General features: G+C 43.1%; 7 protein-coding genes and 1 pseudogene across 16 annotated transcripts; 2 read left to right on the forward strand and 6 right to left on the reverse strand.

Annotated features, from left to right (window-relative positions):
* Nucleotides 1–12,449: 12,449 nt before the first annotated feature.
* Nucleotides 12,450–57,171, reverse strand: LOC118358643 (proline-rich protein 12-like). The gene is given in 17 exon segments (XM_052480250.1): nt 12,450–13,738; nt 17,608–17,703; nt 21,647–21,781; nt 22,001–22,098; nt 23,953–24,072; nt 24,420–25,225; nt 25,383–25,516; nt 25,735–25,851; nt 29,651–29,929; nt 29,932–30,194; nt 30,291–31,089; nt 37,780–37,854; nt 42,942–43,142; nt 44,095–48,449; nt 48,589–48,750; nt 49,012–49,166; nt 56,892–57,171. Coding segments are annotated over 17 exon segments (8,013 nt in total). The 5' UTR covers nt 56,975–57,171; the 3' UTR covers nt 12,450–13,603.
* A 7,811-nt stretch (nt 57,172–64,982) lies between these two features.
* On the reverse strand, nt 64,983–73,789 carry LOC118358953 (transmembrane gamma-carboxyglutamic acid protein 2-like). Of its 2 annotated transcripts, none has more exons than XM_052480256.1 (7): nt 73,585–73,789; nt 73,009–73,113; nt 69,189–69,352; nt 69,001–69,036; nt 68,694–68,827; nt 68,153–68,296; nt 64,983–65,719 (listed from the first exon to the last, which is right to left on the reverse strand). In XM_052480256.1, exons 2-7 carry the CDS (start codon nt 73,091–73,093, stop codon nt 65,647–65,649), a joined length of 636 nt encoding a protein of 211 aa, XP_052336216.1. In that variant the 5' UTR covers nt 73,094–73,113; nt 73,585–73,789; the 3' UTR covers nt 64,983–65,646. The 2 variants fall into 2 exon arrangements, with proteins under 2 accessions (XP_052336216.1, XP_035592890.1); XM_035736997.2 differs by having other exon boundaries at nt 68,694–68,820; nt 69,003–69,036; nt 73,585–73,784.
* Nucleotides 73,790–79,839: 6,050 nt separating this feature from the next.
* LOC118358954 (ras-related protein R-Ras-like) lies at nt 79,840–99,196 on the reverse strand. Of its 2 annotated transcripts, none has more exons than XM_052480257.1 (6): nt 98,300–99,196; nt 98,022–98,121; nt 84,666–84,768; nt 82,687–82,795; nt 82,304–82,422; nt 79,840–82,050 (listed from the first exon to the last, which is right to left on the reverse strand). In XM_052480257.1, the coding sequence occupies exons 1-6, from the start codon at nt 98,384–98,386 to the stop codon at nt 81,963–81,965; spliced, it is 606 nt and encodes a 201-aa protein (XP_052336217.1). In that variant the 5' UTR covers nt 98,387–99,196; the 3' UTR covers nt 79,840–81,962. The 2 variants fall into 2 exon arrangements, with proteins under 2 accessions (XP_052336217.1, XP_052336218.1); XM_052480258.1 differs by having other exon boundaries at nt 98,034–98,121; nt 98,300–99,194.
* A 1,199-nt stretch (nt 99,197–100,395) lies between these two features.
* Nucleotides 100,396–104,072, reverse strand: LOC118358955 (tyrosine-protein phosphatase vhp-1-like). The gene is made up of 5 exons (XM_052480255.1): nt 103,757–104,072; nt 103,310–103,426; nt 102,971–103,130; nt 102,304–102,427; nt 100,396–102,096 (listed from the first exon to the last, which is right to left on the reverse strand). The coding sequence occupies exons 2-5, from the start codon at nt 103,409–103,411 to the stop codon at nt 100,860–100,862; spliced, it is 1,623 nt and encodes a 540-aa protein (XP_052336215.1). The 5' UTR covers nt 103,412–103,426; nt 103,757–104,072; the 3' UTR covers nt 100,396–100,859.
* Nucleotides 104,073–111,145: 7,073 nt separating this feature from the next.
* On the reverse strand, nt 111,146–188,718 carry LOC118358644 (AP-2 complex subunit alpha-2-like). Of its 4 annotated transcripts, none has more exons than XM_052480254.1 (22): nt 188,395–188,718; nt 154,232–154,443; nt 144,672–144,865; nt 144,295–144,424; nt 143,853–143,954; nt 143,461–143,720; nt 140,096–140,264; nt 139,833–139,970; nt 137,540–137,722; nt 136,987–137,084; nt 136,504–136,735; nt 134,425–134,604; nt 124,019–124,173; nt 123,462–123,521; nt 122,852–122,923; nt 122,415–122,497; nt 120,111–120,201; nt 116,119–116,241; nt 115,848–115,964; nt 115,703–115,772; nt 115,450–115,584; nt 111,146–113,386 (listed from the first exon to the last, which is right to left on the reverse strand). In XM_052480254.1, the coding sequence occupies exons 2-22, from the start codon at nt 154,280–154,282 to the stop codon at nt 113,309–113,311; spliced, it is 2,721 nt and encodes a 906-aa protein (XP_052336214.1). In that variant the 5' UTR covers nt 154,283–154,443; nt 188,395–188,718; the 3' UTR covers nt 111,146–113,308. The 4 variants fall into 4 exon arrangements, with proteins under 4 accessions (XP_052336214.1, XP_052336211.1, XP_052336212.1 ...); XM_052480251.1 differs by lacking the exon at nt 188,395–188,718 and adding an exon at nt 170,013–170,847; XM_052480252.1 differs by lacking the exons at nt 123,462–123,521; nt 188,395–188,718 and adding an exon at nt 170,013–170,847.
* Nucleotides 179,351–186,526, forward strand: LOC118358956 (protein arginine N-methyltransferase 1-like). Of its 4 annotated transcripts, none has more exons than XM_035737001.2 (10): nt 179,351–179,474; nt 180,544–180,639; nt 182,121–182,276; nt 182,647–182,710; nt 182,823–182,965; nt 183,528–183,639; nt 184,265–184,380; nt 184,519–184,669; nt 184,866–184,987; nt 185,177–186,526. In XM_035737001.2, exons 1-10 carry the CDS (start codon nt 179,415–179,417, stop codon nt 185,258–185,260), a joined length of 1,104 nt encoding a protein of 367 aa, XP_035592894.1. In that variant the 5' UTR covers nt 179,351–179,414; the 3' UTR covers nt 185,261–186,526. The 4 variants fall into 4 exon arrangements, with proteins under 4 accessions (XP_035592894.1, XP_035592895.1, XP_035592897.1 ...); XM_035737002.2 differs by having other exon boundaries at nt 179,362–179,474; nt 180,553–180,639; XM_035737004.2 differs by having other exon boundaries at nt 179,364–179,474; nt 180,553–180,639; nt 183,528–183,615.
* A 22,018-nt stretch (nt 188,719–210,736) lies between the features above and the next one.
* Nucleotides 210,737–236,775, forward strand: LOC118358957 (U1 small nuclear ribonucleoprotein 70 kDa-like). Of its 2 annotated transcripts, none has more exons than XM_035737006.2 (10): nt 210,737–210,760; nt 223,612–223,765; nt 223,881–223,943; nt 224,144–224,198; nt 224,286–224,350; nt 224,617–224,679; nt 224,811–224,892; nt 233,739–233,840; nt 234,018–234,120; nt 234,396–236,775. In XM_035737006.2, the coding sequence occupies exons 2-10, from the start codon at nt 223,619–223,621 to the stop codon at nt 235,210–235,212; spliced, it is 1,497 nt and encodes a 498-aa protein (XP_035592899.1). In that variant the 5' UTR covers nt 210,737–210,760; nt 223,612–223,618; the 3' UTR covers nt 235,213–236,775. The 2 variants fall into 2 exon arrangements, with proteins under 2 accessions (XP_035592899.1, XP_035592898.1); XM_035737005.2 differs by lacking the exon at nt 210,737–210,760 and adding an exon at nt 221,097–221,294.
* Nucleotides 236,776–247,375: 10,600 nt separating this feature from the next.
* LOC127912233 (general transcription factor II-I repeat domain-containing protein 2-like) lies at nt 247,376–249,893 on the reverse strand (annotated as a pseudogene).
* Nucleotides 249,894–288,358: the final 38,465 nt, after the last annotated feature.

The following is a 288,358-nucleotide window of genomic DNA, read 5'->3' on the forward strand; positions in this document are numbered from 1 at the left end:
TGATAATGTTATCCATGAACATTTCTAAATATATTTTCACACTACTTATTATAATGCCAAACCATTAAAATTGTAATCTACAAAAATATTCTCCAAATGAATTGTGCACTCATCTAATATAATAATATTTTCAAAATGTAGACTAACGTTTACTAGCATAACCTATTTTAAACCTAATTGAGCAGATCATCTATCTAGATAATAAATTGTGACATTTTAACATCACTAGCTAGTATCTCAAACGACCTGGCTTGAAAAGACATTTGTAGTGATGTTGTGGATTCACTTGACCCTTGATAGCTTCTGGCTGAGTTTTCCACAGCAGTTTTCTCTAAAACTAGTGTGAGCAAGTAGTTAGTAGAAGAAGAGTGAATGAAGCTGCTATAGAGAGCAGCCCCCTCTGCTGGCCAAAACAAGCACAACGCGATTTAGACTCCTGCCTGGTCTTTCTTGCCAAGTAAAATATTTTACTTTGCGTCTATTTTTAACGCACCGTTAAAAACGGGACATTTCCGGGGACAGCTACAGCCGGGGACAGGCCACCAAAAACGGGGACTGTCCCAGGAAAACGGGGACGTCTGGTCACCCTATTGTAGATGTAGGTAGAATGTGTGCTGCTATTGCATGACTTAAGGTGATAGTATTGAATATTGTACGCCAGGATAAAAAGCAAGGAATGCTTGAACACACTGCTCTGGTTTGGGGGGTGAAATCATGCATATGGATTTGGAGAGGATCATTCAGTGCATCAATTCAGGAGACCAGGACAGTGTCCAGACACACCTGGACCACTACAACACTCAAGTACTACACTGCCTGTGTTACTATGACTACCACACAGTAAACAACTGTCTGTAACAATGACTACCATACCATGGGGCTGTCTGTTTCCATAACTACAATACTCCATGACTGCACCATGTATCCTTGACTGTATTGTTATACTCTCTCCTTCTCTTTCCAATGATCTTTATCCCTCCTTCCCACATATCCCCCCATCTTCTCCACAGTATGCTACTTCTACAATATTGAGGAGAGGGAAAGAAGAAAGGTGAGGACGAAGAAAAGATTTGAACAATTCTTTATTTCTGTCATTCCTTTGCATCGTTTCGCCGTTGCCTCTCTCTTTCATTCTTCTGTCATCCCTTATTTTCTACTTCTTCCTCCCTCAAATAACATGAATTGAATGTGACATCAACAAAAAAGGTCACCATGTCATTGAATTTAGGTTAAAAGTTGGGTAAAAGAAAATACAAAATTCCCTTATGTTGATGACTTCTTGCAGAACCCAATCAGTTTTCCAAGTTGATTCAACGTTATCGCATATACTTTTTTTTGTTGAAATGACGTAGGAACAATGTCCAGTGGGATGGTTCTTTTCCACCTCCCTCCCCTACATTCCACCTCCCTCTCATCCCCTCTTCTCCCTCTCGTCTGTCATCCCCTCTTCACTTCCTCTCTTCTCTCTCTGTCGTATCTCTTCATAATGTTAATGACGTCATTATTCATAATTTCTGTCTTCTTTCTTCCACCTATAATGGCTGTGCAAATGACTGCAGCAAAAAGAGCTGGATGAGGTAAAATTATGAACTCATTACACCATCAGAAAGAGAAGGAGAAAGAGAGAGAGATACAGAGAGAGAGAGAGATTGGAATACAGGAGAGAGAGATACAGAGAGAATGGAATAGAGAAAAAAAGGAAGAGAGAGAGAGACAGAGAGGGAAGGAGAGGGAGGGGGAGGGTGAGAGTTGAGCTGACAGGTCCTTGCACTACATTACACCAATTTCCATTCAGAGCAGTGTTTCATTAGTGGGTGTGTGCGTGTGTGTGTAAGTGCGTGCCCATGTGTGTGCGCGTGTGTGTGGCCTACGTAAGTGTGTGTGTGTGTACTCCAAAGCTAATTGTGTCCTCGATGATGTCAGTTCTATAGCCTGTAAAGTACTATAGTAAAGTAAAGCAGTACTGTATCATTTTAATCATTTTAGTCAATAGGATTCTTGCTACGTAAGCTTAACTTTCTGAACATTCGAGACGTGTAGTCCACTTGTCATTCCGAACTCCTTTGCATTAGCGTAGCCTCTTCAGTAGCCTGTCAACTATGTGTCTGTCTATCCCTGTTCTCTCCTCTCTGCACAGACCATACAAACGCTCCACACCGCGTGGCCGCGCCACCTAATCTGGTGGTCCCAGCGCGCACGACCCACGTGGAGTTCCAGGTCTCCGGTAGCCTCTGGAACTGCCGATCTGCGGCCAACAAGGCAGAGTTCATCTCAGCCTATGCCTCCCTCCAGTCCCTCGACTTCTTGGCACTGACGGAAACATGGATCACCACAGACAACACTGCTACTCCTACTGCTCTCTCTTCGTCCGCCCACGTGTTCTCGCACACCCCGAGAGCTTCTGGTCAGCGGGGTGGTGGCACCGGGATCCTCATCTCTCCCAAGTGGTCATTCTCTCTTTCTCCCCTCACCCATCTGTCTATCGCCTCCTTTGAATTCCATGCTGTCACAGTTACCAGCCCTTTCAAGCTTAACATCCTTATCATTTATCGCCCTCCAGGTTCCCTCGGAGAGTTCATCAATGAGCTTGATACCTTGATAAGCTCCTTTCCTGAGGACGGCTCACCTCTCACAGTGCTGGGCGACTTTAACCTCCCCACGTCTACCTTTGACTCATTCCTCTCTGCCTCCTTCTTTCCACTCCTCTTCTCTTTTGACCTCACCCTCTCACCTTCCCCCTACTCACAAGGCAGGCAATACGCTCGACCTCATCTTTACTAGATGCTGTTCTTCCACTAACCTCATTGCAACTCCCCTCCAAGTCTCCGACCACTACCTTGTATCCTTTTCCCTCTCGCTCTCATCTAACACCTCCCACACTGCCCCTACTCGGATGGTATCGCGCCGTCCCAACCTTCGCTCTCTCTCCCCCGCTACTCTCTCCTCTTCCATCCTATCATCTCTTCCCTCTGCTCATACCTTCTCCAACCTATCTCCTGATTCTGCCTCCTCAACCCTCCTCTCCTCCCTTTCTGCATCCTTTGACTCTCTATGTCCCCTATCCTCCAGGCAGGCTCGGTCCTCCCCTCCCGCCCCGTGGCTCGACGACTCATTGCGAGCTCACAGAACAGGGCTCCGGGCAGCTGAGCGGAAATGAGGGAAAACTCGCCTCCCTGCGGACCTGGCATCCTTTCACTCCCTCCTCTCTACATTTTCCTCCTCTGTCTCTGCTGCTAAAGCCATTTTCTACCACTCTAAATTCCAAGCATCTGCCTCTAACCCTAGGAAGCTCTTTGCCACCTTCTCCTCCCTCCTGAATCCTCCTCCCCCTCCCCCCCTCCTCCCTCTCTGCAGATGACTTCGTCAACCATTTTGAAAAGAAGGTCGACGACATCCGATCCTCGTTTGCTAAGTCAAACGGCACCGCTGGTTCTGCTCACACTGCCCTACCCTGTGCTCTGACCTCTTTCTCCCCTCTCTCTCCAGATGAAATCTCGCGTCTTGTGACGGCCGGCCGCCCAACAACCTGCCCGCTTGACCCTATCCCCTCCTCTCTTCTCCAGACCATTTCCGGAGACCTTCTCCCTTACCTCACCTCGCTCATCAACTCATCCCTGACCGCTGGCTACGTCCCTTCCGTCCTCAAGAGAGCGAGAGTTGCACCCTTCTGAAAAAACCTACACTCAATCCCTCCGATGTCAACAACTACAGACCAGTATCCCTTCTTTCTTTTCTCTCCAAAACTCTTGAACGTGCCGTCCTTGGCCAGCTCTCCCGCTATCTCTCTCTGAATGACCTTCTTGATCCAAATCAGTCAGGTTTCAAGACTAGTCATTCAACTGAGACTGCTCTTCTCTGTATCACGGAGGCGCTCCGCACCGCTAAAGCTAACTCTCTCTCCTCTGCTCTCATCCTTCTAGACCTATCGGCTGCCTTCGATACTGTGAACCATCAGATCCTCCTCTCCACCCTCTCCGAGTTGGGCATCTCCGGCGCGGCCCACGCTTGGTTGCGTCCTACCTGACAGGTCGCTCCTACCAGGTGGCGTGGCGAGAATCTGTCTCCTCACCACGCGCTCTCACCACTGGTGTCCCCCAGGGCTCTGTTCTAGGCCCTCTCCTATTCTCGCTATACACCAAGTCACTTGGCTCTGTTATAACCTCACATGGTCTCTCCTATCATTGCTATGCAGACGACACACAATTAATCTCCTCCTTTCCCCCTTCTGATGACCAGGTGGCGAATCGTATCTCTGCATGTCTGGCAGACATATCAGTGTGGATGACGGATCACCACCTCAAGCTGAACCTCGGCAAGACGGAGCTGCTCTTCCTCCCGGGAAGGACTGCCCGTTCCATGATCTCGCCATCACGGTTGACAACTCCATTGTGTCCTCCTCCCAGAGCGCTAAGAACCTTGGCGTGATCCTGGACAACACCCTGTCGTTCTCAACTAACATCAAGGCGGTGGCCCGTTCCTGTAGGTTCATGCTCTACAACATCCGCAGAGTACGACCCTGCCTCACACAGGAAGCGGCACTTGTCATCTCCCGTCTGGATTACTGCAACTCGCTGTTGGCTGGGCTCCCTGCCTGTGCCATTAAACCCCTACAACTCATCCAGAACGCCGCAGCCCGTCTGGTGTTCAACCTTCCCAAGTTCTCTCACGTCACCCCGCTCCTCCGCTCTCTCCACTGGCTTCCAGTTGAAGCTCGCATCCGCTACAAGACCATGGTGCTTGCCTACGGAGCTGTGAGGGGAACGGCACCTCAGTACCTCCAGGCTCTGATCAGGCCCTACACCCAAACAAGGGCACTGCGTTCATCCACCTCTGGCCTGCTCGCCTCCCTACCACTGAGGAAGTACAGTTCCCGCTCAGCCCAGTCAAAACTGTTCGCTGCTCTGGCCCCCAATGGTGGAACAAACTCCCTCACGACGCCAGGACAGCGGAGTCAATCACCACCTTCCGGAGACACCTGAAACCCCACCTCTTTAAGGAATACCTAGGATAGGATAAGTAATCCTTCTCACCCCCCCCCCTTTAAGATTTAGATGCACTATTGTAAAGTGACTACTCTACTGGATGTCATAAGGTGAATGCACCAATTTGTAAGTCGCTCTGGATAAGAGCGTCTGCTAAATGACTTAAATGTAAATGTAAATGTAAACAGAGCGACACGGAGGTCAGTGGGTGCAGTAGGGGCGCTATAATGCTAGCTCGTTAGTGGTTAGCACTGTGGATGCTAACGTTGTCGGTGATAGCCCAACCCAGCACTCCTTGTCCCAGGCTTCCACTCAGAGCTGTACAGCTCTGGTTACGGCCAACAACAGCCAAGGTGGAGCAACGACATTGCCATCGGTGACCAGGGACCCCTGCGGCACCCTCAGCACGGAGACCTGCCATGGCAACCTGTGCTCTATCTCCACGGAAACCTGCAATGCCAAGCACCACTGCTCTGTGGGGCATGGAGCGCTGGTGCACGGAAATAGGGATGTCCGGGAAGAGAGGGATGAAGAGGAGGACAAAGAAGAGAAAGAGGAAGATGACCAGGTGGGGAGGAGGGAGGCCCTGAAAGCCCTTTGTAATATAATCTACAACAGTCAGAGGGCGCAAGAGAGGGTCAGCACTCTGAGGTGAGAGAGAGCAACTGTTGGAGTACAGCAAAAACTATTTATAGTATGGCATCACTTCCCTCATCTCTCTCTCTCTCTCTCTCTCTCTCTCTCTCTCTCTCTCTCTCTCTCTCTCTCTCTCTCTCTCTCTCAGGAAGGCTGAAGCAGGGGATCAGTGCCAAGGCTCTTCCAAGTGGGCAGTTTTATGAACTATGGCTGCTCTTCCTGCTGACGGCCCTGAGGCCAGAGCTCAGGGTGCAACTGCAGCAGGTAACAGCCTCGAGGAGGATGGTTTCCCTGATAATGGCGTATGATTTGGGATGGGTAGGCCTACTGTATGCCCCTCTCTCCTGCCATTTCTCTTTCTTTTCTCTCCATATCCCCCTGTCTCCCTCTGTCAGGAGTGAGGGGTGTCAATGCTGTGTCTGTCTGTGCAGTGGGGGGAAGAGTACAAGATGCTGAGCGACCACAGTGCGCCAACTGTCTCTAAGGAGGTGTCACAGAGGGCTGTGGAGATCCTCAAGACCCTGTTCAACATCGCATACAGCTTCCACAGACAGGAGCCAGATGAGGTGGGTGGAGGAGAGTTCCATTGAATTATTGAATCTGTACCTTGTCTGTCTTCTATGGGGCATCGCTGGCTTTTAGTTTGTGAGTAGGCAGGAGTAGGTAGCTAGGAGCTGTCGCCAGTATTTTTTAAGTTAAGAATGGGGGTTAGTTTAAACTGATCCTAGATCTGTGGTCAGGGGGCCTTTTTAACATCTCCTCTTCTCTTTATGTCCCTCTCAGGAGGATCCAGCTCTCTATCGCCGCCTGGCTGCAGTGCTACGACACTGCCTGCTGCTGACCAGTGATGGTGAAGAACTCACTGAGAAGTTACAGGGGTATGTATGTACAAGGGCTTCTGCTGTCTTCTCTTCTGTTGTCTATCCATGTATTTGTATTTGCATCTTTCTTTTGAAAGTAATGGTGGCCATTCTAGTTGTTGTCTAAATGTTTCCTTTTTCGTGGCAAAGTGGAAAAGATATGTTCTGAACCATTTCGAAATGGGTGCCATTTCAACCCTTGACCTTTAACCTGTAACCCCCCCATGGTGTGCAGTGGAGGGTTGCGTCTCAATAGAGAATAGCTATGGAAGCATACTGGGTGTGTATAAAGGGTCATAAGCTGACAAAATCCCCTTTGAATTTATTATGAAGGGTCAGAAGTTGAAGGAGAAACGGACTCCAATCCTGAATCTTTTGACTGAGAGCTGCCACTCGCACCGCGAGACACGCCACTGCCTCAGACAACAGGTACTGTTCTCTCCCGTTGGGCTGAAACTCCAACTGATTATTGTAGCTTTAATACAGAATGAATGTTAGTCTGATGTTCAGTTTACATTGTTGGAGAAGCCTGCTTCGACTTGTGATATTGGGGCCTCTGTCTGTCCCCTCCCTACATGAGTTCTGGATAGCAGCTAACTGGTTGAGCAGGTCTTTGTTCCCACCCAGCACTAACATTTGCCTCTGCCTGTCCACCGCTACAGATCCTTCCCCCTCTGAGGGACATGGCACTGAGGCCGGAGCAGGGGGCAACAGTGAGGGGACGTGGACGCGGACATCAAGCACTGTGCTGCCGAGCTCCTCTTTGTGCTCTGCAAAGAGAACGGTGCCCACATCATATCACTCCTGTCACTCTTACTAGCTCATTTCAAAGTAACTCTTAGTTAGAAGAACCCACTTATTAACCCCTCATAGCACATGTAGTAACTCATCTCTCTCTATCTCTCTCTTTCATCCCCCCTTCATATCTGTTTCAGTTAGTGACTATCCAAGTGTGTGAAATAGATGGATAGATCGAAATAGAGGAATGTTGCCATTTTCTCTTTTCTCTCTCTATCTCTCAGTGAGTTGTTTTGTGAAGTACTCAGGCTATGGTAAGCGCAGGGTTTGCTGAGTGGAGGTCAGGTGACCCACGCCTAGTACTCTAGCGACTCAGACTCTGACACAGAGGAATACAGGTGTGTAAAACAACCATTGATAATGTCACAAACACAACACTTTGTAATACTGTATAGGGACACAATGAATCGTTAGGCTTGTGATACATGACTGATAGCATAAATCGGAGCATGCAACAGAAACCATTTTTGATGGTTAGGAGTGGACAGTATTAACAAGGGAGGTGTTTGTAACTGTGTTCCACAGGGAAGCTAAGGGGCGCATCAACCCAGTGACGGGGACGGTGGAGGAAGAGCAGACAGACCCCATGGAGGGAATGACGGAGCAGGAGAAAGAGCAGGAGGCACTAAGACTCATCAGCCTGTTTAACAGGCTCTCACGGTGTGTGTGTATTTGTGAGCGTGTATGTGCATGTGGTGTGTGTGTGTAAGTACATATATGTTTCAGTTAGTGACTATCCAAGTGCGTGAAATAGATGGATGTTGCCATTTTCTCTCTTTCTTCCTGCTTCTCTCAGGGACATGATCATCCAACCAGTGGCAGTGACAATAGGGGAGAGACTGGAGTCCCTGTGTGGTCAAATGAGGGGCAGTACTGTGGAAGAGGTGGAATCAGAGGGAGAGAGAGGAAGAGAGGGAAAAGTAGGGAGGAGAGAAAAGAAAAATGAGAGATAGGAGGGTGGAGTAAGAAGATTACAAGAGTTACTGCATAGGATGAAGTTACAGAATATGATGGTGAAGAGAGAGAGAGAGAGAGAGAGAGAGAGAGAGAGAGAGAGAGAGAGAGAGAGAGAGAGAGAGAGAGAGATAAGAGGTTGGTTTGTATTTATATAGCACAGTGGTGGAAAAAGTATCCAATTGTCATACTTGAGTAAAAGTGACAATACCTTAATAGAAAATGCTGCAAGTAAATGTGAAAGTAACCTAGTAAAACCTATTTGGTTTTAAATATACTTAAGTATTAAAAGTAAGAGACAATGCAAAAAATATACACTGCTCAAAAAAATAAAGGGAACACTTAAACAACACAATATAACTCCAAGTCTGTCACGTTCTGACCTTTATTTCCTGTGTTTTGTATTTAGTTAGTATGGTCAGGGCGTGAGTTGGGTGGGCAGTCTATGTTTGTTTTTCTAGGTTTTGGGAATTTCTATGTTTCGGCCTAGTATGGTTCTCAATCAGAGGCAGGTGTCATTAGTTGTCTCTGATTGAGAATCATACTTAGGTAGCCTGGGTTTCACTGTGTGTTTGTGGGTGATTGTTCCTGTCTCTGTCTTTGCACCAGATAGGACTGTTTTGAGTTTTCACATTTCTTGTTTTTTTTGTAGTCAGTTGTTCATGTGTACCTTAACGAATTAAAAAGAACCATGGACAATTACCACGCCGCGTATTGGTCCTCTGATCCGTTTCGCCTCTCCTCTTCGGAAGAAGAGGAGGAAATTCATTACAAAGTCAATCACACTTCTGTGAAATCAAACTGTCCACTTAGGAAGCAACACTGATTGACAATAAATTTCACATGCTGTTGTGTAAATGGAATAGACAACAGGTGGAAATTATAGACAATTAGCAAGACACCCCCAATAAAGGAGTGGTTCTGCAGGTGCCAACCACAGACCACTTCTCAGTTCCTATGCTTCCTGGCTGATGTTTTGGTCACTTTTGAATGCTGGCGGTGCTTTCACTCTAGTGGTAACATGAGACGGAGTCTACATCCCACACAAGTGGCTCAGGTAGTGCAGCTCATCCAGGATGGCTCATCAATGCGAGCTGTGGGAAGAAGGTTTGCTGGGTCTGTCAGCGTAGTGTCCAGATCATGGAGGCGCTACCAGGAGACAGGCCAGTACATCAGGAGACGTGGAGGAGGCCGTAGGAGGGCAACAACCCAGCAGCAGGACTGCTACCTCCGCCTTTGTGCAAGGAGGAGCAGGAGGAGCACTGCCAGAGCCCTGCAAACGGGCCTCCAGCAGGCCACAAATGTGCATGTGTCTGCTCAAACGGTCAGAAACAGACTCCATGAGGGTGGTATGAGGGCCCGACGTCCACAGGTGGGGGTTGTGCTTACAGCCCAACACCGTGCAGGACGTTTGGCATTTGCCAGAGAACACCAAGATTGGCAAATTCGCCACTGGCACCCTGTGCTCTTCACAGATTAAAGCAGGTTCACTCTGAGCACATGTGACAGACGTGACAGAGTCTGGAGACGCCGTGGAGAACGTTCTGCTGCCTGCAAGATCCTCCAGCATGACCGGTTTGGCGGTGGGTCAGGCATGGTGTGGGGTGGCATTTATTTGGGGGGCCGCACAGCCCTCCATGTGCTCGCCAGAGGTAGCCTGACTGCCATTAGGTACCGAGATGAGATCCTCAGACCCCTTATGAAACCATATGCTGGTGCGGTTGGCCCTGGGACCCTCCTAATGCAAGACAATGCCAGACCTCATGTGGCTGGAGTGTGTCAGCAGTTCCTGCAAGAGGAAGGCATTGATGCTATGGACTGGCCCGCCCGTTCCCCAGACCTGAATCCAATTGAGCACATCTGGGACATCATGTCTCGCTCCATCCACCAACGCCACGTTGCACCACAGACTGTCCAGGAGTTGGCGGACGCTTTAGTCCAGGTCTGGGAGGAGATCCCTCAGGAGACCATCTGCCACCTCATCAGGAGCATGCCCAGGCGTTGTAGGGAGGTCATACAGGCACGCGGAGGCCAGACACACTACTGAGCCTCATTTTGACTTGTTTTAAGGACATTACATCAAAGTTGGATCAGCCTGTAGTGTGGTTTTCCACTTTGAGTGTCACTCCAAATCCAGACCTTACCTGAAAGAATTTTACTTTTCAGAGTGTGTCTGTACCCCACCTCATCTGTCACTGTGTGTAGCACTAGTTTGAATGTACTGCATACGGTAGCATCACCCACCAAAACACCACTCTTAGAATCACTGTTGCCAGGTACATTCATTGAGAGAGAAAAAAATCGCAAGAGAAGGGACCAGGAGCAGAGAATAGAGTCCTCAGATTTCTTGCCAATCGCAGTGTTGTTATGCTTCCATATCCTTTACTTTCCACTCTGGTTCCTCTCCTGGAGATACCCCCACTTATATTCAAGGGTGCAATGCCATTCGCTTGTAACAGGGGATAGATCTGGTTGAGTGGATTCCTGTACTTGTACACTCCACCCAGCCAAGGAGCCAATCCACTCTGTGGACATTATCCCAATGTGGAACAGATATCACAATTGGACTGGAGAGGGAATAACAGGTCCATGATGATTGTAATCAATGATGTGGGAGCAGTTATTGTGCAGGTGTCTGTCCCTGTCATGTGGTGGTGAAAGGGTATCATTACTTTTGAGTAACATGCTTTTTCCTTATCCAACATGTTGTCATTCCTTCCTCTGCGTATATACTTCCTTTCCCCTCCAACATTTGCTGTAGTGTAAAGTGCATATGGTTTCTCAGGTGGAAATATAAATAAACAATTCCTGTACTGTACTGTCACAGTGTCTGCCTTGGATAGGAAAATAATCAATAGGGGTAAAATCCTCTGAAACTCTTCTGGGGCTGTCAGAGAAACCATGTTTTGTCAGCATTTTCACACCCAAGGAATGATTAACTTGACTGGATCAGAAACTTCACAGACCCAGACTTTTAACTGACGTAACAGATGACCTAGCAAACCAGGAACATTCCCAGAACATTAGCTAAGATTCCAATGAAGTTCTAGTTAAGGTTTTATCTAACATTAGGAAAGAATGATTTTGATAACAAATAATTTTTGTCTTCCAGAAAATGTTTTAAATTAAATATCCTTGGAATGTTCTCATTCACTAAAATGTTGTGCACAACAATTCCAGTTAATGCAATAACACAATGTACCAGTTATATTTTTAGAACATAATGCCACAACTAAATGTGAAAGGGAACGTTCTTGAACATCAGGGGAATGTTTTCTACAAACATTGTATAATCATCCACAGAACTGGACTGTTTCTGAGATTTGCCTCAATCTAATAAATGTTCTGGGAACTTTCAAAGAACCAACTTTGGTTTGCTGGGGGCTCAGGGCTCTGTGCAGGCCAGTCAAGTTATTCCATACCGATCTCAACAAACCATTTCTGTATGGACCTCACTTTGTGCACGTCTGCATTGTCATGCTGAAACAGGAAAGGGGATTCCCCAAACTGTTGCCACAAAGTTGGAAGCACAGAATCGTCTAGAATGTCGTTGTATGCTGTAGAGTTAAGATTTCCCTTCACTGGAACCAAGGGGCTTAGCCTGAACTATGAAAAACAGCCCCAGACCATTATTCCTCCTCCACCATGCGCATTGGGCATGGTGAGGTTAGGATTGTGTGCGGCTGCTTGGCCATGGAAACCCATTTCATGAAGCTCCCGACTAATAGTTATTGTGTTGTCTTTGCTTCCAGAGGCAGTTTGGAGCTCGGTAGTGAGTGTTGCAAACGAGGACAGATCCTTTTTAATGAGCTATGCGCTTCAGCACTCGGCGGTTCCGTTCTTTAAGGTTATGTGGCCTACCACTGCGTGGCTGAGCCTTTGTTGCTCCTAGACGTTTCCACTTCACAATAACAGCCTGTCAGCAACGAGTAGGGCTGAAATAGCCAAATCCATTCATTTGAAGGGGTGTTCACATACTTTTGTATACATAGTGTACTTTACTAACAATAGTACATGTGGTTCAGGGTTGGGAAAATCCTATTTCCAGCCAAAACAAAAGAACACAAACTGTTCCACATTGGAATTGCAATTTTTGTGTACAATTTTAATTGACTGGAATTTAAATGGATTTGACCCCAACCCTGATATGTGGTCAACCACACACTTAATGCAATTATCTTATAAAGTTGTAGGAGGAAAAACAAAATTACAGCTAAAGTTGTTTTTCCCTGTCATGTTCATCAATTTCAATTTTTTATTTGCTTTTGTCAAATACAGGAATAGCATGTACAGAAGAGGAACTGGGCTTTAGAGACTGAAGTAACTGTACAATATTTACAGATAAGAGAGCTTGAACAAATAGGTAAACCTCCAAAATAATAATTATCATAAACAACAAACAGATCAAATAAAAACAGTCAACACAGATTTTATACGCTTTTTAACAGTTACACCTCCCTAAAACCACAGAGCTTTCTTTTAGAAAGCAAACAGATATTTATTTTAATTTATTAACTTCAGGTGTAAACTCTGCTCTCATTGTCTTTTGAAGAACAAACATAAAGAACACAGTTTGCTTAGTTTTTAAATGCATCTTTCCCCCTCACAATTTATTTAGGCAGACAGAAAAAAGGGAACATCACACACTCCCTTAACCTCTCCCCTTCCCTCCCTTCACCTCAGTTTTGCTCCCCTCCACTCTTTTCCCCCCTTCAGCAGTAAAAGGGGGGACTGAGGAAATTATTTTGCGTAGGCCATTTCATGTTACCCTAATAAAACATGATTATTTAAAATAACAACAGCAAACAATCCCAGCTAGGGAGGGTAATTTCCTTGTATAAATAATACAAACCATAACTATTAATACATATACGTATATATATATATATATATGTATATATATATATATACCTGCTTTTCATGTTCAGGTCAAGTGGCAGAAGTCATACCCTTTCACACACTCACAATTTTCAACCCGCCTCCTCTGCTCTCCTCCGTCCTTCTTTTTTCTTCAGTCAAGAGATATTTTGTGATAGAAAAACTCAACAAAAGCGCTAAAAACAGTTCATTGCAGCATCCATTTTAAGTTAAAACTCAACCGTACTCACAGACTGAACATTGACTGTTCATTCTTTCTCGCTGGGAAACAAACTAGAATGGTAGGGTCTGAAACCCCCCTCTCTCCATCTTGGTACGGTCCAGTGTTCTCCACTCCAACTCTCTTGCTTTGTCTCCCAAATACTGTATACCACCCCTCCCCTCCCTTCTCCAACCCACATTCTGCTTTCCAAATGGCACCCTATTCTCCATATAGGCCCTATGGCCCTAGCCAATTGTAGTGCACTATCTCAGACTGTGTCCCCTCCTCCCTCATCAGGCTTTGGTGCTGAGGGTTAGAAGGTCGATGAAGGAGTTGAAGAGGGTCTCCAGCCAGCCCTGGTTAGCCATACACTGCTGCACCACCTCCTCCTGACCAGGGTCTTCTGCTGCCTGCTCTATACTGTCCGTCTGGGAGGGGGGGAAAGAGAATAGAATAGTTTATTTTCCTCCAAGGAAGACATTCAATTATTTTGCTATTGAAATTCACTTGCTTATTTACAGTAATATATACAAACAGTATGTGGATCTTCAAATTAGTGGATTTGGCTATTTCAGCCACACCCGTTGCTGATGGGTGTATAAAATCGTGCACACAGTCAGGCAATCTCCATAGACAAACATGGCTTTACTGAAGAGCTCAGTGACTTTCAATGTAGCACCGTCATAGGATGCCACCTTTCCAACAAGTCAGTTTGTTAAATGTCTGCCCTGCTAGAGCTGCCCCGGTCAACTCTAAGTGCTGTTATTGTGAAGTGGAAAGGAGCAACAACTGCTCAGCGGTACAGTGGTTGCTCCACTAAACGTCTTGCGATTAGGCTGCGGGACTTAGAGGTAATTTGTGGTTTAGTACGGTACCCTACGTCCCCACTTCATTGTTCCAGACCCGTGTAAGGGGTAGTTAACTAATTATGCTTTTGGGTTCTACTGTGTCACTAACAGACAATGAATGGGCTACATAAACCTAAATAGAAACTGATAATTGTCCACGACTTCAGTAGTGCTTACTAAAACTGTTGATACACTAAGGTTTATGTATATATTTTTTGTTAGGATTATTTTGGTCTTACTGTAGTACTGTAGGCCACTCCCGATCGGTCACATTATACAATGCCTAAGTGGCACAACAGTCTAAGACACTGCATTTCAGTGCAAGCTGTGTTGCTACAGATCCTGGTTAAATACCTGTGCCGCCCTCGACTGGGAGACCCATGAGGTGATTGTAGGTTTTTGGTATCTCTCCCTCTAAAAACAGAATTGAATAAAATAACAAACTGTCTTTATTTACAAATTAGTAACAATGTCTCACCCCATGTTCAAGAATGGCCTTTTCCCTCACTCATTTAAGTTATTTGAAAACAAAATATTCTTATTTTTTTTAAACAAAGAGATTATTATTATTAATTTAGAATGATATAAAAGCCTGTTGGATATTCTCACGGATATATTATTAACCCTGTTATTAGCAGGACAATATATATTGGTCATATTGGTCATGGCTCCCGAGTGGTGCACAATGGGATTGCCTAGCAGTTCTCCAGCTGTATCCACTGAAAGCGCGTGAGGTTCAAGGCACGAGGGCAGGGGGCACGGGATGGGCCGCAGAACCGTGCACAAAAGTCCGACCTAGACCATGGGGAAGGGAGGAGGAGGAGGAGGAAGGTGGATGGACCACTACCCCGCCACACTGGCAACACTAAGGGGCATTGCACGAATAATGACGCTGACTAGCGAAATGTTCCCTCTGTTCTGTTCTTAGTGCCAGTCTGCATGTTCAAACTAATACAATGCAACTAATAACAGCAAGTCAGTTAAGAACAAATTCTTATTTAAAAGGACAGCCTACTCCTTCCTCCCAGTTGGGGAATTAAACCCTGGTCTCCAGCGTGCCATCACGACACAGGGATTATTTAGCTAAATAGCCCAGTACTGTTCTCCCGACCATCACGTTTTACAGTGCCATATTTTCCGTTCCGTCCTAACGGAAACCCAGAGGGCTTTTCTTAGAATAGAAACGCCATAATATTAAATCAAATTAATCCCAAACTCTAAAAGTAATTGGAAAGGTAGATACAAATGATTTGTAATGTGGTTCCAATAAAGAATGTAAACAAGCTGCTGTGTTTTTATTTACAGTAGTGATGGACAGCTGGTGGCATTTTGAAAACAGGTTTTCCAACACTTGGTGCCGATTAGCAGGACAAAAAAAGACTCTTTGTAGCCCGGCTGCTATAGGTGTGAACATCCCCCTACCTGCAATTTATTCGATGCTTAAGTACTCTGAAGTGTTACATTGCTAACTCAAAACAGTACAGTATTTCTTCATCAACATCTTTATGCTTTCGTTAATAAAATAACTAGAAAGTTACCATTCAAAAACTAGCTGTTTATCTAAAAAAAAAATGACATTGCGACCAAAGAGAACAGATGAAATGGACATAATTTTCATCAAGCCAGCTTCTTTCTATGGTGCTACCTGTTCCAGGGTTTGAACTACCACGAGGACTTGAAAATGAGCCGGAGCTGAAAGGATCACTAAAACTAAAGTTATTTTGGTTTCAGTGCATTTTCTTTAAAGAAAATGTATATAGCCTATCAATGTGAAGGCATACTATGTAATAACATTGGCAATGAAATAAAGGTTCAATTAAATATATATATATAGAAATGATTGTGTGCTAAAAACATGAATGTGTTTTTGCAGCGCATACAAACATGCCGACAACCATCCGTGGAGATCAGTGGACAAAGGGCGGGACAACGGGCCGCACCAAAAAAACGCATTGTTGCCAAGAAAGCGGTTCGTTTTGCCAGATTCCTAAAATATGTACACAGCATTTGTGTGTTGGAGTCACTTTGAATTCTTAATTGATCTACCGTTTCTATCATAGGCCACTGTAATTGATGGGGGCTCAGTGCGGTACCATTCTGCTCATCTGATGAAGGTGCACGTGGATCAGATTCAAACTTTGAAGACCGAGATCAAGTCATTGAAGGCAGATCTGCAGAAGAGAAACATTATTGGAGGGCAGAGATACGGGCGACAGCTGATGCATTGGTCCAGAGCCAGGTGGCAGTCACCGCATCGCATTGTAAAATGTGTTGCTACAGATACCCGTGCCGGCCGCCACCGGGAGACCCATGAGGCGGCTTTTGGTTTTAATTTAGAATCCTTATTTACATTTTAGGGTACCTGAGGTTGGATTAGAAACGTTGTCTGAAATGTTTGGACCAAGTTTTACAAGTAACTTATTAGATACTTTGTAGTTATGTTGGGCAAGTTGGAACCGGTGTATTCCTGAATCAAACGCGCCAAATAAATTGACATTTTGGGGATATAAAGAAGGAATTTATCGAACAAAAACGACCATTCATTGTGTCACTGAGAAATGCGTTCTCTGGAATGATGAATCACGTTTCACCGTTTGGCAATCCGACGGACAAATCTGGGTGTGGCAGATGCCAGGAGAACGCTACCTGCCCCAATGCATAGGGTCAACTGTAAAGGAATAATAACCAGGCGCTGTTTTTCATGGTTCGGGCTAGGCCCCTTAGTTCCAGTGAAGAGAAATCTTAATGCTACAGCATACAATGACATTCTAGACGATTCTGTGCTTCCAACTTTGTGGCAACAGTTTGGGGAAGGCTCTATCCTGTTTCAGCATGACAATAGCACTGTGAGATCCATACAGAAATGGATTGTCAAGATGGGTGGGGAAGAACTTGACTGGCTTGCACAGAGCCCTGACCTCAACCCCATCGAACAACTTTGGGGTGAATTGGAACGCCGACTGCAAGTCAGGCCTAATCGCCCAACATCAGTGCCCGACCTCACTAATGCTCTTGAATGGAAGCAAATTCCGCAGTTATATTCCAACATCTAGTGAAAAGCCTTCCCAGAAAAGTGTAGGCTTTTATAGAAACAAAGGAGGGACCAACTCCATATTAATGCCCATGAGTATAGACATGTTGCATATAGATCTAACATGAATTGATATTATGCAATTCAAATATCCACTCTAGGATGGATAATAAATAAAGTGATTATTATATAAGCACAACACAACCACCCACAAATGACAGCCAACCTTTCACAACAAAAGGACTAACTACACAGTGCTCCATTTGAATTATTCTTACCACAATGGAAACAGAGAGAGAGAGGAGGGGAAAGAGAGAGAATCAGGAAGAAAGTAGAGAAGAACAACAATGCCATAGAGGAAAGAGAGGGGTGTTGGAAGATCAGTGTTGTGAAAAGCGATTGTGATGCTGAGTCTTACCTCCTTCTTGCAGTCCAGAAAGGTGTGATACTTGTAGTGATGGAGAGAATGATAAAGGCTATAGACACGACACGTCTCTGCGGACAGCTTGAGGTCCTGAGAGTCACAGAGAGAGAGGAAAAAGAGAAGGAGGGAAAGGAGAGAGGAAATAATTTATTAGGGAATCTCTCCAGTTCTCTTGGACTGAGGAATAGGGAATAGGGAAAAGGCATAGTCTACTATGTATTCACAACTTCAAATCAAATTCTATTAGTCACATGGGCCGAATACAACAGTGAAAAGCTTACTTACGAGCCCCTAACCAACAATGCTGCTAAAAAACTAAATAAAAAATACAAATAAGAACAAGAAATAAAAAGTAACAAGTAATTAAAGAGCAGCAGTAAAAAAACAATAGCGAGACTATAATACAGGAAGGTACCGGTAAAGAGAAAATGTGCGGGGACACCGGTTAGTTGAGGTAATATGTACATGTAGGTAGAGTTATTAAAGTGACTGCATAGATGATAACAACAGAGAGTAGCAGCAATGTAAAAAGGGGGGTGCAAGTAGTCTGGGTAGCCATTTGAGTAGATGTTCAGGAGTCTTATGGCTTGGGGGTAGAAGCTGTTTAGAAACCTCTTGGACCTAGACTTGGCACTCCGGTACTGCTTGCCGTGCGGTAGCCGATAGGACAGTCTATGACTAGGGTGGTTGGAGTCTTTGACAACTTTTAGGGCCTTCCTCTGATACCGCCTGGTACAGAGGTCCTGGATGGCAGGAAGCTTGGCGCCAGTGATGTACTGGGCTGTACGCAGCTGTAAAACCTTTCAAGGATCTGAGGACCCATGCCAAATCTATTCAGTCTCCTGAGGGGAATATGTTTTGTTATGCCCTCTTAACAACTGTCTTGGTGTGCTTGAACCATGTTAGTTTGTTGGTGATGTGGACACCAAGGAACTTGAAGCTCTCAACCCGCTTCACTACAGCTCCGTCGATGAGAATGGGCGTGTGCTTGGTCCTCTTTTTCCTGTAGTCCACAATCATCTCCTTTGTCTTGATCACGTTGAGGGAGAGGTTGTTGTCCTGGCACCACATGGCCAGCTCTCTGACCTCCTCCCAAGAGGCTGTATCGTTGTTGTCGGTGATCAGGCCTACCACTGTTGTGTCATCGGCAAACTTAATGATGGTGTTGGAGTCGTGCCTGGCTGTGCAGTCATGAGTGAACATGGAGTATGGAGAGGACTGAGCATGCACCCCTGAGGGGCCCCTGTGTTAAGGATCAGCGTGGTGGATGTGTAGTTAACCTTCCCTTACCACCTAAGGGCGTCCCGTCAGGAAGTCCAGGATCCAGTTGCAGAGGTTAAGTGTTAAGTCCCAGGGTCCTTAGCTTATTGATGAGCTTTGAGGGCACTATGCTGTTGAATGCTGAGCTGTAGTCAATGAATAGCATTTTCACATAGGTGTTCCTTTTCTCCAGGTAGGAAAAGGCAGTATGGAGTGCAATACAGATTGCATAATCTGGATCTGTTCGGGAGGAATGCAAATTGGAATGGGTCTAGGGTTTCTGGGATAATGGTGTTAATGTGAGCCATGACCAGCCTTTCAAAGCACTTCATGGCTACAGATGTGAGTGCTATGGGTCGGTATTCATTTAGGCAGGTTACCTTTGTGTTCTTGGGCACAGGGTCTATGGTGGTCTGCTTAAACCATGTTGGTATTACAGACCCGGACAGGGAGACGTTGAAAATGTCAGTGAAGACACTTGCCAGTTGGTCAGCACATGCTCGCAGTACACGTCCTGGTAATCCGTCTGTCCCTGCGGCCTTGTGAATGTTGACCTGTTTAAAGGTCTTACTCACATCGGCTGCGGTGAGCTTCTGGAACAGCTGGTGCTCTCATGGATGTTTCAGTGTTATTTGCCTCAAAGCGAGCTTAGAAGTAGTATAGCTCATCTGGTAGGCTTGTGTCACTGTCACTCGGTTGTGCTTCCCTTTGTAGTCTGTAATGGTTTACAAGCCCTGCCACATCTCACGAGCATCAGAGCCGTTGTAGTACAATTCAATCTAAGTCCTGTATTGACACTTTGCCTTTTTGATGGTTTGTCGGAGGGCATAGCAGGATTTCTTATAAGCTTCCGGGTTAGAGTCCCGCTCCTTGAAAGTGGCAGCTCTAGCCTTTAGCTCAGCGTGGATGTTGCCTGTGATCCATGTCTTCTGGTTAGGGTATGTGCGTACGGTCACTGTGGGGATGACGTCATCGATGCACTTATTGATGAAGCCAATGACTGATGTGTGGTACTCCTCAAAGCCATCGGAGGAATCCCAGAACATATTCCAGTCTGTGCTAGCAAAACAGTCTTGTAGTTTAGCATCTGCTTCATCTGACCACCTTTTTATTGATCGAGTCACTGGTGCTTCCTGCTTTAATTTTTGCTTGTAAGCAGGAATCAGGATGATATAATTATGGGCAGATTTGCCAAATGGAGGGCGAAGGAGAGCTTTGTATGCATCTCTGTGTGTGGATTAAAGGTCGGCCAGAGTTTTTCCCCCTCTGGTTGCACATTTAACATGCTGACAGAAATTTGTTGAAACGGATTTAAGTTTCCCTGCATTAAGGTCCCCGGGCCACTAGGAACACCGCCTCTGGGTGAGCGTTTTCCTGTTTGCTTATGGCGGAATACAGCTCATTGAGTGCGGTCTTAGTGCCAGCTTCAGCCTGTGGTGGTATGTAGACAGATACGGAAAATACAGATGAAAACTCTCTAGGAAGACAGTGTGGTCTACAGCTTATCATGAGATACTCTACCTCAGGCGTGCAAAACCTCAAGACTTATACATAGTCTGCCGCCCCTTGTCTTACCAGACGCCGCTGTTCTATCCTGCCTATACAGCGTATAACCAACCAGCTGTATGTTGATAATGTCATCGTTTAGCCATGACTCCGTGAAGCATAAGATATTACCGTTTTGAATGTCCAGTTGCTAGTTTAATCTTCCGTTTAGGTCATCGATTTTATTTTCCAAGGATTGCACGTTTGCTAGCAGAATGGAAGGCAGTGGGGGTTTATTCGATTGCCTACAAATTCTCAGAAGGCAGCCAGCCCTCCGGCCCCTTTTTCTACACCTTCTCTTCACGCAAATGACGGGGATCTGGGCCTGTTCCCGGGAAAGCAGTATGTCATTCATATCGGGCTCGTTGGACTCATTAAAGGAAAAAAATGATTCTGCCAGTTGGTGGTGAGTAATCGCAGTTCTGATGTCCAGAAGATCTTTTCGGTTATAAGAGACGGTAGCAGCAACATTATGTTCAAAATAAGTTTAAAAAAAGTTACAAACAACTCAAAGAAACAAACAAAAAAACACAATCGGTTAGGGGACACATAAAACGTCAGCCTTCTTCTCCGGTGCCATCTTCACATACTTTCAGAGGACCACTAAAAATACAAATACACTTGATCAACGCTAAAAGAAGAAACATAGCCTCGTCGAGAACCAGGTTTCCCTGATTGGAAAGCCTGGTGAAGTCTATGGCCGAAAGTGGCTAAAAAGGGGTGGAGAGCCGGTGTAAATCAGTGACGCCTTGCAACACGTCAAACCGATCAAATGCATTGCTTGGGCGGAGCTTAACACGCAGCGCCAATCAAACACATCAAATCAATCAAATGCTTTGCTTGGGCATCGCTTAACACGCAGCACTCCTTCAACGGACATGTGGGGGGAGGGTTCTTGAAATGTAAAATACCTAAAAATGTAGCCGCTGGATGCCAGTGGACCATTCAAACCGTTTCCAAAGGACGTGACAACAACGTTTTTGGAGGTATGGCTACGTGAGACTAGAAGAAACAAGACAAGTTTATGTACAAAGCAAAGTGACAAACAGGTCCGGACTTTATTACTCCAGTTCTTGTGAGACAGAGTTGTCTCTTCTGCTCAGCTTCTACAACACCTAGACACAATTTTCAAGGCCAGGGTTAGCCACAGTGCAGCGGATTGGATACATTGGTGTCAGTGGTTGGATACTAAAGTCAAGGAGTTCATGACTGGATGTGGGTCACTCACCTGCTGTTTGGGCGTTGTGCTCTTCTTGACGCGGTTGAGGGTTTTACGGCTGTAGCACTCGCCGCCGAGGTGCACTTTGACCGCTCCAGAGTCCAGGGGGTCCGCCGTCATTTTGGGGAACATATGCAGAGTCTCCTAAAGAAGAAAAATATAAAGATGGAGGGAGCGAGGGAGGGGGAGAGGGAGGAGAGGTCATTTAAACTGTTTTAAAGCTTTCACTTTTCTTTATGATAGTGAGAAAGTTGGATGGAGATTGGAAGGAGATATCGTAAAACTCCAGACACAACAGGTACTTTTCATAGGTAGGTATCACATCTGGCATCAGCATTTTTACAACTAAACAGACAGACGTACCTGGTGTTGGCCACTCATGTTGATTCTCCTTAACAGTCTCCTTTTTTGTTCATTGAGTAGGCTGTCAATCTTCCTCATGGGCGGGAGGTACAACTCGTCTGGGGGCCAGAGTGGGAGGGACATAGAGTCTGTATGACTTATCTCATGACATCTTTCTTCCTAAATCCTACTCTCACTTACTTTTGATCAATACTCTCTTTACTCACTCCCAGGGCTGGGGCAAATTCCCTTTGAATTCAGTCAATTCAGGAATTAAACTGAAAATCTAATTCCAAATTATCATAGAGGAGCATTGCGAATAATGTAATTTCAGTTTATTGACTGAATGGACCAGAGGTCGACCGATTATGATTTTTCAACGCTGGTACCGATTATTGGAGGACCCCAAAAAAAAGCCGATACCAATTAATCGGACGATTTATTTTATTTATTTGTAATACTGACAATTACAACAATACTGAATGAACACTTATTTTTAACTTAATATAATACATTAATAAAATCAATTTAGCCTCAAATAAATAATGAATGTAAGAAAGCTAACGTTTAAGTTCCTTGCTCAGAACATGAGTACATATGAAAGCTGGTGGTTCCTTTTAACATGAGTCTTCAATATTCCCAGGTAAGAAGTTTTAGGTTGTAGTTATTATATGAATTATAGGACTATTTCTCTCTATACCATTTGTATTTCATATACCTTTGGCTATTGGATGTTCTTATAGGCACTTTAGTATTGCCAGTATAACATTATAGCTTCCATCCCTCTCCTCGTCCCTACCTGGGCTCAAAACAGGAACACATCGACAACAGCCACCCCCGAAGCAGCGTTACCCATGCAGAGCAAGGGGAATAACTACTCCAAGTAGCCATTTCACATCGGTTACACCAGCCTAATCTCGGGAGTTGATGGGCTTGAAGTCATAAACAGCGCAATGTTTGAAGCACAGCAAAGAGCTGCTGGCAAATCATAGACTTAATTATAACATAATAACACACAGAAATACGAGCCATAGGTCATTAATTTGGTCGAATCCGGAAACTATCATCTTGAAAACTAGACGTTTATTCTTTCAGTGAAATATGGAACCGTTGTATATTTTATCTAACGGGTGGCATCCATAAGTCCAAATATTCCTGTTACATCGCACAACCTTCAATGTTATGTCATAATTATGTAAAATTCTGGCAAATTAGGTGGCCCAAACTGTTGCATATACCCTGACTCTGCGTGCAATGAACGCAAGAGAAGTGACACAATTTCACCTGGTTAATATTGGCTGCTAACCTGGATTTCTTTTAGCTAAATATGCAGGTTTAAAAATATATACTTCTGTGTATTGATTTTAAGAAAGGCATTGATGTTTATGGTTAGGTACACGTTGGAGCAACGACAGTCCTTTTTCGCGAATACGCACCGCATCGATTATATGCAGCGCAGGACACGCTAGATAAACTAGTAATATTATCAACCATGTGCAGTTAACTAGTGATTAGGATTGATTGATTGATTGATTGTTTTTTACAAGATAAGTTTAATGCTAGCTAGCAACTTACCTTGGCTTACTGTATTTGCGTAACATGCAGTATCCTCGTGGAGTGCAATGAGAGGCAGGTGGTTAGAGCGTTGGACTAGTTAACTGTACCGTTGCAAGATTGAATCCCCGAGCTGACAAGGTAAAAATATGTTGTTCTGCCCCTGAACAAGGCAGTTAACCCACCATTCCTAGGCTGTCATTGTAAATAAGAATGTGTTCTTAACTGACTTGCCTAGTTAAATAAAAGTTAAATAAAGGTGTAACAAAAATAAATACAAAATATATTTTTTAATCGGCCAAATTGGTGTCCAAAAATACTGATTTCCGATTGTTATGAAAACTTGAAATCGGCCGACTTCTAGAATGAACATTGAATTTACCCCAAACCTGATCACATCATCACCCCATCCCTCTCACCGTCTGTGTCCTCCAGGGCTTGAATCATGTCGGGGTCAAGTGCTGTACTGACCAGCATCTCTATGTAACTCCTGAACATCTCCCTCATGGCTCGACTGTTCATCCCCCCTCTCATTGGGGCTACAGGGGAGAGAAAGAGAGAGTGAGTGAGTGAGTGAGTGAGTGAGTGAGTGAGTGAGTGAGTGAGTGAGAGTGAGTGAGAGAGTGAGTGAGTGAGAGAGAGAGAGAGAGAGAGAGAGAGAGAGAGAGAGAGAGAGAGAGAGAGAGAGAGAGAGAGAGAGAGAGAGAGAGAGAGAGAGAGAGAAAATATGTTACTGAGTGGGTTTGAACTTGGGGCTCCAGTGTGTTACAAGACTTAACTCTCTGAGTTTTTGCCAAGCCATTACACATAAATATACATACCAAAATTGCATTAACACACAGTTACACACACACACACACACAAACAACAAAAAATAATCCCTCACCTTGGTCTTCGCTGGGCCCATCGAGGGAGGAGTCTGAGTCAGAGGGGACTTCCTTCAGCCACTTCTTCCTCTTCTTGGGTGGAGGCTCCACCTTCACTAGCCTGGCCCTCGATGGGCGCTCTGTCTTCTTCTCTCCTCCTCCTCTCTTCTCCTCCCCCACTCTCTTTCGGTCCACTTCACTGCTTCTTCTCTCCACCTTCTCCTCAGGTGGTGAATGCCTCTTCTCTTTTTCTTCTCTCTCCTCCTTCTCTCGCGCCCTCTCTCGCTGTTTATCTTTTTCCCTCTCCCTCTCTCGCTCCTTTTCTTTTTCCCTCCTCTCTCGCTCCTTCTGCTCCCTCTCCTTCTCTTTCTGCACTCTTGCTTTGTCATTTTGCTCCCTCTCTTTCTCCTTCTCTTTCTCCTTTTGCTCTCTCGCTTTCTCATTTTCCTCCCTCTCTTTCTCTTTTTGCTCCCTCTCTTTCTGCTCTTTCTCTTTTTCCTTTTGTTTTCTCTCTTTCTCTCTATCTTTCTCCTTTTGATCTCTCGCTTTCTCCTTTTGTTCCCTCTCTTTCTCTTTCTGCTCCTTTTCCTTTTGCGCTCTCTCTTTCTGCTCCTTCTCTTTTCCCTTTTGCTTCCTCTCTTTTTGCTTCCTCTCTTTTTGCTCCCTCTCTTTCTGCTCCCTCTCTTTCTGCTCCCTCTCTTTCTGCTCCTTCTCTTTCTGCTCTTTCTCTTTCTCCTTCCGCTCCCTCTCATCTCGCTCCAATCGGGGTGGAGTTTGACCGATGGCAGGGGGAGGTGGCTTGGGGAGCGATGGGAGTGATTGACGCCTGTCAAGGTACAAAGAAATTAGTATTTTTGCAGGATATTGCTTCCAGTTACACATGCATGGAGGTAGGGGCTACGGTTCTACATGGGGTTGGGCACATATGACTCAAGACCCAGAGGAGTACGGCAAACACGCAGGGACAAACAGCGCAAACCTACCTCAACATGAGTCTAGGTCTGTGCCAGGGTTTACGTGAGCACACACGGACATAATCCTTTTTATTGAAATTCTCCAGGAACTTGACATAGAGGCGTTGGTACCGCATCTTGGCATCGCCAAAGTAGCCCAGATACTGAGAGAGAGAGAGAGAGAGAATGGGAGGGAAATATGTATAGAGAGATAATCATTTTAGTTATTATAAACAAACGATGTGTAGCTTCAAAATATTCGTACAACTATCATGACGATCTCATGCTGGATTGTAAATCCTTGCATCCATCGCTGGATTGTACTTTAAGATTAAAGAGAAGGAGAGAGTCTCCTGTATGAAATGGGATGTGAGTAACTCACGTTACTGGTGGCACAGAACTGCCTCTGTCCATCTTTGATCTCAGGGCTGAACTTCTGTAGCAGGGCTTTCTGCACTCTCCAGATGGGTGGTGGCTCACGGCCGGTCTGCAGGGCCATCTTGAGAGAAAAAGAGAGTATGTACAGTGCCTTCAGAAAGTATTCATAACCCTTGACTTGCTCCACATTTTGTTGTGTTACAGACTGAATTCAAAATAGCTTATATATATTATTCTTCTCACCCATCTACACACAACATCCAATAATGACAAAGTGAAAATATGATTTTAGAAATGTTTGCAAATGTACTGAAAATGAAATACAGAAATATCCCATTTACATGTCTGGTTAGACTGTACACTCTCCTTCCAGACTCACATTAAACATCTCCAATCCAAAGTTAAATCTAGAATTGGCTTCCTATTTCGCAACAAAGCATCCTTCACTCATGCTGCCAAACATACCCTTGTAAAACTGACCATCCTACCAATCCGCGACTTCGGCGATGTCATTTACAAAATAGCCTCCAATACCCTACTCAACAAATTGGATGCAGTCTATCACAGTGCCATCTGTTTTGTCACCAAAGCCCCATATACTACCCACCATTGCGACCTGTACGCTCTCGTTGGCTGGCCCTCGCTTCGTACTCGTCGCCAAACCCACTGGCTCCATGTCATCCACAAGACCCTGCTAGGTAAAGTCCCCCCTTATCTCAGTTCGCTGGTCACCATAGCATCACCCACCTGTAGCACGTGCTCCAGCAGGTATATCTCTCTGGTCACCCCCAAAACCAATTCTTTCTTTGGCCGCCTCTCCTTCGAGTTCTCTGCTGCCAATGACTGGAACGAACTACAAAAATCTCTGAAACTGGAAACACTTATCTCCCTCACTAGCTTTAAGCACCAGCTGTCAGAGCAGCTCACAGATTACTGCACCTGTACATAGCCCACCTATAATTTAGCGCAAACAACTACCTCTTTCCCTACTGTATTTATTTAATTTAATGTATTTTGCTCCTTTGCACCCCATTATTTTTATTTCTACTTTGCACATTCTTCCACTGCAAATCTACCATTCCAGTGTTTTACTTGCTATATTGTATTTACTTTGCCACCATGGCCTTTTTTTTGCCTTTACCTCCCTTCTCACCTCATTTGCTCAGATCGTATATAGACTTGTTTCTACTGTATTATTGACTGTATGTTTGTTTTACTCCATGTGTAACTCTGTGTCGTTGTATGTGTCGAACTGCTTTGCTTTATCTTGGCCAGGTCACAATTTTAAATGAGAACTTGTTCTCAACTTGCCTATCTGGTTAAATAAAGGTGAACATTTTTTTTTACACCCCTGCTAGAATCACCTCTGGCAGCGATTACAGCTGTGAGTTTTTCAGGGTAAATCTCTAAGAGCTTTGCACACATGGATTGTATAATATTTGCACATTATTCTTTTTAAAAGTCTTCAAGCTCTGTCAAGTTGGTTGTTGCTCATTGCTAGACAGCCATTTTTAAGTTTGCCATAGATTTTCAAGATGATTAAGTCAAAACTGTAACTAGGCCTCTCAGGAACATTCAATGTCGTCTTGGTAAGCAACTCCAGTGTATATTTGGCCTTGTGTTTTAGGTTATTGTCCAGCTGAAAGGTGGATTTGTCTCCCAGTGTCTGTTGGAAAGAAGACTGAACCATGTTTTCCCTGTGCTTAGCACTATTGTGTTTATTTTTATCCCCCAAAAAACTCCCCAGTCCTTGCCAATGACAAGCATACCCATTACATGATGCAGTCGCCACCACCATGCTTTGCTTGAAATTATAAAGAGTGGTACTCAGTGATGTGTTGTGTTTGCCCCAAACATAATGCTTTGTATTCAGGACAGTAAGGTAATTTCTTTGCCAATTTTTTTGCAGTTTTACTTTAGTGCCTTATTACAAACAGGATGCATGTTTTGGAATATTTGTATTCTGTACAGGCTTCTTTCTTTTCACTCACTTAGGTTAGTATTGTTAACCTCTACAGAATCGGTGCCTCCCCTCGCGGGATGGTTGAGCTAACAAGAAAATTTCCCAGGACATAGACATCTGATGGGCAGATATGTCTATGGGCAGAAAGCTTAAATTCTTGTTAATCTAACTGCACTGTGCAATTTACAGTAGACACTACAGTGAAAGAATACCATTCTATTGTTTGAGGAGACTGTGCAGTTATGAACTTGAAAATGGATCAATAAACCATTTAGGCACATTTGGGCAGCATTTGGACAACATTTTGAACAAAAATGAAATTGTTCATTGGATCAGTCTAAAACGTTGCACGTACACTGCTGCCATCTAGTGAACAAAATCGAAATTGCGAGTAACCTGTAATAATACATTGCGACCTTTCTCTTGAATTTCAAAGATGATGGAACAAAAACATTTAAAATAAATGCATGTTTTTTCTTTGTATTATATTTTACCAGATCTAACGTGTTATATTCTCCTATATTAATTTCACATTTCCACAAACTTCAAAGTGTTTCCTTTCAAATGGTATCAAGAATACGCATATCCTTGCTTCAGGTCCTGAGCTACATGCAGTTATTTTTGGGTATGTCATTTTAGGTAAAAATTGAAAAAAGGGTCCAATCCTTAACTACAATGTTTTTGATCCATCCTCAGTTTTCTCCTATCACAACCATTAAACTATGCAACTGTTTTAAAGTCACCATTGGCCTCATGGTGAAATGCCTGAGTGGTTTCCTTCCTCTCCGGCAACTGAGTGAGGAAGAACACCCACGGGAGATCATTTAGCTATTTGATTTGGAATTTTAAGACCCCTTTAGATGTCGTATTTTTCATTATTTGATAAAATAATTAATTTGGCCTTTACTACTATAGCCTACAGAAATGCATTGAAAATCACATCAACAAATAGATCATAAAGAATCAGGTTTTGAAGTCTGTCCTATATCTAGGAGATATAAGAAAGCTCAGGAAATATTTTCGTTATCCATTTTTTTACACATATTTAACCCCTAAATTTTGTTGTAACATAACCACCGCCATAAATTTGTACGGGTTACCTTCAGACGAGTGGGGGTCAGAGCAAAACAGATATTAGTTTGTAGCCCAAAAGGTTCAGCAATTGGCGCTATAGTCAGCAATTGGCACGTTAACGATTTCAGACAACTCCCGTAACACTTGTGGGGCTCGTAGAGCTGTTCAGATGCTACAGACGTTTTCGTGAGAAGAACGATTTTCGGGGTGTCTCATGGTCTGACAAACACAGCTGTAAGTCGGCCACCTTACACCGCAGATGCAGAAGGCCGACATAGGTGGATGCAGTGGATTTGATACCTGTAGTTTAAACTGACGGATTATGATGGGGATTTTTTAATTATGTTACTTAGACTGACGCACGGGCGTGTCTCTTATTAAGGATTAATAACTTCCCCATGCTCAAAGGGATATTCAATGTTTTTTTTTTACTCATTTACCAATAGGTGCACTTATTTGTGAGGCATTGGAAAACCTCCCTGGTCTTTGTGGTTGAATCTGCGTTTGAAATGTACTGCTCGACTGAGGGACCTTACAGATAATATGTGCGTGGTATAGAGATGAGGTAGTCCTTTAAAATCATGTTAAACACTATTATTGCACACAGAGGGAGCCCATGCAACTCATGGTGTGACTTGAACTTATTTAGGCTTGCCATAACTAAGGGGTTGAATACTTATTGACTCAAGACATTTCAGCTTTTCATTTTTTATTCATTTGTAAAAACATGATCCCACTTTGATATTATGAGGTATTGTGTGTAGGCCAGTAAGTGTGTGTGTGTGTGTGTGTGTGTGTGTGTGTGTGTGTGTGTGTGTGTGTGTGTGTATGAGTGAGAAGACAAGACATACCACCTCCCATAGTGAATGCCAGAAGCCCTCACCTTGAGCGTGCCAATGTCCTCAGTCCGCACCACAAACTCGTCCCTCTCCCGGAAGATGCCCTCGCCGGCACTCTCGCTGTCCTCCTCCTCGCTCTCTCCAGCAATGGCCGCATTGTCCTGCTTTTTGGCCAGGTGCAGAGAGGTGATCTTGGAGGCTGGAGCATCCTCAGGGGTGGGGGGTGAGGGTGGGGAGGAGGAGGGCGAGGAGGAAGGCTGGGCCAGCTCTGTAGCATCCGAAAGGGGAGGGGAGGAGGAGGGAGGGGGGGTAGTGGAGGGGGGCATTGCAGGGGATGGGGAGGGTGGAGAGGGCAGGGCCAGGGGCGAGGAGCTGGGGGGAGGAGAGGTGGAGGGGTTGTGGTGGGGGTGGTGGGTTTGTTGGGGGGACGGCTGCTGCTGCTGCTCCTCTTCATCATCCTCACGCTGGAAGGGCAGAGGGGAGGGTGGGGAGAGTGGTGGGGGAGGTAGGGGGAGGGGGAGGAAGAAGTGAGAGTGGACGGGGAGAGGGATGGGAGAAAGGGGGGTGGGGGAGGCCCGGATGGAGAATCTGTGTGTGTGGGGGGTTCAGAGTATATTACATCTTTGGAAATGAACAACTGTTTGTCAGACCATTCCAGAATATCTGAGATAGTTGGCTACTCACCATCCACTTTAGGAGCATCCAGCATCTCAAACTCAGGCTCTCTCTTCTCCTCTTCTCTCTCCTCTACTTTTTCCTCCACACCCCTAGACTCTAAATTCAGTTCTTCCTTTACCCTCTTCTTCTCCATCTCCTTCTCTTCCTCTTCTTTCTCCATCTCCTCTTGTCGTTCATCCACTCTGTCCATCTCACTCAGTCCTTCCTGTTCTGGGGATGGTGTATTTGGCTGTGTGTTGGCCTGTGTGTTGTGAAGTTGCATGTTTGTCTCTACTTCATTGTGCTGCTCCTCCAGATCGGCTACGTCCTCCTGCATTTGGACCACGGGCGGCGGCGTTGGTGGCAGCGATGGGCTCTGAAGTGGAGATGGGCTGGGTGGGGGCAGAGCCACAGCTGCAGCCAGTGAATGGGGCGTGTCGTAAAGGGCAGATATGGCCGAGGAGATGCTCTTCTGCAAGTCCTGGTTCTTACTGACAGAGTCCTCCTCCTCGTCGGAGGAGAAGGACGGCAGTGTCTCCAGGTTCCTCTTCAGCTCGTCGTCCAGACGCTTACAGGGACTCAGCCCATCCTCGCCCTCGCTACTGTCCCCAAACGGAGGGGGTGGAGGAGGGGGCGGTGGAGGGGGAGACGGGGACAGGATCCTACCCTTCAGGGAGGAAGAGTCTGTGGTTTCAGCTCCTTCCACTGGCCCTCCTAGGTCTTGTGGTCCACCAGGTCCAGATTCAGGCTGCTTCTTCCCCGTTTTGAGGAAGTCCAGGAAGGAGGCCATGAAATTAGACTTCAGCTCCGGGGGCTTGTCCTCTGTCTAAGAGGGAGGGGGGGGAGGAGATGAGGAGAGGAGAAAAGAGAGGGAAGAGGAAAGGTGAGGTGCAGACAAGACAGGGGAGGAAAGAAATAAGAAATATAATGGCAGGAGAAATAATGAGAAAAAGGTGTGAATGGGAAAATAAATAAAATAGTATATAGGAGGGAGATTTTTATATAGTATTATAATAAAACTTGGACAGAAACAAATGGTAATAAATCCCTAAATGCCATATAACCATATTTTTCCATGCTTCGTGTTGGGGTGTACCTTTACAAACCTTTCTCTTCCTCTGAATAGAGGTAGTTCACCTTACCAACAGCAAGGGGGGGGTCTGAGGGTGGTAAGAAAATATAATTGGGTAACCGTGGCAACAGCTACCCTGGCAACAGCCTTCTCTCTCCTCTCTCCCTTTCTCTCTGATTTATTGTCAGTCAGAGGCTGGCTGTCAATCACCTCAGACTCATGTCTCCGCTTCACCCTCTATAGGCTGCCGATATGCGCACACACACACTGCCTTACACACACAGCTCTATGTAGATACACACACGCGCACACACACAGCCTCACATATACATATACACACAGCCTTACATACACACACCTCTAATGCATCTTCAAAGCACAGCCAAATGGTGAGGTCATTTGTTTCGGCTGTCCTGACACTTTCAGATGTAAGTGGTATACCTCTGGGCACACTGCATCATTTCAACGTGGATAATTGGCTAATATTTGGTTGAGACATTGATCAATGAGATTACAACCTATATTCACCCACTTAAAAAAACAGGCAAAAGTTAGTTGAATTTCCAATGTGTTATCACTATGCTTTCAACCATTTAAAAGCACAACCAAATTCCAAAATAAAAACAATGTCTGATAAAACAATGTCTGATTTTTGGGGAAAATACAGTTATATAGCATTTAGGGATTTCTTACCATTTGTTTCAGTCCAAACTTTATTATAATGACATGTAAAATCTCCCTCCTATATACTCTTTTTTTTCTCTTCCCCATTCACACCCTTTTCTCATTATTTCTCCATCACTACACTTTCAACCATATAAACTCACAGCAAAGTTGAAATTGGAATACAAAGTCAGATATTTAGTTCATTTATACAATAGATTAATGTGATGTCACTGTGCTTCATCTAATAGGAGAACCAAATGACCTGGGTTGCAGTTGAGATGACATTAAAAGTACATGGTGCAAGTGATCAATGCCGTTCGAGATTCTGCAGAGATTATTACTGCGATCTCCACAGACCTGCGATGACCTATGCATGCTATCTTACGCGCACGGTTTATATGATTACGCAAGAAGAAATGTATAGCTACGGTAACCTCAAAATGTGGCGATTGGATGTGTCAATGCCGTGTGAGATTCTATGCAAATCATTACAGCAATCTCCACAGACTTGCAATGACCTATGCATGCTATCTTGAAGATGCACGCTTTATATGATTACATAAGAAGAATTTGGCCATGGATGTGTTACTCGTATTATTGTATTTCAAAAGTGATATTGATTTGTGTTTCGTTGTCAATGCAACCAAATATCAACATATGAAAAAGATTTTGATCTTCTACATGAATAGTTCCATCTGTGCAACTGACTTAGTCTGCCTTTAATTCCTGTTTTTCTACAAATGAATAATTGATATGTTGGATTCACGTCTCCATCACGTCTCCATCATAGAATAGGACTAAATCAAATCAAACTTTAAATGAACTTTCAATACAGTTTGATATAATTTAGTCCTATTCTTTAACTTAGATTTTGGTTGAGATGGAGACGTGAATCCAACATATTCATTTTCAATTTGCAGATAGACTGGAATTAAAGCCAGACTAAGTCAGTGGTACAGATAGAACATTTCAAGCAGAAGATACATCTCCTTCAAATGTTGATATTTGATTGCGTTGACAACCAAACACTAAATTCAATATCACTAAATATCATTACATTTTAAATCAATCAGAGTTTGAAACCTTAGGCCTATTGCATCGTCTATTTTTATTTTTGAATTCTGGGTGGAATTAAAACAATTGCTGTTGATGACTTTGAAAATAGCATCACTGATGATAGATAAAGTATGGTCACATATTTGCTCTGTTAAACCTACCCTTTGGAATGATAGCAACAATGACTCTACTTAGTTTTTAAGTGGAGCTCTCTCAACAATCATTCTCACAATAGCACATTGCTAATAGTCAGTGATAAATATGATAGCTGGGCTTTGTTAAAACTTTGGATGGGAGGGTAGCTGTAGCTAGATCAATTCTCCAGTAGGAGGTGCTTCCCAGCCTATTGGTACAAATTCAACATATTTCAACATAAGGTTTGTCTATGTTGAAATGTGGTTACCTTGATGACACAATCCTGATGTTGATAACCTCAAAACAATAGTGGATAACTTTTTTCAAATCTAATGTATTTTCCATGTAGATTCTACGTCACAATACGTTGACAAATTACGCTGAAACAACGTTGATTCAACCAGTTTGTACCCAGTGGGATATTTTCAAAACTCTTAAGTACAAAACTAAACTGATAACACTTGTATCTTATGCTCAGAACATTTGATTGTTCATGCATTGGGGTTTCACACATATTTCATATTTCCCTGAGTCATTCATACAAAATCCAATTATTTTGTGAAATACCAGGAGAATATTTTATTTAGTCACCAATACATCAGATAATGACGATAGGCTCAGCATTTAGTCAAGTTAACTACTATTCAATCCAATAGCAAAAAATTCAACATACACATTTTAACACGGCCATTTTTGAAGTGCTGAATAGAAAGAATAGTAGATGGTAAACATAATTTTCCATACAGTATTTGGCTATAGCTTGACATGCACAGATTTTCTTTCTGATTTGTATCAATTGACAGGTTTTGAGCGCGTTGAGATATACACTACATATACAAAAATATATACTCCCTTTAAAATGAGTGGATTCAGCTATTTCAGGCATACACGTTGCTGACAGGTGTATAAACACTGCCATGCAATCTCCATAGACAAACACTGCCAGTAGAATGGCCTCACTAAAGAGCTCAGTGACTTTCAACATGGCACCGTCATAGGGTGCCACCTTTCCAACAAGGCAGTTCATAAAATTTCTGCCCTGCTAGAGCTGCCACGGTCAACTGCAAGTGTTGTTATTGTGGAGTGGAAACGTCTATGAGCAACAAAGGCTCATCGGCAAAGTGGTAGGCCACACAAGCTCACAGAACGGGACCGCTGAAGCGTGTAAAAAGTGTGGAAGAACTTCACTGGCCTGCACAGAACCCTGACCTCAACTCCATCAAACACATTTGGGATGAATTGGAACGCAAACTGCAAGTCAGACTAATTGGCCAACATCAGTGCCCGACCTCACGAATGCTCGTGGCTGAATGGTAGAGTGAGAATAATGAGTGAGAAAGTTAGACACACAAATATCATACCCCCTAAAAATGATAACCTCCCCTGTTATTGTAATGGTGAGAGGTTAGCATGTCTTGGGGGTATAATATTTGTGCGTCTGTTATCTCACTTACCATTACTCACAATTCATTCAGCACTATCTGTAATCATGGTAGCATCCATATTAATGTAGAATTGTTTATAAACATATTATATTCTTACTGTATTTACAATAAGAATTACACAATGCTTTATTTACCATTAATTTATATTGGGCACAAAACAATTTGACACACAACCAAAACAAACAGCAAATGCATCCAACAAGTTTGTAGAGTCACAAGCTTAATGTAAACATTGCATGCTAGGAATATGGGACCAAATACTAATATTTTGACTACTTTAATACACATACAGTGGGGAGAACAAGTATTTGATAACCTGCAAAATCGGCAGTGTTTCCTACTTACAAAGCATGTAGAGGTCTGTAATTTTTTTATCATATGTCCACTTCAACTGTGAGAGACGGAATCTAAAACAAAAATCCATAAAATCACATTGCATGATTTTTAAGTAACTAATTTGTATTTTATTGCATGACATAAGCATTTGATACACCAGAAAAGCAGAACTTAACCGTTGTTTGCAATTACAGAGATCATACGTTTCCTGTAGTTCTTGACCAGGTTTTTACACACTGCAGCAGGGATTTTGGCCCACTCCTCCATACAGACCTTCTCCAGATCCTTCAGGTTTTGGGGCTGTCGCTGGGCAATACTGACTTTCAGCTCCCTCTAAAGATTTTCTATTTGGGTTCAGGTCTGGAGACTGGCTAGGCCACTCCAGGACCTTGAGATGCTTCTTACGGAGCCACTCCTTAGTTGCCCTGGCTGTGTGTTTCGGGTTGTTGTCATGCTGGAAGACCCAGCCACGACCCATCTCCAATGCTCTTACTGAGGGAAGGAGGTTGTTGGCCAAGATCTCACGATACATGGCCCCATCCATCCTCCCCTCAATACGGTGCAGTCGTCCTGTCCCCTTTGCAGAAAAGCATCCCTAAAGAATGATGTTTCCACCTCCATGCTTCACGGTTGGGATGGTATTCTTGGGGTTGTACTCATCCTTCTTCTTCCTCCAAACACGGCGAGTGGAGTTTAGACCAAAAAGCTCTATTTTTGTCTCATCAGACCACATGACCTTCTCCCATTCCTCCTATGGCAAACTTCAGACGGGCCTGGACATGCGCTTGCTTGAGCAGGGGGACCTTGCGTGCACTGCAGGATTTTAATCCATGATGGTGTAGTGTGTTGCTAATGTGTTTCTTTGAGACTGTGATCCCAGCTCTCTTCAGGGCATTGACCAGGTCCTGCCGTGTAGTTCTGGGCTGATCCCTCACCTTCCTCATGATCATTGATGCCCCACGAGGTGAGATCTTGCATGGAGCCCCAGACAGAGGGTGATTGACCGTCATCTTGAACTTCTTTCATTTTCTAATAATTGCACCAACAGTTGTTGCCTTCTCACCAAGCTGCTTGTCTATTGTCATGTAGCCCATCCCAGCCTTGTGCAGATCTACAATTTTAGCCCTGATGTCCTTACACAGTTCTCTGGTCTTGGCCATTGTGGAGAGGTTGGAGTCCGTTTGATTGAGTGTGTGGACAGGTGTCTTTTATACAGGTAACGAGTTCAAACAGGTGCAGTTAATACAGGTAATGAGTGGAGAACAGGAGGGCTTCTTAAAGAAAAACTAACAGGTCTGTGAGAGTTGGAATTCTTACTGGTTGGTAGGTGATCAAATACTTATGTCAAGCTAATTAATTACTTAAAAATCATACATTGTGATTTTCTGGATTTTTGTTTTAGATTCCGTCTCTCACAGTTGAAGTGTATGATAAAAATTACAGACCTCTACATGCTTTGTAATTAAGGAAAACCTGCAAACTCGGCAGAGTATCAAATACTTGTTCTCCCCACTGTAAGTGAATTTGTCCCAATACTTTTAGTCCCCTAAAAGTCAAAGATTCCTCCTTATTCGAATTCCTTATATTAAGCGAACCACACGGCACCATTTTCTTGTTTTTTAAATGTATGGATAGCCAGGGGCACACTCCAACATTCAGAAACCATTTACAAATAAAGCATGTATGTTTAGTGAGTCCGCCTTATCTTGATAAGGACTTGACCATTTCCTGTCCTGCTAAGCCTTCAAAATGTAACTAATACTGTTGAGTGTCAGGGAAAATGTATGGAGTAAAAAGTACATAATTTTCTTTAGGAATGAATGTAGTGACGTAAAAGTTGTCAAAAATATGAATAGTTAAGTAAAGTACAGATACCATAAAAAACGACTTAAGTAGTACTTTCAAGTATTTTTACGTAAGTACTTTACACCACTGCCTTAAAATGGGGGCGCTGTAAATTCTAAACAGTTCACCCGATATGGATGAATATCCTCAAATTAAAGCTGATTGTCTGCACTTCATAGTCTCATATTCATTGTATCATTTCAAATCCAAAGTGCTGGAGTACAGAGTCAAAATAACAAAAAATGTATCACTGTCCCAATACTTTTGGAGCTCACTGTATATTGTTATATACAACCCAGGTATTTCAGCAGTGCATTGTACACTACACTATAATACCAAATGGTAGCACATAGAGTGACTCTTTCTACTTTGTCCTATTGAAGCACACTGGCTGATGGAGTTTGATGATGTAGGGTTTACAGCCACATCCATATACAGTGGGGCAAAATAGTATTTAGTCAGCCACCAATACTTATTTTCCACCATAATTTGCAAATTAATTAATAAAAAATCCTACAATGTGATTTTCTGGATTTTTTTCTTATCATTTTGTCGTTCATAGTTGAAGTGTATGACCCACATACTTGTGAAAATTGCACCTTAAATGTTTTTAAAAAACTTACACACACCAATGTGTGGTTCTCTTTTGTCTTTCCCCAACTTTACTCTTGAAAAGCTTGAAATATCATTTGTGGAGCCCTCTGCCCCTCTATCTTTATGCTCCACTAACCACAATATCTAACTACACACATAAACTCTCCTTTGGATGTTTGTGTTCCAGTCAACGTTAGCCCACCACTGTCCTGACTGAGGTAGAGCCTTCCCTGCAGCCTTCTTGCCTGGCGAGTTTCCCAGCGCTGAAGGGATCTCTGAGTTATATGACTTGTGAAATATGAGTAATGAATTATAGATGATACTGTGAGATATTAGGTGTAGCTAGGGACGGATTGAGGTTTCTCACCGTGTTGGAGAGCTTCTGCATGGCAGCCCAAGCCTCTGGGGTCAGCTGCTCATCCATGTCCCTCTCCCACGTCATCTGTGGAGGCCACAAAGAAAAGACATGAATCATATGTTCAAAAAACTAAACCCATATTCAATTAAAGGCAGTGTCCGGCCAGCTTGTTTCATGAGGTAACATTTACATTGTTGGCATATCGGCACTGCTGTGCGCTACAAGAGAGGCTTAATTAATGATTCAATTGATGATTGGTGAATTGACTGATTGACTTTGCATTGTTGTCTAGTTGAGGTTATATTCCATTTCCTATAGAGTGACATGAGGAAACCGGTCGCCACTGTTTTGACTGTTCAAATCATATAACATGGACATCTGAGCACACTTGATTAATACTCAACAACAGTCTTTGTTGCACCACTGTGAAAATGTTGTATCATCTCTTCAATTAATTAAACTTACTGCATTATGTTAAAAAGGCATTACAGTCAATTGACACCAGTATATTTTTATAATTGCAACCGCAATTCCACTCGACTCCACTCCTCTCCCCCCTATCCCTGCAAATCGCACAGAAATGTACACTGTTCATTTCATTGGCCACTTTCCTGAGTCCACACTCTCCCTGTTGCTGAGGCAACAGCCGCCATTTTACTTTTACCATGACCAACCAGCAGACATCAACAGATGGAATCCAGAACATCAAACTCACACATAAAGAATCCATCTTATCGATCTCTACCCCAACATAAGAAATACATTCAAAAGCCCCCCTATTATCATACATGGCTGGCTGCTGCTACACTGTAATGCTCAGACTACAATCACATATTGATAGAGGATGAGGTGACTTGAAATGCTTTGAGCACCTGGAAAAGGGCCATGTAGAGGTTAGGAAAATGTGGTATTATATGTACCATCTTAATGACTTCCTATGAGATTCCGACCATTATTATACAAATACCGAATATAAATATACAGTGCCTTCAGGAAGTATTCACACCCCTTGACTTTTTCCACATTTTGTTGCGTTACATTTTGAATTTAAAATTGACTCAATTGAGATTTTGTGTCACTGGATTACACACAATAACCCATAATGTCAAAGTGGCATTGTGTTTTTAGAAATATTTAGAAATGTATTAAAAATTAAAAGCTGAAATGTCTTCAGTCAATAAGTATTTAATCTCTTTGTTATGGCAAGCCTAAATACTGCAAGTTCAGGACTACAAATGTGCTTAAAAAGTCACATAAGAAGTTGCATTTACTCACTGAAATAATAGTTTAACATGATTTGGAATGACTACCTCATCTCTGTACCCCACACAGAGCGGCAAGTAGCCTAGTGGTTAGAGCGTTAAAATTATGTTGTTCTGCCCCTGAAGAAGGCAGTTAACCCACTGTTCCTAGGCCGTCATTGAAAATAAGAATTTGTTCTTAAGTGACTTGCCTATCTACACTGGAGTTACTTACCAAGATGACAATGAGTGGCCTAGTTACAGTTTTGACTTAAATCGGCTTGAAAATATATGACAATTCTTGAAAATGGCTGTCTAACAATGAGCAACTTGACAGAGCTTGAAGAATTAAAAAAATAATAAAGTGCAAACATTGTACAATCCAGGTGTTCAAAGCTCTTAGAGACTTTCCCAGAACGACTCACAGCTGTAATTATTGCCAAAGGTGACTGTAAGGACAGACGCTGGGTACAGGGAGTGAACATTTAATAAACACGGACATGAAACAGAACACGGACAGCGTCTGGACATGGAAAAACAAAACGACAATAATGCTTACACGGGGAACAAACTGAGGAACAGACAGATATAGAAGGGGCAATCAACAAAGTGAAGGAGTCCAGGTGAGTCCAATATTGTGTTGATTCGCGTAATGATGGTGACAGGGGTGCAGGAAGAGCGGGAGCAGGCGTGGCACTAACATGTATTGACTCAGGGGTGTCAATATTTATGTAAATTTGATATTTCTGTATTTCATTTTCAATACATTTGCAAACATTTCTAAAAACATGTTTTCACTTTGTCATTATGGGGCATTGTGTGTAGATGGGTGAGATAAAAAAATTTAAAAAACTTAATCCATTCTGTTTTCAGGCTGTAACACAACAAAATGTGGAATAAGTCAAGGGGCATGAATACTTTCTGAAGGCACTGTAAATATTGTATACTATATATGCTGAATTTAAATATATAAAGTCAGATGTAGATTAAAAACATACTCGTTATCACATCTAGTAGATGTCCAAGTTCATTTTTTGGACTAGTTGTTCATATCAGAAATATTTCAGTTTTCTATGCAAAAGGTTGGTCAGTTTAAATGTAAGTTTAAATAAAGTGATTCCTCCCTCCCAAGCTGGTGTGTATAATGTGACAAGAAAGAGGAGAAAACTCTCAGGTTTGGTCACACACCACAGAGCGTTAAATCCCCAAAAATATGCATTGTAAAATGATTACTGATTTGACGTGATCCAAACCCCCAACCCTTTTCATAAGTAAAAAATTACAACTCCTACACTATGTGCATGACAGACAGATTTACACTTCAAATAACTTTGTCGTTCTCACTTTGTAATGAGTAGCTCTGCCGAAACATATATCAGGTACACCCACTAATGAGAAGAAATCTCTTTCAAAACCTCAGATGCTGTAGCTACAGTGCATAACAACAAATCAACAGTGAAGTACTGACCAGCGAGTTCAGTAGAAAAATAGAAAAATAAACATCATTGCTGATGAAATATTCAAAAATGTTATCTTTGTTGTTTTTTAAAATCATAGCAATGCATCACTACTGATTCTCTGAAACTATCCCTTAGTGTCCAATAGAGAGAGGCCTCCCTATCACCCTTGCCCAAGGATGTACATGTAGTGGTAAATAAGTTGGGATAAAGCTGAACACTGGTCAAAATGAAAGATGGTGAGTGAAGTAAACATGAACGCAAACAATAATAACGTAATAGGTACTATTTACAAAATGAAAAGGTGAATAAACAGTATTCACGAGCAATGCACGATATATCGGTGAACATATCGGAATCGGCAGAAATTAGCTAAAAATGCCAACATCGGTATCAAGTTTAAGGCCGATGTGAAAAACCAATGTCAAAGCTGACGTGCATATCTATATTATGTACGTACATGACGTAATGACGCCACGGGAAATCTTGCGCTGCACCTGCAACACAGCATTCCTAACCCAGCACACAATGTCTGCTGTGTGGATCGAGCAGTCAACAAGTCAAGCAGTCATTTGAAAGAGTAAGAACATTTCAGCGAGACAACTCAAAGGCGAAATCCATTAATGCCAAGATAATGGAATTCATTGCCCTTGACAATCAACCCTTCTCTGTCGTGGGTGATGTTGGCTTTTGCAACTGATGTACGAAGAGGGAGACACCCTGGACCCAAACTGCTACAGACCTATATCCATCCTGCCCTGCCTATCTAAGGTCTTCGAAAGCCAAGTCAACAAACAGACCACTGACCATTTCGAATCCCACCGTACCTTCTCCGCTGTGCAATCTGGTTTCCGAGCCGGTCACAGGTGCATCTCAACCACGCTCAAGGTACTAAACGATATCATAACCGCCATCGATAAAAGACAGTACTGTGCAGCCGTCTTCATCGACCTGGCCAAGGCTTTCGACTCTGTCAATCACCATATTCTTATCGGCAGACTCAGTAGCCTCGGTTTTTCTAAGGACTGCCTTGCCTGGTTAACCAACTACTTTGCAGACAGAGTTCAGTGTGTCAAATCGGAGGGCATGTTGTCCGGTCCTCTGGCAGTCTCTATGGGGGTGCCACAGGGTTCAATTCTCGGGCGGACTCTTTTCTCTGTATATATCAATGATGTTGCTCTTGCTGCGGGCAATTCCCTGATCCACCTCTACGCAGACGACACCATTCTGTATACTTTCGGCCCTTCCTTGGACACTGTGCTATCTAACATCCAAACGAGCTTCAATGCCATACAACACTCCTTCTGTGGCCTCCAACTGCTCTTAAACGCTAGTAAAACCAAATGCATGCTTTTCAACCGTTCGCTGCCTGCACCCGCACGCCCGACTAGCATCACCACCCTGGAATATGTGGACATCTATAAGTACCTAGGTGTCTGGCTAGACTGTAAACTCTCCTTTCAGACTCATATCAAACATCTCCAATCTAAAATCAAATCAAGAGTCGGCTTTGTATTCCACAACAAAGCCTCCTTCACTCACGCCGCCAAACTTACCCTAGTAAAACTGACTATCCTACAGATCCTCGACTTCGGCGATGTCATCTACAAAATAGCTTCCAATACTCTACTCAGCAAACTGGATGCAGTTTATCACAGTGCCATCCGTTTTGTTACTAAAGCATCTTATACCACCCACCACTGCGACCTGTATGCTCTAGTCGGCTGGCCCTCGCTACATATTCGTCGCCAGACCCACTGGCCCCGGGTCATCTACAAGTCCATGCTAGGTAAAGCTCCGCCTTATCTCAGTTCACTGGTCACGATGGCAACACCCACCCGTAGCACGCGCTCCAGCAGGTGTATCTCACTGACCTTCCCTAAAGCCAACACCTCATTTGGCCGCCTTTCGTTCCAGTTCTCTGCTGCCTGTGACTGGAACGAATTGCAAAAATCGCTGAAGTTGGAGACTTTTATCTCCTCACCAACTTCAAACATCTGCTATCTGAGCAGCTAACCGATCGCTGTAGCTGTACATAGTCCATCGGTAAATAGCCCACCCAATTTACCTACCCCATCCCCATACTGTTTTTATTTATTTACTTTTCTGCTCTTTTGCACACCAGTATCTCTACCTGCACATGACCATTTGATCATTTATCACTCCAGTGTTAATCTGCTAAATTGTAATTATTTCCCTACCTCCTCATGCCTTTTGCACACAATGTATATACACTCTTTTTTTCTTTTTTCTACTGTGTTATTGACTTGTTTATTGTTTACTCCATGTGTAACTTTGTGTTGTTGTCTGTTCACACTGCTATGCTTTATCTTGGCCAGGTCGCAGTTGTAAATTAAAACTTGTTCTCAACTAGCCTACCTGGTTAAATAAAGGTGAAATAAAAATAAAAAAAGGTTAACGGAAAAAGGCATCTAAACAACAGGTAGAATCCAAAAAAGACAAAGGCACTCACCTCCTGGGCTTGAGCTTTCTGCTTCATCTTCTCCTGGCTCCTAGTCATGTTCATGTCCATCCCAGCAGTGGGTCCAGGACTCAGGCCCAGGGAGGGAGCCGAGCCCACTGACCCGTCAGAGAGAACCGGGTCGGTGCTGGACAGGGAGTCTGTCCTTAGCAAGGAGTCAGAGGGAGACACAGAGGGAATAGGCAGCTTGATCTGAGAGATGTAAAGAAGGGATGGAGAAGAGTGATGGGTGTAGGGAAAAGAGGAACGCGACAGAAGAACAGAAGGAGGAATGAGGGTATTTGGGGAATGGCGAGGGGAAAAGAAAGGGATAGTTAAAGTGAGGGGTATAGGGATAGAGGATGAGAAAATGCAGAGAGAAAGAGAGTTAGTGGGGTAAGAGAGGAAATAACACAACTGATTTTTTACAGTGCCTTCAGAAAGGATTCACCCCCCTTGACTTTTTCAACATTTTGTTGAGTTACAGGCTGAATTTAAAATGGATTAAATTGAGATTAAATTGAGATTGAGAGGAAAACATGGTTCAGTCTGCTTTTCAACAGACACTGGGAGACAAATTCACCTTTCAGCAGGACAAAAACCTAAAACACAAGGCCAAATATTCCCTGGAGTTGCTTACCAAGACGACATTGAATGTTCCTGAGTGGCCTAGTTACAGTTTTGACTTAAATAGGCTTGAAAATCTTTGGCAAGACTTGAAAATGGCTGTCTAGAAATTATCAACAACCAACTTGACAGAACTTGAAGAATTAAAAAAATAAATAATGTGCAAATATTGTACAATCCAGGTGTGCAAAGCTCTTAAGACTTTCCCAGAAAGACACCTGTAATCGTTGACAAAGAAGTTTATAACATGTATTTACTCAGGGGTGTGAACACCTATGTCTGTATTCATGTCTGTATTTCATTAACAATGCATTTGCTAAGATTTCTAAAAACACGTTTTCAGTTTGTCATAATAGGGTGTTGTCTGTAGATGGATGAGATTTTTTATTTATTTAATCCATTTTGAATTCAGGCTATAACACAACAAAATGTGGAATAAGTCAGGGGTATGAATACTTTCTGAAGGCACTGTAAGCTTTACGGAGTCCATACAACTCAATATCTAAACATGATATCACTCTGCTCATGTCTCCCTTACCTTGATAGGCTTGAAAGTTTTATGGTCCTGTGGATGCTGTGCTTGTTGTTGTTGATGAAGGTGTTGTAGGTGCTGCTGCTGTTGCTGCTGTTGATGTTGAGGTTGTAGGTTTTGCTGCGGTTGGAGGTGATGGTGTTGGTGCTGCTGTTGTTGAAAGTGCTGTTGTTGGTGGAACTGCTGTTGTTGTTGCTGATATTGGAGGTCGGGAACTTTGTTCATGTCTCGGTGCATCTCTATCATCCCTTCCTCCTTCCTGCCACGCCCCCTACCCCGCCCACGACCCCTGCGGGTCTCCCCACCTACATTTCCCATCAGCCCCCTACAGTAGGGCGGCTCCGGGAGCGGGCGGATGCGAGGGCGCCCTCTGGGCCGAGGTGGCCCTTCACGTTTGGGTTTGGTTGGTTTCCTGCCCCTCTTCTTGGGCCCGTCGTGGGGTAGGAGATGGGGAGGGGGGCCAAGGGAGGGGTAGCCGGACGGGTGGCAGAAGTCCAGGTCACCCATCAGAGGGCTGAGGGAGCCCATCCCCGAGGCCCCTCCTCCTCCAGCCTTCCTGCAGCTGGACACCAGGTCGGGGAGGAGGTCAGGGAGCCGCCGGCTGTTCAGGCGGATGTCAGCGGGAACATCAGCCTTGTCCTCGTCACCCTCGAACTCGTACTCCTGGGCGTAGTTCTTCTTGGCCTGCGGCTGCGGGTCGCGGCGCTGCTTCAGCAGGTGGAAGGAGCTGGTCTTCAGCAGCTTCTTGGGTCGGGAGGAGCAGAAGATAGGCGACGTCAGCCCGGCCAGACCAGAACCTCCACCCACGCCCGTACCCCCAATCATCTTGTTGGCGGAGCTGTCCCCAGGAACTCCCTCTGGACCCCCCAAGCCAGTCTGGGACTGGATGAGGCCGAGCTGCTCTGTGTTCACAGTGGAGGGGAGCTCATGGGTTTTCAGGGACTCCAGGTCCAGATGCATGGTGCTGTTTTCTGTTTCCGTGAGGCCGTGGCAGTACCCGTAACCATGGTCGCCATGGTGACCCATCACATCATACACACCTCCTCCATCACTGGTCTTGACGTCCTCCATGCTGTCTGGTCCCTGTCCACGTGCCTCAGACATACCTTCGTGGACCCCTTGGCCTGCCCCGGGACCCCCGGCGCAGCTCGACTTGGAGTAGTCGTCAGAGCAGAACATATCCTCCATGCCGGGGAAGAAGGAGCGATCCTCATCCTGTAAGAGGGAGTCTGGGAAACAGATGGAGGTCAGAGGCACAAACCTGTGCTGCTGCTGCTGCTGACCTTGGTTCTGGCCCGCTTTCCCCACGGGGCTCACAGTGTCAAACTGGTGCTCTTTGAGCTGGTCCAACTGGGTTTGGCAGAGCTGGGGCTCCTGGTCCCTCTGGTGGGGCGGAGGCTGCTGCTGGGGCCCTGCGTTGGTCTCCAGGTGGTGGGAGTGGTGGTGGGCATGGGTGTGCGGGAGGGGGTGGTGCGGGTGGGTCTGCTGTTGGTGATGGACGTGGGGGTGGTGTGGGTTGAGGTGGTGCAGATGGGAGGGTGTGGTTATGCCCAGGTCTGGCTCGGAGAGGAAGTTGTGAAGCTTGGAGGCAGTTTGTTGGGAGTGGTGATGAGATGGCAGCCTGTGCTGCTGCTGTTGTTGTCTGTGTCCGTCACTACTGCCCCCATCTCCTCCCCCCACCCCACTTCTATCCGCGGCACCTCCACTGTCTCTGCTGTTGGCCCGAGACAGGGTGCGCTCCAGCATGTCCAGAGGAGAAACCGAGTTCTGGCTGGCTTGGCTCTGGCCGTAGTGGGCCTCCATAGCCTGTGACTGGAGTTGGAGCTGCAGCTGGGATTGAGCCTGGGGCTGGGGATCCACCTCCACTTGTCCCCCAGGCTCTGCCTCTCCACCTGCCCCCATCATGGCCTGCTGACTCATGGAGTGCTGCTGCTGCTGAGAAGCAGCTTGCTGGGTGTCCATCTTGTTGCGGGTAGTGTGGGACAGAACAGACTGGAGCATGTGGGCAGAGGGAGGCTGCTGGGGCTGGTTTGGGGGGGAGTCCATGAGGGAAAGGGAGGATTGGGGCTGTCGGGGCTGCTGCTGCAGTTCGGGTGTCTTCCGCAGGTATGGCAGCTTGGACTGGTCGGGAGGCTTTTTGAGCTCCATGTGAGGGTGGATGTGGGAGTGGGGGTGGGCATGTTGAGAGTGCTGGGTGTGTTGGGGATGTGAGGGGACCTGCGAGGGATGGTGGGGGTGCTGGGAGTGAGGGTGTTGGGAGTATGGGTCGCCCCTGCCGTATTGCACAACTGAGCCGAGGGAGTCGTGTTGCTGCGGATAGGGGACGTGAGGGTTGGGATGTGAGAGGGAGTCTGCCCCCCCTCTTCCTCCGCTGGCCCCTGCTCCAGACAGCCCTTGTTCGTTCTTGACCTGCTGCTGCTGCTGTTTCTTCAGAGACATCTCCAGCTGGCTCTCCAGGCCACCTCCGCTGACGTTACCTGCAGTACCGGGAACCATGCTGTTGGTGGCGCTGTTGGTGCGGATGACGCTCTGGAGGTGGTAGCGCTCCTCAGAGGCCTTGTTCAGGTCGTAGGCCAGACCTTTGCCCCCATCCCTGGCCTGAGTGATGGACTGGGGCGGCTGCTGCTGGGGGTGGTGCTGGGACGGGTGGGACGCAGTGCTCTGGGCATGCAGCAAGTGCTGGATCAGGAAGTCCTCGTCATCTTCCTCGTCTTGGGAGCGCTCTACTCCCAGCATGTCAGTGTCTGGCTTGGGCTTGGGGGGCGTGGGGTGGTAGGACTGAGGCTGGGGGCCTCGGGTGTCGGGGTAGCCCTGCGGAGAGGACAGGAAGGCAGGGGAGAGGACGGAGGAGAGGTATTTGTTTCTCCCGGGGGACTGGGCAGGACAGGCGGGAGCAGGAGAGTGCAGCCCAGGTCGAATGATGCTGGAGGGAGAAGGGCTGGAGTCAGGGAGGTGGTATGAGCTGCTACCACCTGATCCTGCACCCCCAACTCCTGATCCACCTCCACCAGCCCCTGCCCCGCTGCCGGCTGACCCTCCACCCCCTCCAGACCCCTGGAGGGCAGGGGAGTGCCTTGGGCCACCGTATCCCAACGAGGGACTGCCTGCTCCCCCAAGGGAGGTAGGCAGCGAGCCGTATCCTGAGTCCGTCCCGTAGACCACCTCGGCAGAGAAGGAGCGGCCTCCTGGCCCTAGTCCTCCATACCCTTTCCCAGAACTCCCAGGGCCAGAGGTCAGGTCCTGAGCCTGGGGGGAGCTGAAGCCCCCATAGGGCTGGTGGGAGGGGAGGTGTGAGGGAGGGGGCTGGCTGGGTGAGTATGACTGCTGCTGGGGAGGTGTCTGTCCAGGGAGGCCTGCGGTGGGCTTGACGGGGGCCACAGGGGAGCCATATGCTGACAGGCAGGGTTTAGGAGGAGGCTGCTGGGCTGGGGCGGATGAGACTGGGGGGGGAGGTGGCGCCGACTGAGTTGGGAGCTGCTGTCTGGAGGGGGCAGACGAAGAGCTGGAGGAAGGGTTAGCGTTGGAGTTTGAAGAGGACGAGGAGGTGGAGGAGGCTGAGGGTGGGGTGTGGGGAGTTCGGGACGACGAGGAGCCCGAGGAGGAGTAGCCACTACTGGAGCTGGAGTTCTTAGCCCCTTTCCGTAGACCTCCACCTGACCCTGACGAGGAGGCGGCTGAGGAGGTGTACGGGGTCTGGATGATGGGGCGGTACACTTGGTCTGAACGTGGGGAGGGTTTGGGGTCTGCTGAAGGGCTCTGCTCCCCCAGCGGACTGCAGGACACCCCTCCATGCCGGTGGTGGGAAATCTGCTGGTACCCCGATGCCCCACAGCTGAGGTAGTGCTGCAGGGGATGGGGGGCTGAGGAGGAGAGCTGCGACTGAGCCGGAGAGGAGCGCTGGTAGTGCTTGATCACGCTGTCCTGCCGTGGGATGGCCCTTTCCTGGGGTGGCGGGGGGGCTGGTGCCGATGAGAACACAGAGGCGTTGTACAACTGGGAGGACTGGTCCTGGAGCTGGGAGGACAGCAGGTTAAACTGGGGAGGGGGTAGGTGGCGGCCTGACGAGGAGGAGGTTTGCGGGGGGCCTGTGGGGTCCTGCGACCCTCGGTAGGCGGCGCCCTGCGAGGAGAGTAGGCGGTCGAAGCCCAGGCTGGACTGGGAGGGTGTCTTGATGTGCAGCAGGGGGTCGTGGGGGGACAGGAGGCCGTTGGACGTGGGGCTGAAGGTGGGGGAGTCCTGGAGGGAGAGCGAGGAGCCAGGGAAGGACCGCCCAGAAAAGGAGGCTGGGTGCTGGTAGGCCGAGAGGGAGGAGGAGGGGAAGGAGCCAGACCCGATGAAGAGCTCTGGCTGAGTGTGCATCGCTATGGGAAATGGAGATAGAGAAAAAGACAAGTAACAGAGATTATTAAAAATGTGCTGCTGTCCTTCATAACACTTAGAACATGATGAACACGACTCAGTTGTACTTGAGCATTACACATGACTGGCTCCTGCACTCACCAGTCTGCCAGGATGGTGTTCGGAACTGGGAGAGGAGAGAGGAGGCTGAGGGGGGTGGCTGCCGACCCTGGGACTCTAGTGCTGAAATCAAGTTCATGACAGATGGGTCTGGACCAGAGGGACTGGCATGGTGTAGCCCAGTATCAAACAGCCCAGATAAGCCTAGAGGACATAGACACAAAAGCATTTACTCAACCACCCACATTTTTCTGTTTAAAGTGGCTCATCTAAACAAAAGTCTAATCTAAACAAAAACACTTTGATAGAGAGAAAAATGTACATTCTCCCTGACTGTGTATAGGATTGGACAATATTGTACTGTAATAACAGATATACTAACATTCTATATGACAACCTTTTGGCATCATGCAAAGACCTCAATTTTACATTTGAATCGAGGTTCATATTAGCCCGGCCCATTACCTAGACTCCGCCCAGCCCCCCATGCCCCGCCCTGTCCAGAGCTGCCAGGATGGTGATTGGTTGCGTAGCCCTGCAGAGGGTGGGGTGTGCCATAAGCCTGGCGATGGAGCAGCTCTGAGTCCGGATGGGAGGACCTAGAACTCCCATACACCAGGCTGAGGAAAGAAGGGAGAAAGGGGAGAAAATGAATCATAATGAAAAGATGCATTATTCTTCTATATCGGGGTTATCTAAATCCTGCTATCGAGATCTGCAGTACATCTGTTTTTCTTTTCTCTTTGGTAGATACTTGATTGATTAATGTAGCCTAATTGATTGGCCAGAGAGTCCACTCACTTAGTGTCTCAGGTCGGAATCAATCTCTGATTATAGGGTGAATGTATGTAATGCTGTCTCATAGTTCTTCAATCAATCAATCATGAAAACCAGAAGTGCTGCAGGCTTGATACATCCGAATTGGGATACTCGTGTTGTTTACCAGGGGTATTCAAATCTTACTCTACGAAGTCCAGAGTACTGCTGAGTTTTTTTTCAACCTGATTCCCTCGACCTGATGTCCCAGGTCTAACTCATTCCCTGATTACTAGAAGAAGAAAAAAAAGCAGTAAAACTGACTTTGAGGTCAAGATCTGAATTTGAGGGTTGCATACGAATAGTGAGGCAAGAGAAGTATTGTGCGTACAGGATATTACTGATAACGCATCATCATCAATTAGGCCTAGATACGGCTACTTTCTTGAAAGCTTACAGCATTTTCCATAACACCTCCTGTTATCAAATAACAAATAAATAGTTGATTTCCCAACCAAAATAACTGTAAACATCCAACAAAATGGTGATGGCATGGCAAATGGAAAAATGTCAAATGGAAAAATGTCTAAAGTGTCCTTTAGTAGTAGTGTGAAGGAATCAGCAAATGCAAGGCTCTCTGCACCGACTTTAGATAAAATCCTGTTCTAACCACAAAGCCTCAACAAAAACAATGCATTCTGGTCCCAGCTGACAGTCTCCCAGGCTTTGGTGATGGATTACCTTTCTAATCTACCTATACTCTCTTGTAGAGTTGTTTACTTGGGTATACTCCATACTGTATACAGGCAATATCGCCCTTTCCAGCCCACACCATATAAAATCTGAGCCTTGCACTTTACACAGGGTAACCTAACACTCAAAATAAGGTATTGTTCATCAATATCAGCCTCTGAATAGAACTGGGAGCAACATTCAAATGAAAGTCTGAATGAAAAGAAAGATTTTTAACAATCACCCCCACTTCCAATCACTTACTTGCACAGAGGAGAAAAACAACACCCAAACATAGAGACCGTGTTCTAAATGGCCTGGTCAAAAGTATGGCGCTATGTAGGAATAGGGTGCCATTTGGGATGCAATAGGGTGCCATTTGGGATGCAACCAGAGTCTCAGAGAACAGAAAATCTCCACAGAGTCAAAAAATCAAAGGTTGGGCATGGTCATGAGATCACCACACTACAGTGCAGTGTAGTCTCTACATTTAAATGATATTCTTTCCTTCATTCATTAATGTGGAATACACTCAAAACTATTATGCATAAAGAAACTATTATTAACTGTTAACTTTTAAAGTCCTGTGGTTCTATTTTTGAACTGCCCGATAACCATGGCCTTTTATCAATTAGATTTGCTCGCCTCCTGCGTCCAATCTCCTCTGTCCTCTGTCGCCTCCTTTTGAAAAAGGTCAAAGGTAATTGAGGAGAGGCAGCGAGGAGTGGGAAAGTGGATGAAAATGGCTTGTATGAAATGAGACTCTCCTTCTCCAATCGCGCGTCATCAGGCAAATTAAGTTTACAGGGTGGAATCCCAAATTAAATGTATAGACTGATGAAAACGATTAAGCCAGTGCAAGACCTTTTATAGATAAAAGGATAAGTAAGCATATTGTTTTTACATGTTTGCATGCTTTTCTCCATCGATAAAACAATAGCTGATTCAAAGGGGGGGTGATTTCAAAACACTTCCATGAAGGATTCAGGTAGGATACACTTCTCAAGTTACTATATGCTTCCTCGCCAAAATGAGGCCATCAAATCAAATACATTTTATTGGTCACATACATATGCTTAGCTGATGTTATTGCGAGTATAGCGAAATGCTTCTGTTTGCATGCAAGCGAATTTACACATTCCTCGACCACTCATCGGTTTCCGGGTAACGGAGGAGAGAGGACGGAGGATGGTATTTTGCTCAAACGAGAAAACCGCTGTATCACCCTTTGGTTCTCTTCAGTGCAATGTGATGTTGATTGGCCACCAATCAACCAATCGTGTGACTCTGTGGCTAACCACCTTAGCTGATTGGAAATGCTGTTCCCCAGACATGCATAGACAGCTAGCAGCAGAGGTGAGTGGTTATGGCTGGACAACAAAGTGGTGAGGCAAGACCCATAGTGGTTTTATTGATAAAAGTGTGGTGACTGTCTGAGTGTGTCGGATGCTGACTCCTCCTCCTCCGCGCTAAGTTTAACCAGGGCTTGGTTAGCGTACGCCACTCTCTGACTCAGGAATCAAAGTGTGTGTGTGTGGGGGGTTTAATCATTCTCTGAATTTGACCCATCAGTGTGTTCAGTATTCTTGAGTTTGACACATCGATATATTCTATTGAAATCTTCATAATATGTTAACAAATAGAAATAATTATGGCTAAATGCTAAAATATCAAACTGAACCCTAATCCCTAAATGTGGATTTCTATGTTTAAGAAACTGGTTCCATTGAAATTAATAGTTCTGGATAGTGTAACGATTTTCCTCATCTTCTGACGAGGAGTATGAAGGATTGGACCAATGCGCAGCGTGGTAAGTGTTCATGTTATTTTAATAACTCAGAACACGATAAAATACCAAAAGAACATAGTGCAGGAAAGAAATGATAATCGAAATGGTCCTGTAAGGTGCAGCAACACAAAACAGAAAACAACTACCCACAAAACCCATGTGGGCAAGAGCTACCTAAGTATTGTTCTCAATCAGAGACAACGACAGACAGCTGTCCCTGATTGAGAACCATAGGCCAAAAAACAAAGAAATACAAAAACATAGAAAAAAGAACATAGAACGCCCACCCTAGCCTAACCAAAAGAGAGAATAAAAAGCCTCTCTATGGCCAGGGCGTGACAGATAGAGGTCGACCGATAAATCGGATTTGCTGATTAATTAGAGGTCGATTTCAAGTTTTCATAACAATCGGAAATCAATATTTTTGGACAATTTATTTAATCTTTATTCAACTCGGCACGTCAGTTAAGAACACATTCTTATTTTCAATGACGGCCTAGGAACAGTGGGTTAACTGCCTCGTTCAGGGGCAGAACGACAGATTTTCACCTTGTCAGCTCGGGGGATCTAATCTTGCAACCTTACAGTTAACTAGTCCAACGCAATAACGACCTGCCTCTCGTTGCACTCCACAAGGAGATTGCCTGTTACGCAAATGCAGTAAGCCATGGTAATTTGCTAGCTAGCATTACACTTATCTTATAAAAAACAATCAATCAATCATTATCACTAGTTAACTACATATGGTTGATGATATTATTAGATATTATCTAGCGTGTCCTGCGTTGCATAGAATCTGACTGAGCATACAAGCATACAGGTGTCTAAGTATCTGACTGAGCGGTGGTAGGCAGAAGCAGGCGCTTAAGCATTCATTCAAACAGCACTTTTGTGCGTTTTTCCAGCAGCTCTTTCTTGTGCGTCAAACATTGCGCTGTTTATGACTTCAAGCCTATCAACTCCCGAGATGAGGCTGGTGTAACCAAAGTGAAATGGCTAGCTAGTAATAGCATTTCAAACATCACTCGCTCTGAGCCTTGGAGTGGTTGTTCCCCTTGCTCTGGTAACGCTGCTTCGAGGGTGGCTGTTGTGTTCCTGGTTCGAGCCCAGGGAGGAGCGAAGAGAGGGACGGAAGCTATACTGTTACACTGGCAATACTAAAGTGCCTATAAGAACATCCAATAGTCAAAGGTTAATGAAATACAAATGGTATAGAGGGAAATAGTCCTATAATTCCTATAATAACTACAACCTAAAACTTCTTACCTGGAAATATTGAAGACTCATGTTAAAAGGAACCACCAGCTTTCTATGTTCTCATGTTCTGAGCAAGGAACTTAAACGTTAGCTTTCTTACATGGCACATATTGCACTTTTACTTTCTTCTCCAACGCTTTGTTTTTGCATTATTTAAACCAAATTGAACCTGTTTCATTAATTATTTGAGGCTAAATTGATTTTATTTATGTATTATATTAAGTTAAAATAAGTGTTCATTCAGTATTGTTGTAATTGTCATTATTACAAATAAATAAAAAAATTGGTCAATTAATCGGTATCGGCTTTTTGGGTCCTCCAATAATCGGTATCGGCGTTGAAAAATCATAAGCGGTCGGCCTCTAGTTCTGGAACTAGACACCCTATACTAGAACCAGATGCAGTCAGGCTCAGTACTTCGACTTTCCCAGAATATATGTAAATTTAGAATTCAATGGGCAGGACAAATGAATCAATAGTATGTATTTAGTTGAGTGCTTGTACTGCTCAGATGCATTTTTCAAATGAGCGCACAACCTCTCCACCTCTTCCCAATCTTTTCTCTCCCCTTCTACAGACTACTCTTACGACTGCTCAACTCACCTTCCTATCTTATCACTCTTCTTCTCTCTCCATCATCTCCTCTCCTCCTTCTTCAACCAGTCATCTTCTCTCCACTCCTCCCTACATCTCTCTTCCCCTCTCTTCCAAATTCAACCATTGATTCTTTCTTTTCTCCTCTCCTCCACCCTCACTACGTCTCTTCTCCCACACCACCCCTTCTCTCCAACTCTCTGTCAGGCCGTATAACCATGATGGAGTGAGCTGCAGTCCTCAAGATTGTGAAAGAGGGGATAAATAAAGGACGGGGAGCTATTAATCCTTCATTAAGACTGCTTTCGCAATCAACCACAGTTCATTTCACCCTGCCGTTCCGTCCGGGCGGTTGTATGATGATAATAGGCTCAGTAGTTTAATAAACTAGATATTTGTCTTCTACAGACATGTCTGGTACTAGTAAGAGCAGGTAAGAGCTTGGTATGGAGATTCTGAGCTAAACAAATGTATTCTACTAGTATTATTGCTATGGTTAGTTGACTGCAGCAGAGGGCATTGTTTTGTAACTCTGCTGTAGTTACAATACAATATCATTCAGACTACCAATGGGCCAGACTACCAAAATGTTGTCAAGGCTACCTGCAAGCATGTACATGTATGATACCACAATAGGTGTAACCAACCAGTCTCATACAATCAATTAACTGATTAAATTACTCATACAAGTAATTAACATATTCAAATATGTATTGCACATCATTAAAATAAAGGTTTATATAAATGTATTCACTTCAATCAATATGGCTGAAGAGAAAATATTTTGTAACTGTCATCCAATGTTGGTTAGGTTCATTACCCCAGAACAGTAAGAGAACAGTAAAGTAGTACTAGTTTCTGTTCCTTAACTTTTTGCAAAAAAGGCAACAAGCCAATGCCACATTAGGGAGCATGAGGTCATCATAAGAACACCAGGACTACATCAATCTGCACGTGGGCTTGCAGATGCCCTTGACTCTGGGATTCAGCCATAAAAAACTAAATATATATATAATCATGTCATATATAAATCATATATATGATTTTTATGTAGGGGCCTAAATACTCCTTGGTTCATCAAAGATACAACATTGTATGTAGCCTACTGCATTTTATGTATCTCAACACTGTCAGTTACCAAGGTTACATACAGTCGTCTATTCTGCATAAGCAATTACTATAGATTTGAATTTGTTTGTGCAGTGATTTAATAATTTACATCTGTGAGGAACCAATGAGTATTCAGGCCCAAAATAAAAAATATGGTAAAACTTCATAAGGACTACCAGTGAATGACACTGTAATAGAGGGCACGATTTAGGGCTTTATGACTTCCAGCAATTGAGCAATTACTCCATGCACACGCTCAGTCAGAATGCAACATTTGCCTGTGGGACTAATATTTGAGAGGTATGTATGTCCCTTACTACCATTATGCAATGGTATTGTGCTCATATTACATTTTATCGCCAACCTGGAATTTCACAGTATCTGCATTTGAAAAATAAATTATCCAAATAAACCGGGTGTTTCCTGCGAGCTACACTGTTGCTACATGAAACGTAAGTTCTGTAGCAAAGATTGATTTGGTTGTCCCGGCGACGAATGGTAATGTGCGTAGCCGGGTAGCCTTTGACATGTAAGTAGGCCCCAATTCATTAAAACACAGAGACTATGCATTTTAAGAAACAAAATGTGAAACATTGTAACATTTCGTTCTATTAATGTTTTTACTGTTAATGTTCATTCCCGTTTTAATTCATGCGGTTAACGGAAATGAAAGATTATTGAGATATTTTACCAGTACGCTCGTAAGCTTTGCTAACGCGTTAATGTTAGCTAGCTAACGTTCGGTGGTTAGAGTTAGCCAACTTGTCTCTCAATACCGTATAACATGATTTAGCTAGACGGGTAGCGAGTTCTAGCAAACATCACACAAGCCATCGTTTTAGCTAATGACGTATGTTGGTGTTTATGATCGATTCCTGTGTTTTTAATTTGTTGCCAAAGACCTGCAGCATTGAGTCAATATGCCGAATCATTTAACTTGAAATGAACAACTAACGTTAGCTAGCTAGCAAAGACAACAGTTACCTTAGTTGTACCTTTAAGCTAGCTAACTTTACCCCAAAATGGCTAGCTAGTAGGTTTTTCTCACATGAATAAAAATGCAGTTGGTTCCAAAAAAAGGAATACACCTATCATTGCACCTGTTAATAATACGCCTATCACGTAAACTTGAGAGTTAAGTTATAGAGTTATTATACACGGTGTACCGTTACCAACTTATCGAAGTTTCCATCAATACAATTGCGAGGCTTAAAGCTATCTAGGGGTTATCCCAACAGCAAAAGATTTGCACTAATATCCATGCTGCAACTGCTGCTGCTTTAATAATGGGATGTAATGTACTCGTGCTTACAGAGTGAGTTAATTAAAATACCTTTAGAATCCACTGGTATAGTAGCTGTCACTAGATGATCACTGATATTAGCTAAGTTATGGAAAGTGTTTATTCAAGTGTTTGATGATAGCTGCATATCGTGATTTGATTCAGCCTTCACTCATCCTAAAGTGTATTGCCGAGAATGTGAGACGGGGAAGCAACCCTGCAGCACCACCATTTCTAGCATAAAGGCCATTTCATTTGTAGACAGTGTGCTAGCTACAGTAAACTGCCGACAGTAGCCTTGCTACAAACATTGCATGTTGCATCGTCAAATACATTGGGTTTGTATAGTTAATTAGCACCAACCGTTGCTTTGTAAACATATTACGCAATCAATGCATTAGTAAAGACAACACAGTATGCATTCATATAATTATGGCATATTGTGAAAAATGCAAATGCTATCATTAAATTATGTTTGTTCCATTTCTGATTATACACTAGCCAGCTAAAGCTAGCTCTATCCTCCCAAGTCCAACCCATCCCCCCTCTTTTCGCCCCTCTCCCCCTCGTTTTTTATGTCTCGGTCTACCTTCCGTATCACGCATTAACTCTCAATTGCGTTCCTTGCATTTTCAAGACCCCCCACCCATCTTGCTAATGACAATACTGATAGCCTTGCTATAGCCTACCTGGCGCTTGCAAACAATGTAATCTATATATATGAACGGAACGATAGAGGGAGCACGGATTGCATTGTTACAGCAAGCCAGGCATATGTATGCATCCTATGTATGAGGGCGCACATGTACGGGTACAAATGCTTACCTTGCCTTGGCCGATCTCTCGTAACTCCATCCCGTACCAGCGCCCAAATCACCGAACCCTGTACCAGGATAATTTCTTTCCATTAAAGAAAAGACGAGGGATGAAGATGGAGAGATAGTGAGGGGTAGGGGGGGGAGGATATGTCTTAAATTCTCGCACGCTATCTCTCCCTGTATCCTTTTGCCCCTCTGCTCAGTGTCTGTTTATTTCTCCCGATTCACTAGCAAGTCCTCAAGACTGCGATCAGCACGGAGGGGGAGAGGAATGGAGGGGAGGAGAAGGAGGAGGGGGATATGGAGGATAAAAGTGAGGGGAGGAGGGGTGGATGGGGGGGTCACACCAACCACCACCACCACAAAAATCCGGTTTCTTCCTTCCCTCCCCTCTTCAGCCCGTTATATATATTTCAATGTCTATTGTCCTTCTAGGCACAACCAGCGATTCAGCTGATGCTAGCGCGTAGTCTAAACCAGTCTGTGCAAATCACAATATTTGGTGCCCATTTATCACTCTAGACTGAAGCACGCTCTCTTTACCATCCCCGGTCCCTACGTTGTTGAAGTATTGCATTTCTAAAATATTTGGATATAATTATATATATAAATAAAAGGGGGCGATTCAATTATAGCAACAGTGTCTATTGTTTATATTTTGGCTTGCCAGTTCCCTCTCCAAAATGCATTTACACACACCCCCTCCCCAATATTGGTAGCCTAGGCAGCCGATAGTGGGCGCTAGATCTGCACTATTGTCAATGATTGATGTTCCCAGAAGGTAATACACTCGTATCCCGCGTGGTTGCCTGACGAATCGAACTGAATTACTTGGCTGCTCTATGTTCGCTACATACTTCAGTCGGAGACTGCCAGGGGTGTTGGACAAAACAAAGTAATCAGCGATTGGATAATCTCTAACCGGCTCAGAAGGCCCGCCGACCCGACCAATCAGATGAGGGAGTGTGACGACCAAATATCTAAATGCACAACATCACTCACATTCATAACATTGAGAAAGGACAAACGCTTTGGGCAAAAGGGTCAATTGGCCTTTTTAAATGTATTTTAATTCTCATCTCAAATGAGCTAGATAGCAAGCATAAAGTATTCCATTCCAAGCACAGATAAGTTATTATATTTTTTTAAATATTTTTTTTATTCAACTAGGCAAATTCTTATTTACAGTGAAGGCCTACCCAGGGCCAAACCCGCTGGGCCAATTGGGCGCAGTCCTATGGGACTCCCAATCATGGCCGTTTGTGATACAGCCTGGATCACAACCGATTTGATGGAGCAATGTTGTTAGTTTCCCTACAAGCCTTTCATTCTAATAGTAATATATCATATTCTTGACCTTCAACAGATGCACAGTCTTTGGCAGGGAAAAAAACTCAGTTGGGAGAGTAAAAGTCTCCCAACTTGAAGTTGTGAGCACAAAGACGTATGAATGCTACCAGAGGAAAGACAGACAAACAAACGCAAAAGATAAATATGCTGCTGAAATGAACATGAAAGCAGTAATTTCAAAGACCGATCACTGTAATTTATACCATACACTTTTACATCATTAATTTAATTTGAATCATGTTAAAGTACCAACCAACATTGGAATGTACCTCAATAAAATGTAAGATGGGGCTTTAAATGGGGCTTTATTATTATTATATTAAATGCATGTCCTATGGCCCTTATTACAAGAGTATGTAATATGTATATAAAACTGTATTCCTATCATACAGTATATGGAAAAAAATATGGAAAATTAATATACAATTAAAACAAGAAAACAAGGTTACTTTTGTCCTCCAAAGAGGGGGGTGGATGGGCCAATAAAATAAATATGTACAGTGCCTTTAGAAAGTATTCACTCCTCTTGACTTTTTCCACATTTTGTTGTGTTACAGACTGAATTGAAAGTGCTTTAAATGTAGATGTTGTGTCACTGGCCTACACACAATACCTCATAATGTCAAAGTGGAATTATTTTTTTTTTTTACAATTTATTTGACCAATTAATTAATAATGAAAATCCGAAATGTCTTGAGTCAATAACTATTCAACCCCTTTATTATGGCAAGCCTAAATAAGCTCAGGAGAGAAAATGTGCCTAACAAGTCACGTAATAAGATGCATGGGCTCACGCTGTATGCAATAATAGTGTTTAGCATCATTTTTGAATGACTACCTCATCTCTGTACCACAAACATACAATTATCTGTAAGGTCACTCTGTCGAGCAGTGAATTTCAAACACAAATTCAACCAAAGACCAGGGATGTTTTCCAAAGCTTCGCAAAGAAGGGCACCTGTTAGTAGATGGGTAAAAATAATAGTCAAGGGGTATTAATACTTTCTGAAGGCAATGTAAGTGGGGTTAGGGTCGTGAGTTTCCCCTTACACTGTAAAGAGCTTTGGATGTCTAAAAAAGTGCCATGTACAGTGGGAAGAAAAAATATGTGAACCCTTTAGAGTTACCAGTAACTGAAAGGATGCTAGATCGAATCCCTGAGCTGACAAGGTACAAATCTGTTGTTCTGCCCCTGAACAAGGCAGCTAACCCACTATTCCTAGGCTGTCATTGTAAATAATAATTTGTTCTTAACTGACTTGCCTAGTTAAATTTAAAAAATACCTGGATTTCTGCATAAATTGGTCATAACAATAGACAAACACACTCTGCTTAAAACTAATAAGACACAATTATAATTGTTCATGTCTTTATTGAACATACAGTGCAAGTTGGAAAAAGCATGTGAACCCTTGGATTTAGTAACAGGTTGACCCTCCTTTGGCAGCAATAACCTCAAATCTGGTAGGCTTGATTACCAACAACGACGAGACGGCCTACAGGGAGGAGGTGAGGGCCCTCGGAGTGTGGTTACAGGAAAATAACCTCACACTCAATGTCAACAAAACAAATGAGATGATCGTGGACTTCAGGACACAGCAGAGGGAGCAGCCCCCTATCCACATCGACGGGACAGTAGTGGAGAAGGTGGAAAGTTAAGTTCCTCGGCGAACACATCACAGACAAACTGAAATGGTCCACCCACACAGACAGCGTGGTGAAGAAGGCACAATAGCGCCTCTTCAACCTCAGGAGGCTGAAGAAATTCGGCTTGTCACCAAAAATACTCAAAACTTTTACAGATGCACAATCGAGATCATCCTGTCGGGCTGTATCACTGCCTGGTACGGCAACTGCTCTGCCCATAATCCTAAGGCTCTCCAGAGGTCTGCACAATGCGGGGGCAAACTACCTGCCCTCCAGGACACCTAACACCACCCGATGTCACAGGAAGGCCAAAAAGATCATCAAGGACAACAACCACCCGAGCCACTGCCTGTTCACCCCGCTATCACCCAGAAGGCGAGGTCAGTACAGGTGCATCAAAGCGGGGACCGAGAGGCTGAAAAACATCTTCTATCTCAAGGCCATCAGACTGTTAAACAGCCATCACTAACATTGAGTGGCTGCTGCCAACATACTGACATACCAACTCTAGCCACTTTAAACAATGCCACTTTATATATTGTTTACATACCCTACATTACTCATCTCATATGTATATACTATACTCTATACCATCTACTGCATCTTGCCTATGCCGTACGGCCATCATTCATTCATATATTTTTATGTGCATATTCTTATTCATTCCTTTACACTTGTGTGTATAAGGTAGTTGTTGTGAAATTGTTAGGTTATTTTACTTGTTAGATATTACTGCATGGTCGGAACTAGAAGCACAAGCATTTCGCTACACTCGCATTACCATCTGCTAACCATGTGTATGTGACAAATAAAATTTGATTTGAAATGTTTTCTGTAGTTGTGGATCAGACCTGCACAACGGTCAGGAGGAATGTTGGACCATCCCTCTTTACAAAACTGTTTCAGTTCCACAATATTCTTGGGATGTCTGGTGTGAACCGCTCTCAAGGCATCTCAATCGGGTTGAGGTCAGAACTGACTGGGCCACTCCAGAAGGTGTATTTTCTGTTCAAGCCATTTTGTTGTCGATTTACTTCTGTCTTTTGGGTTGTTGTCCTGTTCCATCACCTAACTTCTGTTTAGCTTCAATTGGCATACAGATAGCCTTACATTCTCCTGCAAAATGTCTTGATAAACTTAGGAATTCATTTTTCAGTCGATGATAGCAAGCAAGCTGTCTAGGCCCTGAGGCAGCAAAGCAGCCCCAAACCATGATGCTCCCACTACAATAGTTGGGATGAGGTTTTGATGTTAATGTTGGTGTGTTGTTCCTTTTTTTCTCCGCACATAGTGTTGTGTGTTCCTTCCAAACAACACAACTTTAGTTTAATCTGTCCACAGAATATTTTGCCAGTAGTGCTGTGGAACATCCAGGTGCTCTGTTGCGAACCTTAGACGGGCAGCAATGTTGTTTTTTTTGGACAGCAGTAGCTTCTTCCATGGTGTCCTCCCATGAACACCATTCTTGTTTAGTGTTTTACGTATTGTTGTACGTATTGTAGACTCATCAACAGAGATGTTAGCATCTTCCAGAGATTTCTGTAATCTTTTGCTGACACTCTAGGATTCTTCTTAACCTCATTAAGCATTATGCGATGTGCTCTTGCAGTCATCTTTGCAGGACGGCCACTCCTAGGGAGAGTAGCAACAGTGCTGAAATTTCTCCATTTATAAACAATTTGTGTTTTTTATGGGGCAGGGCAGCTATTTTCAAAATCTCCAACCTCATCTCATTGATTCGACTCCAGGTTAGTTGACTCCTGACTCAAATGAGCTTTTGGAGAAGTCATTAGCGTAGGGGTTCACATACAGTGCCTTGTGAAAGTATTCGGCCCCCTTGAACTTTGCGACTTTTTGCCACATTTCAGGCTTCAAACATAAAGATATTAAACTGTATTGTTTTGTGAAGAATCAACAACAAGTGGGACACAATCATGAAGTGGAACGACATTTATTGGATATTTCAAACATTTTTAACAAATCAAAAACTGAAAAATTGGGTGTGCAAAATTATTCAGCCCCCTTAAGTTAATACTTTGTAGCGCCACCTTTTGCTGCGATTACAGCTGTAAGTCGCTTGGGGTATGTCTCTATCAGTTTTGCACATCGAGAGACTGAAATTTTTTCCCATTCCTCCTTGCAAAACAGCTCGAGCTCAGTGAGGTTGGATGGAGAGCATTTGTGAACAGCAGTTTTCAGTTCTTTCCACAGATTCTCGATTGGATTCAGGTCTGGACTTTGACTTGGCCATTCTAACACCTGGATATGTTTATTTTTGAACCATTCCATTGTAGATTTTGCTTTATGTTTTGGATCATTGTCTTGTTGGAAGACAAATCTCCGTCCCAGTCTCAGGTCATTTGCAGACTCCATCAGGTTTTCTTCCAGAATGGTCCTGTATTTGGCTCCATCCATCTTCCCATCAATTTTAACCATCTTCCAGGTCCCTGCTGAAGAAAAGCAGGCCCAAACCATGATGCTGCCACCACCATGTTTGACAGTGGGGATGGTGAGTTCAGGGTGATGAGCTGCGTTGCTTTTACGCCAAACATAACGTTTTGCATTGTTGCCAAAAAGTTCAATTTTGGTTTCATCTGACCAGAGCACCTTCTTCCACATGTTTGGTGTGTCTCCCAGGTGGCTTGTGGCAAACTTTAAACAACACTTTTTATGGATATCTTTAAGAAATGGCTTTCTTCTTGCCACTCTGATTGTTGTCCTATGGACAGAGTCTCCCACCTCAGCTGTAGATCTCTGCAGTTCATCCAGAGTGATCATGGGCCTCTTGGCTGCATCTCTGATCAGTGGATTGTATTTATCATCATTAGTCATTTAGGTCAACATTGGATCATTCAGAGATCCTCACTGAACTTCTGGAGAGAGTTTGCTGCACTGAAAGTAAAGGGGCTGAATAATTTTGCACGCCCAATTTTTCAGTTTTTGAATTGTTAAAAAAGTTTGAAATATCCAATAAATGTCGTTCCACTTCATGATTGTGTCCCACTTGTTGTTGATTCTTCACAAAAAAAATACAGTTTTATATCTTTATGTTTGAAGCCTGAAATGTGGCGAAAGTTCGCAAAGTTCAAGGGGGCCGAATACTTTCGCAAGGCACTGTACTTTCCCAACCTACACTGTTAATGTTTAAATTATTTATTCAATATAGACAAAAAGACAATTTGTGCGTTTTTAGTTAAGCTGACGGTGTTTGTCTACTGTTGTGACAGATGAAGATTAGATTAAATTTAGTCACATTTATGCCGAAATCCAGGTAATTCCAAAGGGTTCACATACTTTTTTTGCCACTGTAAGTCCAATTAATCATAATTATTATTAAATGTTTTGCCACCTTCCATAACTTGAAGAGCCTTTGTACTGAAACAGGTACAAAATACCAAATAGGTGTACTGTTAAGTTAAATAAACAACTATAGTAAGTTCATAGATGCCAAATAAAGTAACACATTTAAAATAAAAACAATTCTGGGAACATTTCTATGAAATTACGTTTTACTTGTGGATTTTGAAAATAAAATGTAAAATCAAGGTGTCAATTTGTCAACATGCCATTTTAAAAACAATGCAGATATTGGAGTAAACCTATTTTGGGTTAAGACAAGTAACTGAGTTTGAAAAATACATCCAATTACCACTTTGCATTTAGAACGGTTGGTTTTATTATAGCTAATAAATAAAGAAACCTGAAAAGAAATGGATAACTTGATAAAATGGTGCTCCGTTCAATTACTGGGCGGAACGAGGAAACTCTGAAATGTCCGACTTGATGATTCTTTGAACGCGGGACGTGTATAACTACAACCAGTTAGCAAGTCGGAAATGTCAGTTTCCTAGTTCCGACTACCACATGAACGCGGCATAAATACATATCAATTCAATTCAATTCAATTCAATTCAAGGGCTTTATTGGCATGGGAAACATGTGTTAACATTGCCAAAGCAAGTGAGGTAGACAACATACAAAGTGAATATATAAAGTGAAAAACAACAAAAATGAACAGTAAACATTACACATACAGAAGTTTCAAAACCCTGACCAGTCTGCCCCTGCAAACCGGTCAGCATACGCGTCATCACACTCCCTCATCTGATTGGTCAAGTAGGCGGGCCTTCTTACTTCGACGACTATAATATTCGTACCGCACATCAAAATATATTGTCGTAGTGCTCGCGTTCTTTTGTAAAACCAATCATAAATAGACCAGAGAGAATTGAAGAGAGGTTTCGCGGCCGTACTAGAATCTTGATGTCAGGGTTTCACGTCTTTTTCTTCTAAAGACGCCATTTTTTGAGAGCGGCTCTTTGGATCGCACGTTTAGCACGCTCCCTCGCTCTCCCCACTCACTCACTTTTTCTCCCTCTCCAGTGCGCGCACACACACACACGTAGTCTTGTCTGCTTACTCCGACTCTTGTTTAAAAAACATTTATGCTTGATCATGAGTGTGGTCAGAGGTTTCGTATGGCGAGTGTGACGCAATTGCGGAGCAATAAGAGGAATGCAGAGGCCAAATCAAGCTCTGTATCGCATCGCCGTGCGCCTCAAATTGTGAAACAAAGCAGATGACTCTGTATAGCTTCGCATTGACATGATTGGTTGACGGTATGTGGGGGCGGGAGGTCCTGTAAACACCAACTCAACTTCCTTGACAAATTCCTTCACGATAGTTCAGCTAAACACAAGATGTCTGCGCAGTAAATGCTTTACAGCCACCTCAGATGCAGATTGACCATGTAAAGCCTTTAGTCATATACACAGAGACCATTCTCTGACAGAATACTGTGTAGCACAGGCCGACTATCAACCAGGGAGAAAAAGGGTACATTTGGGAGCAATGGAAGATAAATTTCTTTTTGAAGATTGCAGGGTTGGGCAGATTACTTAAAAAATGTAATCCGTTACTGATTGCAGTTATATTTAAAAAAAAAAAAAAAGTAATCAGTAACGGAAACTTTTGGATTATGCAAAAGTAGTAATCCGATTACTTTTGGATGACTTTCACTTCTAACACCCGGGCATATTTTAAAACCTTCTTGAAAACGTGCATCTATGGAGTCTTGATGACTGTCTGATTGACCAGTGGGCCAGGGGTGCAAAACATTTTATTAAAATGTTTTTAATAAGAAATGTGTATAAATATAAACAAGTTCAGAGTGGTATGTCATGTAACAATACAGAGAGAAACAACTGAGATAAGACAAACATCAGGCAACATGTTGACCTAAATACAGTACCAGCTGCTAGTCTATACATATAAAAGGAAATTCCACCCAAAAACGATTTTTTGTTTCATTAGTCCATTGTTGACATAAGCAAAACATATGGTGACTGTCAGCAATCAAGCTTTCAAGATATGTAACTTTCAAGGGCTTGCTTCTCTTTCTCACAGGTAACCTCTTAACAGGTCTTCATCCCATTCCCTTAATTTCTCTATCTATAACATCCTTCAGCCTTGCCCCCATGAACTCCCCTCTTCCCCTGAATAAAAAAAAGTCCTAAAAACTAGAACCGAGTCAATTACATCCCAATTTCAATCAGTACAGGGATTGAAATGCTATCCTATTATATGGAAACTCACAGGAATTGAAATGGAAATGTTCACAGCTGTGCTCACTTATAACTGTCCAGATCTCCAACTGAAGAAGCTTGTAACACACACACACACACACACACACACACACACACACACACACACACACACACACACACTTCCTGAATGCCCCTTTTTAAAATGTCCATCCCTCCTTTTCACTCAGTGTCCTCAGTATTAGCAATAATCCCAGTATTGTCAACTGGGTCAGGAGGTTCTGATGGCGCCCCCCTGTGTAAAAAAAGAGAGAGGAAAATAATGACATGAATGAAACATGCACAGACAGACCAGTGATGTAAAGTACTTAAGTAAAAATACTTTAAATTACTACTTAAGTAGTGTTTTGGGGTATCTGTACTTTACTATTTATATTTTTGGCAACTTTTACTTCACTACATTCCTAAAGAAAATAATGTACTTTTTACTCCATACATTTCCCTGAAACCCAAATTGTACTCATTACATTTTAATAGGAAAATGGTCCACTTATCAAGAGAACATCCCAGGTCATCCCTACTGCCTCTGACCTGGCAGACTCACTAAACACACATGCTTAGTTTGTAAATTATCCCTGGCTATCTGTCAATAAAAAAAATGTAAATGGTGCAGTCTGGTTTAATATAAGAAATTTGAAATTATTTATACTTTCACTTTTGATACTTTAGTACATTTTAGCAATTCCATATACTTTTGATACTTTAGTATATTCAACACCAAATACTTTTAGACTTTTATGAAAGTAGTATTTTACTGGGTGACTTTCTTTACTTTTACTCAATTATGATATTTTAGTACTTTTTCCACCACTGAGACAGACACACACAGTGGATGGACATGCATATTACAACTAGTACAGAAAGCTGGAATACATTTATGCACAGTACACATTCGTCAGCTGTATGTTCCACCATAATTTAAGTCGGAAGTTTACATACACCTTAGCCAAATACATTTAAACTCAATTTTTCACAATTGCTGACATTTAATCCTAGTAAACATTCCCTGTCTTAGGTCAGTTAGGATCACCACTTTATTTTAAGAATGTTAAGTGTCAGAATAATAGGAGAGAATGATTTATTTCAGCTTTTATTTATTTCATCACATTCCCAGTGGGTCAGATGTTTACATACACTCAATTAGTATTTGGTAGCATTGCCTTTAAATTGTTTAACTTGGGTCAAACGTTTTGGGTTGCCTACCACAAGCTTCCCACAATAAGTTGGGTGAATTTTGGCCCGTTCCTCCTGACAGAGCTGGGTTAACTGAGCCAGGTTTGTAGACCTCCTTGCTCACACTATTTTTCAGTTCTGCTCACAAATCTTCTATGGGATTGAGGTCAGGGCTTTGTGATGGCCACTCCAATACCTTGACTTTTTTGTCCTTAAGCCATTTTGCCACAACTTTGGAAGTATGCTTGGGGTCATTGTCCATTTGGAAGACCCATTTGCAACCAAGCTTTAACTTCCTGACTGATGTCTTGAGATGTTGCTTCAATATATCCACAAAATTGTCGTTCCTCATGATGCCATCTACATTGTGAAGTGCATCAGTCCCTGCTGCAGCAAATCACTCCCACAACATGATGCTGCCACCCCCGTGCTTCACGGTTGGGATGGTGTTCTTCGGCTTGCAAGCCTCCCCCTTTTCCTCCTAAAGTAATGATGGTCATTATGGCCAAACAGTTCTAATTTTGTTTCATCAAACCAGAGGACATTTCTCCAAAAAGTACAATGTTTTTCCCAATGTGCAGTTGCAAACCATAGTCTGGCTTTTTTATGGCGGTTTTGGAGCAGTGGCTTCTTCCTTGCTGAGAGGCCTTTCAGGTTATATAGGACTCGTTTTACACTGGATATAGATACTTTTGTACCTGTTTCCTCCAGCATCTTCACAAGGTCCTTTGCTGTTTTTCTGGGGTTGATTTCCACTTTTCGCACCAAAGTACGTTCATCTCTAGGAGACAGAACTCGTCTCCTTCTTGAGCTGTATGTAGGCTGCGTGGTCCCATGGTGTTTATACTTGCATACTATTGTTTGTACAGATGAACGTGGTACCTTCAGCCATTTGGAAATTGCTCCCAAGGATGAACCAGACTTGTGGAGGTCTACAATTGTTTTTCCTGAGGTCTTGGCTGATTTTTTGGATTTTCCCATGATGTCAAGCAAAGAGGCACTGAGTTTGAAGGTAGGCCTTGAAATACATCCACAGGTACACCTCCAATTGACTCAAATTATGTCAATTACTTGTGTCATGCACAAAGTAGATGTCCTAACCGACTTGCCAAAACTATAGTTTGTTAACAATAAATGTGTGGAGTGGTTGAAAAAACAAGTTTTAATGACTCCAACCTAAGTGTATGTAAACTTCCGACTTCAACTGTGAATACACACCAGTGGAGGCTGCTGAGGGGAGGATGGCTCAATAATGGCTGGGTCGGAGTAAATGGAATGGTATCAAACACATAGGAACCATGTGTTTGATACCATTCAACTCATCCTGTTCCATCCATTACCACGAGCCCATCCTCCACAATTAAGGTGCCACCAACCTCCTGTGATACACACACACACACACACACACACACACACACACACACACACACACACACACACACACACACACACACACACACACACACACACACACACACACACACACACGCCCTACCCAGAGTAAGGTGGCGGGGGTGCGTCATGCTGCCCACTGCGGTTCAGGGCCTCGCCATAGGAGGGCAGTCCTGGGGCGATGATCCCAGCAAGAGGCACTGTCTCTGGGGCAGGCTGGCCATCCAAAACCATCCTCACTGGACCACTGAAACAGATGACATAAAAGTAATACTAGGTTAGGCTACACACAAGTAATGTTGGCCACACACAAGACAAAATATGGGAAGACTCAGGGTCCATTGCTTATTTCTGAAATAATGTTGCTGCTCGGTAGGGCTAACTGGGATTACATAGACCTATGTTATCATGTTGCTAATACCTCATGTAGGCTAATGTAATTAAAAAATAATAAGACAATGTACTTTACCATATGTTGCTACTATGTAGGGATACCAGGGATTACATAGGCCTACTTTATCATTTTAAATTTGCTGACAGGTAGGGCAACCAGGCAGTAGATGCTTTAGGCTATACTGTACATACTTACACTCTAAGATCGACACACTAACATACATAGACACAACACACACACTCAATCTTACCTGCCTGCCGTCCTACCAGCCTTGTTCTTGTAACAGTAGCAGCCCAGCACCGTGGCTATGACAGCAGACACTAGAATAGCCAAGATCCCTGCTACTAGACCGGACACATCCACTCCGGGCGCCGTGTCTAAAGAACCAACACAATAAATATATTTGCAATTTAGATTATATTAAGATTACAGCCTGTGCGATTATAATCCACAACACCAGCATCATCCATAGAGAAACATGAGGACATTTGTGAGAAAGTAAATGTCAATATTGACTTAGTATAGATTTACTAAAAGCCCCCCAAAAAAAAGGTCTTACTGTGACTGCTGGTATATGTGTCCCAAAATACATTCTGGGGAAAATAGAAAATGAATTTCAAGTAAATTTCTAGTATCCAATTAGTCAATTAATTGAACAAGCTTACAGTATTCTCAATGTGTGTAAATAATCCATAATTTCCAACAGACTTTCATGAAAGGTACCACCACATTCACCTTCCCTCACCGTTTTGGTTATGTCCTCAAACACCTCCCTGGCCTCCTCGTAGGTGCACACCTCCTCCATGCACTCCCTCTCAAGGTTGCCTGGCGTCACCAGCTCCAGGTCCCATTTGTTCCAGAGCAGCGAGCGAGACAGGTACGAGGACGCAGACTGTTGTCCCAGGAACACTGGACCCAGAAAATGAGAAACAGAGAGACAGACAGCGTGCGAGAGACAGCGAGGGAATAAGACAGAGAGACCGAGAGAGAGAGAGGATATTGGTGGGCATGAGATTGAGGTTGATATAATCAGAGATAGAGACGGAGCGTCTTTCTCACACACACACAAGCAATCATTGATTATAAGTCTGACTTCGACAGACAAAAGTCAGTATTGAATGGATAACCTCACAATCAGATATAAATAGAAAAAGTGAAGCAAAAGAACAACTGCCCGACACAGTGGTTCCCAAACTTTTTCACTCAGTCCCCTTTCTATCTTTGGGGACACCCCTCCCCTACACTGTCCATGACACAAACTGGTCTCACCCCTCTTGGAGGAGAGAATTTAGCAAGTTTCAAACATACTTCCTGCGATTCTATAAACTTTCCCATGGGGTGGTGATTTTTTTAAACAGCAATTCTTCACATTTTGCCATGTGGTAGAGAACACATTTTGCCATTTCAAAGCAGATTTCCTGCAATTCTACATAGTTTGCCATGTCTTGTGTGTTCATGTGATAATTGAGTGACTGAAACATTACAACAAAATCAACGCGCTAAAAAAAATTCTGACAAGTTATAAATAGCTCTCTAAAGGTCTGCAATGACAAGAGGAAAACTGATTCACTATCCAATCATGAAATTGCACATTTTGCATTCTACTATTACAACTTTCAAGAGAAAGTTAAAAGCCCTTCTGAGTTCCTTAAACCTCTTTGGGCTGAGATCCCGCTAACGGGATCGATATGACAACAGCCAGTGAAAGTGCAGGGCGCCAAATTCAAAACAACAGAAATCCCATAATTAAAATTCCTCAACCATAGAAGTATTTTACACCATTTTAAAAGATACACTTCTTGTTAATCCCACTACAGATTTCAAAAATGCTTTACAGCGAAGGCAAACCAAACAAATATGTTAGGTCAGAGCCAAGTCACAGAAAAACACAGCCTTTTTTTCCAGCCAAAGAGAGGAGTCACAAAAAGCAGAAATATTGAGAAAATTAATCACTAACAATTGATGATCTTCATCAGATGACACTCATCGGACTTCATGTTACACAATACATGTATGCTTTGTTTGATAAAGTTTACATTGGCGCGTTACGTTCAGTAGTTCCAAAACATCCAGTGATTTTGCAGAGAGCCACATCAATTTACAGAAATACTCATAATAAACATTGATAAAAGATACAACTATGATGCACGGAATTATAGATACACTTCTCCTTAATGCAACCGCTGTGTCAGATTTTTTTTAACTTTATGGAAAAAAGCACACCATGCAATAATCTGAGTACGGCGCTCAGAGACCAACCAACCTAAACAGATATCCGCCATGTTGGAGTCAACAGAAGTCAGAAATAGCATTATAAATATTCACTTACCTTTGATGATCTTCATCAGAATGCACTCCCAGGAATCCCAGTTCGATAATGTCCATCATGTATGTCCAAATACCTCCTTTTGTTAGCGCGTTCAGTTCACAAATGAAAATGACACGCGTTCACTAGCAGCAGATGAAAAGTCAAAAAGTTCCTTTACAGTCCATAGAAACATGTCAAACGATGTATATAATCAATATTTAGGATGTTTTTAACATAAATCTTCAATAATGTTCCAACCAGAGAATTCCTTTTTCTGTAGAAATGCAATGGATCTCGCTCTCACGTGAACAAGCGTGGTCAGCTCATGGCACTCTGCCAGAGCCCTGACTCATTCCCCTCTCATTTGCCCCCACTTCACGGTAGAAGCATCAAACAAGGTTCTAAAGACGGTTGACATCTAGTGGAAGCCTTAAGAAGTGTAATATGACCAATATCCCACTGTGTATTCGATAGGCCAAGAGTTGAAAACCTACAAACCTCAGATTTCCCACTTCCTGGTTGGATTTTTTCTCAGGTTTTTGCCTGCCATATGAGTTTTGTTATACTCACAGACATCATTCAAACAGTTTTAGAAACTTCAGAGTGTTTTCTATCCAAATATACTGATATAAATATGCAAATATATAATATGCATATCTAGCTTTTGGGACTGAGTAGCAGACTGTTTACTCTGGGCACCTTATTCATCCAAGCTACTCAATACTGCCCCCAGCCATAAGAAGTTAATGCCTCACAGTTTGGGAACCACTGGCCCAATATGACCGTACATGAAGTAGGGTGAAAGAGGAGGGGGTAAACCTGCCTCCAAAACAAGTTGAACTGAATTCTCTCCCTCTCAGTGCTAGTGAGCACACTTGTGGGTGTTAAGGACAAACAGATGCAGTGGCATGTATTCATGGATGCCAAGAGAAGCCGGGCTCCCCCCCCCCCCAAAATTGACAAAAAAATAAATAACATTAAATAGTTTATCTTTAGTCTCTCTGTGTTTCATAATTTTCCTTCAATTTGCAAGAAGAGGCTGAATGTATGTCATCGGAGAAAGCATCCAAGACAGCACCCCGTTGTCTCTGTATCTATCTGATTCTGTCTGGTCAAAAAGAGTAAGACATTGTTGCCGCTCATAGCACTGAATGCATGGGAAGCCATGCAAGGGAAGCGAACATTTGGCCACCCTTGAAAAAAAAAAGTATAAAACAATAGCAGATCAGCATTGAGCTCAACTGAGTGAGCCCTACTGTGAATGGTCCTGGCGCACAAAAAGAAAAGTGTCAAGGGAAGCCAGTTTGGATTTGGCTTCACACCAATCACTGACAACTAATTGCTAGCTAATTGCCCCTTTCCTAAATTACCCATGGATGGAGATTGGGATTTAGACTTGTGGTTTCACTTAATTCTCCGTACTGGCCAATGATTATAACAAAGATTCTGATCCAACCAGAAATTCATACATTGTGCCCCTGGCCTGAGAGGATGGAAGTTCAATATGTAGCTAGATGTAGTAGGCTAATGTTAATTAGCTGGCTCATCGTTGCCCATGAAAGGAAGTTAGCGAGCAAGCATTTTAGCCAGGTAGCCTAGGACAACAAAAACTAAAAGTGTGTACTGTATGACAGTCATAGACAGTTTCGTCAGCATCAAAGAGAGGAGGATAGCATTTCTCAACAAGTCATGTTTTTTCTACAGCCAGCCAGATAGACAGACACATCATATTTAGTGTACGTTGATTGAACTAAATCATTTTTGTTATATTTTAGTTTTCACTGTATTAGACTAAGCATAGGTTATTTGATGATGTTGAAATGTTGAAGTTGAAATAGTGCTGGAATAGTGAAGGCAGCTCCTGTTTTCTTTGCAACTTGCGGTAACTGTCCGTGGTTCTAAATCAATAGCTGTTTAGTAGTAAAAAAATGTCTGAAGCATTAACTTGCTTGACGATGATGTAGGTCATGTAACTGTTTGTTACATGCAATATGCTTTGTGGACTTCATCAGACAGAGGTTGCTCTCCGGGTTTGTGATGAAACAAAGGTGTGGTTGAATTTATTCTGCCACTGTGTCTGTCTCCTTGTCTCGGCCTTAGGCCTATATGTTACAGTGGCAAGCATATGAACTAACAGGTTATAGAGCAAACAACACAATTATCACAACACATAGGTAGTAATATGGCTTTTTCTTCCCTGGCTTGGCTTCCCCAGTGATTTTACCCACACACCACGACTGAACAGATGTGTGTTTACCTTCATTGTGGTTGTAGACAACTCTGGCCCAAGCCAGGGGGACCAGCGACAGCATGCCAATACATATCTCTGCCAAACCTGGCATTTCTCAAGCAGGAGACACAACTGCAACAAAATGTATTTATTCATTATTTCTCTAATGAAATACGCCATACTCAAAACATTATTCAGTGATTTTCTCATGTAAAAAAAGCACCCACACATAAAAAAACGACTGTTTGACTATATCGCCCTCTTGAGGCTGAGGTTAAAACTAAACAAAAGCTACTTTTAGAATGTTTCGACATGTAACAAAATTAAATCACATAGGAACAAATACCTACATTGTAGCGTATCGTAGGCCTACTGTCTTATAAATAATAAGGAAAATAAAGAAATACATTTACATTTTTCTTTTTCTATCTAAACAAAATATTTGTTCGTTTGCATTGAGAAAAGAGAAAGCACAATTAACGATAATTAATTATCATAGCTATAGTTATATCGATAATAAACAATTGGCCAGTGATTCCTGCCCAATGATTTTGGTCGAAAAGAATTGATCGTAATTCGTTAACGAGAAAATATTATCCTTACCTTGTGTCCTCGGTGTTTTCGCTTCGAAACTAATATTTAATCCTCTATTTTCAACTCGCTCACCCAGGCTTTCCTTAATTTAGACCATTACTATGTTAATTTACGACAGATACAATATATACACAAATGTACCTGTTAGACAAACACCCAGCCTATAACGTCACATGACATACCAGTTTTACAACATACCCTATGTTCATGGGGGTGTGAGGGCAGAAAGGGGGAGTTTCCTGAAATTGTGTGTGAAAGAGAGGAAGAGAGAGATCAACAAGGATATTCATTTCCATATCCAAACAGTTGCTGTCAAGTTTACTTTGCTTATTTTCTGTAAATTAAAACGTTAGAGATTTGTTATGTTTACTACTGTAACGACATTCGATACTGTGCTATAGCCACAGAGTGGGGGGCCAAAGTGAGGAATCTGTGAACCTTGGTCAGTGGCGGTTCTAGCTTGTATGGCTCCCTGGGCGAACCCCTCCTTAAGCGCCCCCCCCAACAACAAAAAAAAGCACCATTCTGCACTACCTGTAATTTTTATTCAGTCATTTGGAACAACACAAATAAATAGTCCTAACATTTAAAACTATATAAATATAAATACAAAAATAAGACAAAAAAATAAGTAACAAAGACAAATAGAAACAAATTTGTGTTGATTTGGCAGTCGACCATCCCCCAACACTGTCAACTAAACTAAGTCAAGACTAAACCAATTCACCTTGGTGGTGTGCAGACTGATTTTATATTATTCTTAACGATTTTGTGTATAACTTTAGACCGTCCCCCTCGCCCATACCCGGGCGCGAACCAGCGTCCCCCTCGCCCATACCCGGGCGCGAACCAGACACCAACAGTCACCCACGAAGCATCGTTACCCATCGCTCCACAAAAGCCGCGGCCCTTGCAGAGCAAGGGGAACCACTACTTCAAGGTCTCAGCGAAAGTGACGTCACTGATTGAAACGCTATTTAAGCGCGCACCACCGCTAACTAAGCTTGCCGTTTCACATCCGTTACATTTCGCACAAACCAGAAAAAAATGCGACAATATGTCTGTGAAACTATATATTCACAGTATTATGAATGAATTGTGGTTTATTTGGTAGCATTTCGTAGTGTGACTGATTTTACTAATTGCATTAGTCCTCTACCAAGTTAGAGGTGCGCTATTTCATAGTCCCTTACCTCAGGATTCCAGTGGGGAGACCTGCCCCCTCCCCATCTCATACTTCTGATTGGGAGACCTGCCTAGGAAGTAGCCTGCCAAGCTCACAAACTAGAATCAGGGCGCCCACTCCGACAAGGTTAGTTGACCCACAGTCCCACACGTTGACATGATATCATTGACGTGACGTGGAAAAGAGTGATAGAAAACCGATCCGCAAATGTCACCATTCCCATTTTTTTGGTTGCCCATGTCGCCTATAACTAAATCCGCCAGGATTTGAAACAGGAGCCTTATCATCCATTCATAGGTATGATGGGAAAAGAGATAACCCTTAGGGCAGTGGAATTTGGTATTGTTCTGCCCTCATGTGGCGGTCCCCCAAAACCAGGTAGACCTCTATGCAGAATATATTTTAATCCTTGTGTGGTGTTCATGTTTTTGTATTCACCCAATGTTCACAGGTCAGATAGACCCACAACATTATTGGGTTTTTAAATCAATACAGCCATAACAATTTACATAACAACGCTTAGATATTGACACATCAATTACAAACAATATAGACAGCATACATGGTTAATATTTGCAATTTACCTCTGCTAGATCACATTGCTTGTAATTGTAAACAAAACTCACTTATAATCAAGACATGGGTGGACAAACATCGCATCGCTTCTTCTTGTTGCTACCAGCTGCAATCTAGAATGATGAAATCACTTAGTTCAGGAATTTTACAAACATCACTCACTCACTCAAATCAAATCAAATGTATTTATATAGCCCTTCGTACATCAGCTGATATCTCAAAGTGCTGTACAGAAACCCAGCCTAAAACCCCAAACAGCAAGCAATGCAGGTGTAGAAGCACGGTGGCTTGGAAAAACTCCTTAGAAAGGCCAAACCCTAGGAAGAAACCTAGAGAGGAACCAGGCTATGTGGGGTGGCCAGTCCTCTTCTGGCCGTGCCGGGTGGAGATTATAACAGAACATGGCCAAGATGTTCAAATGTTCATAAATGACCAGCATGGTCGAATAATAATAAGGCAAAACAGTTGAAACTGGAGCAGCAGCACGGCCAGGTGGACTGGGGACAGCAAGGAGTCATCATGTCATGTAGTCCTGAGGCATGGTCCTAGGGCTCAGGTCCTCAGAGAGAGAGAAAGAAAGAGAGAAAGAGAGAATTAGAGAGAGCACACTTAAATTCACACAGGACACCGAATAGGGCAGGAGAAGTACTCCAGATATAACAAACTGACCCTAGCCCCCCCGACACAAACTACTGCAGCATAAATACTGGAGGCTGAGACAGGAGGGGTCAAGAGACACTGTGGCCCTATCTGAGGACACCCCCGGACAGGGCCAAACAGGAAGGATATAACCCCACCCACTTTGCCAAAGCACAGCCCCCACAACACTAGAGGGATATCTTCAACCACCAACTTACCATCCTGAGACAAGGCTGAGTATAGCCCACAAAGATCTCCGCCACGGCACAACCCAAGGGGGGGGGGGCGCCAACCCAGACAGGATGACCAAATCAGTGACTCAACCCACTCAGGTGACGTACCCCTCCCAGGGACGGTATGAGAGAGCCCCAGTAAGCCAGTGACTCAGCCCCTGTAATAGGGTTAGAGGCAGAGAATCCCAGTGGAAAGAGGGGAACCGGCCAGGCAGAGACAGCAAGGGCGGTTCGTTGCTCCAGAGCCTTTCCATTCACCTGCCCACTCCTGGGCCAGACTACACTCAATCCTATGATCCATTGACTTAAATGTTGAGACAGAGTTTGCATCTCTGGCATGGGTAGGCAGACCGTTCCATAAAAATGGAGCTCTATAGGAGAAAGCCCTGCCTCCAGCTGTTTGCTTAGAAATTCTAGGGACAATTAGGAGGCCTGCGTCTTGTGACCGTAGCGTACGTGTAGGTATGTACGGCAGGACCAAATCAGAGAGATAGGTAGGAGCAAGCCCATGTAATGCTTTGTAGGTTGGCAGTAAAACCTTGAAATCAGCCCTTGCTTTGACAGGAAGCCAGTGTAGGGAGGCTAGAACTGGAGTAATATGATCAAATTTTTTGGTTCGAGTCAGGATTCTAGCAGCCGTATTTAGCACTAACTGAAGTTTATTTAGTGCTTTATCCGGGTAGCCGGAAAGTAGAGCATTGCAGTAGTCTAAGTTGGTAGAGCATGGCGCTGACAAAACCACCCATGGAATGTATGCACACATGACTGTTTTTGGATAAAAGCTGCAAATCATTTTTATATTATTATTAAGTGACAAAAGCATGGATTAATTTTTCTGCATCATTTTTGCGGAAAGTTTCTGATTTTTGCAATGTTACGTAGATGGAAAAAAGCTGTCCTTGAAATGGTCTTGATATGTTCTTCAAAAGAGAGATCAGGGTCCAGAGTAACGCTGAGGTCCTTCACAGTTTTATTTGAGACGACTGTACAACCATTAAGATTCATTTTCAGATTCAACAGAAGATCTCTTTGTTTCTTGGGACCTAGAACAAGCATCTCTGTTTTGTCCGAGTTTAAAAGTTTCAGAGTTTTCACTCACTCACTCAGATAGTTACAGCAGGCCAAGGTAGGAGAGTCAGACACACACACATGCAACATCACTCACACTTACTTCCGGTATTGAAGTTGTTGGTTCTGTGGGTCGGGCAGATGGTACACCAGCATCCTCCCCCTGAATCCTCCTCACAATGACTGCAGAAGCTGTGGTCCTTGGGATATGTCGCCTCCTATGGATTTGAGGTCTTGTCCAGCTCCTCGAGAAAGACCCTTCTCCTCTGGAGCTTCCCTCTGTTCCAATCTGGGTTCAATGCCATCCAGATGACAAATGCAGAGATGTTGAAGAATATGAGAAGTGCCCAGCGTAGGGTTCTTCTTTTGCAGCTGTGGCCAGTCACCAACTTGTCTAAATGGTCCCTCCGTACTTTTGTGGCATTGTAATCAGTTAACATTTCTGATGTTTCTGGCTACAGATTCTCCCATCCCTATGCAGGGTACTCATGAGTACCACATTTTTGTCTTTCTTTGGCAAGTAGGACACTAGGGAAGTGTCGGCCGTGAACACAAACTTAGAGGAATTGATAGGCCTGTTCCATGTATTCAAGAGCTGAGGTGGGAGCTCTGGGTTGTTTTTGCGTACTGTTCCTACCATCGTCAGATTCCTCTTGAGGAGCTCCTGTCCCAGATTGTGCGAAGTAAAAAAGTTATTGCATGTGATGTTGTGGTCACAGTTGTGGTCATAGAGCCTGTGTCATGTCCAGGACAACCCTTGTTTCTTCTCAGGGGCTCCTCCACCTGGCCTCCCCGTATAGGGTTAAGATGGTATGTACTGCCTAACGTTTGGCACAGGGTTGTAAAACAGGGGAAGGCGGTACACCCACTTGTCCCACACTGACCTGATTACAGCTGGCTTGTCTCTCTGCCGCCAAGCTGGTCTGGTGTCTCAGTTATCGAAGCAGATAATCCTGGAAATAATGTGGAAGTTTTCAAGAGACATTGTTGCACGGAAAAGTTATCTGCCAGCTTCTGCATCCCACAGGGATTCCCCATTGGATCTGAAAACACCAGCAAGAATAAGAACCCCAAAGTATGCATGTAAATGGTCCCTCTCCTTCCAACCCTCTCCAAAAATCCACTTTTCCCTCCAAATTAGTGCAGTCCAGAATGATTTTGTGGATGGAGTCTGGAATGAACAGTTCAAAATAAGACTATGTCCTGCATATGAGTAACCGCCATCCGCGTCGGCCCTGGTTGCATCCTTATCACATTGGCAGCCATGCGGGTGGCTCATTCCTTGGCCAAGAAGACCATTCAATTTCACAACATTTTTTAACATACATATTTCTCCTCCTGCAGGCTGATGAGCTGGTTGCTGATGGGCTGGTCCTGGGGAATGCTGAGGGTCAATCTCATCCTCTCCTTCCAACTCACTGTCAGCCTCTAAATAGACAGAAACATGATCCTCATATTTCGGAAAACTCCTTCCACACTAGCTTCTCTCTCTGCGAAAATAATTTTAAGGGCCCTCTGAGCAGAGATCATTCTTGCCATACTGATCGATTGTGACAAGGAGCTCCACATGCAAAGCTATTTGTTGTGTCCCTCCTCCAATTTGCACCTGGTTGGGGTAGAGTGTGGGAAATACTTAATTTTTTACAATGTATCAAAATAATGTAATGTAATAACATTGTTCAGGTTCCCGCAAGACATTGTGTAGTTTTACACACTATACAAAAGGGTAAAGAGTGCAAGACAGCAGGAGACAGGTTCTTGGTGCTATGTTGAAACAGCAAACTCAGGGAGGAGCAAGGCAGAGTGAAGGCACACAGCAAACCTTGTTTAAGTATTACTTTTCACCTACACACATACACTTGTATTACCCTCGGGTCCAGTGGACTCAAACACCACATATGTAATATAAATGTGCAGGGGGGATGCAGTGCATGACAGACTCAATGAAAATTTGTTATTTTACATGTTCACAGAAAATGAGCCAAGTCCAATGAGTCTCAGGTTGAAAAAATTATTAATTGTAGAATTTTTCTTTTAGTAAACATTGAAAATGGGTTCCACAGACCTGAACACTACACTAGGGTTAAAGGTATTTTTTTAAAACTTTACATATTCTTTTCGCTTTTATTGAAGCGATAGAACAGTGTTGGAAAGATGGGGAGGGCGAATCAAAGGGCAGTGAGACGGATTCGAACCCATGCCGGCTATTACAACACAGGCCACCTACCATACATACTATTTTTGAGAATGAACATCAGATAAGTGCATGCTTGAGTACATTGAATTGTCACAATCCCAATTCAAAACAGTCCTTTTTATTTATCTGTACATTTACATGCTCCTTTTCTCATTGCATTCATCAGAAGTTCAATTTTTTTTTGTTAAAATCACATTTGACCTCGGGCCAAACTGAGATTTGCTACTTCTTTCCTATCACTAAGTGCTCACCAATGTTGTTGAAGATAAATAGTAAAGTAGAAAAAAAGTTGGAGTTGTCCAGATAAACCAGCTGCCCTATTCTGAGCAAAATATCTAGATTTAGGTAATAACATATAAAAAGTGTAATGTGTAAAAAAAAGTATTTGGTTTATTTCAGTACAAAATACACATGGCAGGTACCGGCAGATTACAGGGTGCAAGTTAGATATAGTTTGAGATTCATTGGTATACGAATACAAACTGCTCTTTGCTGTTAAAAATTATTACAAAGAACAGACTTAAGTACAATTGTATGTTGTGGCTTATTAGACTACAGTAATAAACACAAGAGTCAATGCATTATTCTAGAATTAGGTAAAGAACAAATGGGGGACAAACGTTGATCCTACATCATCAACAGGGTTCTATTTCACAAATAAAATAAGATTGCCAGTTTTGAGAAGTCAAATTATTCATCAAAACATCTAAAATATTTTTAGGGTCACAGAATTGAGTCTGAATCAACTCACAAATATGGAACATATTTGGAATCTTTCAGAAATTTAGATGGCTATCCTGCTTTGTGTGAAATATCACCCAGGGGAAAAGTAGGCTAACTGTTCATTACATCTATATGAAGGTTTGCAGGACTAGTGCTACACATCCTCTCTAAACAAACAAGTTACTTCATGACAAATGTAGTTTACGGAAGTTCAATCAGGAAGGCTGGTCTGAACTTGAAGCATAACATAATTATATGGGCATAGTGGGAATGAATACGAACGTATTATCATCAGCATAGCGGCCTTCTCTTTCCTATTAGTCACATCCGGAATGTAATTCATTATTTACCTTATATCCCATAAGCACAGCACAATAATGCACATTCCTCATGCCTGCTGTTCAGCTTATGAGCTCACACTTTTAATTAGCACCGTCCTCTCTCGCAACCAATGGGCAATCTTACGATGTATTTATATGCCATGTTCTCTCACTTTCTCATCAACAGTTGTCGACAACCATCCCCTCCCCCAGTTATAATAACGGGCAGCGGGGTTGGTTTCCGATGCCAGCTGCCCAGTGTAGGGCAACGTCATCAGCATCTGGCTCTGAGGAGCAATTCCCGGAGACGAGGCCATACCGCAAATTTAACTAAATTCCATATTACATTCTGCCTCTGTTGTGAATTCAGTTAACCCTGTATACTATTGAACTTTACACCAAAATTATAAATACACTGCATTTGTTGTCATTGTTGGACCCACAAGTATTTTGGTAGAAAGGAATGATGCCTTATCTGCAGCTTTTCAACGGATCTTCATTAGCTTTGACTCATTCATTTAATACAGTTCAAAAACGAACTCCTTGATGTACACTGGTAAGCAGTGACAAAAAAATTGCAAACAGCATTACAATAAAAAGCAGGCCTACACCTGTATGCAGACAAAAAGTACCTGGACACGCCTAAACTTCCACCCAATCATTTTAAAATAAACAATAGTACTTTAGTGTCAAACTACTTTTGCCTACCAGTCCGTAAGTTGAAGTTGTGCAAAAAAATATATATTATGTGGTCATGGATACTACACCGTGAAAAAATACCAGTGTTTCAAACATTTGTTTCCACTCTCATTCTGCTTATTCTTTATCTCACTCGTTTCCACGCGGTTTTTCAAAAATCCAATTTGTCTAGTCAGTTTAACTGGGCTCCCTTCCTTTTCTGTTGTAGGTATGAATAACAGCACCCTCTAGTTTCTAAATGATCCCATTCCTTCCAGCAACGTCAAACCAGTGACTTACATCAGGTTGACCCAATGTAGGAGGCCACCTAAAACACAGTATCTGTGAGATCTCCCCCTTTACCATCCCTCCTCTCTCACTCTTTCTTCAGGCTGTGGACTCATCTCTTGCTCTCTTCTCATCTAGCTCAAGGCCTCCCTTTACATCCTTACTCAATGAAATAACAAAACCGTAAATACAAAAAGTATAGAAAAAAAAAAGTTTGAAGATGCTAATTTCTGTGTGAATGAAACCATAAAAATGTGTAACACCACTTTGCCCACCATTGACGTAAGCAAGCTCTCCCACACACACACATCCCTGCCCCATTCACCAGTTTTTTTTTGCATTTCCAAGTGTATATCTCCCCCCCCCCCTGCCCAATTTTCCCATTTCCCTCCAGGTAAGTCAGATAAGACTTGCATCAGTGGTGAGGTGAGGAGGTTTTGGTCTCTGTGACAACAGTGCTATGCCAGGGGAGGGGACAGTTAAAGGAGGGTGCAGGGGCAGCCATCGCTCTTCCGTTTTCCTGTGTGGTTTGCAGGTAGAGGGGGACTCTCAGTCTCCTGAAACTTTCTATGTTTAAAAAAAAAAAGAGAATGAAAGAGAGAGAGAGTGAGGGAAAGAGCATTGGATGCTTCGACTCAGGAGCAGGCTATAATGGACACCACAACATCTGTCCCTCAACTTTTCCTCTAGTCACCAACTCTTCTAATCATTTAGCTATAAACATGATGACCTATTAAAAAGTACCTTACAGCTTTCTGCAACATAATAAAATATTTAAAACAGCCTACCTTGCAGCTAGCTGTTAACGTTGTGACATTACCTTATAGCTCGCACCACCTCCAGGAAGGCTTCGTCTACGTTGTAGCGGTTCTTAGCCGAGGCCTCCATGTAATGGATCCTGTTCTCTCTGGCAAAGCCCTGGGCCTCCTCTCTGGAGATCTACGGGCAGTACAGAGAGAGAGAGAGAGGTACATACACTCAGGTTAAAAGCGAGCTGCTCGCCAGGCGAGTTTCATTTCCTCATTCCATTAAACTGTGTAAGATTAAGAAGTTGCTATTAGATCAAGCCAAAGAAACACTTGTAGCCACTAGCCACCTGTTGGCAACTCAAACATATTTTCAAGGCCTGAGATTTTGAACCAGTAGGATCTAAATTGGCATTAAAGCTAGCAGAAGATCTCTTTTAACGATGAAGACCAGTACCACTCTCGACTGGTCCAGGTCAGCCTTGTTCCCCACCAGCACCATGGGGAAGTCATCCCGGTCCTTCACTCTCAGTATCTGGGTGTGGAACTTGTGGATCTCATTGTAACTGAAAAAAGGGAAGGAAAGTGGTCAAAACGAGAACACATTAGGAACTGATCACAAGTGCTTTGTCCTTAAAGGTGCAATCATTAATTAAATGTACTGTAAAAAACAACAAGTGTATATACCCCCTAAAACAGAGGCATATTCATTTGCATAAATCCAACTTATTTTTTGTTTGTTGAATTGTATACTCTTATTTTAAAATGTACAAAGATGACAGCACAGTGACAACAAACATTCAAACATGACAACAAACACTAGAAGTGGGAGGGGTAGCCTGTGTCCTACCAGGACACAAAGGACATCTATCGAACCCTGCCAAATCAAGCCAGGCATCCTGTGTGACCTGGCAGGAGTCAAGTCTGGGGGGAAAGGTACAGTTTATAAATAAATACAGACAATTGTTATATTAGGCTAAGCTCTACATATGTTCTTAGAATGTTGTGTTTGTACTTAGACTCGTCGCCGCATGGGGACAGAACTTCTGCAGTGCACCTTTAGGACACATTCTACAGCCCATAAGAGGGCAAGGGTTTGTTGCAATTCATAGGAGCTTCACAACCAATCTAAACTAACGGCACACATGAACTCTGTTAAGGTGCAATTGCACCCATCCACCTTTCAATTCAGAGAGAACTACTACAGCAGCTCATTACGCTGCCTGTATTTGACACCATGTCATGAATGCGACACTTATGAGAGGTGAACGCCTATAACAAGTCTCACTTCCCCTAGTTACTGTAGCACTGTTTGATTAGTGTTGCACGGCCGAAACCAGAAAACACAGTATAGACTAAGTGTAATACTGACCATGGCTTGAATGCCTCAACACCTCAAGGAATGAATAAATGATCATGAGTGTGCTGTGTTTGCGTCGCAAATAGGGATGTTAACAGTTAACCGTTAAATCGGTTAGCAGCCAAAAATGTATTTGACCAGTCATGCTTATTGGTCTATACAGGGATCATCAACTAGATACAGCCGCTGGACAATTTTTCTTGAACAGACGGTCGGGGGGACAGAACATAATTTTTAAAAGTTAGACTGTAAATAGTACGACAAGAACAGATATACATTTTGACTAATATAATAATTTCAGACCTTGATTACATTTGGGAACATTGCCCTGCGTAGGGTGCTGTCTTTTGGATGGGACGTTAAACGCGTGTCCTGACTCTGTGGTTATTCAAAATCCCTTGCCGCTTATTGTAAGAGTATGGGTGTTCACCCCGTTGTCATGGCAAAATGTTCTTCCTGGCTACATTCCATCATGGCCACTTAATCATCCCCTTCATTCCTAATCGCATACATCACTCCTCACCTCTCCACCTGATGTGTAGTGGTCGCTGTGCATCACTGAGGTGGGTGTTAAAACCTTGTGGCCATGACTAAAAAGGAGCTATTTTGATTTCTCAATCTCAACTCGTAAAGCGAGCCTCCCATTTGCCATAAGCTATTAATGAAAAATGTCCGGTCCTTGTATGCATATGCATGCATAGTATCAGAGAGGAAGAGGCAAGGCGACTCCCATTGTTAGAGCGGAAACATAAGCATCTCATCATTATATACATATCTCTGATAGTATTTTCTGTTGGTTATTTTAATGTTCAGAATTTTTTTTACCCTTTTTTTACCCTTCATTGGACTGGTTAATGAGGGTCAGTTAGTTGGCAGCTAAATTTACCAAAATGTGCATCCCTAATTGCATACAGTGACGTTGCATTCCTGAAACCTTGAGTACTGTGGCCCTGACAAATGCTTTAGCTCTGAGGACTTCATAGTATGTTGTGTAGTTGGGAATACTGTTTTGAATCTACAGCTTGCCTATGACTCGAGATTGTCTGGGTGGATGCATTCACCCAGACGATTCTTACCTTCCAGTGTCATTCAGAGCGAACACCAGCAAGAAGCCTTCTCCTGAGCGCATGTACTGCTCCCTCATTGCCCCAAACTCCTCTTGACCTGCTGTGTCCAAGACTGACAGACACACACACACACACACACAGAGAGAGAGAGATTCAGATGTACGTACACAGGGATAAATATGTATAGTGACATACTGTGCATTCGGACAGTATTCAGACCCCTTGACCTTTTGTTATGGTACAGCCGTATTCTAAAATTAAACTCCCCCCACACACATCAATCTACAAACAATACCCCAGTCAGAAGTCCTGAGTCGGTTTCAATCAAGGATCTCTGTACTTTGCTCCATTCATATTGCCCTCGATCCTGACTAGTCTCCTAGTCTCTACCACTGAAAAACATCCCCACAGCATAATGCTGTCCTCCAGATGTGATGGCATTCAGGCCAAAGAGTTCAATCTTGGTTTCATCAAACCAGAGAAACATATTTCTTATGGCAAACTCCAAATGGTGAGAATAGACAGCCAGGAGTGGCTTCCGACTGGCCACTACAATAAAAGGCCTGATTGGTGGAGTGCTGCACCGATAGTTGTCCTTCTGGAAGGCTATCCCATCTCCACAGAGGTGACCATTGTGTTCTTGGTCACCTCCCTGACCAAGGCCCTTCACCCCCAGTTGCTCAGTTTGGCCGGGAAGAGTCTTGGTGGTTCCAGATTTCTTCGATTTAAGAATGATGGAGGCCACTGTATTCATGGGGACCTTCAAAGCTGCAGAGATTTTTTGGTACTCTTACCCAGACCTGTGCCTCAACACAATCCTGTCTCAGAGCTCTCTCTAAAATTCCTTCAACCTCATGGCTTGGTTTCTGCTCTGACATGCACTGTCAACTGTGGGACCTTAAATAGACAGGTGTGTGCCTCACCAAATCATGTCCAATCAACCGAATTTACCAGAGGTAGACTCCAAAATAAGTTGAAGAAACATCTCAAGGATGACCAATGGAAACAGGATGCACCGGCGATCAATCTTGAGTCTCATAGCAAAGGGTCTGAATACTTATGTAAATAAGCTTTAATTTTTTATTATGCAATTGAAAAAATTGCTAAAACCTCTTTTTGCTTTGTCATTATGGGGAATTGTGTTTTAGCCCAAAGAACTACCTCTTCCCCTACTGTATTTATTTTTCTCCTTTGCACCCCATTATTTTTATTTGTACGTTGCACATTCTTCCACTGCAAATCTACCATTCCAGTGTTTTACTTGCTATTTACTTTTGCTTTATCTTGGCCAGGATGCAATTGTAAATGAGAACTTGTGTCTCAACTTGCCTACCTGGTTAAATAAAGGTGAAATAAAAAATAAAATAATTAAAGATGAGAAAAAATAATTGCATGAATTTTAGAACAAGGCTTTAATAACAAAATGTGGAAAAAGTCAGGTGATCTGAATACTTTCCGAATGCACTGTCGATGCAACATAGTAACAAATGCAGGAGGGGTGCAAGGAAGGCTCACTGACAAACGCAACACCCTCCTTTTGTGTCAGTAGGAATTATGCTTTCAGCTCAGATTTTCACTTTAAAATGTATGCAAAACAAAAAACATTGATTTAAAAGTTCAAACCATACAACTCTATGCACACAAAAACACATTTACTGATAGAACTGAGCAGATGCAAAGTTTCTAAAAATAATTATGATAAAATCAGTTTATGCGACCACATTTTCCAAAAACGGTTAAATATCTGCTCCGAATTAAGATTCAAAGATGTCTGCTGAAAGAATGGGGTGTCAGTTATGACAGGACACCTTGAGTTTAAAATAAAATATTTTGGTCATTGAATAACAGTAGGTGAGTCCACTTCACTCACCTACTGTTATTCAATGACCAAAATATTTTATTTTAAACTCAAGGTGTCCTGTACTATACAGGAATGCATAATTATGGATATGAATATCATTCTCTTCATGGTGATGTTGCCTGAACCATTAAGAGGTGTGGGGGACAAATATAGAACAAAGAAGATAAAACGACAGAAGAGGACAGAGACAAAAGACAAAGAACAGCTTAAAAGAGGAAGAGCTTGCGTGCAGTGGTGGAAAAAGTACCCAATTGTCATACTTGAGTAAAAGTAAAGATACTTGAGTCATTTTCTATTAAGGTAAACGTCACCCAGTAAAATACTACTTGAGTAAAAATCTAAAAGTATTTGGTTTTAAATATACTTAAATATAAAAAGTGAAAGAATAAATCATTTCAAATTCCTTAAGCAAACCAGACAGCACAATTTTTTAAAAGTACTTGTTACATTTTGAATGCTTAGCAGGAAAGGAGGAATGTTAAAATTCACGCACTTATCATGAGAACACCCTTGGTCATCCCTACTGCCTCTGATCTGGCAGATTCACTGAACATGAATGCCTCGTTTGTAAATTATGTCCGAGGGTTGGACATAATTTACAAACGAGGCATTCATGTTTTGTGAATCTGCCAGATTTGGATAGAAAACGGTTAAAATTATGTCTGAGTGTAACAGAACTGATATGGCAGGCGAAACTCTGAGGACAACCCCCCCCCTCCCCTCCCACTATTTTCAATGGCTATCACTTTTATTATAAGGCCAAGTCTTCCCAGATTGCAGTTCCAAGGGCTTCCACTAGATGTCAACAGTCTTTAGAAAGAGTTTCAGGCTGGTTTTTGTGATGTAACTGGGACCTTTTGGAGTGCCAACAGAAGAAGATCAAAGGTAAAGGCATTTTTTATATCACTATTTTGTGATATATTTGGACTTTTGTGTCACACCTGCCTGGTTGAAATATGTTTTTCATGTGTTTGTATGCAGGGAGCTGTCCTCAGATAATCACATGGTTTGCTTTCGCCGTAAAGCGTTTTTGAAATCTGACAACGGCTGGATTAACAAGAAGTTAAGCTTTATTTTGATGTATTACACTTGTGATTTTATGAAAGTTAAATATTTATAATACTGTAGTTTGAATTTTGCTCTCTGCAATTTCACCGGATGTTGGCCAGGTGAACGCTACCGTCCCACCTGCCCATAAGAAGTACTTTACACTACTGCTTGCGTAAGTGATTCAAATAATAGAGGCCTATCTGCGATCATCCAAGAGGTCAGCAGTAAGAGAACTATGGGCCCCAGAGCGGTGGGCAGGGATGCTGGCCCCCTTTCTTTCTGGGTGTGTGCAGGCTGCGTATTTCAACCTGGATCCTGCAGATGCAGGGAACTAAAAGCCAAAATCTTATCCCGGTGCTGTCTGAATCCACAGGCCAAGCGTTTCCACGAGTTGACCTTCGATAGCAACGAGTCAGGGCTGTCAGCAAGAGCCCAAATGTATCAACTAATATGGCTGACCAGGGGTTGGAGAGAGACTGTGTGTCTGGTGCCAACTGAGCCTTCCTCCGGTTCAAGGGGTGCACATCCATGTAATCTATCCCCGCAGTGTTGGACCGTAGAGGGAGCCCCGGTATTAAAAGACCAAGGAGAGGATGCAGAAGCGATGTAAGATTACCCTAGTTCGGTCACACATAGTACGGGAGGGAGATTTATGTCAGGAACAGATGTCAGTCTCCTGTATCCATGGGGACACAGTGGCGCAGGTTACGTTAGTTACTCCACGAGGCAAGTGCACTATGAAGGTGGGGGTTGTGAACCAATTATCAGTACTGCTAGGGAGAGACTCATTTGTTCGAGAGTTTGTGGCGGATTAAACAGAGCAGCCCCAAGACCGCACCAGTGCGTGTAAGCAATGCAAAGCAGTCACTGGCACACTCAGAGAAAACACATCCCCAAAAGGCACGCAACCGATATGCCCCACTAGCACTCCAGGGAGAAGTCACCCAGATCAAGAGCAGGGGAGGAAGAAAATTAAATTCAAGATCAGAGGCACAGGCAGCTGTTTCAAGAAAAGACCGGAGGATACATGCTCAGATCTCACAACGGAGAGCGGAGGAGACCAAGGGCCCGCACGGGCCCCAGTGAGAATATACAGCCAAGATGTTAATTTATCTGATGAGTTGACAGGACAGTTTAGCACCACACAGCTGCAGGACCCAGACCTGGTCTCGGCGCAACACAGAGTGAAGGTGATGGATGGGAAGCACATGGAGAACATCAATCCCCCTTATTACTGCATAAAGGGCTTACAGTACTGGTGGTTAAGAGAAGGGGCCTAGAGCATATAGAGATATGGTACGGTACCTGGCGCATGTGTTGAGAGGCCACTTGGCAGTAGACAAAACTAAAGAGCACATCATGAGTAGATTCTACTGGCCCCACATTACAAGTGATAGTAAAGAAGTACTGCAAGTCAAGTGACAAGTGCCAAACATAATGCCTCCGCAGCAAATTACAGAAACCCACTCATCCCCCTCCCCATCATTGAAACACCCTTTGAGTAGATAGCCATGGATCTGGTAGGTCCTATTCCCAAATCAGCCAGGGAGCACGAATATACAGTGCCTTGCACCACCATCCCCCCTTGGTGGTTTTACTATTTTGTTGCATTACAACCTGTAATTTAAATGTATTTAGATTTCATGTAATGGCCATACAAAATATTCAAAATTGTTGAAGTGAAATGAAAAAAAAAGACATGTTTCCAAGAATAAAAAATGTAAAAATCAAATAAAAAATGTTAAAAGTGGTGCGTGCATATGTATTCACCCCCTTTGCTATGAAGCCACAAAATAAGATCTGGTGCAACCAATTACCTTCAGAAGTCACATAATTAGTTAAATAAAATTAACCTGTGTGCAATCTAAGTGTCACATGATCTCAGTTATATATATACACACACACACCTGTTCTGAAAGGCCCCAGAGTCTGCAACACCACTAAGCAAGGGGCACCATGAAGACCAATGAGCTCTCCAAACAGGTCAGGGACAAAGTTGGAGAAGTACAGATCAGGGTTGAGTTGTAAAACTATATCAGAAACATTGAACATCCCACGGAGCACCATTAAATCCATTATTTTAAATTGAAAGAATATGGCACCACAACAAACCTGCCAAGAGAGGGCCGCCCGCTAAAACTCACAGACCAGGCAAGGAGGCCATTAAATCAGAGGCAACAAAGAGAACCCTGAAGGAGCTGCAAAAGCTCCACAGCGGAGATTGGAGTATCTGTCCACAGGACCACTTTAAGCCATACACACTTTGCGGAAGAGTGGCCAGAAAAAAGCCATTGCTTAAAGAAAAAAACAAGCAAAGATGTTTGGTGTTCGCCAAAAGGCATATGGGAGACTCCCAAAACATATGGAAGATGGTACTCTGGTCAGATGAGACTAAAATGTAGCTTTCTGGCCATCAAGTCTGGCGCAAATCACCCCGAGAACACCATGCCCACAGTGAAGCATGGTGGTGGCAGCATCATGCTGTGGGGATGTTTTTCCATCGGCAGGGACTGGGAAACTGGTCAGAATTGAAGGATGGTGCTAAATACAGGGAAATCCTTGAGAGAACCCGTTTGTCCTCCAAAGATTTGAGACTGGGACGGAGGTTCACCTTCCAGCTGGACAATGACCCTAAGCATACTGCTAAAGCAACACTCGAGTGGTTTAAGGGGAAACATGTAAATGTCTTGGAATGGCCTAGTCAAAGCCCAGACCTCAATCCAATTGAGAATATGTGGTATGACAAAGATTGCTGTACACCATTGGAACCCACCCAACTTGAATGAGCTGGAGCAGTTTTGCCTTGAAGAATGGGCAAAAAATCCCAGTGGCTAGATGTGCCAAGCTTATAGAGACATACCCCAAGAGACTTGCAGCTGTAATTGTTGCAAATGGTGGCTCTACAAAATACTGACTTTGGGGGGGTGGGGGGTGAATAGTTATGTACGTTCAAGTTTTCAAAATGTTTTTGGTCTTATTTCTTGTTTGTTACATAATTTTTAAAAATTGCATCTTCAAAGTGGTAGGCACTTTGTGTAAATAAAATTATGCAAACCGCCCAAAAATCTATTTTAATTCCAGGTTGTAAGGCAACAAAATAGGAAAAATGCCAAGGGAGGTGAATACTTTTGCAAGCCACTGTATACCGGTGGCAATTGATTTTGACACGCTACCCCAAAGCCATACCACTGCGTAATATGTCCACTAAAAGGCATTGCTAAAGAGTTGTTTCAGGTATTCTCCCGAGTCGGCATACCCTCCTCTATTTTGACCGACCAGGGACCCCGTTTATGTCCCGCATAATGAAAGACTTGTGTGCCTTGTAACAGGTTAAACAGATACACTCAAGCACATTTCATCCTCAGATGGTTTATGAGAACACTTGAATAAAACTGTAAAGTCGATGATAAAAGGTGGTTGTGGAACGGGACAGGAGGAACTGGAACATGGTATTACCTCACTTATTGTTTGCTCTTAGGGAGATACCCCAGTTGCCAATGGACTTCTCCCTGTTTTAACTGTTAAATGGGAGGCCGTGCCGAGGGATCCTGGACTTATGTAGGACATAAGGTACATTGGATCTTAGCGTAATGGAAGTAATGGCAAGAGTATCCCCTGTAAACTGCAGAGTAAGGCAGCCAGGTAGGAGAAAACCTGAACAGCTATACCACATCAACCTTATGAAGGAGTACCATGAGAGAAATGAAGATATTAGGTTCTGCTCCCAACCCGCAGTCCAACAAGATCAACCCCAACTAGAGGTGCGGGTCGTGAAGTCACTGACACACCAGCAAGAGCAGGACCTACATGCCCTAGTGGTCCGACACCAGGAGGTATTCTCTTCCCTCAAAGGGAATATAAATCTCATCCAGCATCATTTATACACAGAGCCAGGCAAAAGAGTGAACTTAATGATGATCCATCATTGATCCATAGCGAAGACTGGGAGACGCACCTACAACAGGTACGGGCCATGCTGGGAAGCCTAAGGAGAGCGGGCTTGACAGCTAACCCTAAGAAATGCAGGCTCGGGTTAAGTGAGGTAGAATATCTGGGGTACACTGTTGGGTGTGGTGTCATACACCCTCAGACAAAGAGAGTGGAGGCTATCCAAGAGTGGCCAAGGCATAAAAATCAGGTGTGATCCTTCTTTGGGCTCACAAGTTACTACTGGTGCTTTATACCAAATTATGTCTCTATAGCCGCTCCATTGTCCGACCTGACCAAGAAAGACCTCCCCACCCATGTGAGATGGACTCAAGCAGCAAAGATGGCTTCCTTAAACTTTTAGAAAGCTCTGTGCGGAAAACCAGTGCTAAGAGCACCAGACTTTGACAGGGACTTAAAAATATATATATTTCACCTTTATTTAACCTGGTAGGCCAGTTGAGAACAAGTTCTCATTTACAACTGCGACCTGGCCAAGATAAAGCAAAGCAGTGTGACAAAAAACAACGACACAGAGTCACACATGGAATAAACAAATGTACAGTCAATAACAATAGAAAGATCTGTATACAGTGTGTGCAAATTGAGGTAAGGCAATAAATAGGCCAATAGTGGCAAAGTAATTACAATTTAGCAATTTACACTGGAGTGATATGTGCAAGTAAAAATACTGGTGTGCAAAAGAGTAGAAAGACAAAAACGGGGATGAGGAAGGTAGTTGGTTGGATGGGCTATTTACAGGTGGGCTGTGTACAGCTGCAGCGATCGATAAGCTGCTCTGACAGTTTACACAACATTAGCGAGGGAGATATAAGTCTCCAACTTAAATGATTTTTGCAATTTGTTCCAGTCATTGGCAGCAGAGAACTGGAAGGAAAGGCAGACAAACGAGGTGTTGGCTTTGGTGATGACCAGTGAAATATACCTGCTGGAGCGCGTGCTACGGGTGGCCATTGCTATGGTGACCAGTGAGCTGAGATAAGGTGGAGCTATACCTAGCAAAGACTTATAGATTACCTGGAGCCAGTGGGTTTGATGATGAATATGTAGCGAGGACCAGCCAACGAGAGGATACAGATCGCAGTGGTGGGTAGTAATATGGGGTTTTGGTAACAAAACGGATAGCACTGTGATAGCAAATTGGATGTAGTCTGAGTAGTGTTGGAAGCCATTTTGTAAATGACATCGCCGAAGTCAAGGATCGGTAGGATAATCTGTTTTACGAGGGTAAGTTTGGCAGCATGAGTGAAGGAGGCTTTGTTGCAAATTAGGAAACCGATTCTAGATTTAACTTTGGACTGGAAATTCTTAATGTGAGTCTGGAAGGAGAGTTTACAGTCTAGCCAGACACCTAGGTATTTATAGTTGTCCACATATTCTAAGTCAGAACCGTCCAGAGTAGAGATGCTAGTCGGGCGGGCAGCTATCGGTTGAAGAGCATGCATTTAGTTTTACTAGCATTTAAGAGCAGTTGGTTGCCACGGAGTGGTGTATGGTGTTGAAGCTTGTTTGGAGGTTTGTTAACACAGTCTCCAAAGAAGGGCCAGATGTATACAGAATGGTGTCGTCTGCATAGAGGTGGATCAAATAATCACCCGCAGCAAGAGCAACATCATTGATATATACAGAGAAGAGTCGGACTCAGAATTTAACCCTGTGGCACCCCCATAGAGTTTGCCAGAGGTCCGGACAACAGGCCCTCCGATGTGACACACTGAACTCTATCTGAGAAGTTCATTGTCCAGGTGGATGCCTCTGATGTCGGTATCGGAGCGGTCCTCTCCCAGGGAGTGGGAAAGGTCGAACACCCCATAGCCTACATCAGCAGTAAGCTCTCAGGGAGGGAAATAAAACATGCCACGGTTGACCGAGAGGGGCTGGCTATAAAATTGTCACTCAACTACCTCAGATATTATCTGCTGGGAATAAAATTCCCCCTCGTGACTGATAATGCGCACTCACCTGGATGGCGAGAAAAAAAGAGAATAACAGGAGGGTATGTAGATGGTTAATGTGCTTGCAACTCTGTAACTTGACAGAGCTGCAAAATCTGGACCCCTACAAATCAGCTAGACAATCTGGACCCTTCCTTTTTAAAATTATCTGCCGAAATTGTTGCCACCCCTATTACTAGCCTGTTCAACCCCGTGTCATCTGAGATTCCCAAAGATTGGAAAGCAGCTGCGGTCATCCCCCTCTTCAAAGGGGGGGACACTCTTGACCCAAACTGCTACAGACCTACAGTGGGGCAAAAAAGTATTTAGTCAGCCACCAATTGTGCATGCTCTCCCACTTAAAAAGATGAGGCCTGTAATTTTCATCATAGGTACACTTCAACTATAACAGACAAAATTAGGAAAAAAAATCCAGAAAATAACATTGTAGGATTTTTTATGAATTTATTTGCAAATTATGGTGGAAAATAAGTATTTGGTCACCTACAAACAAACAAGATATCTGGCTCTCACAGACCTGTAACTTCTTCTTTAAGAGGCTCCTTTGTCCTCCACTCGTTACCTGTATTAATGGCACCTGTTTGAACTTGTTATCAGTATAAAATACCTGTCCACAACCTCAAACAGTCACACTCCAAACTCCACTATGGCCAAGACCAAAGAGCTGTCAAAGGACACCAGAAACAAAATTGTAGACCTGCACCAGGCTGGGAAGACTGAATCTGCAATAGGTAAGCAGCTTGGTTTGAAGAAATCAACTGTGGGAGCAATTATTAGGAAATGGAAGACATACAAGACCACTGATAATCTCCCTCGATCTGGGGCTCCACGCAAGATCTCACCCCATGGGGTCAAAATGATCACAAGAACGGTGAGCAAAAATCCCAGAACCACACGGGGAGGGGGGCTAGTGAATGACCTGCAGAGAGCTGGGACCAAAGTAACAAAGCCTACCATCAGTAACACACTTCGCCGCCAGGGACTCAAATCCTGAAGTGCCAGACGTGTCCACCTGCTTAAGCCAGTACATGTCCAGGCCCGTCTGAAGTTTGCTAGAGATCTTTTGGATGATCCAGAAGAAGATTGGGAGAATGTCATATGGTCAGATGAAACCAAAATATAACTTTTTGGTAAAAACTCAACTCGTTGTGTTCGGAGGACAAAGAATGCTGAGTTGCATCCAAAGAACACCATACCTAGTGTGAAGCATGGGGGTAGAAACATCATGCTTTGGGGCTCTTTTTCTGCAAAGGGACCAGGACGACTGATCCGTGTAAAGGAAAGAATGAATGGGGCCATGTATCGTGAGATTTTGAGTGAAAACCTCCTTCCATCAACAAGGGCATTGAAGATGAAACGTGGCTGGGTCTTTCAGCATGACAATGATCCCAAACACACCGCCCGGGCAACAAAGGAGTGGCTTCATAAGAAGCATTTCAAGGTCCTGGAGTGGCCTAGCCAGTCTCTAGATCTCAACCCCATAGAAAATCTTTGGAGGGAGTTGAAAGTCCGTGTTGCCCAGCAACAGCCCCAAAACATCACTGCTCTAGAGGAAATCTGCATGGAGGAATTGGCCAAAATACCAGCAACAGTGTGTGAAAACCTTGTGAAGACTAACAGAAAACGTTTGACCTCTGTTATATACCCTTTCTTGGCAATGACAAAGTATTGAGATAAACTTTTGTTATTGACCAAATACTTATTTTCCACCATAATTTGCAAATAAATTCATTAAAAATCCAACAATGTGATTTTCTGGATTTTTTTCCCTCATTTTGTCTGTCATAGTTGAAGTGTACCAATGATGAAAATTACAGGCCTCTCATCTTTTTAAGTGGGAGAACTTGCACAATTGGTGGCTAACTAAATACGTTTTTGCCCCACTGTATATCTATCCTACCCTGCCTTCCTAAAGTCTTTGAAAGCCAAGTCAACAAACAGATTACCGACCATTTCGAATCCCACCATATCTTCTCCGCTATGCAATCTGGTTTCAGGGTGCACCTTAGTCACGCTCAAGGACCTAAACGATATCTTATAACCACCATCGATAAAAAACAACACTGTGCAGCCGTATTCATTGACCTGGCCAAGGCTTTCGACTCTGTCAATCACCACATCCTCATCGGCAGACTAGACAGCCTTGGTTTCTCAAATGATAGAGTTCAGTGTTTCAAATCGGAGGGTCTGTTGTCCGGGCCTCTGGCAGTCTCTATGGGGTGCCACAGGTTCAATTCTTGGACCGACTCTTCTCTGTATACATCAATGATGTCGCTCTTGCTAGTCTCTGATCCACCTCTTACGCAGACGACACCATTCTGTATACTTCTGGCCCTTCTTTGGACACTGTTAACAACCCTCCAGGCGAGCTCAATGCCATACAACTCTCCTTCTGTGGCCTCCAATTGCTCTTGAATATAAGTAAAAACTAAATGCATGCTCTTCAACCGATCGCTGCCTGCACCTGCCCGCCTGTCTAACATCACTACTCTGGACGGCTCTGACTTAGAATATGTGGACAACTACAAATACCTAGGTGTCTGGTTAGACTGTAAACTCTCCTTCCAGACTCACATCAAACATCTCCAATCCAAAGTTAAATCTAGAATTGGCTTCCTACTTCGCAACAAAGCATCCTTCACTGCTGCCAAACACACCCTTGTAAAATTGACCATCCTACCAATCCTCGACTTCGGCGATGTCATTTCCAAAATAGCCTCCAATACCCTACTCAATAAATTGGATGCAGTCTATCACAGTGCCATCCGTTTAGTCACCAAAGCCCCATATACTACCCACCACTGCGACCTGTACGCTCTCGTTGGCTGGCCCTTGCTACATATTCATCATCAAACCCAATTCTTCCTTTGGCCGCCTCTCCTTCCAGTTCTCTGCTGCCAATGACTGGAACGAACTACAAAAATCTCTGAAACTGGAAACACTTTTCTCTCACTAGCTTTAAGCACGAGCTGTCAGAGCAGCTCACAGATTACTGCACCTGTACATAGCCCACAACTACCTCTTTCCCTACTGTATTTATTTTGCTCCTTTGCACCCCATTATTTTTATTTCTACTTTGCACATTCTTCCACTGCAAATCAATCATTCGTGTTTTACTTGCTATATTGTATTTACTTCGCCACCATGGCCTTTTTCTCCCTTATCTCACCTCACTTGCTCACATTGTATATAGACTTATTTTTCTTCTTTATTAGTGACTGTTTTTTTTTTACTCCATGTGTAACTCTGTGTTGTTGTATGTGTAGAACTGCTTTGCTTTATCTTGGCTAGGTCGCAATTGTAAATGAGAACTTGTTCTCAACTTGCCTTTAAATAAAGGCGAAAAAAAAGAGAGAAAGAGAAAAAGAGATCGAGAGAAAAAGAGGGCGAGTAAGAGAGAGCGGTTGTCGAGACCGTTTTCACAGTCTTGCTTTGACCACCAGACGACAGAAAGAGAAAGAAAACAGTTATGAGCAGAAGATAACAGTATGCCAGTTGAAGGGAGGACAGTAGCAGGTGACCCACATTGGACCCAAATGTTCCGTGTAGAGCATGGCGCTTGCAATGCCAGGGTTGTGGGTTTGATACCAGTATGGGAAAAAGTACAAAAATGTATTCACTCACTACTGTAAGTCGATCTGGGTAAGAGCATCTGCTAAATGACTCAAATGTAAATGGTTTGTGACTACTATGACTTCCCATTTTAGCCAATTTAATCGCAGTAATTCCGTTACTGATTGTTCGGTAATTCAATTACGGATTTGGTAACAGAATTACAAGTTTTAATCACTTAATAATTCATAAACAAACTTGTTATCAGTAAAACCCCTATAACGAATTATTAGGTCTACCTTTGCTTGTTACTTATGTGAACTTTCATTATCCTCCTTAGAAAATATTTTAGATGTATGCGTTTCTGGTAACAGAATTACAAGACAAGGCAATGTTTCTTAAACTTACAGAAGGCAAATAATTTCTCTGTAACTAAATATAAGTGTTCATATTAGTTGGCAGGGGTCTTTACTTCAACATTGTGTTTTGATGTATTTATAATACCTTAAAAAAAATATCTGGTAGATGTTGTCTAAGACCCCTTTTCCATCTGTACAACCAGAATTCGAAGCCTTTGATTATTCCCCATTTTTAGGATGGAAATGGTTAAAAACATATATATGTCTTAATTTAAAAAATAATAATAATATAGACTTCGCTTTCATTTGACACTCAATTTGACATGTTCCTATGAACTTCACGTTGGTCCTCATGGGTCCTTTTAGATGTAAATGCCCAGGGTTAACCGACTCGACAGGGGCCAACAGGCCATATATTGTTATCTTCCTTGAATATGAACACAGACGGACAGAAACACTTTTGTTACGGCATAGTGAAAAGACTACACCTTGGCTTAGAGCATCAACATCTGCCAACTGCAAGTCATAACAGAGCAGACGTTGGTGAATCATACAGACAGATTTGGCCTTGCTCACTCACCGACTCAAGTAGTTTACGCTTTCCCTCTATTCGAGGAGCAAAGAACGCCAATAAACTTACAGTATGACTTACTGTCTAATCGTGTCTCTTTCCCATCCACTGTGCATATTTTGGTGTAGGAGTCCTCGATGGTTGGGTCATAATCCGATACAAAGTATGACTGCGAAAAAGATAGGAGAGCATGGGTCAAGACTGTGTGGGTTGGCCTATATGGGTTAATATGCAAAAGTTCAATGACCACTACAACATACTAGTCACATCAGAAGATGTGACAAATTCAAGACACACAAAACAACACACAGTTGACAATGTCCAAACAGTTGGGGGGATTCTCTCACCTGAATGAATTGTATGGTCAAGGCACTTTTCCCCACACCGCCCCCGCCCACGACGACCAGCTTGAATCTCTCCTCCTCAGCAGACATGATTCGTTTCGTAAAATACTTTCAACAATTGTCTAAAAACGAAATGATAAAACTGACTAGCTGGTAGGATCTATTGACTAAGTGTAATTTAGTAATCCGCAGGGTAGATGAGGAGGGAAAATGAAAGTCCACTTCTCCCACGATTGAGCGAACTACTTTTATCAAGGTAGCTCATAGAAAAATCCGAGAAGGTAGCGGAGTTGGGTTTTTACCTCGGTATTACGCCAATATATTTAACTTGAATTACCTACGATAGGTTATCAATATCTCAAATATAAAATGTATAGTTCGTTTTCTGATACTATTTCGTAACATTGAAAAGTTTAGTTTTAGCCTGGCCCAGTGTTGTAAACGACCCACAAAAGACGCCTCTAACCCCAATAGTTTCGTATTACTGCTCCTAAAATTCATAGGTCGCTACATAACCCGGTAAAAAAAACAAATAAAGTATTATTGTTCAAATCTAACGGTTTATCGGCCTATCTCACATCATTTTTGTCAGGTGAAAAGCCTTCCGCACCCGCCTTAAGTAAATTAGGCTACCGATGCCAACTTTGTGACTCCAGAAGAAAGAAAAATATGAGCTTGATTATCAACTACCCCGTCAAACTTCAACCCACTTGCCTAACGTGCATTATCTCGAGATTGATCCGTCTACATATCTCTGCAGACGCATTATATACAAACGTTTGTGATGTCTAAGTTACAGGGTTTTTCTTGGCGATGTGTTCATTTTTCCCTCGTCTTCACGGACTTACTTTTTCATCGCTCCAAGGCAACTTTTGTTTCTCAACCAAGAAGGGTTTCTCGAAATCTCATGCATATGTAAAACCAGGCGTGTCTTACCGACACTGTTTCCTCATTGTATAAATTCTCACGCTTCTCTTTTCATGAATCAGCAAAGGCTCTATTAGAATGAGATACATTCTAAAAATGTTTATATAATTAACACTGACCGTGTATTCGTGAAACTGAAACAATACGGTTAAACCAGATTTTAAATGAGTTAACCATAGTATTCACACATTATGTGTACCACATTACGTTTACTACCTTATTTGGCCGTTGAGCCCAGTTGTATGAAGGTCTAGTCATTCATTTGTTTAATGAGGAATTTTACAGCAGAGTGTACATATATCTAGGGCAGGGGAGTATACCTATAAAGCTGCTTTTGCAACATATGGGGGTGTATTGATCCCTGGCACATGGAATGTTTTATAACCCCTTTATTTATTTTTTTGTTTGGGTTTAGTACTTTAGCCAATTCTTTTGAGAGTATTGTATGATTACCATCAAACGACTAAGGCCAACCTGTTGAGAATATGAGGAGATATGGGAGGGAAAACTCGTAGCATATAGTATTTTATACTAATAGTTCTTGCCAAGTAAAGCATTCTTGTCTTCCTTTCCCTCCCTGATTTGCCTATCCCCTCAACCGGATGTGACTCATTTACATGGGCATGTTGCTCATTTTTACCACACCCACATTCAGCCTAGTGGTTAGAGCATTGGGCCAGTAACCAAAAGGTTGCTGGATCAAATCCCTGAGCTGACAAGGTAAAAATCTGTTGTTCTGCCCCTGAGCAAGGCAGTTAACCCACTGTTCCCTGGGCACGGTGGATGTCGATTAAGGCAGCCCCCGTACCTCTTTGATTCAGAGGGGTTGGGTTAAATGCGGGAGACACATTTCAGTTGAAGGCATTCAGATGTACAACTGACTAGGTTTCACCCTCAACTCCTCCTTATTAACCCAAGTAATTTGTTGATGTTTACGGGTGGATTTGTCTAAAAGTGAAAATGATCCAAACTTTATTTTGTATTCTTGTAATATTTTATAAAATAAGTGAATAACCATATCAGATTTTTTCCTCATAGGCCTAAATGATTGTACATTTATGGTGAAATACATGGGAGATGAGTCAGAATTGAAGAACCAGGAGAGAACAGGAGTAAAATATGTCATCTCTAATGAACACTGTGATCCCATTACAAACAACAGTGCCAAAATACCATCCTCAAAATATTCATTTTATAAATAACAACAATAAACTGATCACTTAATTCACATCAATCAATAAATAAAAATCAACATGATCAAGCCTTAATCCATGAGCATTGTGTTGGAGGCATAAACCGCCCTATTTGTAATATACATAGTGCTTTTGAAGGAAGTCAACAATAAATGAGCATTTATAGGACAAAGCATTCACTCAGAGGACTGTAAACTTGGTATGGGCAGACAAATATTATACATGGAGTTCAGTTCTCTGTTCTCACACACACACACACACACACACACACACACACACACACACACACACACACACACACACACACACACACACACACACACACACACACACACACACACACACACACACACACACACATATACACACACACACACACACAAAATCAATCTCCTGGCATTTATCAGCCCTCTCTCTGTCCCCGCCAACGGTCTCTTACTGCATCAGCACCTATAGGGCAGAATAGCCGGTTCCACTTTGATCCGGGGGCCAAACAGCACCCCCAGCAGCATCTTCTCCCCCCAGCCCAGAAGCTTGTTGACAGTCAGGTTGAGAGGAAACAGGAGGCCCTGTTCGGCATCCACTCTTTCCTCAGCCCTCACTGCAGATGCAGACAGCTTAGCTGCTGGCGACACCTGCTGGTCAACTACAATACTGTGCTGGCTCAAAACAGAACTGCTGCTCAGGCTCCCTGTTAGTGTCTCCCTCTCTGCTCTTCCCTTGCTGTGGTCCTTCCCTGTCTTTGGAGTCGATTTAGGCCTCCCCTTCTTCACGCTCCGACAGCGGCTGGGCTCTCTTTTAGGCTGGCCTCTTCCCTCTCTCTCTACCTTTGCCTGGGTTTGGGAGGAGTAGCGATTGGGCCAACCTGCTGCTTTGACACAGGATGTGCTCCTCTCTCTCTGTTGTACATCTGTCTGTGAGGAGGAAAGGGCCATCGTTGAAGGCTTTCTACCGTGACTTTTTGAACCACTGGTGCCTTCTGACTCCCTCTTGTGGATGGTGTTAGAAACGCTGGACTGCATTGGCTTGTGGCTAATGCTGTGCCTATTGCTGCTTTCTGGCTCATTCTGGTGGGGAGTTGGGGGAATTGCACAAACGAGAGACAGGGAGAGGGTGAGGCTCTTGCGCTTCTCAGAGTGAGATGCAATGCCTGTTGGGATTTGTGGTGTGTTGGAATTTGGTGTCGGTGTCGCTGGTTCGTTGGGGCTTGGAGTCATTGCTCCACATGGGCTCTGGGCCTCCCTCTGGTTCCGGTTATGGTTCAGGTTGAGAGTGAGCGTTTTGTGTTTTCTGGAGAGAGACAGCACGCTCCTCTGGTCTTGCTGTGGCTTCTCTGATAAACTCTGAGTTTCACCTGAATATGAGGACCTTTGCTCTATATTCTCTGTGTTACAAGTGGAATTCTCATTGTACATATTATGTACTTTAGCAACCTCTAAAAAGTCCTTAGCAACATAGCCATTGTCGTGAATATTCATGATCTGATTGGCTGACAGGGGGACAGAGGAACCGCCGCTAATGTTTTCATTGCTTGGCTGCAGACATGTGTCCAGTGATCTGATTGGCTGGATAGTGGGGTTGCCATTACAGGTTTTCTGAGTGAGGGTTCCTTGGAAGTGTTGTAGCTGACCCAGGAAATTGAAGTTTGGGGAGATTGAAGGCCTGCGCTCTTTCACAAACCTGAAAGTGAGGAACAGACAAGATCAGATGTGAATAGTTTACACACACACACACACACACACACACACACACACACACACACACACACACACACACACACACACACACACACACACACACACACACACACACACACACACACACACACACACACACACACACACACACACACACATTATAATACACATACAACACAGACAAACACACCTGTAGGCATGGTCAAGGTCCATCCCCAGGTTGTACATAATGTAGGCCACAGCCAGGGCAGGGGAGCGAGAGATTCCTGCAGCACAATGAACTACCACAGATCCACCTGATGACATAGCCCCATCTGAGAGAGAGAGAAGAGATAAGACATTTTCTTTTATTTGAAATCATCCATACTGTATTGCATGACATCACTTCAGCCAGACTGCAAACTGTGCAAAGCACACAGTTTATGTCAACTGTCATGAATGGGCTTCCTGCAACAGTAGGCTTGTATCAATTGTCCGTGGTACTGAATGGGATGTAACAACATTCAATATTTCTGAAACCATAGGAGCATAACTGGCCTGCATGAAACCCTGATCAATAACTGCTCATCACTTGAACTGGGTCATCTGTGTTTCTTCCAGACAGACAGTCGCCAGTGTGTAATGCATACATGATGATGCAGACTATAGCATAATGATGACATGCAGAAATGTCCTATTACCTCATCTGCAGGATTTGCGTTGTCAAATCTCCAATGATGCCTATATTCCCCTTATACTGAACTAGCTCTATCGTGCACTAGCTGTCTCTTTTCGAAAATAGTGCATTTGCACTATATGGGGAATAGGGTTGTCATCCATTTGACACCAAACTAACCCAATCTCATCATTATTCTCACCGATAAAACGCAGTGCCTCCGGGATATGGGGCAGCAGGTCGTCTCGGAGAGAGTCCTCGATTGGGATGCGAAGGTACTGGGAACGGGGAAGGAAAGTAGGCTGCGGGCTGAAGCGGCTCACGCTTAGCACGTATGAGATCCCGCGGGCGTCGAGGCAATCCTGCAGCCGAGTAGGGAGTGCACGGGAAAAGCGAGACAGGGAACACGAAATATTAATAAATTCTAGTCTTCTGGAAGAGGTACATTTTCGGTGCATTGTGAAAATACAAAACTTTGGCCAGTGACGAGAGCTAGGCTATCAATTATATAGACTGACCTACTGTATGAAAACATTATTACCTGCGTAACGTCCGTCTCTGCACCCAGGTAAAGATGCGGTAGGATGAGAGACAGCGGTGGACGCTCGCGTGTGCCGTTCTCTCTCTCCCTGTGGAACACCATCTCTGTCCTTTGTGTCTGGAACCGAAACATGAGAGAAAACGGTATTCATTTCAATATCAAGGGATTACAATTATGTATTAGGCTACAATACAGAGGCATCGAAAAAAGACTGCATGGAACTTTGACAATAATTTTAACAGTTGCATGAAATATATTAGCATTATTATTGCTATGAATGTTAATTCAGAAAACATTAATTTGTTCTATTGCTGCTAGAGAATGACGTTCTCTTTGCATTACGTCATGGATTTTGCAAGTTTGCATTCATTAGATGATCATAGGAGAATATAAAAACCAGTCATAAATTATGCAAGCAAAATGCAAGAAATATTACATTGTACTTACAGCGACGATTTTCACTCCAAACGAAGATACTGGAAATATCGCACAAATCAACTTGCACACCAAATAACTCGATCTAATCAACCCGAATGGTCTCAAAGAAAATGGATTAAGAATGCAAAAATATATGTTATGCTTAATTAATAATAAGTAGAGTATAGAGCTCGCTCTCTCTTTCTTGACTTCTACTCTCGTCCTGTTCCTTGTCCTGTCTGCGACTGTAACATTATTTGTTGTTGTATGGCTATACCTGCGCGAGGGGGAAAGGATGAGGTAATGCTGTTTCTACAAGCTAAGAATAGTACAATTGAATGTGATGTCATTTTCAACCAATCCGCCGCCCATGCCGGACTCATTTGTTAATCATCATCAATTCGCCTGAAGACCCTTTGCTTTTTATTGTGACGAATCGTACCTTTTCTGACGCTATTGTTGCAGAGGCGTTTTTAAAAAACATGCAGCTGCATTACGTTGTGGCGAAAAGCATTTATTTGTGAAAAACCCTATAATCTCTTCCAGTGGCGATTTTAGCATGTAAATCCTGGCGGGGCAACAAAAAAAAAGTGGGATGCATGAGTGGGATGCATGCCAGCAAAGCCACAACACAACGCTAAACAATACATTAATTGTACCATAACGGTGACAAACGGTGCCCATAAACTGTTAGGGCCTACATAAACCTGTCCCAACACTTTACCACTACTACACCTGGCTGTCAGTGGAGCCTGGTCTTGCAGCAAACAGTTCATTCAGCCTCATTTACTGCCATTAAAAAACCCATAACTGATATGGCTGACTTCCTTAAACAAATGTGGTTTCTGCTGACAATTGAGATGTACAAACTATGGCATAAGGGGACGACAAGCGGATAAGAGGCTAAATTCAGGTTAAGACATTAATGAGCGAGCTAGGATGGACGCAGTCAATATAACTATTTGTTCAGTGTTTTTGAAATGTACAGCAACAGAATCCAAAACATGGTCCGTTCTTATGTAACAGTATAACTTTAGACCGTCCCCTCGCCCATACCCGGGCGCGAACCAGGGACCCTCTGCACACATCAACAACAGTTACCCTCGAAGCATCATTACCCATCGCTCCACAAAAGCCGCGGCCCTTGCAGAGCAAGGGGAACCACTACTTCAAGGTCTCAGAGTAAGTGACATCACCGATTGAAACGCTATTTAGCGCGCACCGCTAACTAAGCTAGCCGTTTCACATCCGTTACACTCACCCCCCTTTTGGCCTTCCTTCTTTTCCTCAGCAACCAGTGATCCGGGTCAACAGCATCAATTTAACAGTGTAACTTTAGACCGTCCCCTCGCCCATACCCGGGCGCGAACCAGGGACCCTCTGCACACATCAACAACAGTCACCCTCGAAGCATCATTACCCATCGCTCCACAAAAGCCATGGCCCTTGCAAAGCAAGGGGAACCACTACTTCAAGGTCTCAGAGCAAGTGACGTCACCGATTGAAATGCTATTTAGCGCGCACCGCTAACTAAGCTAGCCGTTTCACATCCGTTACACTTACAGTGTTCTCCCTGTACACCAAGTCAGAACTGTAGGATAAATAAAGGAGGCATATATGCAGACAAGGAAAGCTCTTACAATATTTGATGATTACATTTATCACGACTCAGGATATGACCCAGATGCAGACAGAGGACCCGGATAGTACAGTTCTCAATAATTTATTATAACACTGGGCAAAGGGCAGGTCGAGGAAAGGCATAGGTTCGTAATCAGGTAAGAGTCAGGCAGGTACAGGACTGCAGGCAGGCTCGGAGTCAGGGCCGGCAGAGGTTTGTAATCAGGTCAGAGTCAGGCAAGTACAGGATGGCAGGCAGGCTCGGGGTCAGGACAGGCAGAATGGTCAGAACTTGGAAAACTAGGAAACAACCACTTGAGAAAATGGAAAAATTCCAAGTTTAAAATGATAAACATTCAACATTGGCCTTGCTGTCAATGATGCATGATTTGTGCCGCGCTCAAAACAACTGTTAACTCGGAACTGCGAAAACTTGACTTCAGTGAGTTCAAGACAACTGGGAAGTCGAGAATAAACCAGCTCCGACTGGATAAAAACCCTTTTGAACCGTCATCCAACTTGAAATTGTAAATCCGACCTCTTTCTAGAGCTACGACCTGAAGATCAAGACATCATTATGATTCGACCTTGCTTTTTTCAGAGTTCCCAGTTGTTTTGAAAGCACGATAAATCCAGAGAATGCAAGACTGGAATGCCAGTTTAGACCGTCCCGTCCCCTCGATGGACACTAAGTCTCAGGGGAAGACGTCCGAAATAACCTTAAATTACATTTAAGACCATGGTTAACATTGGCTGACAAAAACCAAAGACTTTCAACATACACACGTTAAGATGGCGCCGAATAGGATGGCTGACGTTTTACATGCCCAACTGTGCAATTTTGTAAAACATTTTTGCATTGTTTGTAACTTGTTTTTTTACTTATTTTGTATATAATGTTGCTGCTACTGTCTCTTATGACCGAAATTAACTCAGAAAAGATGGAGGAAAAGGGGGCTGCCTTCAGAGAATCCTTAGGCGAATGAGTAAACTCCCACCGCCATCCGTTCTTCTGGCTAACGTGTAGAAGAAGCTAACGTGTAGAAGCTAACGTGTAGAAGAAGCTACGGCTGGTAAGACGAGGGGTGGGGGTGTGTGTCTATTTGTCAATAACAGCTGGTGTGCGATGTCTAATATTAAAGAAGTCTCGAGGTATTGCTCTCCTGAGGTAGAGTACCTTATGATAAGCTGCAGACCACACTATCTACCAAGAGAGTTCTCATCAATATTATTCGTAGCCATCTATTTACCACCACAGACCGATTCTGGCACTAAGACCGCATTCAAACAACTCTATAAGGCCATAAGCAAACAAGAAAATGCTCATCCAGAAGCGACGCTCCTAGTTGCCAGGGACTTTAATGCGGGCAAACTTAAATTAGTTAAACCAAATATTTACCATTATGTGTCACCAGAGGAAACTAGAGGGAGAAAAAAAACTCTAGACCACCTTTACTCCACACACAGAGATGCATACAAAGCTCTACCTCGCCCTCCATTTGGTAAATCTGACCATAATTATATCCTTCTGATTCCTGCTTCCAAGCAAAAACTAAAGCAGGAAGTACCAGTGACTCCCTCAATAAGGAAGTGGTCAGATGATGCGGATGCTACGCTACAGGACTGTTTTGCTTGCACAGACTGGAAAATGTTCCGGGATTCATCCAATGGCATTGAGTATACGACCTCAGTCCTCAACTTCATCAATAAGTGCATTGACGATGTCATCTCCACAGTGACCGTACGAACATATACCAATCAGAAGCCATGGATTACAGGCAACATCCGCATCGAGCTAAAAGCTAGAGCTACCGCTTTCAAGGAGCGGGACATTAATACGGATGCTTATAATAAATCCCGCTATGCCCTCAGACAAACCATCAAACAAGCAAAGCGTCAATACAGGATTAAGACTGAATCCTACTACACCGTCTCTGATGCTCATTGGATGTGGCAGGGCTTGAAAACTATAACGACTACAAATGGAAACCCAGACGCGAGCTAAGCAGTGACGCGAGCCTACCAGACGAGCTATATGCCTTATATGCTTTTTTCAAGGCAAGCAACACTGAAGCATGCATGAGAGCACCAGCTGTTCTGGATGACTGTGTGATAACGCTCTCAGTAGCCGATGTGAGCAAGACCTTTATACAGGTCAACATTCACAAAGCCGCGGGGCATGTACTCAAAGCATGCGCGGACCAACTGGCAAGTGTCTTCACTGACATTTTCAACCTCTCCCTGACAGAATCTGTAATATCTACATGTGTCAAGCAGACCACCATAGTCCCTGTGCCCAAGGAAGCAAAGATAATCTGCCTAAATTATTACCGTCCTTAGCACTGACGTCGGTAGCCATGAAGTGCTTTGAAAGGCTGGTCATGGCTCACATCAACAGCATCCTCCCAGATACCCTAGACCCACTCCAATTTGCATACTGCTCCAACAGATCCACAGATGACACAATCTCAATCGCACTCCACACGGCCCTTTCCCACCTGGGCAAAATAAACATCTATGTGAAAATGCTGTTCATTGACTACAGCTCAGTGTTCAACACCATAGTGCCCACAAAGCTCATCACTAAGCTAAGGACCCTGTGACTAAACACCTCCCTCTGCAACTGGATCCTGGACTTCCTAATCCTCAACACTGGGGCCCCTCAGGGGTGTGTACTTAGTCCCCTCCTGTACTCCCTGTTCACCCACAACTGCGTAGCCAAACACGACTCCAACACCATCATTAAGTTTGCTGACGACACAGCAGTGGTAGGCCTGATCACCGACAACAATGACACAGCCTATAGGGTGGAGGTCAGATAACTGGCAGTGTGGTGCCAGGACAGCTGATCGTGCACTACAGGAAAAGGCGTGCCAAACAGGCCCCCAATACCATTGGCGGGGCTGTAGTTGAGCGGGTCGAGAGTTTCAAGTTCCTTGGTATCCACATCACCAACAAACTATTATGGTCCAAACACACCAAGACAGTCATGAAGAGGGCACGACAAAACCTTTCCCCCTCTGGAGACTGAAAAGATTTGGCATGGGTCGTACTGCCCAGTATATTGCGTAAGTCTTCACTGGGGCCAAGCTTGCTGCCATCCAGGACCTATATAATAGGCGGTGTGAGAGGAAAGCCCATAAAACTGTCAGAGACTCCAGTTACTCAAGTCATAGACTATTTTCTCTGCTACCGCACGGCAAGCGGTACCTGAGCGCCAAGTCTAAGACCAAAAGGCTCCTTAACAACTTCTACCCCCAAGCCATAAGACTGCTGATCAATGAATCAAATGGCCACTGGACTATTTACATTGAGTCCCCCTTTTGTTTTGTACACTGCGGCTACTCGCTGTTTATTATCTGACAGTTTGTAGGCACCATTTGATATCGTTATAGTGCAATTAATGTATTGTTTAATGTTGTGTCGTGGCTTTGCTGGCATGCATCCCACTTGGTATTTTTATTTGTTGCCCCACCAAGATTTAAATGCTAAAATCGCCACTGCTGCTAGAGCTGCCCTGGTCAACTGTAAGTGCTGTTATTGTGAAGTGGAAACGTCTAGGAGCAACAAAATCTCAGCTGCGAAGTGGTAGGCCACACAAGCTCAAGGTCACAGAACTGAAATGCTTGATAATGTTTGTGATATCAGAGACAGAATTGTGTCAAGGCACAGATCTGGGGAAAGGTACGAAAATATTTCTGCAGCATTGAAGGTCCCCAAGAACACAGTGGCCTCGCTCATTCTAAAATGGAAGAAGTTTGAACCACCAAGACTCTTCCTAAATCTGGCTGCACGGCCAAACTGAGCAATCGGGGGAGAAGGGCCTTGGTCAAGGAGGTGACTAAGAACGTGATGGTCAGTCTGACAGAGCTCTAGTTTAAAAAACAGATACAAATACACCTTATGGAACAGCAGGGATTGTGAAGAGACACACACACATGCACAGACAAAAACTTACACAATAAGACACACTCTACAAACACATAGATTTTGCATTGTAGATATGTGGTAGAGTAGTTGCCTGAATGTACACACTTAATGTAATGTAATATAATATTTTAAATTGTATATAACTGCCTTAATGTTGCTGTACCTCAGAAGAACAGCACCTGCATTGGATCCTAATAAATACAAATAATGTAATCATTCAATCATAGCCTATATATAGTGACCCACAGATGCAAGAGGGGGAGAAAACTCACATAACATTGCACAACTCAAGATAAAATGGGTTAACATGAGAAGTACATAGATCATTTATATTAAATTCACGTTTTATTTCTGCATCAAGGCTGATTTTTGCTTTGCACGGGGCACACGTTTGCATGTTCACTGTAGCCTAGGAGACGGCCTAGTTCGTCCCATTGGTGCATCATGACGAGTTACTCCTCTTGCTGAAGCCCTATATTCCCATTGGGTCAAATTAAGAATAAGAAATAATGAATCTAACCTGATCTCAATCCAGTTCTGCATTTACCCCTGTTAACAGTTCAGGTTTATGACTGGGGGAAGATTTGCTGATCCGAAACCTGTGCTTGAGGGCCATTTTAACCTGGTGTTGAATTAGGAAAATATAAATATGACTCTAGAACTTGTCTGTTGTCATTTTGATTATTGAGGGATAAAAACACATGCAGGTGCCGCTTTCTTCAGTGGAAGCTCGTAATAAATGTGATCAGCACAACAAAGGACACCGGGAACAGGTGAATAATGGGTTTGGGTCACTTTCACTCCCCCTCTGACCTGTTCATTCATAGAGGATTTACCAAATCAGGAGTTCCTTTCTGATTAATCAGGAAAAAACGAATCTCACACCAGAAGACATACATTGAATTTACATGTGGATTGAGGGTCGGTCTCCCAAACATCTCCATTGATCATGCTTTTTAGTCCAGGAAAAATAATCTATTATGTCAAGATAACAGTGAGGATGGAATCTGTTATCTTTTCACACTTGAGCTGCATTTACACAGGCAGCCCAATTTTGAATTGGGCAAAAGATCTGATCCAATTGGTCAAAATACAGAATTGGGCTGCCTGTATAAACACTTCCTAAATGATCTGTAAAGGCCCACTCGGTGATCTGTTAAAGCCCACTGTGACACTCCATATCCTATCACCCCTTTCATCCTCAGCCATTAGGTTAGAGGTACAGGTTGGTAACATGCAGTGTTTGAGAAGCTACTCTGAAAATATTGTTAACCAAGCTACCAATTACTTCACACTGGAAGTTAAGCTACACTAATTCTAACCTCAAGAAAATATAGTTCACTTTGAAGTAGTAGTTCACTACATCCAAACTAGTTCATGAAAAAGCATCATATGTAAATCCGATATGTCAGACTACAAATCAAGAAAAGATCACTTTGGGGTCATATGTTAACAATGTGGAATTTAGCCTATTAAAGACCATTTCAAGTGAGAGTTAGGCAACTATGATGCAGAAAAAGGAACTTATTGCCTACTTCACCCACATTTTATTTTAGCAAAATCAGTAGTGTCTAGTTCCAGTAGTTAACTACACTGCTACATGGCAAAAAAATCTTCATTCAATGAGCAAAATCACATAACATCTACTACTTTAGTCAATGTGATGAGTTCTTATTGATTGGACTATGTGATACATCCAACTACGGTTCTGGAGAGCTGCTGGGTGTTCAGGCTTTTGTTCAAGCCCAGCACAAACACATCAGTTTTTTGTTGTGGACGTGGAACTGTGGTGAGCTTTGGAAAGAAATTCCTCTTCACACATCAACACACACAGACACACTTTCCCACCAAGAAACAGAGAGCCAGTGGTAGAGTATATGGCATAGTTTTACTTTCACATTATTCAGTACAGAGTAAATCTTAAATCTAACACAGGTATCTCACAGGTTTAACACCGATACACAGGGCTGCATTAGCTAGCAGATACTGCACACACACAAAATTATTCTACAGTTTCCCCTATAATGATCAGACTGTCCCACTAATGTTGCATGGGTTAGACATAGAAGTGACTCCTGTTGAAACTAATATGACCATGTCTCAAAGATAATTTAGGATATTTTTATCATGTGGTACACCGACACACACACGCGATGCCCACCCCTGATGATTAGATCCTGGTAGTTGTGATTGACAATTGGTCTGAGTTCTCTCCTCCATCTCATCTCTAAGAATGGACATGTTGGTGCGTGTGTCTGAAATGTGAGTTTACAGATAAGTGCTGTCCAGTGTCTTTGTGGTTGGTTGCGTTTTCAAAGATTATAATCAATCTATTTGCAGATTGCTATCTTCTCCCAATTAATACCATATGGTAAGTATTTGTGACGTGTGTGTGCGTGCGTGCACAAGCTTGTGCGTGTTTAGAGATCAAGTTCTGAGGTACTCCTCTTTTTTCAGTCAATCACGGTGTCAAGCAGCACTCTACTCTCCAATCCCATCCCTCTTTTCAGCATGAAAAAATTAAAATAACGAATACTTGGCCTCTGCTCTGCTGCTTCACTCTTCATGTGAACACGGACTGCCCTCTAAACTCCTTCCAACTACCACCTGAACTCCCATCAATGGGACTTGCTCAATGCTTGCTTATGCACGACAAACATTTCATAAACTGTCGTAAAACAGCCCATGTCAGTTCTCAACCAATGTTCCCTGCCTCAAGTGTCAAAAAACATGGCTAATCTGAAATAAACAGTTAATTACAATGGTGGTAAGTAGGTTTTATGACAGGTTTAAGTCAAGTGTCAACCTCACCGCTGTTTGATTAACACTGTAAACAAGACCAGCTACCCCGCTACTCTCTCCCTCAATCTCGCTCTCCTTCGAGCTGACCCCTCTACCCTATTCGCAGGGTACACACGGCTAGCCCTACTCTCGCTCTCACACACACACACACACACACACCACCATTAAAGAAAAAAACACTTCAATAACTCCACTACTAATAAAAGTAAAGATGACAAAAAAGATAAAGTAATTACATTCTTTATATATATATATATATTTTTTTTTTCCATGAACAGGTACATAATCATTTGAGTTTATGTATAAAGTATGGGTACACGCCAGAAAGACAGGGGAAGTGGGAGAGGGGTGGTGTGTGTATGTGTTTGAGGGGTATTGAAGGACTGAGGTCTCTTAGAACCACCTAAAGTGCACTGGCCATTTCCACTGGAATAGAGCTGGAACTGTAGACTTGGGAATGTGCCGGAGATTTTTATGGAATATTATATCTCGGGGATTATACTGATAGAGGCCCTTGGAATGTATAACCGGTGGGGGACTGGGACAGCAGAGGATGGAGAAGAGATGGGGTTGGGATGAAGGTGGGGGTTTAGAGTGTCATTTTGGACCCTTACACAGAAGAGTCCCATTTCTTTAGGGATTTCGTTTTACCCCTCCCTCCAACTAAAGGAGGACCCTATACAGATACTTTACACGGACACTTAAGCATGTACAAATATACGTATCTGCCTACATGTGAGAGTATCTGGGTGTGTATTACGTGTGTGTGTGTGTGTGTGTAGAACTCCCAGGAATAGTCTAAGGTTGAAATGTCGCGGAATCAACGCACAGATTCTTCCACCCTCCCTCCATGCATCACACAGGCACCAGCTGTCATCACAAGTACTCAGGGCTTAAACAGACAGGACGGAGAAGAACAGGACACGCGCACACACACACGCACGCGTAAACACCAGAAAAAAAACAAGAATTGTAGCGCCAATGATAATAAACAGTAATAACAATAAGAATCGGAATTATAATCATGACAAAAATAATAAATGACATTAATAATAGGGCAGTCGTGCAAGTATGCAACGGCTGCTTTTTTTTCCCTTATGTAGGTATTTTTCTTTCTTCTCGTTGATTCTTTGTTCGGGGGGGGTTGAAACACTGGTCTCGGTGTGTTGGGCTTCTAGAGCGTGGTGATGATGGCCTGGAGCGTGTTGGGTGAGTTCTAGACTCAGGGATTCAGAACTGTTCTGCCAGGAGGTCACAGACGCGCTGGGAAACAGTGTCCTTGCTGCTGCGCAGAGTCAGCCGGTACATCTGACAGAGAAGGGACACAGATTTAACATGTGTAAACACACACACACACACACACACACACACACACACACACACACACACGGTGGTCAGTAAAGTTCAAACACACATAATATATATACAGTGCCTTCAGAGAGCATTCATGCCCCTGGACTTATGCCACATTATGTTACATTACAGCCTGAATTAAACATGGATTACATTTAGTTTCTCACCCATCTACACACAACATCCCACAATGACGAAGTGAAATCAAGATTTTTGAAAAAATGTTTGCAAATTGATAGAAAATCAAATACAGAAATATCTAATTTACTTAAGTATTTATACACCTTTGCTATGACACCCCAAATTGAGCTCATGGGTATCCAATTTCCTTTGATCATCCTTGATACACATGGGGCCAACTCAGTTGTTTGGACATGATTTAGAAAGAGAAACACTCTATACAAGGTCCCACAGTTAACAGTGCATGTCAGAGCGGGAACGATAACATGAAGTCCAACGAACTGTCCGTAGAGCTCAGAAATAGAATTGTGATGAGGTATATATCTGGGGAAGGGTATAGAGTGCTGAAAGTTTGCAAGAGCAGTGGTCTCCATCATTGGGAAATTGAAAAAAATATGGAACAACCCAGATTCTGCTTTACAGCTGTCCGTCCGACCAAACTGGGCAAGAAGGACCTTGGTCAGGGAGGTGACCAAGAACCCAATCACCAATCTGACAATTACTTGGTTGAGATGGGAGAACCTGACATAAGGACAAAAGTCTCTAAAGCACTTCACCAATCTGGGCTTTATAGGAGAGACCAGACGGAAGCCACTCCTGAGAAAAAGGTACATGACAGCACACCTGGAGTTTGCAAAAAGGCACGTTAAAGACTCAAAGCATAAGGCAAAATATGATTCTGATGAGACAAAAATGTATCTCTTTGGCCTGAATGGAAAGTGTTATGTCTGGAGAAACCCAGGCACAGGTCATTTGGCCTGTCAACACAATCCCTATGCTATGCATTTCAATGAATGGAGCCAAATACAGGCAAATCCTTGATGAGAACCTGCTTCAAAAGTGAAAAATCTTAGATTGGGGCGATGTTCCAACAGGACAATGCTGACCACAAGCATACAGAGAAAGCAATACTGGGATGGCTTCAGGACAAGAATGTGAAAGTCCTTGAGTGGCCCAGCCAAAGCCCAGACTTGAATCACATTGAACATTTGTGTAAAGACTTGAAGATTTGCTCCCATCTAATTTAAGCGCTTGATAAAATCTGCAGGGAAGAATGGGAGAAAATCCCAAAATTCTGATGTACAAAGCTGATAGACAATAATGACACATTCTCCAAGATGACTCAAAGCTGTAATCGTCGCCAAAAGTGAATCCATAACGTAGACTCAGGGGTGTGAAGACTTAAGTAAATGAGATATTTCTGTAATTAAAAAATAAATAAAAATCACTTTGTCATTATGAGGTATTGTGTAGATGGGTAAAAAAATATACATTTAATCAATTTTGAATTCAGGCTTAACAATAAAATGTGGAATAAGTCAAGGGGTATGAAAACTTTAAGGCATTGTATATATTGGATCATCATTAACACGAGTTTAGAATGGATTTACAATGATGACACATTATCAACCTCGAGTCTAACACTGCACAGAGACCGAGAGAGACAGAGAGAGAGAGAGCCAGAGAATGTGGAGATTCAAGTGTTCAATTTTGGGGTGTCAGTGAGAAAGTGTGGAAGAATCAATGTGGAGGGAAAAGTGAATGAGAATGTGAAAAAAGGGTGTGAAAGAGAGAATAGGGGGATGAGAAAGAAAGAACGATAGTGAGAGAGATCAGAGACAGTTGTGTGTTACCTGCTCGCCAGGCTTGATTTGCAGCAGCACACAGAAAGACACAGACAGCAGTGAGTGATGCAATGAGAGCAGCACAGAGAAGGACAGACGGACTCTGTGTGTGTGTGTGTGTGTGTGTGTGTGTGTGTGTGTGTGTGTGTATATATATATGCATGTACATTTGTGTGTGTGTGTATATATGCATATACATTTGTGTGTGTGTACCTGGGCCTGCGCATTGGGTTCCAGTCTCAGCAGACAGCCGACCTGTTGGGCCTTGGTCTGGATGACTCCAGCACACACATAGTTCTCTGGGTTAGGATCCACATTCTCCAACAGGGCTGTCCCCAGGCCCAGCAACTAGAGACAAGAGTGGGAGGGTGGGGGGAGAGAGAAAATGGGAGGGGGTAGAATGTGGTAGACATTCAGCAGGCAAAGGAATTAAATGAATATGCCTAAAGTGTGTGTGTGTGTTTACCTTGGCCTTGAGCACTTCTGTGTCCATGCCATGACTGGCCTTGAAGATCTTTTGTGCTTCTTGCTGGGGCCTGAAAAGAGAATAAGTCATAAATACACACACGCACCCTCTTACATGCTCGCACCCTACACACACTCTCGCTCACTGGCTGAGTTGTTTCCAGCGCTGGAAGAAGTCTGCAGCGGCCATCTCTGTGGGTTGGAAGAACTTGTTGATGGTGACAGGCAGCTTGAGAGAGATATTCTGCAGGGCTCCCCCATACCTGAGAGGAACACACACACACACAATTAACACTTAATAAACTGAAGATAACAGAAAATGTTTGCGTGTATGTTTGAGTTACTACTGATCTTCCGTGCGTCATTGCGAGGTATTTGTATCATATGTTCTGTGTAATATTCTGTGCGCGTGTGCACCTGAACTTGATGTTGAGCAGCGGAGCATCAATGAAGTCGGTCAGACACTCGATATTGATGACTTGCTGCACCTGTGCTCCTCCCTCCACTAGGGGTTCCACTGTTTTGGTCTGCACGTTGAGCTGTGGGAAAGCCAGTCAAGGAGAGGAACAGAGCCGGGACTAGAGACTACACTGGGGGGACTGTAATATTGAATATAGCTATGTGTGTTAAACAGTATAGACTACAACCCAATGGACACACATAGTAGTGTTGCACAGTACAGTCGTGGCCAAACGTTTTGAGAATGACAAATATTAAATTTCACAAATTCTGCTGCCTCAGTTTGTATGATGGTAATTTGCATATACTCCAGAATGTTATGAAGAGTGATCAGATGAATTTAAATGAATTGCAAAGTCCCTCTTCGCCATGCAAATGAACTGAATCCCCCCCAAAACATTTCCACTGCATTTCAGCACTGCCACAAAAGGACCAGCTGAAATCATGTCAGTGATTCTCTTGTTAACACAGGTGTGAGTGTTGACGAGGACAAGGCTGGAGATCACTCTGTCATGCTGATTGAGTTTGAATAACAGACCGAAAGCTTTAACAGCATTCTCAAAAGTGACAACAAATGCGATTATGAGTGTAATGCTTTTATTATAAAAAGGTGCATTTTTATGGTGAAAATGATCAGCGTATGTATGCCAGTTAGGCTCTACACTCGTTGTAATGCGGATTAATGTGTTTACATTTTAAGAAGCTATTTGGCCACATCAGTTATGATGCAAACCTCATCAAAACATATATGCCTATGGGCAAGGCTACATGAGGTGTGTGACTGTAACCGGTGTGAAATGGTAGCTAGTTAGCGGGGTGCGCGCTAATAGTGTTTCAAAATCGGTGACATCACTCACTCTGAGACCTTGAAGTAGTTGTTCCCCTTGCTCTGCAAGGGCCGCGGCTTTTGTGGAGTGATGAGTAACGATGTTTCGAGGGTGGCTGTGGTCGATATGGCTGTGGTCGATATGTGCAGAGGGTCTCTGGTTCAAGCCCAGGTAGGGACGAGGAGAGGGACGGAAGCTATACTGTTACATTGATGCTGTTTCACCCAGATCACTGGTTGCTGCGGAAAAGGAGGAGGTCAAAAGGGGGGTGAGTGTAAATGGTGTGAAATGGCTAGCTAGTTAGAGGGGATGCGCGCTAATAGCGTTTCAAAATCGGTGACGTCGCTCGTGCCGAGACCTTGAAGCGGTTGTTCCCCTTGCTCTGCAAGGGCCTCCGCTTTAGTGGAGCGATGGGTAACGGTGCTTTGTGGGTAACTGTTGTTGATGTGTGCAGAGGGTCCCTGGTTCGAGCCCAGGTAGGGGCAAGGAGAGGGACGGAAGCAAAAAACTGTTACACGACTATGGTTTGGAAAAAGGTGGAAAATAGCATGTGAAACAGCAGGGCATCATTCACAAGTGAGTGGCTAATATTGTCACCCATCACACTATTCTTGATATAATCTTGTCTTTACATATACTAAATAATATACATTACCAGGCAAAAGTTTGGACACCTACTCTCTCAAGGGTTTTTCTTTATTTTGACTATTTTCTACATTGTAGAATAATAGTGAAGACATCAAAACTATGAAATAACACATATGGAATCATGTAGTCACCAAAAAAAGTGTTAAACAAATCAAACTATATGTTATATTATTCAAAGTAGCCACCCTTTGCCTTGATGACAGATTTGCACACTCCTCCCCCATATGCTGAGCACTTGTCGGATGCTTTCCCTTCACTCTGTGGTCCAACTCATCCCAAACCATCTCAATTGGGTTGAGGTCAGGTGATTATGGAGGCCCGGTCATCTGATTCAGCACTCCATCACTCTCCTTGGTAAAATAACCCGTACAAAGACTAGAGGTGTGTTGGGTCAATGTCATGTTGAAATACAAATGATAGTGGGACGGCGTATCGCTTCAGAATGATGTGATAGCCATGCTGGTTATGTGTACAGTTGAAGTCGGAAGTTTACATACATTTACGTTGGAGTCATTAAACTCGTTTTTCAAACACTCCACAGATGTCTTATATCCGCAGTAAAACGAGTCCTATATCAACATAACCTGAAAGGCCGCTCAGCAAGGAAGAAGCCATTGCTCCAAAACCACCATAGAAAAGCCAGACTACGGTTTGCAACTGCACATGGGAAAAAGATGGTACTTTCTGGAGAAATGTCCTCTCGTCTGATGAAACAAAAATAGAACTGTTTGGCCATAAGGACCATTGTTATGTTTGGTGGAAAAAGGGAAGAAAAAAAGAACACCATCCCAACCGTGAAGCACGGGGGTGGCAGCATCATGTTGTGGGGGTGCTTTGCTGCAGGAGGGACTGGTGCACTTCACAAAATAGATGGCATCACGAGAAAGGAAAATTATGTGGATATATTGAAGCAACATCTCAAGACATCAGTCAGGAAGTTAAAGCTTGGTCACAAATGGGTCTTCCAAATGGACAATGACCCCAAGCATACTATAGAACATTTGTGGGCAGACCTGAAAAAGGGTGTGCGAGCAAGGAGGCCTACAAACCTGACTCAGTTACACCAGCTGTCAGGAGGAATGGGCCAAAATTCACCCAACTTATTGTGGGAAGCTTGTGAAAGGCTACCCGAAACATTTGACCCAAGTTAAACAATTTAAAGGCAATGCTACCAAATACTAATTGAGTGTATGTAAACTTCTGACCCACTTGGAATGCGATGAAAGAGACAAAAGCTGAAATAAATCACTCAACTATTATTCTAACATTTCACATTCTTAAAATAAAGTGGTGAATATTTACTCTGAAAACCAGAGTTTAAATGTATTTGGCTAAGGCATATGTAAACTTCCGACTTCAACTATACCTTTAATTGTAAATAAATCACTGACAGTGTCACCAGCAAAGCACCAACACACCTCCTCCTCCATGCTTCACGGTGGGAATCATACATGCAGAGATCTTCTGTTCACCTACTCTGCATCTCACAAAGACACAGAGGATGGAACCAAAAATCTCATTTGGATTCATCAGAACAAAGGACAGATTTCCACCGGTCTAATGTCCTTTGCTCATGTTTCCTGGCCCAAGGAAGTCTCTTTTTCTTATTGGTGTCCTTTAGTAGTGGGTTCTTCGCAGTAATTCGACCATTAAAGCCTGATTAACAGTCTCCTCTGAACAGCTGATGTTGTGATCTATTTGGGCTGAGATGTCTGAGGTGCAGTTAACTCTAATGAACTCATCCTCCGCAGAAGAGTTAACTCTGGGTCTTCCTTTTCTGTGGCAGGCCTCATGAGCGTTTCCTCATAGCGCTTGATGGTTTTTGCGACTGCACTTGAAGAAACTTTCAAAGTTCTTCAAATGTCTTTGCTTATTTAAGCTGCTCTATCCATAATATGGACTTGGTCTTTTACCAAATAGGGTTATCTTCTGTATACCACTCCTTACTTGTCACAACACAACTGATTGGCTCAAACGCATTAATGAAAGAAATTCCACAAATTAATTTAACAAGGCACACCTGTTAACAGAAATGCTTTCCAAGTGAATACCTCATGTTGCTGGCCAGTACATTCAGGAATTCCTGCCAGTGATGCAACAAAATGCCAACATGGCGATTTACAGTTAGCTGGTGTTCTAAAGCCTATTGTTTCCATTCCCCTTTAATGCATACATGTCTGTCTCCAAAAAATGTTGACGTAAAAGAAATGTAATGATATTGAACTTAAAAGATGCCCAAATACTGAACAGAGCAGCAGCAGCAGCGTTTGTCTGGATCATCTGCCATTTTGTGACTTTGGCTAATATACCTTCTTTTTTTGCAGTGGTATCATTTTGGTATCGAGTATCGTGATGGTATCGCGTATTGTGATACTAAACCTGGTGTCAGTATCGAAGTCAAAATTCTGCTATTGCTATAGTGTGCAAAATAAGGGTGTGCCGGTGTGTTTGTTTGTGCAAATGCATTGAAGGATATGAGACTGCAGCTCCCCTGGACAGCTGACTGTGGTGTTAAAGCTGACAAACTGCACCGAGGTTTTATTGCCATAGAACAGATACATCCTCCCTAAAAATATATAAAAAAAACATGTTAGAAGATATGTCAAATGGACACATTTAGGTGACATTTCCAAAATAAAACATACAGGTTATAATGCATCATGTACTGTTATGTATGCTCCCGTATTAAGGCTATAATGCAGCATTACACACCAACTCATTCCCGGTTATAATGCATTATTCATAATACCTACAGTACAACACGTATGGACACAGTCGGTAACTCACCCATCTCATTAGTAAAAGCACATACAAGTTTCACAGACATATGACTAACATAAATAAATGGAATGGTGTCCCTGAACAAAGGGGGGGTCAAAATAACAAAAGTAACAGGCAGTATCTGGTGTGGCCACCAGCTGCATTAAGTACTGCAGTGCATCTCCTCATCATGGACTGCACCAGATTTGCCAGTTCTTGCTGTGAGATGTTCCCCACTCCTCCACCAAGGCACCTGCAAGTTCCCGGACATTTCTGGGGGGGAATGGCCCTAGCCCCCACCCTCCGATGCAACAGGTCCCAGACGTGCTGAATGGGACTGCTATCCGGGCTCTTCGCTGGCCATGGCAGAACACTGACATTCCTGTCTTGCAGGAAATCACACACAGAACGAGCAGTATGGCTGGTGGCATTGTCATGCTGGAGGGTCATGTCAGGATGAGCCTGTAGGAAGGGTACCACATGAGGGAGGAGGATGTCTTCCCTGTAACGCACAGCATTCAGATTGCCTGCAACAAGCTCAGTCCAATGATGCTGTGACACACCACCCCAGACCATGATGGACCCTCCACCTCCAAATCGATTCCGCTCCAGATTGCAGGCCTTGGTGTAACGCTAATTTCTTCAACAATAAACGCAAATCCAACCATCACCCCTGATGCCACCCCCGTGCTTCACGGTTGGGATGGTGTTCGTCGGCTTGCCAAGCCTCCCCTGTTTTCTTCCAAACATAACGATGGTCTTCATGGCCAAACAGTTCTATTTTTGATTCATCAGACCAGAGGACATTTCTCCAAAATGTACCATCTTTGTCCCCATGTGCAGTGGCAAACCATAGTCTGGCTTTTTTATGACGGTTTTGGAGCAGTGGCTTCTTTCTTGCTGAGCGGCCCTTCAAGTTATGTCGATATAGGACTCGTTTTACTGTGGATATAGATACTTTTGTACCCGTTTCCTCCAGCATCTTCACAAGGTCCTTTTGCTGTTGTTCTGGGATTGATTTGCACTTTTCACACCAAAGTACGTTCATCTCTAGGAGACAGAACACGTCTCCTTCCTGAGCGGTATGACGGCTGCGTGGTCCCATGGTGTTTATACTTGCGTACTATTGTTTGTACAGATGAACGTGGTACCTTCAGGCGTTTGGAAATTGCTCCCAAGGATGAACTAGACTTGGAGGCCTGCAATTTATTTTCTGAGGTCTTGGCAGATTTCCTTTTGTTTTTCCCATTATGTCGAGCAAATAGGCACTGAGGTTGAAGGTAGGCCTTGAAATACATCCAGAGGTACACCTCCAATTGACTCAAAGGATGTCAATTAGCCTACCAGAAGCTTCTAAAGCCATCATTTTCTGGAATTTTCCAAGCAGTTTAAAGGCACAGTCAACATAGTGTATGTAAACCCACTGGAATTGTGATACAGTGAATTATAAATGAAATAATCTATCTGTAAACAATTGTTGGAAAAATGACTTGTCATGCACAAAGTAGATGTCCTTAACGGACTTACAAGAAATTTGTGGAGTTGATGAAAAACGAGATTGAATGACTCCAACCTAAGTGTATGTAAACTTCCGACTTCAACTGTACATACACACGTGCAAATACACCCATGCCGTATGCTCACTCACCCAGCATCTAATGCATTATAGAAACTGAAGCGTACCTTACCACTGAATAAACATTCTGTATACTAAAATGGACATGACAAAGCTAGGATGTGAACACAAATACTAAATGACGCCATCTATTACATTCTGTGCACGCTCAGAGGTACTTACCAATGCTATAGAATAGCACAGACATCAATTCAAATAAGTTTAAGCATATAGGTTAATGTATTTCACACGGGACTGATCTGCATGAAAAGGGTTAATACTTCAAGGGAAGAATCCTAACTTGAAACCCACACATAATGCAATCTCCCAGAACTCACATCAATGTGACAAATGTGACTTAGGATTCAAGCATCTCCCCGCATTGTCTAGTAGCCCAAACTCACCCAGGTTCTGGCGGTACTCAGACTTGATGCCGATCTGAAGCAGCTGGTTCTCAAACAACACACCGTTGTTCTTACACACAAATCTGACAGGAGAGAGAGAGGGAGAAAGTGAGTGAGAATGAAAGTGTTAGGATTTATCATCATGTATCATTTGCTGCTTATAACATGTCAATCAAGTCCTACATACACTACCTATAAGTTATTGGAACTCTGCAGGCATGCCATCCTATCGCAATATCAATTCACTTTGCAGACAAACATACGTAGCTTACCATACGTAAATTACTTAACAGAACAGACGTCAGTGACATCTACACAGTTGGTTTTGTGTCAATCCAGTAGATTGTTAGATACCTTTGCTCAAGAGTGACAGAAACCAAAAACAAGCCAGCCCCGCCGGAAAGAGAGAGATAGGAGGAGCGAGAGAAAGCTCTTACTTGTTGAGAAGCTCGTCTGACTCGGGCAGAGGAGGGGCAGGATCCTCAGAGGCCACAGTAGGGGGAGCAGAGCTGAGAGGAGGAAGGAGGGATGGAGAAAGGATGGATGAGGAGAGGTGGATGACAGCACCCACAGAAAATGGCAGGGGGTGTGAGAGAATGTAAAATGTGTTTGAAGGGGATAAAATGAATTACAGATAGAAAAAGGGATAGAGAGGAGGAGGAAAAGAGTGTGTCAAGCGAGACCCAAAGCAGTGAGGCATGACAAACAGGAGGAGAAGGAGAAGAGAAAAAGCAGAGGTGGGTTAGTATGAGCACTTAGATCCAATTCATCAAAACTGACAGCATTAACAAAAACAATGAGAAGTATTTTGCCTGTAAACATTTTTTTTGTGTGTGGTACATGTATGTATGAATAAACAGCATAGGTAAACTACAATAACATAATCCAACAACCCACATGCAATAGAGGGTATATGTGTCCATGTGACTAGTTTAAGGTTAAGGTGCCCATGCAGCCTCCCTAACTAGCTTTAGATTAGAACAACAGTGTTCATATGTGTTTTTGGGTGCAACATGACAGTCAGCCATCTTATTGCTGGCCCCTTACTCCGAGTCACCAGGACCCTCCACCAATGGGGAGTCAGAGGCCTCGGGAGCGTGAAGAGCGCTGCCAATGTCCAATCACAATCGAGGACAAGAGACACACAAGCACGCACGTTGCCGGACCAAGCACGCACGCGCACACACACACACAAAAACACAGAGAAGGGGAAATAGAAAAGGGGAAGGAGAGAAAGTAAGAAAATATAAAGACAGTCACATACACAGCAAGATAAAAAGAGAACATACAAGATTACACATAGAAGACGCAGAGGAAACAAGAAGAATGACTGATATAAAGACAGAGACAGACATATCACAGACAGCAAGCACCACAAGAATAAAACAACGCTCATTTTCAAGAGCAAGCTTCATATTCTACCACAGTGCATCTGGACAACTAAAACACATAACAGCCACACCACAAACATCAAGTATCCACTAGACACTGATCTTAGGTCAGTTTTGAATTTATCCTCAAGGGTAGGCTTGGAGTGGGGGTAATCTAGGCTGATCCCAGATCTGTGTCTATGGGAGTCTTCTAGTCACAGGGTGAACATTCACCTCAGGAAGCCGTCATCGTTCACGCCAGCAGAAGTGGCAGAAGGCCCCGCCTCTGAAAACACATCAACCAATAGGCTGCCTGCACTGGGAGTGGCCCCACTAACAGGAGCGGTCGAACGAAGGCCAAGCAGATCCGCTGAAGGGGAGGGTGTGGACTGGAAGACAAAGAAAGATGGACAGGGAACAGAGAGAGAGAGAATAGCGAGAGAATAGCGAGAGAGAGAAAGCGAGAGAGAGAGAGAGAAAGCGAGAGAGAGAGAGAGAGAGAGAGAGAGAGCGAGAGAGAGAGAGAGAAAGCGAGAGAGAGAGAAGCGAGAGAGAGAGAAAGCGAGAGAGAGAAAGCGAGAGAGAGAAAGCGAGAGAGAGAGCGAGAGAAAGCGAAAGAGAGAGAGAGAAAGCGAGAGAGAGAGAGAGAAGCGAAAGAGAGAGAGAGAAAGCGAAAGAGAGAGAGAGAGAAAGCGAGAGAAAGCGAGAGAGAAGAAAGCGAAAGAGAGAGAGAGAAAGCGAGAGAGAGAGAGAGAAAGAGAGAGAGAGAAAGCGAGAGAGAGAGAGAGAAAGCGAGAGAGCGAGAGAGAGAAAGCGAAAGAGAGAGAGAAAGCGAGAGAGAGAGAGAGAAAGAAAGAGAGAGAGAGAAAGCGAGAGAGAGAGAGAAAGCGAGAGAGAGAGAGAAAGCGAGAGAGAGAGAGAGAAAGCGAAAGAGAGAGAGAGAAAGCGAGAGAGAGAAGAGAGAGAGAGAGAGAGAGAGAGAGAGAGAGAGAGAGAGAGAGAAAGCGAGAGAGAGAGAGAGAGAGAGCAAGTGAACAGAGAGAGACATCATTTGTATAATAGCAGTGCTTTGAGAATATATTGCTCAACATTAAGTAAATCCATTACACAGACCGTGATTGTGGTTTTTCCAAAGCAATCACCATCTCTTTCAACTGCTGCCAGTCTTTGAATTGTCAGAAAAGAAATGACAAGATTGCAATAACAGTATTATAACATCAAATGGTTATTTAATGCAACAGAATAGTTTTTTTTTTAAGACTCATTTGTGTTTGTGGACTGAAAGTGGGTCTCAGAGATTAACTAACCCTGACTGTGGATTTACGACGGATTGGTGATAAAACAACATCCCATTCCATGATTAGTGTCTGTCAGTCAGTAACAGGGAGAACCAATCTCCAGTTTCTTTAAAGAAAGGATTTAGTATTCTAGGTTGCATTAGTATTTTTGTACCAGAAAGCAGTAAATTAACTAGAGACAGATATTTGGTGCCATGTAAATCTTGAGGTCTGTTGCATGAGAGGAAAATGTGCCTTTGTATAAATTCTCTCATATGTGATTTGTCATGAAAATCCAGGAGGATGGACTTTGTTATAAAATGCTGTGGCTTAGTCCCGCTGGCTGGGGTCTCAACAAATCACCTACGGGGGGCTCATTGACAAGTTCCATTACTGCAGTCATTAAATAATAACGATAACTTGCTTTGAAGAAATGTAAAAGTCTCTCCTTTTGATTAACTGTGTACGGGGTGTTGCATTAGATGCAGCTGGGGAAAGACACTCTCCCCTATTTGGAGCAGATCGGATCCCCACATGGCTGGGAGCGTCAGCTGAATGGATACATCATTTTGACCCGAATTGGATTAGGGAGGAGACTTTTTTCTTCTTCAATAATTGAATTTGAAAGTGCACAATTGATAGTACTAGTTAGACATTTACATTGAACGTTGACGTCGGAGTGGACAATAAATAAATGATAAGCTAAGAAAAAATTAAAATAACAAAACAAAACATAAAAGCCCCTGTTGAGGGTACTCTCAGAGCGAGGTCTTCCTTAAGATGGCCACAGCTGGGGTAACTAGCAGGACTGAGTTGATAAGAGTGTTCTAAAGTGAGGTATCAGTTGCGGGCTTCCAAAGGTGGTGGTACTGGTTGATCACAGTAGGACTGGTGAGGTTAAAGTATTGATCGAGGAACCAGAGTGCGGGTGACGCCTTGCGAGGGCATTTGGCTTACTGAAGTTAAAATTATAACATGAAATGTTTTGATAAATTAGTTAAACAGGTATGACCTGGGTTACAATTGTTAAGAGGCTTTTGTGAGTTTATTTGTTGTTTGGACCACTAATTAGGTAATCATTTGATAATGTTATGCGTTTTCCTGTTCATATAGACCAGGTTTGAAATCATGTGTGGGTAATCTTTGTAGAAGCGTTCTGACCATGTCTGTGTGAGTGGTCTGACCATTCCTCTGTGGATGGTTATTTAGTCATGTTCTGTGTGAGCATTTGATCAATCCTGTGTGGATGATCATTAAGGTTCTGTGTAAGCCTGAGACAAATAATAATTAGGAGATAAGTTCATGATATGCAATGGTTTAAAATAGTTAGGTACATATGTGAAAGCTGTAAACCAAATTTACCTATAGAAGTAAGAAAATATTCCGTCAAGTGTGTTTGGGAACAGTGCTGTGTGAATGTGATATGAAAGTTCTGTGAGTGTGGAAATAAGATGTAGAAATGTGTATAATAAGATTGAAATTTGGTTAATAAATGTTGATAATGTTATTTTGGGGTTCCGTCCATTACTTCCCATCATAGAATATCATTGGGTGGTATTGAGAGTGGGATGTTATTTTATACCTGAAGAGCATTATTCCAACGACCCGCTGTGCAGTGTCCAGGAAACTTCAGGTTTTTTCCGCTGGGAGATTGCTGAACCAATGGATTTGGTTGATGTGAGTACCTAAGAATTTCTAATGTTCTATATGGATTCTGTGAAGATATGAAAATATGATGAATTGTACGTGTGTATAATCGATTACTAGAGATTTTAGAAAGTAATTCTGGGAAAATAATGAGATGCAACTTAAACAACCCATACGTAGACGTACGTAGGTTTTGAGTTGGTCCCTTTAATGGATCATTTGATAAAGATGAGGTTTAACATTATTAAAACTGTCTACATAGTCTGGACAATTGTCTCAGAAAATGATTTGAGCGTTTCCACTTTTGGTTAACTTACCCTAACGATGTCACTAAAAAACGCTTATTGGATTTTCTCCGTCCGGGTACTACATTTGAAATAAAACTGCCCTTAAGGCCATTTTTTTCTTCTTCTTCTTCCCAGTACGAGAGGAGTTGCTATATTTATTGAATAAACCTTTTTACATAAAGTTCGAGCGAATTAAGATTGAATCTCGACGTAATTTATAACGTCGTACAAAGCCTAGGGTAATCCATCAAACGATCATTGCTGGATTAATGTGATGTAGTTCAGTAAATAAAATATATTGCATGAGAGAACAATCTGCTTTTATTAAAAAGCAAAAAATCCTTTTCCTAATCAATGAATGTCGATTTAACTCGTTGACTGCTAATCTATTCCTTTTGCGCATGTGAGAATCTCTGCGGAGACATGTGTGGACCTGTAGGGCTATTTCCTGGGAATTGTGTCGTTACTATGTGCCAGATGTTAAAAGACTACAAACCATTGTAATTGGGTTATTTGTGGGATTTCTTCGTCATTTCAATAGCATTGGTCTATAATATTGACCAAAATATGGGTCTCTGATTGTAAATCAAGTATTGGTATGTTTCGCCTAGACAGAAACTGCCGGCAGTGTTTGTTTAAGATACAAACTGAACGTTTTAGCAGCTTGCTTAGTTCGAATTAAAAGGTCAATTTATTCAAGGTAATACGCTTTATTCGAGGTAATACCGTGGGGTCAAAATGATCACAAGAACGGTGAGCAGAAATCCCAGAACCACACGGGGGGACCTAGTGAATGACCTGCAGAGAGCTGGGACCAAAATAACAAAGCCTACCATCAGTAACACACACTACGGACTCAAATCCTGCAGTGCCAGACGTGTCCCCCTGCTTAAACCAGTACATGTCCAGGCCCGTCTGAAGTTTGCTAGAGAGCATTTGGATGATCCAGAATGAGATTGGGAGAATGTCATATGAAACCAAAATATAACTTTGGTAAAAACTCAACTCGTTGTGTTTGCATCCAAAGAACACCATCCCAACCATGAAGTATGGAGGTGGAAACATCATGCTTTGGGGATGCTTTTCTGCAAAGGGGACAGAACAACTGCACCGTATTGAGGGGAGGATGGATGGGGCCATGTATCGCAAGATCTTGGCCAACAACCTCCTTCCCTCAGTAAGAGCATTGGAGATGGGTCGTGGCTGGGTCTTCCAGCATGACAACAACCCGAAACACACAGCCTTGGCAACTAAGGAGTGGCTCCGTAAGAAGCATCTCAAGGTCCTGGAGTGGCCTAGCCAGTCTCCAGACCTGAACCCAATAGAAAATCTTTGGAGGGAGCTGAAAGTCCATATTCCCCAGCGACAGCCCCGAAACCTGAAGGATCTGGAGAAGGTCTGTATGGAGGAGTGGGCCAAAATCCCTGCTGCAGTGTGTGGAAACCTGGTCAAGAACTACAGAAAATGTATGAACTCTAATGGCAAACAAAGTTTTCTGTACCAAATATTAAGTTCTGCTTTTCTGATGTATCAAATACTTATGTCATGCAATAAAATGCTAATTAATTACTTAAAAATCATACAATGTGATTTTCTGGATTTTTGTTTTAGATTCCGTCTCACAGTTGAAGTGTACCTATGATAATTACATACCTCTACATGCTTTGTAAGTAGGAAAACCCGCAAAATCGGCAGTGTATCAAATACTTGTTCTCCCCACTGTGTGTGTGTGTATGTATATATATATATATATTTTTTTGTAAGAGTTTCCATGTTTTAGTCCACTGGTGAAAGCGAGTCGTGCTCGCTGGGCTATATCGGGCTGTAAGGGATGCAGTAGAGGTCTGAATAGTTGAATCGGAAACGTTCTTCAATCATTTCTGATTACTGTTGCCGAGTTTTATAGTTTATGTAACACCAGTGAATTTGAGCAGGTAGTTAATGTATTCTAACATTATAATATGTTTCCATTATGTGGAACAGTGTCCGGTCATTAAAGTGGATTGCAGTTCGAGTTTATTTTTACAGGGACAGTGCACATTAAATCAACGTTTCAATAAAAGTGCCGGTTTTAGCCAGCCGGCTAATTTTCAATCACAGTCCCTGGGCAGGTTATTAAAAACAATTACAGTACAGACAATCAATGAGCAGTGAGCACATGCAGAGCAACATAGAACAAGCAACACGTCGCACGCAGACAGAGCAATAGCACAAAACGCAACAAAACACATAAAAGCAACAAAGTGTTGCCACAACTCACAAGCTACAGACAACATGGAAAGCGGCAAATACACAGCTAGGGATACTATTCACTAGTCTGATTGGCCTTTAGCCATGTCTTCATGTTTTTTTGTGAAGGTGTGAAACGTGGTACAGTTGTGTCTCTCTGATGGCGGTGTATTCCAGACATGGGAAGCTCTCACAGAGAAAGCAGATCGACTAAAGGTGCTTTTCCTTAAGGGAACTATAGTCACCTCTCATGGCAGACCTTGTGGCTCTGCTGCCATAGGTTTGAGTTTTCATTTAACAAAAGTACTGAGTGGATGGGGAGCCAGGCCATTTAGGATCTTGAATACAAGACATACGTCAGTGTATTGCACAAGATTTTTCCAACTCAGGAGCTCATGCTTTCTGAGGATGTAACAGTGATGATGGCAATTGGGATTCCTATCAAGCACTTTGAGAGCCTGTTTGTAGACAGACTGAATGGGTTTTAATGTTGTACAGGAAGCTTGGGCCCAACTAGTCAAGCAGTATGTATGTTAAGGGAGACGTAGGAGACCACGTCTCAAACAACTGTTTCATAGATGCCTGAGATCAAATATCACTGATTCCTTACGCTGAGAAATTGACTACATTTGTTACCGGGGGAAAAAGTATTACATTTAGTAACGATACCAGGATAACGTTATATGGTTATGGAAACGAGAGACCAGTCATATAATATGATATGGGAGGGAATCGTTAGTGGCGAGACAGATTTTGCTGTGTCTAAGGGCAGCACATGCTAAATTAAGCACAAACGTTGGGGTACATTAAAACAAAAATGATTTGAGGGAGTACAGTGGACTTATTATGTTATGTTTGTAGTTATAACTTTGGGTTGTTAATTAAGATGTAGTATAGTGGATATTGATGAAATGTACACTTTCTCTAGGATAAGAATGGGGGTTGTCATTTTCTCTCTTTGAAATGTTTCCCCGGGGCTATGGTCTTGGCGAGAGCAGTGAGTGTGACTGAGACCGAAACTACCAAATTAAATAAGGCCTGGCCATTTTTGTTTGTTTTTACCTTAAGATTTGCAAATACCCACACACAACACACTTGTTATGACTATTTGTTGGTGTTTTTAAAATACTGTTTGATTTATTGCGAGTGTTCTATTTCAGCGTAGCCTAGTGGTTACCGTAAATCCCGGCAGGGTAGCCTAGTGGTTAGAGTGTTGGAAGTTCAAATCCCCGAGCTGACAAGGTACAAATCCGTCGTTCTGACCCTGAACAGGCAGTTAACCCACTGTTCCTTAGCAGTCATTGAACATGAGAATTTGTTCTTAACTGACTTGCCTAGTTAAATAAAGGTTTAGTGAGTTTTCCATTTGTCTTTGCGCCAAGGTATCTTAAAGGGACACGCACACACAAATGGAATTTTCTGAAGTTTTTATTTTCTGAGTTTTAATTGAACACAAGTTAAATATTTTGATAAGATACATTTAGTTTCCAATAAGTTTCCAGTGTATGACATTGACTGTTTTTCATTACTTAATCTAATATTAGTAAGAAACACTTCTTTGAAGGGTTTGTATGACCTCTGACATCTGTCCTGACTTTCCAGTGTGGTTTGATTACCCTCATTGGAAAGCCATTTGGATAATGCATTTAAGGTCAATTGTAATACTAATTTGAAGGTAATTTGTAATATTGATAATTATGATGAAGTTTATAGTTCTTAGCCATATTTGTGATTTGGACAAATGTGAAGAAGGAGAGGGTGTTGCCTTTGACTAAGGGTAGGCTTAAGTCTATTTTACTATAAACGTATAGGTGCAATTATTTTTCTTTATGGAGTTGTTAAGGATAGTGATTCTAATTAAATCATTTGAAATAATTTTGTTTTATTTTTAACCAGTAGTAGTTTTTTTAATACACATTACTCACACTGGGAGTCATGCATCAAAAAGGGGGTGAGGTAACAGTCCTCTGAGGTTTTGGATTGAAGTTTACACGCCTTTAGTGATATATAGAAGTGTATTGAGTGACATGTGAAGGAATGTATTGTTGTGTTGTTTGTTCTGTTCTGTTCTGATACAAATCTCACCAGAATAGGTCTGCTGGATGGTTGGGATGTGGTCTATCTTCCTGATCCTGTGGCTCTGCGATGAAGTTGACAGTGTGATGAGGAGTATAAGCCAATTTGAAAAAAAAATGTTGTTTCAATATAATGTTCTCTTTGACATACGTTTAGATATTTATATTAAGAATAATTGGAAAACGTAATAATTTATCATATAGCCAATGCTTGTCTGGATTTCCTGAATCAGAAATGAACTGAGCTAAACTGTTGTTCTGATTATTTCCTCTCTCGAGGTCACAGTCGGTGTGTCTTAATGCATAAAGGGGATAATTTGCCCACGAGAAGTGTGAACCTCAAAACCCCCTAACTGGCTGAAGAAGAGCGACAAAGGCGTTCAATTACGGCCCGGTCCGCACCACTTCAACAGAGAGGCCTGAGTCCGAGCCAGCAACCGGTGTACAGCATCCAAACTAAGCTGTTTTTACTTGCATGTCTTTTCTCTCAGGAGTGTAACAGGAGTCCACATTGAGTGAGCTTGGGGAGAAATCTGTTCCAAAGTTCTCTTATGTTGTTGGTATACTGGTTGACAAATGGACAAGACATAATGGGTGGTAAATGTGGTGGTGGCTCAGGTGAGACATTGAAATTGGGACATTATCATGGACATCCACTTTGAACTGTAAAGCTATCTGAAGAAAATGACGAAGACGCCCGAAGAATCAGTGCCTGAAGCGTTGGGGGGGGGGGGGCATTGGTCAACAACTGTGCCCAAAATTGATTGTAGAGGACTACACAGTGCTAAAATAGTAATTTAGATTAAGAATGATGCATTAGGATACTGACCTGTAATTATAATCATGATAAGAAAGTTAATACTAGAATTATTGGATAATTATGCAGTATGTTAATATAAATGTACATTCTGCCAATGTGGATGTGTGTTGAATTGAGGGTTTTGAGTGATTGGTCCTACCACTGAGCAATGTCATTCTACAATTTGGTTAGAAAATTAATTGGGTTTTAATTATGATTTGGAAACTGACGGATTGATTGGTGAATGGGTAGATTGAAACTGATCCTAATCTATTTGACTTAGTTCCACAACCAAATTACATTTTTGATGATAGTGATAATAGTCAGGAACTATAGCAGGTATGGTGTTATTAATGGCAGAGAGACTATAGGAGTTGCCTCATAAATAGTGGAATCATGACGCTTGTCTCGGGTCATGTTCATTAGGCACCAACGGAATACATTTTACTTAAACCAGGAGTCACTACCTGGATTTGTCCAACAAGATATGCTAATTTTAGTTTCTAGAAATAGTTATTTCCACCATGCTGATCCATTGGAGTGTGATAGATAACTAATAATTAATGCTTATTTTATTAAACTCCATTGTTGCATGCACTGCATTATGCATTAAATATTTGATTCACTGTCTATGAAGATATAGCCTTGAATCATATAAACTGTATGCATCTTTTGCTTTTCTTCAACTGCTGCCAGTCTTTGAATACAAGTGATTTATGTCATTGTGCTGTGTCTTGTAATTGCTACAAAACTAATTGTCCCTTCACAGAAAAACAATGATGATAAGGGCAAGGAGGTCTACTAAGCTATCCATTAAGATGGTCATACCAAGTATCATTTAGCTACTTGATTTTGAATTTAAGGACCCATTTAGGTATAATTAATATTTGTAAAGATTGTTATGAAACATTGAATTTGGCCTTACTGCCATTAGCCCATAGAAACCCATTGAATAACAGATAGTCAAATAAATAAATAATAAAAGGATGTTTGTTTAAAAGTGTCTGTCTTCTGAGAGATAGGTGGACACCTGCTCGTCAAACATCTCATTCCAAAATCATGGACATTAATATGGAGTTGCTGCTATATCACCCTCCACTCCTCTGGGAAGGCTTTCCACTAGATGTTGGAACATTGCTGCGAGGACTTGCTTCCATTCAGCCACAAGAGCATTAGTGAGGTGGGGCACGGACGGATATTGGGCGATTAGGCATGACCCGCAGTCGGCGATCCAATTCATCCCAAAGGTATTCGATGATGTTTAGGTCAAGGGCTCTGTGCAGGCCAGTCAAGTCCTTCCACACCGATCTCGATAAACCATTTCTGTATGGACCTCGCTTTGTACACAGGGGTATTGTCATGCTGAAACAGGAAAGAGCCTTACCCTAACTGTTGCCAAAGTTGGAAGCACAGAATCATCTAGCATGTCAATGTATAATGTAGCGTTACAATTTCCCTTCACTGGAACTAATGGGCCTAGCCTGAACCATGAAAAACAGCACCAGACCATTATTCCTCCTCCACCAAACTTTACAGTGGGCACCATGCAGTCCGGCAGGTTTGGCATGCGCCAAACTCAGATTAGTCCATGGGACTGCCAGATGGTGACGCGTGATTCATCACTCCAGAGAACGTGCTTCCACCGCTCCAGTGTCAAATGGCGCAGATTTTTACACAACTCCAGCCGACACTTGGCACTGCACGTGTGCCTGTGTGCTAGATTTTACACACCTGTCAGCAACGGATGTGGCTGAAATAGCTGAATCCACTAATTTGAAGGGGTGTCCACATACTTTTGTTTATATAGTGTATAATAAGGATCAGAATTCTTTTTTATTTGGTTTGACCCATATTTCACCAATTTCTTTTGGTACTAAACTTCTTCCATATTTACATCCATTCATTTTTTAAACTGGTACCGCTACCTTGAGACGAGTCAAATAACCAACATGTATGTGTTCGTGAGAGTCTCAGTGTGTAATCCCAAAACTGCTCGGGAACAAGAGGTTGGCAGATCGACAATAGCAACTTCGGAGCAAAACGGAGAACACCATTGTGTTCTTGAGTTTCATCTTTTCGTAGAGTGGTTTGGACGCTACAGGAGTTTTCGGGATGTCTCATGGTCTGACAAACACAGCTGTAGCTTGGCCACCTCCCACTGCAGAAGGCCACCATTGGCGGATGCGGTGGATTGAGATGCAGCCCATTGAAAAAACTTAGACGGGTTTTGATGAGGATTTTTTGATTATGCTAATTATATTTCCGCGGGTGTAGAGAATAGGTACCATTTGGGGTGCAGAGAAAGTATATTGAATTGAATGCTCACAGCGTTAGAGGCTGCGATGGCAGCGTCGCCCCCCCTGTCCCCTCCACCGTTGAGCTCTCCTCTCTCCTTGCCGTCCTCCAGCTCCACCGACACGGCACCCGGACCCTTCTTCTTCTTCAGCTTGGCCAAGATGGATGACTCCCTCTCTGGGAAGGGAGGCATCTCCTCCAGCACAGTGGCCTGAAGAGGGGGGAGGGAGGGATGTGGTTACAGTTATGACAATGTGACTAAACCAGTCACTGAGGTTACAGTCCTGTCAGGCCTGTGACCGTATAGCAATGTCCATGACCGTGGTTGAGGTTTACATTTGAAACACTGAACCGCATCTGAACACGGCAAGGTTGTTGTTGTTGCTGCTCTGTGGCTCGCATTCAAATCGAAAGGTATTCTACAGTGCCTTCAGAAAGTACTCATAACTCTTGACTTTCTCCACATTTTGTTGTGTTACAGGAACATTTTTACTAAATTAATTCATAACGAAAAGCAGATATGTCTCGAGCCAATAAGTATTCATACCCTTTGTTATGGCAAGCTTAAATAAAGTTCAGGAGTGAAAATGTGCTTAACAAGTCATAATAAATTGCATGGACCCACTCTGTGTGCAATAATAGTGTTTAACATGATTTTTGAATGACTACCTCATCTCTGTACCTCACACAATTATCTGTAAGGTCCCTCAGTTGAGCAGTGAATTTCAAAACAGATTCAATCACAAAGACCAGGGAGGTTTTTCAATCCCTCGCAATGGCACCTATTGGTAGATGGTAACAATTTTAAAAAGCAGACATTAAATAAATGCATTCTGTTCGCAACAAGGCACTAAAAAAATACTGCTAAAATTAAAGTCCATTAACGTTTTATACAGAATAGAAAGTGTAATTTTATGGGTATGCTTGTATTCATTAAGAACTGCAGAGCTTTTCAGGATAAAAAAAAACAGAAAAGGAATGGAGCTAAGCACAGACAAAATCCAAAAGGAAAACCTGTGTGTCTGCTTTCCACCAGACAGGACTAAAACAAACCTAAAACACAATCTACTCAAGAGTTCCTTACCAAGAAGACAGTGAATGTTCCTGACCTAGTTACAGTTTTGACTTAAATCTGTTTGAAAATCTAGGACAATATTTTAAAATGGCTGTCTAGAAATGATAAACAATCAATTTGACAGAGCTTGAAGAACTTTGAAAATAATAAAATAGGCAAACAGTGTACAATCCAGGACTGCAAATATCTTAGACCACCCAAAGGTGATTCTAAAATGTACTGACCCAGGGGTATGAATACTTATGTAAATGTGATCTTTCTGTATTTTATTTGATTATTTTCAATACATTTGCAAAGATATCTAAAAACATGTTTTCACATTGACATTATGGGGTATTGTGTGTAAAGAAAGAGAAAATCTATTTAATCCATTTTGAATTCAGGATGTAACAATGCGAAACAAGTGAAGGGGGATGAATACTTTCCGAAGGCACTGTAAGTGCATATAAAATGGCAACATATTTTACAGTAAACAATAAAAAATAAAGAAGTGAAATAACAAAAACACGTGCAGAGCTGCGGTAGCCTGACACCTCACACTAAATTCTTCCTCTGCTCTGTTGTTTGCTACAGAAAGTCTGAAACTGCTACCGTAGAAGTCGTTTGTATGACTTTAAAATGAAGGGTGTGGTACAAAACAATTTAAATCAGTGATTGGATAGTGTATCAAATCTAACCAGAGGATCAAAATTGATCACGACATCTTGTAGTTCGGCTCTGGCCCAACCCATCAGTTTTTGGGACCAATCAGAACGGTAAGAATGTGTTCACATTCTAGAAATCGTCGGGGAGAGTGGCAAATCCAGACTCATTGTGGAAAAGAAACGTCAGTTGGTCAGAGCGATGTGGATGGGTAGCCAGGCAAGAGCTGTGTGTGCAGTGATAACACTCCCTGGCACAGTCACATATACAACTCTCACACTGGAGACCAGGGTTCAATCCCTGTACCCACCCTTCCAACCTGTCACAAAGTTTCAGAACACCTACAAATATATAGATCTCTTTTTTTGCCGATCAAAAACCCCAAAAGCTCACCAGGACGTCGGTGCTGGCGATGGAGGAGAGCTTGAGGTACTCCACGGCCCTCTGCTGCAGCTCCACGTCTGAGTTCCTGATCTGGCTGTCGGAGCGAAGCACCTCCTGGATCGTGGCCTTGGTCTCGGGGAACAGGTTGATGAACTTGATGTAGGCAGAGAGCAGCAGGGCGCGCGTGGGCACCGAACACAGGTGGAACTTTGAGTGGAGCAGGTTGAACTGGACCAGAGGGCTGGAGAGAGGGATGAGAAAGAGGGAGAAGAGGGAGAGAGGAGCGGTAAAAGAGTTAAAATGATAATGGGAAGAGAGGATGAGAATGGAGGAGAAGAGGGAGAGAAGGATGACAAAAAGGTAGAACCATAAAAAGAAATGAGAAAGATGGAAGAAAAACCTGATTAATACATCAGAAAATAAGAGCACCCCGCATATTTGTGTGCGTCTCAGGTTGATGATGTCACTGGTGTGGGAGAGGACACCACTCACCTGGAGCGGGGATCCCCGGCGATGAGGTTTCCAAACTCTCCCAGGATGTACCCCCCCACTTTCACCATGTTCTCATGACAGGCTGGGGCCTGCAGCGCCTGGAGAGGGGGAGGAGGGGGACAGTTAGAAATGTAAGTAATTTGAACAGATTTTATGATAGCCAAATGCTATGGATCTTCAGAGCCGTGTTCAGTAGGCACCAAACAAACAAATTACTCAAACGGGGAGGACTTTATAAACATATATATATTTTTTTATAATACATTTTATAATAATATAATAATAATATATGCCATTTAGCAGACGCTTTTATCCAAAGCGACTTACAGTCAGTCATGTGTGCATACATTCTACGTATGGGTGGTCCCGGGAATCGAACCCACTACCCTGGCGTTACAAGCGCCATGCTCTACCAACTGAGCTACAGAAGGACCACTGATTTAAAAATGTTTTCACCGTAATGTACTCAACCAGGGAATATGATTGAGGAATTTCCAAGCTGAGACAAAAGAGCACATTGGATCCAGACGTATCCGACTTGGGGAACCCCTACCTCAAAAACAGTCTTGGCGGCGTAGCCCTGCACGTCATCGCGGTTGATGACAATCTGGATGACACGGTACCACACCTCCTCACTGACGTAGTCCCCGGCAATGCGGATGAGGTTAAGGATGGTGTCAACATACCATGAGTAGTCCACTGCATACTTTTCTGCCAGGATGGCCACCTTCAACACCTGGGAGAGAAGGGAGCAGAGGTTACACCAGGGGTTCCTAAACCTTTTAGTCCTATGACCAAATTTTGATATCTGAAATTTCTTTTAGCCCCACCAATGATACTTTTAAGTACAACAGCCAAGTTGTACATTTTTATTTGGGGCTATGGCAGTCAATTGAAAAACATTTTCATTTAGATTTTTAAGATTAACCACATTACAATGATTTTGAGATACAAAGACGATACGATAATATACAGTGCCTTGCTAAAGTATTCGCCCCCCTTGAACTTTGCGACCTTTTGCCACATTTCAGGCTTCAAACATAAAGATATAAAACTGTATTTTTTTCTGAAGAATCAACAACAAGTGGGACACAATCATGAAGTGGAACGACATTTATTGGATATTTCAAACCTTTTTAACAAATCAAAAACTGAAAAATTGGGCGTGTAAAATTATTCAGCCCCCTTAAGTTAATACTTTGTAGCGCCATCTTTTGCTGCGATTACAGCTGTAAGTGGCTTGGGGTATGTCTCTATCAGTTTTGCACATCGAGAGACTGAAATGTTTTCCCATTCCTCCTTGCAAAACAGCTCGAGCTCAGTGAGGTTGGATGAGAGCATTTGTGAACAGCAGTTTTCGGTTATTTCCACAGATTCTCGATTGGATTCAGGTCTGGACTTTGACTTGGCCATTCTAACACCTGGATATGTTTATTTTTTAACCATTCCATTGTAGATTTTGCTTTATGTTTTGGACCATTGTCTTGTTGGAAGACAAATCTCTGTCCCAGTCTCAGGTCTTTTGCAGACTCCATCAGGTTTTCTTCCAGAATGGTCCTGTATTTGGCTCCATCCATCTTCCCATCAATTTTAACCATCTTCCCTGTCCCTGCTGAAGAAAAGCAGGCCCAAACCATGATGCTGCCACCACCATGTTTGACAGTGGGAATGGTGTGTTCAGGGTGATTGCCTGTGTTACTTTTACGCCAAACATAACGTTTTGCATTGTTGCCAAAAAGTTCAATTTTGGTCTCATCTGACCAGAGCACCTTCTTCCACATGTTTGGTGTGTCTCCCAGGTGGCTTGTGGCAAACTTTAAACAACACTTTTTATGGATATCTTTAAGAAATGGCTTTCTTCTTGCCACTCTTCCATAAAGGCCAGATTTGTGCAATATACGACTGATTGTTGTCCTATGGACAGAGTGTCCCACCTCAGCTGTAGATCTCTGCAGTTCATCCAGAGTGATTATGGGCCTCTTGGCTGCATCTCTGATCAGTCTTCTCCATGTATGAGCTGAAAGTTTAGAGGGACGGCCAGGTCTTGGTAGCTTTGCAGTGGTCTGATACTCCTTCCATTTCAATATTATCGCTTGCACAGTGCTCCTTGGGATGTTTAAAGCTTGGGAAATCTTTTTGTATCCAAATCCGGCTTTAAACTTCTTCACAACAGTATCTCGGACCTGCCTGGTGTGTTCCTTGTTCTTCATGATGCTCTCTGCGCTTTTAACGGACCTCTGAGACTATCACAGTGCAGGTTCATTTATACGGAGACTTGATTACACACAGGTGGATTGTATTTATCATCATTAGTCATTTAGGTCATCATTGGATCATTCAGAGATCCTCACTGAACTTCTGGAGAGAGTTTGCTGCACTGAAAGTAAAGGGGCTGAATAATTTTGCACGCCCAATTTTTCAGTTTTTGATTTGTTAAAAAAGTTTGAAATATCCAATAAATGTCGTTCCACTTCATGATTGTGTCCCACTTGTTGATTCTTCAGAAAAAAATACAGTTTTATATCTTTATGTTTGAAGCCTGAAATGTGGCAAAAGGTCGCAAAGTTCAAGGGGGCCGAATACTTTCGCAAGGCACTGTATATCTACATATATATTTTTTTAATTCTGAATTTTATAAATTCTCCCACGACACCATTTTCATATCAGGCGACCCACAGTTTGGGAAACGCTGGGTTACACACTCTTTAACGCAGACACAGAGGCACTCAGAGGGGGAAAACATACAATACACGCGCACACATACACGCACGCACACACGCACACACACACACAGACACGCACACACACAGACACGCACACACACAGACACGCACGCAGAGGCATACCATCTCCTCTCTGATGGAGTAGTCGGCTGTCTCCAGGTAACTGAGCATCTCGGCAACTATCTGCTTGGCGTTGCTACGGTCACACATGGCGTAGAGCAGGTCAGCAGCCCTCTGGCGAACACTCACATCCCTTTCAGTCTGAAGAGAAAAAAAGGTAGAAAATGTGTTACAAACACCAAAGTACTTCAAATAAAGTGTTAATCAAAAAAGCAGCGTCTCATCTGAACAGTGTGTGTGTGGCGTGTGTTTTGACAGAGACGGACCTTGAGTGCGTTGATGACGGTCTCGATGTGCGTCTTGACGGCCTCATGGGAGAACTCCGAGCTGGCCAGGGTACACATGCTTTCCAGAGCTAGGTAGCGCAGATTGGTCTCTCTGTGCTGCAAGAACTGACCTAGCTGGTTACAGGCACGCACCAGCAGGTTGGGCTCACTGGAGAGAGGGAGGTAGGAGGGAGAAAAAAATGAGTACGCCACACCATAATCGCCATTCTTTAGGTTTAGGATGAGAAAGAGAGAAAGAGAGAGAGAGTAGAAAGAAGAATATAGTGTGTGTGTGTGTGTGTGTGTGTGTGTGTGTGTGTGTGTGTGTGTAAAAGTATTCCACATTTTGTTGTATTACAGGATTGATAAAATATATTTCTCTCACCAATCTACTAAGAATACCCCATGAAATACAGTATTCCAGAAACTATTCAATACACCTTTGGCATCGATTGCATCTGTTAGTCTTTCTGGCTAAGTCTAAGAGCTTTGCACACCTGGATTGTACAAAATTTGAAAGGTGAATGTCTCCCAGTGTCTGTTGGAAAACTGAACCAGGTTTGCGCCTGTGCTAAGCTCTATTCCGTTTAGTTTTATCCCCTCAAAAACTCTGAGTCATTACCAATGACAAGCATACCCATAACATGATGCAGCCACCACCATGCTTGAAAATATGAAGAACAGTACTCAGTAACGTGTTGTTTGCCCCTAACACAATGCTTTGTATTCAGGATATAAAGTGAATTTCTTTGCTACATGTTTTTGCAGTTTTACTTTAGTGCCTTATTCCAAAACATGCATCCTTTTGCAATATTTTTTATTCTGTACAGGCATCCTTTTCACTCTGTCAATTAGGTTAATAATTGACAGAGTGAGTCAAGAGAGTGAGTCCATGCAACTTATTATGTGACTTGTTAAGCACATTTTTACTCCTGAACTTATTTAGGCTTGCCATAACAAAGGTGTTAAATACTTGACTCAAGACATTTCATATTGTAAAAATGTGTAAAAACATAATTCCACTAGCAAGGCCAGTGACACAATATCTACATTTAATCAATTTTATATTCAGCCTGTAACAACAAAATGTGGAAAAAGTCCAGGGCTGTGAATCCTTCCTTCCGTCCGTCCGTCCGTCACACACACACACACACACACACACCGTCTCTGTCTGTATGTTTATACACACACACAGAGTGTACACACACACACACACACACACACACACACCTTCCTAATATTGCACTGCACCCCTTATTTCCCTCAGAACAGCCTTAATTCGTTGAGGCATGGACTCTACAAGGTGTACACTGAGTACACAAAACATTAAAAACACCTGCTCTGACTGATCAGGTGAAAGCTATGCTCCCTTGATGTCACCTGTTAAATTGATTTAAAATCAGTGTAAATTAATGGAAGTAGACAGGTTACAGAAGGATTATTAAGCCTTGAGACAATTCAGACATGGATTGTGTGCCCTTTGGAGGGTGAATGGGCAACTGGGTATGGTAGTAGGTGCCTGCCGAGTGGCGCAGTGGTCAAAGGTACTGCATGGCAGTGTTAGCTGTGCCACAAGAGATTCTGGGTTCGAGTCCAGGTTCTGTCTCAGGCAACCACGACTGGGAGACCCATGGGGTGGCGCACAATTGACCAAGCCTCGTCCAGGTTAGGGGAGGCAGGGATGTCCATGTCCCATCGCGCACTAGTCACTCCTGTGGCGGGCCGGGTGCAGTGCACGCTGACACGGTGGCCAGGTGCACGGTGCGGGCTGGCTTCTGGGTTAAGTGGGCATTGTGTCAAGAAGCAGTGCGACTTGGTTGGGTTGTGTTTCGGAGGAAGCGAGGCTCTCAACCGTCGCCTCTCTCGAGTCCGTACGAGAGTTGCAGCGAAGAGACAAGACTAACTACCAAATGGATACCATGAAATTGGGGAGAAAAAGTGGTCAAAACCACACAAAAAAAAGAACTGCAACGCTGCTGGGTTTTTCCACACAACAGTTTCCCGTGTGCATCAACAATTGTCCAACACCTAAAGGACAACCAGCCACAACATGGGCCAGCATCCCTGTGGAACGCTTTCGACACCTTGTAGAGTCCATGCCCCAAATAATTGAGGCTGTTCTGAGTGCAACTCAATATTAGGAAGTTGTTCCAAATGTTTGGTATACTAAGTGTTTATATGCACATACTGAACAAAAATATAAATACAACATGTAAAGTATTGGTCCATGTTTCATGAGCTGAAAGATCCCAGACATTTCCATACGCACTAAAAGCTTATTTCTCTCAAATGTTGTACACAAATTTGTTTACATCCCTGTTAATGGGCATTTCTACTTTGACAAGATCACCTGACAGGTGTGGCATATCAAGAAGCTGATTAACCAGCATGATCATTACACAGGTGCATCTTGTGCTGGGGACACTAAAAGGACCGTCTAAAATGTGCAGCTTTGTCACACAACACAATGCCACAGATGCAAGTTGAGGGAGCGTCCAATCGGCATGCTGGCTACAGGAATATCCACAAGAGCTGTTGCCAGAGAATTTAATGTACATTTCTCTACCATAAGTCACCTCTGTCATTTTAGGCAATTCGCAGAATGTCCAACCGGCCTCACAATTGTAGACCACGTGTAACCACGTCGAGTGGGCGAAATGTTTGCTGATGTAAACTTTGTGAACAGAGTGCCCCATGATGGTGGTGGGGTTATGGTATGGGCAGGCATAAGCTACAGACAATGAACATAATTGCATTTTATCAATGGTAATTGTCGTGCCATTCATCCGCTGCCATCATCTCGTTTCTTTTCAGCATGATAATGCATGCCCCGATGTTGCAAGGATCTGTACACAATTTCTGGAAGCTGAAAATGTCCCAGTTCTGCCATGGCCTGCATACTGAGACATGTCACCCATTGAGCATATTTGGGATGCTCTGATATACAACTTCACACAGTCATTGAAGAGGAGTGGGACAACATTCCACAGGCCACAATCAACAGCCTGATCAACTCTACGCGAAGGAGATGTCACAATGCATGAGGCAAATGGTGGTCACATCCAATAGTGACTGGTTTTCTGATCCCCACCTTTTCCTTTTTTTTAAGGTATCTGTGACCAACATATGCATATCTGTATTCCCAGTCATGTGAAATCCAGATTAGGGCCTAATTATTTTTATTTTTTACATTTTCTGATTTCCTTACAAGAACTGTAACTCATTCAAATCTTTGAAATTGTTGCATGTTGCGTTTATATTTTTGTTTAGTGTATATGAGAGAGAGAAATATACAGAGATACTGAAAAAGAGAAAAAGAGAGCGAGAAGAAGAAAGACCCCTAGAGTGACATACAGCCTCCTCACCTGTCGTAGTGGATGATGAGTGAGATAGCCTCGAACAGGATGGCGTTCTTGGCGTTGGAGTGCTGCACCTTTTTGGACTTGGGTGGTTCCTGGGCCTTGTTCAGGATGGTCTCCAGACACTCCACCAGGCGGCCCTTCACGGCCCCATCCTCTGGCGGGGGGTAGCACTGCAGCAGGCGCAGCAGTTTACAAGACAGCCACGGGGCCGGGACAAAGTAGTAGGTGTAGTCCTGCAGGTCAGTGGAGGCTGACGACACAATCTGGAGGAGAAAGGGAGGAGATGGGTTGAAATCCAGGGGATAGAGACAATGAGGCAAAGGGAGGATGGATCGCTGGACTGACATACATGATTTTATAGGTATACATGCACACGTGCGCAGACACACACACACCCTGCTCAGACGAGAAACAGCCAGGGACACACAGGTTTTGAACTCATCTGGGTTCTTCGAGCTGAGACAGGTGATGAGGGAGATGGCTGCTGTGACAACACCCTGCGAGAGAGAGAGACACATGCTCATCATCAGAAACAACAGTAACACCTAAAAGGCATAAACCTCAACCTTACAGTCTCAATGAAGTCAGTAGTTACGTTTCAATATCCATAACAGCATACCACTTTAAAAAAACATACATACATTCATACTAAGAAAGCCCCCTGAGAGGGGATGTCAGCAAACGGATGCATACGGTTTTCAGGGGAAATGGAAAATATGTTTCTAATTAGACAATTCAGTTTAGTCGCTCTCCGTCTTCATTGTTTGCTTCCTAGGTGAATACACCCCAGGTGTGCTAGTGTTGGGCTGGAGCAGAAATGTATGGCCTGTCTCTCACCATGTGTTGGTCGTTGAGGAGATGCACCACCCGGGAGGTCCACTCCCCCATCAGAACCAGGTCTGGGGACGCCTTGTACAGACGCAGAAGACACAGGGCAGCAGACTGCTTCACACTGTCCATGGTGTCCCTGGCAATCACATCACAAATAACACAATGCTCATTATAAAGGGCTACCAGTCTCCAACATCTCTGGTCCTGGAAAGATATTGTCTGTGCCGCAGATTTTGTTTAATCATGCTGTTATAGCAAATTAATACAAAGAAATCATGTCCTGTGTCCTCAGTCCCCCTCCCCCATTTGCTTCTCCGGTCTCCTCACCCTCCCTTCCACTACCCCCCTCTCCTTTTCCCCTTCTCCATCCCTTCCATTCTTACCCGGCCACCAGAATGCGTGGTATCTCTCCAGCGAAGGCCTCGGCCATCTCGCGGCTGCCCACGTTGGCGATGCAGTGCAGGGCCAGGCACATGAAGGTGGGGTTGCGGCTAGACAAGTCGTTCTTGATGGCGTTGTTGATGAGGCGGATCAACTCGCTGTTGCTGTTCACCAGCACCGAGATGAACAGGTAGCCCTGGGAGGGGAGCGAGAGAGGGAAGAGAGAGATCAGTCAATCATATTTTATTTGTATAGCCTTTTTACAACAACATTTGACACAAAGTGGTTCACAGTAACCCGACAAGCAGCAGCACAGTGGCAATGAAAATTCCTAAAAGAAAGAAACCTTGAGAGGAACCAGTAGGGAGTGATGGCAGGACGCCTTGTGCCAGGGTTCATTACCTCCCTGCTGTTCGTCTGTGTCACTTTCATGTGGCTGAGACTCAGAGAGACGGAGTAGGCCATCATTACGATGCAGTCTCACCACCTGAACCGTGGCTGCCTGCCACTTCCTCTCACATCATATTCCTTCCATAACACACTCATTCCTGTATACAGTGTATTCGGAATGTATTCAGAACCTTTTACTCTTTCCACACTTTGTTACGTTACAGCCCTACTCTAAAATGGATAAAAGAAAAAAAAAGAAACCCTCAGCAATCAACACCCATAATGAAAGTGAAAAACAGTTTGTTTCTTTTTACAAATGTAGAAAATAAAACAGAAATGCCTTATTTACATAAGACCCTTTGCTATGAGACACGAAATAGAGCAAAGGTGCATCCTGTATTAATTTATCAATTTGAGATGTTTCTACAACTTGATTGGAGTCCGCCTGTGGTAACTTCAATTGATTGGGCATGATTTGGAAAGGCACACAACTGTCCCACAGTTGACAATGCATGTTAGAGGAAAAACCAAGCCATGATGTCAAAGGAAACCTGGCACCATCCCTACGGTGAAGCATGGTGGTGGCAGCATCATGCCGTGGGAATGTTTTTCAGTGGCAGGGACTGGGAAACTAGTCAGGATCGAAAGAAGGATGAATGGAGCGAAGTACAGAGATCCTTGACGGAAATTCAGGACGCTCATGACCTCAGACTTGGGAGAAGGTTCGCCTTCCAACAGGACAACGACCCTAAGCACATAGCCAGGACAACGTAGGAGTGGCTTCAGGAGAAGTCTCAATGTCCTTGAGTGGCCCAGCCAGAGCCTGGACTTGAACCGGATCAAACATCTCTGGAGAGACCTGAAAATAGCTGTGCAGCAACGCTACCCCTCCAACCTGACAGAGATTGAGAGGATCTACAGAGGAGAATGGGAGGAACTATCCAAATACAGGTGGGCCAAACTCGATGCTGTAATCGCTGCCAAAGGTGCTTCAAAAAAGTATTGAGTAAAGGGTCTGAATACTTATGTAAATGTCATGTGTACTTACATTTTCCCAAAACCTGTCTTTCGATTTGACATTAATGGGATATTGTGTGTAGACAAAACATAACAAAATGTGGAAAGATAACATTTGGGAACAAATTGATTGTAATAGAATAAAGTATTTTTACCTATCTATTCACCCATCTATCCATTCCCCATCCCTCTCTTCATTAGCCAGACATCCTCTCCTCAGACAGAAAACACTCTCAGCCATTACATAGCAGAATAAGCTGCAAATAAGCTGTTGAGCAGTAGCATAGAAAGACAGGCCCCAGATTGTTTGGAGTATATTGTGACTGTAGGCTAATGTACTCTAATGCTAAATATAAAAACATAATGTAAACTTTCACTGCTATGCGGATGACACACAGCTGTACATTTCAATGAAACATGGTGAAGCCCCAAAATTGCCCTCGCTAGAAGCATGTGTTTCAGACATAAGGAAGTGGATGGCTGCAAACTTTCTACTATTAAACTCGGACAAAACAGAGATGCTTGTTCTAGGTCCCAAGAAACAAAGAGATCTTCTGTTGAATCTGACAATTAATCTCAATGGTTGTACAGTCGTCTCAAATAAAACTGTGAAGGACCTCGGCGTTACTCTGGACCCTGATCTAAGAACATATCAAGACCATTTCGAGGACAGCTTTTTCCATCTACGTAACATTGCAAAAATCAGAAACTTTCTGTCCAAAAATGATGCAGAAAAATTAATCCATGCTTTTGTCACTTCTAGGTTAGACTACTGCAATGCTCTATTTTCCGGCTACCCGGATAAAGCACTAAATAAACTTCAGTTAGTGCTAAATACGGCTGCTAGAATCCTGACTAGAACCAAAAAAATTGATCATATTACTCCAGTGCTAGCCTCTCTACACTGGCTTCCTGTCAAAGCAAGGGCTGATTTCAAGGTTTTACTGCTAACCTACAAAGCATTACATGGGCTTGCTCCTACCTACCTCTCTGATTTGGTCCTGCCGTACATACCTACACGTACGCTACGGTCACAAGACGCAGGCCTCCTAATTGTCCCTAGAATTTCTAAGCAAACAGCTGGAGGCAGGGCTTTCTCCTATAGAGCTCCATTTTTATGGAACGGTCTGCCTACCCATGTCAGAGACGCAAACTCGGTCTCAACCTTTAAGTCTTTACTGAAGACTCATCTCTTCAGTGGGTCATATGATTGAGTGTAGTCTGGCCCAGGAGTGGGAAGGTGAACGGAAAGGCTCTGGAAACGAACCGCCCTTGCTGTCTCTGCCTGGCCGGTTCCCCTCTTTCCACTGGGATTCTCTGCCTCTAACCCTGTTACTGGGGCTGAGTCACTGGCTTGCTGGGGCTCTCTCGTGCCGTCCCTGGGGGGTGCGTCACCTGGGTGGGTTGATCCCCTGTTGTGGTCGGCCTGTCTGGGTTGGCGCCCCCCTTGGGTTGTACCGTGGCGGAGATCTTTGTGGGCTATACTCGGCCTTGTCTCAGGATGGTAAGTTGGTGGTTGAAGATATCCCTCTAGTGGTGTGGGGGCTGTGCTTTGGCAAAGTGGGTGGGGTTATATCCTTCCTGTTTGGCCCTGTCCGGGGGTGTCCTCGGATGGGGCCACAGTGTCTCCTGACCCCTCCTGTCTCAGCCTCCAGTATTTATGCTGCAGTAGTTTGTGTCGGGGGCTAGGGTCAGTTTGTTATATCTGGAGTACTTCTCCTGTCCTATTCGGTGTCCTGTGTGATTCTAAGTGTGCGTTCTCTAATTCTCTCCTCTCTTTCTTTCTCTCTCTCGGAGGACCTGAGCCCTAGGACCATGCCCCAGGACTACCTGACATGATGACTCCTTGCTGTCCCCAGTCCACCTGGCCATGCTGCTGCTCCAGTTTCAACTGGCCTGGGCCCTAGGACCATGTCCCAGGACTACCTGACATGATGACTCCTTGCTGTCCCCAGTCCACCTGGCCATGCTGCTGCTCCAGTTTCAACTGTTCTGCCTTACTATTATTCAACCATGCTGGTCATTTATGAACATTTGAACATCTTGGCCACGTTCTGTTATAATCTCCACCCGGCACAGCCAGAAGAGGACTGGCCACCCCACATATGCTCTCTCTAATTCTCTCTTTCTTTCTCTCTCTCGGAGGACCTGAGCCCTAGGACCGTGCCCCAGGACTACCTGACATGATGGCTCCTTGCTGTCCCCAGTCCACCTGACTGTGCTGCTGCTCCAGTTTAAACTGTTCTGCCTTATTATTATTCGACCATGCTGGTCATTTATGAACATTTGAACATCTTGGTCATGTTCTGTTATAATCTCTACCCGGCACAGCCAGAAGAGGACTGGCCACCCCACATAGCCCGGTTCCTCTCTAGGTTTCTTCCTAGGTTTTGGCCTTTCTAGGGAGTTTTTCCTAGCCACCGTGCTTTTACACCTGCATTGTTTGCTGTTTGGGGTTTTAGGCTGGGTGTCTGTACAGCACTTTGAGATATCAGCTGATGTACGAAGGGCTATATAAATAAATTTGATTTGATTTGATTTAAATAGGGTCCTGACTGAGTGAATTCCTATGCTGTTAGGGGGCCGTCATAAGGCTCAGAAATGAAAAATCAATCAGGAATATTGCAAAAACCCTGGGCATGCCCAAGTCACCGGTGAACGCAATTATGTCAAAAGACACGGTAGACTGAGGAAGACCACTGTAGTGGATGACCGGAGAATACGCTCTATGGTGAAGAACCCCCCCTGACAACAGCCCAACAGATCAAAAACACTATCCTCGATGCAGGTGCAGATGTGTCAAAGTCTACCATACGTAGACTACACCAGCAGGACTACAGAGGGTACACTTCAAGATGCAAACCACTGATAAGCCTGAAGAACAGAAAGGCATTTCATCATCAAGACCTTTAGGAAATAATGTCTGGAGGGTGAAAATGCAAAAAAAATCTCTTTTGCTCAGAGTATTATTTATATCACCTCCCCTGTCTGATATCTTAACTTTCTCTATGCCACAAAATCTAAATGGTAGAAATGTAATGTTTTTGTCATTAAAATGTACTGCGACTGGATAATCCCTGTTGTTTCTCCTGATTGAACTTATGTTCACTAATTCTCTGTTTGAGAGAGCAGGAGGTTTTACCGACATAGCAGAGCCCACATGGACATTTAATAATGTATATAACATGGGTGGTAGAACACGTAATGATGTCATTTATTTGGAACAGTTGTCCTGTGTGTGGGTGGCAGAAATATTCACACTTCATCATATTGTTGCACTGTGCACATCCTCTGCATTTATAGCTACCATTTGGTAGCTTGACACCAGGCCATCCACCAAAAGTCGTCGCCTCACTGTGCGTGCAGATGCACTCACACCTGCCTGCTGCCATTCCTGAGCAAGGTCTGTACTGGTGATGCCCCGATCCCGCAGCTGAATCAACTTTAGGAGATGGTCCTGGCACTTGCTGGACTTTGGGCGCCCTGAAGCCTTCTAAACAACAATTGAACCGCTCTCCTTGAAGTTCTTGATGATGGGATAAATGGTTGATTTAGGTGCAATCTTACTGGCAGCAATATCCTTGCCTGTGAAGCCCTTTTTGTGCAATGCAATGATGATGGCACGTGTTTCCTTGCAGGTAACCATGGTTTACAGAGGAAGAACAATGATTCCGAGCGCCACCCTCCTTTTGAAGCTTTCAGTATGTTATTCAAACTGAATCAGCATGACAGAGTGATCTCCAGCCTTGTCCTCGTCAACACTTACACCTGTGTTAACGAGATAATCACTTAAATGATGTCAGTTGGTCCTTTTGTGGCAGGGCTGAAATGCAGTGGAAATTGTTTTTTTTTGCAGTTCATTTGCATGGCGAAGAGGAACATTGCAATGAATTGCAATTCATCTGATCACTCTTCAAACGCAAACTGCCATCATACAAACTGAGGCAGCAGACTGAAAATTAATATTTGTATCATTTTGGCAACGACTGTACATATGTGGATATCAAAATAAGTTTTCATTTCAACGGTTTTCTGCAAGGGTGCCAATATTGCTGGCCACGACTGTATATAGGCTATTTCAAATCATATTGAAATCAATTAAGTTCTATTTTGCAACAAGGCTACTGTCTAATTTTAAGTCTCAACGTGTTTCATGTGAACAATCTGTGATTTAGTGCATCATTATTTGGTAAGCATAATTAAGTGCCTCATAGCCTACTTGCATTCATACAGTTGAAGCCAGAAGTTTACATACATCTTAGCCAAATACATTTAAACTCAGTTTCACAATTCCTGACATTTAATCCTAGTGAAGATTCCCTGTTTTAGGTCAGTTAGGAACCCCACTTTATTTGAAATGATTGAAATGTCAGAATATTAGAGAGAATTATTTATTTCAGCATATTAGAGAGAATGATTTATTTCAGCTTTTATTTCTTTCGTCACATTCCCAATGGGTCAGAAGTTTGCATACACTCAATTAGTATTTGGTAGCATTGCTTTTACATTGTTTAACTTTGGTCGAACGTGTCGGGTAGCCTTCCACAAGCCTCCCACAATAAGTTGGGTGAATTTTGGCCCATTCCTCCTGACAGAGCTGGTGTAACCAAGTCAGATTTGTAGGCCTCCATGCTCACAGACTTTATCAGTTCTGCCCACAAATGTTCTATAGGATTGAGGTCAGGGCCTTGTGATGGCCACTCCAATACCTTGATTTTGTTGTCCTTAAGCCATTTTGCCACAACTTTGGAAGTATGCTTGGGTTCATTGTCCATTCAGAAGACCCATTTGCGACCAAGCTTTAACTTCCTGACTGATGTCTATGTGAATATATTGAAGCCATCTCAATTTTCCTCCCTCATGATGCCATCTATTTTGTGAAGTGCACCAGTCCCTCCTGCAGCAAAGCACCCCCACAACATGAAGCTTCCACCCCCGTGCTTCAGGGTTGGGACGGTGTTCTTCAGCTTGCAAACCTCTCCCTTTTCCCTCCAAACATAATGGATGGTCATTATGGCCAAACATTTCTATTTTTGTTTCATCAGACCAGAGGACATTTCTCCAAAATGTACGATCTGTCTCCATGTGAAGTTGCAAACCGTAGTCTGGCTTTTATATGGCGGTTTTGGAGCAGTGGCTTCTTCCTTGCTGAGCGGCCTTTCAGGTTAGGTTGATATAGGACTCATTTTACTGTGGATATTAGATACTTTTGCATCTGTTTCCTCCAGCATCTTCACAAGGTCCTTTGCTGTTGTTCTGGGATTGATTTGCACTTTCAGCACAAAAGTACATTCATCTCTAGGAGACAGAACGCGTCTCCTTCCTGAGCGGTATGACGGCTGCATGGTCCCATGGTGTTTATACTTGCGTACTATTGTTTGTACAGATGAACGTGGTAACTTCAGGTGTTTGGAAATTGCTCCCAAGGATGAACCAGACTTCGGAGGTCTTGGCAGATTTCTTTCCCAATGATGTCAGGCAAAGAGGCACTGAGTTTGAAGGAAGGCCTTGAAATACATCCACACCTCCAATTGACTCAAATGATGTCAATTAGCAAAACAATTAAATTAAAAGAGCGTAGCGCTGCTTTTCCTTCGATCCTATTAGTATCGACACATGGTCTGACAACGCAGTTAGAGAACGTTCTCTATACGTGCTTGTTTGGGAAACACTTAAAAAGTTGGCTTGTAAATAACGATTGCATTTGGTAGGATCATCGTAATGCTTAAGTTACATCGCAACTGGGAAACGAGGCCCACAGCCTTATGGGCCCTGGTCAAAAGTTGCGCACAAACGGAAATAGGGTACCGTTTGAGATAGGGATGTGACAAATGGGCAATTTTTCTTAACGTTTACATTTATTTTTTTCTGTTAATCTTTCAGAAAATTCATACAATCCCACATGAATTCACAATGCAGATGGTCTACATCGCGCTTCCCGTTTTTGGTTACTACATGATTCCATGTGTTATGTCATAGTTTTGATGTCTTCACTATTAATCTACAAACCAGAAAACAGTACAAATAAAGAAAAACCCTGGAATGAAAAGGTGTCAACTTTGACTGATACTGTATGTAACGGGGAATTGATAGACACTAACAATCAAGGCAAACAATTCACACAATGAAGTTAAGAAACGATGAATGTGCATAAATTGGCAGGAAAGCGAGCATTCTGGAGAGAGACGTGCCTTGTCCATTTTAGCCACACTGACCTTCTTGGACTGTGCCATCCATGCGGCCTCTGCAATGCATTAGTCTCAGCCTCTGCAATGGATTAGTTCACTGAGATTGGGTGCGAATCAGACAGGTGTCTCGAGTGCCATAACAAAAAAATACCTGGGTTGTGTTAAGAGTGAATAGATATGATTTCTTACTGTAAACAGAGGCTAGTCTTCACAGTATTTTTCTATGTGAACATTCCACAATGTTGTACCCTGCTGAAAGTGCAATGTGGCCTTGTAAAAATACTACGTACCGTATTGCATGCCTTCCTTTTTCCTCAATGAAACCACTAATCTGACATGGCAAGAGTGAATATGTGGTTTCCACAACATTATCAAGGAAGGAAGGAGGATGCATTTTCAAAGTATTCAAACCAGACCAAAGGCTCCCATTGTGAAAGAGTTTGTATTGATACAGGCCCTGTCAGGTCAACCTTAGACCTAAATATTTTTATATACCCCAATAGTCATACAGACATATTTAAGACTACTTATAAATCTTTGCTCTGGCAATTGAATGTTCCGGAATATCTGAACACAAAAGCAGAGCTTGGCGTTCAAATGAATGACACTAAGTTCAATGATCTGTTGTACTGCAAATATAGACAGACAAGACTAGGACCCCAGAATTGGTTTAGTAAATGCATCAGTGTATGTTTTGTATCAACGTTGAAATTACAGTTTAACCTTTTGCGTTTAGGGGGCGTTTTTGGCAACAAAAAAAAAAACATACCCATTTGAAACTGCCTATTTCTCAGTCCCAGAAACTAGAATATGCATATAATTTCAGATTAGGATAGAAAACACTAAAGTTTCCAAAACTGTCAAAATATTGTCTGTGAGTATAACAGAACTGATATTGCAGGCCAAACCCTGAGGAAAATCAAACCAGGAAGTAGCTTCTATTTTGAAACCTCTCTGTTCCTATGCATGCCTATCCTCCATTTAAAGGGATATCAACCAGATTCCTTTTTCTATGGCTTCCCTAAGGTGTCAACAGTCTTTAGACATAGTTTCAGGCTTTTATTTTGAAAAATTAGCGAGAAAGATCACATTGCGTAAGTGGATAGGCAGGGGCTCTCAGAGTCAGTTTTGTGCAACAGAGTAAAGCGGCCATTGTTTCTCCCGGTCCTATTGAAAAACCTACCCTCCCAGTTGATACATTATCGAATATATATTTTAAAAACAACCTGAGGATTGATTAGAAAAAACATTTGACATGTTTCTGTGGACATTATGGATATTATTTGGAATTTGTCTGCGTTGTCGTGACCACTCTTTCCTGTGGATTTCTGAACATAACGTGACAAACAAACGGAGGTATTTGTGGCATAAAAATAATCTTTATGGAACAAAAGGAACATTTGTTGTGTAACAGAGTCTTGCGAGTGAAAACCTCCAAAGATCAAAGGTAAACGGTTCATTTGATTGCTTTTCTGATTTGTGACCAAGCTTCCTGATGCTAACTGTACATAATGCTATGCTAAGTTATCGATAAACTTAAACGTTTGGATTGCTTTCGCTGTAAAGCATAATTTCAGAATCTGAGATGACAGGTGGTTAACAAAAGGCTAAGCTGTGTTGTGCAATATTGCACTTGTGATTTCATGAATATGAATATTTTTTGTCATATTATTTGACTGTGGCGCTATGCTATTCAGCGGTTGCTGATGACAATTATCCCGCTTAAGGGATGGGTAGCATCAAGAAGTTAAGAGAAAAAGAAAAACAGTGGCAGGTAACCAGTACAAACTACTGACAAAAAACAGACACTGGGATACCATGATACAGACAGACATAGACAATGAGAAATGGAGTGCCACAAACTGAAAATACATAGACAACCAAACACAGACAGACATAGCTATAGCACACACACATTTTTCATTCATACAAAGTCCGGTGCTCTCTCACATACACACTTCACTTACGATCTGTTTCTCTGTGTACTTGTTGGAGCTGAGCAGGTTGACAGCCTCCATGTGTCCAAAGTCGATGTCATGTCCCAGCAGGAAGATGAAGAGCAGCTTGCAGACATACTTCTTCTTACTATAGCCGTCCAGTGCCTTATCCCCCTTGAACTTGGAGCGGATGTTGGCCAGTTCCTTATTGATCCGCTTGATCTCTGCCTCCTTGCTTTTACCTGGGGAAGAAGTGCAGTCCTTTTAGTTTGGATTAACGTTTTAATACTTTATTGCCATACCAACCAAAGATGTAAGGAATTAGATTTAATGCAACTCTTAAAAATAGGGACAAAAAGATACACATATACATACCAGGGATCAACATTCAGGTACATTTATTTACTATCAAATGAGAGACAAACTTATCACACAAGTCAGAGTAATACTAAATCTTGAATCACTTATAAGGGAGCAGGTCAACACAACGCACACATATAAAGTGAATCGATTGAGTGCGCTACGATAATGATGGCTGGTCAACGAAACACCCTCAGATGATTCATTGAGAGCCCTGAGACAAAAAGTACAAAAGGTATTTTATAGCCAAGATACACCCCTTTCAACCTACATGACGAACAACAGATGTACAGGTCACAAGGTTAAGATTTGTATGAAAGACACTTATATTTCACAGCAGACAGTATCTGCTGTAAAAACAGTTATCTTTGTGTAGAGACCAGGGTCTGGGTCTGGGGTCATCTCTCCCTGGTACCATATAGAACAGAAACTGTGCTGCCATCCTGTTAGAAGGTAACAGATTGTAATAAAATAATGGTTCAATTAGATTTATTGTGTTCAATGGTGTTATTTGCCCCCTAGTGGATGTTTCTGGTACTTAGAAAGACTACGCAAACAGGAAGTAGAGAATTCGTTCTGCACACATAGAAGCAGCTACAAACATTACGGTGCAGGTCTTTCTGTGTAGTTATTTCTTGTCACGCTTCAGCCTTGGAAAATATTTGTTTGTAAGTTCGATTCAACCATTTAGCTAATGATGATAATGTTATTGATAGAGTTGCTTACATATCAATGTTGGTTGGTTGCATTTACTCACAAATTGCAATGCCTTTCATGCATGTCGTTAGCTGTATTACTTTGCTCGTGCGTCATGCAAACGAATGGTAAAATATACAATACTGTAGTTTGTTACTGTTTCTAGTGTAATATGCTTTGTTATTCTACATAGATGGTTGTACATTAGAGTAATAAAAGGAGCCAATTACCATATGAGTAACAATTAGCTATATGGTTTGGCATCATTCCAGATGCATGGTACCTTAGCACATGCTTTGTATTTATGAAACTTCAAATGTTTAATGTACAGCTACAGTATGTCGGTGTGAATTGAATACTAAAGTATATTCTTTTCTGTATTTTGCAGTTTCACAAACAAACGTTTTCAATATATTCATTCAAGAAAAGTCACGCCTTGGGAGTTTTATTGAAGACTTAGTTGTTAGCCATCTGTCTAGTTTTGCATGGGAACGCAATTCAAGGGCAGAATAGAAACAAACTTATGCTCTGGAATGCGGTCTCTTTAGGTTTTATCACCCAAATGACACCCCATTTAGTCGACTGGTTGATTGTTTAGTCGATTGTTTTGTCGTTAGGCTGTTGGTCGACCAAGATCTCTTTAGTTGAGCAGGTGCAAATTGTTAGATCTTATTTTATTGGGCAAAAAAAAATACATCGGTATGATTTGCTCCTGTCTCTGTGGAATAATCCATTGCTGAGGCCAAGGGGACGGCAGTCACTCGAAGACATGTGATACTGAAATTGTATATGGTTATTAAGCAAAAATAATCGTGCAACACTAATCAATCTAATATTATTTTATAACAAATGCGCTTTCTCCCGCTGTTGGATACGGTTGCAGTTTGTGGTTCTGTAACATAGTCTTCAGTATACCGTAGAATTGCTGCCTTTCCTTATGTTGCTAGGTGCATAATATCAAAGTTACCCAACATATTGAATTGATGGGCGGCTACAGGAATATAGGTAAATGTGGAGGTCCAATTCCACCACGCCTCTGAGGCATCCAGGACGTCCTCGACATCTCCCTGACAGAGAGGACCCGAGTCTACCGGAGTTCCCCTGAGAGTCTCCGAAGTCTGACGATTCACCTCTTCCCGAGTTGACGCAACTAGGCAGCGCTTGGCTGTCACATGAAGAGTTGCGTCTACTGGTAATTTCGTATCCTCCAGTCCACTGAAAGACCAGCCTCACCGGTAGGGGTGAGTACTCTGGTGGGCAATACGAAGAACTTTCCCTCTTAAAATCAATTTATAACATTTATGCATTTTTCTGGATTTTTTGTTGTCATTCTGTCTCTCACTGTTCAAATAAACATACCATTAAAATTATAGAATGATAATCTCTTTACCAGTGGGCAAACATACAAAATCAGCAGGGGATCAAATATATAAGGGGATCAAATATATAAGGGGATCAAATATATAAGGGGATCAATGTATATAAATATTAGGACGAGCAATGTCGGAGTGTCATTGACGAAAATACAGAAAAATACAGCATTTGAAAAGAGTTAAACAGTATGTAAACAAACTGACTAGTGTTTCATTATTAAAGCGACCAAAGCGACATGATTCCATGTCTATGTACATAGGGCAGCAGCCTACAGGGTTGAGTAACCGGGTGGTAGCCAGCTAGCAATGGCTATTTAACAGTCTGATGACCTTGAGATTGAAAAACAGATTCTGTCTCTCGGTCCCAGTTTGGATGCACCTGTACTGACCTCACCTTCTGCATAATAGCAGGAGTCAACAGGCCATGGCTCGGGTGGTTGATGTCCTTGATGATCTTTTTGGCCTTCCTGTGAAATCTGGTGCTGTAGGTGTCCTGGAGGGCAGGCAGTGTGCCCTCAGTGATGTGTTGGGCAGACCGCACCACCCTCTGGAGAGCCCAGTGGTTGCGGACAGTGCAGTTGCCATACCAGGCGGTGATGCAACCTGCCAGGATGCTCTCAATGGTGCTTCTGTAAAAGTTTGTGAGGGTCTTAGAGGCTCCCGAGTGGCGTCAGTACAGTCTCTGGTTAGAATCTAGGCTGTATCACTTCCGTCCGGGAAGTCCCATAGGGTGGCGCACGGTCAATTGGCCCACGGTCAATTGGCCAAGGGGTTTGGCCAGGGAAGACCGTCATTGTAAGTAAGAATTTGTTCTTCACCGACTTGCCTAGTTAAATAAAAGGTCAAATATATATATATATATAAAATACATTTACAAAAAAAGCCACATTTCTTCAGCCTTCTGAGGTTGAAGAGGCACTGTTGCACCTTCTATATCACACTGTGTCTGTGTGGATGGACCATTTCAGTTAGTCAACGATGTGTAAGCCAAGGAACTTGAAGCTCTTTACCTTCTCCAGTAAGGCCCCGTCTATGTGGATAGGGGCGGGCTTTCTCTGCTGTCTCCTGAAGTCCATGATCAGCGTTTTCGTTTTCTTTACGTTGAGGGAGAAGTTATTGTCCTGGCACCACGCCGCCAAGGCCCTCACCTCCTTGTTGGTAATCAGGCCTGCTACCGTTGTGTCGTCTGCAAACTTGATGATTGAGTTGGAGGCGTGCGTGGCCACTCAGTCATGGGTGAAAAGGGAGTACAGGAGGGGCCTGAGCACGCACCATTGTGGGGCCCCTGTGTTGAGGATCACCGTAGTGGTGTTGTTTCCTACCTTCACCACCTTGGGCAGACATCTGAGGACGCGGCTGGGAATGCCGTCTGGGCCAGCAGCCTTGCGAGGATTAACACATTTAATGTCTTACTCACATCAGCCACGGAGAACGGGAGCCCACAGTCCTTGGGAGCGGGCTTCGTCGGTGGCACTGTGTTATCCTCAAAGTGGGGGAAGGAGGTGTTTAGCTTGTCCGGGAGTAAAACGGTGCCCGTGACATGGCTGGTTTTCCCCTTTGTAATCCGTGATTGTCAGTAGACCCTCTCACATAAGCCTTGTGTCTGAGCCGTTGAATTGCGATTCCACTTCGTCTCTGTTCTGATATTTTGCCTGTTTGATTGCCTTACGGAGGGAATCACTACACTGTTTGTATTCAACCATATTCCCAATCACCTTGCCGTGGTTAAATGCGGTGGTTCGCACTTTCAGTTTTGCTGCCATCTATCCACGGTTTTTGATTTGAGTAGGTTTTAATAGTCAGTGGGAACAACATCCCCTAGACACTTCCTTATGAGCACAGTCACCGTGTCCATGTATACGTCAATATTATTCTCAGAGGCAAACATTCAGATTGGTCGAACCAACGTTGAATTGACCTTAGCACGAGTACTTCCTGTTTGAGTTTCTGCCTATAAGAAAGGAGGAGCAGAATGGATTTGTGATCGGATTTGCCGAATGGAGGGCGGGGGAGGGCCTTGTAGCCATCCTGGAAAGGAGAGTAACAATGTTCGAGAGTTTTTGAAGCGCGAGTACTACAGGCAATGTGTTGAGAGGACTTTGTTTAAATTCCCCTGCTACAATTGAATGCGGCCTCAGGATATGTTGTTTCCAGATTGCCAAGTCCAGTGTAGTTCCTTGAGGGCCGTCATGGTATCGGCTTGAGGGGGAATATACACGGCTGTGACTACAACCAAAATATAATTATCTTGGGAGGTAATATTGTCAGCATTTGATTGTGAGGTATTCTAGGTTGGGTGAACAAAAGGACTTGAGTTCCTGTATGTTATCACAATCCCACCATGAGTAGTTAATCGTGGAACATACACAACTGACTTTCTTCTTCCCTTCTTTATTCCTGTCTGCGCGATGTACTGAGAACCTAGCTGGCTGTATAAACAGGGACAGTATATCGGGAGAGAGCCATGAAACAGAGTATGTTACAGTCCCTGATCTCTCTCTGGAAGGGGATTCTCGCCTTGAGCTCATCTACTTTATGGTCCAGGGACTGAACATAAGCGAGTAATGTACTCGGAAGTGGTGGATGATGTGTACGCCTCCAGAGTCAGACTAGAAGTCCACTCGGAATACCTCCTCTCCACCACCGTCATCGTCTTGGAGCAGCCTCTGGGTTAAGTTAAATTGCCCTGGGGGGGGGGTAAAAAAAACAAAGATCTAATTCGGGAAAGTCATATTTCTTGTAGTAATGCTATTGAGTTACCACCGCTCTGATATCCAAAAATATTTTCTGACTATGTAATAACAAAACAAAACAAAACATTCATGGCTAATAATCTAAGAAATAACAAAAAACTGAAATAGTGCGAAGTTGCTTAGGCGCTAGAAGCAAAGCTGCCATGTCTGACGGCTCCATCTTCTGATGTTGTCTTGCTCATAATAACCACACATGGTTAACGCAACAGAGTACCGCAAAAAAACTCAAATTGAAACGCCAGGAAACAAACTAAAGCGGCTACCTCTCATAAAAACTGATCAGAAATTAACATTACAATAATTATATTGGAGCAGTAGATATTCTAAATCAGCTACAATGACTAAGGACAAAATACCATATGGAAGTGTCAGATTTTCAAGATGTGCAAAGGTCACCATGGAATAGCCTATCGCAAATATTCAACCAAGACTTTGAACTTTTTAAATACCTGGTTTTCATACCCATTCTGCAAACCCATTCTTGCCTTAGCATTTACTGGTAGATATCACTTGGAACAGCTTTCCTACCCCTACCGGTGTTAGTCTTTGGTGAGCTGCTCCTTGCAACAACCAGCTGTTTGAGAGCTGAGCGCCCTCTCTGCCCAACAGATTACCTCAAATAAGGCTATGTGCGCAGCGCGTGTACACAATAATCAACATTAAAAAATTATAATCCCGAAGCTGGTAGTTTAATCAATTATATAGCCTTGATAAAAATAGCATTATTACAATCTTTTTTCCCCCACTGGCCCAAGTAGGCCACTGATGGAGATGCTCAACTGGCCAGCAGACAGCCCTGTATGTCGAGCCCTGAACACATTCATTTGCATAGCTGTTACATACAATCAAGACATTACATATGTTAGGAAAGTTCATAATCTGCAATATAAGATTGTATATCGTGATTGTATATCATGTAACCTAGATGTTACCACACACGAACATATTTATATTGCAGATTATGAACTTTCCTAACATATGTAATGTCTTGATTGTATGTAACAGCTATGCAAATGAATGTAGTATGGAGTAAATCCATTTGAATTCAATCACTTTTGACACCACCCTTTTGATTTTAATAAAACCATCCATACATACTTGGCCATTGTAGAAGTGCTCAGAAAGTGAATTTTTGGACCTCAATGCCAAAACATTCAAGAGATAAAAGGTGCTCAAAGTTGACCCATTTTGCATACCCCACCATACGATTAGACATCCATGTCTTCATCACTGCAAAAGATAAAAGGTTGAGACTTATTGAATTTAAAAGCTTACAAACAGGGTTGTCAAAGTATTTGATCATTTCTGGGAAAAAATGTTTTATCAAAATGCATGTCCTTTTTAACCTTTTAACATCAATTATCTAAAAAGCATTTAAAAAACATTTGCATACGTTGTAGTTTAGACCTTCCTATTTAGATTTTTAGCAACAGATCATAGAAACGTTTTCACATAGACACCCGTTTGGTGCTGGAGGTGATAAATATATTAGGTTGAAAAGTGGTGGAATTGCCCATTGACGTACAGTGGGGCAAAAGTATTGTCAGCCACCAATTGTGCAAGTTCTCCCACTTAAAAAGATGAGGCCTGTCATTTTCATCATAGGTACATTTCAACTATGACAGACAAAATGAGGGGAAAAAATCCAGAAGATTACATTGTAAGATTTTTAATTTATTTATTTGCAAATTATGGTGGAAAATAAGTATTTTGTCACCTACAAACAAGCAAGATTTCTGGCTCTCACATACCTGTAACTTCTTTAAGAGGCTCCTTTGTCCTCCACTTTCGTTACCTGTATTAAATGCCACCTGTTTGAACTTATCAGTATAAAAGACACCTGTCCACAACCTCAAACAGTCACACTCCAAACTCCACTATGGCCAAGACCAAAGAGCTGTCAAAGGACACCAGAAACAAAATTGTAGACCTGCACTAGGCTGGGAAGACTGAATCTGCAATAGGTAAGCAGCTTGGTTTGAAGAAATCAACTGTGGGAGCAATTATTAGGAAATGGAAGACATACAAGACCACTGATAATCTCCCTCGATCTGGGGCTCCACGCAAGATCTCACCCCGTGGGGTCAAAATGATCACAAGAACGGTGAGCAAAAATCCCAGAACCACACCGGGAGACCTCGTGAATGACCTGCAGAGAGCTGGGACCAAAGTAACAAAGCCTACCATCAGTAACACACTACGCCGCCAGGGACTCAAATCCTGCAGTGCCAGACGTGTCCCCCTGCTTAAGCCAGTATGTCCAGGCCCGTCTGAAGTGCTAGAGAGCATTTGGATGATCCAGAAGAAGATTGGGAGAATGTCATATGGTCAGATGAAACCAAAATATAACTTTTTGGTAAAAACTCAACTCGTTGTGTTTGGAGGACAAAGAATGCTGAGTTGCATCCAAAGAACACCATACCTACTGTGAAGCATTGGGGTGGAAACATCATGCTTTGGGGCTGTTTTTCTGCAAAGGGACCAGGACGACTGATCAGTGTAAAGGAAAGAATGAATGGGGCCATGTATCGTGAGATTGAGTGAAAACCTCCTTCCATCAGCAAGGGCAATGAATTTGAAACGGGTCTTTCAGCATGACAATGATCCCAAACACACCGCCCGGGCAACGAAGGAGTGGCTTCATAAAAAGCATTTCAAGGTCCTGGAGTGGCCTAGCCAGTCTCCAGATCTCAACCCCATAGAAAATCTTTGGAGGGAGTTGAAAGTCCATGTTGCCCAGCAACAGCCCCAAAACATCACTGCTCTAGAGGAGATCTGCATGGAGGAATGGGCCAAAATACCAGCAAGTGTGAAAACCTTATGAAGACTTACAGAAAACATTTGACCTCTGTCATTGCCAACAAAGGGTATATAACAAAGTATTGAGATAAACTTTTGTTATTGACCAAATACTTATTTTTCACCATAATTTGCAAATAAATTCATAAAAAAAATCCTACAATGTGATATTCTGGATTTTCATAGTCATAGTTGAAGTGTACCTATGATGAAAATTACAGGCCTCTCTTCTTTTTAAGTGGGAGAACTTGTACAATTGGTGGCTGACTAAATACTTTTTTGCCCCACTGTTTGTGACTTGTAATCACATAAATATCACAATTTCAATCTGAATTTGATTAATCGTGCAGTCCTATAATCTAACGTTGTGTTGTGCCCGCCATCGGTTGAGACAATATGCTCTTGAATACAGGGTGAGTGTCATGTTTTGCCTAACAAAAGTACTAACATTTGAAAAAAAAATGTACATTTCAACTGGTACCACAAAGTTGGTTGGAGGTCCACACATCAGAGAATGTTGACTTGAAATGTTTTAAATTATAGTCAATCTTCCATAGGAAACCTATTGAAATCATAGAAATATAGGTAACTTAATGGTCATGTCTATTCAATTAATATTTCGACAGTGGGTGGACCAGCAGTTTGTGGTAATAATAAGTTGAATTCTTATATCGAATTCACATTTTAATGGTGTACCAGTGGTCTGAATAGATTGAATAACATTTCTTAGAATGGACCTATGATTAAAATGACACCCACCCTGTATTCAAGAGCATCTCAACCGATGGCAGGCACAACATAAAAACCTGAATTTACACGTTTTAGATAATTGTTGAAGGTTTAAAAAGTATCCCTTTTATTTTAATGATAACCTCAAATGCTTATTTTTTCTAGGGATGACGACATGGATGTCTCATTGTATGGTGGGTTATGCACAATACAATGAGCACCTTTAAATGCTGAAAATTGTGGCATTCAGGTCCAAAAAGTCACTTTCTGACCACTTCTTCTATGGGCAAACACGTACGGAAAGTTGTTTAAATCAAAAGGGATGCTGTCAAAAGGAATTGAATTCACCTTATGGTTTCATGGATTCACCTTAATATGCTCCTGAACTATGGCACATTTTTGGGATTAAAGATCCAAGTCACAGAATCTGCAGTTTAAGAAGTAGGCCTATATAATCCAAGGTTGAGCTAAAGGTTTAGCCTACAGTCTTTGACTAAACTGAAGAATAAATACCTACTCTGGGTTGGTCTAATCTGAGTCTGTTAAACCAGCTCTCAATAGAATAGTTTAAAGCTAACTCATTTCAGATAATCTCTTCAGTTTGCACAAAATGTCTGGAAACAATAAAATGCTGCAAATGGACAAAAATATGCAGGTCCGATGCATGACCAATAAGGTTTGAGGAAACCACACCTTTAACATTTTGAGACATAAATTCAAGGAATGCTTATAACAAGAGAAAGGTTGTGTGAAGGGTGTGGTGAAGAGGCGACTATTTTCAAGAGTGAGGAGGTGGGTAAAATGCTCTTGGAACCTCTTCAGACTTAGTACAATGTTTGTAAAAAATACAATTGGCTTCACATATTACTCAAATGTAGGAGGTAGCGCACAAACTCGCCCGACAGTTGCCCCCTTGAAGCAGGACAATGTAAACAGAACTGTTTCACTGAGCCAACACTCAGTCTAAATGGTAACAGCAGAGCAATATTCTTGAAACTGCTGAAATGTACAGACATTTTCCTAATATGAGACTTGTTTTACTGAGTTTTATCTGAAATTGCAGGAACAGACAGTTACATTATTTGTCGCAGCAGCCACCAACGGCACTGAGCCACAAAACTATCAAAGCCCATCCAACACCAATTGATTTATTTTTATGTAGATCATACAAATAGGATGTTTTTTTATTTGTAACATTGTGTGATGATTTCAGGGGTGGCGCCATAGGTTCCAGAGTGCTGGGAGGAAATGTTTTTTTTACAACCCAGTTTGTACTGATCTGGTGAATGAATTACATTTTATTTTCGTGTCAAATTGCCTATTGGCAACCCATCTCTTATGGGATTAATTCACACAAACATTACAATAATTCACTGTGGTAATTCTTCTTCCGGTGTTCTCCGCAGCACGCATCGCATAAAGAGTGAAAAAATGTAAAGGTACAAATCAATACATAATAGTAAATAAGGTTATCCAAACAATAATTATATCCCAAGAGCAGTAAAATAATATATTTCACTGAAAGAATAAAAGTTTTGTTTTCGAAATGATAGTTTCCGGATTTGACCATATTAATGACCTAAGGCTCGTATTTCTGTGTGTTTATTATATTCTAATTAAGTCTATGATTTGATAGAGCAGTCTGACGGAGCGGTGGCAGGCAGCAGCAGGCTCGTAAGCATTCATTCAAACAGCACTTTCCTGCATTTGCCAGCAGCTCTTCGCTGTGCTTCAAGCATTGTGCTGTTTATGACTTCAAGCCTATCAACTCCTGAGATTAGGCTGGCAATACTATAGTGCCTATAAGAACATCCAATAGTCAAAGGTATATGAAATACAAATGTTAGAGAGAGAATAGTCATATAATTCCTATAATAACTACAACCTAAAACTTCTTAACTGGGAATATTGAAGACTCATGTTAAAAGGAACCACCAGCTTTCATATGTTCTGAGCAAGGAACTTAAACGTTAGCTTTCTTACATGGCACATATTGCACTTTTACTTTCTTCCCCAACACTGTTTTTGCATTATTTAAAACAAATTGAACACGTTTCATTATTTATTTGAGACTAAATTGATTTTATTTATGTATTATATTAAGTTAAAATAAGTGTTCATTGAGGATTGTTGTAATAGTCTTCATTACAAATATATATATATATATATATATATATATATATATATATAAATTAATGGCTGATTAATCGGTATCTGCTTTTTTTGGTCCTCCAATAAATCAGTATTTGCTTTGAAAAATCATAATCGGTCGACCTCTAGTTCTGATAGTACGAACTAACCATGACTGACCAAGCAGACTCAGACCAGCTCCATAATGCTGTCTCCCTGCAAGGAGCCACCATTGGAAAACACGAGGAGCTACTGCAATGTCTTTACAGAGAGACTCCATACCCTGGCAGAACACCATGACCAGGCTTTCGATACATTGCTGGAGCAATTCCGATTCCCTACTGGGCAGCGGGTCACACCAGTAATCTCCCAGCCTACCCCAGTGTCATAAAAACCCTGCTTACCTCCTCCGAAGCGCTACGCTGGAGAATATGGAACCTGCCGGGCTTCTCTAGCCCAGTGTTCCCTCGCCTTCGGGCTGCAGCCCTTTTCATTCCCCTCAGACTGCTCAAGGATAGAGTACATCATAACACTGACGTCCGGGAGGGCACTCGCCAGGGATACGGCGGTGTGGGAGCAAGAGTCCGCCGTCTGCCTCAGTCTTGAGGAGTTTGTGACGGATGTTCGGAAAGGTGTTCGATTCTCTGTTGTCCGGGAGAGAGAGGCTGCTCGTAAGCTGCTCCAGCTATGTCAAGAATCCCGTAGTGTGGCAGACTATACGGTGGATTTTAGCACATTGGTGGCTGAGAGTGCCTGGAAGCATTGTTCGAAATGTTCCTTCACGGATTATCGAAGGTGATCAAAGACGAGCTCGCAGCCCGGGAGCTGCCCACAGACTTTGACTCCCTCACATAGCCTTGACCATGCGGATCGATGGGTGGCTTAGAGAATGTAGCAGGGAGTCTGTGCCCTGTCGCGAGTGTCAGGGAACCACAGCGAGGCAATCCAATTTATGTTGATTAAGTCTCTTCAGGTTTCTGTGGTAAAGGGGATTCCCTTGGCTCCAGCAATACAATCCCCTCAAAGACTGAACTGCTGGTGCCATTATGAGCTGGAGCCCGTTCTGCCACGGCCATTGTCTGAAGTCCGCACAGCCTGCCCCGGGATATCTTCCTGTGGGCTTGGAGGTTGCCCCGGACCCCTCCGCCATAACCGCGGAGTACCAGGAACTGGATACTGGAAGGGGACGAGTGGAAGACTACCTCCAACACAGCCAGCGGCCACTACAAATACCTGTTTGTTCCATTTGAACATGTTGAACCGGTTAATTTGTCTACCTCGATAACATCCTCGTTTCTCCCACTCAGACAAAAAACACATGCTCCACGTTCAACAGGCCCTCCACAGCCTCCTGGAGAACCAGCTTTTAGTAAAAGCAGAGTGGGGGCTGTCCTGTCCCAGCGTTCTGCCATGGACCTCAAATTACATGCCTGCGCCTCCTCCCATCGCCTCAACGCCATGGAGAGGAACTACGATGTGGGGAATCGTGAGCTTCTCACGGTGAAGATGGCGTTGGAGGAGTGGAGACACTGGTTGGAGGGGTCGGGAACATCCGTTCATTGTGTGGACGGGCCACAAGAACCTGGAATATCTTCACACCGCCAAGTGGCTCAATTTCAGGCAAGCTATGTGGGCCCTGCTTTTCACCCAGTTTAACTTCCCACCTCGTCACCATCCTTCCCCCCTCGTCACCATCCTTCCCCCCTCGTCACCATCCTTCCCCCTCGTCACCATCCTTCCCCCTCGTCACCATCCTTCCCACCTCGTCACCATCCTTCCCCCCTCGTCACCATCCTTCCCACCTCGTCACCATCCTTCCCACCTCGTGTCTGGCGACGGCACTCAGCTGGGGAATAGAGAAGTAAGTCAGTGAGACGCAGTGTTCCCAGTGGGGCGGTTCGGCTGGGAAACATCTGGCCCAGATAACCAGATGTTTGTACATGACGCTGTCCGCTCCTAGGTCCTGGAGCGGGCCCACTCCTTCAGGCTGCCAACAGGCTCTCGCCTTTCGAGTGTTCCCTGGAGTATCAGCCCCCACTCTTCCCGGAGGAAGAGGTCGGCATAGCCTCGGCCCAGATGTTTGTCCTCCGCTGTTGCCATACCTGGAAGAGAGCCCGGTTGGCTCTTCTCAAGACCATCTCCAGGTATCGACGACAAGCAAACCGCTACCGGACCCCGGGATCGTCTCGGGCAGAGGGTTTTGGCTGTCCACTCATGACCTGCCCCTCTGAGTGGAGTCCCGCAAATTTTCCCTATTTTAAAAATCGGACCTTTCCCCATCTCCAAGATCATTAGTCCCTCTGCTGTTCAGCGTCGGTTGCACCGTATCATCCCACTTTTCATGTGTCACAGATTAAACCTATCTCACAGCCCTTTGTCTCCTGTAACGTAGCACCCGAAGTTTTAATATAAACCAAATGTTATCATATTCTCCAAGAACACAAATAAAATGGGAATATTTGTTTCTATAAATACAAAGCTTAGGCTATTAAAAACATGACATTTCTTTCCCCTTGGTCCAGATGAGATCAGAGTGCATAGACTTCTCTAGGCTACCTGAAGCTGTGGTCGATATCAGTAGGCTACAGTTGATCAGACTGAAGCACAGACTAATTGTGCACCTTCACAAATCATTAAGCATTTATTTTGTGTGGCAGGTATGGGCTTACACATAAAACAGCTCATTGCAACTCCACAGTGAATTCACTTACACCCCTGTTTACATGATATTGATAAAAAAAATGTCTGATTTGTTGTAATGTTGTACGGTAGGCCTACTGTACTTTTATATTCGTATAAGAGAGGGTTAATTGTTGTTGTTTTTTTAAAGCTAACGTGACTTGATGAACACATCCCATTTGTCTTGCAGCTAAAATGTAATGAGTGTAGACTACAGAGGACAAAATATACCTTTTAAATTGTCTGCACCTGCTTGTGAATTGTTGCATTATTCAAGGGTGCAATGTGGTTTGGTTACCTTATTCAATAGTGTAATATGTTTTAGAAGAGAAGTTTGTGGTTTACTGGCTTGGCTTACTGTGATATGTACAGTCAATTTGAGTTATGGACCAAGAATGTCACGTTGCCAACCACAAAGGAAGGCAAGGCAAGAATCAGAATTGCTTCTCCACTCTTCAGACTCTCCTTCATATCTCAGAGGGAATAGGGCCATGTGGGGGAAAGAAAGGGGTGAGTAGCCTATTGAGTAACTTGAAAGAAATCGGGCCTAGCATGTGTAAAGTTCTTAGATAGCCTAATTTTCCAACATTCACCCTGTGTATTTATGAGGAATAAATAAGCAAAGAACTTGAGTTAACTACCAGAATAACAGGAACAGCGACTAAATTGGGGAACAGTAGGGAAGGAGAGATCAAGGAGAACACAACGTTCCAGAGGGAGAAGAGAGGAAAAGCCTAACTGTACAAATCATCAGAGGGATGGATGGGAAGAGGACAAGAGTTGGAGGTGGGACAGAGGTGGGAGGGGCTGGGGTGAATAAGGGTGAGTCAAGTCAACATCTTAGTGTGTGACTGTGACCATTTCAAATAGAGGCAGTCCTTGCCATTTCAGTTTAGACGCTGGACTAAGGTAATGCGTGTGCCATTTGAGTTTTCCAACTTTTCAATCTGGACTAATAGGATGTGATTTTGTGATCTCAGACAGCAGTCTATTCCAAATCAATCTTATACTAACCCCACAACACCACTAGCAGTCGTGTAACCTCTTCAGGTCTTGTTTCTGTTGTTTATCATATTTGAAAACGGGGCAAGGTACCCTAAATGCCATGCGGTGCCCCCTTATGAAAAAAATATTGCAGTCAGAGCACAGTAAACTGAAGTACAATGCATTTTTTTTTACTGCAAATACCACAGTCGACTGCTGTTACTGCACTTTTTTGTAAGGGCCAGCTTTACATGAAACAGGCTGCAAGCAAGACACTGTCTAGTATTCTTAAAGACTGCATTTTCCCTTACAGAAAAAGATTGCAGGTTTGAAACTGCAGTAAAAGTGCAGTAACTGCAGCCGACTGAGGTATTTCTATTGCAGTAAAAAAAATGTATATTGGACACAGTATTTGCAGCATACTGCAGTTATACTGCACTCGGACTGCAATCTTTTTTTGTAAGGGTTAATGTGCACACGGTGTGTGTGTGTATTTTGAGTGAGTGAGAAAGATTGTTCTGCTCTATCATGACAGTGGTTATGAAAAATGGCAGTGTCATGCACAATATCTGTATAATGTATGGGCGTGTATGTGTGCGCTATGACAGACAATGCACTCGGAATAAACCAGGCCTCAAATTAGAAAAACTGGATTAGCAACATTTGTCTATTATTCCAACTAACCTATACATTAATATCACTAAACAAGGTAGGCGCAAACATATGATCGACTACTATGCTGCGAGTGGCGACCAATTCTAATCGACCCAGTAGTTCAACCGGTTGGTTTAGCTACTGAAACGTTCTCTCAACAGCGATACAACACAACTATCCATCCAGCCCTGCTACATTTCGCCCTATGCGACTGCCTGATAAATGTAATATCACAAAAACTGTGCAAAATTAACCCTGGTGGCCCATCGAGATAAATCAGCTACTCTGCTTATGTTCTGGTACGGATGACGTGAACAGCAGTGACAGTCTCCCATGAGTAGCGGCCTAGTAGTATGCTACGAGTCTGACACACAACACATCATCACGGTCTACCGTGTATAACCACCAAGCACAGTAGTAGACAGCGCAAATGGAAAAGGGATGTGGTTCAGCAGCAACTGTACCCGCGAATGACCTATCCATAGTTATAACCCCTCTCTCCTTACCATTGAGCTAGCTGTTTCACTTTACACCACTACATTTCAGGGTACACTTGAAAACACATGTCTGTTGATCAAATGTCGTCCACCATGCAAATGTTTATAATAACATGGCACGTTGAAAAGCCAATTAATGATGGAAAAAGACACTTACAATTCCGTATGTCCGAAATGAACACCGCTAATCCGCGCATCCCATCTCCCTTCGACACAGCCGGCATTTTTGCTGGTTTCTGTCCTCACTCCGGCCTTTCCCGTAAAAAATTGAATTGTCGATGGTCAGCTATCAAACGTCAGCTGGCGTTTAGGTGTTACAGTGAAGGGTGTGTTAGCTTGTTTCCTAGATAGTTAGCCAGCTAACCAACTTTTAACCGTTTATGTTCCTTGGCGTTTTACCAAAGATAGCAGGTTTGTAATAGCTTGCTAGCAATGTAGATTAGCTAGTTTGGATGACAGTGCCGTTGATCAATTCACCAAACGAGCAGTATGGTTACTCCAAGTGTATCCGTGTTAACTAGCCGACGTTTCCGCTGGCTAGCAAATTCATTCAAACCTTCTCTTCGTTCACAACCAGATGACGGCTAAAGTACACGCAGTTGTAACTAACTACATCTACCCGCTAAAATATATTAACGTTGTATATCCAGATATCAGAGAAAAAGGACAATGCCAAAAAAATGCCACTCAGTCTGATCTCTGACTCTGTCAGTGAGTCACGCACGCAAGCTAGCTAAACAGCTAACGTTAGCTGGCTAGCTAGCTATATCAAATCTTGGAAAACATCACCAGTTGACCGTGATCAGTCAGCATACCATCGTATTTCCACAATGTATCTATTCCAATAATGACGTATGTCCGATGGCTAAACGAAGGCAATTCGATGTCGTCAATAATTTATGTCAATTCACTACTCGGTAGCCTTGGACAAGGCTCGTGACAGCACAAGCAGCGCGACCACGAGACGTGTTCGTTTTGCGCAGACTCTGGCGCTTATTTTTCCTTCATCTTGTACTCACCAGTGTGTTGTGAACATCATTCGCGTAAGCAACAATAGCGGAATCCGCGGTTCGCCTTCAAAATAACAGTTCCCCATTGAAACTGACGCAAACAGATACAAATTGTGTAATCATGCTACAATTGGACTAGATAATGCAAAACAAGGTGGGAATGTTGTAATATAACTTCAACAAAAGACAATTATTAGTTAATTTGACTCAAAAAAGTTTACACAAATATTAGCATCTTAGCTCTTAAACCACTGAAATGAGCAACATTAATCTCACCAGTTAGCCAGTATATTGACAATTCATATTACACTGTGCAGCCTAACCTATGGATTGTACACCCACAAAATGGGGTATCACCATAGTGCCCTCTAAGCTCACCACAAAGCTCATGGTCCTGGGACTGAACTCCTCCCAAGAGGACTTCCTGACGGGCCGTCCCCAGGTGGTGAAGGTAGGCAACATTACCTCCACCACACTGACCCATAACACGGGACCCCACAAGGATGCATCCTCAGTCCCCCCCCCCCAGTACTCCCTATATACCCACAACTGCATAGCCTCACAGTTCCAACTCCATCATCAAGTTCGCTGATGACATAATGTTAGTAGGCCTGAATACTACCAGTGACAAGGCAGCCTACAGAGAGAACGTAGGCACTCTGACGGTGTGATGCCTGGCAAACAACATCTCACTCAACATCAGCAAAACAAAGGAGCTGATTGTGGTCTTCAGAAGGAACCAAGCTGGGCACACCTCCATCCTCATCAATGAAGCAGCCTGGAGATGGTCAAAAACATCACGTTCCTCAACTTACAAATCTCAGAGGAACTGAAATGGTCAAACCAGAAGGACACCATGGTTAAGAAGGCGCGACAGTGTAGTCACGCCTTATTTTTTTTTTATTCCACCTTTATTTAACCAGGTAGGCTAGTTGAGAACAAGTTCTCATTTGCAACTGCGACCTGGCCAAGATAAAGCATAGCAGTGTGAACAGACAACACAGAGTTACACATGGAGTAAACAATTAGCAAGTCAATAACACAGTAGAAAAAATGGGCAGTCTATATACAATGTGTGCAAAAGGCATGAGGAGGTAGGCGAATAATAGAATTTTGCAGATTAACACTGGAGTGATAAATGATCAGATGGTCATTTACAGGTAGAGATATTGGTGTGCAAAAGAGCAGAAAAGTAAATAAATAAAAACAGTATAAAAACAGTATGGGAATGAGGTAGGTGAAAATGGGTGAGCTATTTACCTATAGACTATGTACAGCTGCAGCGATCGGTTAGCTGCTCGGATAGCTGATGTTTGAAGTTGGTGAGGGAGATAAAAGTCTCCAACTTCAGCGATTTTTGCAATTCGTTCCAGTCACAGGCAGCAGAGTACTGGAACGAAAGGCGGCCAAATGAGGTGTTGGCTTTAGGGATGATCAGTGAGATACACCTGCTGGAGCGCGTGCTACGGATGGGTGTTGCCATCGTGACCAGTGAACTGAGATAAGGCGGAGCTTTACCTAGCATGGACTTGTAGATGACCTGGAGCCAGTGGGTCTGGCGACGAATATGTAGCGAGGGCCAGCCGACTAGAGCATACAAGTCGCAGTGGTGGGTGGTATAAGGTGCTTTAGTGACAAAACGGATGGCACTGTGATAGACTGCATCCAGTTTGCTGAGTAGAGTGTTGGAAGCCATTTTGTAGATGACATCGCCGAAGTCGAGGATCGGTAGGATAGTCAGTTTTACTAGGGTAAGCTTGGCAGCGTGAGTGAAGGAGGCTTTGTTGCGGAATAGAAAGCCGACACTTGATTTGATTTTTGATTGGAGATGTTTGATGTGAGTCTGGAAGGAGAGTTTGCAGTCTAGCCAGACACCTAGGTACTTATAGATGTCCACATATTCAAGGTCGGAACCATCCAGGGTGGTGATGCTAGTCGGGCATGCGGGTGCAGGCAGCGATCGGTTGAAAAGCATGCATTTGGTTTTACTCGCGTTTAAGAGCAGTTGGAGGCCACGGAAGGAGTGCTGTATGGCACTGAAGCTCGTTTGGAGGTTTGATAGCACAGTGTCCAATGACGGGCCGAAAGTATATAGAATGGTGTCGTCTGCGTAGAGGTGGATCAGGGAATCGCCCGCAGCAAGAGCAACATCATTGATATATACAGAGAAAAGAGTCGGCCCGAGAATTGAACCCTGTGGCACCCCCATAGAGACTGCCAGAGGACCGGACAGCATGCCCTCCGATTTGACACACTGAACTCTGTCTGCAAAGTAATTCGTGAACCAGGCAAGGCAGTCATCCGAAAAACCGAGGCTGTTGAGTCTGCCGATAAGAATATGGTGATTGACAGAGTTGAAAGCCTTGGCGAGGTCGATGAAGACGGCTGCACAGTACTGTCTTTTATCGATGGCGGTTATGATGTCGTTTAGTACCTTGAGTGTGGCTGAGGTGCACCCGTGACCGGCTCGGAAACCAGATTGCACAGCGGAGAAGGTACGGTGGGATTCGAGATGGTCAGTGACCTGTTTGTTGACTTGGCTTTCGAAGACCTTAGATAGGCAGGGCAGGATGGGATATAGGTCTATAGCAGTTTGGGTCCAGGGTGTCTCCCCCTTTGAAGAGGGGGATGACTGCGGCAGCTTTCCAATCCTTGGGTATGGCAGTATAGTAGCATAAACTGTGAGACTGGCCAATAGCTTCTACCCCTTTTTTTTAACTAGGCAAGTCAGTTAAGAACAAATTCTTATTTTCAACAATGACAGCCTAGGAACAGTGGGTTAACTGCCTATTCAGGGGCAGAACGACAGATTTGTACCGTGTTAGCTCAGGGGTTTGAACTTGCAACCTTCCGGTTACTAGTCCAACACTCTAACCACTAGGCTACACCCAGACCATCAGGCTGCTGAATAGTTACCAACTGCTCCCCATGTCCCCCAGACTTAATACCCCTGCGACCCTGTGCATCTGACTAATAAACTCACGTAATCTAATCTATCAGCCTATTCAGTGACACACACAGAACACAAATGTGTAGAGTTTATACAAACATTAGCATCTTAGCTCTTATCGCAGGAATTTGAATGTGGGAAATCAACTTTTCAGTCAGTCTATGGTGTGTATTTGGACATTCATACTGCACTGTACAGCCTAAACCAGTGGTCACCATCCTGGTCGATCTTCAAGGCATTCCTCGTCGATCACCAAACATTTCTGTAGAAAAGACAATGATAAAGGCTTGCCTTTTTGTATTTTTGTGTTGCACTGTTGGCGGTCAGTGCACTTGATTCAGAAGCCCTGCGCACCGGGTAGGCAAAGTGTTCCCATTATTTAACCATTTAATTTGTCTGAAAATACTAACTCTGGCTGCCTGGAGGACCGGGAGATCTGTGGCTAAATCGAGTGTATCAACTGCTGGCCAATCTGGATAGATCAAATCACAGTGCCTACAACTTCCATGATCTTATGGCCACAGCAAGGTTTTAACTTTTTAAACAATGACCAGAGGGAGACTGTAAAGAATACAGCAAGAGCTCCTGTTTTTACGAGTGAGTTCATGTTTAAGTATTTATTCAGCACTGCTTTTATTCAGCACTATTACAAAACATAAAATGCTCATCTCCCTACTTCCACTCGAGCTGCAGCTGCATTGAATGAGTAGCCAAGTGTATCAATAGCCCTGCGTTTTTATTATTATTAGCAGCTCGTCGTGTCCATTTTAAAATTGAAGAATATTTCACTTTCTTTGGTCATAGGAACAACATCAATTTGTACATGAGGCAGATGCAGAGCCAGAGCGACTTGAGTTTCGCCATGAGGAAAAAAACGGTGTCCCCTCTCTCTGGTCAGTCTCACCTGAGGAAAGGAAGGAGAGAGCAGGGACCATGTCTCTCTCCCTCAGCTAAGATTTATGGTTCAACTGGGAACTCGGAAACAAACAAGGTCGAACCATGATGTCAGTAATCTTCAGGTCGGAAAGTCAGAGCTCGAGAAAAAGGCCAGAGTTCCCAACTTGGGAATTCCGAGTTTGATGATGATCGGAGATCATTTTGTCCAGAGTTCCCCAGTTGTCTTGAACACTCAGAAGTCTGAGATTTCCCAGTTCCGAGTTCCCAGTTGTTTTGAATGCGGCATAATGCCATGTTCAAAACAACTGGGAACTTGGAAATCTTAGACTTCAGAGCGATCAAGACAACTGGGAACTCAGAGAAAAACAAGATCGAACTGGGAAAAATTGCTTTAAACAGTCATCCAAGACACAAATATTTGTGTAAACTCTACATAGTTGTGTTCTGTTGCTGTCACCTAGTTGCACTATCTGTAACTTAGGCTGTACAGTCCAATATGAATGTTAAACAGACATAATAGGCTGTAAAGTGAGCTGATTTCCCACAGTTAATGTTCCCCAATAAGAGCTAAGATGCTAATACTTGTGTAAACTCTTAAACTCTTAACAGTTGTGTTCTGTGGGTGTCACCGAGTAGACCATTTCATAGGTGCACAATCCATAGGTTAGGCTGTACAGCTCAATATGAATGTCCAATACACACAATAGACTGACTGGAAAGGTGATTTCCCACAATCAAAATCCTGCAATAAGAGCTAAGATTCTAATATATGTGTAAACTCTACATAGTTGTTTTCTGTGGGTGTCACTGAGTAGGCTGATACATCATTTCATAGGTGCACAAGTTATAGGTTAGGCTGTAATGTGTATATAAGTATGTCCCCAATGCAATTCTGAATTGCAATTATTTATATAACAACATTCCAACCTTTTTTGTTGCATTATCTAGACCAATTGTGTCATGATGATACTATTTTTATCTCTTTGAATCCATTTCATTCAAGGTCTTTTAATTTGATGGCGAACAGCCGATTTCACTATTGTTTCTCACACTAATGTTGTTCACGACACACACACCTCAGCTCAAAACACAAAAACTGATTGGTGGAATGTTGACTATTTATCTCAAAGTTGGACCCTTGGGTGAAACAAAATCTGCCGTATTTAATCAGTTTAAGTGCATATTATTTTAATGACAAAGATTTGAAAGAGATAATACAATTGTTTTATAAAAGGAGACTTTTTAACTCAAGTAAGTTGGTTTCTTGCCCCCCCTCCCCTCCATGCAAATGTGGCATGCAGTCAGCTCAATGTTACTAGCTAGTACTACTGCTAAGCCTCATCAATAATGTCTGCTCTGCACTTTCTGCAAATACTAAACAAATGAAGCGCTTGACCAAATTGAAACTAAAGCCTAATATTGAGCATACCATTGAAACCCTGTTTTAAAAAACAAACATATTTATAAACCACTTTTAAGGTGAAAAACATTGATTTGATGATGCACCATGGTCAGGTTAATTATCTATTTTTGTGAGTGGTATCATCCTCTGGGAAAGGTGGTGGTCAATATTTTCCATCTTTCATATGAGACCTCCAATTGAAAATCTGTTCTGACTCTTTTATGGACAGTTTTCCAGAGCATTGCTGGACTTAAAAGCCCTTGACACCCCTGATACCATATTTGCTTCATTGTCCCTAGCTTGTTGGCTCCACTGCAACGCTTTCCTGTTCAAATAAAGGTGCATAAGAACATCTGCAATTGCAAGTGGGGTTCCCGAGTGGCGCAACGGCCTAAAGTATTGCCTCTCAATGCTAGAAGCGTCACTACAGACCCTTGTTAGATTCCAGGCTGTATCACAAATGGCCGTGATTGGGAGTTCCATAGAGCGGCACATACTTGGCCCAGCATCGTCTGGGTTAGAGTTTGGCTGGGGTAGGCCGTCATTGTAAATAAGAATTTGTTCTTAAGTGTCTTGCCTAGTTAAATAAATAAATAAAAATTGCCATTGTAATATTCACTGCTGGGATAAAGCCTACAGCCTTGGTATATCCCACAAGCTCTAAGTATACTTAGTCATATAGTTAGTTGTTGATGAGCACTACTTACATTTTGTTTGTTTGATAGATTGCGCAAAAATCTTAATCCAATAATCTTTCATTAGTCAGAAGTGCAGCAGTTTTAACCAAATGCAATCATAGCTGGCATGGCATGCAAACCATTACAGACTACAAAGGGAAGCACAGTCAAGAGCTTCCCAGTGACACGAGCCTACAGGACAAGCTAAACTACTTCTATGCTGACTTCGAGGCAAATAACACTGAAACATGCATGAGAGCACCAGCTGTACCGGAAGACTATGTGATCACGCTCTCCGCAGCCGATGTGAGCAAGACCTTTAGACAGGTCAACATTCACAAGGCCACAGGGCCAGATGGATTACCAGGACGTGTACTGCGAGCATGCGCTGACCAACTAGCAAGTGTCTTCACTGACATTTTCAACCTCTCCCTGTCCGAGTCTGTAATATCAACATGTTTTAAGCAGACCACCATAGTGCCTGTGCCCAAGAACACAAAGTTAACCTGCCTAAATGACTACCGACCCGTAGCACTCACGTCTGCAGCCATTAAGTGCGCTGTTCTGTGAAGGGAGTCAGACACAGTGTTGTACGACATCTTCAATTTCTTGGCAATTTTGCATGGAATAGCCTTAATTTCTCATAACAAGAATAGCCTGACCAGTTTCAGAAGAAAGTTATTTGTTTCTGGCCATTTTGAGCCTGTAATCGTACCCACAAATGCTGATGTTCCTGATACTCAACTAGTCTAAAAAAGGCCCGTTTTATTGCTTTAATCAGAACAACAGATTTCAGCTGTGCTAACATAATTGCAAAAGGGTTTTCTAATGATCAGTTAGCCTTTTTAAAATTATAAACTTGGATTAGGTAGCACAACGTGCCATTTGAACACAGGAGTGATGGTTGCTGATAATGGGCCTCTGTACACCTATGTAGATATTCCATCTAAAAATCAGGCGTTTACAGCTGCAATAGTAATTTAAAACATGAACAATGTCTACACTGTATTTCGGATCAATTTGATGTTACTTTAATGGAATTTGTTATAGCTTTTCTTTCAAAAACAAGGACCTTTCTAAAGTGAACCCATTCTTTTGAACGGTAGTATGTGTTTGTAAGTCGCTCTGGATAAGAGCGTCTGCTAAATGACTTAAATGTAAATGTAAATTAAGTGCTTTGAAAGGCTGGTCATGGCTCACATCAACACCATCATTCCAGAAACCCTAAACCCACTCCAATTTGGAACACCTATGTGAGAATGCTATTCATTGTCTACAGCTCAGCGTTCAACACCATAGTACCCTCAAAGCTCATCAATAAGCTAAGGACCCTGGGACTAAACACCTCCCTCTGCAACTGGATCCTGGACTTCTTGACGGGCCGTCGCCAAGTAGTAAGGGTAAGTAACAACACATCCGCCACGCTGATCCTCAACAAGGGTCCCCTCAGGGGTGTGCGTGCTCAGCCCCCTCCTGTACTCCCTGTTCACTCATGATTGCACAGCCAGGCATGTCTCCAACACCATCATTAAAGTTGACGATGACACAACGATGACAATAACGAGACAGCCTATAGGGAGGTCAGAGACCTGGCCGTGTGGCGCCAGGACAACAACCTCTCCCTCAGCGTGATCAAGACAAAGGAGATGATTGTGGATTACAGAAAAAAGAGGACCGAGCACGCCCCCATTCTCATCAACAGGGCTGCAGTGGAGCAGGTTGAGAGCTTCTAGTTCCTTGGTGTCCACATTAACAACAAACTAACATGGTCCAAGCACACTATGACAGTCGTGAAGAGGGCAAAACAAAACCGATTCCCCCCCAGGAGACTGATATGGTATGGGTCCTCAGATCCTCAAAATGTTCTACAGCTGCACCATCGAGAGCATGGTTGCATCACTGTCTGGTATGGCAACTGCTCGGCCGCAAGGCACTACAGAGGGTAGTGCGAATGGCTCAGTACATCACTGGGGCCAAGCTTCCTGCCACCCAGGACCTCTATACCAGGCGGTGTCAGAGGAAGGCCCTAAAAATGTTCAAAGACTCCAGCCACCCTAGTCATAGACTGTTCTTGCTGCTACCACACGGCAAGCGGTACCGGAGTGCCAAGTCTAGGTCCAAGAGGCTTCTAAACAACTTCTACCCCAAGCCATAAGACTCCTGAAAATCTAGTCACATTCCCCCCCCCCTTCTCCATACCACTGCCACTCTCTGTTGTCATCTATGCATAGTCACTTTAATTAACTCTACCTACATGTACATACTGCCTCAACTAACAGACTCTGTACCAGCACCCCCCTGTATATATATATATTTTACCGCTCATCTTTAAATACTTGTTGCTTGTACCTGTTATTCTTATCCGTATTTCTTGAAACTGCACTGTAGGTTAGGGGCTCGTAAGTAAGCATTTCACTGTAAGGTCTACTACACCTGTTGTATTCGCCGCATGTGACTAGTACAATTTGATTTGATTTGATTCGAGGTGAAATTGTGAACCAATGATAAATCTTTATGCAAAACTGGGGCTGTCGTTTGGGAGGTGCCTGCAATACGGATCCAATTACGAACTGTATTTTGCGTCAAAGGGTGGGGGCTCAAAGCTGTGCGTTTTAATACCACTATGAGTCTGCGTCCAGGACCACACGGAATTGAAATGGCGGAGACAACAGATAGAATGGAGGTAAGCGCAGCGGTGTGGTCGAATACACTTTAAAACATATAATTTGTTTCCGTAGGTTAAAATATAAGTATTTTTACTAAGCAAAGGTAACTAACTATATGTCCAATGGCACCGTAGGCCGCGGAGCCTGCTAGTTCAGAGAACACACGCACTTCACTATCAAAGCATCCATTTTAGCCAGGCACCATATAACGTAGGCTCATTCATTTGTCGCCACGTTTGCTAGTACAGCAAACTCTTACTGTGTATACGCGGTTGTCATGTAATTATAGTTACTGAATTATGAATGCAATTGGGTAATTGATTAGTAATGATAGATTATATATGTTGTGATCTAATCATTATCAAGCCATCGCTAGCTCGTGCTTCGGGGAGAGCCCGCATGGGTGCCAGGTTGGTAATGCTAACTAGCATTTCACAAGGCACATCTGGCACTGTGCCGGCATTTGATTTATGTAGTCCAAATGCCGTTTTAATCCAAGCAAGTGTCGATAACTAAATCAATTTAATAATTCTTAGACATTGTTGTAAGCTCTAAGTTGTGCTACTTACGTTAACCTAACCGGCAGCCCGGGAAGATTTAGACGCCACTATTTTAGCTAGATAACTATCTTCCTTGAATAAGGCATGGCACATTTTCATGAGGGGAGCTCGCAAGAAACGTTCTTATGTTCAGCGCGCACCATTCGGTTAACTAATGGTTTTCTACGTTTATTTGCTGTCCCAACTTCACATCTGTCAGTGAAGGCCTAAATCACCATGTGCTTTCTCTCTCCCTTTGTGCTCGGAGAAAAGGAACGCTTCATGCTCTACACTGAACTTGGGCTTAACTACAACTATGTGAATTTAACACCGCACTCCCGTACTCCCAAATGTAACTAAAAAGTTGGAAGTATTGTCCTATGAACATGAAATGTTACAAGTTTTTAGCTACTTAAAGAAATGAACACACACTTCACATTTTATCAGCATGTTCTGCCTGGCTGTAAATGGTTTGGATGGAGAACCTTCATACATGTTCATTGTTGCCCGTCTGGTGCTGGTTGTGATTGTTATCTCTTTTGGTGAGATTTCTCAGGGGGAGAGCTCGGCCAAGCCAGCAGCAGAAGACATGACTTCTAAGGACTATTACTTTGACTCATACGCCCACTTCGGTATCCATGAGGTAGGTATATTTGGAAAAAATGGTAGTTGTCATACATTTACAGTTGAAGTCAGCAGTTTACATACACCAAGGTTGGAGTCATTAACTCGTCTTTCAGCCACTCCACAAATGTCTTGTTTTAACCGCAAGTCGGTTAGGACATCTACTATGTGCATGACACAAGTCATTTTTCCAACAGCTGTTAACAGATTAATTTACTGTATCACAATTCTAGTTCATTCTTGGGAGCAATTTCCAAATGCCTGAAGGTACCACGTTCATCTGTACAAACAATAGTACGCAAATATAAAAGTATCTATCTCCACAGTAAAACCAGGCCTACATTGACATAACCTGAAAGGTCGCTCAGCAAGGAAGAAGCCACTGCTCCAAAACCGCCATGAAAAAGCCAGACTACGGGTTGCAACTGCACATGGGGACAAAGATTGTACTTTTTGGAGAAATGTCCTCTGGTCTGATGAAACAAAAATTGAGCTTTTTGGCCATAATGACCATTGTTATGCTTTGAGGAAAGAGGGGAGCCTTGCAAGCCGCGGAACAACATCCCAACCGTGAAGCACGGGGGTAGCGGCTTCATGTGGGGGTGCTTTGCTGCAGGAGGGACTGGTGTACTTCACAAAATAGATGGCATCCTAGGGAAGGAAATTTGTATGTGTCTTGAGATGTTGCTTCAATACAACAGTCAGGAAGTCATAGCTTGGTCTCAAATGGGTATTCTAAATTGAAAATGACTCCAAGCATACTTCCAAAGTTGTGGCAAAATGGCTTAAGGACATCAAAGTCAAGGTATTGGAGTGGCCATCACACAGCCCTGACCTCAATCCTATGGAACATTTGTGGGCAGAACTGAAAAAGCGTGTGCGAGCAAGGAGGCCTACAAACCTGACTCGGTTACACCAGCTCTGTCAGGAGGAATGGGCCAATATTCACCCAACTTATTGTGGGAAGCTTGTGGAAGGCTACCTGACACGTTTGACCCAAGTTAAACAATGTAAAAGCAATGCTACCAACCAAATACTAATTGAGTGTGAATTTGTGCCCCACTGGGAATGTGATGAAAGAAACTAAAGCTGGAATAAATCACTCTCCTATTATTGACATTTCACATTCTTAAGATGAAGTGGTGATTCTAACTGACCTAAAACAGGGATTTTTTTTTACTAGTATTAAATGTCAGGAATTGTGAAACTGAGTTGAAATGTTTTTGGCTAAGGTGTATGTAAACTGCCGACTTCAAATGTAAATGTTTATTTGGTGAGAATTGGTACCACAACCAAAATGGTTGAAATGTGGAGACTCCTGTCACACTGCCTTATACTGAATTGTGGTCAGCATACCTGTACCAAAATACAATGGGGCTAATAATAGTCTTCGATGGGTAGTACATTTGTCAAATGTTCGGTCATGTATACATCCCAGTTGGCGTGACTCACCTCGGTAAGTGTTGCCCTAACTAATGTTCCTCATGTCGTGCTCTGTAGGAGATGCTGAAAGATGAGGTGCGCACCCTGACCTACCGGAACTCAATGTTTCACAACAAGCACCTGTTCAAGGACAAGGTGGTGTTGGACGTGGGCAGTGGGACTGGAATCCTCTGCATGTTTGCAGCCAAAGCTGGTGCCAAGAAGGTCATAGGTGTAAGTATCCCCACCTTGTTTGCATATGGAGAAGAGACTCATACACACACCTCATTTACTGCCATGCATTGTCAATAGTCTGTAGTACGTTTAGAACTTGTGATACAGCTTACCATTCTATATGCTATGTGTGACATGTCCCCATTGTCATACCATATTGTGTAAGGCACACCTGTTCTTAATCTATCACAGATGGGACTGCTTTGCATCTAGCCCTGTTTTATTTGCTTAATCATAATGAACATAGAAAGCCCACAAATTCCAAGTGGACATCAATTCCCTTGATTAAAGGATACCATGGTTCTGGTTAGTTGTCATTACTTGAGACACCCAAAGGCCTGCTGTCTAACCCTCGCTTCTGTGCTTTCAGATTGAGTGCAGCAGTATTTCTGACTATGCCGTGAAGATCGTCAAGGCCAACAAAATGGACCACAGTAAGTCAGTACTTTTCCCCTGCCACTTCAGTTTTCAGTCGCACCTATCCTTCAATGCTTCAACCTGGCTTGAAACAATGTGGCTATTTAGTTGTAACTCCTTCTCCTTCAGTTGTGACCATCATCAAGGGGAAAGTGGAGGAGGTGGACCTTCCTGTAGAGGGAGTGGACATCATCATCTCCGAGTGGATGGGGTACTGCCTCTTCTACGAGTCCATGCTAAACACTGTCATCTATGCCAGGGACAAGTGGCTGGTATGTTCCTGTCCGTATATTTAATTAGTACATGATGGAATAGACTTAAATGCTTGTTTGAATGTCTTAATTGCCATCTTTCCCTATACTGAAATTTTCGGGGACAAGTGTTAAACTGTTTGGCCATATACCAAGGCTTTTAGGAGATTCAGTTCCTGACTTGCTGTGGAATTGGCCATAAAGTAAAACTCATTCCAGTGGATCTCGCCAGTGCCATGCTGGGGTGACTTATTGGGAACATTTCAGCTTTTGCACTGGTGTAAACTCAAATGTTGTCCATACCATGGACAAGTGTTTGTCCTGTAACAATATTCAATCTGATCAAATTACGCAATTGTGAAGTGTTTTAGATTAGTGTTAGACTTTGTCTGGAGTTGGCTTCCCTCTTTTGGGGGCTCAACTCCCCTTGCAGACTGATTGCATGCATACCACCAGGAGTCATTGTGCCATGATTCCACACAGCTGCAACAAAATGTCAGGCCTCTGAATAGCCTGCTAATCTGTCATTCCTAAGTGTATTAACCTGCCATGCTCTTTTTCCCTCTCCCTTTCTGTCTCCCAGAAACCAGAGGGCCTGATTTTCCCAGACAGGGCTACCCTGTATGTCACAGCCATTGAGGACAGGCAGTACAAGGACTATAAAATCCACTGTGAGAATTCCTCTAAATTTTGGGGTAATGTAGTTGGTGTGATTTGGCCAGCGTTGTACCCATGTTTTTGTTTGGAGAGGAGCTAGTCAGGGGACTTTGAGTGTCAGATTGGATTCTGTGGTCAAGGATTGTCATGGCCCTTATTGAACAGATTCAGCTAACTCTCAAGGTGGAGTCTGTCATTGGAGCCAAAAGCTACTTTTACTGACTGTCATCAGCAATTTGGGAAATAACATTTACTTGTTCTGTTTGTATTAAGATAACTTTATTTGTCAATTACATGCAAGGTCCAACCAAAATGTAACTCCCTTTTAACCTAACCCCTCCGAAAGATGCGTGCACGTGTTTTGGAGAGTTGCAATGAGATTCCGCACTGGGTGCCTGGGGAGTTAAGTGCCTTGCGCAATGGTGTCTGATTTGATACCAGCAATCCCTACTGCTAGGCTACCTGCCACCCCTGTAATAGTTAGCCATAATGCTGATCTAGCTAGCTAACTATTCTGGACTTTGAAGTGTGCATTTCTAGACCTAGCAAAGCTTTCCTTTTCCTTCAAAGAGCAATGCCTGGATGACAATTTAATAAAGTTACTTTCTAAACTCGCCGTCTGCCCAGTTGTGGTGGTAACCCCCTATTTCTTCTCTGTAACAGGGTGGGAGAACGTGTACGGCTTCGATATGTCCTGCATCAAGGAGGTGGCCATCAAGGAGCCCCTGGTGGACGTGGTGGACCCCAAACAGCTGGTCAGCAGCGCCTGCCTCATCAAGGTGAGTCAATCACACTCAGCAGCCTCCCCAATATAGTTCTGTGACTTTGCATTGGCACCATATCTCCAGTTCTTCTCACCAGTTCAAACAGGATTTTGCCTTGTCATCTGAGTCTCCCACTCCCTACATTGTCCCCAGGAGGTGGACATCTACACGGTGAAGATCGACGACCTGTCCTTCACCTCGCCCTTCTGCCTGCAGGTGAAGAGGAACGATTACATTCACGCCCTCGTCACCTACTTCAACATCGAGTTCACTCGCTGTCACAAGAGGACGGGCTTCTCCACCAGTGAGTGTTTGCCCCCCCGTAAACAGTCTGCACTACAATAATAGACTTGTTCACTGAATCCTCGTCAATTTAAGTCTATGGTAAATGATAGCACACAAGTAGTCTTTAATAATTGAGAGAATACATTTGACTCTTAAGGGCTATATTTTTTTTCTGTTACGTGAAGTCATATTAGACCTGTTTCTCCTCTTCCCAGGTCCAGAGTCCCCCTACACCCACTGGAAGCAGACTGTATTCTACCTTGATGACTATTTGACTGTGAAGACTGGAGAGGAGATTTTCGGCAACATCAACATGAAGCCCAATGTCAAAAACAACGTAAGTTTTAGTCTCCGAGCCCACCCTTTTTTTTTGCCTTCCGTTGGTTTAACGGTCTTATAAGGCTGTTTACGCTTTTCCTGGGTATAATTTTCCAAAACTAGAATATATTAATCTTCTGTGGTTTTAAAGCTGGGAGTTTATCCAGTGCCCACTCTTTTAACCTGTTTCTGTATGTTTTGCTTGCAGAGGGACCTTGACTTCACAGTTGACATAGACTTCAAGGGTCAGCTCTGTGAGGTGTCCAAGACCTCAGAGTACAGAATGCGTTAGGTGCCCCCTTCTCCCACACCTTGTGTTTTGTGAAAGGGGTAGTGCTGAAGGAAGAGCAGCGGGGTCCGTGTGTGTCTGTATGATCACTTAATTCTCATCCTCCAAAACTAGTACTCTTAAGCAATATTTGAAATATTCTGTTTTGCTTTCTTGTAATGTTTAATCAGATGCTCTGAGGTTTAAAACAACCAGTGGAAAGACATGGCGACTCATTGTGCAATAGTCACTGAAATGTTTTTTTTTTTACATGTTCTTATGTCTCTACGTTCTGCTTGATCTTAGCCTGTGCTTAAACTCGAAGCGTACACACACGCTGACCCCCTCACCTGCCTGTACATAGTGTTATTGTTCAGTTATTTTGGCCTTTTTTCTCTTTTATTTTTTTTTGCAGTCCTGGATCTTGTTGACTTGGCAGAACCCCCCCCATTTTCATAAGAAGTGCCTCCTGTGACTGGTTTCTGTCCCCCCCGCCAGCCAATTAGATTGTCTATTGGGGGGATGCAACTCAGCCATTGGTGTATTTAAAAATTCAGATTGAGAGTAATTGGAGGAAATCCAATTACAATTGTAGCTGTGATATGACATGGGGCCTTCCTTAAGATGAGCTGAGTGGCCCCATGGATCATCATGTCTGATTGGGTAGGTCTGTGCTGATCTTGCACAAGACTGACCGTAAAGCGGTTTGTTCTCATCCAGCAGGTGGGGGTGATGTAGTCTAACCATGAATCAGTTATAATTTTCCCGTCTTTCAGATTAGTCTTTGCTGAACCTGTTCTAGCAATCAGAATTTATAAGAACCCCCTACTAAGAAAAGCAAACAAGTTTGTTTTGATTAGAGGGGTTTAGCCCTGTGTACCTTAGAGCTAGACCTGGATGGCTGGTTTATTGGGACCACAGCAAAGCGTCCACTCTTCCCAGTGCAGGAGTAAACGAGATTCCTCTACCCTGTTGTCGTCATCGCCTGGATTCCGTAGCATTGGTTTAGCCGAACCCAGGGTCCCTTGTTTGCCCTCTAGCGCAAAGTGCAGCACTTAAATCTGAACCGTGTGCCAATATAGCCAGGCCGTCAGCCAGAAGTGGCAGATGTCTACCTCTGAGATTGGTTATTACTAGTTGGCTATGCAGGGTGGAGATGGGTCAGACCGGACTGTTTCATGTTATGTCTGTTTTGGCCTTGCTGCTTCATGCGGCTTGAGTGCGGACCCAACATACTTTTACATTTTATTTATCTTTTTTTTTTTTTTAATAAAGTGAAATGGGAAAATATGTCTAATTTTATTTTTTACTTCTGTTCATAATATTTGTATTGGCTCATGTCTTTATGGCAATTGGAATAGAGTTGGCTCTGAAGAAACCATTCATAAATAGAGGACACATGGCCAGTGTTGCTTAAACCTGTAAGGATTTGTGTACTCCCTTATTAAACTACTTGGCTTATCAGAGTCCATATGTCATCAACAGTGGGGACTGTTTGAAAATAAATTGGGTCAGGTTTATGTTAACATGCAACAGTCTTAAGCAGTGGGTTTCTTGACAATCTGCTATACTAAACAAATGCAACAATTTTACTGGGTTACAGATCGTGGAAGGTAATCGGTCAATTTAAATAAATGTTAGGCCTTAATCTATGGATTTCACGTGACTGGGCAGGGGTGCAGCAATGGGTGGGCCTGGGAGTGCACAAATCAACCCACTGGCCAATAGTTATGAGCCCCCCCACACACACTATTTACACTTAGCTCAAAGTATAAGTGTGCAAGCACTTAAACGGAGGCCTACAGATGTTCAGAAATTCAGCAAGATGTTGAGGCCTTAATTAGACTCTTTTAAGGTACCACACAGACTGAGCTTACCATTTGAAGTATTTTGGATAGAGGTTGACGGATCATGATTTTTCAACGCCGATACCGATTAATTGGCTGACTTTTAAAATGTATTTGTAATAACAATTACAACAATACTGAATGAACACTTATTTTCACTTAAGTCAATTTAGACTTGAATAAACAATGAAACATGTTTGGTTTAAATAAGGCAAAAACAAAGTTTTGGAGAAAAGTGAAAGTGCAATATGTAAGAAAGCTGACGTTTAAGTTCCTTGCTCAGAACACATGAAAGCTGGTGGTTCCTTTTATAACATGAGTCTTCAATATTCCCAGGTAGAAGGTTTTAGGTTGTAGTAGTTATAGGACTATTTATCTCTATACCATTTTGTATTTCATATACCTTTGCTGTTTATTCTCAGTGTAACTGTATAGCTCCTACCTAGGCTCGAAACAGGAACACAACAGCCACCCTCGAAGCAGCGTTACCCATGCAGAGGAAGGGGGACAACTACTAGTCTCCGAGCGAGTGATGTTTGAAACGCTATTAGCTCGCACCCCGCTAACTAGCTAGCCATTTCACATCACATCGTTACACCAGCCTAATCTCGGGAGTTGATAGGCTTGAAGTCATAAACAGCGCGATGTTGACGTACTACGAAGAGCTGCTGGCGAAACGCAGGAAAGTGCTGTTTGAATGAATGCTTATGAGCCTTCTGCTGCCTACCATCGCTCAGACTGCTCTATCAAATCATAGATTTAATTATAACACACAGAAATGCGAGCCTTAGGTCATTAATATGGTCGAATCCGGAATATCATCTCGAAAACAAGACGTTTATTCTTTCAGTGAAATACGGAAACGTTCAGTATTTTATCTAACGGGTGGCATCCATCAGTCTAAATATTCCTGTTACATTGCACAACCTTCAATGTTATGTCATAATTACGTAACATTCTGGCAAATTAGTTCGCAATGAGCCAGGCGGCCCAAACTGTTGCATATACCCTGACTGCGTGCAATGAACGCAAGAGAATTGACACAATTTCACGTGTTTAATATTGCCTGCTAACCTGGCTTTCTTTAAGCTAAATATTCAGATCTAAAAATATATACTTAAGTGTATTGATTTTAAGAAAGGCATTGGTGTTTATGGTTAGGTACACGTTGGAGCAACGATAGTCCATTTTCGCACATGCGCACTGCATCGATTATATGCAACGCAGGACACGCTAGATAAACTAGTAATATCATCAACCATGTGTAGTTATAACTAGTGATTAGGATTGATTAGCTAGCTAGCAACTTACCTTGGCTTCTTACTGCATTCGCGTAACAGGCTGGCTCCTCGTGTGGCAGGTGGTTAGAGCGTTGGACTCGTTAACCGCAAGGTTGCAAGATTGAATCCCTGAGTTGACAAGGTAAAAATCTGTTCTGTCCCCTGAACAAGGCAGTTAACTCACCGTTCCTAGGCCGTCATTGAAAATAAGAATGTGTTCATAATTAACTGACTTGCCTAGTTAAATAAAGGTGTTAAAAATAAGAATTAAAAAAATCGACATCCAAAATTACCGATGTCAGATTGTTATGAAAACTTGAAATCCTAATCGGTCGACCTCTAATTTTAGACCACATAGGCCTAATAAAACATGGTTACAGACCGAACAACATATAGCATCCCCTCGTGAAGAAAAGCACATGAGCTAATACACAAAGTAAGCAAAACAAATAATTCCAATATTGCCTAAAATGATTAAGATACTGAGATAAACCTATAGTGTTTATAATCAATAGGCCTTTATCAACAGTGACTATCTGTAATTTTTATTTCGACCTTAATGAATGAGCTAAGACCTAGGGTAGTCAATATTTGTTCAGCACTTTTGTAATGTACAGCGACAGAATTCAGAACATGGGCTGTTCTTACAGTATTCTCCCTGTACACAAAGTCAGAACCATATTATAAATAAAGGGGGCATATAAAAAAAACAATGAAAGCTTTTACAATATTCAATAACATTTCTCAGGCTATAGGCTAAGAAATGCACCACAAAGTAGGCTAAGTTATACAGGGGAAAGTTACCAAATGGTGAGGCACATGGGCTACGAGCAGTTTACTACACAACATACATTTAGTATTACTTTCTTAGCTACAGTATTGTTAGGGTTGCGTAAATTAAAATCTGGTATCAGGATAAATATAACAATGAGTCACAGATTTTATACTATGTATTTTTTATTAGCTAAGTAATAAATGGTAAATGCAACTTTCGTATATACAGGCTCACTGTAATGCCACGCAGGGCAGAACAGAGAACTGACAAGATGTATGTAAACAGTATTCTTTATACTGTGATAGACAGTTCCAACCCGTCTGTTGGCCTATCACAGTAGAGACTGGGCGTGGTTTAAACTTGCTCAGCCTATTGCAGGCGCTCAGGCGGGTCCCCGCCTCTTGGCGCTTCTGTTGATACATGTAACTGTTGCTGTAAAGAACATCCATGCGCTCATACCGTTATCGCGCACCTGGCTCCTGTTATCTAACAAAAGACCGCTTGTTCTCGCAACACCCCGCTCTGAATGTGCCCCCCTCCAACTCATTTGAACAGTTCCTGTTTTCATGCTTCTCTGTATTTTTCCATCATGAGATAGTCCCATGGTCCTGACACTTTTAACAATGTTTCAAGTCAGCTATGTTGCATAACATATACATACATCCACACAAGCCAACAGCAGATAATATTCAATCATATATATACTAATGGCTATAATGTAAAACACAGGATCCAACAGTATACATATCTCCCTGGCATATTATATAATTTACTTAGTCATCAAAGTCTGGCATTCTCTGGATTTATGGAGCTTTCAAGACAACTGGGAAGATATAATCATGGCGTCAGTGATCTTCAGGTCGGAGCTCTAGAAAGAGGCCAGAGTTCCTGACTTGGAATTCCGTGTTGGATGACTGTTCAAAACCTATTTTCCCAGTCGGAGCAAATTTTTTTTCAGAGTTCCCAGTTGTCTTGAACTCACTGAAGTCTGAGATTTCCCAGTTCTGAGGGTCCAGTTGTTTTGTAGGTGGCAAAAGTCATGCTGGATTGACAGCATGGCCAATGTATTCAACCTTTTCTGGCCCATGGTGTTACGTGTGAATGTTTATTTTAAGCTTGGAAAAGAGACCATTGAACCCAGACTTTGACCACAAACCCTCTCCACTGAATAGCAGGCAGGGGAAACAAAATAGTCATTGCTTTATATCGCTTGCAGTTAGCCACTGATTCCTTCTAAACCACTCATTGTTGAATTTGTGATTTCCAACTTTTTGTAATGTTTATGGCGAGAGCACCGATTAAGTTTTATCTATAATTTCTCTTCATATGACAAGGATTGAAAAGGATTTGCAAGTAGATTGTCAACATGATTCATGATAATGACTGCTTGTCTAGCTTGCTAGCTGAGATTGTGAAAGTATGATGTTGACATGATCAGCCAAAGACTTGAACCCGATCAACCTGAAAATAGTTGTGCAGCGACCCTTCCCATCTAACCTGACAGAGCTTGAGAGGATCTGCAGAGAAGAATGGGAGTAACTTCCCAAATACAGGAGTGCCAAGCTTGTAGCGTCATTCCCCAAAAAACTTGAGGCTGTCAAAGGCGCTTCAACAAAGTACTGAGTAAAGGGTCTGAATACTTATGTAAATGTGATATTTCATGTAATGAACATTTGCAAAAATGTTTTTGCTTTGTCATTATGGGGTATTGTGTGTAAAATTGTGCTTCCGAGTGGCGCAGCGGTCTAAGGCACTGCATCTCAGTGCTAGAGGTGTCACTACAGGCCCTGGATTGATTCCAGGCTGTATCACAACCGACCGTGATTGGGAGTCCCAAAGGGCGGCTCACAATTTGCCCAGCGTTGTCTGGGTTAGGGTTTGGCCGGGGTAGGTCGTCATTGTAAATAAGAATTTATTCTTACCTGACTTGCCTAGTTCAATAAAAGTTCAATAAATAAAATAAAAGATTGATGAGGAGAGAAAAAAAACCAATTTAATCCATTTTAGAATAAGGCTGTAAAATAACAAAATCTGGGAAAAGTCAAGGGGTCTGAATAATTTAAGAATGCACTGCAGATAAACAGTATCAGTCAAAAGTTTGGACACTCCTACTCCAGGGTTTTTATTTTTTACTATTTTCTACATTGTAGAATAATAGTGAAGACATCAAAACTATGAAATAACACATATGGGATCATGTAATAACCAAAAAGTGTTAAACAATTCAGATTCTTCAAATAGCCACCCTTTGCCTTGATGACAGCTTTGCACACTCTTGGCATTCTCGCAAACAGCTTCACCTGGAATGCTTTTCTAGCAGTCTTGGAGTTCCCACATATGCTGAGCATTTGTTGGCTGCTTTTCCTTCACTCTGCGGTCCAACTAATCCTAAACCATCTCAATTGGGTTGAGGTCAGGTGATTGTGGAGGCCAGGTCATCTGATGCAGCACACCATCACTCTCCTTCTTGGTTAAATAGAACTTATACAGCCTGGAGGTGTGTTGGATCATTGTCCTGTTGAAAAACAAATGATAGTCCCACTAAGCGTAAACCAGATGGGATGGCGTATCGCTGCAGAATGCTGTGGTAGCCATGTTGGTTAAGTGTGACTTGAATTCTAAATAAATCACTGTCAGTGTCACCAGCAAAGCACCATCACACCTCCTCCTCCATGCTTCACGGTTGGAACATGTAGAGATCATCCATTCATCAACTCTCCGTCTCACAAAGATACAGCGGTTGGAATCAAAAATCTCAAATTTGGACTCATCAGACCAAAGGACAGATTTCCACCAGTCTGATGTTCATTGCTTGAGTTTCTTGGCCCAAGCAAGTGTCTTATTTGTGTCCTTTAGTAGTGGTTTCTTTGCAGCAATTCGGCCATGAAGGCCTGATTCACGAAGTCTGAACAGTTGATGTTGAGATGTGTCTGTTACTTGAACTCTGTGAAGCATTTATTTGGGCTCCAATCTGAGGCTAGTAACTCAAATGAACTTATCATCTGCAGCAGATGACTCTGGGTCTTAACTCGGGTCTTCCTTTCCTGTGGCGTCCTCATGAGAGCCAGTTTCATCATAGCTTTTAATGTTTTTTGAGACTGCACTTGAAAAAACTTTCAAATTATTTGACATTTTCAGTATTGACTGACCTTCATGTCTTAAAGTAATGATGGAATGATTGATTTGATTTGATAATGATGGACTCTCGTTTCTCTTTGCTTATTTGAGCTGTTCTTGCCATAATATGGACTTGGTCTTTTAACAAATAGGGCTATCTTCTGTATACTACCCCTACCTTGTCACAACACAACTGATTGACTCAAACACATTAACTTGTTATGGCTGCAATCCCGCTAACGGGATAATTGTCATCAACAACCGCTGAATTGCATAGCGCTACATTCAATGAATATTACTACAAATATTTATATTCATGAAATCACAAGTGCAATATAGGAAAACACAGCTTAGCCTTTTGTTAATCCACCTGTCGTGTCATATTTTGAAAATATGCTTTACAGCGAAAGCAATCCAAGCGCTTGTGTAAGTTTATCGATCGCTCGACAAAACATTCAGTACACTTAGCATCAAGTAGCTTGGTCACGAAAATCAGAAAAGCAATCAAATTAATCGTTTACCTTTGATGATCTTCTGATGTTTTCACTCAAAAGACACCCAGTTACACAATAAATGTTCCTTTTGTTCCATAAAGATGATTTTTATATCCAAAATACCTCCGTTTGTTTGGCGCGTTATGTTCAGAAATCCACAGGAAAGAACGGTCACGTCAACGCAGACAAATTCCAAATAGTTTCCGTAATGTCCACAGAAACATGTCAAACGTTTTTCATAATCAATCCTCAGGTTGTTTTTAAAATATATAATCGATAATATATCAACCGCAAATGTTTTTATCAGTAGGAGAGGGAAAAGGAATGGCTGTCCAAACTCTGTTGCGCGAGCAAAACTCATGCGACCACTTGACGTGATGTTATCTTTCTGGCTCATTTTCCAAAATAATAGCCTAAAACTATGTCTGAAGACTGTTGACACCTTGAGGAAGCGATAGGAAAAGGAATCTGGTTGATATCCCTTTAAATGGAGCAAAGGGAGGCTATGGAACACAGAGTTTTCAAAATAGAAGCTACTTCCTGGTTTGATTTTCCTCAGGGTTTGGCCTGCAATATCAGTTCTGTTATACTCACAGACAATATTTTGACAGTTTTTGAAAGTTTAGAGTGTTTTCTATCCAATACTACTAATAATATGCATATATTAGCAACTGAGACTGAGGAGCTGGCCGTTTACAATGGGCACCTTTTCATCCAAGCTACTCGATACTGCCCCTGCAGCCATAAGAAGTTTTAAGGAAAGAAATTCCACAAATTAACTTTTTACAAGGCACACCTGTTGATTGAAATGCATTCCAGGTGACTACCTCATGAAGCTAATTGAGAGAATGCCAAGAGTGTGCAATGCTGTCACCAAGGCAAAGGGTAGCTACTTTGGAGAATCTCAAATATAAAATATATACACTTTTTTGGTTACTACATGATTCCATATATGTTATTTAATAGTTCTGATATCTTCACTTTTATTCTGCAATGTAGAAAATAGTGAAACTAACGAAAAACCCTGGAAGGAGTAGGTGTGTCCAAACTTTTGACTGGTACTGTATATATGCACTTGAAGAAAAGCTATTTTTTGTGCATTAAAGTAACATCAAATTGATCAGAAATACAGTGTAGACATTGTTAATGTTGTAAATTACTATTGTAGATGGAAACAGCTGATTTTTTAATGGAATATCTACATAGGTGTATAGAGGCCCATTATCAGCTAATCCAAGTTTATCATATTAAAAGGCTAATTGATAGAAAACCCTTTTGCAATTATGTTAGCACCGCTGAAAACTGTTGTTCTGATCAAAGAAGCCATAAAACTGGCCTTCTTTAGAATATTTGAGTATCTGGAGCATCAGCGTTTGTGGGTTCGATTACAGGCTCAAAATGGCCAGAAACAAAGTCCTATGGCTTGATGGTAGCAGCTGTTAAGAAGTCTTTTGGACCTAGACTTGGCGCTCCGATACCGCTTGACGTGCGGTATCAGAGAGAACAGTCTATGACTAGAGTGGCGCAAGTCTTTGACAACTTTTAGCGTGGCTGGAGTCTTTAACAATTTTTACGGCCTTCCTCTGACACTGCCTGGTATAGAGGTCCTGGATGGCAGGAAGCTTGGTCCCAGTGAGGTACTGGGCCGTACGTACTATCCTCTGTAGTGCCTTGAGGTCGGAGACCGAGCATTTGCCATACCAGGCATGTTTATAAATATACACAGACCCCCACTCCTTGTCAGCTGTTCTATCTTGCCGATGCAGCGTAAAACCCGCCAGCTGTATGTTATTCATGTCGTCGTTCAGCCACGACTCGGTGAAACATAAGATATTACAGTTTTTAACATCCTGTTGGTAGGAAATATGTGATCGTAGTTCATCCATTTTTGTTATCCAGTGATTGTACGTTGGCTAATAGGACTGATGGTAAAGGGAGATTACCCACTCGCCATTGGATCCTTACAAGGCACCCCGACCTACGTCCCCAATATCTCTGTCTCTTTCTCCTTTCAAATGATGGGGATGAGGGCCTTGTTTGGTGTCTGAAGTAAATCCTTTGCGTCCGACTCGTTAAAGAAAAAATATTCTTCCAGTATGAGGTGTGTAATTGCTGTCCTTATATCTAGAAGCTCTTTTCGGTTATAAGAGACGGTGGCAGAAATATTATGTATAAAATAAGTTACAAATAACGTGAAAAAACACACAATAGCACAATTGGTTAGTAAAACCACAGCCATCTCACCCGGTGCCATTGTATCAATATACTTGCACAGTACAGCTCAGGTACAGCTTGGGCTGGCATGACTGTGAAAGACCAATATGGTATGTATTATTTTAGGTCCTTCAGAGTGTATGTTACCGTTGCTCATAGAATTTTTCACACAGGGCACATTTTTTTGCCGGGCGAGCGATTTGGATAATGTTTGGAAAAATTACAGTATATTCACTTCTCCAGACACCACAGCACATCAAGAGACTATGACTGATTGCTTGGCCATATTCTCAGAATGCCCAGATATTAGACTTATGTCCCAATGTGGATGAAGTATAGAATATTAGATATTTGTCGGCCTATGTGGACAACTCTGGCTAGAGGGTATTGTACACTCTGATCTACTATGCAATGAATCTTGGTCATATATACTTTACGATACTCTCTTGCCTAAATTGACAACTTGTCTGGCCTAGATGGTCATATCATCTGAGTAGGTTAGAGTGAATATGACCCAACGGGGGCTGGTGGGAGGAGCTATAGGAGGAAAGGCTCATTGTTTTTTTTTCTTGTTTTCTTTCAGCCAACTTGACACAACTGTGGGAAGCATTGGAGTCAACATTGGCCAGTATCCCTGTGGAACGCTTTTGACACTTTGTAGAGTCCATACCCCAACAAATTAAGACTATTCTGAGGGCAAAAGAGGGTGCAGCTCAATATTAGGAAGGTGTTCCTAATGTTTTGTGCACTCTGTATTTTTTGCTAGCTTTCCATCTGACTGATGAAGTAGAGAAAATGCCATAGTTCGCAAGATTGAAACTGCTGGGTGAAAGCTAGCTAACCTTTGCTGATGTTAACTCCCACCATCAGTCTGAGTTGAGTTCACCTTAGCTAAGTGGACTGTAGCTAGGTTTATAGAAAATAACAACTAGCTATATAATTGTTAGTTATATTTTAAATACTAGTTACTGATATTGAACACTTTTAGTCAAACTACTTTGTTCCCCAGCCTGTTTATAGATGAATTGGTGACTGAAAAAGTTAGCAATATAAATGCCCCTCTTGATTTCACTGCAAATAATTTGGGTGATTTGGCTTGTGCACATTTAGCTGAGTGTTTCATTAGTTAGCTAAGTTACTGACTGACTAGGCTTATTCTTATTCATGTTTTTGTTGTTGTTGCATTTCAGGTGGAGAGTGAGTGGGATCACAGAGAGCAGCATGCTGCTGACCGTCCAGGGCCCACATTCATAAAGCATCTCAGAGTAGGTGTGGTGATTTAGGATAAGTTTTGCCTTCACACAGAGTACAAATACATTGACAAGGGGGAGCTGATCAGAGATCACTATCCTACTCTGAGACACTTTGTGGACATTGGCCCTGGAAGAAAGCTGTTACCCGATACTTTGCACAGCAGTCGTTTCACCATAGTACCCTAGAGGTATTACAGTCAATGATTATTAACTGAATATTGTATGTAAATTGCCATATATTTGTTGTTGAAGTATAAAGACATGTTACAAAACACACTCGAAGGGTTGGTTGTCTCGAGTTGGTTCCTCGGGTCTCCACCGACTTGGGTAGATCTGCTTTTAGTTTTTATGTGCCCGGCTGCTGGAACAATCTGCAGATCTCGTTGAAATTAGATGTTCTGGTGGCCACTCAGGTTTAGTGTATTGATTGAATACCTACCTGGTAGCTGAGAGATGTAGATGTTATCTATGATTGTATTTTTGATTTGTGTATTGTAACTGTTGCTTGTATTCTATAAAAAGTGTCAATTATAAAATGCAGGGCTCCCTTGTAAAAGAGACCTTGGTCTCAATGGGACCCCCTGTTGAAATAAAGGTAAAATCAAAATAAATATATCAATGACACTTAAGAAAGGGTTGGATTGTCAGTAACGTGCAGTAAATACTAACACGGCTTTTGTGATTAAAGGTATATAATGTATTTATTGTAATCTCCCTGTCGGTCAAATCAATGTATGCTGTGACATGGGCCTGGATGGTGAGACATCTTTTTCAAGCTGCCTGTCTGAATACTGTGGCCTTCTGTGCTACCGGAAGCAAGGGCCTTACCTGGGACTGCAGCAACACCCTCTCTCTCACACAGCCATTCTGTCAACATGTATTCTTCCCATTGAACAATGGAACAAATAGACAAAGTGAATATGTCAGTGCTTTCGCCTGTAAAAGTTTGTATGAATTTGAATGGTCAAATACAAACTTCCACGGGCAAAAGCACTGACTTATATTCACTTTGTCTATTTGTCCCGTTCTTCAATCTTGACTGGGATATATATTTTAGTTCACACACCTGTGTGATGTGTCTGATATACAGTACCTGTCAAAAATTTGACCTACTCATTACAGGGTTTTTCTTTATTTTTACTATTTTCTACATTGTAGAATAATAGAAAATACATCAAAACTATGAAATAACACATATGGAATCATGTTGTAACCAAAAAAGTGTTAAACAAAGTAACCAACCGTTGCCTTGATGACAGCTTTGCGCACTCTTGGCATTCTCTCAACCAGCTTCATTTCAGTTGTGTCTTGTAAAAAGTTAATTTCTTTCCTTCTTAATGAGTTTGAGCCATTCAGTTTAGTTGTGACAATGTAGGTGTGGTATACAGAAGATAGCCTTATTTGGTAAAAGACCAAGTCCCTACTATAGCAAGAACAGCTCAAATGAACAAAGTGAAACGACAGTCCATCATTACTTTAAGACATGAAGGTCAGTCAATATGGAACATTTCAAGAACTTTGAACATTTCTTCAAGTACAGTCGTACAAACCATCAAGCGCAACGATAAAACTGGATCTCATGAGGACCGCCACAGGGAAGAAAGACACAGAGTTACCTCTGCTGCAGAGGATAAGTTCATTAGAGTTAACTGCACCTCAGAAATTGCAGCCCAAATAAATGCTTCACAGAGTTCAAGTAACAGACACATCTCAACATCAACTGTTCAGAGGAGACTGTGTGTTCAAGATGTTGTCGACAGAGAGAGGCTCCTCGGTTCTAGTCCTTAGGAAACTTTGCAGTATCATTTTTTAAAATGTATTATTTATTACATTGTTAGCCCAGAAAATGTGTTATTACATACAGCCGGGAATAACTATTGGATATCAGAGAGACATCAACTTACTAGCACTATGGCCAGGAATAAGACTTTCCCAAAGCGGAACCTTTGTCAGAACCACGCAGGGCATCTGAACTGATTCCAGAGGCTGACCCAAAACAACATCGCAGCAGAAGAGGGAGACGGGTCAGACTTCAGAGGCACGCACACCATCCACCGCTTCAGAGTATATTACTTGTTAATGTCCAGTCTGTAGATAATAAGGTAGATGAAATTAGGGCAAGAGTTGCTTTCCAGAGAGATATCAGGGATTGTAACGTACTCTGTTTCACGGAAACATGGCTCTCGGGATATGCTGTCGGAGTCGGTACAGCCACCGGGATTCTTTGTGCGTCACACCAACAGAAATAAACATATCTCTGGGAAGAAGAAAGGCGGGGGTGTATGTTTCATGATTAACAACTCATGGTGTAATTGTAACAACATACAGGAACTCAAGTCCTTTTGTTCACCTGACCTAGAATTCCTCACAATCAAATGCCGACCGTATTATCTCCCAAGAGAATTCTCATCGGTTATTGTCACAGCTGTGTATATCCACCCCTCAAGCCGATACCACGACGACCATCAAGGAACTTCACTGGACTTTATGCAAACTAGAAACCATATATCCTGAGGCTGCATTTATTGTAGCTGGGGAATTTAACAAAGCAAATTTGAGAATAAGGCTACCTAAATTCTATCAACATATTGATTGTAGAACTCGCACTGGCAAAACTCTGGATCACTGCTACTCTAACTTCCGCGATGCATACAAAGCCCTCCCCCGCACAAAATATCCTAATCAGAAACCGTTGATGAATGGCAGCATTTGCGCAACACTGAAAGCGCGAACCACCCCATATAACCATGGAAGGTTGACTGCCAATATGGCCGAATACAAACAGTGTAGTTATTCCCTCCGCAAGCAATCAAACAAGCAAAATGTCAGTATAGAGACAAAGTGGAGTCGCAATTCAACGGCCCAGACATGAGACGTAAATGGCAGGGCCTACAGACAATCACGGACTACAAAAAGAAAACCAGCCACATCACGAACAGCGACGTCTTGCTTCCAGACAGAGTATATACCTTCTTTGCCCGCTTTGAGGATAATGCAGTGCCACCAAGGACTGTGGGCCCTCCTTCTCCGTGGCCGACGTAAGTAGGGATTTAAAAGTGTTAACACACGCAAGGCTGCCGGCCCAGACAGCATCTCTGGCCGCGTCCTCAGAGCATGTGCAGACCAGCTGGCTGGTGTTTACAGACATATTCAATCTCTCCCTATCCCAGTCTGCTGTCTCCACATGCTTCAAGATGGCCACCATTGTTCCTGTACCCAGGAAGGTAAATGTAACTGAAGTAAATTACTATCACCCCGTAGCATTAACTTTTGTCATCATGAAGTGCTTTGAGAGACTAGTCAAGGATCATATCACCTCTACCTTATCTGTCACCCTAGACCCACTTCAATTTGCGTACCGTCCCAATAGGTCCACAGGCATGCAATCGCCATCACACTACACATTCCAAGATGGCGTAGCAGTAAGTCGTCCTGTCGTTTCGTCTCTCTGTATATATCGTCTCTTTTTCGTTTTAGATATTTTTCTTCGCATATCTTTATAAACATTTTGCTAAACCTAAGCTTCCAAATACTCTCCTGCAACCCGTCTCACCCAATGTAGCTACTTTTCCTGAAGTATTTATTTTTACTTCGGTACCGGAACCCCTCAACTGAAGCTAGCCAGCTAACCACCAGCTATGCTAGCGGTCTTCAGCTAACCGGTCATCAGCTAACCTTTAGCTCGGAAAGCTCTCGCCAGTTCGAACAACGCGACGCTAACCAGAGCATAACGGACCTATTTATTTTTTTATCCCCGGATTCCCACCGCAAACGGAACATTTTTCAGCTGGATCTTCACAACTAGCTATCGAGCTAAACCGCAACCCTGGTTGATTACTCCTGGCTAGCGTTTCCCCCCACGTAGCTTGAAGCTAGCCCGGCCAGAGCTCCTGTGCTGCCACCGTAGCATACTCCTGGGCTACAATACCCGGACCCACGACCGGTCTATCGATGTCACCGCATGAAGAGGAATAAACAGACTCACCCCATTGCGTCGTCCCCCAAAGGCTAACTCTCCAGCCCTCGCTATCTCCTTGCTTGCTAATTCGGCATGCTAACTGCTAGCTTGTTTAGCCCAGGTCTGCTAACTACTACCTTGTTTACCCCGGCCTGTTAATCTGTTAGCTTGTTAGCACAGGCCTGCTAACCGTCTGCATCGCCGCCTCCCAAACACGCAGTGGCCCATATGTACTTTCTATCTCTTCCCGATTTAAAAAAAAATGTTTATACCTTCCGGAAACCTGCCTCACCCAATGTGATACGGAATCGCTATTATTTCTCATTTTTAGAACACACTCAAGAACCTCCAGAAGCTAACCAGCTAACTAGCTACAAGCTATTTAGTCATTGTCAGTTTTTTAACCTGGATAACACTCGCCAGTCCAGCCCCCCTGCCCCATCCACCGCTGCCCCCTGGATTCTGATCACTTGGCTACATAGCTGATGCACGCTGGACTGTCCATTAATCACGGTACTCCATTCTGCTTGTTTGTTTTATCTGTCGGCCCCGTTGCCTAGTCAATGCCATTTTACCTGCTGTTGTTGTGCTAGCTGATTAGCTGTTGTCTCACCCACTGCTTTAGCTTGCTTTCACAATTCAACACCTGTGATTACTGTATGCCTCGCTGTATGTCTCTCTCAAATGTCAATATGCCTTGTATACTGTTGTTCAGGTTAGTTATCATTGTTTTAGTTCACAATGGAGCCCCTAGTCCCAACTCCTCATACCCCTGATACCTCCTTTGTCCCGCCTCCCACATATGCGGTGACCTCACCCATTACAACCAGCATGTCCAGAGATAAAACCTCTCTCATCATCACCCAGTGCCTGGGCTTACCTCCGCCGTACCCGCACCCCACCATACCCCTGTCTGCGCATTATGCCCTGAATATATTCTACCATGCCCATAAACCTGCTCCTCTTATTCTCTGTCCCCAACGCTAGGCGACCAGTTTTGATAGCCTTTAGCCGCACCCTCATACTACTCCTTCTCTGTTCCGCGGGTGATGTGGAGGTAAACCCAGGCCCTGCATGTCCCCAGGCACCCTCATTTGTTGACTTCTGTGATCGAAAAAGCCTTGGTTTCATGCATGTCAACATCAGAAGCCTCCTCCCTAAGTTTGTTTTACTCACTGCTTTAGCACACTCTGCTAACCCTGATGTCCTTGCCGTGTCTGAATCCTGGCTCAGGAAGGCCACCAAAAATTCAGAGATTTCCATACCCAACTATAACATCTTCCGTCAAGATAGAACTGCCAAAGGGGGAGGAGTTGCAGTCTACTGCAGAGATAGCCTGCAAAGCAATGTCATACTTTCCAGGTCCATACCCAAACAGTTCGAACTACTAATTCTGAAAATTACTCTCTCCAGAAATAAGTCTCTCACTGTTGCCGCCTGCTACCGACCCCCCTCAGCTCCCAGCTGTGCCCTGGACACCATTTGTGAATTGATTGCCCCCCATCTAGCTTCAGAGTTTGTTCTGTTAGGTGACCTAAACTGGGATATGCTTAACACCCCGGCAGTCCTACAATCTAAGCTAGATGCCCTCAATCTCACACAAATCATCAAGGAACCCACCAGGTACAACCCTAACTCTGTAAGCAAGGGCACCCTCATAGACGTCATCCTGACCAACTGGACCTCCAAATACACCTATGCTGTCTTCAACCAGGATCTCAGCGACCACTGCCTCATTGCCTGTATCCGCTACAGAACCGCAGTCAAACGACCACCCCTCATCACTGTCAAACGCTCCCTAAAACACTTCTGTGAGCAGGCCTTTCTAATCGACCTGGCCCGGGTATCCTGGAAGGACATTGACCTCATCCCGTCAGTTGAGGATGCCTGGTCATTCTTTAAGAGTAACTTCCTCACCATTTTAGATAAGCATGCTCCGTTCAAAAAATGCAGAACAAAGAACAGATACAGCCCTTGGTTCACTCCAGACCTGACTGCCCTCGACCAGCACAAAAACATCCTGTGGCGGACTGCAATAGCATCGAACAGTCCCCGCGATATGTAACTGTTCAGGGAAGTCAGGAACCAATACACGCAGTCAGTCAGGAAAGCTAAGGCCAGCTTCTTCAGGCAGAAGTTTACATCCTGTAGCTCCAACTCCAAACATTTCTGGGACACTGTGAAGTCCATGGAGAACAAGAGCACCTCCTCCCAGCTGCCCACTGCACTGCGGCTAGGGAACACGGTCACCACCGACAAATCCATGATTATCGAAAACTTCAACAAGCATTTCTCAACGGCTGGCCATGCCTTCCGCCTGGCTACTCCTACCTCGGCCAACAGCTCCACCCCCCCCGCAGCTCCTCGCCCAAGCCTCTCCAGGTTCTCCTTTACCCAAATCCATATAGCAGATGTTCTGAAAGAGCTGTAAAGACCCGTATAAATCAGCTGGGCTTGACAATCTGGACCCTCTATTTCTGAAACTATCCGCCGCCATTGTCGCAACCCCTATTACCAGCCTGTTCAACCTCTCTTTCATATCGTCTGAGATCCCCAAGGATTGGAAAGCTGCCGCAGTCATCCCCCTCTTCAAAGGGGGAGACACCCTGGACCCAAACTGTTACAGACCTATATCCATTCTGCCCTGCCTATCTAAGGTCTTCGAAAGCCAAGTCAACAAACAGGTCACTGACCATCTCGAATCCCACCGTACCTTCTCCGCTATGCAATCTGGTTTCTGAGCCGGTCACGGGTGCACCTCAGCCACACTCAAGGTACTAAACGACATCATAACTGCCATCGATAAAAGACAGTACTGTGCAGCCGTCTTCATCGACCTTGCCAAGGCTTTCGACTCTGTCAATCACCATATTCTTATCGGCAGACTCAGTAATTTTGCTACACTCGTAATAACATCTGCCAAAATGTGGCCACTTAAAAGCTTGATAGGTGCATCCTTCTTCCTCAAGGAACTGTCTGCAGATAACTGACAACAGGTTGGCAGGATTTTTATGTGGTGCTCTAGAGTTCTATAGTCCAGAAGACTCACCTTGGGATAGGGTGATGGAAACATTCGTTTTTATAGACTTTTCCAGGGAGGAGAGAGAGCAGAGTACACAAAATCCAATCCAACCAGTTGTCCGGGATAATCTGCCATGTCATCACACATACAGACTGCTATAGTTAAGGCGTTTTACATAGTGCATCAGGTATACTATTATGAGTGGAGCTTACTTTGTGCTTTTGTAAAAAAGGCTGTCCTGCTCCCCACCTCTCTACCCTCTCTACCCAACATCCCCTCACAGTCCAAAAATTAAAAACTTATGTAAATTTGTTATTTAAGTATTCAGACACTTTACTCAGTTCTTTGTTGAAGCACCTTTGTCAGCGATTACAGCCTCGAGTCTTCTTGGGTATCACCTTACAATCTTGGTACACCTGTTCAAGTCCGTGCTCTCGCTGGGCCACTCAAGGACATTCAGAGACTTGTCCCGAAGCCACTCCTGTGTTGTCTTGGCTGTTTGCTTAAGGACGTTGTCCTGTTGGAAGGTGAACCTTTGCCCCAGTCTGAGGTCCTGAGTGCTCTGGAGCAGGTTTCCATTAAGGATCTCTCTGTACTTTGCTCCGTTCATCTTTCCCGCAATCCTGACTAGTCTCCCAGTCCCTACCGCTGAAAAACATCCCCACAGCATGATGCTGCCACCACCATGTTTCCCCGTAGGGATGGTGCCAGGTTTCCTCCAGATGTGACGCTTTGCATTCAGGCCAAAGAGTTGAATCTTGGTTTCATCAAACCAGAACATCTTGTTTCTCATGGTCTGAATGCCCTTTAGGTGCCCTTTTGCAAACTCAAGCGGGCTGTCATATGCCTTTTACTGAGGAGAGGCTTCCGTCTGACCACTCTACCATAAAGGCTGTCCTTCTGGAAAATTCTCCCATCTCCACAGAGGAACTCTGGAGCTCTGTCAGAGTGGGTTCTTGGTCACCTCCTGACCAAGGCCCTTCTCCACCGATTGGTCAGTTTGGCTGTGCGGCCAGTTCTAGGAAGAGTCTTGGTGGTTCCAAACTTCTTCCATTTAAGAACGATGGAGGTCACTGTGTTCTTGGGGACCTTCAATGCTGCAGAATTTTTTGGGGCACGCCTCCCAGATCTTTGCCTTGACACAATCCTGTCTAGGAGCTCTACGGACAATTCCTTTGACCTCATGGCTTGGTTTCTGCTCGAACATGCACTGTCAACTGTGGGATCTTATATAGACAGATGTGCCATTCCAAATCATGTCCAATCAATTTAATTTACCATAGGTAGACTCCAATTAAGTTTTAGAAACATCTCAAGGATAATCAATGGAAACAGGATGCACCTGTGATGCCCAGGACCGCTGAACCAACTGCAGAGGGAGGTGCCACATTTACCCGATAGTACCTAGCAAAGGTGCAAGAGGAAGCCCAGCTGGCCGCAGCACAGATATCAGCGAGGGGAACTAATCTCAGTAGAGTCCAGGACGCAGCCACACCTAGTGTTGAATGGGCCACCACAGATCCTAGCACTGGCCTGCCAGCCAGGCGGTATGCTGTCGTAATCGTGTCCACTATCCAGTGAGAGAGCCTCTGCTTTGATGGCCACGCCCCTAGGACTCTCTCACCATAGCAGACAAAGAGCTGGTCTGTTGTTCTCACTGACCGTGTCCGCTCCACATAGTGCACAGCATGCCGAAGGGAGGCCCAGACTCCCCCGCCACTGCCAGGGGTCGTAAGCAGACGGGATAAAAGGGATGTTCACATGCCTGTCTGACAGAACCTTCGGGAGGAATGAAGGGTTGGGGCGGAGAGATGTACTCCTCCCCCAGGGGTCCATCCGGTAGCACTCAGAACTTACCGAAAGAGCATGGAGCTCACCCACCCTCTTCATGGAAGTAATTGCTACCAAGAAAGCCACCTTCATAGAGAGGTGTTTCTGGGAGGCAGACTCCAACAGTTCGAAAGGTGGCTTTGCCAAAGCTGCCAAGATCACATCCAAATCCCAGCTCCCCATTGAATGAACCCCCTTCATAAACCTGGAGACCAAGGGATGGCACCCCACTGGCCTGTCCATCCACCCCACATGGCAGGCAGATATAGAGGCCAAATACCCTCTCAGTGTAGAGGCTGCCAAGCCCTCATCCAAGCGAGACTGCAGGTATTGGAGGTCATACTGCATCCCACATGACTCGGGCACAACCTCAATACCAGTGCACCAAGAGTAGAGCAACCACCAGCGCAACTGATATGCCGCAGTTGTAGCTGGTTCCCTTACGCTTGCATGGTGTTCATTACACCCTCCTGTAGTCCTAACATGGACCATTGGTGCCATTCAGTGGCCAAGCCCACAGACCCAGGCGGTGCGGCCTGAGAGAGCAGGTCCGATCTCAGAGGAAGTTGCCAAGGTGTCCCAGACAACAGGGACAGGAGAAGGCTGAACCAGGGTCATCTGGGCCAGTATGGGGCCACCAGAAGCAGATGATGCTCTGCCATCATGGTCCTGTCCAGCACAGCATGGATCAGGGGAAAAGAGGGAATGTGTAAAGCTCCAGCCCCGCCAATCGTGAGCCAGAGCATCCAAGCCCAGAGGCCCTGGTGGCTCCGAGATGGAGTACCACAGGGCGCAGTGTGCATTGTCCAGGGAGGTCCACTTGTGCCCTTCCGAACTTATCCCACAGGTGCTGCACCACCTGGGGATGTAGGCTCCAGTTCCAAGGTGGCGGGCCCTCCCTCGAGAGCATATCCACTGCCACATTCAGGATGCCAGGTACGTGGTTGCGCATAGAAATGCTAGACATCCCTGAGCCCAAAGAAGTAGCTCTCGTGCCATAAGGTGGAGGCGGTGGGACCTTAGTCCACCCTGATGGTTGATGTAAGCCACCACTGTGGTATTGTCCGTTCTCACCAGGACATGTCTTTCTTTCAGATGTGGAAGGAAAGACTGCAGGGCCAGCAGTACAGCTCGGAGCCCTAGTGTATTGATGTGCCTGCCGCTCCAAGGGGGTAGCCAACAGCCGCTGGCCGATCTGCCCTTGGTCACATCCCCCCAGCCGTGCTGACTAGCTCCCAGCAGCACATCCTCATCATCTCCACCCACCTGAGAGAAAGGAGTGACGGCACCACCTCAACAATGCCCTGAGGCACTGTGCGGTCATCCGCAGCTGGCGGTGACGGTGGCGGTTCGGGTGCAGCCGGTGGGAGTTGAACCACCATTGAAGAGGCCAGAGATGGAGCAGGCCCAGGGGACTCAATCAACAACGAGTCCCGCCGTCTGCAAGCCTAGCAGGCGTTGGCAGATTAGGGCAGAAACCACCCGCCCCTGCTGAAAGCGGTCGAGGCAAGATAAGATTGCCTGAACCCTTCTGGTGGACAGGCGTGCTCTCATGAGGACTGAGTCCAGTTCCATGCCAATTAATGCCACCCTCTGGGTAGGCATCAGACGACTCTTCTTGTTGTTTACAGTAATGCCCAGCCCACCGATGTGGGTCAGGAGCATGCCTCTGGGTCTTGGTCGGGGCACAATTCAACCAATCGTCCAGGTAATTGAGGATCAACAATCCTTGGCACGTGAGAGGTCCATGCACTTTGTGAAAATGTGGGGTGCCAAGGAGACCAAAGGGAAGAACCATGAATTTGTAAGCCCTCGCTCCAAAATCGAATCGGAGGTACTGCCAATGAGCCGGGTAAACAGGAACATGAAAGTATGCATCCCTCAGGTCCAGCGTCACAAACCACTTGTCCACTGCAACACGCAGGCTGGGGACAGCATGTCAAACCTCAGTACCTTCAAGTACCCATTGAGGTTGCGAAGGTCCAGAATCGGTCAAAACTCTTCCGTCTCTTTTTGGGACCACAAAATAAGTGGAGTAGAACCCACCTAGCCGTTCTGTTGTCTCGATCCTGCGGATGGCACCCTTATACAGGAGTGAGGAACCCTCCAGTCGCAGGATTTTCTTCAGGGGGTCGGCCACCATGTTGACATGAAGGCCCCTGAAGGATGGGGACTCCATGGGGACTCCTCCCACTATGCCCTTTGAGACCTGAAGAAGAGGCCCGAGGACGGGGAAGGGTGAGTCAGGGGTCCTCTCCTCTGGCGCCCCGAGGGCCTGGGTCCCCCAGGCACGTCCCTATGGCAGTGACGGTTGACAGGTTGTTGCTCCACCACACTCTTTGCCCCTTCCCGCTGTCATCCCTCACAAGGCGATGGGCAGGAGAGGGACCCTAAGGAGGCGGTATGAACCGTCTCAAGGTTTCCCGGACGCTACGAACCTTATCAGTCTGCTCCAGAATGTCATTAACCCCTGGGCCAAACGTCAGCCCTGGAGTGATGGGTAGAGTGGCAAATGTGCTCTCGAGAGCAGCTGGCAGACAGGATTGGGCCAGCCAGAGATGGCGCCGGGAGGTAACCACCTGCGCCATGGCCCGTCCATTGGAGCGGGCCACATCCCTCTGGAGCAGGGAAAGCAGGCGAGACACCTCCATTGCTTCCCGGAGGAGCTCCTTTGCACCCTCCTGCAGCTGGGGCAACAGAGTCTGCGGGTAGGCCTGCAGCAGCATGGCCATGTTGGTAAGGTGGCCAAGAGAGCAGAGGGACCCATATGTGGCTTCAAGTCCTCATCAAGGACTCTGGGGGGTCCCTGCTTCAGTCACGGGTTCTGCCCTATAATCTCCTGGTCCAGGAGGACCATGGCAGCTATCATGGTGTCCATGGTCGGGTACTCCCGGAGGCCGAGTGAATCTGTGCCAACAACATAACTCCTTGGTCCAGTCTCTGCTGTGAGTCGGAAGCGCCCCCTGGCAGAGGCCCAGCTTTCCTGAAAGGCCTCGCTGAACTCAACAGAGATGGGGACAGCTGGAGAGTCATCACTGTCCACCAGTTTGATGTCCAAGTGCATTGGCTAACTGAGTGAGTAGGCCTCTCATTGCCTCTCGCCCCACTGCCGGCTACTGATGGCTTGTCAGCCTGGTAGCCCCGCTCACGGTGGTGAACAGTGCCAGCATCGTGCCCCAAAAACAGCCTATCACTGGACAACAGGGAACAGCTGTCGTCGCCATCGTAGATATCAACCTCCTGATTCAGGGCATGCGCCCTCCTCGGTCCCAGTGGTCCGACTCCTGCCCCCGTCCAGGACTGGCAGCAGATGGGCTCTGCCTTCCGGGGCCCCGGCCACGCTTCCCGGGAGGGGTACTGGGCCCAGTAGAGGGACTAACAGCTCGCTGGCACACCACTCCTGAGGGAGGGAGCTCGTCACCAGCCTGGGCCCAAGCCTGGCCGACCCACTCACACATGGCCTCCAATCGCGCTAGGCGCAGGCGTTCTGAGAACACCACACAAAACAGTGGCTCAAACCTAGGCAGTGCACACACAAGGTATGCAGATCTCCAGGGGGGATGCCACCATCACACCTGTCACAAAGGGAAGCCATAAGCTCAGCCAAGCCACCAAGGACACGGAGCAGGGTTCCGATGCCCTGGGAGAGCTCATTTCATGACTTGCTTGGAGGAATAGGTACCCGGTGAGGGATAAATTACCCGGTACCTCTGCACAATATGGGGAAGATTTGTGTGGGAAAAGCAGGCAGACAAAAAAAAAACAGCAACCAGGCAATGGACTTGATTTATGTTTTTTTTTTTTTTTTACGCCAACTGCAATATTACCTAGCAGGTTTAATATCCAAGCAGAAAACAAAAAACAGCACCATATGATGGAGTAACTCCATTAAGGAACTCCAAAGTTAATGTCTCAATGTAGTGGAAGCCCACCACGATACTCTTACATTCGGCAGTGGAAAGAACAAGAAGAAAAAAACCTGCAGGGTAATTAAAGCAATTCCCAACACACACAGAACAAGCCAGTCAGCAAGTTGTGTAAGGTAAATACAGTATGTGGCAGCAAGAGCCAACAATATATTAATGGATGCACTTGGACTTGTAGACTAACGCCAATGAAACACAAGCACGACAAACCACAGGCGGAAGATACAGATCAACCATGCGCAGCAAGTGGAGCACTCAAGAAGAGGGGCTGGCCATGTGGACAGCCAGTGAGCAAACAGCCAGTGAGTATACTTCCACGCAAGATATTACACTTACCAGTGACTTACCAAGCGAACTTCAGAAAGTTTTACCTCAAACCATACGGACGCCCAGTGAGAAATGAAAGAGAACGTGTGTCGTGGCCATAGGGTCTATATATAGGGGCGGACCCCAACCGTGACACAGGTGTATACGGGAGTAACTCTGTAAATCCTCACCTTGGATGTATCCCTCCGCCTCGGAGTGATACCAATATATTGGAGTGATCCAATATAGTGAACAGGAGCAAGGGAACAAACGCTGGTAGGTTTCACAAAACAAAATAAACTGGCAACAGACTAACAAAGAACACAGGTATAAATACACTGGGGATAATAAGGAAGATGTGTGACACCTGGAGGGGGGTGGAGACAATCACAAAGACAGGTGAAACAGATCAGGGTCTGACACATTTCCATATATTTTTTGTTAGCTGCATGTGTGACATAACGCCACTGGTCCTATTTATGATATAATTTACAAAGAACACACCTTTTTAAACATTGTTTTGAAAAATAATGTTTTTTTTAAAATCAATTAGTATATTTGAGTTTAACCACAATATTTGTTGAATTATTTGTTCTGTCTTTTTCTGGTGGATTAAACTAGAATTGCAACCAACTTTCTATGGCTTGTTTTAAAGATAGCGATGTCTTGGAGATGATTTAATGTTCAAATAACTGAAAGTGAGAGGTTGTAATTTGAATAAAGGGAAAAAGGACATTTTTGAACATGGGGTGAGAAATTCTTTCTAATCTGCTAAAGAATCAGTTTGGATTTAAATATAACTTTTGTATGACTGACACCTTTAATGAGAGGTCTAATCATTTCTGCCCTCTGAATTCATATTCATTATATAAATAGGCCCTTTTAATTTTGTCTGACTTGCTGTTCCAAATAAAATTGAATATAAAAATAGGAAAAAAATAAATATAAAAAAAAACAGGTCGCTGGGTGTAAGCAAGACCATAAGCAAATAGGTCAACTAGGAATGTTATTTGAGTTCTCTAACGAGATCATAGTACTGGTGATACTTTGCCTCGCAACGAGCCACGCCCCAGGGAGCTCAGAGAGCGTGTCAGCATGACGAAAACGCCCCCTTTTCCTTGTGGTATAAAATATTGAGTTAAGAATTAACATACCAGACTATAAGGACCACAAACTGCAGCTAGATCTACATTAGTCACGACCCTGAAAATCAACACAAGGTTGAAGAAGACGAAGTAGCCTCTAACAGTCAATGTTACGGTTGAGGTGCTGTTCTCGGTACTGTATCTAAAAAAGTGAATTTAAGTAGGACCATCCGGTTACTCTTTTCAAATCATCGCCGACTACACTGCTTTCTTCAACACTCTGGGAATCATCGAGACGGCTGATTAGCTGTCCTCCGAAGAACACTCTTCCAGAACGAGTGCCTGTGAACACAGACAATTAAGAAGAAGGACATTGTGACCTCTTGTGGACAATCAGAGCCTTACACCTGTTTCCAAGTACTTGTCTTATATTATCTCCCATTTATTGTCCATGTAAAAAACTTGTCTGATTAGGATGAATAATATCAGACATTACCTTTTGAATTCCATGCGCTATACATTTTGCTAGAATTTTTGCATCACAAAAGTGCAGTGTAAGGGGTCTCCATTTTTTTTATGGACAGGGTCTTTATATTTAGAACTTGGATCATGATTCAGTAATAATGAAATCAGACCTTCTTGTTGAGTAACTAATAATCTACCACGTGTGTAGGAGTGGTTAAAACATGCTAATAACGGTCCTCTGAGTGCATCAAAAAAGGTTTGGTATACTTCCACTGGTATGCCATCCAACTCTGGAGTTTTCACTGACTTAAAGGCTTTAATTGCATCAAGAAGTTCCTCCACTGTAATTTGGGCTTCACATGCGATAATTAGTTAGTTAATTTTACATAATTATTAGAAATAAATCCATACAATTATCGTTGGTTAGTGGAGATGGAGGAGACTGAAATTAAAATGTGCTTAAACTACTTGCTTCCTCTTTCAAAATATTGTTTGGTGAATCATGGGTGACTCCATCATTGTCACAAGTTTCAGTAAATTATTTTTGGGGGCATTTCTAAATAATTTGGTGCATTTTTCCCCATATTCCATCCAGTTTGCTCTATTTTTTATAATATATTTCACTTGATCTTTCTTGAATAAGTTCCTCAATTTCTTTTTGTTTTTCCTCTAACTTATTATGTGCCTCTATGGTACAGTTTTTATTGCTATCTGTCTGTACTATTAGTCCTTCCATTTGCTTTGTTAATATGGACTCTTTGGACCTAAATTGCTTTTGTTTTAGAGATGAGTGCTGAATTGCATGGCCTCTAAAGGCACATTCATACAATAAGGGGAGCTGCTGTACCTATGTTATGTCCTTTATAAATTCTTATGCCCTAGTTAAAAACAAATTATCATCCAATAGGCTGATTCAATTTCCAATATCCTTGCGTACGTGGAAATTCTGTAAGAGTAATATATGTTGGTATGATGGTCTGACCACATTCTGTCCCCTATCAACACATTTTAAACTAGTCAAAGTGACTAGCTAGGATTTTAGTTTAGTTTAGTTTATTTTATTTTTACAGGGACAGTGCACATTAATCAACGTTTCAGTAAAAGTGCCGGTTTTAGCCAGCCGGCTAATTTTCAACCGCAGTCCCTGGGCAGGTTATTAAAAACAATTACAATATAGACAATAGCACCATAGACATAGCAACATAGGACAAGCAAGACATAGCATACAGACAGAGAAACATAGAACAAAAAGCAGCAAGACAAAATTCATAAAAGCAACAAAGTGTTTCCATACCTCACAAGCCACAGACAACATGGAAAGCGGCAACACACAGCTAGGGACCATGTTCACAAATCTGATTGACCTTTAGCCATGTCTTCAAGCATTTTGTGAAAGTGTGATATGTGGTGCAGTTATGTGTGTCTGATGGCAGTGTATTCCAGACATGGGAAGCTCTCACAGAGAATGCAGATTTACTAAAGGTGCTTTTCCTTAGGGGAACTATACAGTCACCTCTCATGGCAGACCTTGTGGATCTGCTGCCATATGTCTGGGTTTTCTGTTTAACAAAAATATTGAGTGGAGGGAGCCAGGCCATTAAGGATCTTGAATACAAGACATGCGTCGGTGTATTGCACAAGATTTTCCCAACTCAAGAGCTCATGTTTTCTAAGGATGTGACAATGATGATGGCTATTGGGCTTCCTATCAAGCACTTTGAGAGCCTGTTTGTAGACAGACTGAATAGGTTTTAATGTTGTACAGAAAGCTTGGACCCAACTAGTCAAGCAGTATGTTAAGTGGGGGAGTATCATAGATTTGAAGTATAGTTTTGCTACCTCTGTAGTCAAACAATTTCGTATAAATCGGAAATTAGCTAGATTGAATTTAGTTATTTGAATGACCTTTTTCACATGCTTTTAAAAAGAGAGGTTGGAATCAAGTATGATGCCAAGGTTTTTGAGCCTCTGCTATGTATATCTCACTAGGCCTGGATATTTAAGCCTCCATTTAAAGTGCATTCGGAAAGTATTCAGACCCCTTGACTTTTTACACATTTTATTACGTTACAGCCTTATTCTAAAATTGATGAAATAATGTTCCTCATCAATCTACACACAACACCCCATAATGACAAAGCAAAAACAGTTTTTAGAATTTTTGCTAATGTATAATTTATTTTTATTTTTAAATACCTTACTTACATAAGTATTCAGACCCTTGCTATGAGACTTGAAATTGAGCTCAATTGCATCCTGTTTCCATTGATCATCCTTGAAATGTTTCTAAAACTTGATTTGAGTCCACCTGTGGTACATTCAATTGATTGGACATGATTTGGAAAGGCAGACACCTGTCTACAGTTGACAGTGCATGTCAGAGCAAAAACCAAGCCATGAAGTCCCAGGGCCCCCGAGACACCGGGACCCAAACTTCGAAAAGAGCACACCGTGCCACCCACAGAACAGAAGCAGATCAACCGCCAAAAGCATTTCCAACGCCCTCACCTCGATTTGTATTATGAACTCAGCAAAAAAAGAAATATCCTCTCACTGTCAACTGCGTTTATTTTCAGCAAACTTAACATGTTTAAATGTTTGTATGAACATAAGATTCAACAACTGAGACATAAACTGAGCAAGTTCCACAGACATGTGACATAAATGGAATAATGTGTTCCTGAACAAAGGGGGGTCAAAATCAAAAGTAACAGTCAGTATCTGGTGTGGCCACCAGCTGCATTAAGTACTGCAATGCATCTCCTCCTCATGGACTGCACCAGATTTGCTAGTTCTTGCTGTGAGATGTTACCCCACTCTTTCACCAAGGCACCTGCAAGTTCCCGGACATTTCTGGGGGGAATGGTCCTAGCCCTCACCCTCCAATCCAACAGGTCCCAGACGTGCTCAATGGGATTGAGGTCCGGGCTCTTCGCTGGCCATGGCAGAACACTGACATTTACATTTACATTTAAGTCATTTAGCAGACGCTCTTATCCAGAGCACGCTCTTATCCAGAGCGACTTACATTCCTGTCTTGCAGGAAATCACGCACAGAACGAGCAGTATGGCTGGTGGCATTGTCATGCTGGAGGGTCATGTCAGGATGAGCCTGCAGGAAGGGTAACACATGAGGGAGGAGGATGTCTTCCCTGTAAAGCACAGAGTTGAGATTGCCTACAATGACAATAAGCTCAGTCCGATGATGCTGTGACACACTGCCCCAGACCATGATGGACCCTCCACCTCCAATTCGATCCCGCTCCAGAGTACAGGCCTCGGTGTAACGCACATTCCTTTGACGATGAACACGAATCCGGCTATCACCCATGTAGAGACAAAACCGCGACTCGTCAGTGAAGAGCATTTTTTGCCAGTCCTGTCTGGTCCAGTGACGGTGGGTTTGTGCCCAAACGCGACTTGTTGCCGGTGATGTCTGGTGAGGACCTGCCTTACAACAGGCCTACAAGCCCTCAGTCCAGCCTCTCTCAGCCTATTGCGGACAGTCTGTAAGCTGTTAGTGTCTTAATGAACATTCCACGGGAGAATGTTCATTAATTGTTTGTGGTTCATTGAACAAGCATTGGAAACAGTGTTTTGGGTCCCTTAGAAATGTCCTTATTTTTTAAAGAAAAACACTTTTTTTGCCCATTAAAATAACAAATTGATTAGAAATACAGTGTAGACATGGTTAACGTTGTAAATGACTATTGTAGCTGGAAATGGCAGATTTTTTTATGGAATACCTACATAGGCGTACAGAGACCCATGGTCAGCAACCATCACTCCTGTGTTCCAATGGAACGTTGTGTTAGCTAATCCAAGTTTATCATTTTAAAAGACTAGTTGATCATGAGAACCTTTTTGCAATTATGTTAGTACATCAGAAAACTGTTGTTCTGATTAAAGGAGCAATACAACTGGCCTTCTTTAGACTAGTTGAGTATCTGGAGCATCAGCATTTGTGGGTTCGATTACAGGCTCAAAATGGCCAGAAACAAATTACTTTCTATTGAAACTCGTCTATTTCTTGTGAGAAATTGCAGAGAAATTGAAGATCTCGTACAACGCTGTGTACTACTCCCTTTATAGAACAGCGCAAACTGGCTGTAACCAGAATTGAAAGAGTGGGAGGCCCCGGTGCACAACTGCACAAGAGGACAAGTACATTAGAGTGCCTAGTTTGAGAAACAGACTCCTCACATGTCCTCAACTGGCAGCTTCATTAAATAGTACCCGCAAAACACCAGCCGTGACAACCTTGTACCTAGGCAGAGTTGCAAAGAAAAAGCCATATCTCAGACAGTCCAATAAAAAGAAAAGATTAAGGTGGGCAAAAGAACAGATACTGTACAGGGGAACTCTGCCTAGATGGCCAGCATCCCGGAGTCGCCTCTTTGACACTGAGACTGGTGCTTTGCGGGTACTATTTAATGAAGCTGCCAGTTGACTTTTGAACTGTAGTGTATATATAATTATTTTTTTGCTTATCTTAATTTCCACAATTCACAAATAATATGCGTAATAATGTAGGCAGTGTCACGGCCGTTGTCGGAATGAGACCAAGGTGCAGCGTGGTGAGCGTATATTTTATTTTATTTGTTAAAATGTCGCCAACATTTAAAATTTAAAACAGAATGCCCAGAGCGACTTACAAATCATTCACCTTATGACCAAACCAAAATCTTTTAAGGGGGTGACAAAAAGTCTTAAAGAGGTGGGGTTTCAGGTGTCTCCGGAAGGTGGTGATTGACTCCGCTGTCCTGGCGTCGTGACATTTGTTCCACCATTGGGGGGCCAGAGCAGCACACAGTCAAGGAGGCTATAGACCCTATCAAAGACAACTTCCCACAATGACAGAAGGGAAAAAGGCTGCCGCAAATATGATTGCCAATCACAGACAACGATAGACAGCTGTCCCTGTTTGAGAACCTTACCCGGCCAAAACATAGAAAATAAAACAGAATGCCCACCCAAATCACACCCTGACCAAACCAAATAGACAAAAAAAGGCTCTCTAAGGTCAGGCCGTGACAGTAGTACACCCCCAAGGTGCAGACTCCGGCCGCAAAACCTGAACCTAGAGGGTCCAGATGGGCATCTATCCGCGGTGGCGGCTCTGGTGCGGGACGTAGTAGACCCCGCCCCACCTCTGGTGCGGGGACCCTCGTTGCGGGCCCCGGACTGGAGGCCGTCGCTGGGGGACTCCGGACTGGAGGCCGTCGTTGGAGCCTTCGTGCTATGGCTCTTAACTGGAGGCTTCTTGCCATGGATCATCACTGGAGGCTTCCTGCCATGGATCATCACTGGAGGCTTCGTGCCATGGATCATCACTGGAGTGAGGAGACGTATGGGCAGCCTGGTGCGTGGAGCTGCTACAGGGCTCACCAGGCTGGGGAGACACACAGCATTCCTGGTTCTGGGAGGAGGCACAGGACTCACCAGGCTGGGGAGATATACTGGAGGCTTGGTTCTTGGCGGAGGCACCGGATACACTGGGCCGTGGAGGCGCACTGGAGGTCTCGAGCTTAGAGCCTGCACAACCCGTCTTGGCTGGATGGTTATCTTCGCCCTGCAAATGCGGGGCGCTGGCACAGGACGCACTGGGCTGTGTAGACGCACCGGAGACACAGTGTGCAGAGCCATCACAGGATATCCTGGGCCGAAGAGACGCACTGGAGACCAGGCGCGCTGAGCCGGCACCATCCGTCCTGGCTGGATGCTCACCATAGCCCAGCAGATGCGGGGAGCTGGGATGTAGCGCACCGGGCTGTGATCGCGCACTGCAGACACCGTGCGCTTCACCGCATAACATGGTGCCTGACCAGTACCACACTTCTCCCCACGGTAAACACGGGGAGTTGGCTCAGGTCTATAACCTGACTCCGCCAATCTCCCTGTGTGCCACCTCAAAATATTTTTAGGGGCTGCCTCTCATACCTGCTACATTGCAGTAACTCCTGGTATCGTTGTCGTTCCTCCCTTGCTACTTCCGCCTGTTTCCATGGCAGGGTCTTGTCCCCTGCCATAACCTGCTCCCATGTCCAAGATGTCCTCCACTCGCTCTTCTTCCGGGCCCAGGATCCATGCTCCTCCTGGCCACGCTGCTTGGTCCCTTGGTGGTGGGAGGTTCTGTCACGGCCATCGTCAGAATGAGACCAAGGTGCAACGTGGTGAGCGTACATTTTCTTTTATTTGTTAAAATGTCACCAACAAAACAAGAAATACGAAAAACGACCGTGAAGCTTACAAAGGCTATAGTGCCCCTAACAAAGACCACCTCCCACAATGGCAGAAGGGAAAAGTCTGCCTAAGTATGATTCCCAATCAGAGACAACAATAGACAGCTGTCCCTGATTGAGAACCATACCTGGCCAAAACATAAAAATACAAAAACATAGAAAACAGAACATAGCATGCCCACCAAAATCACACCCTGACCAAACCAAATAGAGACATAAAAAGGCTCTCTAAGGTCAGGGCGTGACAGGCAGTTCATGCAAAGATTTGTTACCTATAAGCACTATTGCCATTACAAAGATTACATTTTTGGCAAGCAATTATTATTTTAGGAAACAATTATTGTGATTCATCCTATATTGTCCCTAACATCATAACCCCATAGCAACAGATGTGGGATACATACACACACACACGTACTTGTACACACTCGACCCCTCTCCCCCACAAACAACCACAAGCTCAGATGTTCAACAGTTGTTCCATCTCTGAGCCCAACTCAAGAAAGGCATTGATGTGTGAATAGAGTTGCAGTTGTTTGAGAAGGCATGCAGAATTTAGCAAAAAAATTAGCAAAAATATGTCAATTGTATTAATCAATGTCAAGTCCTAGCTGTTGGAGATCAGGTACACCCCGTTCCCCTGAAACACACACACGCTGGTCCCCTGTTGTGATCATTTTCCCAAGTATCTCTGTGCAGTCAGACCTTTGATTATTCCGTGTCACCAGGGCCACAGTAATTTATCCCCTCTCTGATTGTCTGAGTGTGACCCCCTCCCCATGGGTTACTGCAGCTAGTGTTGCCAGCACTGCCACTACTTGGGTGGGGGCACCCCACCCAAATCCCCACCGGCTAGGTACAAGGTTGTCAAGGTTCTCATTAACAGCTTTGATAAATTCCTTGTATATTATGCTCACCCATCAGGGGACTTTGGCTTTGTAGGCCCAACCCTGCCAGGCAGGCTCAGAATCTTGAGGGGGCGGTGCTGCTTTAGTTGGTCTCTGACCGCATTTATCTTCCTGTTTTGGCTGCGTATAGGCTACTTATGGTAGACCCATAAAATAGATAAAGACTTCTCCTTAGTGTACGGGTCACTCAGATGGGTGTCTAGTTTTATAGGGTTGGGGACCGTTCCATCATGATAGGACAATAAATAACTAAACTATATTTATAATTTATTTTAAAATGTATATCCCATATCTGTACAAAATTGAAAGCTCTCTCTCACAACCCCTGCTCAAATACACATGGGATCTGGTATTCGCATCCATTCTTTTTTCAAACCTTAACTCCACACTTTTCCAAACACAAAAACACACACCCCACCTTCCATCACAATACACATGTACATACCCACATATTGTGCTTTCTAAGTCCTCTGTTTGCTGTGTTTTTATCCCTACCATGTTGATTCTGAGTAACTTTGTTGTTCCAGTTCCTTATATTTGAAGATGTATTATTTCGATAATGATCCTATCTTATCTATTTATACAATTTTATAAATTGAAAGTTGAATACTAATCATTTTACAACATTCCCTGTCTTGATTGTTATAGTGTACTATTTTATTGTTTTCATATATATTTATTTATTTTTTAAATATATATTTTTTAAATCCTCACCATGGATATTACTGAGTGTTCCATTATTCGACTCCTCCATGGCAACTTTGTAATATTTAGAGTAGCCATGGTGTAGTTTTGGTGTCTCGGAAACATTTGGGTATCAATATACAGTTTATCGACTATGAGAGCTATACATTTTCCCTTTAGTCTATTCTGCTTGAAGAGTGGGTAGAGAACTTTTCGCCGTTCTGCAATTTCCTTCGGGAACTGATCATTCATGCTTATTTTAGTGCCAGTGAGTATTTTACCCAGGCTTTTAACCATTATTTTATCTTTAAAGAATGCAAATTTGGCAACGATTGGGCGCTCATATCTCTGTCCTCTCTGTCCTAAACGGTGTACATGTTCGAGTTGGATTTTATCGACAACATCACCTAGGATTTGTAGTGAAGTAATAAATAATTAACTCGCCGCGATTTCCGCTTTTTTCTTCTTCGATACCAGTAAGTACCAGATTTGATCTCATAGATCTAGTCTATATGTCAAGTAAGGCTTCTCTCGAAAATATGTTTTCCTTTTTAAGTTCATTAACGTCCGTTTCCATCCATGAATCAAATGGCAACACAGACTTTTTGCATTGTTTATTTTCTATGCATAGTCACTTTACCCGAACCTACATCTTCTCAATTACCTCGACTAACCTGCACATAAACCTGTATATAGCCTCGTTATTGTTATTTTATTGTGCCAACAATGCCAAGGGTGTGCAAAGCTGTCATCAAGGTAAAGATGAAAGGGTGGCTGTTTGAAGAATCTGAAATATAAAATATATTTTGATTTGTTTAACACTTTTTTTTATACTATATGATTCCATATGTGTTATTTATTATCTTTGATGTCTTCACTATTATTCTACAATGTGGCAAATAGTAAAAATAAAGAAAAACCCTTGAATGAGTATGTGTTCTAAAATGTTTGACCGGTAGTGTACATGTTAGTAGAGTTAAAGTAGATAATAAACGGGGGGTAGCCATTTGATTAGCTGTTCAGGAGTCTTGTGGCTCAAGGGTAATAGCTGTTCCAAGAAGCCTTTTGGACCTAGACTTGGCGCTCCGGTACCTCTTGCCGTGCGCAAGCAGAGAGTACAGTATATGATTAGAGTGGCTGGAGTCTTTGAACATTTTTCGGGCCTTCTTCTGTTAGGATTGAGTAAATTCAAATCTGGTATCAGGATAAATATAACAATGAGTCACCGATTTTATACTATGTATTTTTTTATTAGCTCGGTAATAAATGGCAAATGCAACTTTCGTATATACGGGCTCACTGTAATACCACGCAGGGCAGACTAGATAACTGACAAGACGTATGTAAAAACAGTATTCTTTATACTGTGATAGACAGTTCCAACACGTCTGTTGGCCTATCACAGTAGAGACTGGGCGTGGTTTAAACTTGCTCAGCCTATTGCAGGCGCTCAGGCGGGTCCCCGCCTCTTGGCGCTTCTGTTGACAGATGTGAAGAACATCCAGGCTCTCATGCTCCATACAGTTATCTCGCACCTGGCTCCTGTTATCTAACAAAAGACCGCTTGTTCTCACAACACCAAGCTCTGAATGTGCCACCCCTAAAACTCATTGCACAGTTCCTGTCTTTTTTCCATCATGAGAAAGGCCCATGGCCCTGAAGCTTTTAACAATGTTTCAAGTCAGCTATGTTGCATAACACATACATACATCCACACAAGCCAACAGCAGATAATATTCAATCATATATATGGTAATGGCTATAATGTAAAACACAGGATCCAACACTTCTGACACCGCCAGGTATAGAGATCCTGGATGGCAGGAAGCTTGGTCCCGTGATGCACTGGGCCGTACGCACTACCCTCTGTAGAGCCTTGCGGTCAGAGGCCGAGCAGTTGCCATACCAGGCAGTGAAGCAACTAGTCAGGATGCTCTCGATGGTGCTGCTGTACAACTTTTTGAGGATCTGAGGACACATGCCAAATCTTTTCAGTCTCCTGATACATCTCATTATTGTAATCTTTTTTGAATAATCACTGAGGGTTTTTGATATCAACGACCTGTATTTAATGGAGAGAGATGCTATGCTACTAGCCTCATACCATGAATATGCATATCCATCTCGAGACCATTCCGATTTTTCACAAAGTTGCCGGGATGTTACGTGTCCTATTTATATCAGTACATTCGTAACAACGTAAACAGTATGAAACATCTATTCAATCAAATAAACCTCACGTAGCAAATAAGCCATATTTCAACACTTTCATTGACCTCCATACAGAAAGTCTTTGCTTGATCGGCGAAACAACGAAAAATCGCCATCTGCTGGAGGGAGACAGATTTTCCGCGGAGTTGGGCCTCTCTCTCTTCCCCATCCTCTCTGTGGAAACCAGGTCTCACGTAAATTAGCCCGAAGCTTCGTGAAACATTAGAGGAACTGTCGCGACAGTGTTGTCGCTTTACGTCATCCCGCCATTTTAAGTTGAGGACAAATATTTTTCCCTGGCAAGAAGCTAATCAAGCTGAAGCTCAAGTATATTCAACTGTGGGGAAACATCTTGCGTGGAACAATTAGAGTGCACGCTCTTATTCCACGTTGCCTGATTCGGGCTCTCTGAGTTTTAAAGGGATTGAATGAAGAGTTAAGGTGAGTGGGCCATAAATGTGTAGTGTCCCTGAGTGGAGGCACGAGGCCTACGCTGGACAGTGGTTAGCGTTTTGGTAGATATAACGTTACATATTCCAGTTTAGTTAACCGAACTAGACATATTAAAATGTATCACATTTGCACCATATTTTATTTTAGGTATCTGGTCTTTCTGTAATTAACTAGCTTAAAGCTTTGGTGGATTGGCTAAGGTCCATTGTTTGACTGCGTTGTTAGCCTCAGTTAGCCCACTGAGGTGTCTCGTCGGAAGCCAGACTAATCTAATCAAATTGTATTGGTCACACACACATTCGCAATAACATTTGCTAACCATGTAACGAAATGCTTGTTCTAAAGGCGTCCTTATCCGGAACAGTTGGTGCATATATTACGGAATTTTGTGAAATTTTTGTTCGTTTTAGTCTTGAAGGACTCTCCCCGCCTCCCTGCGCTATGTACACGCAGAGATTAATGGATGCTTGAGAGGGGGGGGCTGACAATACTTTTTTGCCCCACTTATGTATGTGTGTGTATATATATAAATAAAATTGGCAGATTAATCGGTATCGGCTTTTTTTGGTCTTCCAATAATAGGTATCGGCATTGAAAAATCATAATCGGTCGACCTCTAATCAGTGTAGTTGATGACCATGGCTCTAAATGCAAGAAATCCTACTCACTCGGGCTCCCAGTCGACTCTCTCACCCTCGGGCTATTCTCTGCTCTATTCGCTGCCTCAACATAGGCTGCTTTTTGCACCACTCGAACTCTGGCAATCTCAACCTGTCTCTCGGGCACTTTTGATCCCCAAGTGCATGGGCACCCCCACAGTGCTTTCTCTATCCTAACTGTACACTCCCTCTGACTATGCCCTCCTGTACATTTCTCATATTGTGCAATCTCCATTTTATACACTGCTGCAACATGTCCAAATTGTAACTGACTTCAGTGGGCAAATGCACCCTTTCGATGGCCACTGGCATGCTGGAGAAGTGTGCCCTTCATGGATTAATCCCTGTTTCAACTGTAATGGGCAGATTGCAGACAGCATGTGTGGGTGAGCGGTTCGACAACGTTGTGAATAGGGTGCCCCATGATAGCGGTGGGTTTATGGTACGAGCTGGCATTCGCTACGGACAACTAACACAATTGCATTTTATCGATGGCAATTTGAATGCACAGAGATACAGTAATGAGATGTGATGTGATGAGAGTCCCATTGTCGAAACATGAAGTGATGGATGAATGGCACGACATGATAATGCACGGCCCCATGTCGCAAGGATCTGTAAGCAATTCCAGGAAGCTGGAATCGCACAGCCATTGAGGAGTGGGACAATATTCCACAGGCCACAATCAACTGCACTGCATGAGGCAAATGGTCATGCCAGATACTGACTGGTTTTCTGATCCACACCCTTTTTTGCGTGGTATCGCTAACATCTACATCTGTATTTCCTTAATATGAACTGTAACTCAGTAAAATCTTAAGTTGTTGCATTTTTATTTTTGTGGTGTATCAGCCTAAAGCATTCACTATTTCTGCTAGCTATCCTTGTAACTGTTTTTGGGGGAGAAATCTCATGTTGGCGAGTTAACGTTAACCTGTGTCTTAGCGGCCTTCATTTTCCTTGAAAATGGGAAGATTTGAGCATTTTTTTTGGCAACATTGATCAGTGTTCGACACTAGCTTCGAAGCTAGTTCCACACATCAAAATAAGATGTTGCCTTACCTTGCTATCTACATGGAAATAATTTAGCTAGCTTTGCAGAAGAAATTGAGCTGCACATGGTTATCGCAATGGTCTTCCAAGCCTTTGTGGCTCTGTCCACACTGCCTAATGACAACACTGAGGCAACCAACTCCATGTCTGCATATTAAAATCAAATCTAATTTTATTTGTCACACACACATGGTTAGCAGATGTTAATGCGAGTGTAGCGAAATGCTTGTGCTTCTAGTTCCGACAATGCAGTAATAACCAACAAGTAATCTAGCTAACAATTCCAAAACTACTACCTTATAGACACAAGTGTAAGGAGATAAAGAATATGTACATAAAGATATATGAATGAGTGATGGTACAGAGCGGCATAGGCAAGATACAGTAGATGGTATTGAGTGCAGTATATACATATGAGATAAACAAAGTAGCATAGTTAAAATGGCTAGTGATACATGTATTACATAAGGATGATATAGAGTACAGTATATACGTATACATATGAGTTAAATAATGTATGTAAACATTATATTAGGTAGCATTATTAGTTACTATGTAGTTTGTAAACTAAACATGTATTTTTCTTGCTGCAGGTGAAAGATGACCCAGTTTTTACCTCCCAATCTGCTGGCCCTATTTGCGCCGCGGGACCCCATACCATTTCTGACCCAGTTGGAGAAGCTTCCACATGAGAAACACCACAACCAGCCATACTGTGGCATCGCTCCCTTCATCAGGCACTTTGAGGTAAGGCAAACCTACCTAGTTCTTGTGCAATTACTCTTCATGAATGAGATGGATAGTTGGCTATTTGATTGAATGCCTTTGGCCCTCTAGCTTAACTTTTGGACTGTTTTGATAGGATCCCAGAGATGCCCCTCCCCCTACTAGGGCAGAAACTCGTGATGAGAGGTTGGAGAGAAAGGTGAGACAATTGGAAGAGGGGTTACTTTGTTTTAGACATTTTCTTTCACTTTTAGTCTCTAAAACCTCAATGCGTATCTGAATGAGATTGGATAACGAATCTTCAGTAGGTTATACTAGTACATGGCTTTAATGTACATGTACAGTACCCATTTGGGGTTTGCATCTGAGGGGCCTAGCTAACCTGTTTCTGTTTTACAGAGGAGGGAGAAGATCGAGAGGAGGCAGACGGTTGTGGAGACAGAACTGAAACTCTGTAAGTTGACATGATGAGCTTGTGACATTCATAGGATTTACTGAAAGTTGATGAAGTCATGTTGTAATATTGGCTTCTGCCTTCTAGGGGATCCACACAATGACCCCAATGCTCAGGGGGATGCCTTCAAGACCCTGTTTGTGGCTCGTGTTGTAAGTGTGCATTATACAGGCTCTTCCATGGCATCTTTACCTTCCATCCTGTTTTGGCCATTGATACTTAAACCGGGTAGTGATTAATAACAAATGAAGCACACATACACCACAATATAATGAAAGAAAATGCAGATGCTTTGTTATCGACTGGTATGAAAGACAAAGTGTGTTCTAAGGACAATTCTAAGACCAGGCTGCCAGTGAAGTCTACACCTTTTGTATTTGGCACCTGTGATCGATGTTAACTGTTATCATTGCTGCAGAATTATGACACAACGGAATCCAAGCTTCGCCGTGAGTTTGAGGTCTATGGACCCATCAAAAGGGTAAGTTTTGTCTCCCAAACCGCCCATTGGTTTTACAATACAACTTATTGGCCATTTGTTAGTGGCAGTTGGTCCTCTTGCCCCCCCCCAGCTTGTTCAGCTAGCTTTATTATAGTCGCTCTCTCTTTCAGATCTACATAGTCTACAACAAGCGGTCAGGGAAGCCCAGAGGCTACGCCTTCATAGAGTACGAGCACGAGAGAGACATGCACTGTGAGTACCACGAGAGACCAACCCCCTTTATAACCCACCTCATCTCAAATGGGAGTCTGAATGCTGGGAGGGTACGTAGGTGGGATAGTATTTGTTGAAGGACTTGTGTAAGTGAGAAATGACGAAGGCACCAGATTGTGGCAGCTTACAAATGGTTGTAATTTCACTATAGCTTTAGAAGTTGTAGCAGTTGGTGTTGCTGACTATTAGTTAACATCAGCACCTTATACTCTTGCCCAGTGTACGAGGAAGCCTCTTGACTGAATAGCACCTTTTTTATGGTGCAAACTGACTAGGCTCCGTTTTTTAAAATGTTTTTTTTCTTTCTGTACTGCACTAGCAGCTTATGCTGTCCCTGGTGTGATTTCCCATTGACGGGCCAGGATGGGTGTTGGTTTTACATTTATCCATAGGTCTAGGCCCAGTCTTAATATCTGCCAAATATATATTTTTTAAAATGTTCACACTGCTGAGGCACACTGAGCTGTTCTGCGCTGGTCTGATTATGCTGCAAGGACATGTTGAATGGAAAGTGTCCAGACTATGGTTTGGAACAATGGTATGAAAAGAGTCAGACAAGAACTAACTGGCAAGTAGGCTTGGGCGGTATCCAGATTGTCATGCTTTCATACCGACCTTGTCATACTGGGATATTCGTTAATACTGGCACTGAACCCAAGCGGTGCTGTTTTCAAAACCCACTGATACTCTAATCTGAAGGTTAGCATTACTAACAAGTACATGTAAAATTCCATAGAATGCTAAACGCATTGTGAACATTTTGTACAGTTTCTGACCTAAACTATACAAGTAACTCAAATGCTACACAGTTTGCTGCATGCACAAAACTAATATTTGCCAACAAGGCTCTTGATCCAGGAGGGGATTCTCTGCTGTTACCAAGCGAATGCTTGTTTTTTGCAAGAAGCTAACCACTTAGCTAGATGGCTAACTAGCTACTAAATTAGCCAACCAAACATAGAGGAGAACTTTTAGACTTACTGTATATAGATCACCTGGCTTATGCGGCACAACAGTGAATGACTCCCAAGGCTCCGGTCTCTCGTAGTTGTGTGCTTGTAAACAAACACCACATGACGGGACTACAGTAAGCTTCATTTTAATGTAACGGGTGAAATGAAGAACTCAATGTTTATCTCCTAACGTATTGTACAAGTTGACTGCAGGTATTTACTTAAGTAGCTACAAATGTTCAAATTTATCAAATTTCAAAGAAATTGTTTCAACAGTATGGAAAAACCATCCTTGTCTTTTTCCAAATACCCCGGTATACGGTATAACGCCCAAGCCTACTGGCAAGGGGGTTACAAATATGGATCCACAGTCCATACAAGTTGAAGGTATAACTCTGAACACAAGGGTCACCAAAATCCATCCATCCTTTTTATTTTCAGAACTTTGAGTTTAGAATGGCTATGTTATTAATTAGGGGAAACAAGGTGCTGAGTGAGGTTTGTGTGACGTCTGTCTTGTGTTTGTGGAGCATGATGACCTCTTGACTAACTCAAGAAAGGGTTTCTGTACTGCACTTGTCTGAGTGAGTGCAGTTAGTCCAGCCATGGCACTTCTATGTGGCGGTGCCATTCGGTGGGAAGATTTGGCCTATGTCTTGTATGTATAAACAACTTCTAAGCCTTGTTCTTCTGGTCACCTTGAATGCCTTTGCTTGCATTAGGTTAGGCCTGTAATGGTTAATGTTAAGTCCTCTGTGGAACGGGTGGGTTCCCTGGTTGGACCACCAACGGTAAGCTACAGGCCACCAACAGGCTAGTACCCCCCCCTCCCAACTTGTCTGGTTAACTTGGGTACCCTCCTCTCTGTGCTTTTGTGTGACACTAGGCCATTTCTATCAGCTCATATCAGTGGTCCTCCACCCTGGTCCTGGTGAGCTACCATGCCTGCTGGTATTGTCATTTATCATATTAAAATTATCAGGCAGGCGGGTGTTCCCGGTCTAAATCTGGCCTCTTAAGATTTCTACTTACTGGCTACCTTTCAGGCCGGCTACATTGCAGTCACTTGCCAGATATCACATCACCTGGGTAGGTGTTTTACATATCAGCTAATCATATAAAATAAGAATCTGATGCCTGACTGCTAGTCGGTGATGAGGCAAGTATCCACACAGAGCGACTGCAATGTAGCTGGCCTGAAACGCAGCCACTGATTAATTGCTGGAGCACTTCGGTTCATGCACCCATGGTGCAATGAACAGGCAGGGAGTAGTGTTCCCCGGGACCAGGGTCGCCCACCCTTGGTATGATGTGACTCAGGTGAGGGTTGACTTGAGGGGATGTCTATGCTGGCTCTGCAGTGTATTAATTGTTTGTTGTTCTCATTGCCACTGCAGCCGCCTATCTGTGATGGCTATTGGCCAGAGCTGGCTTGCAGATGATGATGATGATGATGATGATGGTTATGATACATCTACACCCTACTACCACAGCTCAGTATATGGTTGGTATGATGGGTTTGTATGATGGGTAAGCTTTCTTTCCACCCTCCATCCTATTTAGGGAAGAGGAGCTACGTTCAATGGGCAAAGCACATTTTTGTTTGAAGCTGCTTATGTTGCTTGAACAATATTGACATTGATAAGATGGCGCTGGTGCTTTGACCATTGAATGCACCCCCCAGGCCATTAGTCAGTTAATGGGTGCCCTATGAGTTTTCCTTTTGTGTTAAAGCCACCTCAGATGTATCCATTTTAGCACCTTTTTTTATTTTTTTATTTTTTTTTTACAAATGGACCGAAGTGCTTTTACTATTTGAGTATTTTAGTTGTCTGAAACGGGCATTTTATCAAGTTGTCTCTTGCATAATCATTAAGAAAATAGCAATATTTTGCATAACATTGCATCAAAAAGACCACACGTCCTAAACAAAATCCCCTAGCCTTGTAAGTTAAGGTCCTTTCTTGTGTGCGTTGAGCTGGCTTTAATGGAATAGGGTTACGAAGGGACTCTAAACACTTTTTCAGCAAGGCACATACTTATGCGCACATGTAGCTTTGCCCCTACTATATAACTAGGCAAGAGCAGATGCCAACAAGAGCATAGCGGTAGCTCATTCAGACATGGCAGTCATCTCACCCCCAGATCTCTTTAGCACAGCTGATAGCAAGGATCTGTTGTATACAGCTAATAGAACCAGTCTAGTGAGGAAACATGTCACCACTGTTACTAGCCTACATTTATTCTAGCCTACACCAAACACATCCAATTTTCTCTAGATACATACCTTTCTGTTATTTTTTTTGTGTTGATATGCACCGTATGTGTGCTTGTATAGTAAGATTATATTTAGGCCATGTTTTCGAGTCGTTTTTGGGGTCGAGGTAAGGCAACCCCCCCTTTGAGTAAAGTCCTGTCTGATTGGTTGAGAAGGTTATGGTTTGTGGTAAGACAAACCTGGATTGGTTAGGTTAGTGAGGGGTTGTGGTAAGGCCCCCTGGTAGTATAAACGTGTGAGATGTCATTAGTACAGTGATAATTTGCCATGATCTAGAGAGGGTTCTGGTAAGGCCCTCAGATTGGCTATGAAAGTGAGTGGTTCTGGTAAGGCCCTCTGATTGGATATAAAGAGGAAAGAGTGCCATTTCCCATTGGATCGTCTACCACAGCAGAGCAGACCAGTGTAGAGGCCAGGATGGGTCATCATGGATCTCGCCGAATTCTTCGGTCATAATAGACTGATCCCAAGACTGTCTGGGCCAAGGGAGTATATATTTGTGTGTGTTCTGAGTTTGATTCAGAAGCTGCAGCTTCTATGTGGTGGTAAATCTGGCAGGAGCCTGCCATGTTGACTTGCAACTGGAAGCCCTATGCTCTGGGAGGTTCTGAGTCCGACACTGCGCTCGTGTCCAGACGGTGGTAAGATAGTTGGTGAAAAACAAACACAGCAGCTCATAAAACTCCCACTAAGGTATGTGAACATGGTCACATTTAACATTTCCTCGTATTGAGATGACCCCTCCCCTATATCTCCCCTCTAGACCAGTATTACAAGGTCAGAGGTTGTATGTAAAGGCAACCTAATTTACTCTAGTCTCAATATACTCTGAAGCACAACATATATTGGGTAAGAAGAATGTAGCATTGCCATACAAGGTTGTGTACTCTGGCAATCTAGAGTAAATATTCAGGAACTCAAACCAATGTCACAGAATTTGTTAGTTTGGCATGGTGGGATCTTTGTGTCTATAAAATTGAATTATGTGCGAAATAGCGGTGTAAATGCCTTTTGTGCAAAATATTGATTGTAATTATAATCTTATCAAATGACTATATAATGTGTGTGTGTGTGGTCCTCCCATTACAACTTGGGGAAACCATGCAGTTTAATAGGCTACAGATAAAATATGTGTGGTGAAAAGTGCACGGTGATAAGCTTGATTTTCCTTTCCAATAAATATCGAGGGTCTTATGCTTGTGACATGATGATCGATGTTTGACTACCGTGACAAAATATTCTCTCATACATTATCTCGTGTAGTCTAGCCTATCCGTACTGTATATGCAATCTGTTTGCTAGAGCACACATGCCAATACCAGTGTAGGCACATTTGCTATTAAACGCAGGTTTGTGACCACTCAATTTACATTTTTATACAACAGCACTTAAGTGAAAAATTAAGTTGTGTGCACTACGTCGTCACGCACCTTTTTTAAAAATCCGCAACAAGTCAGTTTGGTGGGAAAATTTGCATTTACTTTGGATTTGAGAATATTTGCCAATCAAATCTGTCGCCAATTGGATGGAAACATAGCTACTGGTAGAAAATCCCCAATTCCACCTGCACTTTGCAGGTGGGTGTCTGATTTGACGCACGGTGACGCCTATTCACTGTTCCTTCTGGGTAAGAGGTTGATGTGAAAATGCGGAAATACATAAATATGGTGCGACATGAATTACTGTCATCTGATTTTAATTTCAAGTCGGCAAGCATTTTTCACAGCAGGCTCTCAAATGCACTCCACAATGAAGTACTGTCAACTGCTTGGACTACTTTGTTTACATTTTATTCATTTAGCAGACACACTTATCCAGAGTAACTTACAGGAGCCATTAGGGTTTGCTCAAGGGCACATTGACAGATTTGTCACCTAGTCTACTCGGATTTGAACCACCAACCTTTCGGTTACTAGCCCAACACTCTTAACCGTTGGCTAACCACTAGGGACACGCAGTATTCAGTAATAAAGTAATATCGGTAATGGTCTATTTATCTGCTTACCGTAGCTTTTAAATTAATGCATTTTTACAGAATCCCATGAGATTAAAGTTATGAAAGGTTGGGTATTTTCTAAATCACTGGAGCTATTTAAATTATATAGTTTCATGTAAAAATCTTTGCAATGCTACATGAGCCATTCATGTTGCACACTGTAATTTAAGGGTATACATATAAACTCAGCAAAAAAAAGAAACGTCCCTTTTTCTGGACCCTGTCTTTCAAAAGATAATTAGTAAAAATCCAAATAAATTCACAGATCTTGATTGTAAAGGGTTTAAACACTGTTTCCCATTCTTGTTCAATGAACCATAAACAATTAATGAACATGCACCTGTGGAACGGTCATTAAGACTAACAGCTTAGATGGTAGGCAATTAAGGTCACAGTTATGAGGACTTAGGACACTAAAGAGGCCTTTCTACTGCCTCTGGAAAACGGCAAAAGAAAGATGCCAAGGGTCCCTGCTCATCTGCGTGAACGTGCCTTAGGCATGCTGCAAGGAGTCATGAGGACTACAGATGTGGCCAGGGCAATAAATTGCAATGTCCGTACTGTGAGACACCCAAGACAGCACTACAGGGAGACAGGATGGACAGCTGATCGTCCTCGCAGTGGCAGACCACGTGTAACACCTGCACAGGACCGGTACATCCGGATGGCAACAACTGCCCGAGTTACACCAGGAACGCACACTCCCTCCATCAGTGCTCAGACTGTCAGCAATCGGCTGAGAGAGGCTGGACTGAGGGCTTGTAGGCCTGTTGTAGTAAGGCAGGTCCTCACTAGACATCACCGGCAACAACGTCGCCTATGGGCACAAACCCACCGTCGCTGGACCAGACGGGACTGGCAAAAAGTGCTCTTCACTGACGAGTCGTGGTTTTGTCTCACCATCCAACTCACGTGAGCATGCATGTTTTGGCCTTTTTAAATTTGTGTCTCGCACTCCAGGACTATCCTACTCTGCCTTGATGGCCTCTGTATTTAGCGACTGCAAGAGCAGAAAGAGTCTCTTAACAACAAGGAACTTTGGTCCCAATGAGGACCCAGCCGAGAAGAGATCAACATCCGACGAGCTTCTCCTTCACGTCTCTATGGATTAAAATGACAATTGGTTGGATTCGCTTTTGTCGTCGAAGGAATGAGCGTTACACTGAGGCCTGTACTCTGGAGCGGGATCGAGTTGGAGGGTCTGTCATGGTATTGGGCGGTGTGTCACAGCATCATTGCCTGCAATGACAACAAGATCAGTCCAATCTCAATGCTGTGCTTAACAGAGAAGACATCCTCCTCCCTCATGTGGTACCCTTCCTGCAGGCTCATCCTGACATTACCCTGCAGCGTGACAATGCCACCAGCCATACTGCATTTTCTGTGCGTGATTTCCTGCAAGACAGGAATGTCTGTTCTGCCATGGCCAGTGAAGAGCCCGGATCTCAATCCCATCGAGCACGAATGGGGCCTGTTGGATTGAAGGGTGAGGGCTAGGACCATTACCTACAGAGATGTTTGGGAACTTGCAGGTGCCTTGTTGGAAGAGTAGGGTAATATCTCACAGCAAAAACTGGCAAATCTGATGCAGTCCATGAGGAGGAGATGCAATACATAATGCACCAGATACCAACTGTTACGTTTGGTTTTGACCCCCGCCCTCTTGTTCAGGGACACATTATACCATTTTTGTTAGTCACATGTATGTCAAACTTTGCTGTGAGGATTTATTTTTGCTGAGTTTATAATTGATTTTCAGAATTTTTGCTTGCTTCCTTAGATGTAATATTTTAGCTTAGTTGTGTGCCAAGTCAAGACCGTTGATTGGTCTAAACTCCTCAAACTCCACTCTGGACCTCGGAAGCCTGTTCCCCTTTATCAGAGACTGTTTTAGACCTGGGACACCAGGTGTGCAATTATGAGGTAGAACAGAAAAGCAGCAGGCTCAGGACCGCGTAGGGTAACACGCTGACCAAACCGGACGCACGCATGTTGATTTTTGTACCCCCACACCAGACCTGATCAGGACACGCAGATTAAAATATCAAAACAAACTCTTAAACAATTATATTAATTTGGTGACGGGTCGAAAAGCATTAAACATTTATGGCAATTTAGCTAGCTAGCTTGCGTCTGTTAGCTAATTTGTCTTGATATATACATTGGGTTATTTTACCTGAAATGCACAAGGTCCTCTACTCCGACAATTAATCCACAGATAAAAACGGTAAACCAAATTCCTGTCTCATCTCTCCGTCCGCAGGGTTCTCTTTTACTTCTTTGGACTTTATATGGAGGTTGGCAACTAACTTTACGGTGCGTTACTACAACCGACAGGAGTGTGGACGTCAGTTCATCTTTCAATCATCCACGTGGGTACATGCTCCTAAAAACCAATGAGATGGGAGAGGCCGGACTTGCAGCGCGTTGAGCGTCAAATAAAATTTATATTTAAGAGCCTAGCCACGCAGACGCTCGAGCAGTGTGGGTGAAATGATTGAATAACATATGTGTACATTTATTTTGCAGTGCACGTGTGACGTGAGCGGTGTGGTCAGCATGTAAGAATTGCGTACCCTTGGTCTAAACTATAACCTTAGCTTCAAGGTAAAATGAGCCATTCAACAGTGAGCGGTTGACCCTCTTCAACAGTAGTGTGGTCATTACTGGACCTAAGTAAGATTTAAATTATTGGTCTCTAGTGCTCCACAGAAACCACACCTGAACAGAGCAATCATTATATGCCTAACTTCAATGTTTTGTTTTAATATATTATATGGCAAACTTGATATAATAAAATATAAGGTTTGAGATTTTAATAATAAATGCTTTCAATGGAAGTTGTCAACTTCTCCCCAATTTCGTGGTATCCAATTGGTAATAGTTAGTCTTGTCTCATCGCTGCAACTCCCGTACGGAAAGGCGAAGATCGAGAGCCATGCGTCCTCTGAAACGCAACCCAACTGCACTGCTTCTTGACACAACACACATCCAACCACCCGCACCAATGTGTCGGAGGAAACACAGTGCACCTGGCGACCTGGTCAGCGTGCACTGCGCCCGGCCAGGCACAGGAGTTGCTAGTGCGGCCAAGCCCTCCCTAACCCGGATGACGCTGGGCCAATTGTGCGTCGCCCCGTGGCAGCGACCTCCCGGACGCTGCCGGCTGCGACAGAGCCTGGGCTCGACCCAGGGTGTCTGTGGCACAGCTAGCGCTGCAATGCATCGCCCCCGGTTTTGTCAACCTTATCTGCTATACCGGCTCACTTGTGATTTTGGGCTAGAATGAATTTCTTTATTCTATCCCTCTTTAGCATTTCAAAATAAAGATTTACTGAAGTAAACAACAACATGGCACATGCTTGGCACAACAAAATACTTAAACTGTGGTGCATCTTCAAAAAGAGAGATGTGCAGGTAAATGCAGCATTTAGTGGTGGAAAAAGGTCTACTACTACATGGTCTGCCCAGAGAGCAGCCCCACACTACCTCACCTGCTCCTGGTCAGTATATTCATGCACTCTTTGTTAACCTTAACTTTAAAACCGCAGATCTCCAATTTACCCTTCTCTACCTTATTCTCACCCCCCTCCCCCAGCTGCCTACAAGCATGCAGACGGGAAGAAGATCGACGGAAGGAGAGTGCTGGTGGATGTGGAGAGAGGCCGCACTGTGAAGGGATGGCATCCCCGCAGGCTAGGTGAGGAACTGTACATGATCTCTGTGACGGTGCATAATCATCCATACTACAGTCATGCCATTTAAAATTGGTCATTTTATGAATCCTTTTTTAAATATTTTGTCAGTTTTTAAATGCTTTCATTTCCTGTCTATGATTTCGGTATTACAATGAGCCCTGTTTTCTGTCCCTAACCAGGCGGTGGTCTTGGTGGGACAAGGAGAGGTGGGGCTGACGTCAACATCAAGCACTCTGGAAGAGACGACACCTCACGTTATGATGACCACCCCCCAATTGGAGGGTGAGTACCTACACTGGGCCATTGGGGTGGTTTGCTAAGGGAGGGTTGTCACCCTATTTTTAAATAGGCCCTACCCATTAGACCTGAACAAATTGGATAATCTGAAGGCGAGATTTATTACCATATTCCCTAGTTACATCAATTTATTTTAGATCTGTGTAGAGTGTATGGGCCAGCGGTAGATTTGGGATTGGACATTTTGTTGTTTGACTGACTTGATATTTCTGTATAGAGGTTTGACAGTTGACTTATTTTTGCCCTTCTCTTCACCTCAGGGAACGTGAGCGCGAACGTGGACCTGAGCCCAGAGGGGAACGCAGAGAGCGCAGCCGTGAGCGCGAGCGGGGGGTGGAGAAAGAGCGCGGTGGCGAGAGACGGAGGTCCCGGTCCCGGGAAAGACGCAGGCGCAGCTCCCGCTCCAGGGAGAGGGGTGACAGGGGTCTGGTCCAGGCTGGGCCCGCAGAGGAGAGCGTAGGGGGTGGCAGGAGGAGAGACCGAGAGAGGGAGCGGGGGGGAGGAGGGCCAGGGGGAGACAGTCATAGCAGGGAGAGGAGCAGAGACAAAGGTGAAAGGAAGAGGAGGAGCCGCAGTCGAGAGCGCAAGCGAGACCGGGAGAGGGGCAAGGGTGGCGAAGGTGATGAGGGCTTGGTGCTAGGAGATGGTATGATAGGGGAGGGAGGAGAGAGGATCCCTGAAGAGCCTAGTGTGGGTGAGGAAGTGGCAGAGGAGCGTGGCGGGAGGGAGCGGGACAGAGACAGGGAGCGGGACCGTGACCGGAGACGCAGCCACAGGGACAAGGACCGTGAGAGGGACCGTGAGAGGCACAGGGGCGACAGGGAGAAAGACAGGGAGCATAAGAGAGACAGGGAGCGGGGTGGCGGGGAGCGCAGGGAGGACCGGCATGGCTCTCTCCTGCTACCCTCAGCCGAGCAGAACGACGTGGGTAACGGGGAGGAGGGCGATGCGCCGCCCCAGCCAGAGGAGAACAGCCAGGATGGGTTGATGATGGACCAAGAGTCTGTGCAATCGGGGGAGGGTTACGTTTCCAATGAGAACGGCTACAAGGCGGAGACCCAGGCAGAAGAGTATTAAGAGGGGCTTTGCCATCTTTACTAATTTCCTTCAAAAAAATAAATGTATCCAACACAAACCCACATACCCCTTCCCTGTTAGTGTGAAGGATATTGTAATGAGCTGCTGCCCTGTTAGAAACCACAACGGCGCAGTGTAGGCATAAGAAACAAACTGTCTGTTTTATGGGTTAAGTAGGGTTTTGTTTGTTCTGTATTTGAACCCCAAGGATGAGGTCCACACCACAATTATTTCAAACCCGTCCCTCGGTACCAAACTGAGAACGGTGCTCACTGTCCCTTAACATTCACGCTCTCCCCCAACTGGAACTTTAATCTCACATTCTGCTCTGTCAAGTACTTAATTGTCTGATTTACAATCCCTTCATGAGCGAGGCAGAGATGGTGTAGTTAGGGTGAAATATTTGTTTCTCTTTTTCTTAATCTCAGTTGGTGTATTTTTCTTTATTCAACCAGGGTATTTTTTTTTATTGGGGTTACATTTTGGTTTTATTTAACATTTCCCCCCATATGGTTTGTATGAGTCCATGATCACACAAAAGCAGTACCCTAACCTATTGTTAGATTATTTTTTTTCCTTCATAATTTTGGAGCCTTCATGTTCCTTTTACTTTAAGTACAATCCTGAGAACATCTTACTCAACTGTGGACACATGTCTACCCTCAAGAAAATGTACAGCAACCGCTAGGTTTCCATTCAATTGGCGACAGATTTTCATGCACATATTCTTGAATCTGCTTAAACATTATGCGCATGTTTCCATCCTATTGACTTGTTGCAAATAAAAGGCTGTGTGATGTAGTGCAAATTAAAAGCTTTTTGTGGTTAAATTCCCATGTATCAAAAATGAAAAACTAGTTAAATGGGTTTCATCACATTTTCAACTCCACTGATTGCGTTATAGTGAGTGTGCTCACTTTAGTATTGGCATGTGTGCTCTAACCAATAGCACGATCTGTGTGCTGTTGGCTAAGAGTGCACATATTGCCTACGTGACATGGACAATAGTTTTTTTTTTAACAACCAAGCATAGATTATCATGTCACCAGACGAAGACCCTAGATATTTATTGGTTAGTAAGCATCAAGCTAATTACCTTGCACTTTCACCACCCTGTGAAGTTCACTTATTTCAACTGTAGTTTAATGAACAGCATGCTTTCCCGACTAGTTGTTGTGGGAGGACCACATGACTCCAAGTTTACTTCAATATGATGGTTAATTGTGTCAATATTTGCGCATAAAAGCATTTCCACTGTTTTTCTAATTTTACTTACACTAGACTAAGTGGAGTATATTGTATTTTTTGTTTTGACATTTGGATAATTTACCCCAAAAATGTCTACGGCCTGTCATTACTTTGTATCTGATGTCCTTTACTCACATAAAGGTTGGTTGGATCCTGGTTATTGAAAATGTTTGTGGGAGTAAGGAAATGTGTTGCAAAGTGCATGTCCAAGAGTTGGCAAATATTGCTCATTTTTATTCTGTAAAGCAAGACTGGGGAACCCTCAATGGAATTGTTCTGATTCTCCTGAAATAAAGTTTTGTTTTTAAACATTTAGTCAGTGTCATCCTGTTCAGTAATCTAAATTACCAGGTTCATCATTGGTTGGCATCCAACCTTATGGTGCATTTACTGCCACCTACTGTACTGGAGTGTGGGCCAGCAACTGGGAGGAACTAAACCAATCGTACCTTATGTACGACGCCAGGACAGCGATCAATCACCACCTTCCGGAGACACCTGAAACCCCACCTCTTTAAGGAATACCTAGGATAGGATAAAGTAATCCTTCTCACCCCCCCCCCCCCTTAAAAGATTTAGATGCACTATTGTAAAGTGGCTGTTCCACTGGATGTCATAAGGAATGCACCAATTTGTAAGTCGCTCTGGATAAGAGCGTCTGCTAAATGACTTAAATGTAATGTAAATGTTATGTGGCCAATTTCACGCCATTGAATTGAAATGCATCGTAAACATGAAAAAGTTGCTAATGTAAACATTATTTCGAGGAGGAGTGAAATTGATGTTAATCAAAAATCAAACGATTTGAAGCAAAATGTATAGAATTGTAAACTACACTGCTCAAAAAAATAAAGGGAACACTAAAATAACATCCTAGATCTGAATGAATGAAATATTCTTATTAAATACTTTTTTCTTTACATAGTTGAATGTGCTGACAAAATCACACATCAATGGAAATTAAATTTATCAACCCATGGAGGTCTGGATTTGGAGTCACACAAAATGAAAGTGGAAAACCACACTACAGGCTGATCCAACTTTGATGTAATGTCCTTAAAACAAGTCAAAATGAGGCTCAGTAGTGTGTGTGGCCTCCACGTGCCTGTATGACCTCCCTACAACGCCTGGGCATGCTCCTGATGAGGTGGCGGATGGTTTCCTGAGGGATCTCCCAGACCTGGACTAAAGCATCCGCCAACTCCTGTGGTGCAATGTGACGTTCGTGGATGGAGCGAGACATGATGTGCTCAATGGGATTCAGGTCTGGGGAACAGGTGGGCCAGTCCATAGCATCAATGCCTTCCTCTTGCAGGAACTGCTGACACATTCCAGCCACATGAGGTCTAGCATTAGGAGGAACCCAGGGCCAACCGCACCAGCATATGGTCTCACAAGGGGTCTGAGGATCTCATCTCGGTACCTAATGGCAGTCAGGCTACCTCTGGAGGGCTGTGCGGCCACCCAAAGAAATGCCACCCCACACCATGACAGACCCACCGCCAAACCGGTCATGCTGGAGGATGTTGCAGGCAGCAGAACGTTCTCCACGGCGTCTCCAGACTGTCACATGTGCTCAGTGTGAACCTGCTTTCATCTGTGAAGAGCACAGGGCGCCAGTGGCGAATTTGTCAATCTTGGTGTTCTCTGGCAAATGCCAAACGTCCTGCACGGTGTTGGGCTGTAAGCAAATATGTATATTGATATTTCACATCTAATTTTTCTTACAATTCACCAGAGTTTATTCCGATGTACTGGACTCAATCCATGAGCCAATCGGCAAATATTAAAGATCATGGTTGATGGTAAACAGGGCATGACAGACAAAATATGTAGCCATAAGCCAGACCTAGGACAGAGAGCACACCCTCTCTCCCCCCACACATGGTGATTGAGAACATCAGCCTGATGCTGTTTCTCAAGATCAGTAGCTTCAGATTACACAAACGACTAAAAATAGAATGCATGTGTGTGACAACAGGAAGCAGCCAATTTGGCCGCCTCATTAGCTATACTGTTACCAATACTAGCATAATCACTCCTACCTGTGTATGCCTCAACCTTAACAATAGCCAATTTGGTAGGTTTTCACATAGTCTCAATCAACTGTTCAAAGTAAGGTCTGTTTTTAATAGGTGTGCCCGTTGTATAAGTAAACCCTCCTGCTCTCCAAACCCCAATAGCATATGCTGAATCTGGGTAGACAGTAAGGGCCTTCCCTTCCCCCAATTCACAAGCTGTGTTCAGAGCTAAAACATCTGCATGATGCGCTAATAAATGTTCTGGTAGGGGCTGTATATAACCTCAATATCACCTTCCACATTTACTACAGCAAATCCTACATGTTTCTTCCCTGTGCTTTGATCTATGTGAGCAGAACCAACAACGAACAGCACCATGTCAGAGTCAAGCAGAGGTTCATCAAACAAGTCTTTGTCCAGTACACATTCCTGGGCTGTCCAGATGTCCCTGTTATTGTTACTGATGATTTGCTCAGAGAAGCCCAAAAAACTTGTCCAGGTTTGCAGAAACAGGAACAGTGAGCTCCAGTGTTTATTAGAAATGGTAGGTCATGTCCATTAACATTAAGAGTAACCATTGGCTCTTCTCTTCCATCATTGAATTCGTACCGGTGACACTGGAGCAGGGGAGTTAGGCACCTTCATTGTTGATTCTGAGGGAAATAAGAACTGTTGATGTTCTGATTTCCCATTGGCCATGGCTGTCCTCTGTCATGAACTTGTCCTCCTTGTCCATAGGGCATAGGTGGCCCCTGGGGAGCATTTTCAGCTCCGGGCGACTGGTACTGTGGCTGAGGAGCATACTGTTGCCATGGTGGGTAGCACACTTCAGAATGTGCATTAGCAACATTTCCTCTGCCAGGCCCAAGGTTTCCTCTGCCCCTGCTGTAACCCCTTCCTCTGCAAATTCATATGTCCCAACTGCCCACAGGTCCAGCATTGACTGTTCCAGTCACGAGGAGCTCTGGCGGGCCCATATCCTCTTCCAAACCATATTTTTAGGTCACCATAAGGCTGAATGGTGTGCCAGATGTGACTGTTTCATCTTCAACATTTTTTCTGATGGGTTCAGGGAAATTCTTGGCAGTATAATCATAGAACATGCGTTCTCCAGTGTCATTCTTGTCATATCTTTCTCTGAGTTCCTCATTCCATATTGCTTTAAACTTTTCAAGCCATTCTGCGAAATCTTTGTTTTCGTCGAGGGCCACATGGCTTAGTCTGGTCATATCTCTTACAGTGGTGTATTCATATCTTAGAGTCCTCCATAGGGGTGCTCGGACTTCATGCAATACTGTTTCAGGTGGGGCATCATCGATGAGGGCTCTCAACAACAGTGTCTCCAATTGCCCTGGTGTCATCATCCTCACCAGCAGCGCCTTGATGTCCCCCAGGCGCTGTTTTTCGTTGTGGCCTTGTAAATGCTCAACAGTCTGTATCCACCCATCCGCTCCTTTTGAGATCCTGGGCATGCCTTTTACTGCTGTTTTCAGGTCTCCAAAACTCCAAGCCTTGTATTCCCGAGTCACCTGTCCCCCTGGACCCGTACGATACACCAAGGGTATCATGGAATATGCCTCTCCCTTTCTATCTCTCCCTAAATCTCTCAGTTCCTCTTCACACTCTTCTACCTCCCTCTGGTTTTGTCTTACCATATCCGTGCCTTTTCTGACCTCCTCTTTTAGCTTTTTACTTTCGTCCACCTCGTCTGTGTCCATTGTCTCTTTAATCTTATTAGCACTTGCAGATCTTCTATCAACTTCCTCTTCTCTCTTGTCATAATGTATACATCATTTTCCAGTCTTCTTTCTTCTCTCTTTTTTCCTTTTCTCTCTGGTCTCTGAATAGGTCACCCATTGTTGGTAACTCTTTGTACTTTTCTTTTACTTCTTTAGTAGTTAGTTTGTTTTCTATAGGCGGCCATATGTCTAGGGTCTTCCAGTCTGTTCCCTTTTGTAGAGTGAGTTGGGGTGGTGAGGGAAACTCCCTCCAGGAACTGTGCCTCCTTTTTTCAGGGGGTCCTTTGGGTTGATTCTCATACGGCGGTGGGGAGTACTCATGTTCTGCCTCTGTCCTGACTCATTTCTTTCCTCCCACACTCTACTGTTCTCCCCAGCTTTTAGTTTGGTCACGGTGGCCTTGTTCATGAAGATCTGTCCTTCCAGCATCATCATTCCTATCACAGTTTCTGATACAAGGGTACTTTTCTTCATCCCCTTCTTTTTGTCAATTTTTCTTGTCTGAATTATCTCCTTGACTAAATCCAACCTAGTCTTGTTGAATGAACCATCCATTGGGTATCTATTTTCTCCTGCCATCTTTGTCCAGATATGCCATTTTTTTTTAAGTGAATGTAAATTCCACAGCGGGAAACTTATTTAGCATATATTCAACAGGTGTGACAGGCTTCATTGATCACTGCAGTACCTCCCAATATGTAATGGATGATTATCACTGAACCACCTCTTCAAAACCAAAATAACCAGTATTTGGGTAATTGTCGCTGAATTACCTCTTCAAAATAAAAAATAGATGATTTTTTATCTCTGAACCACCTCTCCAAAATAAAATAACTAGTATTCAGTAATGGTCACCTAAATTACCACCCAAAATAAAATAGATGATTATTACTGAATCACCCCTTAAAAAATAAAATAACTAGTATTCGGTAATGGTCACTGCATTACCACCTGAAATAAAAATAAAAATCATCAATCATTCATTTCATTCATCATATATTTTCCAAGCCTATTAATTAAAGGCACAGTCAACTTAGTGTATGTAAACTTCTGACCCACTGGAATTGTGATACAGTCAATTATAAGTGAAATAATCTGTCTGTAAACAATTGTTGGAAAAATGAGTTCTGTCATACACAAAGTAGATGTCCTAACCGACTTGCCAAAACTATAGTTTGTTGACAAGAAATTTGTGGAGTGGTTGAAAAGTGAGTTTTAATGTCTCCAACCTGAGTGTATGTAAACTTCTGACTTCAACTGTAACTCCACTAGTCCTATTCATGATCTAACTAAGAAAGATTATACCGTTCTTAATACATTTTTTACAACTTTTTTAAAAATCAACTATTATAATTAAATTTAACCATAATAATTGTTGTAATATTTGTTCTGTCTTTGCTGGTGGATTAAACTGAAATTGCAACCAGTTTTCTATGGCTTGTTTTAAAAATAGCGATATTCTGGAGATTATTTAATTTTCAAAAAACCGAATGCGAGAGGTTGTCATCTGAATAAAGGGAGAAATGCCATTTTTGAACACTGGGTGAGCCATTCTTACTAACCTGCTGGAAAACCAGTTTGGATTTAAGTACAACTTTTTGTACGACTGAAGCCTTTAGTTAGTGGTTCAAATGCTTCAATATTTAATTGGGGCTCAGGTGAATATAACTCCCTCAATGTCCAATGCAGGCTTCTTTGCAATTCTTACAAACAAGGAAATATGTCAAATGAAATAATTTGCTTCAAAACATCACACAGTTCAACCATTGGCAACTCGTCATTCAGGGCAGGTGGGGCATGTATATATATTTTGTTGTCTGTTTTGCATCTTATTATTTTGGCTTCAATATGTGCCACATATCAGTTTGCAAGAGATGTAAATAAATAAATCATTAATAAAGCTGCATACAAACATGGTCACTTTTTTGCTTTCTTGAGTAAGGCCTAGCTCAGTGACAGCCAGTGGAAAATATGGAGTGTAGGGGTCGGTAATGTTCTCTAGTTGTGCCGTGATCCCCCAAAATCTATGGTTAGAGATTGAAAATTCAAGCCCCTTGGGTGCTGACATAGACTTACATTAGAAGTGCCCGTCCAAGAAGGCTCAAGGTCATTTTTTAAAATGTTTTAATTTTTTTACCTTTATTTAACCAGGCAAGTCAGTTAAGAACACATTCTTATTTTCAATGACGGCCTGAGAACAGTGGGTTAACTGACTGTTCAGGGGCAGAACGGCAGATTTGTACCTTGTCAGCTCGGGAGTTTGAACTCACAACCTTCCGGTTACTAGTCCAACGCTCTAACCACTAGGCTACCCTGCCATCATTGGCCACAATTAAAAGTATGTCAAATCACGTTATATCTACAGTAGCTTTGATTGGACTCATCATACTTACAAATCTTAGCTAGCAAGCTAGCAGTCATCATCATGAATCAAGTCGGAAATCTACTGGCAAATCCTTGTCATATGAAGATGAATTCTAGATTGGACATAAATATTATACAAGTTGGAAATCACAAATTCAACAATGGGTGCTAAGGCTCCACTGCAGCCCCGGATTTGATCCCAGGCTGTGTCACAGCCAGACGTAACCGGGAGACCCATGAGGTCTAGTGTCTTCTGTGTTAAGGGAAGGTTTGGCCTTCCCTGTAATACGTACCTGTTTCAAGCAGACCACCATACTTCCTGTGCCCAAGAAAGCGAAGGTAACCTGCCTAAATGATTACCGTGCTGTAGCACTTCATGTCTGTCGCCATGAAGTGCTTTGTTCCCGCCTGTACTCCCTGTTCACCCACGACTGCGTGGCCAAGATCGACTCCAAAACCATCATTAAGTTTGCTGATGACACAACAGTGGTAGGCAATCACCGACAATGATGAGTATAGGGAGGTCAGAGACCTGGCAGTGTGGTGCCAGGAGACAACTTCTCCCTCAACGTGAGCAAGACAAAGGAGCTGATCATGGCCTACAGGAAAAGGAGGGCCTTTCTCATCGACAGGGGCTGCAGTGGAGAGGGAGAGTTTCAAGACCATTGGTGTCCATATCACCAACAAACTGCCTTATTAACTCCCTTATCTTACCTAATTTGCACTCACTGTATATAGACTTTATGTTTTATTTTGTTCTACTCTATGTTTTGTTTATTCCATGTGTAACTCTGTGTTGTTGTATGTGTCGAATTGCTATGTATGTGTTGTATGTGTCGAATTACTATGCTTTATCTTGGCCAGGTCGCAGTTGCAAATGAGAACTTGTTCTCAAATAGCCTACCTGGTTAAATAAAGGTGAAAAAATATATATATATATATATCCAAACACACCATGAAGAAGGCACAACAACATATTTTCCCCTCAGGAGACTGAAAATATTTGGCATAGATCCCCAGATCCTCAAAAAGTTCTACAGCTGCACCATTGAGAGCATTCTGACCAGTTGCATCACTGCCTGGTATGGCGACTGCTCGGCATCCGACCGTAAGCCTCTACAGAGGGTAGTGCTTACGGCCCAGTACATCACTGGGGCTAAGCTTCCTTCCATCCAGGACCTATTTACTAAGCGGTGTCAGAAGACTCACCCAAGTCATAGACTTTTCTCTCTGCTACCGCAGAGCAAGCGGTACCGGAGGGCCAAGTCTAGGTCCAAAAGGCTCCAAAGCCATAAGACTGCTGAACAATTGATCAAATGTTATTTTATTTTGTCGCAAAGTTGTTCAACACTTGGTGCATATTATCAAAATGTGATGTTAGGTAATTCATATGTAATTACTATTTAGCTGAAGTTGTTGAACACATCAGGATCATGTTAGCTGCCAGACAGCTAAAATCAGTTCGTTTGCTAGCTATCGAATTAGTATTACACAGCATACAATTACATTGTACACGATTCTGTGCTTCTAAATTTGTGGCAACAGTTTGGGGAAGGCCCTTTCCCGTTTCAGCATGACAATGCCCCAGTGCACAAAGCGAGGTCCATACATAAATGGTTTGTCGAGATCAGTGTGGAAGAACTTGACTGGCCTGCACGAAGCCCTGAACTCAACTCCATAGAACACCTTTGGGATGAATTTGAATGCCGACTGCGAGCCTGGCCTAAGCACCCAACATCAGTGCCCGACCTCGCTAATGCTCTTGTGGCTGAATGAAAGCAAGATCGTATGTGTATGTGACTCACACAAAATGTATGGTCACATTTGTGTTTATGTATTGTTTCTTTGTATTGGGGAAGAATGCTTTTACTGAAATGTCAGTCCTCCAAGGTCTTGCATGGAGGAGATGCTGAGCTCCCTCAGGGACGAATGCTGTATTCCATACCTGGACAATGTCCTTTGACTAGCTTGTGGACAGAATCCGTAAAGTCAACAAGGCTCTCCGACATCATGGAGTGAAACTCCGTCCAGAGAAGTGCGAACTCTTCCTCCTGGAGACCTGGTACATGGGGCGCATCGTGTCGGCCGAAGGGGTGATGGACCCTAAGGACCTGAAAGCTGTGCTGTCCCTGAAAACCAAGACACCACAGACAGTGGGTGGCGTCAGGAGGATCCTTGGTTTCCTCAGCTACTACAGATCATATGTCCAGGACTTTTGTCGAATAGCCAAACCACTATGAGCTGCTCCATGTAAAATCTGGAATACCTAAGTCCAACCGCGCAGAGAAAAGACCAAAGGCCCCCAGCTGTCATCCAGGACCCCCGTGGATTAGACAGGCGAACACCAGAGCACACTTGAACGACTCGTTGACATGCTTGTGAACACACCTGTATTAGCATACCCTAACTTTGACTTACCACTCGTACTGCAAATCGATGCTTCAGAGAAGGGCCTTGGAGCTGTCCTTTATCAGCAGCATGATGGGAAGTTGAGCGTCATCAGGTATGGATCAAGAACATTGACACCAGCTGAGAGGAACTACAATTTGCAAAGCGGAAAGCTTGAGTTCCTTGCTCTAAAATGGGCAGTGTGTGAAACGTTTAGAGGCTACGTATCACCATTTATACAGATAACAACCCCCTAACCTACGTCATGAGCACCGCAAAGCTTAATCCAGTCGGCCACCACTGGGTTGGAGAACTGTCAGATTTCCGGTTCAACATTAAGTACAGGCCTGGAAAGATAAATATAGATGTGGATACATTGTCTCGTATCCCCATGGACATCAACCAATATGTGACAGAATGCACTGAGGAGCTGTCACAGGACATTGTGCGTGCAACTTGGGAAGGGAGCCAAGCGGCCCAGAGGAAGGACGTGGCCTGGATCGCTGCCCTCCACATCTCCTCTGTAGACTCCAGTCAACAGCCCAGTGCACTTCTGCCAATGACAGGTCATGATGAGCTGTTGAAAGCACAGCGTGAAGACCCAGCCTTTGGAGAGATTGTAAAACTTAAGGAGACTGCTACAGTAGTTACTGATGAAATGAGAAAAGTGGTGAATGGGGTCACAAGCAAGACGAGTTGAGCAAACTGCACCTGGACAATGGGCTCCTATATAGACGGACCAACGAAAGACTTACAGTTCATCCTTCCTGTAAAGTACAGACCGGTAGCCCTTAAACATCTCCATGATGACATGGGACACGTTGGTACCAAAATAGTAATCCACCTTGCGAAAGAGAGGTTCTACTGGCCAATTATGAAGAAGGAAATCGAGAACTATGTCACAAGGAAATGTCTGTGCATAAAGCAGAAGAAACCCGTCATGCACCTATGGGTAGCATCACATCTGTATTGATTACTTACATCTGAAGACCAGCAGAGGAGGTTAAGAGTACATCCTGGTCGTGGTTGATCATTTTACAAGATTTGTTCAAGCTTACCTGACAAAGACCAAGTCCGGACGGACTGCAGCAGAGTGTATCTTTAATGACTTCGTACCCTGATTGGAATACCCCTTGAAACTGCATCATGATCAGGGTCGGAAGTTTGAGAATGAGCTTGAGTGAGTTTCATACACTCCAGCAGCTGTCGGGGGTTGGCCATTCCTGAACATCACCATACCATCCCCAAGGTAACCCAGCTGAGAGATTTAATCGCACCTTGCTACAGATGTTGCGATCGCTGGCAGACAAAGAGAAGGAGAGATGGAAGGACCATCTTCCAGAAATTGTACACACATACAACTGCACCCGACATGAGTCCACTGGTTACTCACCCTACTATCTGCTCTACGGTCATCATCCACGTCTTCCAGTGAACTTGTTGTTTGGCTTGCTGGGCGAGAGAGACACAATCACACACAAGAGATATGCAGAAGATTGGGCGGGAAGAATAACTGAAGCATATCAGATCGTAAACGAGAAAAGCAAGTAGTGCTAGAGGCAAATCCTACTAAGACCAGAAGATGAAAGGGGTAGTTCTGCAACCTGGAGACCGAGTTTTGGTTAGGAACCTCAGTGAGCGGGGAGGGCCCAGGAAGCTAAGATCATATTGGGAGAAAGTGATCTACATAGCGAAGGAACAGTTTGCAGACAATCCGGTATATATAGTTCATCCCGAGGTTGGAGACAGGGGTAAAACCAGAACACTGCACCAAAACTTGTGGTGGAGGTTCAACTTACTGGTTGAACCTCCACCACTACGTCCAACTAAACCAGCAACGGAGAAGCGATCTATGCAGAGAAACAGACAATCAAAAGTCAGTGATGTGGAAGAACACACTCACAACGGGGACACATCTGACTCTGATGATGAATGGACAGAAGACTGACTATTGGTTAAGGAGACCTGTGACTAGGCCAGAACAAAGATCTCCAATCCAGGTACCTGCAAGACCTCCCATGATACAAAGAGATACAATCCGAGTACCTGTAAGGGAAGAGGAAAGACAACCTGCAAATGGGTACCTACCTGATACAGTTCCAGTACCTGTAATGGAAGAACAAAGACAACCTGAGAATGAACACTTAGATGATCGATATGAACCAGAACCTGAGAATGAGGAGCATCAAACATGAGCAGGAAGAGAGACCCCCCCTGTAGTTGAGGCTCACACTGAGTGTACGCAATACACTAGAGATAGAAGGCCAAAGCCAATGTTCACATATGAGACACTCGGTCAACCTTCAATGCAATCACACCCTCCAGTTAACACACTCGGTGTAACATACGGTGGTGCGCCTTATACTTACCAGTATGGGAAACACCTTACTGCAGGGGTGTCAAAGTCAAATGGACGGAGGGCCAAATAAAAAATTTAGCTACAAGCCGAGGGCCGGACTGTTCGAATGTTCATTGAAAAATTTTTAAATGACGCATATAGTCTAGTGAACCTAATTGAACCTACTGAAAACCTAACAAATATATTCCAATATGATCAGATAAATAAAGCAATATTTTCTTATGGCTCTGTCAGTAATCTTTAATTTTCAACAGACACAAAAGACAAATTTCCTTTATATAAAAATCCCCATAACATGAACATTAAATGAAAGAAACCGGTATTCAAGGCACCATCAGTAGCCTATATTTTCTATTTTAGCAAAAGTGGGCTAAATTTACTTCAAAGAAAAAAACAATAATAGCAATTTTCTATCATCCACTCAACTGAAATATTTTTAAAATATAATTGGATTGAAATACAATAAAATAAAGTGCAAAAATCTATTAATCAAAAACAACACTTTGTTTAAGGAGAAGTAACATGCAGTGAAAACAAATATTAAACTTTAACTTTTAAACTTGAACTGAGTAAAAACTCTAAATATGTGATTGCACAGTAATGTTCACTTGTTTGAGGTTGAGGGTGATACTTGGTGGTGTCCCATCTTTTCCACAAGTTCATCAATGTTCGGGGTAAGGCTCTGAGCTGAGGAAATCCTCAGAATTGAGTGGAGGTGTTCAGCAGTAAGTCGACTTCTGTGTGATGTTTTGTTCAAGTTCATCAAAGAAAACAGTTGTTCACACAGGTATGTGCTGCCAAACATAGACAACGTTTGAGCAGCCTGGATGCGCAGCTGGGGCATTGTGTCGGGAGGAAACGGGCGAACTCCGCAGCACCCACTGCCGCATATTTAGCCCTCAGTGCATCATTGCATTGGAGGTCAATCAACTCCATTTGGAGGTTTGGTGGTGAGCTTTCCACGTCAACAGCAAATGGGTTACCGAGCAGTTCCAACCTGCTTTTTTGTGCTTCAAAGTCAGCAAATCGGCGTCGAAAGTCAGCGGCAAGCATACCTATTTTATCAGCCAACTGTGCGCTCGGGAACGCACTGGTAGAGAGCTTCTCTTTCATGGTCTGGCAGCTGGGAAAGTGGCTCAAATTTTCTTTCCGCATCTGCGTCTCCCACAGAGTCAGTTTGGTTTTAAATGCCTTCACTGTACTGTACATATCAGAGATGACACGATCCCGACCCTGCAGCTGCAAGTTCATTGCATTCAGATGACTCGTAATGTCACACAGAAAAGCCATTTCACACAGAAACATTTCGTCTCGGAGTTGTGTTGTGTCTTTCCCTTTGCTGTCCAAGAACAGACAAATCTCCTCACGAAGCTCGAAACATCTTTGAAGCACCTTTCCCTGGCTTAGCCATCGCACCTCTGTGTGATAAGGCAAATCACCATGCTCCGTTTCTAACTCCGTCAGAAATGCCTTGAACTGGCGGTGATTCAAACCTTTGGCTCTGATAAAGTTAACTGTGCGCGTGATGATGCTCATTACATGCTCCATTTTCAAGGCTTTACCGCACAACGCTTCCTGGTGTATGATACAATGATAAGCTGTCAGCTCACCTGTCGCGTTTTCCTCTTGCATCTTTTCCCGTATCTTCGCCACCAGTCCGCTCCTGTGTCCACACATCGCAGGTGCTCCGTCGGTTGTCAAACCCACGAGTTTTTCCCAAGGCAGCTCCATCTCATTTACACATCTTGACACCTCTTCATACAAATCATGCCCCGTAGTTGTGCCATGCATAGGACGTAAAGCCAAAAACTCCTCTGTCACGCTTTTCTAGGCTGGAGTCCACTCCGCGGATGAAAATTGACAACTGGGCAATGTCAGAAATGTCGGTGCTCTCATCCACAGCCAAGGAATATGCAATGAAATCTTTTCCCTTTTTCACAAGCTGCTCTTTTAGATTGATGGACAACTGGTCTACTCTCTCGGCAATGGTGTTTCTGCTCAGACTCACATTTAAAAAGAGTTGCCTTTTTCTGGGCAAACTTCGTCACAAACTTTAATCATGCAGTTTTTGATGAAATCCCCTCCGTAAATGGCCGGGCTGATTTAGCGATCTCTTCTGCCAAAATAAAACTGGCCTTGACAGCAGCCTGGCCTTGTGATTTGGCTTTTTGAACAGAGCCTGTCGAGATTTGAGGCCTCGTTTTAATTCCTCTGCCTTTTGTAGCCTTTGTTCCATGTCCATATTCTTGTTTTTGTCCGCGTGTTTCGTTTCATAATGTCGTCTCAGATTATACTCTTTCAGTACCGCCACACTTTCTCCACACAGAAGACACACAGGTTTTCCAGCTACCTCCGTGAACAAATACTCCGACTCCCACCTTGTTTGAAACCCCGGTTCTCAGTGTCCACCTTCCGTTTTGCCATTTTTGATGGGTATCTGAAAGTTAATTTTACTGTGATGCTGACAACTGCTGTGCCAATAAATATTGAAATGAAGCAGCCTACTGCTCGGTGCGTCACCGTTGCATTGTGGGAAATGTAGTATTGGTGCGTGTAAAAGATCTGCGGGCTGCCGGCTTGCTGCGGTCTGCGGGCCGGTTCTAATAATAAATCAAGATCATCCCAGGGGCCGTAAAAAACCTTCTCGCGGGCCGGATGTGGCCTCGCGGGCCTTGACTCTGACATATGTGCCTTACTGCATTCCTCCACCCTATTCACTTGCACCTTACATGAGGTCCACTTACATGCCGTATACATACACTACATCTGTTGATTGACGAAAAAGGAGTCAATGTTATTTGTGTCAGGTAGTGTGTGATGCACACAAAAGGTGTGTTCACATTTGTGTTTCTATATTGTTCTTTGTATTGGGGAAGAATGCTTTTACTGAAATGTCAGCACTCCAAGGTTGCAATGCGTTTATACTACTGTTGGCCAGGAGGGGGCAGTGAAACGTGTTCGCTTCGCACTGGGACGAAATGTGATCCTGCACCTGTGTATTCTCCTAATTGAGAGAACCTTTGAAAGAGAAGCCACGTTCTCCTGTTTCATCCTTTTTCCTGTGTTACAGGAACTATTATCTGCAGCACCAGTCCCAAAACTGGGACCTGTAGTAACATGTATATTTGTCTGTGTTGTGTCAAGATGATGTGAGAGCAAGCTGCTGCAGAGATATGGTGAAGTGAGACCTTGGTAAATTTCAATGTGCATTTTTTGCTTTACTGTTTTGCTGGATAATATCTGTTATACACGTAGCTAGCTAGCCAGCTGTCGTTCTGATTCAATGGACATGCATGAAATCACATAAAGCCTATGTGCAGTTATAGCCACAACATCAAGTAACTAGGCCTACAGTCATGCATCTGCAGGTCAGACAGGATAATACTTTCACAATAGTAAGTTAATGTTAGCTGTAGTATCTGATACCACTGGTATTATGATTAATGTATATCATTTATGTATTTCTCGTATGTCTAGCTAGCTAAGCCAATAGTTGTTTTTCTAACATGGTTACAGTTTTCCCTAAGAAGTCTACAGTCTGAGTCTACAGATATGTCTTAGGGCAAGGTTATATGCATCTGCAGATAAAACAGAATAGAAGGTTTTCTGAAGAGTAATTTTACCTAATGCTAGTATTTCAAACCAACCAGTGTGAGGGTTTTCTATCATTTACAGTTTTGTATCATTTTAACATTTGTAATGTCATATAGAGTGCTTTCAGAAAGTATTGCCACCCCTTGACTTGTTCCACATTTTGTTGTGTTACAGTCTGAATTTAAAATGGATTACATTGAGATTTTGTGTCACTGGCCTACACACATGTCCCATAATGTCAAAGTGGAGAAGTGTTGAGTCAATAAGTATTCAAGCCAATTGTTAATAGCAAGCCTGAATAAGCTCAGGAGTAAAAATGTGCTTAACAAGTCACATAATAAGTTGCATTGACTCACTATTTGTGCAATAATACTGTTTAACATGATTTTTAAATTGTCTGTAAGGTCCCTCAGTCGAGCAGGGGATTTCAAACACAGATTCAACCACAAAGACCAGGGAGGTTTTCCAATGCCTCACAAAGAAGGGCATGCATTGGAAGATGTGTATAAAAAAGCAGACATTGAATTAATATTATATTAATTACACTTTGGATGGTGTATCAATACACGCAGTCACTGGTGACTTTACAACAGTTACAGAGTTTAATGTCTGAAAAAGAAAACTGAGTAAACTGAGGATGGATCAACAGCATTTTAGTTACTGCACAATACTAACCTAATTGACAGAGCGAAAAGAAGGAAGCTTTAACAGAACAAAAATATTCAAAACATGCATCCAGTTTCCAAAAATGTGGAAAGGAAATGAACTTTGTCCTGAATACAAAGCATTATGCTTGGGGCAAATCCAACAACACATCACTGAGTACCACTCTTCAAGAATGGTGGTGGCTGCATCATGTTATGGGTATACTTGTCATTGGCAAGGACAAGTGAGTTTCTTTGGGGGATAAAAGAAACAGAATAGAGCTAAGCACAGGCAAAACATGGTTCAGCCTGCTTTCCAATAGACACTGGGAGACAAATTCACATTTCAGCAGGACAATAACCTCAAACACAAGGCCAAATATACACTGGAGTTGGTAAACAAGACATTGAATGTTCCTGAGTGGCCTAGTTGCAGTTTGCATTTGGCTTGAAAATCTGTGGCAAGAATTTAAAATGGCTGTCGAGCAATGATCAACAACCAACTTGACAGAGCTTGGTGCAAATATTTTACAAGCCAGGTGTGCAAAGCTTTTAAAGACTTACCCCAAAAGACTCACTTATCTAATCAAGATACCATGTTTTCTTTTTCTTTTATTGTTTTATAAATGTTACAATTTTTCTTCCACTTTGACAGAGTATTTTGTGTAGATCGTTGACAAAAAATGACAACTCAATTTTAATCCCACTTTGTAACACAAACAAAATGTGGAAAAAAGTCAAGGGGTGTGAATACTTAGCACAAAGTATTAAAAAAACCCACCAGGTCTGTTATGCACTTGATTTAATGTACAGACATTCATCTACTGGTTTAGATTCCAAACGTGGGGAAAAGGAGGCGTCCCCAGCTCACTCGCCGCCAACCCCCCTTACAGCCGAGGAGCCTGAGAGGTCTCTGGATGTCACGATCACTGTCGTCGGGGAAAGGACTGGACGAAGGTGCAGCATGGTGAGCGTACATTTCTTTTATTGATAAATGTCGCCAACAAAACAAAGAACAAGAAAACGACCTTGAAGCTTACTTAGGCTATAATGCCACTAACAAAGACAACTACCCACAAATACAAAAGGAAAAAGGCTGCCTAAGTATGATTCCCAATCAGAGACAACGATAGACAGCTGTTCCTGATTGAGAACCATACCCGGCCAAAACATAGAAACAAAAAACATAGAGTTTCCCACCCGAGTCACACCCTGACCAACCAAACATAGAGAATAAAAATATCTCTACGGTCAGGGCATGACACTGGAGATGAAAGTCCCCGGGACCCAGAGCACCGGCCAGAGCCCACCAAATCTTTTCAGTCACTTGAGGGGGAATAGGCTTTGTTGTGCGCTCTTCATGACTGTCTTGGTGTGTTTGGACCATTATAGGTTGTTGCTGATGTGGACACCAAGGAACTTGAAGTTTTTAGCCTGCTCTACTACAGCCCTGTTGATGATGCATATTTCAAGTGCATTCTGTTGTGTTTAGAATTACACGCGATTTATAATCGACCATTTTGCTCTTTATCTCAAACTCAAGTGACGGTTTCAGCACAACGCAATCAATGGCATATCCCAATACACAAGGCGTAGCCCAACAATAAAAGCTCTATCGAACTGTGTACTAGTGTAACTCAATGCAGCACTGTAAATGCAGTGTGCTGACATAACATTTCCTTCCCCCTCACAGGATTTCAAACGTGAAATGTAGTGGCAAAGTCTTGTAGGTGGTATGGGCGAGAGCGTGTACAAGCAGGCAAGGTGTACAAGCAGGCCGAGGTGGGGATTTGTGTGGCCGTGCTGAGGCACTGTTCCTTGAACAGGCCAAGGTGGGGACTTGTGTGGTTGTGGCTGAGGAGCAGTTTCTGCTTCGGTGGTGGCAGGCTGAGCCACAGGTGCATTCAGCCATTGCGGGCGCATGTCTTGGAGGTGAGTTGTGTGTGGTCTTGCACCAGAGGGTTCTAACACCTTCTGTAAGTGTCTAGCATGCCACCGGGAGGCATCAGTGAGGCAGAAGGTGGCTGGGCCAAGTTGGCTGCTGACGCCATTTTGTTGTTGCGGTGGGGCCTATTAACTCTGACCCAGTCTGAAACAGCGATGTTGGGGGCCCGAGCCCGTCCTGATTGGTCTAGTTGCTGTTTCATCCGCAGTTGCTGTCTGGTGACCGAGGCTTTGACATGAGGATCAGGAACGGGGATCAGAGGATGAGTGGAGCGGTGCCTGTCGAGGGGCAGCTCTAGCTCGCGGCCCAGCATGACGGATGCTGGTGAGACACCCGTTGTGGAATGTTGCGTTGCTCTGTAGTGTAGCAGCGTGAGGAAGAGGGCCTTGTGTAAAGTACACCCCTCGGCTAGGTGTGCGTTGAGTCCATTCTTTAAAGACTGATTGAAGCGCTCCACCCCTCTGTTGGCCTGGAGGTTGTTGTACTCCATTCGGACGTGATGGATGCCTTTGCTTTCCTGGTAGGTGGACAGTTCGTATGAGATGAGATGGGGCCCCTTGTGTGTAGTGATGGTCTTTGCTAAATCACAGAGGGAGAAGAGGGACTCTAAGAAGTCGATGATAACCTGCAAGGGGACGGAGCCCACCGCAATGACCACTGGTTATTTTGAGCGTAGACTGCAGGACACCACCAAGAACCATTGGTGGTGGGGAACCCCATGGATCTCACTGCAGATATCCAACTGCAGGTGCTCCCAGGGCTCAGCAGGCCAGGTGAGGGGTTGCAGGGGTGGAGGAGCCTGGTGGCCACTTTTAGGTCTCTAATTGGGAATCTTCCATTTTGTTGTGAAAAAAAATAAAAGTCACTGGTATTGCATCACTTCTCAGCTGCCGTTGAAATGGATTCCCCATCAGTTTAGCCGTAAAATCACTCTAATCTTTGGTCACTGCACTATTCTTGATAACCGCAAGCCACTCGCAGAATCGGGGTGAATCTCTGATAGGTAGAACATTGAATGATAAATGTTTATGATAAAAACATAATGTTGTTAATATAGAAATGACTAAATGCCGTGGCAGAGCCAGGATGAAATGACCCTTTAATATAGTTGGTTCACAGTTGGTTTTGGTATTTTAACCTGCATGTCATGAACGCATCTGGTGGGGATAGACAAAATCAACATGTGCACAATGATCATCTGGTTATTAGCGTAGAGAGCGCCACATTATCCCATGGGATCTGTCAAGGATGGGCACAGCAGAAATATCACCAAAATATTTTAGTTCCTGCACATCACCTTCTATACCTGTATATATTCACACAAGATAGGCCTTTTGGCGTGTTTTGGGAGTCGAGCAAAAGTCGACTATGACTCTAAACACAGGAGTCAGAGTCGACTCAAAAAATCCTGGAGTCGTTCACTTCTACATCAGACAGCCACTCACGTTTTCACAAAAGACTGTGTTTAAATTGTAGATAGAAGCAGGCTATTGGCAACCTTCAACACGATGGGTACAGTGGGGCAAAAAAGTATTTAGTCAGCCACCAATTGTGCAAGTTCTCCCACTTAAAAAGATGAGAGAGGCCTGTAATTTTCATCATAGGTACACTTCAACTATGACAGACAAAATCAGATTATAGGATTTTTAATGAATTTATTTGCAAATTATGGTGGAAAATAAGTATTTGGTCAATAATAAAAGTTTATCGCAATACTTTGTTATATACTCTTTGTTGGCAATGACAGAGGTCAAACGTTTTCTGTAAACGTTTGCCTGAGCAGATTTTTGCCTGAGCAGATAGTATTGAAATATACTTTAAATTATAAAATGTGCAAGAATCGAAAGTGTCAACAACAATTGATTTACTGTTGTATACAAAAATCAGCTCCTCCCTCAACAGGGATCGATCAACTTCACATTTGTCAGTTTGACCCACCACATACTTAAATTGACTATGTCTAAGCCACACGCTAACGCTCAGCCCCAGTCAATTTGACAACAAGAGATTTGCTGGCCACAAAAATACTACATGAAGTGCATACATCTTTAACCCGAGCACTGCTGTGTGAGGGAGAGGTTGGCACTATATTACTGCAGTTGTGCAGGTGAGATTGGAGCTAGCAGACAGAAGCAGAGAGTGAGACACTACTTGGCTACACCCAAGACTACCTAACTTGTAGCAGTCACAATGTTATTTATCATTCCATATACAGTGCATTCAGAAAGTATTTAGACCCCTTACCTTTGAGTCCAGGTGCATCCTGTTCCCATTGATCATCCTTGAGATGTTTTTACAACTTGATTGGAGTCCACCTGTGGTAAATTCAATTAATTGAATATGATTTGGAAAGGAACACACCTGTCTATATGAGGTCCCACAGGTGACAGTGCATGTCAGAGCAAAAACCAAGCCATGAGGTCGAAGGAATTGTCTGTAGCGATCTGAGACAGGATTGTGTTGCGGGACATATCCAGGAAAGGGTACCAAAACATTGAAGGTCCCCAAGAAAAAAGTGGCCTCCATCAGTCTTAAATGGAAGAAGTTTGGAACCACCAAGACTCTTCCTAGAGCTGGCCTCCAGGCAATACTGAGCAATCATGGGTGAAAGGCCTTGGTCAGGGAGGTGACCAAGAACCCAAAGGTCACTCTGATAGAGAGATCCAGAGTTCCTCTGTGGAGATGGGAGAATCTCTGCAGATCTCCACCAATCAGGCCTTTATGGTAGAGTGGCCAGACGGAAGCCACTCCTCAGTAAAAGGCACATGACAGCCCACTTGGAGTTTGCCAAAAGGCGCGTAAAGGACTCTCAGACCAGGAGAAATCAGATTCTCTGGTCTGATGGAACCAATATTGTTCCATCAGGGTGGCAGGGTAGCCTAGTGGTTAGAGCATTGGACTAGTAACCGGAAGGTTGCAAGTTCAAACCCCCGAGCTGACAAGGCACAAATCTGTCGCTCTGCCCCTGAACAGGCAGTTAACCCACTGTTCCTAGGCCGCCATTGAAAATAAGAATTTGTTCTTAACTGACTTGCCTAGTTAAATAAAGGTCAAATTAAAAAAAATAAAAATAAAATATTGAACTCTTTGGCCTTGTATGGCGGAAACCTTGCACCATCATTACGGTGAAGCATGCTGGTGGCAGCATAATGCTGTGGGGATGATAATACTTTGCTATAACTAAAAACAAAACACTGATCTTGTGCCTTATTTCTTCACTTATAATAATAATAATATAATATAATAATAATAATAATAATAATAATATATGCCATTTAGCAGACGCTTTTATCCAAAGCGACTTACAGTCATGTGTGCATACATTCTACGTATGGGTGGTCCCGGGGATCGAACCCACTACCCTGGCGTTACAAGCGCCATGCTCTACCAACTGAGCTACAGAAGGACCACAATGTGTCATCTCTTTGTCAAAGTCTGAATGAGGGTTTCTCTGTCCAGGAGAGAAGGAAGCTGTTTGAGTCCATGGACCAGAAGAAGATCTAATCCATTTTTTTTTGCTCATTCTTCAGTGTGTGTGTGTTTGGTGTTTGCCAATCATGTGCTACAGTGCTAGTCTTAGAGCGAACATTCCACTCCTTGCCACTTCTTGTCATTGCCAATCTTCATCTTTGGCACATTTTAATTTTTTTAATTTTACCTTTATTTTACTAGGCAAGTCAGTTAAGAACAAATTCTTATTTTCATGACATGGACGACAGGGCATGAAAGGCATGACATATTTCTACAAAAGAAATCAATCAGATCAAGTGTTAACCGGGTATAGCCGACACCACGGTGTAAAAGGTGGAACTGGTACCCAGGATACTACAGTGCTTGGCTTGCCTGTGTTCTGTAGAGTGTACCATTGGGAGATTTTTAGAGCAGTGATGTGGTGAGGTTACTATTTATTTATGTATTAATTATTACACAGACTAAAATATATATATTTTTTAATGTCAAAGTGAGTCTAAATGAATGTAATCTCAGAACTATTTTTCTGTTACCATCCTTTCTCCCAGTGGCCATGTTAACACCTGACCACAAGGTGTCCCTCTCGCAGCAGCGTTCATTGGCATTCTCTCACTCATTGTCCTTATGCTGTTTATTTTTCTCAATGCGATGGCAAAATGAAGCCTCGCATCCCTTCCCTACCATTTATTTGGGATCCACTATTAAGCTATAGTTCTGTAAACTACCTGAAAACATGCAACAGTGGTGTCATTCAGTGGTATGATCATCCCATTGAAAGATTGTGTAGGCATAAATTATTATGAATCTATTTTACAGTGTAGTGAAGGGTAGCCTAAATGTAATTTACTCACCTTCATTTTACGTGAGCGTTTATCCACCTTTTACAGAAAATTGAATTGAAAGTATAGGGAGCATAACATTTTTCACTGCAACCTGGGATCAGCAATTATTTTTACCACTACACCACTGTTTCTACGCCAGCATCTAGCTATCAGAGTGGATCTGAAATGGCCTTTGTTAAAACTTTACAGCGACGCTATGGACATTGAAACGTCACTGTCCCATCACATGAATTTGGCACAGTATTTGACTCACAATGGGTGATGTTGGTTCATGGTGATTCTCAGATGTATGCGGAGAAAAGAGGAAATTGGTCCTGGTGAGGAAGTGTGTCATTCACAGCACTTTTTAATAACTGCAGCAATTATCTGCAGTAAATAATTCCAGATTGCTCTTATTCTTGAAGAATGTAGGTTATGCTCACTGGTTTGAGACCACAATAATGTGCTGCTCACAACTTTATCGCGATTAAAGAAAAAACATTTTTAGAGATTAAATACATTTTTTGTTATGTATAGGTCCATTATTTCAACACACTTCTGGTTGTAGTTGTTTAAATTCATACTGGAGTATATTTTATATAACCTTTATTCCAACAGGGAGTCCCACTGGCACAAAGGACCGGTGTCTTTGATAAGGGAGCCCTGCATTTTACAATTTCACACATTTGACAAAATATAAGACAATACAAAAATACACACTTAAGAAAAACAATCACATTCCTCAACGAATATGTTCTTGATCCATATTTTGAACTGCACCATTGTAACTGAGAGGCACCATTGTAACTAGTTGCAAGGAATTTGTTGATGCATACATGGGGTGAAAAGGCTGTAGCAACAGATAGATTTTCCAGTTAGCAATCCTTGTGATTGGGTATTATGTCTCATACTTTTTTCGGTGAGTAAAGAGTATGTGGGAGTTTTTGGCCAACTTACTTTCTGATTGCAGTAATGAGTGCAAAACATGCCACCTGTGATAAAACTATGTGCACTATGGAAAACTGCATCTTAACAGCTTCAATGAAGGGGCAGCTGCATTCATGTAAATGAGGTCACCATAGTCTAGTACTGGAAAAAATGTAGACTGCATGATCTGCATTCTACTATTAAGTGACAGGCATGACCGATTTCTATAGAAGAAATCATTCAGATCAAGTGTTAACCAGGTATAGCCGACGCCACCATAGCTGATGTTTTGGCGGTGTAAAAGGTGGAACTCTTGTTGGAGCTGTCAAATCGGTGTTCATTGTCAGGAGGCCACACCTGTCCCACTCCTGTTAGAAGTTCAGAATGAGAAAGTGTAGTGTATATAGAAATATTGACATCCAAATAGACAATCATTAAATAAAATAATGAGGATTTATATCAGCCTAATAGAGGTGTATAGATTACATCTCACATTCTAGAGTTTGAATTAAACAATGATGCATGGGAGTTCTCTCAATGCAACTCTATGTAGCAAATGTAAGTGTCCTATTTAGGTATAATGCCGGAGCTACTTGTGGATTTAACAGCTCTAAAAGACTCTACAGTGTACACAGTATCCAACGGAGATTAGTTTGCATAGGTGATGTAAACGGAGCTCCATACACAGCAACTACATTTACATAGACTGTGAAATCACTGTGGAGAGCCCTTAAAGAAAAACTCCACCCAAAACTATCTTTTGGTATTTGTTTAATTTTCATTGTTGATATAGTCCCAAAATGTTTTGCCTGTAGTAGCTGACGTGTATAGTGTTGAGTCATCCGCATACATAGACACACTGGCTTTACTCAAAGATTGAAAAAAGTAAGGGGCCTAAACAGCTACCTTGGGGAATTCCTGATTTTACCTTGATTATGTTTGAGAGGCTTCCAATAAAGAACACTGTCTGTGTTCTGTTAGACAAGGTAACTCTTTATCTACAATATAGCAGGGGGTGTAAAGCCATAACACATACACTACCGTTCAAAAGTTTGGGAGATTAGGTGTAATGTGAGTGACATCACATCACTTTAAAGCATATGCCATCCTTCGATCTAACAAGTCACCCTATATAAAGCACATGTTTATATCATATTCTACATAGTGGGTTATGCCACATTTGACATTGGTGATTATGCCACAGTTATGCATGACATATGGTTATAGATGCTTTGTAACACATTTATGTAGTGCTTATGTAGGCTTTCTGAAGCCAGTGACTTATGACAAAATGTGTAGAATAGAATTATAAAACAAAATATTTCTCTCTCTGCCCCATGGCAAATGTTTTGAAATTCAGGAAATAAACACTGAGTGTACAAAACTTTAGGAACACCTGCTCCTTCCAACATAGACTGACCAGGTGTAAGCTATGATGTCAATTATAATTCATTAATTATAACTTGTCTCAAACATTTATGAATGTGTGGACACTTTTAGGCCACAGTTAGACCTCTCACTCAAGCCCTTGTCATTTTCTTATTGGTTTTATGTTGCACTTACTCCAAATGCTACATGACGTTTCCATTTGTATATAGACAAATACTGCAAAAATTACAGTAAATATAAAATACACTTAAAATCAACAGTCTAATGTTTGTATTAAGTCATGTGTCAGATGAACCTTGGGTCTGATTATTTCCCCATAATCTCTAAAGTGTTCCTTTTCAATTGCTACCATGGTTATTCATATGCTTCTCATATTTCTCCAGTTAGGATTTTTTTTTTAAATGTGTCCCTATCAAGATAGGCCAATTCCCACGAATGCAAAGGGTTCAAATATAAAATATATAAAAACAAAAAACAAATGTCACTTATAAAGTATCCTACTAGGGTTGCCAGATTTCAGATTTTGCAAAACCAGACAATATTGTGCACACACAAGGCTGTGGGGACTTTGGAGAGAGAGCTACCAGAACACCGAGTTTGGGTTATTTAAGGAACTGTATGGATTCTTAGAGAACAGTTTTTCAAGTGTTTGTACAGGGTCCGGTCCGGTCAAAAGACTGAAATATTGTATATCTGACTTGCAGACAGCCATGCCGAAATTAGTGTCATCTTACTGGGGACTGTAATTTTTCATTGGGTGACCTGGAAAAACCTTTCTAAGAACAATAGGTGACCTGGAAAAACCTTTTAAAGAACAATAATGTTGAGAGGTCCATTTTAATTTCCAATTTAAACACACCAGTCAATCAGCCTCATTTACTTTGATCTTGAAAAGAAGAAAGGGGTCAAAGTTACTCCTGTGATTTCATCAATAAACGTCAGAGGGAAAGTTGAAATACTGAAGGGGAGAGAGATAAATATATATTCAGTCAGCTAGACAAAGACCTGCACAAGTAACGTTGTCGTTTTTCCCCTCTTTTTTTCTGTATCCATAATGGGCCACCAAAAATCCAACTTCATTCAATTATTTACACTACTTACAAGTTCCCCGAAGTTGGTCTGTATAACACTCTATAACAGCACCCCTCTTGGGCACAGGTCAAAAGTAGTGCACTATATAGGGCATAATGTGCCATTTTGGATGCAGCCATTGAGTCATGCTGTAACAATTATAGGAATGGAGACATGCAATGCAAATATACTGCAAAGGGCACACTGGTCAGAGAAACCCTAGACAGCTCTTCACTCTATTGCCTGCATAGCCACTCCAGTCTTCTATAATTAAAGTCATGAATGTCTAAACACACCCCTTCCATTCCCTCTTGCCTGATTTAATGCATTGTAATGAACTGTAATGATCCACGTAGAGAGGAGTAGGGTTGGGGAAGAGAGAACCTGAGTTGACTTACTACTCACTTGAATCAAAGTGCAGTTGAAGCTTAACATTGAAATGCTTTACCAAATGTGTAAATACATGTAGGAAAGGTTTTCCAGACACAGATTAAACCTGATCCTGGATTCAAAAGCAAACTCAATGGAAATTCTCAATTTTAAGTGCTTTTCAGTCCATGACTAGGCTTAACCTGTGTCTGAGAAATGGGCCCATTTGGCAAGAGTACATTTAGAATTTACATTAAACTTTTTGCAGATGTGGAGTCTGGACTGAAGAGGGGTGGGGAAACTCATTAATAGTAAGCTCATCATGAATGTTGTATACATTCAGTAATACCCATGAATAAGCCGTCTCATTTATAAGCACTATTACTAATGCAGTGGTACTGGTGTCATGGCAGCTCTGTTTACCTGATGGCTGGCTGGGGTGATCCACGCATGGCCCAGTGAGGGAAAGTAGAATTAAGGCCTTTGGAGTCACTTTCACTAAGGGCACCTTCACATGTGTCCTGAATGCACGCTGATTTACTTTCTCTGCGCTATATGCGCTTTCCTTTCGAAAGCGCTGTATGCACTTTCAGTACCCTGATACAATGTGAGCCTGTACACCCCCGGAGGTGGTCTGCCAGATATGATCACAATCAGATCATGCTTGTGTTATCTGGTTCTTTAAACTGGTTCTTTAAATTATTTTCACATTTCACCAAAAAATGTATTAAAACACACTGTCTACAGTAGCCTCAACAGCACTCTGTAGAGTAGAGACTGAAAACGAAGAGAGAGAAAATGAAGAGAGAGAGAAGTGCACACAGGGAGAGAGATCAGTATAATTACACTTCTATTCCTGCAGCATGAATAAGACATCATTACTCAGATAATGGGCTCTGAGTGTCCCCAGCGGTTTCTCACATCAGATTATCACATGCTCCCAGTCTGGAGGTATGTGGGGGGGGCATGTGTGCATGTTCATGAATACTTCCTTCCAGGCAGATGGGAAACTATTATGTGACTGGTGATTGAATTAAGCCCTGTGGGATTCTGACAACCATGATCAGAGTCCAGCCGTTACCTCCTACTGTCCCCACTCTACCTTCTCCCCCTCCCCCTGAAAAGGAGAGGCTCTTCTCTCCCTCTCTTTGATCCGAGTCTCATTAAATGAAATGGAAGCTCATGAGAGAGAAGGAGGACAAAGAGAGTGGGAAGGAGATAATAATGCCATGACAATAGGAGGTAATATTTACCACGTCAACACCATGCCCTGAAAATTAGAATGGGATAGAGAGAGAGAAGGGATGGGGTGTGGGGAAAGTGACATTACAATGCCTACCTGTGGAGTTAAATGTCAAGCAGTGGGAGTCAGAGAGGATGGCAATGGTGGGAGTGGGGGGGTAGATGAAGTGAGCCAGGAGGAGAGGCAGAATTCAGGTCAGCTACAGACTCAGATGGAACCATTTTAAAATAGCTGAGAGCAATAGCATAGCTATATCGTGACTGCACATACAGGGCTGATTTCCCAGACACAGGTTAAGCCTTGTCCTGGACTTAAAGCGAGTTCAATGGATAATTTCCATAGTGTATAGTGTGTCTAGTCAGAGGGATTCACTACTTTTGGATTACTAGTGCTAATGTAAAGGACATGACGCTGCCTGCTTAGCGAGTACCACTTCATCTCACAACGAGGCTCGAACCCATGACTTCTGTGTTGTGTTGGAAGAATGACACTTTGTTCTTTATAAAATAACTCTGGTTTAATAGCCATCCCTCGAATATGCTCACGTTCCTCAGCTAGCATAACAACAATGTTTAGCCAAAGTACAGTGGCCCTTCTGGATAACAATACGGTGAGTCAAAAGACCCACTCAACAAACCCACAGGAGCTATTTAAATCCAAATCAAATACATTTTCTGAGGTTGCATACACATATTAATAGATGTTATTGCAGGTGTAGTGAAATGCTTGTGTTCCTAGCTCGAACAGTGCAGTTATATCTAACAACATAAAACAATACACACAAATCTAAAAGTAAAATAATGTATTTAAGAAATATAGAAAAGTTAGGACGAGCAACGTTGGAGTCCGGAGTATAAGTAAGTAGACAAATATACAGTACCAGTCAAAAGTTCGGACACCTACTCATTCAAGGGTTTTTCTTTAATTTTACTATTTTCTACATTGTAGAATAATAGTGAAGACAAAAAAAACTATAAAATAACAGATATGGAATCATGTAGTAACTAAAAAAGTGTTAAACAAATCAAAATATATAGCCACCCTTTGCCTTGATGACAGATTTGCACACTCCAACAGCTTCACCTGGAATGCTTTTTCCAACAGTATATGCTGAGCACTTGTTGGCTGTTTTTCCTTCACTCGGCGGTCCGCCTCATCACAAACTATCTCAGTTGGGTTGAGGTCAGGTGATTGTGGAGGCCAAGTCATCTGATGCAGCACTCCATCACTCTCCTTGGTCAAATAGCCCATACACAGCCTGGACGTGTGTTTTGGGTCATTGTCCTGTTGAAAAACAAATGATAGTCCCACTAAGTGCAAACAAGATGGGATGGCGTATCACTGCAGAATGCTGTGGTAGCCATGCCTTGAATTCTAAATAAATCACAGACAGTGTCACCAGTAAAGCACCCCCACACCATCACACCTCCTCTTCCATGCTTCACAGTGGGAACCACACAATGCTGAGATCATCTGTTCACCTACTCTGCGTCTCACAAAAACACGGCGGTTGGAACAGAACATTTCAAATTTGGACTCATCTGACCAAAGAAAGATTTCCAACGGTCTAATGTCCATTGCTCTTGTTACTTGGCCAAAACAAGTCTCTTCTTCTTATTGGTGTCCTTTAGTAGTGGTTTCTTTGCAGCAATTTGACCATGAAGGGCTGATTCACACAGTCTCCTCTGAACAGTTGATGTTGGTATTCCAGATATGATCACAATCAGATCACATGCGCTTTTGTTATCTGGTTCTCTAAACTGGATGCAGATCTTTAATACCAAGTGTAAATGAAGTATATCCCTGTATGATCAGAATCCTGGAGCGTTTGGTACCTTGATCAGTCCTTAATGTGTAAAACGCAAACAAATCCTAGTCCCTGCCCAAGTGGTGGGTCCAAGATCCAGGACCACAGTACCAGGAGTAGTGTAACACTGTTGCGGTGGAGTTGTTTGTGTGTGTGCATGCGCATCATTCAGAAATGAATACTAAAGCGTTACTAAATTGACTATGCTCTGTGACAGTGGAGCCTCCTCAGAGGAGCAAGGGGAGGACCAGCCTCTGTGAATTTCATTAAAAAAAAATAATTTTAAATATGCAGCCAACAAAGTGTAGCCTTCAAAAAAAGAAAAGTCATTGCTCAGTTCAGTTCCTAATCCAGGTAAGAAATCCAATAAATTCAAATGGTAAAACATTTAAATAACAATAGATCTTACCAGTTCAGTTGATCGGTTCAGAAAAATAATCCAAAGGAAATCCACAAAGCCAAAAACCCCTCAGAGAGACGTTTTATTTCTCTATTTGGTTAGGTCAGGGTGTGATGTGGGGTGGGCATTCTATGTTTTGTTTTCAATGTTTCTTTATTTCTATGTTTTGGCCGGGTATGGTTCTCAATCAGGGACAGCTGTCGATCATTGTCTCTGATTGGGAATCATACTTAGGTAGCCCTTTTTACCTCCTTTCAGTGTGGGTAGTTAACTTTGTTTGTGGCACTTAGCCCTGTAAGCGTCATGGTTGTTGCCGGCGGTTGTTGTTTTCTGGCCGACATTTTAAAATATAATGTATGCTCACCACGCTGCACTTTGGTCTACTTCCAACGACACCCGTTACAGAGTAGTTGAATGGGCTTAGCCTCTTAATAACAGACTAAAGATTTTTGATTAAGTATAACTCTGACTTGTGTGATAAGTTTGTCTCTCCTCATTTGATAATACAGAATGACCCACCACACCTGACACAGACAAAAAAGGTTGTCCAGTCTTTTCCAACACCTCGGTCCATCAAAGACATGGAAAGGTTTCTAGGTGTGACAGGATGGTATAATCGCTTCATCCCTCATTAGGCAGACTGCTCTGCTCTCCTCAATGCTCTGAAGAAGAATGATTGGACATCAGAATAAGGGTTCAAGGTCACTCCCTCCTTCGGTCTTGAGATAAGGTCTGAGACAGGATGTGTGGTGTAGTGTCTGGAACCATTGTATGTCATCTCTGATGTTGCATGCACACCGAGTGAATGGAGTTAGAGCTCTGCAATAACGAGGCTGGTCAACCCAACACTCGACACAAAGAAAACCAAGATATTTTACATGGCAAAGACATGACAAACAAATGTGTGGAATCAATCACATGTATTTATAAAGCCCCTTTTACATCAGCTGATGTCACAAAGTGTTGTACAGAAACACAGCCTAAAACCCCAAACAGCAAGCAATGCAGATGTAGAAGCACAGTGGCTACGAAAAACTCCCTAGGAAGAAACCTAGAGAGAAACCAGGCTCTGAGGGATGGCCAGTCCTCTTCTGTCTGTGCTGGGTGAAGATTATAGAAGAACATGGCCAAGATGTTCATACATTCATAGATGACCAGCAGGGTCAAATAATAATAATCACAGTGGTTATAGAGAGTGCAACATGTCAGTCGGCTTTTCATAGCTGATCATTCAGAGTTAGAGACAGAAGGTGCGGCAGAGAGGGAGTCCAAAACAGCAGGTCCGGGACAAGGTAGCACGTCCAGTGAACAGGTCAAAGTTCCATAACCGCAGGCAGAACAGTTGAAACTGGAGCAGCAGGATGACGAGGTGGACTGGGGACAGCAAGGAGTCACCAGGCCAGGTAGTCCTGAAGCATGGTCATAGGGCTCAGGTCCTCAGAGAGAGAGAGAGAGAGAGAGAGAGAGAGAGAGAGAGAGAGAGAGAGAGAGAGAGAGAGAGAGAGAGAGAGAGAGAGAGAGAGAGAGAGAGAGAGAGAGAGAGAGAGAGAGAGAGAGAGAGAGAGAGAGAGAGAGAGAGAGAGAGAGAGAGAGAGAGAGAGAGAGAGAGAGAGAGAGAGAGAGAGAGAGAGAGAGAGAGAGAGAGAGAGAGAGAGAGAGAGAGAGAGAGAGAGAGAGAGAGAGAGAGAGAGAGAGAGAGAGAGAGAGAGAGAGAGAGAGAGAGAGAGAGAGAGAGAGAGAGAGGGAGAATTAGAGGGAGAATACTTAAATTCACACAGGACACCGGATGAGACAGGAGAAATACTCCAGATAACAGACTGACCCTAAGCCCCCCGACAAACCATTGCAGAATAAATACTGGAGGTTGAGACAGGAGAGGTTGGGGGACGATACCACCGGACAGGGCCAAACAGGCATGATATAATGCCACCCACTTTGCCAAAGTTAGAGGCAGAGAATCCCAGTGGAGAGAGGGGAACCCGCCAGGCAGAGACAGCAAGGGCGGTTCGTTGCTCCAGTGCCGTTCCATTCACCTTCACACCCCTGGGCCAGTCTACACTCAATCATAGGACCTACTGAAGAGATGAGTCTTCAATAAATACTTAAACATCGAGACACAGACTCGGTCTCGACCATTCCATACAAATGGAGCTGATATGAGAAAGCCCTGCCTCCAGCTGTTTGCTTAGAATTTCTAGGGACAGTAAGGAGGCCTGCGTCTTGTGACCGTAGTGTACGTTTAGGTATGTACGGCAGGACCAAATCGGAATGATATGAGCAAGCCCATGTAATGCTTTGTATGTTAGCAGTAAAACCTTGAAATCAGCCCTAGCCTTAACAGGACACCAGTATAGAGAGGCTAGCACCGTGTGCTAAAAGATTCTAGCAGCCGTGTTTAGCACTAACTGAAGTTTATTTAGTGCTTTATCCGGGGAGCCGGAAAGTAGAGCATTGCAGTAGTCTAATCTAGAAGTGACAAAAGCATGGACTCATTTTTCTGCATCATTTTTGGACAGAAAGTGTCTGAATTTTGCAATTTTTACAAAGATGGAAAAAAGCTGTCCTTGAAATATTCTTAATATGTTCATCAAAAGATCAGATCAGAGTAACACCGAGGTCCTTCACAGTTTTATTTGAGATGACTGTACAACCATCAAGATTAATTGTCAGATCCAACAGAAGATCTCTTTGTTTCTTGGGACCAAGAACTAGCATCTCTGTTTGTCCGAGTTTAAAAGTAAAACATTTGCCGCCATCCATTTCCTTATGTCTGAAACACAGGCTTCCAGGGAGGGCACTTTTTCATTGAAATGTAGAGCTGTGTACTGTCCGCATAGCAGTGAAAATTAACATTATGTTCCCGAATGACATCACCAAGAGGTAAAACATATAGTGAAAACAATACTGGTCCTAAAACGGAACCTTGAGGAACACCGCAATTAGTAGTTGATTTGTCAAAAGACAAACCATCCAGAGACAAACTGATATCTTTCCGACGTATAAGATCTAAACCAGGCCAGAACTTGTCCATGTAGTCCAATTTGGGTTTCTAATCTCTCCAAAAGAATGTGGTGATCTATGGTATCAAAATCAGCACTAAGGTCTAGGACCACAAGGACAGATGCACGCCATTAAAACGGCATTTACCACCTTCACGAGTGCATTGTTAGTCTTCAGGAAGGCAGTGAGATGCTGCGCAACAGCTTTTTATAAAATATTTCAGAGGAATGGGAGATTCGATATATTACCTTCACTTTTAGTGAGTTTGGTACACATCCGGTGGATGGGGAGCCATTTATTATGTTAAACATAGGAGGGCCAAGCACAGGAAGTAGCTCTTTCAGTAGTTTATTTGGAATTGTGTCCTGTATGCAGCTGGAAGGTTTAGAGGCAATGACTATTTTCGTAAAGGTGTCAAGAGATACAGAATTAAAAAACGTGTGTCTCCATTGATCCTAGGTCCTGGCAGTTCTGTTCAGACTCTTTGGAGAAATATGCAGATTCAAAGAGGAGTCTGTAATTTGCTTTCTCGTGATCATGATCATTTTGTTGAAGAAGTTCATGAATTCATCACTGCTGAAGTGAAAGTCATCCTCTGTTGGGGAATGTTGCTTTTTAGAAAGCTTTGCGACAGTATCAAAAATAAAATGTTGGATTGTTCTTCTTCTCCACAATTAAGCTGGAAAAATAGGATGAATCGTGTAGGAGTGAGGGCTCTTCGATACTATATTTCCAAGCTAGTTGGAAGACTTCCAGTTTGGTGTAGCGCCATTTCCGTTCCAATTTTCTGGAAGCTTGCCGGGGAGCTAGTTTCTTATGACAAATGTTTTGTTTTTATGGGTGCAACTGCATCTAGGGTATTACACAATGTTAAATTAAGTTCCTGAGTTAGGTGGTTAACGGATATTTGTACTCTGACGTCCTTGGGTAGGTGGAGGGAGTCTGGAAGGGCATCAAGGAATCTTTGGGTTGTCCGAGAATTTATAGCACGGTTTTGATGATCCTTGGATGGGGTCTAAGCAGATTATTTGTTGCGATTGCAAATGTAATGAAATGATTATGAGGTAAAACATTAAGATCCACAAAATATATATAACCAGGCAAGTCAGTTAAGAACAAATTCTTATTTTCAATGACGGCCTAGGAACAGTGGGTTAATTGCCTGTTCAGGGGCAGAACGACAGATTTGTACCTTGTCAGCTCAGGGGTTTGAACTTGCAACCTTCCGGTCACTAGTCCAATGCTCTAACCACTAGGCTACCCTGCCGCCCACAACATTTATTCCATGGGACAAAACTAGGTCCAGAGTATGACTGTGACAGTGAGCAGGTCCAGAAACATGTTGGACAAAACCCGCTGATGATGGTGCCCGAAAGCCTTTTGGAGTGGGTATGTGGACTTTTCAATGTGAATATTAAAGTTACCAAAAACTTGAATATTATCTGCCATGACTACAATGTCCGCTAGGAATTCAGGGAACTCAGTGAGGAACGCTGAATATGGCCCAGGAGAACTGTAAACAGTAGCTATAAAAAGTGATTGAGTAGGCTGCGTAGATTTCATGACTAGAAGCTGAAAAGATGAAAAAGCTGTACTTTTTTTTGTAAATTGACATTTGCTATCGTAAATGTTAGCAAACACCTCCACCTTTGCGGGATGCACAGGGGATATGGTCACTAGTGTGACCGGGAGGAGGCCTCATTTAACACAGTAAATTCATCAGTCTTAAGCCATGTTTCAGTCAGGCCGATCACATCAAGATTATGATCTGGGATTAGTTCATTGACTAGAACTGCCTTGGAAGTGTGGGATCTAACATTAAGGAGCCCTATTTTGAGATGTGAGATATCACAATCCCTTTCAATAATGACAGAAATGTACGAGGTTTTTATTCCAGTAAGAGTGATAAGTCGAACACTGACATGTTTAGTTTTTCCCAAACTAGATCAAGGCACAGACACAGTCTCAATGGCGATAGCTGAGCTGACTACACTGACTGTGCTAGTGCCAGGCTTGGTCCTGCTTGTGGGTGAGTCTTTTGGGGGAAACGGCAGAAAACCGTTTTCAACCAGCAATTGAGTTGTGAGACTCTGCTGTAGAGCTCATCACTCCCCCTAACTGGGAGGGGACCAGAGACAATTGTTACTCAATCTTCTAGCTATTTTATATGCTGAATATGTTGGGCTTTGTGACTTTTGACTGTTTCATCCTTACATCATTGGTGCCGATGTGGATATCCCTATACTCTGTACACTCGCCAGTTTTAGGCTTTTTATTTAATTTTTATTTAACCTTTATTTAACTAGGCAAGTCAGCACCCTCTTCAGATTATCCTTTGGAAGGAGCGCCTCACCCTAAGCTTGTGTACTTTATTGTCCAGGGACTAAACATTAGCAAGTAATATATTCAGAAGCAGTCGATGGTGGGCACGCCTCCTGAGTCCATTACTGAATACCTCTTCTCCGCAGGCGTTGTCTTTGAGCAGCCTCTGGGATATGTTAAATTGCCTTGGGGGTTACGAGCAAAGGATCCAATTTAGTAAAGTCGCACTTCTGGTCGAAATGCTAGTGAGTAAATGTCGCTCTAATATCCAATAATTATGCGAGAAATAACACAAAAAAATATGTATACTGCAAAGTTGCTGAGGAGTCAGAAACAGAGCGCCATCTCACCATCTCATCGCCATCTCATCGGCGCCATCTCACACACATAACGACCCAGTCAAACACCTTGATGATTGGGGGCACATAGTAAAGTTCACTAAGTGGGGCCACACTGTATGGCTCACTGCCTTGTGGCTGTCGTAGGCACGTGGTTGTGCTGATGCATCAGCGGCTGTGGAGCGGCACCACTTTGCAAAATGGTTCAACATTTGACAGCGTCTGCATGTCTGGCCTTTAGCTGGGCAATCTGGAACCCTTGTAGCGTGATGGGTAGATCCACAATTTCCACAGTGCCTCTGCTGGTGCCCTTGGTGGGGCCGTGCAAGCTGTATTGCAGCGGTTGAGTCTGTCACAAACGTCATAGCTAGTATATAGCTGCTGCACTGACTGGTTCCTAATGCTAGCACTTGTTGTGGGGTAAGCTTTTGTTTCAGCTATTTTAGCAGCAGATTCAGTGGCTGATTCAATTTGTAGAGCAAGTGTGAGTGAATAAGCACGCGTTAAATTTGCTTCTTCAAGTAACAGTCTTTTCTGTACCTTGGGGTTGGACGTTTTTTTCAATCAGCTGATCTCTCATCAGTTCATCCTGTAATGCTCCGAAATTACATTACTGTGCTAGAGCTTTCAAATCTGGTTACTTGACTCACCAGCTAGCTGTCTCACAAGCTCGCTGACACCGTTTGAACAGAAGCTGTCTCAGTAGAACGTTTTCAGATGTAAAACATTTCCGTTAAGAGCTGCTATTGTTTCTTCGTATGAGGCCGCAGGTCCCAAAGTGCTGAAAATGCGGCGCCCCTCTTCTCCGAGGCAGTGTAGGAGGCTAGCACGTTTCCTGGTGCCGGCAACAGTATCCAGTCCTATGGCCAGAATGTACGTTTCAAACTAGCCTTTCCCTAGCTCCCAGGGAATGACAGATCCGCCTGGGTGAGACAGAAACGGGTCCAGAAGAGGAAGAGAGATGGTGGGTAAGAAGAGTGTGGGATCAGCCATCCTCATTGCTAATGTTGTGTTGGAAGAAGAAGACTTTGTTATTTATAAACAACCTGGGTTTATTCGTTTTCACTCTAACATGCTCACATTCCTCAGGTAGCATAACGGCAACGTTTAGCCAAAGTACGGCGGCCCTTCTGGATAACAATATGGGGAGTCAACAGACCCATGCAACTCACAGGAGCTATATGACGAACATAACACACTGCCTTTGTTAGCACATGTGAACGCCCTCCTGGAGCGTCTTACCAGTCTGTGCCACGCAAAAAGCTAGCAATTCGGCAATGCAAGTGGCAACACTTCAGGCTGAGGATTACGTTTCACACATGTGCACCATTAGTATTACCAGTTACCACCAGTACTGGGTCTGGGCAATTGGCCTCCAGTGTGTTAGATCTTACGCAGAAGATGTATCTGGGTACTCACTACTCTTGATGCCATGTGGCTGGGCCGTGATATTCAACAAGCTCTACCTCACTCATTCTTAATTATGGGTCTATGGGCTCTGGACAAAAGTACTGCACTATATACGGAAAAGGGTGCCATTTGGGATGGAACCCGTGTTCCCCCTCCTCCATCTCCTTTACCTGATCCAGACTGCGTCTGTCCTCTGGGCCTCTCTCAACTGTTTAATTACTTTGTCCCTAATAAATTATGCATCTCAAATTCTCAGCTGAACACTTAATCTCTCCGCCACTGTTTTTCCCACTCCCTTCTTTTTCTGAGAAGGAACACAGCACCTTGTTAAAAACCCGACACCTGTCCTCCTCTTCCTAGGATTGAAAGTTAAATATCAACAGTGAAGAGGCGACTACGGGATGCTGGCCTTCTAGGCAGAGCTGCAAAGAAAAAGCCATATCTCACAGGCCAATAAAAATAAATGATTAAGATGGGCAAAAGAACACAGACACTGGACAAAAGAACTCTGCCTAGAAGGCCAGCATCCCGGAGTCGCCTCTTCACTGTTGATGTTGAGACTGGTGTTTTGCGGGTACTATTTAATGAAGCTGCCAGTTGAGGACTTGTGAGACGTCTATTTCTCAAACTGGACACTCTAATGTACTTCAGTTTCTTGGCAATTTCTCGCATCGAATAGCCTTCATTTCTCAGAACAAGAATAGACTGATGAGTTTCAGAAGAAAGTTATTTGTTTCTGGCCATTTTGAGCCTGTAATCGAACCCACAAGTGCTGATGCTCCAGATACTCAGCTAGTCTAAAGAAGGCTAGTTTTATTGATTCTTCAATCAGGACAACAGTTTTCAGCTGTGCTAACATAATTGCAAAATGGTTTTCTAATGATCAATTAGCCTTTTAAAATGATAAACTTGAATTAGCGAACACAACGTGCCATTGGAACACAGTAGTGATGGTTGCTGATAATGGGCCTCACTACGCCTATGTAGATATTCCATAAAAAATCAGCTGTTTCCAGCTACAATTGTCATTTACAACATTAACAATGTCTACACTGTATTTCTGATCAATTTGGTGTTATTTTTATGGACAAAAAATATGCTTTTCTTTCAAAAACAAGGACATTTCTAAGTGACCCCAAACTTTTGAACGGTAGTGTACATTTAACCAGTTATTAGAAAAGAGAATAATGCTTGGTTTGGCCTTTGGGATCTGCGCCTTTACTGCCAGAGCGAAGCGTCATATAAAGATGAAAATACAACTATAGGCAGTGAGCACAATATGCTATATCAAAATCACCAAAACAGCAGAACCACAGCCAGCCGATTACTATGTGTATGGCAGAAAGCGCAGTTTAAGAGTTCTCAATTGCCCAGTGAAGGTCATTCGACCATACATGACTGACAAATAGGCCCATGCGTGAAAACTAACTATGTGTAGAAGGAGCTAATGCCGCCATATTATATTTCACATTACGCACTGCTGGGTACGCTCAATGAGGCAAGATTAGCGGTCATCTTGGTACATGGGAAATATACTACCTATCTAACTAGGCAGCCATAAGTACACTGTACAAAAATACACTGAATAAAATATAAACGCAACTGTAAACTGTTGGTCCCATGCTTCATGAGATGAAATAACAGATCCCAGAAATGTTCCACAAGCACAAAATGCATATTTCCCTAAAATGTTGGACACAAATTTATTTACATCCCTGTTAGTGAGTATTTCTCCTTTGCCAGGATAATCCATCCACCTGACAGTTGTGGCATATCAAAAAGCTTATTAAACAGCATGGTCATTACACAAGTGCACCTTGTGCTGGGGAAAATAAAAGCCAACTCTAAAATGTGCAGTTTTGTCACAACACAATTCCACAGATGTCTCATGTGTTGATGGAGCGTGCAATTGGCATGCTGAATGCAAAAAATTACACCACAGCTGTTGCCAGAGAATTTAATGTTCATTTCTCTACCATAAGCCTCAGCCACCCGGACAGCTGATGAAACTGTGGGTTTGCACAAACAAAGAATTTCTGCACAAACTGTCAGAAACAGTCTCAGGCAAGCTCATCTGTGTGCTCGTCTTCCTCACCTGACTGCAGTTTGGCGTCGTCAAACATCAGTGGGCAAATGCTCACCTTCGATGGCCACTGGCACGCTGGAGAAGTATGCTCTTCACGGATGAATCCCGGTTTCAACTGTATCGAGCAGATGGCAGACAGCGTGTTTGGCATAGTGTGGGCGAGCAGTTTGCTGCTGTCAACGTTGTGAACAGAGTGCCCCATGCTGCCGGTGGAGTTATGTTATGGGCAGGCATAAGCTGTAGACAATGAACACAATTTTATCGAGGGCAATATGAATGCACAGCAATGGAGGCTGCGGAGGGGAGGACGGCTCATAATAATGGCTGAAACGTTGAGCGAATGGAATGGCATCAAATACATGGAAACAATGTAATTGATGTATTTGATATCATTCCACTGATTCCGCTTCAGCCATTACCATGAGCCTGTTCTCCCTAATTAAGGTGCCACCAACATCCTGTGATGCACAGAGATACCGTGATGAGATCCTGAGGCCCATTGTTGTTCCATTCATCTGCTGCCTTCACCTCATGTTTCAGCATGATGATGCACAGCCCCATGTCACAAGGATCTGTACACAATTCCTGGAAGCTGAAAACGTCCCAGTTATTCCATGGCATGCATACCCACCAGATATGCCACCCATTGAGCATGTTTGGGATGCTCTGTATTGATGTGTACAACAGCGTGTTCCAATTCCCGTCATTCATATGTCAGAGTGCACAGCTGAACATTGTATGCTGGAAAACACTCGGTTTGTTATTTTTTATTAAAACAAAACCACTATTAAATTAAATATGAATAACAAACATATTTTTAGCGTGGAGTCCGTGACATGGTTAGCTTTTAACAGCTAGGACCGCTATTTCTTGTTCCGGAATACCACTTAACACACAGATTGAAGCCTGCTTGACCGAGACGCTAAGCTGCTAGCCATCAAGCTAATGAAGTTGGTTCCAGATTTTTGCAATGGAGCCCTCTTTGTCTGAATAAATAAATGAATGGTTCCAACACTGTAGGAGCTGAATCTAATACACTTTGTTTCGGGGAAAACCGGATCACTCAGATTTCCAATGCGGCAATTGTTTACTTGTCGAGGATTATAGGCTTGAGGTGGCTTCCTTGATCATGAAGGTTGCCAGCCTAAGCAAGAAAATGGGGAAAACGCAGAGTGGAATGTTTACATTTTCTAAGCCGGTGGCTGGACGATGTTGTTAGATGCATGTCCGCCTTGTCGTTTGCTATTATCCAACTGTCTGGTGTTGCCCGGAACTCCCCCATCTGATAGCGGAGTCGAATGAGCACAGCACGAGGAGCAAGGCAGTTAACGATGGTCGCATGTCATGAGCCGTGGAAGCTGAGGACAGTGGCCTCCCGCAAAGCAGTCTACATTCCCAACAAGAGGCCCGGAGAGAATACAAACAACAAATAGTTTTGCCATCCTGGAGCATGATCTTCCTGCACCTTCGTCTGTGGGGGTGCCTGTGTCTGCGGCCGTAGTGCTACTACGATTTTGAAGTTGACAACCTTCCGCCCCTGCTCTGGATCAACTGGGGCTTCTCCATCTGTCGGAGGCCTGCACCAGGCATCGGGAGCAAAGGGCTCAAGTTATCCTGCCTTTCACCCATCCATAAAGGGTTCTCCAAATCCTGTGAAGCGTGGGAGTGGGTGGATTTCCTTGATTTTCTCGCTATTCGTGATTTTGGGCAGCTCCATGGTAAGAAATGTGATCATTCCTGGTGCTAAAACAATGGTCCTACCTCGAGCTTGAGTAAATTACATTGCTAAGCTGCTCCCGAATGTATTACATCCGGACATGGAAATCGATTCTATCCATGTGGGTAATGACATTATGAAGGGCAGCTCTGAACAGTGGAAACTGGATTTTAAAGAGCTGATTGGCTCTCTGCTAAACACAAACAAAAGTCTCATCATATCTGGCCCTGTGCCCTCACTGAATTGTGGCATTGAACGCTTTAGCAGGATTCTTTCTCTTCACAACTGGCTATGTGATTATTGCAGCTCACTGGGTGTAAATCTTGTTGACAATTTCAAAACCTTTTGGAAATAAAACACATTTTATAAGGAAGATGGGATACACCCAAATCATTTGGGTTCCTGAATCCTTTCACAGAGTTATAAGGCTGCGTTGAGACAATGATTTATCGATGACCCAAGCCCAGCTCAGTTAATCCCTACCATTGTGATGCAGAGTTGTCATAATGCTTCAGCAAATGTACATTACACCAGGGGCATTGGTAGACACATTGTAAGTAACCTGATGTGTGACTCACCACTTGGATTCGGAAAAATGTAGCAACATTTGAATTTCTGTTCTTTACATTGGATAAAAGTAGAGACTCAGAGCTACAAAATATTATATCATACACTGCATTTTTTTTCTCGAAACAATGGAAAAGTAATTCTGCTTTGGAAGTTGATCAATTTGAAAACACACTTTGAGAAAACCATCTTTCAATGTTTTGGTACTACTATTGGAGAGCCCTTCTTTGTCTACACCCATTCAGCATTGCTCACACCTCTTAAGCCTTTTGTGTTTTGTACTGACTTGCCAGCTACTTCCAGACATCAAAAGAGGGAAAGAACAGCTCACTGAACATTACTCGCCCTAGCAGAGCTGGTTAGGCGGTTATGTTATCCAGAGCATTGGTGACTTCAACTGTGCTGTCAGAATGTTTGTTTGTAAGTTCAGAGTGCACACTGGATGCCAATAAGTAGGGTTGTTCTGAAAGCTCTGACCTCACAACGACAGTCAAGCACGTAAGCTAACTGGCTAACATTGGCTAGCTACTTCCAGACACATAATGAGAGAACACACCACTCTGAACATTTTACTCTCCCTAGCTGAGCTGGGTCGACCGGTATTGAGTGCTAAAAAAGTAATAAGCTATTCTGCGCTCTGGGACACTAAAACTAAAAATGTAGCTAGATAGCTAGTTAGGTAAACAATGGATCCCAACACATGACGTAATATTAGTTAGCTAGCTAGCTAAACAATGGACCATAATCACAACTTGTGACGTTACTACCCTGCATGAATCTGCAGGTAGCTAACCAACCAGGTTCTATGGCTATAACTAGTCAAGCAAATGCATCTGCGATATGAAGAATAATACCATACAGATAACGTTAGCTAGCGACCCAGCCAGCTAACGTTAGCTAGCTAACAGTACACTTGAAATGAAAACACTTTGTCAAAATTAGAAACGTGTAACATCTGAAAATGTAGCTAGCTAGACTATCATGGTTGGACGCTTCTCCTGTCTAATGCCATGCATGGTTGCCCTTAGTTTGAAAGTGTAATCCAGACTGGTGTTTTCTCAATCTCCTTAGCGATCATACTCGAATTCCACTGATTTCAAAACTCAGTCCTTAAGAAAGTGGAGAGCATACATATAACATTAGCTAGCGAGCCAGCCAGCTAACATTAGCTTGACATTAGGTTTATGTAGATTTACTACGCAATACATTTGACACGATTACCTAGACATGCTGACCAGCTCCAATAGACAGACGCGTGCTATATGGTAGACCAATCCAAACTCAACTTCTTGGCATGTCCAGCCCACCCAGTTTGATATTAAGGCAAAAAAAATGCATTTTGATTTAAAAAAATAAATAATTACATTCAAACAGCTCTCCTGTGAAGTCGTGACTTGCGACATATGCATAGTTTCCTGAATTGGGTCACATGTATGCCCCTCTAACTGTCCTGAATGCCTTCGCTGATCCTACAGCTATTGTATGCAGTAATCATGTGCCTATAAACCAGATTTATACTGTTAGCACTGAGCCGTTGTGCCCTGGGAGGAAGTCCACCGTGTGCAGCTCACACTACACTAACATAAATAACATGAGCATATCTACTTCTGGTAAGCTTCCCAGTAAAGCAATAAAAATAAGTAAGCATCCCAGAAGAAAAGTACTCAAAATAGAACATGTTAACATATGTAGCTTAAGAAACAAAGTTCATGAAATCAATAATTTTCTAGTAACAGATGACATTCATATTCTGACTATCTCTGAAACACACTTAGATAATACCTTTGATGATACAGTGGTAGCAATACAAGGTTATAACATTTACAGAACATATAGAAATGCCAATGAAGGAGGTGTTGCTGTTTATATTCAGAATTACATTCCTGTAAAGATTAAAGATCTCATGATAAATACTGTTGAAGTAACATGGCTACAGGTTCTGCCTCACCTAAAGCCCATTCTGGTGGGAAGCTGCTACAGACCACCAAGTGCTAACAGTCAGTATCTGGATAACATGTGTGAAATGCTTGATAATGTATGTGATATCAACAGAGGCATATTTTCTGGGTGATTTAAATATTGACTGGCTTTCATCAAGCTGCTCAATCAAAATAAAACTTCAAACTGTAACCAGTGTCTGGAACCTGGTTCAAGTTATCAGTCAACCTACAAGGGTAGTTACAAACAGCACAGGGATGAAGTCACCAACATGTATTGATCACATCTTTAATAATGCGGCACAAATTTGCTTGAAAGCCGTATCCAGATCCTTTGGATGTAGTGATCACAATATCGTAGCCATATCTAGGAAAACCAAAGTTCCAAAGGCTGGGCCTAATATAGTGTATAAGAGGTCATACAATAAGTTTTGTAGTGATTCCTATGTTGTTGATATAAAAAATATTTGCTCGTCCGTGGTGTGTAATGAAGAGCAAACCGACACTGCACTTGACACATTTATGAAATTGCTTATTCCAGTTACTAATAAGCCTGCACATATTAAGAGAATTACTGTAAAAACTGTTAAATCCCCGTGGATTGACGAGGAATTTAAAATGTGTATGTTTGAGAGGGATGGCAAAAAAGGAAAAGTAATGGCAAAAAAGTCTGGCTGCACAACTGATTGGCAAAGGTATTGCAAATTGAGAAATCATGTGACAACTGAATAAAAATAAGAAGAAACTAAACTATTAAAAAATATACATGACAGGAAGATTGATAGTAAAAAAGCTTTGGAGCACCTTAAATTAAATTTTGGGAAAAAAAGCTAACTCAGCTCCATCATTCAATGAATCTGAAGGCTCATTCATCACAAAATCAACTGATATTGCAACTGATTTTACTTTTATGATTTTTTCATTAGCAAGATTAGCAACTAGAGGTTGACCGATTATGATTTTTCAACGCCGATACCGATTTATTGGAGGACCAAAAAAGCAGATACCGATGAACTTCTTGTGTCGAGCCAACCCGGATCCGGGATCATGACTACAGCCTCAAGCCCATTACCATAACGCAACATTAACTATTCATGAAAATCGCAAATGAAATGAAATCAATATGCTAGCTCTCAAGCTTAGCCTTTTGTTAACAACGCTGTCATCTCAGATTTTCAAAAATATGCTTCTCAACCATAGCAAACTAGCATTTAGCATTTAGCGTTAGCATTTAGCATTAGCATTTAGCGTTAACATTAGCAGGCAACATTTTCACAAAAACCAACAAAAACATTCAATAAATCATTTACCTTTGAAGAACTTCGGATGTTTTCAATGAGGAGACTCTCAGTTAGATAGCAAATGTTCAGTTGTCCTGAAAGATTATTTGTGCAGGAGAAATCGGTCCGTTTTCTGCGTCATGTTTGGCTACCAAAAAAAAAAGAAAATTCATTCATCCAAACGCCAAACTTTCTTCCACAACTCCATAATATCGACTGAAACATGGTAAACGTTGTTTAGAATCAATCCTCAAGGTGTTTTTCACATATCTCTTCATGATATATCATTCCTGGAAGTCTCCTCTCTGTCTCAATCACATGGATGAATGCTTGGAGATTACGCAACAATTTCAACAAAGGACACCGGGCGGACCCCTGGTAAATGTAGTCTCTTATGGCCAATCTTCCAATGATATGCCTACAAATACGTCACAATGCTGCAGACAACTTGGAGAAACGATAGAAAGGGCAGGCTAATTCGTGGCGCTTTCACAGCCATATAAGGAGACAATGAAAAACAGAGCGTCAAAAATCCTGCTCATTTCCTGTTTGAAGTTTCATCTTGGTTTCGCCTGTTGCATCAGTTCTGGGGCACTCACAGATAATATCTTTGCAGTTTTGGAAACGTCAGAGTGTTTTCTTTCCAAAGCTGCCAATTATATGTATAGTCGAGCATCTTTTCGTGACAAAATATTGCGCTTAAAACGGGCACGTTTTTTATCCAATAATGACATAGCGCCCCCATAGGTTGAAGAGGTTAATCGGCCAATTTATTTATTATTTATTTGTAATAATGACAATTACAACAATACTGAATGAACACTTATTTTAACTTAATAAAATCAATTTAGCCTCCTCAAGTAAATAATGAAACATGCTCAATTTGGTTTACATAATGCAAAAACAAAGTGTTGGAGAAGAAAGTAAAAGTGCAATATGTGCTATGTAAGAAAGCTAATGTTTCAGTTCCTTGCTCAGAACATGAGAACATATGAAAGCTGGTGGTTCCTTTTAACATGAGTCTTCAATATTCCCAGGTAAGAAGTTTTAGGTTGTAGTTATTATGGACTATTTCCCTCTATACCATTTGTATTTCATTAACCTTTGACTATTAGATGTTCTTATAGGCACTTTAGTATTGCCAGTGTAACAGTATAGCTTCCATCCCTCTCCTCGCTCCTCCCTGGGCTCGAACCAGCAACACAACGACAACAGCCACCATCGAAGCAGCGTTACCCATGCAGAGCAAGGGGAACAACTACTCCAATCTCAGAGCGAGAGAAGCAGGTTGAAATTGCGTTGGTCTAGTTAACTGTAAGTTCTGCCCCTGAACGAGACAGTTAACCCACCGTTCCTAGGCTGTCATTGAAAATAAGAATGTGTTCTTAACTGACTTGCCTAGTTAAATAAAGGTATATAAAAAATATATAATAATAATCATTTTAAAAATTATACCGATTTCCGATTGTTATGAAAACTTGAAATTGGCCCTAATTAATTGGCCATTCCGATTAATCGGTCGACCTCTATTAGCAAACTTAGGAATGGCATGCCATCAACAAACGCTAACACTACACATCCAAGTATATCCGACCAAATTATTAAAGGCAAGCATTGTAATTTTGAATTCCGTAAAGTGAGTGTGGAAGAGGTGAAAAAATGATTGTCTATCAAAAATGACAAGCCACCGGCGTCTGACAACTTGGATGGAAAATTACCGAGGATAATAGCGGACGATATTGCCACTCCAATTTCACATATTTAAGGTTGACTGGCCCATAAATGTACATGGAGAGCTAACATTAATAATATGCATGTAAATCTCTCGTGGCTCGAAGTGGAGGAGAGATTGACTTCGTCACTACTTCATCACTACTGCCATGGCAGCAGCTAATGGGGATGCCTAATAAATACAAATATCCAGCAACTTCGCACAGCCATTGAAGAGGAGTGGGACAACATTCCACAAGCCACCAATCAACAACCTGAGATGTGTCACGCTGCATGAGGCAAATGGTGGTCACACCAGATAATGACTGGTTTTCTATTCCATGCCGCTACCTTTTTTTAAGATACAGCGGTATCTGTAACCAACAGACGCATATCTGTATTCCCAGTCATGTGAAATTCATAGATTAGTGCACTGAGAGTAGGGAAGCAAGTACAGGGAGTGAGTGTTTTAATAAATAAACAAAACAATAAACACGAAACACAAACAACGACATGAAACAGAGTCAATAACACCTGAGGAAAGAACCAAGGGGACTGACAGATATAGGGAAGATAATCAAGGACGTGATGGAGTCCAGGTGAGTGTCATGAGGTGCAGGTGTGTGAGACAATGGTGACAGGTGTGCAGGATAATCAGCAGTCTGATGACCTTGAGGCCGAAGAGGGAGTATCCGTGATTTTGAAGAATCTCAAATATAAAATATTTGTTGATTTGTTTAACAGTTTTTAGGTTACTACGTGATTCCATATGTGTTATTTCATAGTTTTGGTGCCTTCAATATTATTCTGCAATGTAGAAAATAGTAAAAATAAAGAAAAACCCTTGAATGAGTAGGTGTGTCCAAACTTTTGACTGGTACTGTATATATCAGATCAATAAAGGCATGACAAAATCTATATTTAGGCTGGTTACTGATAGGTGAGAATTGTCTGTTAATTGAATGATTAGAATATTCCGCCCGGAAATATAATATAATTGTATGGAATTGATTAGAATGTATAAAATCATAATCAATAAATGTGTAGTCCTAGTCAGAATTAGTGTAAAACAATATGTCTTTATTGTATTTTAAACACAGACTGTCTGAGCTTGGTGCCGACCTAACTAGAGATTGGGAGAGAACAGGGAGTACGTGTAAAGAACAAGGTCACAAAGCTCTGGTGGCTGGGTAGCAGGACATGTGTGTGTGTGTCTGTTTGTGTGCTTGCGTGTGTGGGTATGTGTGTACGTGCGCCTGTTTGTGTGTGTGTGTGTGTGTGTGTGTGTGTGTGTGTGTGTGTGTGTGTGTGTGTGTGTGTGTGTGTGTGTGTGTGTGTGTGTGTGTGTGTGTGTGTGTGTGTGTGTGTGTGTGTGTGTATGGCTGTGTGAATGTGTGTGCGTGAGAAGTTAGTATAAAATGAATTGTTTTGTATTCTTGACTTTAGAACGTTCTCTGAATAAACTGTACTAACCTTTTGTATAAGCTGAGTCTTTGACTAATTATTATTATACCCATGGTCTTACAAACCTCGGGAATTGGTCAGAGCTATTTACTGATTGATTGTTATTATCATTGGGATTGGAAATTCTCTTATCAGTTACATTAACATTAACCAAACTTCAAGTGGAGATCTAAATAACCAAAACACAGCCTACAGCCCACTACAGTGATATGCAGCTGTCTTGCCAAATAAATAGGCCTATAGGTCCACTTCAATCATAGAAAATCATGGTGCTCATGAGTTTAGCAATACTTTGTGATATGGCATAATACACTTCTGTGGATCACATTTGACCCTATTAAGCAATACCCGTCTACCATAAACACGTTTCCAATACATACAGTTCCATTTACAACCACAAAAACCAATAGGCTACCAAAAAAATAGTAATAGATAATAATGAATGTATCTATTTCCATGATGAAACACACCGATATAAACACAACATGTAAAGTGTCGTGGAAATTCTACACATGGGACACGTCAATCTTAAATGAATCAATGTTTATTAATAGCAAGTTGGAGAGGTCAAGGTCAAATTTAGATGCATAAATTATCAGTCTGAAGTGAGCTCCCTCGGTGCAGTCCCATTAGATCTCTTATGTACTGCTTACAGACACGTTACATAGGCATAGTTCATAGGGTTGGTTCCGGCATGTCTGATACCGTTTCCTAACTTCGAGAACATATTCTGGGCGTTCTGCGTTCTGCCAGATTGTCCTAAGTCAGGCCTCAGTCAAATAAAATTACTAAAAATATTCATATTCATTAAATCACAAGTCCAATATTGCAAAACACAGTTTAGCCTTTTGTTAATCCTCCTGTCGTGTCAGATTGTGAAATTATGCTTTACAGCGAAAGCAATCCAAGCGTTTGTGTAAGTTTATTGATCGCATGACAAAACATTAAGTACACTTAGCATCAGGTAGCTTGGTCACGAAAATCAGAAAAGCTATCAAATGAATTGTTTACCTTTGATGATCTTTGGATGTTTTCACTCACAAGATTCCCAGTTACACAACAAATGTTCCTTTGTTACAAAGATTATTTTTTATATCCAAAATACCTCCGTTTGTTTGGCGCACTATGTTCAGAAATCCACAGGAAAGAGCGGTCACGACAACGCAGACAAATTCCAAATACTAACCGAAACATGTCAAACGTTTTTTATAATCAATCCTCAGGTTGTTTTAAAACATATAATCAATAATATATCAACCGCAAATGTCTTTCACAGAAGGAGAGGGAAAAACAATAGCTGTCCAAATTCTGTTGCGTGAGCAAAACTCATGTGACCACTTGACGCAATGTTATCGTTCTGGCTCATTTTTCAAAATAAAAGCCTGAAACTATGTCTGAAGACTGTTGACACCTTGAGGAAGCGACGGGAAAAGGAATCTGGTTGATATCCCTTTAAATGGAGCAATGGGAGGCTATGGAACATGGAGTTTTTTAAATGGATTTTTCTCAGGGTTTCGCCTGCAATATCAGTTCTGTTATACTCACAGACAATATTTTGACAGTTTTGGAAACTTTAGAGTGTTTTCTATCCCAATCTGTCAATTCAATTATATGCATATTCTAGCATCTGGTCCTGAGAAATAGGCCATTTACTTTGGGAATGGTATTTTTAGTGGCATATATGCCATAGAAATGTCCTTGTTTTTGAAAGAGAAGCACATTTTTGTCATTAAAATAACATACAATTGTTCAGAAATACAGTGTAGACATTGTTAATGTTGTAAATGACTATTGTATTTGGAAACTGCAGATTTGTTATGGAATATCTGCATAGGCCCATTATCAGCAACCAGTTTTCCAATGGCACGTTGTGTTAGCTAATCCAAGTTGATCATTTTAAAAGGCTAATTGATTATTAGAAAAACATTTTGCAATTATGTTAGCACAGCTGAAAACTGTTGTCCTGATTAAAGAAGCAATAAAACGGTCCTTCTTTAGACTAGTTGACTATCTGGAGCATCAGCATTTGTAGGTTTGATTACAGGCTCAAAATGGCCAGAAACAAAGAACTTTCTTCTGAGACTTGTCAGTCTATTCTTCTTCTGAGAAATGAAGGCTATTCCATGTGAGAAATTACCAAGAAACTGAAGATCTGGTACACGCGGTCTACTACTCCTTTCACAGAACAGCGCAAACTGGTCCTAACCAGAATAGAAAGAGGAGTGTGAGGCCCCGGTGCACAACTGAGCAAGAGGACAGTACATTAGAGTGTCTAGTTTGAGAAACAGATGTCCCACAAGTCCTCAACTGGCAGCTCTAAATAGTACCGCAAAACACCAGTCTCAACGTCAACATACATGTTACACAATACACAAAAATCGCGCAACATTTCAGCGTCCTGCTACTCATGCCAGGAATATAGTATATGCATATGATTAGTATGTGTGGATAGAAAACACTCTGATGTTTCTAAAACTGGTTCAATCACATCTGTGGCTATAACAGAACGTGTGTTTCATCAAAAAGCGCAAGGAAAACTGATCACCGAAAACTGGAAAAAATATCAATGCGCCACTTGCATGTATTGTCTATGGGACAGCAAATTAGATGGGGCTGAGATTGCAAGTCCTACAGCTTCCACACGATGTCGCCAGTCTTGTCAATTGCCTGGGTGTTGTTTCTTGGTCAAACGAGTAAGAGAGACCCCATTCCTTCCGGTCTCCGACAGGATGTTTTGGAAGAGAGATTTCCGACCATGATTTGAAGACGTGGAGCTATTGAATACACATCGCCCCGTGATCAATTTGATAGATTATTAACGTTTACTAATACCTAAAGTTGGATTACAAAAGTATTTTGAAGTGTTTTGTGAAAGTTTATTGTCGACTTTTTTAATTAAAAAAAATGACGTTGCGTTTTAAAACGCTGTTTTTTTCTGGATCACACACTTTTCATAGATCGATATTTGGGGTATATATGGACCGATTTAATCGGGGGAAAAAAAAGACCCAATAGTGATGTTTATGGGACATATAGGAGTGCCAACAAAGAAGCTCGTCAAAGGTAATGAATGTTTTATATTTTATTTCTGCCTTTTGTGTAGCACCGGCTATGCTAATTATTTTGTTTACGTCCCCTTCAGGTATTTCGGGGTGTTGCATGCTATCAGATAATAGCTTCTCATGCTTTCGCCGAAAAGCATTTTAAAAATCTGACTTGTTGGCTAGATTCACAACGAGTGTAGCTTTAATTCAGTACCCTGCATGTGTGTTTTAATGAATGTTTGAGTTTTAACGAGTGCTATTAGCATTTAGCGTAGCGCATTTGCATTTCCAGATGGCTAGATGGAGCGCCTGCGTGTCGGGTGGGCTTAAGAGGTTACTGTTTTTCCTCATGTTTTTCCCCACCATTTTATTATGTTTGCAATCGCAACAAATAATCTGCTCAGACCCCATCCAAGGAGCATCAAAAGTCGTGCTATAAATTCTTAGACAACCCAAAGATTCCTTGATGCCCTTCCAGACTCCCTCTGCCTACCCAAGGACGTCAGAGGACAAAAATCAGTTAACCGCCTGACTGAGGAACTCAATTTAACCTTGCGCAATACCCTAGATGCAGTTGCACCCCTAAAGAAAAAAAACATTTGTCGTAAGAACCTAGCTCCCTGATATACAGAAAATACCCGAGCTCTGAAGCAAGCTTCCAGAAAATTGGAACGGAAATTTCACCACACCAAACTGGAAGTCTTCCAACTAGCTTGGAAAGACAGTACCGTGCAGTATTGAAGAGCCCTCACTGCTGCTCGATCATCCTATTTTTCCAACTTAATTGAGAAAATAAGAACAATCCAAAATGTATTTTTGATACTGTCGCAAAGCTAACTAAAAAGCAGCATTCACCAAGAGAAAATGGATTTCAGTTCAGCAGTAATAATTTCATGAACTTCTTTGAGGAAAAGATCATGATCATTAGAAAACAAATTACGGACTCCTCTTTAAATCTGCATATTCCTCCAAAGCTCAGTTGTCCTCAGTCTGCACAACTCTGCCAGGACCTAGGATCAAGAGAGACACTCAAGTGTTTTAGTATTATATCTCTTGATATGTGATGAAAATAATCATGGCCTCTAAACCTTCAAGCTGCATACTGGACCCTATTCCAACTAAACTCCTGAAAGAGCTGCTTCCTGTGCTTGGCCCTCCTATGTTGAACATAATAAACGGCTCTATCCACCGGATGTGTACCAAACTCACTAAAAGCGGCAGTAATAAAGCCTCTCTTGAAAAAGCCAAACCGTGACCCAGAAAATATAAAAAACTAATCGGCCTATATCGAATCTTCCATTCCTCTCAATTGTTTTGAAAAAGCTGTTGCCTTCCTGAAGACAAACAATGTATATGAAATGCTTCAGTCTGGTTTCAGCCACCATCATAGCACTGAGACTGCACTTGTGAAGGTGGTAAATTACCTTTTAATGGCGTCAGACCGAGGCTCTGCATCTGTCCTCGTGCTCCTAGACCTTAGTGCTGCTTTTGATACCATCGATCACCACATTCTTTTGGAGAGATTGGAAACCCAAATTGGTATACACGGACAAGTTCTGGCCTGGTTTAGAGCTTATCTGTCGGAAAGATATCAGTTTGTCTCTGTGAATGGTTTGTCCTCTGATAAATCAACTGTACATTTTGGTGTTCCTCAAGGTTTCGTTTTAGGACCACTATTGTTTTCACTATATATTTGACCTCTTGGGGATGTAATTTGAAAACATAATGTTAACTTTCACTGCAATGCGGATGACACACAGCTGTACATTTCAATGACACATGGTGAAGCCCCAAAATTGCCCTCGCTAGAAGCCTTTGTTTCCGACATAAACTCGGACAAAACAGAGATGCTTGGGCCTCCCAGGTGGCGCAGTGGTTAAGGGCGCTGTACTGCAGCGCCAGCTGTGCCACCAGAGACTCTGGGTTTGCGCCCAGGCTCTGGGCCGCGACCGGGAGGTCCGTGGGGCGATGCACAATTGGCCTAGCGTCGTCCGGCTTGGCCAGTAGGGATATCCTTGTCTCATCGCGCACCAGCGACTCCTGTGGCGGGCCGGGCGCAGTGCGCGCTAACCAAGGTTGCCAGGTGCACAGTGTTTCCTCCGACGCTGTGTTAAGAAGCAGTGTCGTCTCTCCTGAGCCCGTACGGGAGTTGTAGCGATGAGACAAGATAGTAGCTACTAAAAATTGGATACCACAAAATTGGGGAGAAAAAGGGGTAAAAAAAACAACAACATAAACAAAACAAAAAAAACAGAGATGCTTGTTCTAGTTCCCAAGAAACAAAGAGATCTTCTGTTGAATCTGGCAATTAATCTTGATGGTTGTACAGTCGTCTCAAATAAAACTGTTACTCTGGACCCTGTTTCAAGGACAGCTTTTTTCCATCATTGCAAAAAATCAGAAACTTTCTGTCCAAAAATTATGCAGAAAAATTCATCCATGCTTTTGTAACTTCTAGGTTAGACTACTGC

The sequence above is a fragment of the Oncorhynchus keta genome, chromosome 26, assembly GCF_023373465.1.
Source record: "Oncorhynchus keta strain PuntledgeMale-10-30-2019 chromosome 26, Oket_V2, whole genome shotgun sequence".
Lineage (NCBI taxonomy): Eukaryota > Metazoa > Chordata > Actinopteri > Salmoniformes > Salmonidae > Oncorhynchus > Oncorhynchus keta.

What these genes read in the sequence shown, in the direction of transcription:
- LOC118358953 (XM_052480256.1), bottom strand. Translation starts at nt 73,093, where the DNA reads ATGCCAGGTTTGGCAGAGATATGTATTGGCATGCTGTCGCTGGTCCCC. An exon ending in CATATACCAGCAGTCACAGT is followed by an intron (nt 68,828 to 69,000) that starts AAGACCTTTTTT and finishes TATTGTGTTGGT; the next exon opens with TCTTTAGACACGGCGCCCGG. An exon ending in GCTGGTAGGACGGCAGGCAG is followed by an intron (nt 68,297 to 68,693) that starts GTAAGATTGAGT and finishes CATCTGTTTCAG; the next exon opens with TGGTCCAGTGAGGATGGTTT.
- LOC118358954 (XM_052480257.1), bottom strand. Translation starts at nt 98,386, where the DNA reads ATGTCTGCTGAGGAGGAGAGATTCAAGCTGGTCGTCGTGGGCGGGGGC. An exon ending in ATTAGACAGTAAGTCATACT is followed by an intron (nt 84,769 to 98,021) that starts GTAAGTTTATTG and finishes TGTGTCTGTCAG; the next exon opens with TCTTGGACACAGCAGGTCAA. An exon ending in ACCTGGACCAGTCGAGAGTG is followed by an intron (nt 82,423 to 82,686) that starts GTACTGGTCTTC and finishes TACTGCCCGTAG; the next exon opens with ATCTCCAGAGAGGAGGCCCA.
- LOC118358955 (XM_052480255.1), bottom strand. Translation starts at nt 103,411, where the DNA reads ATGGTGTTCCACAGGGAGAGAGAGAACGGCACACGCGAGCGTCCACCG. An exon ending in CAGAGACGGACGTTACGCAG is followed by an intron (nt 103,131 to 103,309) that starts GTAATAATGTTT and finishes ACTCGGCTGCAG; the next exon opens with GATTGCCTCGACGCCCGCGG. An exon ending in GGAGGCACTGCGTTTTATCG is followed by an intron (nt 102,428 to 102,970) that starts GTGAGAATAATG and finishes TCTCTCTCTCAG; the next exon opens with ATGGGGCTATGTCATCAGGT.
- LOC118358644 (XM_052480251.1), bottom strand. Translation starts at nt 170,079, where the DNA reads ATGCCGGCTGTGTCGAAGGGAGATGGGATGCGCGGATTAGCGGTGTTC. An exon ending in AGTACACAGAGAAACAGATC is followed by an intron (nt 144,866 to 154,231) that starts GTAAGTGAAGTG and finishes CTCCCCTCCCAG; the next exon opens with GGCTACCTGTTCATCTCGGT. An exon ending in CTGTTTCTCGTCTGAGCAGG is followed by an intron (nt 143,721 to 143,852) that starts GTGTGTGTGTGT and finishes TTTCTCCTCCAG; the next exon opens with ATTGTGTCGTCAGCCTCCAC.
- LOC118358956 (XM_035737001.2), top strand. Translation starts at nt 179,415, where the DNA reads ATGAGTCTGCGTCCAGGACCACACGGAATTGAAATGGCGGAGACAACA. An exon ending in GGCCAACAAAATGGACCACA is followed by an intron (nt 182,711 to 182,822) that starts GTAAGTCAGTAC and finishes CTTCTCCTTCAG; the next exon opens with TTGTGACCATCATCAAGGGG. An exon ending in GAGGACGGGCTTCTCCACCA is followed by an intron (nt 184,670 to 184,865) that starts GTGAGTGTTTGC and finishes TCCTCTTCCCAG; the next exon opens with GTCCAGAGTCCCCCTACACC.
- LOC118358957 (XM_035737006.2), top strand. Translation starts at nt 223,619, where the DNA reads ATGACCCAGTTTTTACCTCCCAATCTGCTGGCCCTATTTGCGCCGCGG. An exon ending in ATGAGAGGTTGGAGAGAAAG is followed by an intron (nt 223,944 to 224,143) that starts GTGAGACAATTG and finishes TCTGTTTTACAG; the next exon opens with AGGAGGGAGAAGATCGAGAG. An exon ending in GGAGACAGAACTGAAACTCT is followed by an intron (nt 224,199 to 224,285) that starts GTAAGTTGACAT and finishes TCTGCCTTCTAG; the next exon opens with GGGATCCACACAATGACCCC.